This window comes from Apteryx mantelli, chromosome 1 (assembly GCF_036417845.1).
Source record: "Apteryx mantelli isolate bAptMan1 chromosome 1, bAptMan1.hap1, whole genome shotgun sequence".
NCBI lineage: Eukaryota > Metazoa > Chordata > Aves > Apterygiformes > Apterygidae > Apteryx > Apteryx mantelli.
In genome coordinates this window covers 104,102,322-104,345,586 of record NC_089978.1, presented here as the reverse complement: position 1 = coordinate 104,345,586, position 243,265 = coordinate 104,102,322, and the positions used below count along the sequence as shown (strand labels likewise).

Genomic DNA, 243,265 nt, shown 5'->3' with positions numbered 1-243,265 from the left:
GTGGAATCCTCCTACAAATCGTTAAGTATTGAATAGGAGCATATTTCAGCCTGTATTATACTGAACTTCCTTCTTTAGGAAACCAAAGAGTCCTGGGCAACATTTAGTCAAATTTAGCGTTACAATGCTGCAACAGTGCTGTTAATGAAGCCAGATTTCATCCCTATTTTTGCTCTGTTTCCCAAGAGTTGCAAAGTGAAAAATCCACTGTTCTTTGAAATTGAGCTTATGAACAATAGGTTGAATAAATATTGTTCACATATTTTGGCAAACATTTGACTCTCTCTAAATGGGAAGTCACATGAATAAAGTAAGTAGCACTGATGATTGCAGCAGAATTGCTATTAGAAAAGTCACGTAATACTATGTTTTCACATTGAACACTAAATATATCATAAACAATCACCCTGGTCTTGACAAAATCTTTTATTTAAGTCCATTCATCTGAAAACTATGTAACACCTAACTGTATACAGTTCTTTAACTAGAGGCTTATTTACAGCAAAATGAGAGATCTGAAAGGAGAGCTAGAATTGTCAGTTATATTCCTATGGAGCTGTGGATCCTTATTTTTTTGGATAGTGACTTTTGTGGTTACTACTGTGGCTGTGTTCATTTTCAGGGAGCCAGTGTGAAATATGCAGTGTGCACTAAAAGCATTCCCTGGCTATTTTGTACCTTTCTTCATGATTTTTGTGTATAGGTTTAGGCCCATACTGATTGGGTTATCAGTGTACTTAAGCTACTTTGAATGAATTAACTTCAGTTGAAAAGGGTCCCTTTCTGAGAGCAGGTCTACGCTGTGGATTTCTGTTGGCCCGCATCAGAGGTGTGATCCCTGTGTAGTGCAGCTTTTTGGTCAGAAGCCCCTAATACAGACTAAGTTATGCCAGTCAAACCTGCTGTTCTGTGAGCACAGCTGGTTTTGCTTGGAATGGGGAAGTTACGATTATACTGTGCTGAAAGCCTTTGCAGCTTTGTTGTTATGGCAATATCCATACTAGCAACATTTTGCCTGTGTATCAGTACTTGTACATGGGTAAAAGAATGCCTGGTCTAGACAAGACCATCTACATGAGGGGAATCTAAATACCTCTGAAATTGTTTAAGTGAAATATTTTCACTCCGTATCTCACTGAATACCAGAAATTAGATGCAGTATTCTATTAGTAACATCTAAAATATATGAATATTGGCATGGCATGATTTGCAAAAGTGCCTATTAAAAATATAGCTACTGTCTATTATAATAAATTGACTGGGACATAAAAATAAGCAAATGGATCCAAATATCAAACCCATTATTTTTCCAAATTTAGTGTTAAGGCAGACCATCTCCCAGCAATGCACAATAAAGAACAGTACTGCTGTTAAAGGGTTTTGCAAATGAGTATTAAAACCACATTGAATTTGAGCTTGACATTGCAACTAAAGGCCTCAGCAACGATTGAATTGTTATATCTAGGTTTTGAGGTATTTTAAATGTTTTTCAGGTGAGCTTACCTCTGAGGTTATCACTTTATAGCACCAGAATAAAGTGTATATGGGGGGAAAATGCTTAGAGTCCTCCAGCCATAGGATTACTCAATTTTACAAGACTGAGGGTGGTAAAAACAGGTTTGGATGCGTACATAGTTGGGAATTGCTTTGAGAGCAGCACGAAGAGGACCCCAGGGTGGCTGGCGTCCGGACAAGCCGATCTTAGCGCAGCCCCCCCCGAAACACCTCCGACACGACATGGCTTTGCCAGGCGGGCCAGGGCCGGCTTTGAGACACTGGGGCGCTTATTTCATCCCCGGCGGCGGCGGCGTTTTGCTCCTGCTCCTTTCGTGGCTCCATGTGTGACTTCCCCCCTGGCGGCGCGGCCGGCCGTGCCGCCGGGCCCGGCGGACAGCCCCCGGAGCACACGTGCGTGTCACCGCCCGGCTGCCTGCTCCGCCGGCGGAGGGGGAGGGCGCCTCTCGCATGGAGCCGCTCGCTGATTGAGGGCAGCGCAGCGCAGCGCCGGGCCCTGTGATGCAGCAGCGGCGTGCGGGCAGGCCCCCCTGCTAGGCGCTGCCTGCGCTGCACACACGGCGCGGCGGAGGCGCGGGGCTTGGCCCCGCTCCATGGAGACCAATGGCATCGCTCCCACCCACCCCCACGGGCCCCGAGCCCGCCGGCACGCACGGTCGCACGCTTCAGCCCACCATGGCCCCGTCGCCGCCGCTCCGGCCCTCGGCGAGGTGAGTGCCGGCCGCCGCGCTGCTCCGCGCAGGCCGGGCCTGCTCCGGGCCTCCGCGGCCGTCCGAGGCGGCCGCGATCGCGACGGCGGGAGCGGGGGGTGGGGTGTGTGTGTGTGTGGTGGGCGGACGGGGCCGAAGGGAGCGGCGGCCGCTGGCTACCGCGGTGCCCTCCATCAGCTCCCCCCTTTCCCTCCCCTCCCCCCTTTCCCCGGTCTCTCCGGGGCTGCGGCGCAGCTTTTCGGTTTACGGGGGGCCGGGAAAGGAGGGGTGCGTCCGTGTCGGGGGCAGAGCGGCAGTTACGGTTTCATCCGTTATGGCGGTTGGGGGGGGGCGAGAGGGCAGCCCGGCGGGGCTTTGCCTGCCGGTGGGGGGGGGGGGGCGCGCGGCCGCCTGCTCGCGCGCGTGCGCGCGGCCGGTAGGGGGGGACGGGGGGGAAGGCGGCGGTAAGTGCAACAACATGGCGGCGCGGCGCGCTCCTGCCCGCGGAGGGTGGGGGAGGGGAGCCGCGAACTTCTGCGAGACACGAGTCGTTTCCCCCCCCCGCCGGAAACTAGACCGGGGGGGGGGGGAAAACTGGCGCTCTATGGTTCTTGCTCAGCGCTAGAGCGGTCGTGCGGAGGCCCATCCTGCCCCTCCCCCGGGCCTTGACGTCATTCTGTTAGCGGGCAGCCAATGGGGAGAGGGCATAAAGGGAGCACGTCAGCAAGGCCTTGCGGCCTCTAGTTGCGGCGGTGCTTTGTGGGACATCGGAGGCCTCGCGTCTCGGCAGGAAGGAAAGCGGAGTGGGGGGGCCCGGTGCGGTAGGGCTGTCATGGCGACTAATATCGAGCAGATCTTTCGGTCCTTTGTGGTTAGCAAATTCCGGGAGATCCAGGAAGAACAGGAGCAGCAGCAACAGCACGGCGGGTAACGAGCCTGCCCGGGCTGGCGGGGAGCGCTCGGGCGGCGGGGGAGGAGACGCAGCCGCGTCCGGGCCCGGGCCTGGGCCTAGCGCGACGGGAGAGGAGGGGTGTGCCCGGGGGAGGGGGGTAGGGCGCGGGCCCCGCGGTGGGGCGGAGGGGGACGGGCCGGGGCCTGGGGCTCTTGCGGATCATTTCAGCGTAAACATGGCGGGGCCCGGGGGCTCGCGCCCTTGCGAGCGCCTTGAGCGAAAACACGGCGGGGGGGGGGGGAGGGGACGGACGGACGGGCGGACGCACGCGTTGTCTCCTGGCGAACGCGCTCCCGTTTTCACTCACAGGTTTTCAGTTTTTCTCTCTGTTTAGGGGCGAGAGGGGGAAGGGCGAGCGTTTGTTTGCTCCGTTGTTTTATTGTTACTATTATATCTAAGCTCGCCCAGTTTTTCGCAGCCTGGTCTCGCAAAACGAGCAAAATCTTCCGAAGAGGATTGTGTGATAGGTGTTTATTTTGCGAAGAGAATTGAGAAGTCTCTACGCATTTTTACATAAAGCACGGGGACTTGCTCATTCGCGAACATGTTTGCTTCCCTTCTGCCCAATTTTTAGTCGTCCCTAACTCTGTTGTGAATAAGTGAAAGTGAATCAGAAGGCAGATGTTTGACCAAAACCATGGCTTCTTCAGGAGGCTAAAAAGTTCTTTGAAGAGTTAACTATAGTAAATGTTTATGAATTTAAAAATAAGGGTAAGAAAAGCTCAAAATTGCCTGTATTATGTTGATATTTTTCTTGGTTAGTGGAAAGGTAGAAGGCCAGCCCAATGGTGACACAATCCCAGCTGAGCAAGCCAATCCTTCAGATGACACTGGTGCTGGGAGTCGTCAGAATGATCAGATAGTGCAGAAAATAGAGGAAGTGCTCTCTGGAGCCCTTGATACAGAGCTGCAGTGCAAATCAGGTAAATGAAAACACATTTGGCGAATATGTTCTTATTTAAGAAGATTGTCATAGTTCTTAACACCTAATCATTTTTACAGAGATGAAAAAGTACTTTTCAGTACTGCCTCTCTCACTGAGCTTCATCTGAAAAGCTGTATATTTATTGTAATGTTCGTTAAGTATTTTTCTGTTTACTATGATTTACAGCTGTAGATTGACGAGGAAATGAGTAATCTAAAAATTGAAACTGGTTGATATACAAAAGTGTTACTTAGTGTGCAAAAAAGCTACTTTTCTTTTTATCTCTCTCAGTTACAATAATGCTAACATCTATACACAGTACTTGTAAATATAGAAGAAGTTATTCGTAGGTACATCTAAAGACTGTTTTATGCTTCATTTTGTATATACCTGCTTCATGGCTTCAGTATGGAATTTTCAATTACAAAGCTGATACTGATACAAGTAGAAGCTTTATTTTTAGCAAGGTTTTTTAGATTGGTTTGTAAGATTATTTTTAAAAATCATCTATTAGAATTCAGAGTTGTATGATTAACTGTTTTGGCAAAGTAAGTTTTTTTTTTTTTAATAATGAATAATGCCCATGCTTTTAAAATGTAGGTATTCAGATTGAAGTCTTTCAAAGGTCGTGAAAGATTTGTGTAATATTCTCATAACATCAATAAATTACCCAATTTATCTTGCCGAAAATTTGCATATGAATATCCTTTCTTATGGGACTAGTCTTTTCTGTAAAATTCCTAAATCATTAGAGTCAGCAAAATGAAGGCTCTAATGATTGCATTTTTAATTTTTTGAAGTTCAGAATTAGGTGGCTGCTATGTGCTTGGTAAGTATAGTTCTGAAGTGATTTGTAAAAGGCATCATAGAAAATTGTGACAGGAATTGTTTAGTTCAAGGACTATTTATGCAAGTTTTGGGGATTGCTTCTCCTTTCTTTTATGCACAGTGGCTTGTTTACCCTGAGCATTTTCAACACTCTTCTTTCAGATATGTTATATAATCAGCACTTTAGGCTGGTCCCTAATTTTTTTTTTTGTGTTCTTCTGTCTTAGAAGAATGAGACAAGAAATATGATAGTAAGTAAGTGAAACATATTAGTGTGGTAGTAAATAAACTTAGCCTATGATATATGTCGCCACTGTTCATATCTAGAAAGGAGTTATGTTGTTGTTAGACAAAGTTAGGGATTATCTGAAAATGTGTGTAGAAAAGGTCATTTGACTCATTGTTCCTTTTTATAGCATTCAAGGGAATGTTGATGGAAACACTTTTTTTTTTTGTTAGGTTCATTATGTAAAGATGTGCATATGTTTAAAACTTCCTGAGATACACAAGTGTTTATGAGATCTTGGTCATGTTCATTTAATAGTATTGCAGTTACCAACGTTTTTTGAAAAAAAAAAATTTTTTTTTGGTAGTGTTTATTCAAACATTATACTTTCTAATCACAGCCAGATTATAATTGGAGAATCCACATGGCTCCGCTGGCCAGTATAAACGATTATGGTGAGAATAGCATGCAGGCAGACTTGAACATATAGTTCATATTTAGTCAAGATTTTAATGTTATTATAATGGGAATGCCTTTTCCATGAAAACATGGTACTAGATCCAAAGAAGGAGAAGAACTTAACACAGATTCAGATTAGGGGGAATGGAGGTACAGAATTAAAAACAAACAAACAAACAAAAAAAAACCCTAATCCAAACCTCAGTCTTCCTCTTCCCGCTCAGCAGTTGCCTATCCCTGCAGTCACCTGAAGTCATTGGGTACTTTCCTGTTTGATGCAAAAGCTCTTTAGGTGCTTATAGTTTTGCAGTTGTTCATGAAAAACACAGTCTGAGCAGCTGGTTGCTTGCCACCCCTTAAAGCCTGCTTGGGTTCAAGGAAATAGATGCTGTTTCCTCAAAGACGTTTGAAGAGCTTCATCAGTAAGTGAGGAACTTGATAAGTTTAGATCATTCCTAACACATCAGCCAGATTTGGCTAACTGACAAGATGTGGTGATAAGACGTTTTAAAGCATAGTAGGAGGTCATGGTACTGCTGGCCACATTTTATACAGTAGGCAGTTAAGACGATTTTCCTGAAGGATGGGAGGTCTTATTTCAGTTACATCTGCAGCTGCTATAGTTTAAAACCACATCTTCAGCCTTCCAGGAGAATGTACTACCCAATTGAATGTAGATGAAAATATATCCAAGTACTTCTTGAAAGGGATTGTGTTCCCACTGAAACTGTGTCACTGACCAAGAAGACTTGATTAACTTCTTGAAAGTAGAATTACTTTTTTTTTTTTGAAGTGATTACTGGGAGGAAGGATAAGAAAGAGGGCAAAATAGGGAGTGTGTGCCAGTTGTGATAGTTTGATAAACAAGATGTGGGTTTCAAATTACAATTTTTTGTACCTCTGTCCATGTACTTGTTTACTAGTTTAAAACTACTTTTTAAAGGCTCTTTTAATAACATTTACAAGGGAAATTTCATTTTCTTCTAGATGTAGACAAAGATACTGTGAAAAATAGTTCGAAGTCTACAAAAAGGAGTCCTACTGATGAAGTTGAAGATGAAATTCCTAGAAAAAAATCAAAGAAGAACAAGAAACACAAAAGCAAGAAGAAGAAGAAAAAGAAGAAGAAAAGGAAGAAAGAGAAAAAGCATAAAAAGCAGCCAAAAGAGTCAAAACTGAGTGCACGTCATGGAGAACATGCAGACTTACAGCCTGCATCTCGCTTGATGCCAGAGAATTCAAGCTCCAAACTGAGTATACAGCATGGAGGATCTGGAGATTCAAATCTGGCTGTTCACATGCAGCCAGAAGAACTGTGCTTAAAAGTAAGTGAGGAGCTTGATAGACAAGCTTTAGGACTTGGTTCTCATTTGAGAGCTGATTCTCAGCCACCTAAGGAAGATCTTGCAAGTGAGAAGGGGAATTTGTGTGCAGCAGATCCTCAATTTAATTTAGAAAGCAGCAAATCTGATATCCAAGAACATACTAGGATAACTCAAACTAAAATTTGCACTAGAGAAGAACAAATTAAAGAGTCTCATGAAAATATTTATCCTGTAGCTATTAATATCAGTGGAAAGGGTGAACTTCATGTTGATACTGGAAATGATACGTTGTCTAGCATCCCATCTGGAGCTGACAATAAATCTGAACTTCAGAAAGATCCAGAAGTAACTTCAGAGGTAGTAGAAGCACTAAGAGATTCAGAAGATATTCTGAAGTCTAAAGGCACTGGGGAAGCTTTCGATACAACTCTTGAATGTGAGACCATGGAAGTGCTGAAGTACTCAGAAGCATCTCTAAGATCTGTGGCACAGATGGGAACAAAAGAATTAGAAATAAACTCAGAATCTGTGTCTTTGGCAAGTGATTTGACAACAATTCCTAAATCTGCAAGTCAGGCAGATTTGAAAACTGTGAAGTTAGCTCACATGTCTGTGGCCATGGAAGAAGTGAAAATTCCAGAAACAGCTGAAGAATCTCTGCATATGGGAAACGTGAAAAGTGTAGAAAGATCTTTGGAACTAGGGGATGTGACTGGAACTTTGGAGCCAGCCGTAAAGCCCCTAACTGTAGCTGATGGTTTGGGAATGGCACAGTGCAGCCCCATGGAGAGTGTGAATGTCTTCCAAACAGCCTTGGAACCTGTAGCTATGATGGGAGACGTGGGAGATAAAGAAACAGACCCAGATGTGGCTTTGCAACATGCTTTTAAAATACCTGTAGCAACAGCTTTAACCCAGGTGGAAATGAAAAGTGCCAAAATACCCCTAGGACCAGGGGCTGGAACAAAGGTTAAAGATGTTGAACCAACCAGAGGCTCTGTGCAGACAGAAAATGTGAAAGCTTTGGAAGAAGCTCTGGAACCAGTTGCTGTGGTAAAGACAAAAGCTTTGGAAACAATTGTGGAACCTGTGGGTGTGATAGCAAAAGATGTCAAAGCAACTCGAGAACATCTGGAAGTTGAAGTTATCAAAGGTTTGGAAGGAACCATTGATTCTGCAACAGTTTTAAATGCTTCAGAAGTGGTCTTAGAGCCTAAAGTGACAGAAACAAGAGCTTTGGATAGAACCCAGGTATTTGCAATTCCAGTAGAAGTAAAGAATGTGAATGTGGCTCAAGAATCTCTACAAATGGGAGGTGTGAAAAAAATCCCAGAGGCTAATGATTTGGAAACAGCTTTTCAAGCTGTAGCTGCGACAGAGTTAAAAGCAACAGTGAGCCAAGAGCCTCAGCAAACTAAAGATTCAGGAGCAGCCCTAAAATATGTGGCCACAGAGACGAAAGGCTTAAAAGCAACTTTAGAACCTGTAGCAGTTGTGGAGGCATTTGTCCCCAAAACAGTTCCAGAAATCCAGATGGCAGAGGGTTGTAAAGGTCCACAAGCAACTGTGGAAGTTGTGGCGATAGCAGGAATAAAAGGTACAGAAACAAATCAAGCTGCTCTGCAATTGGAAAATAATGCTTCAAAAATTCCAGAAGCAACTCTAAACCCTGTAGCCATAACAGAGGCAAAAGATTCAGAGGGAACTTCGTTATTGAGACGAGTAGAGGAGCTGAGAGAATCAAGATCTGAGAGTGAGTCAAATGTGAAAGGTTTGGAAGCAGCTCCCCTGTCTTTGCAGAAGGAAGATGTGAAAGGTCCAGGAGGAATCATAAGACCAATGGCTATGCTAGAAGAAAAAACTTTGGAATCAACTTCACTGTATTTGCAAACAGAAGATACAAAAGCTTCGGAAGGAGCCCTCAAACACGGGGCTGTAGCCAGAGGTTTAGCAGCAGCACTAGGTTCAGCAGTGGAGTCAAAAGGTTCAGAAATAAATCTGGATCGTATGGCAGGAGTAGAAGCAGCCTCAGATGCTGCTTTCCCAGCTATGAAAATCGGAGATGAAAAACGTTTGGAAAGAAGCATAACTTCTGTGAGAACAGTGGAAAGTCTGGAAACAACCTTAGTATCTGTCTTGGAAACAGAAGGGAAAGATTCAGAAGCAGTGCTTGACAGAGCCAGGAGAGAGGTGAAAACATCTTCATCACATCTGCAGATGGAAGATGTGAAAGATTTCGAAGGAGATCCTGAGTCTTTGTATATGGCAAAGATGAAAGCTTTGAAAGCAGTCTTTCAGCCTGTGCCCATTGTAGGGGCAAAGGGTGTAGGAGAAAATGTGTGTTCTGAAGCCAAAATTGGCACCCAAGTTCTGGAAGCAAGTCCAGGACTTGTGGCCTTGGAAAGTTCAGAAAGAACTCCTGAATCTGTGTTTACATGTGTAAGCATGGAGCCAGTTACAGAATCTGAGGCACTGGCAGAAGTGACACATTTGAAAACCGCAGCAGAGAGAGAACCAAAACACGTGGAAACAATTGTAGAACCTCTTGTTACAAGCAAAACAAAGAGTTTGATCGTTTCACAGTCTGACATCATGACAGATAGAGAGTTGGAGATAACGTCACAAACTGAGGTAACAAGGGAGATGAAGGATTCTGAAATAGCTACTGGATCTACATTTGTAAAAGTGAGAAATTTAGACAACTTACCAGAAGTTGAGACAGTTTTAGAGGTAAAAGATGTGGAAGCAAGTTCAAAAACCTTGTACTTAACAGAAGTGAAAAATTTGGAAATGGTTGTGGGATCTAAAACAAGGTCACTAATGCAAGACTTGGGAACGACCTTAGAATGTGAGGTGACTGGAGAAGTAAAACATTCTGAAGTTGCTCCAGAAGATCTGAACAAAGCAAAGGTGAAGAACAGAGAAGCAGTACTGGAACCTGCGCAAACAGTGATGGTGAAAACTTTGGAAAAAAATTCAAAATCTCTGCACATGGAAGAGTTGGAAACAACTGTAGAATATGAGATTGTAAGTAAGCCAGAAAAAATCGAAACAGTAATAGAATCCCAAACTGTCAAAACAGTAGAATATTCCAAAACAACTCCAGAATCTCTGCGGACAGCAATGATGGGCGATTCAGAAGCAGTATCTTTGCCCAGAGTGGAAGAAAAAATTGTGACATCAGAAGTAGTGACAGAAGTAAGAAACTTGAAAGGAACTTCGGAATCTAAGATTTCAACAGATGTAAGAAATCAGGGACCTACTGTAGAGTATATAATTGCAACAAGGAGGACAGGTACAAAAAAAGTTGAGTCTTCACATATGATCAGTTTAAAAGATTTGGAAGAAGCTTCAGGAACCGAGAAAGGAATGAAAGTAAAATATTTGGAGGCAGCATCAGAAGCTAGAGAAATAAGTTTTTTGGAAAGTAGGAAAGAACCTGCAATAGTAGAAAGGAAAGATTCTGAAAGAGTCATGGAGCCTGAGGTATGCATGCATACCCAAGATTTGGAAACTTTTCAAAAATCTGAAGAAGTAGGGGTGATGAATGTTTTACAAGATGCTTCAGAAACATTCACCATAGCAAAACAACATTCAGAAGCTGTTTCAAAGTCTTTGCACACTGAAAAGCCAGAACATCTGCAAGTAGTTCCAGATGCCAGACCTGCTGCAGAATGGAAAAGTGCAGAAGAGGCTCCAGAAATCTTGAGTGCTGCTGAAATGAAATCTTCTGAAGCAGTTCAGAAAACAGGGGATGTGAAAGATCTGGAAACAATGCTGGAACGTGAAGTAGCAACAGAAGTACAGTATCCAAAAGTGGTGCAGTATCAGCAAATGGAGGATGTGAGAGTTCCAGAACAAACTCAGGAATGTGAGATACAGGTTGAGAAGAAAGATACAGAACAAACTCTACCATCTGAGCCTTTAATAGAAGTAAATGGTAGGCAGACTACTCCAGCAACTGTGGCAGGTCCAGAAACAGCTTTTAGTTCTTTACATGCATCAGATGAAAAAGACTCAGCAGCAACTCCTGAATCTGAAATGACTGGAAACCTAAAACACTTGGAAGCCGGTCCAGCTGATGTGGCAGAGACAAAAGATTTGGAAGCAGCTCCAATACGTGATGCTGTTGTAGAGCTGAAAGATTCAGAAGCAGCTGCAGGGACAGAGGCAGAGGCAAAAGATTTGGAAGCAGCTCTGAGACCTGAGACTGTTACGGAAGAAGTTCCAGTACTGGTGGTGGAGGCAGGAGAGTCAGAAGAAATTCCACAGGCTGAAGCTGTGAAAGAAGCAGGACAGGCGGAAGAAGCCAGAGATTCAGAAACATCTGATGTGCAGCCTGATGTGGCAGCACGAATGAGAGAGACTCTAATGAGACTTGAGAAAGTTTTTGAAAAAAGCCATAGAAGTGATAAAAAACACGATGCAAAGAAACAAAAAAGGAGTCGCTCTAAGTCTCATTCCAGGTCTAAGAAGAGGAAAAAAAAATCAAGGTCAAGTTCTACTTCCAGGCGTTTAACCTCTAAAAGAGCACGTTCTAGGAGCAGAAACTATTCGGATTCGAGAAAAAAGCATTCCAAATCTAGATCCCGGTCTGTGGAGAAAAGAGAGAGGAGAGTGTCTTCCCGGCGGTCCAGGCGCAGACGTTCCAGGTCCTCAGACCGCTACAGGTCTAAATCCAGATCAGCAGAAAAGAGAGGAAGCAGATTGTCCTCCGGGAGGTCCAGGCGTAGACGTTCCAGGTCTTCTGACCGCTATAGGTCTAAATCCAGATCAGTGGAAAAGAGCAGACTGTCCTCTAGAAGGTCCAGGCGCAGGCGTTCCAGGTCTTCGGACCGTTACAGGTCTAAATCCAGATCAGTGGAAAAAACACTGTCCTCCGGGAGGTCCAGGCGTAGACGTTCCAGGTCCTCTGACCGCTACAGGTCTAAATCCAGATCAGTGGAAAAGAGCAGACTGTCCTCTAGAAGGTCCAGGCGCAGGCATTCGAGGTCTTCGGACCGCTACAGGTCTAAATCCAGGTCAGCAGAAAAAAGACTGTCCTCCCGAAGGTCTGGGCGCAGACGTTCCAGGTCTTCTGACCGCTACAGGTCTAAATCCAGATCAGTGGAAAAACGATTGTCCTCCCGAAGGTCTGGCCGCAGGCGTTCAAGGTCTTCTGACCGTTACAGGTCTAAATCCAGGTCAGCAGAAAAGAGACTATCGTCTTGGAGGTCCCGACGCAGACGTTCCAGGTCCTCTGACCGTTCTAAATCTAGATCGAGGTCTTCAGAAAAGAGAGGGGGCAAAGAATATTCCTGGAGGTTCAGACACAGAGGGTCTGTTTCCTCTGATCGTTCAAAATCTAGGTCTAGATCTGTTGAGAAGAGGAGTCGGAAGGCATCTCTGCGGAGGTCTAAACGTCAGCGCTCAAAGTCCTCTGACCGTTACAAGTCTAGATCTAGATCAGTAGAAAAAAGAGATCGGAAGCAATCATCGCGGAAGTCTAAACGTCAGCGCTCAAAGTCCTCTGACCGCTACAAGTCTAGATCTAAATCGGTGGAAAAAAAGAAGGAGTCTTCACGAAAATCTAAGCGTCGTCGCTCAAAGTCTTCTGAACGTTTTAAGTCTAGGTCTAGGTCTGTTGAAAAAAAGCGCAAGGAATCTTCAAAGAAATCCAAACGGAAACGCTCTAAGTCCTCTGACAGTGTTAAGTCAAGATCCAAATCTGTGGAAAAAAGAGAGAGCAAGTTACCTTCAGTAAAGTGCAGCAGTAAGCATGTTGAGTCTTCTGAACATCAAGAGACAAGAACCGAATCTCCTGAAAAAATAGATGGTCCTGAACATTCTTTGACATCTGAAGGCAGCTCCTCCAAATCCTCTGATGGTCCTGTGTCAATAACTTTGTCTGCTGAAAAGGTAAATGGTCCAGAGTTGCCATTGACATCTGAAAGCGGATTTTCCAAAACTTTAGATAGCCTTGAGACAAGATCCTCATCTGTTGAAAAAACAGAGGATCTGCAGCCTTCTGTGATGTCTGAACTTGAAAGCTCCAAGGCCCCAGATGACCAGGAATTGCGATCCATGCCTGTGGAAAAAACACAGGTTTCCGAGCTTTGTCTGACAACTGAAAATGGGTGTTCTACCACCCTGTATGACTATGACTCTGAATCCACACCAGCTGAAAAAACACTGGCTCTGGAATCTTCACCACTACCTGAACTTCCATGTTCCACATCCAAATCAAGATCCTCATCTGTTGAAAAAAGAGGGGATACAAAACCTTCTCTGGTATCAGATTTTCAGCTCTCCACATCCCCTGAAAATGAGTTGAGGTCTACATCTCTCAAAAAAATACAGGGTCCAGAGCCTCTTCTGGCATTTAAAAGTGGATGCTCTGTATCTTCTGATGATTGCAACTCAATCTCCTTGTCCTTGGAAAAAACAGAGGTTCAGGGGTGTTCTCTGGTGTCTGAAAGTGTGGTCTCTGACTTTACTGATCATCATGAATTGAGACCTGCCCCTGTTGAAAAAATAGAGCTTCAGAAGTTTTTGCAGATGCCTGAAAGTGGATCTTCTATATTGGCTGACAGCCCTGAGTCAAGGTCACTCTCTTTTGAAACAGCAGTGGTTCAGGACACCAAAAATACATGCTCCAAATTCCCTGATGTCCATGAATCAGCCTCCCTGTCTATTGAAAAAGGCAGGATGCAGGAGCCTTCTCTAGCTTCTGACAGTGGATGCTCCAAGTCTCCTGAAAGACATGAATCAGGATCCAGCTTTGCTGCAAAAGCAGAGGTGGTTTCATTGATGTTGGAAGATGGGTCCTTCAAGTCACCTGATGGAAATGAATTAGGATCCTTATCTACTGAAAAAGTAAATGCTCCAGATGCTTCTCTGTCATGTGAACGTGCTCCTACTGAGGTCTCAGATGACCTCATGTCTGCTTCATCTTTTGAAAAAGTGGAGGAAGTTGTTACCGCAGCTGTAGGGGAAAGCTACAAGTGTTCTGAAGTTCATGAGTCCAGATCATCTGTTGACAAAGATCTAGGCAGTTTGGAATCTTCACAGGTACTTGAAATTGGCTGCTCTGAATCTTCTGAAATCTGTGGATCCCTGCCAGCTGAAAAAATAGAGAGTATAGAATCTTTTTCAACGTCTAAAAGTGGATTTCCCATGTGCCATGATGGCCGTGAGTCAAAATACAATTTTTCTGAGAAACTGGAAGGTGCAGAACTGTCAGTAGCATCTGAACTTAGGTATTCTGTATTTCCGGAAGGCCATGAATTGAGATCCACTGCAGTTGAAAAGTTAGATATACAAAAGCCTCCTCTTCCACTGGTAAGGGGATCCTCTGAATCCACTGATGTTTGTGAATCAGTAAGCTCTCTTAATGAAAAATCAGAGTCCCAGATGCCTTCTCTGACATCTGAAGGTGGACTGTTCCTCTTGCCTGATAGTCATGAGTTGAGACCTATCCCTGCTGAAAAAGAAGTGGAGGTGCAGAAGTCATATTTGGCCTCTGAACTTGGATGCACTGTATCTCCTGATGGCTACAAGTTGAGATCTGCCTCTGAAGAAATACAGGTGCAGGAGCCATCTCTGATGCTGGAAAATAGATGTTCCATTTCCTCTGATGGTCATGAGTTGACATCCACCCCTGCAGAGAGAGTTGAGGTGGAGGAGTCTTCTCAAATGTCTGAAAATGAATACGCAATGTCCCTTGATGGCCAGGAGTTGAGATCAACCCCTGTTGAAAAAACAGAGGTACGGGAACTTTACCTGACACCTGAAGGAAGGTGTTCAGTCTCCCCGCCGATCCAGGAGTTGCTGTCATCCCCTGTTGAAAAGGTAGAGGTGCAAGAGTCTTTAACACCTGAAAATGAATATGCTGTATCCTGGGAGGGCCAGGAGCTGAGATCTAGCTCTCTTGAAAAAGTAAAGATGCAGGAGCCGTGTGTAATACCTGACAATGAATATACTGTATCCCCTGAAGTTCAGGAATTGCCATCTTCCCTTGCTGAAAAAACAGAGGTACAGGAGTGTTCTTTGCTGTCTGAAAATGAATATGCTATATCCCCTGACGGCCAGGAGTTGAGAGCCAGCTCTGCTGAAAAAGTAGAGGTGCAGGAACCTTCTCTGACGTCTGGCAATGAATACTGCATGTTCCCTGAAGGCCAGGAATTACAGTCTACCCTTGTGGAAAGAACACTGGTGCAGGAGCCTTCTCTAATATCTGAGAGTGAATGTGCTGCATTCCCTGAAGGTCAGGAGTTGCTGTCTACCCTTGATGAAAAAACAGAGGTACAGGATTGTTCTCTGCTGTCTGAAAATGAATATGTTTTATCCCCTGAAGGCCGTGATTTGACATCCAGCCCTGTCGAAAAAGAAGAATCAGAGGAACCTTCTGAAACATCTGAAAGTGAAAGTTCAGTGTCCACTGATAGCCAGGAGTTGCAGTCTACTCTTGTTGAAAAAACAGAGGTGCAGGAGCTGTCTCTGATGTCTGAAGGTGAATGTGCAATGTCCCCTGAAGGTCAGGAGTTGCAGTCTAGCCCTGCTGAAAAAGCAGAGGCTAAGGAACCTTCTCTGACATTTGAAAATGAACATGCTCTGTCCCCTGAAGGCTATGAATCAAGACTGACCCATGATGAGAAAGTAGAGGATATGGATTCTTTGGCATCTGAAAATGATCATTTGTCTTTTGAGGGTCAGGAGTTAAGATTCATCCCTATTCGGAAAGCAGACGTGCAGGAGCGTTCTCTGACACCTGAAAGTGAACGTTCAGCATCCCCTGATGGCCAGGAGTTGAGATCTCCCCTTGTTGAAAAAGTAGGTGGTCTGGAACCTTCTTTGGCATTAAATGATAGATCCTCCATGTCTCCTGATGGCAGTGACTTGAAATCCATCCCTGTTGAAAAAATGGAGGATGGGATGTCGTCTTTAATGCCTGAAAGTGGATGCTTCATGTCCCCTGATGGCTACAGTGTGAAATCTGCCCCTGGGGAAGAAATAGGGGATGTAGAGCCCTCTTTGATATCTGGACATAGACATTCCCCATCCCCTGATCACGATGGCCATGAGCTGAAATCTCCCATGGAAGAAGAGGGTCTAGAATCCTCTTTGACTTCTGAACATAGAAGATCCATGTCCCCTGATGGTCATGACCTGAAATCTACAATGGGTGAAGACATAGAAGATATGGAGCCCTGTTTGACATCTGAACATAGACATTCCACATCCCCTGATGAGCATGAGTCAAGATCTACCATTGGTGAAGAAGCAGAGTACCCGGAGCCACCTTTGACAGTTGAACGTAGACGCTCCATGTCTTCTGATGGCCATGAATCGAGGTCTACCACTGGTGAAGAAATAGAGGATGTGGAGCCCTCCTTGACAGCTGAACGTAGACATTCCACATCCTCTGATGAGCGTGAATCGAGGTCTACCACTGGTGAGGAGGTAGAGTATGTGGAGCCCTCTTTGACAACAGAACGCAGACACTCCACGTCCTCTGATGAGCATGAGTCAAGGTCTACCACTGGTGAAGATGTGGAGGATGTGGAGCCCTCTTTGACAGCTGAACGTGGACACTCTGTGTCTCCTGATGGGCGTGAATCGAGGTCTACCACTGGTGAAGAAGTAGAGGATGTGGAGCCCTCTTTGACAGCTGAACGTAGACACTCCACGTCCTCTGATGAGCATGAGTCGAGGTCTACCACTGGTGAAGAAGTGGAAGATGTAGAGCCCTCCTTGACAGCTGAACGTAGACACTCCATATCCTCCGATGAGCATGAGTCGAGGTCTACCACTGGTGAAGAAGTAGAGGATATGGAGCCATGTTTGACAGCTGAACATGGACGCTCCACATCCCCTGATGGACGTGAATCGAGGTCTACCACTGGTGAAGAAGTAGAGGACATGGAGCCCTCCTTGACGGCTGAACGTAGACATTCCATGTCCTCTGATGAACATGAGTCGAGGTCTACCACTGGTGAGGAGGTAGAGGATGTGGAGCCCTCTTTGACAGCCGAACATGAACACCAGGAGTCACTTTCCATGCCTCTTGAAAAGCTGGAGGAACAGGATTCTTCCTTTATGCCTGAAAGTAGGCGTTCTGAGTCTTCTGAACACGAGAGATCTAGATCCAAATCTGTTGAAAAAGCATCTGACAAAGAGTCTTCACGAAGATCTAGAAGCAGATGCTCAAAATCTCTTACTCGCCAAAAGAGTCGATCGACATCTGTTGAAAAAACAGCAGACAAAGAGTCTTCACGAAGATCTAGACGTAGACGCTCCAGGTCCACTGCTCGCCAAAAGAGTAAATCCACATCTGTTGAAAAAACAGCTGACAAAGAATCTTCACGAAGATCTAGACGTAGACGTTCCAGGTCCACAGCTCGCCAAAGGAGTCGATCGACATCTGTTGAAAAAACAGCTGACAAAGAATCTTCACGGAGATCTAGACGTAGACGCTCCAGGTCCACTGCTCGCCAAAGGAGTCGGTCAAAGTCCGTTGAAAAAACAGCTGAAAAAGAGTCTTCACGGAGGTCTAGAAGCAGACGCTCCAGGTCTTCTCAACGCAGATCCCAGAGGTATGATACAGAATCTCGCTCTAGACGGAATCGCTCCAGATCAGTAACACGCAGAAGAGCGTCAAGATCAAAATCTAATCGTCGCTCTCGATCTAGCTCGCTGTCTCGTTCAAGGCACAGAAGGAGAAGTAGGTCAAGATCAGCATCAAGAAGAAGGCGTTCTTTATCAAGAGATAGACGTAAAAGATCTCAGAGAAATAGATCAAGATCTACTGATAGAAGAAGGAGAAGATCAGATTCAAGAGATCGTAGAATATCACTCAGGTTACGTAGCAGGAGTCGAACACCTATTCGTCAAAGACGATCAAGGTCAAGAGGAAGAAGACGGAGCTCTAGTAGGTCACCAATTCGACTGCGGCGATCAAGATCTTCAGGGAGAAGAAGATGTTACAGCAGATCACCTGATCGTCGAAGGTCCAGGTCATCTGAACGGTTTTCAAGCAGATCACCTAAACGTCTTACAGACTTGGGTAAGTAATAATTTTATCTTCATTAATTCCATGGTCAGGTAGTACTGATTGGTTTAAATGCAGCCTGGTTTTAACACATCTCTGTAGCATTCATAAGGAATTTCTTGAATTGCTTTTAGGCAGTGACTTTTAATAAGACAACTTTTATGTTGAAACTGAATCTATGCATACTATTTGGATGAAAATTGCATTTAAAGCAGAAATATAACTTGCTTTTAAAGCTTTTATACAAAGGTAGTCTGCTGTAGTCTTGAGGAACACTGTTCATTGTAACACTTAAAAAAGACCCAAGTACTCTCTGTAAGAGTTATGAATCACTAGTTTGTTTTTACTGAGATCAAACTGGACATGAAAGAACAAGCCAAAGTAAATGCCAGTAGGGAGATTTCTTAGTTCTGTTGTCAGCTGTAATGCTTGTTTATCTGTTTCCCTTACTGTCTTGCCTCTTTTCCACTGTTATTTTTGCTACTCAAAGCTTTGCTATATGAAGAGGGGCATTGTTGAACTATTAAACATGTGATACAGAGGATTTATGGGCTATGCTCCACATTTTTGTGGGCTTGAAAAAGGTCTGCTTTTTCCTCCATTGTACCCTTGAATCTTGAGGTGAGCTTCCCTGTACTGTGATCCTTTCTACTCAAGTTACGTTTTCAGAAACTCCCAGCCAATACTGAATTTTACTCTTAACTCCACAGTGTAGATAAGTTAGCATACTTTTTATTCTTAACCAGAGTCAATTAATAACATGGATGTAGCTAGCTGGTTTCTAGCTTGGTTTAATACAGGTTCACTGTGTCAGTAACAACTGTCCTGTGAGGATTTCTAGGTTGAGGTTTATTTGCAGGCAAGGCTTCAGGCTGCTGACATATACCAAATGCTGGAGAGCTTATGGTATGGAAATGAATTTTAGATCAAGACTTTTCAGCACTCATTCTTGTGCTACATGGGAATGTGGAACATTCAAACTCTGCTGAAGATATGACCATAAACTGTCAACAGGGACAGTGTTCTTCAGATATCTGGTTTGTGACTGGGGAAACTCAGGGAAAAAGAGGAAAGTAGCTAGATAATGGAAGTTAGGAACAGCATTGCATTTTATTTAGTTGGATCTGTGATATCTTTCGTAAAACCACAAAGCTTTAGTTTCACTGATTCCTTTCTGAAGGATAGGAAACAATTTTGAGTATTGAAAAAGTTGATATTCTTCAATTTCTTTTACTTTTGGATAATTAAGTAAATTTGGTCAAAAGCTGTGAGAAACTAATATATGTCCAACATACAGTAAATGAACTCCAGTTTTTCTGTGTCCTCTGCCCAGTCTGGAATACCTTTGTCTTGGTTTCTGATTTTATGTGCTTCATTTTCTACTTGGCTTTAGACTTTGCTCTTTGCTGTGGTCATGGGCATGTCAGTTATGCCTGCTGATATTAACGTAGATTTATGCTAAGAACTTAGGGGCAGGGATGCTTGTTTCTGAAAAAATTTCCAAACCCAGCTGATTCAGAAATGAAAGTGAAAATCCTAATGAACTGCATCTATCTACTGTGACTGGAGGAAGAGGGGCCTTGTGGTTTTCTTAGTATCTAAGTTTCATAAGGAGAAATGAGGTTCCTGTTCTGAGAGTTAAGCCCTCATGTATAGTGTGGGAATGGGCTTCCTCTTGTGGAGCTTAGGTTCTTTCAGTTTTCTGTCATAAAGTTACCATGGAAGCCCCTCTACCAGAAGTATTTTTGTGCAGAACATGAGAATTAATGGGCAGCTTTGAATCTGCCTTTGATTACTCCGCAAATTATAGCTATATACCTTTATTTAGGATTTTTGTAAAGCTGTGTGCTTGCAGAGATGGTGGTAACTCATTTGCAAACTGTGAGATCACACAGGAACATATAAAACATGCTTTCTTTCCATTCCCTATTTTTGTGCTATGGTCACATGTGCTTTTTTCCTTGATAAAGCGAAATACTCTTTTATTAACATTTTTGTGTGTAATTGTATTTTATACAAGTCTCAATGCTTATGTTTTCTGTTGATTGGTCATAAGTAGATTTCAGGCTGGGGACTTCCTCAGGGCCTTTGAATGCTCTTCAGAGATAGCTAAGAAAGGGACTTCGGAATTTAAGCTGTGTGACTATAACCCATTATTTCTAAAATTAGAATGAGTCAACAAAGTAAAATAGGCATCAAGAGTAACAAATGGAACTTTTGAGATTTGGGAGATTTTAAGTTCTGAAATTTGGACTTCTGTGCTTTGTTTTAAATATGCAGTTTCACTTGTTTGTTGGATAGACCTGAAATTTAAAAAAAAAAAAAAAAATGGTCTGGGGGAAAACTAAAATTTTAGGAGTTTTCACAGATTGTAAAAATCCACAACGTGGGTAAAATCTTGTGGTTTTACTTTTGTTTAGTTTAATAGAAGTGCTAATTTAATATTAAACCAGAATCTGTAGAAAATCATGATCTTTCTTAAAATTTTTTAGACAAGGCCCAGCTACTTGAAATAGCCAAAGCTAATGCAGCTGCCATGTGTGCTAAGTCTGGTGTTCCCTTACCACCAAGCCTGATGCCTATGTTAGCTCAAAAGAAAGATGACAAAGCCAATAAGTCGTCGAGAGATACTCTAAAGGAGCTCACTGAGGTAAGTGAGAACAACAGTATCAAATTAAATCTGAAAATAAGCAAGCTATTTTTTGAAGCTCCTAGTCTAACTGTAATTCTTTGTGCTTAATCTGTGTGAAAGCTGGCTTGTGGTTTGAACCCTTATTCTGTATACAATTTTTTTGTCATGAAAACAGGCTTTTTAATTTCATGGAAATATGTGAAGTCCAATTCTTGTGCTTTTTTGTTTTAATTCTGTTCTAATTTTGTTAGAATTGGTAGTTGTCCTTGCAGTCCTGTTAATAAAAACCAAAGCTTTCAGTTCTAGTTCTTGTCTTAATATTTTTAGCTATTTTTTTTTTAAATGAGTTCAGGCTGCTAAATTTTATCTCTGGGTTAAAATGCAGGGTCTGCTTCACATATTTCTATGCTTTTATGACTTCTATGATATTTTTAAAGAGAGCGTTTTTGTTGCAATTCTATCTCATTGCAATTTTAATATACAAATAGAATGGTTTTGATCTGATCATGGGGAAGAATGGCTTCTTGTTCTCTTATTGTAAAAATGTAACATTTTTCAATTTGATGATTTCCTATAAGATTTTTCCCAGAAATCAGAAAATTTGAACTGAAAAAATATATATTTTTTTGTATCAGCAAAGTGACAGTCCTCAGATAGAAGTTTATTTATGGAAATAAATAAAAAAAAATCATTGAATTAAGCAATATCAAATTGCTGAAGAAGAGTTTCTCATCTGTGTGTGGGATAGTGGAAGCAGAAGCACTTTCCACTAATAAGTTGAGATAGTGCAGATAGACTGTGCAGATGTGTTGGGTGGTTCTACATGTTCCTGACCAGGATCTAAGGTAGCTAATGCTAACCTAGAGCCAAAAAATCTGCCCCTTCTTTGCTATTTCCAACTATGGTAATCTGTTTGATGATGTTGCTGTTCCATGCTCTGTTGAATCAAAGCTTGCTGTAGAAGCAGTCCTGGGCATCATCTTGTGGTACTTTGTCCAAGTGAAGAACCCTTCCAGAGCATAGTCAGCTTCTCGTAAAGGAAGCTTCAGTGTCTTTTCTCTCTGCGATGTAATCTGCAAAATGGACAAACTGCTTTCAGTTAAGTGGGAGCTGACTTTAACTAGAGACAGTACGTTTTGTTGATTACCTTTGTGAATAATGGAGGCTTTTTTCCTGTTGCCTAAAGAATGTGCTTCAGTCATTGTTTGGAGGAGGCTTGACACAGGAGAGCGCAGGATTTTTTTTATAGTGATTGACAAGAATGGTGCTGTCAAAGTATTATTTTTAGTGACAGAGCTGCGTCTTTGCTCCTTATATGCCACCGATGGGTCATTAAACCATACCATTCGTTTGTCATTTCACAAGCATCAGTTCATGTCCCCTAAGATAGCACAAGTACACATATCATTAGTGGGAACATAATAAAAGCATGATTCTAGACTGTAGTGTTTTTAAACTCATTTCAGGCTGATTCAGTTACTGTTGCTACTGGTAAACAAACATCACTGGTAAGTATAACCAGTAAAGTGTTTTTCATCATAAAAGTCCAGCCTGACCAGAACTTTTTTTCTGGGAGTTCTCTGGATGCTGTATCCCCATAGCAGCTGTATGTTTTTAGGTCAAACCTCTGTTGCGTATAAAATGGCGATGTCTTGTTTACTTGGCTAGCCTCATGAAATATTTCAAAGGAGATCTGAAGTCTTTTAGAGCCATTGCTTCTGACTGAATACTTGAACTACCAGTGGAAGTTAGAAACTATTTATAATTCTTAGGTTTTCATATGTAGTTGTATGAAAATCTTCTAGAAGATTTTCTTGGATTATACTTTCTGGAAGGCTTTAATTAAAAAAAAAATTGTTGTAAAAATGTTTTTTGTCCTTTTCTGTTGAAAGCTTGAGGGTTTATTCAGAGCTGTGTCCTCTCCCCCCCCCTTTTTTTTTAATTCCAGAAATGCAAGAAGATTGCTCAAAGTACAGACGATGTGATAGTGAACAAACCTCATGTTTCTGATGAAGAGGAGGAAGAACGTCCTTTCTATAATCACCCCTTTAAGCTCAATGAACCAAAACCCATTTTCTTCAATTTAAGTGTGAGTACTCCTATAATTTACAATATTTTACATTTTGGTTATTTTTAAATTCTGAGAAAACTTTGCAAGTAGTTTTACAGAAATTAAACAGTGAGCTGTCATCTTGATGAAATTACAGTACAATGTTGTTAAAAGTTTGGTAGTTTTTGAAATACTCTTGCCACAATAGGAAACTTAATCTGCAGCCCATGAAATTATGGTCAAGTTTCCATAGTTGGATTGAAACTGCTTTTAATTATGTCTTTTTGCACATGTTCAGCTTAATAACAAAAAGAGGATCAGTTTTGCTTCACATTCTCATTGCAAAAATATTAGTATGAATTTGCAGGCAGCAATGGAAAGTGCTTTTGGAAATGCACTGAATTTTTAGAAAAGTACCACATCAAAAGCATTATGAAGTGTTCTAAATAAAGTGATGTCATCTGGTTTGCACAGACTCCAAATCTTGTATGTCTACTTCTGCAATAGATCTGGAATGTGAATTAAAGGAGAAAAAATGTCTAGTAGTTTCAAAACTAGCCAATAAAGAAATTAGTGCTGTGTTAAGAATGAGGATCATTAATGTTGCCTGTTACTAAAAGGGTCTAATATTTCCCATTAAATCCCCTCTCCCATTTTTAGGGGCTGCTTTTAGCTTTGTCAGATTGTGTTGATGTTTTCTGGGTTGTGAGAAGCATGTTGAAAAGAATAAAGCTAGGGAGCTTTTCTTCAAATACATCTGATATTTGCATGCTTTGACACATAGATTAGAATTTGTCTAGATGATTTTTTTTTTTTTTTTTTTTGTCAGTTGTATGCAGGGGTTTTTTGTGCCTATGAAAGTCTGTCTGGATTTTGCAGGGTATAAAGTTGTATAAAAGTATTACTTTATACTAAGTGAAAATAAATGGCATTTATATACATATACATACATGTATGTATGTAAAAATATGTATTGCTTGTGGCATATACAAAATAAGCACTAATAAGGTATAAGGTAAAAACAGGTTTATACTTTGTATTGTACCATTGGAAATTGGTACAATGAAACTCAAGAAAACAGGTTCTGAAGAGGGATGTTCTTTAGTGGGTATGGGCCGCTCTGCCTGTTCTCTACAGATGTGACCCTTCCGCATCATCCTTTCCATTCTTTCTGGATTCTAGTCTTGTTCGCATTCCCATTTCTGTTCCTTTGATAGAGGTTTCCCCAATACCTTGAGTTGTCTTGGCTCTGTTTGCTTCATGGCAGAAGAGCTTGTCAGAGATTTCTGTGTATTCTTTTAAGATACTGGCAAAAATTTCTAAGGAAGGCAGTCTCATGAACTTGATTTAAGTTGAGATTCATGCTGCTATCAAAAAATATTTGAAACTAGAAACTGAGAATTTTGAAAATTGCTTTCCATATCTTTAATAGTGTGAGACTTTCACCACATATGGATATCATAGCCAACATTTTTTACTGCCTGGAATTTTTGTTTCGGGGTTTTGTGTTACAAAATGCACCTGTGGCAGATAAAATCTTTCTCCTTCCCATGATGGGATGGAAAGAGAGAGGGAGGTTACTTGTAAGGGTGAGGTTTTGCTTATTTTTGTCTGCCAAATCTGATTTAAGAGATTTTGACATCTGGCTGTTCTTCTCTTACACTGCAGTTCATTGCTCTTACATGTTTTCAGGGCTATGCTACAACTAAACAACTAAAATAATTTGTTTTGAAGGCTTTGATTGATACTAGTTAGGGAGGATGACTGTTTTGTGAAAAATTTATACCACATATATTCAATCGGTTGCTTCTCAAAAACATGTTAATGAGTATTGTGCAGTTTCAAGTCTTAATTTTTTTCTAATTTTTTTTTTCTTTTAAGACTCCAAGTATAAAACCAGCACCACCACCACAACCAAAAAATCAAGTCAGCCTGTCAAAGGAATTTCCTGTCTCATCTGGGTCGCAGCATAGGAAAAAAGAAGCAGATAGTGTCTATGGAGAATGGGTACCAGTCGAAAAAGGCAAAGAAGACGGCAAGGATGATGTTTTCCCCAAACCAGCCATTGAGGTAAGGAAGGGAAGGAGAGCATATACCATAAGAAAAAAAAAAGTGTTACCTGTTCAATCTGGTCCCAAGTTGCAGCCTGTGAAAAAAAAAAATCGCTTATGTAGGTAGTATTTGACATTTTAATAAGCTACTTATTTGAACTGCTGCGATCTTCAAATTTGCTCACAATGTTCGTGTGAGCAATGATAAAAGCAACCTGTACCCATAGCGTGTGCTTTTGTCAACTAGTAATTTCTTTGTGTCAATAGAATTTAAGCTTTTGCTTGAAGATAAAAAAAAAAAAAACAAACTTCTTGTTGTGTTTTTTGCCAAGATTAATACCCCAAGACTTTCATAATAATTGAAATAGTAATTAAAATTGTCCTACCAATGTTAGAGCAATAATATTGAATTGAAATGTAATCCATTTAAAAATAGATTTGAAAGTATTTTTTAAAACTGCCATTTCATCTGGATGTATCTACTCATTTTTTGGTCTTACAATCACATTTTCTTATACCGTTGTCTTCCATAAAGCCTTCTAAAAGAAAGTCTAATGTATGCAAAATAAACTGGAGGAAAAAAAAGGAAATGTTTTTCCCCTTGAGATGTCTTCAAAATATTTTGTGGGTTTTCTATAATTAAATTAAATATTTAAGATGGAGATGTTACTTTTTTTTTCAAGATGATGTCACCTCATTCCATCTAAAGAATTGTTCTCATATCTTTCAAAACAATAAAAAAAGCGCCTTGGCTTCAATTTCTGATGAAATCATTTTTCAAACTTGGTGCATTTTGTCTTTCAGTAATATTCTAAAACTGTATGCTTTACTCCCTGAAGCACAGATGATATTTCCTCTGTGGCTTTTATAGCACCAAAGGCACAGTGGCTGGAATATAACTCATTTAACAGATGTGTTTTTATGGTATACCTCAAAGGCAGAGTTTGAGGGTCAGGCATTGAGCTCACTGCAGTCTCAGTGCAGATGGGAACTGTTGTCTGGCTGGTCTTTATCAAGAGCCAGTAATGAAGCCAAACGTTCTTAAATGTTGGTGCAGACCGTAATTCCTATTTACGAGTGTGTGTATATATACAAAGTCCTGAATATAGAAACTTTTTATACTAACATTTGGCCATGTTCTTACCAGGTGGTAAAAAGTCTTTTGTCCTTCGAATGGTTAATGATTTGCTCATAGTGCAGGCAAGCTCTGTAGATGTCTGCATCCAGGTTGCCAGAGACACTAGGCCTGGTTCTTTGACAAACAGGTTAGGTAAGCACTGATAGCTTGTGTATTGGGTATATAGAAGAGGCCTTAAAAATTTGACGTTGGAATAAATATATTCGACATAGCTTTCTTTTCTTTCTGTCACTTGTATCTTTATAAATGATTGTAAACATGTTGTCTGTTTTTACGTTTTGTAAATAAATATTTTTATTTGCATTTACCTTAACTTGGTTTGTGTTAAGGGTGATTTCAAGGGTCGTTAGCTGACAGCAGAGCATACTATTCCTCTGGGTGTGGCAATCCTTAATCTTGAAATACAGGAATATTCTTGTAGTGACAGAATCCCTGTATGCTTCTCCAGGGAGTCTGAAAGGTAACAGGGTGTTTCTCTGCTTAATTTTATAACTAATTTTAAAATTGGTTATGAGGACCTTTGGGGAAGAAATGGCTTCTTTTGAGCAACGTAAGCCAGGTAAGCTCCCTTGCAGCTGTAGTAGGGTAGTGGGGGAGAGTGTTGGATCCTCAGAAAGTTTGACATATTTTACCTCCATTCATTTTATTTGATTGCGAACTTTGAAATCTAGTTGTGATAATTCAGATGCAAGTCTGCATTGACATTAAAAAGTCATACATAATTTGTTTGGTGGTGTTTTGTTTTTATTCAGGTCACAGAATTGGAGAATAAGCGGTCTGAAGTGGCCCTTTTAATTTATTACTGATTGTTTTATTAAAACATTATGCTGTTAACAGAGTCACTTGTGATAGTAGGAGAGGGAGGAAAAAATCATGCTTTTTAGTAATCTGAAGTACCAGCATATCTCTAGAAGCCAGGGAAGCCTATGAGAAAGAGGCTATATTTGAAAGTCTGAAAGTATTGAATTAAAATGTATTTAAGTTTGAAATATATAGCAGTGACTATTTTATATAGAGAAGCCTTCTTGATCTAAAAATGCAGTAAATGCATTTAATGCATCAGCGGACCTACAAAGTATGCCAAAAACTGCCTACTTCCTATTGTCAGCCTGGTCCTTTTTGCTTCCATATTTGTGCTTTGTTTCTGTGGGGAAAATGTTATTAAAACTCAAGACTGGAAAGGCAGAACTCTTGCAGGGAATAGCATGCTGAACTTGAACTGTTTTACTTGATTAAATAATAACAACTTTTCATACTTCAAGCAGAGATTTTTTTTTTTCAAGATCCAAAGCTGCCATCGAGTGTCTTGACATAATACAAAGCCATGATGGTCTCCAAAATGGTGACTGACCATGTGTGGGGAAAGTGTGTGGGAAATCTAACTAACCAGGGTACCTACTAATAGGCCCCAGTCCGGTAAAGCACTTAAGTACACATGTATGTTTAAGTATGTGAGTGGTCCCAATGTGATTTCAGTGGACTACTTGCATGCCTATGTGTATTGCTGGATTGAAGCTTTTGGTGAGTAGAATAACTTTTATTTATCTCCTGAACCAGTTTCACAAACAAGACATTTAAAAAATAATATAAATTATTCTAACTGTGTAAAGGGAACTTGTTAACACGAGAAAGTGTATATTGTAAACAGACATTCTTTTATATATGTTACTGTCATGTCAGGCGATTATTAAAATTTTAAAAGATCTTTTAATTGTTCTTGTGCCTTGTTTATAATCTGCATTTTCGTCAGCTGGGACAATAAATTAACATTGAAGTCAGTTTTCATATAAATGTAGGACTTCTGTGATTGAGTCTGTTTTGGCCAATGCAAGATGCTTCAGCAACCTGGTATGGAATAATCTTCCTGGAGGAAATACCTTTTTGTCCTAAGCAGTTAAAAAAAAAAAAAAAAAAAAGTTTTATTCTTTCCCATTCTTAAATGCTAAGATTTAATAGCCAGAGTTTAAAAAATAATTACTTTGTTTTATGCAATTGTAGACATTCTTGTCTGTCTTTTACCATCTTTCAATATTTACTAAATTCCTGAGCTATTTTCTGTGACAGGGAATTTGTGGATTAACTGTATTTTTGTGTTTAGGAAAGTTAAATCTAAATTAGTTTCAGTTTCTTCTACTGGCCCTTTATTCTAGTGTAATGTGAGAGGCTAAGGTTATGAGATGGTCACTAACCAAAGATACAAGTCTTTCATAATACAAAGTAAAAAGAATTCTTGTAAATTTTAAGAAATGTAATTTAGAACATTTAAGAAATGTAATGTTACACAGTAATACTCAACTTATATCTATATGCCTCTTGCTTTTTTGATTTTCTTCTGTGTGTTGGACAGTCCCAGCCCTTTCAGTCTCCTTCTCATGCTCATCTCCAAATAATTTTGACTTGTCTCTGAACAGTATTCTTTTTCTACTTTAAAAATAGGATGATCCATAAAATGCACATTATTTGAAGAATGAGGCACAAGTAGTTTTATATGAGCTTTATACTAGCCATAATTTGTTGTATCTTTATACATTCAGATGTTTTTTTTCTCTTGATGGCTTTTGCACACAAAGCAGAAGTTTGCATTGAGCTTCTTCTGTTGCTCCATACTTTTACTGAAATGGTTCTGATTAGTTTAGAATCAATTTGAATATGGGAGATGATTTCCAGTTTTTTTTCTTTAAATTTAATTCTAGTTCAGCAGCACAGATCTAAAATCCTTTCCAAAACAGTTAATTTTGTGAGTTAACAGTCTGGTTCTACTTTTTTGTAAGTCTGTTTTAGTCTGAAGTTTTTTAAGATTTTAAGTACCAGTTTATGGAATGCATGTGATTCTTAATGTAATTTTTTTTTAATACACATTACTTGAAGTTCTAGTTTGAATTAACAGTAGAACACTCATGTGAACAGCTCTTTGTGAAGGTCTTTTGCTTAAATTTCTTATCTAAGTTGCATTTAATTCTGTTGGTTAATTACATTCCATTGAACTATGACATGCTCCTCTATTTAAGTATTACAAAGCAGAACTTTTTGTGACCAAAACATTAGTTCTTTGAAAATAAATCTTCTGATATTTTATCTGTACATTTGATACTAAATTACCAGAGTGCTATACTTCAAGTTTTCTGTTTGTTTGGGAAAGCCCAGATTGTATATATTTGGTATGTAGTCTAAGGAATTGTTTTTCACTTTACCTATTTATATTTCCAACTAACAATTCAATGTGTAAAACAACTTAGTATTTGTAGCGTTTATTCTACAACAGCTTTTTCCACATTAAATGGATATTATTGTAGTGTGATATATTTTTAAAAATAATCTTTTTCTTCCTAGGCTGTGGACATATCTACAGCTATGAATGATCGAGCAGTGGCTCAGAAAAGGCTTAATGAGAATACATTTGATTTAGAGGCCATGTGCATGTTAAATCGTGCACAGGAACAGGTATGTTGTGCTTTTTTTTAATCAGCATTTTGATGAAGTTAAGAGTAAAATTCTTTCCCTCAAAACCAGCTGATTTTCTTAAAATTTTGTAGGTTTTTGGAAGCTCAGTCTATGGGCACTCATTTAAAAATTCTGCCTTTAATTTACACTTCATAATACTAATTTTGGGGGACCAAGAACTACAAACTTAGGGTTAACGTGCTTTGCTTTTCTGAGCATCTGTTTACAAATGAGTGTTAATGGACATAGCAGTAAATATAGGTGAAAGATCAAATGGGTGTTACTCATAAACAACAGAGTTTTGAGAGGAAGAATATGCAAATTTTTATTTTGGTCTTGCAATGATTTTTGTTTTGTAGATTGATGCCTGGGCTCAGTCAAACTCCATACCTGGTCAGTTCACAGGAAGTACTGGAGCACAGATATTGTCCTCAGATGAATTGACCAACAGTGGTCCCCAAGCATGGATTAGAAAGGTAGAAGTTACGCAGACATATTTGTCTAAATATCTTATATTAAATACCAGTGAAAATATCGGAAAATACAGAAAATGTGCCTGAAACATTAATAACCTATGGCAACGATGTGTCAAATACAACAGGTTCAGTTTAAATCAATGTCTTTGTTCAATATAGATATTTGCTGCTGCTGTGTTCATTTTGTTGTGTGTTAAGGTGTTGATCATGACATTTCAAATCTAATATCTAGAGTACTGAAATAAGATGTGCGTCTGGTATTTGAGTAAGATTGGTTCATACACAGTGTTATCTTACACTGAAATGACATTCACGATATTGGTATGGTTGCAGTGGTAGGTCCATCACTACTTTTACGGGATCAGGACAGATCAGGCAAGGTTTGATCCTGATGTCGTTGAAATCGATCTTTTGGCATTAACTTCAATGAACCAAGTCCCAAACTGCCATTCTGTTTGACTTGGTTCTATCCAATTACTACTTTGCCTCTATTTGCATCACCAGTGTTTTCTGGGAGCCAAATATTTCAAGTATTAAAACAGGAGTTGCAGTTGGGTCAATAAGTTTAATGTCATTGTGCACTGAAATAGTTACCTCTTACTGAAGAGTAATACTGGCTTTTTATCGGGGCGTGATGCGTCATACATACATGCGTTTTTTATAAGTTTAATAATTCATGCTTCATCTTTGAAAATGAATGCTGAACTGGTTCTCTTTCAAGAAGTAGAACTGAGGAATTCAAGCAATAGCTATCTTTTAGGAAAAAGAATAATGAGTTACAGTGATCGTTCTCGCAAATAATGTAGTTGAGTATAGGCTGTGCTTGCTTTTGCTTCCAGAATCCAGTGTTAAGAGAGCCCTCAGAACGAACAGGTTAGATTTGAGGCTTAGGTAGAATTTTCCGCAAAATCTGATGGAAACTGAACAAAGAAGTCTGGAATTATGACATCCTAAAACCAGAAATATGTGCCAAGATTGACTAACTTATTTTTCCACTTTATAGCCAAGATCCAAGTTACTTGCTAGATGGAAACCTTTTGAGCTTTTTCAGTATTAATACTGAACATAGAACATAGTTTTATTATAAAGTCTTATTTTAACATTTACCAACTTTTGAGTTTGCAACAAAATGTTGGCTCCAGTGGTTACAATAATTGTCTTGGCAGAGGAACTTAGAAATGTAAAGCACTCAGCAGGGAGATGTATTGGTGAGAAAAGGAGAACTTTTCTACCAAGAGGCTTGTGAAAGAGATCAGCAAACCCTACTGCAGGGTCTGTTTGGGGGTTCCCCCTTTCTGCATACCTCCGATGGTTCCAAAGATGAAGGAAAGGGGGAATGTCCCCATGATCATCTCTTTTCCAAGCCCCCTCTTCTCATCCAGTTTTCCTTCCTTGAGGTTCTCTGATGGTCTTCTGTGCCTTGCAGTAGCAGGACTGTCTGCTAACAAAATACACTGAGTGGAGAAGGCAAGTGTGTTTTCCCTCAGTCTTTCAACTTCACCCTTTCTTGTGATCTGCTCCCCTAAAATGCTTTATAGGGAAAAAAATGAGAGAAGAGTCTGTTGTCTGGCTTGTGGACATGACTGTTGTGAGGAGCGGAAGTGTGTTTGAACATCTTGATGAACCTAGAAATGAGAGTGAGCCAGTGGAAGCACTTCCATCCTTCCCATAGCTGTAAATATGTAGTGGTTTGCAGTAGTAGATGTCCTCCCTAGCAAGTATCATGTGGTTTTTCAGAGAGGAGGCTGCTACTGTAAACAACAGAAGAGTTGTTGGGTGAAGAAGACGGGGACACAGTCCTCTTTCCTGCTCTGGCATTCCTCAGCTTGACTTCTTTTGCTCTTTCCAGGTTCCATATTCGCACGCACATTGTCATCAAACTCATGGGATAACAAGTAGTTACAGTCACGCACCCTCTACAAAATGCGTTAGGGAGTAAGCAAGACTACCTCTGTGTAGGAATGGTGGGGCCTGTGAAAGCCTTTGCAAAACTTAGGGTTGATGAACTTAATGCGGAATCACATCCTGTGGTTAGAGGATGATTTCACAGAAAAAAGTGCAGTAGGGATAATGGGTTATGAATGCATGTTATCTTTCTCAGTGACATGAATACACACCAACCATGAAATGCAAAGTACGGCTTATATTTCTCAGGCACTTGAAGTAATTCAACTTTGGTCCAGTCAATTATGCGACATACAGCACTGAGAAATCAAACTTGTGCTCCCTTTTTCATCCTAAGAAAAGAATTTATGTTGCTCTTATAAAAAAAAATATTTTTAATTTTCATCTTCTAGTAGGGCTGTGGGGTTTTGGGGGGTATGTAGTATGTGTAAATTAACGCACACTTCTGACTAAAAATGTAGTTTACTGGAGGTGTTTTGCTTAGGATATTGCCATAAGCTCTACAGAGGACTTTTGGACGTGCACTCTTTAGCAGAAACAGACTAAATGTGGACTAGGTATTTGAATATCAGTAAACATAGAATTAGAACATCTATGTATACAGACCTTGGGCTTGACAGAGATACCGAAGTAACAAAATTTAAGAGCAGTGGCAAGAAGGGAAAACAATTAAAGTACTTACGGAGCTTGTTTGATGAGTGCAGTCTTCGCTTTGCATTTCCTGGATTTCGGTATTTTTTTTTTTTTTTTTTAAACTTTTAAGAAGTTTTCTGGAGAGGTAATATGTACTCAAACCAAAACGCCTGCAGTTTCAACTTCATCTCAATAAAGTTTTGAGGAATTCAGTTATGGATTAATGTGACAGATTTGAATAATTGATATACCATTTAGAAGTATGGTTTGTTTGTTTTTTAAAGTTAATGTGCTAATTTATGATGTTTATGCATAGGGTTATGAGCAGTATTCTTAAAAAAAATAATATGTTGTTAGGTTTCCATTAAAACAGATTTATGACCAGTATTATCTTTTTCTTCTGAAAAGTGGTTTCTGTTTCAGTTTATCATCATTGGTGTAATCAGTTCACAAATACGATTTATTTGTTCTGGAGGCTGTTTTTTTTTTTCTTTCTTTCTTTGTTACAAATATACTATGCTGCTGTAAATAAACGAGGAAGTGGTCAGGTTTTTTTTCCAAGCAAATTCTGTTGAGGTCTACTTACGCAGGCTTTTCCAGAGTCCCCACTTTTTTCCAAATTGATCAGCTTAAGTACTATAGCCCAAGCTTACTTTCTAAAACAACATTTTTACAATATTTTAGATGCACAGGATAATATTTGGGATTTCTTTGCTTCATCTAGTTGCGCTAAAGCACAGCATATAGTTTTACAGTGGCCTTTACAATATTGTGTTTTGCGTGGCGAATTCTGAAAAGGTAAATCTTTCATTCTTCCTCTGTCTAGCCACAGCAGATGAGTAAAACTCTCACCAGCAGTGGAGGCAAGGAGAAGTCTTATGACAGTCACTTCCACAAGGACTGGCATGTGTCTTGCCAAGCTGATCTTCTGACAAGGCAGCCTGTCAAATTACTCATATGCTTATTGCCTTACATGATATAGTGAGCTGTATTTGGGAAAGAAGGCCAGGTGGCAAGGCAAATCAACCATACATTGGTTGTATTAGACTGGCTCCCTGTTTGGCCCTCGCAAGGGACTATATATACTTCGGCTATTCTTCAGCTTGCTTTCCACTTACTTTCCACTGATCCAATGCAAAAACTGTGAACAAAAATCCTGAAGCTGTTAGCGAACATAAGGCATTTGATGGGTTTCTTCAGAAAGTTATTCTCCCCCTTGTGTGAGGGAACGTATGTGGCTGCTGCTAAAAGTGCCACAGTTCAATGCAAAACTCAACTGCTTTGCTAAAAGTTTCACCAAAGATGCATGTTCCTGTTTCTCGAATCAGAGCTTTGGAGTCAGTCTCGAAGTAATCTTTAAGACAGCCCGTTGAACTACAACTGAGACTGTTCACCTGGCAGCCTTGAAGGCTTTGTTGTCTTTTGCTAAATGAAATATGGCTGAAAAGAAAGAAACCTGCTCTCTGTCAAAATTTAAGTTTTTAATGCCATGTCAGCCTTGTGAGAAAAATTTGATATTTTCAAAGGGCAATGATTGATTATGTATTTAAGAATCTTTCAAATAATTATGGCTTTAATATTTTTCACATTGCAGGTGCTTTTTTAATAGATAGCTCTACTCAATACTGTATGTTATTTTTACTGCAGAGATAGCTGTTGCAATTAAATAACAGTGATGGTCTCACTTGTGTTGTTTTTCAGCAGAAAGCTGTAAAATCATCTTTAAAGTGATTTTTTTGTTGTTTAAGCCCTTAAATGCTCATTCAGGCATTGTAGATTTGTTTTGATATTGATGCTGACTTTTTTTTTTCCAAATTTGTTTCACTGCTTAAAGAGGAATAGTTTTGCTTAATAATACTGAAAACCTTAAGTGGTTTTACTATATGTAGCCTTCTTTTTAAAGAGAAGCTGTTGACCTGAGAATGTGGCTTGTTGTCTCTACCTGCTGGCAGAGTGAAAGTGTGCTTTATTTGGCTTACTTTTCATAGAATTTAGAGATCCGAAGATGAGAAAAATGACCTTAAATTTTCATGCTGACTTACTCAAATTTGGATTAAAGAATGAAAGATAACAGTTACTTTCTCAGTAGTTAATTCACTCTGATAACAGTAACCAGAAACCTGGGTTTTACTGTGTTAAATACAAGTCAGTCTGTTATCTTCCTTATGGGCCAGATCTGCAAGGGTACTTACGCTGTTAAATACCTTTGTGGGACTCAGCCTTTTATGATTTCTAAAAACTGAAAAGAAATTTATATCTTGTTTCTCTTCTTGTTAGTATTTCTAATATTTTTATATTTTGAAATTTCATTATAAACATGAGACTGATTTTTACCCGTACCCCATTAGGTCATGGGTAAGTAAATTTTACTGTCATTCAAATGAGGGGAAAAAAAAAAGGCAAGGGGAATATAATTGTACTGGTGGCATTAGAGATTCCTATTTGTCTTATTCTCAGTAACAAGTCAAAAAAGCCTTTTTTTTTTGCTTTATTAGTAACCTGAATCAAAATAGACTTCTCTAGGCTCCTTTCATACCGGTACCATAATTACTTTGTCTGATCTTTAGTGTGATGCACAAGTACAGCTGATAGTTCTGTGATGAAACAAAAATAATTCCATTCTAATTCTTTCTTGTCTCGGTTCTGTTGTGCATGTCTGAGAGTCAGCGTAGTCTGGAAAAAAAATATATCCTACTAAAGTTATCAGATAGGATTTTGAGTTCACACATGAAACAGTGATTTCTATTTTTTTAATAAATGCACTTCAGAATTTAGAACTTTTTATTTCCTGTATTTGGAATTTGTTCAGACTCTAATTCCTTTATAGGAACTCAGTGCTTCAGTTTTAAACTACGGATAGCAGAATTTTGATTCTATTCTCCTTCCTCATTCTATACCACCTCTGACCACCAAAGTTAGTATATTTGCAGGTGTAATGAGAAAGCCGTGTAATACTAAAGTGACCTCATCATGAAATTGCGCTGTATTTGATTTGTGAACTGAATGCACATTGGTGATAATGAAACAGATGTTGATATTGAAAATTCTATCATTGCAAAGCAGGTACAAAAGAGGAATCGGAACCCAGGGTGACATTGACTGGGGTTTGTATCATTCTCGGCATGGTTGCCCTATTCTTATGAGAGGTTCCTGGAAAAGAGAGGGGAGGATGAAAATGGAAGTAAGTAAAAGCCATTCTAGGTGTATAGATTGAGGCAGTTCGTATCAAAGAAACTGATTGTCTCTGATTGTCACACAAACTGCATGGTCTGCACCAGTCAAAAAAAAAGTTGAACTGGAGAGGTGGGCTTAGCCTCTCTACTCTTCCATCAGAGCACCTTGTTGTTAAATGCAGCATCCAGTTGCATGATTGATAGGTACTTTATTGTTTAATAGGTAAATATTTGGAGAAGTCTTACCACAATCTTTAGGATTTTTTTTTTTTTCATTTAACGCTGTGAATACTGGGGATTACACACACACACCATTAGTGTGTATCAGCTACTGATGCTGAAAAGTTAATCCCCTTAAAAATTCGTTATCCGCAGTTTCTGCAAAAGTAAGACTTCTGGTTTTGTTTACGTATGAATCGAAACCAAGGAACTATCAGTCTTTTTCCAAATTTTGGAAATGCTTACTTTTGCAAGCAGAACTCAAAATAAAATAAAGGAAAAATGTTCTGTTAATTTGTTTTGGTAGTAAGTAAAATTTCTACAAAATATTAGGCATTGTATCATCTGATCTACTGTGCAAAATAACTGACGGACTTACCAGTGCCAGTGTGTAAACTTGTATATTTTAAGACGAGCAATTTTTTGCTGTGATGGAAATGATTGACTTACTTACTTGGGTCAGTGGGTGGGGCAGAAGAGAGATGATAGTTCACAGAATAACCTGTGAACTTTCACCCCTCTATATGGAAACTTGTTTCAGGGTCAAATCCTTGTAGCTGCCTTCTTGCCACGGTCAATGCCAGCCCTACTATTCACAACACTGCGGCCATCGAGGCCTAGGTACGTAAACATTTAAGGAGTTTTTAAAGTTCTTTACATCAAAACAGATTTTTAAAATTTCTGTTTATAAGCTTTCAGCATTTAACAACTATTATGTTAATGATGATTTGAAACAATGTGACAACTACTGCTGCTAAACTGTGTGGCTAAGCGCCTTTTTTCCTTAAAAAAGAAAAGAAAAACCTGTATCTGTTTCATGTGGAATTTCAGAGTAAAACTTGAATGTGCAACTGCTGTATAATAAAATGGGAAACTTTTTTTTTATATTTAAAATACGCCTAAACACTATTTGAATGTCATTACTAAATGTGCTTGTATTTTGTTCAATAACTAGGTACACTTGGCACAAATGTTGCCAGTTAAACAGTTAACACTGCCTCCTTTCACAAGATGAGAAGAGAGACATTGGAACCAAAGTAGTGTGTTTAAAAATAAACGGTTATCATTTTATTAAATACGTACGTCTGAAATGGGTCACTTGCCACTTTTGAATTAAAGGATTGCATTAAAATTTTAAGTTGTTCTTTTTTGAGACTATTGATTTGTGTCTTGTGTGTCTGCGTGAATTCTGGTTTATACAAGAGGTTAATGTATATAAAGCTAAGGTGTATTCATTTGAATTGAATCTGTGAAACATTGTTAGAAACATTTTTGGAAGCTCCGACTTATTTTTTTAAATCCCAGTGCTAACTTTAGGACTTGTTTTACTTTTCTTTTTCTGGATAGGATCAGTTCTTAAGAGCAGCCCCTGTAACTGGAGGAATGGGAGCTCAACTGATGAGAAAAATGGGCTGGAGAGAAGGAGAAGGGCTGGGAAAAAACAAAGAAGGCAGCGTTGAGCCTATTATGGTTGATTTTAAGACTGATCGAAAAGGTAAGCTCTTTTGTAAATGTTTTATGGCTGTATAAACACACCTGTGTCTTTTTTTGAAGATAGAAAAAGCTTACTACTTGAAAGTTATTTTGCTTAGGTATAGTTTCACCATAAAAATAAACAGAATGACATAAATGGTTTTGATACTGTTTTTTCAAGACCTGGATGATTTATACATGGGCTTCTCCTTATGCCTGCAGACTCTTCCAGAAGTTCTTAAACTTCTCCTAGCCTTCCCCTTCCACCTTAAAAAGTGCTTCTCAGTGGTTCTTACGTGAGGGATACACTTCAGTTGGCTGTGTGGAGAAAGCAAGCACAGGGAAATTAATGGTGGAACTGTCCGTTCTGGTTGGTCTTAGGGAAGGCGTCTGAAGCAGGAATGAGGCAGGATAGAAGATGGAGCATTTAATCAGCTTTAAGTGGGGAGAAGGACAGAAATAAGAGCTGGGAGCTACAGAGCTGAGTTACTACTACCTTTCAGCTGAAGTCTTGACATGAATAGACTGTTACACAGATTTTTAGGTCTTCCAAATGGATTCTGTTTGCTTTTTTTAATCTATCTGTTCTCACCACTATTCCATCTCCTAATTTGATCCTCAGGTACCTCTGTTCAACTATAGTGACATTTCCCTGCTTGCTTCTAGCAGCTCCTTTGGCAATTTTTCTTCCCCTTCCTTACATAAATCATGGCGCCAGGTGGAGAACTGTTGCACTTACCTCATTTGATTCAAGAGATTTAGCTTTTTACTTAAAGGGCAGCATGCTTTATATGATTGGCCTTCTTCCCAGCACGTTCAGCAAGAGTTCTGTTTTCAGAGTTCATGTTAATGAAAAATTTCCATCTGAAATACATACACAAATTCTAAATGTTTTAAATACAAGCTGCAACATTTCAGCAGTCATGATTTTTCCCTTAATTGTTCTATTATGTTTGTTATCAAAACAAACACTTTAACATTGGCTGCAGGAAAACAAATAGTTACTGGTGGTGTCCCAAATATTAAAAACACTGGGAACCTTTAGTATACTAAACAGATCACATTAAAGCATGAAATGCTTTGAGTTATGAGGTTTTATTAACTTCTGTCAATGCTCATAGCTGAATTCAGGAAAAAAAAACAAACTATATAAATACAAATGTGTGAAGTTTATTTGCAGAGATGCAGTCGGAGTCAGAGAAATCTTTGGGGGGCCAAATTTACTAGTTCTCATTAGAGAGAGAACTCAGTATTGTTCTGCTGACTGCTCTATAGCAGTGAAAATATTAATTTAAACAGAATTTGAATATTAAATTCAAAGAGGTAGAAAATGAAAACTCTTACCTAAGTTATTAAAAAAAACCCCAAAAACCCAGTGCTTTCTAAATTTTAAAGAGCTCCTGGTAGCCTTGTTTTATAAACAGAGAAGTGCAGCAGTCTCCAAGGGCATAGTACAGGCACTTTGATTTTACACAGTGACCAAAATTGCTTTTCAGCTGTTCATTTCTCCAGTGCAGCCTTTCCATTTAAAGAAAAATAATTGACATAACCTGGTGACAGAGTGACTGGCAAGAAGGCTTTCTTTGGAAAGTGTTTTCATTGTTACTTAGTTACTGTGATCTTTCTAGGGCTGTCTTGTAAAGCTCTTGCTGCTGGTAAGAGTTCCTTCAGTATAGCTTGATTAGTATCAGAGGAAAGAAGCTGATAACAGTCAATTTGAGTATTATTTTCTCAAGCAGCCTGCATAACATAGTGGTGGGTTTTTATGGTAAGAGGAGGGAGAATTAGCTCTGTTTACTATGTTGCTTGGTCCTTCTGGTATAATAGGGAAGAGGTAGCATTGCTGCATAACCCATGGACATTCTGAACATTTATGAACATTTTGGTGATACACAGCTGTGTCATAGTTCAAGTTTCTGGTAGTAAAAGTGTGTTCCAGGATCTTTATGTGGTTTCTGGTACAAATTTCCTTAATGTCTGCAGAACTTGCTATTTAAGTTCCAAGGATCAAGCCCTAAGGTCTGAGCTAGGATCAGGACCTCTTTGTGCTGGGCATTCTGTGACAGATAGTTGGCTCTCTCTCTGCTTCAGAAAGAGTGGTCTTCCATAAGATGGTAGAGAAATTAAATGAAATTAAAGGGCAGCTATTCCTGGCATATGATGAATTCATCTGTAAGTACTGATAACCTCAGAGATGTCCTGGTTTTGCTTTGATCTCATCCTTTTTTTTTTCTTTTTCCAAATTTGATTCTCCTCATACAGAGAATCTGTCTGATCGTTTCCGCAAAATATCTAAAAATATTTTGTACTGATAAAGAATATTTAATTTTGAGTCAACCAAGCATATGTTATAAGGAGACAATCTCCATTATGAAGAACCAACATGCTTTTTGAAGAAGCAACTGAACAATGATTATACATTTATGATGAGTAGCTGAAAAGCTTCTTGATATGACAGTATTCTTAAACCCTATGTATAAACAATCAAATTTTATAAAGTTCTGTGTAGAGGATTAAAGACCCTTGATTGAAATGAAGGGATGGGAAATAACTACTATCAATATGTGTGTGCCAATGAAAATTAGGCTGAAATTTTATCTATTTATCTATTTTATTTATCTATTATCTATTAAAATTTATTATTATCTATTAAAATTTATCTATTAAAAAAAGAAAAGAAAAACAGACCAATTACTGTTTTCTTAAACGTATTTTAGAACTTGTTCCCAAAATAAAAAAAATAGATAAGGGAATGAGAAGTTTGCTAAAGAGTTATTCAGTAGGCTGTACCAAGACATGAACCACAAGGTTGTCAACCTTTGCTATGGCTTTCCATCAGACCCTGCTTTTTCTGGATACTGGGTCAGATCTGTGGTCCTCTTACAGCCAAAGCATTTTGGCATTGAAACTAAACTCTTCTTGAGCTTTGCTGTGAGCCAGTAAGTTGCTGGTTGTCTCTGCTCAAAGAAGCTCAGTCAGTCAGCTCTCCTGTGAAAAGTAGAGCTTATCATAGTCTGTTGCAGCTTTTTTTGAGAGTGCCTCATGAGCTGCCTGGAACCAGATATGGAGCATAGGTGTCAGTGAGTGTGGCACTGTTGTATGAGTGAGGGAGATGCAGTATTAATGCAGATGAATGCTTTCAGAGTCCTTTCTTCAGAGGAAGTCTGCTTATTTTGGATATAAGTACTTGCAGTAAGAAAAAAGAAGAAACAAACTTTGTTTTGATTGGTATCTTTGGAGGTTTAATGCTACTTGGAAAGTCCCTGCTTAAGAGGTGTATGAATCTTAGGATGAAAGTGTGGTGAGTAGGGAAAGGTTTTCTTTTAAAGCAAAACCAAAAAAAGCCAACAACAAAAAAGCTGAAGGAACAGGAAGAAACTGGAAACAAATGCCTATCTTCCTCTATTAATTCACCAAAGCCAGGAACAGAAACAAATTGAGGTAAGAAACAAAGAAAATAACATATAAGGATTGAAGTCAGAGAAATTCTGAACAGTGGGCCGGATATTTTGTTTACGTGTTTAAGGTAAGGGCAAAAAGTGAATTGGAAGAAACTTGAGTCACTTTATAAACATTGCATTGCTATTGGCAATTGGTACATTTTACCCTTTACTCCTGTAAGATTTAAAAAAGAAAAAGTCTAGTTTGTAGTATGTTTCACAGTGACTTTTACTAGAGCTTGTGTTCATTATATTACTTTGGGGCCCGACTGCATGTTTTAGAGTTACTTTATATTCAGATGTGATTGAAATCACTGTAATTAGGCTGTGAACTTGGATGTAAAGAAAAAATGTTATAAGAAAACCACCATGGTTAATATTTCCTATGATAAAAGGTTGTACTAGTTGCACTTCTTACTATTTAAGGAAAATACTTCAAACTGTCAGTATGTTAGAAGCAAACTGTTAGATAGTGGATGGCTTTTGAGTTGCACAGCACAGGTAAATACTGGATGAGTGGTGTTTTTTTTTTTTTTTTTTTTTTTTTTTTTTTTTTTAAAGTTTCTCTTCCATGTTTCCTCAAAGCGGGCATGGAAAACCAGGTGATTACTGGCTTGCATAAAACTACGCTAGCTAGCTAGTTAAGCGTCTTAATGGAGCAGTTGAGAAGAAGGTCATGCATGGCATGGAGGGGGGGAAAAAAAGTGCTGAAAGAAAGGGAGGTTTGAAAGACTTTTGAAAAGATGGTTGTCTTTCTACTTGTTAATGCTTCACTGATGAGAATACAGAAATCAGGTGAGAATCCTAAATATGAACTTGATTCATGTTTTGTTTAGGGCTTGTTGCGGTGGGAGAGAAGGCACAAAAGAGATCTGGACATTATAGTGTGATGAAGGATCTTTCAGGTGAGATTTCTGCATGTTTAAAAAAAAAACACCACCACCTCATTTAAAATGATTGCTCTGATAGAAGCACTGAAATTTCACAAACACTTAATCCTTAAGGTAAACATCCAGTTTCTGCATTGATGGAGATCTGTAACAAAAGAAGATGGTCACCACCTGAGTTTGTGTTGGTGGATGACAGTGGGCCTGATCATCGCAAACATTTTATTTTTAAGGTGAGTTTGAACTTCCTTGTTTGCTGTTGGTTTCTCTATTAAAACACAATATTAAATTCATCTTTATGTATTTCAGTGGTAGCTGGGGTGTGCTGAGCAATGTCTCAGTGCTAAAATTTCAGAGTCCTGTTTCTGGAGAGTTACAGGCCAAATCAGATCCCTCAAGCATGTAATCTGTAAAGAAACTGTGATGCTATTTCATGTCTTATTTCAATTATTAACCTATGTTGAATCATACTCTTGCTTCTTACTTGCGGGTATAGTGTTGGGTTTTACTGTTGTAAAGATGGTAGCAAGATTTAGCTGTTTTTGTCCTTTAGTTACCTTAGAATGCAGGCTTTCTTTTCTCATGTAATATCTTGCATTAACAGTTATCATTTGGAAATGGTTATCTGTACTTACAGACCAGAAGTGGGTTTTCTCTATGCCAAGAAGAATTATATGCAGAATGTGCTAAAAAGAGCTATATGTAGTGCTGCCCCTGAAATAGAAATAAAGAGAACTAACATGTTTTTCCCCTCTCCTAAACAGGTGAGAGTCAATGGAAATGAATATAGGCCTACTTTTGCCAGCCTTAATAAGAAGCATGCTAAAGCCACAGCAGCAACTGCAGCTCTCCAAGCGATGGGACTTGTACCAAAGGAAAGCATGGCTACTACCACCATGTTTAGGAGTGCCTCACACCGCTAGATATTGTTTTTTATATTGACATTATTTCAGATAATTTTACTCTGCACAAAAACGGTATTTGCCCTTTCATGTTGTAAATACATTGGCAATTCCCACATTGTAAAAACTGTACAGACACCTTCAGGTTTTTCTTTTGTACCATCAAAATGTATTTAAATCATACTTAGTTTTTGGTATGTTTATATTGTTTACATTAGTGATGTAATTATTTCTTAAATGACTAAAATCAGACAACAGACTCTGGAGGCATCAGTAATCTAAACCCTTGTTTTAAAACTCATGCAATTTCTCTTCGATATGGAATGTTAACACTTTCATACTGTTTTGTACTATGCTGCAGTTTTCCCTGGTCTTGGTAAAGCTACTCTTGCACTTTTGCCTACAGCTGGTAAAAGGCCACTCAGCTTACCTTAGTCTAGTCGGGGCTGGCGTGTACTGCTGGACAGATACTGGGCCAGTACTGTTACCCCTCTGAGAAAGCAAGCAGCAGCAGCCCTGTTGTACAGTGTTACCACTGCGGCTTCTCTTTGACTTTTGTTTGGGGTTTAACTCAGTGGTGCACCGCAACTGGCCGTACAGCCCGTATTCTAGGATATACGTGATTAGGCAAAAGACTCGCTTTAAAGGGGAGGACAGATGGTCCAGCGATGGAACTGATGAGACTTGCAATGTAAAAGCGTCTCTCCCTGCATGTTCTAAGAAGGGAGAAAATGGAGTTGTCTATTCCAAACAAATTAACACACTGCCTGATGTTGATTGTATGAATTTGTGGTTAATGTGAATTTTAAACTCTAACGAATCTACAACTGGATTTGCGGGGGGGGAGGGGGGGATAGAATGATGCTTCAATTGTTGTACCCAACTTGGACAATAAAGCAGCACAAGTTCATAATCTTAATCACTGGTCAGTAAACAGTAATTAAAAAACTATGCCAAAGCAAGTTTTTGAAAATATGCGCAGTATAAAAGTATGTATTGTGAAGAACAGCAACAGCTGTTAAGGGCTGCAGAATCCATTCTAGTTGTTTGCAGTTGTGTTAGAATATTACCAAATTAACTCCTTGGGCTTTAATTTTCTGTAATGGTACTTTGCCTTCAAGGAGACAGCCTGATCCAGAGTTTTGGCTGTTTGATAGTGGAGAGGATGCAAAAAGACTTTCTTTAAAAATATATATATATAAAAGTACTTTAGCTATGTGCACTTTGAATTTGAAAGGAAAGTTTTGGCTGCAAAGGGCATTGTACATCTCTTGCCAGATTTGTCTGTGTTAGGAGCAGATTGCCAGGATTTATGGCCTGTCATAGTCCAGATGCTTATTTCTGAAAAGTCTTTTGAGGTTGTTTCTTATTACATCTACTCACCAGAGCTTCATCTGGGGAAGGAACAAAATATAGTTTGTACACAGTATGCAGTGCTCTGGCCTACAGTGAATGACCCTTGCAGCAGCAGTAGGAACTTGGAGATGAGGAATTACTAGTACCTCTTCTTCCATGAAGGAAAGTTATTTGTGTGTTCTCTCAACTGTTACTGAACAAAGCCTCTTTCTCTGCCCTAAAGGGACAAGTAGCAGTGTCTCATTTTGCACATGGCATAATGGAGGGACAGAGAAATGTCCTGAATTCTCTACCACACTTTTCCAAGAAATAAGGCCCCTTAGTAATCTATCGAAGCACTCTAGAAATGCCTGAATTAATCATAAGCTTTGTGGACGTAGCTGTCTTTAATTAAACTTCTTTTCCATTTGGCTTCTTGCCTTCAGTCTCTGAGTAAAATTGTTCTTAGGTCTCCTTCCTTGCTGAACTAGTTGGAAGGTGTGTATAAACGTGAATAGGATGGTAAGCAATGGAAGGGCTTACTCTGGGAGAAATGGATGTTACACCTGTCTTAGCTGAAGTCTGCCTCAGTGTAATGTACAGCTCAGTGTAAGTAGCTCAGGACGTGGGAAGGAGCTGTTAATCAGGCTTTTGTTACTGTCTGGTTTTGATACACCTAAAATGTTATCAGAGATGTTGATCATTGTTTAGTCTATGCTGTCCATGTAAGCTCTGGCTGCACAATATCAAATCTGGGAACATACAGTCTTCTCTTGTACTTGTTAATTCTGGTCTTCTTTTTGTCCATATTCCCCATGTATAATGTAAAGATATATATGTTATCTCACAGAAGCAAGAAGCAGATGAATTCAATCTGACAGAAGACTCCATTTAAAAAAAAAACAAAAACAAAAGGCAAGTTCTGGATCTCATGCCTTAAAGACATGGTACTGTATGTAGATTTAATCCCTGGTCTTAAGGAAGACATACAAAAAAAATAGAATTGAGATCTGTAATACCTTAATTATGACACTTAATTTTGAGGTTTCTGTTTTAGCTTCATTCCCATTGTTTAGAATGTTACATGAATTTAAAGGTAGTGCAGAGATGTGCTTCTGTTAAGTCTGTAAATTTGAATTGGTTTGAATATCCTTTGCATGCAGGAATAGACAACTAGTCATATATTAAAAAGAACAACTAGGAAACACTCTCTTGGAACCTGGTTATTTATGCAGCATTTAAGCTGTCTTAAAGGGAAATAGTTGGGAGTCCTAGCGGAAGCTGTGATCTGTTTAGCTGTTGGATATGCTTTTTGCTACAGAATTATTTTAGATTTTTTTCTAGATTTTTTTTAGAATTATTCTAGAAGTAATCTTTCACTGAAAGTGTTTCCAACTTGTTTGTGGTGAAGATGACTGTTTTGAAACAGGTGCCCCCAAACTTGTAGCCAGCTTGTACCAAAACACTTTCTTGGCAGCCTTCTAATTTGTACTTTTTAAATAGATAGGACTGGATGGGTAGGAAAGCAAAGTTCCTGTGCCTCCAAAGACTTGAAATTGCCTCTTCAAGTACAAAAGCTACATAATGTTTTAACCAACTGCTAAAGTCTCTAGTTCTCCCAACCAAATCATAATTGAGTTGAAAATTCACCTGTTTGGGTAGGTTAGATAAATCTTACTGCTCTAAGAGTGACTGGAATAACGGTAATATTTATTGAAAATAAACTTCAATATTTGGAAGAGCAGCAGACTGGCTAGTGTTACAGTGTAGTACAGAAGAGTCCAAGTACTCTTCAGGGACAGCACTTAACCCCAGAGTTGTAAACAACTGGAACATGCTTCTCAAATTAGAGGCAAAGCTGTGACTTAAAACCAACATATACCTTATAGTATGAGGAGGAGCCATACTTTCAGCTAGTGGTGCAAAGTATATGATGAAGAATTCAGTGGTAAATGTTGAAAATTACACAGCTCTAGACTACAAGACTGTAATTTCAGTTTAATGATACTCATTCTAGTAGAAATTATAATTTTTATAGTTTAATGCCTGCAAGCCATTATTTTGCATTAGTTTCTCTCTGTAAGTCTGACAAGTTAGATGTGAAAATACAAACTGAAACTGACCTTAATGCTGATTACTGTATTTCCTAGAAGATCATCTCAAATCCGCATCTCAAAATGGTTATCAGGTTGATAAAAGTTAAATTGTTTTCCCATACTGGCAGCTACAGAGTACTCATTTGTATGACTTTCAATACCTTGTTTTACATGGCAGTATGAGTAGGCCTGTTGCTCAGGTGCATGCTCCGAAGCTGCTGCTGCCTGTTCCAGGATTGCAGATGTGGATTCTGAGGTAGCAAGCAGCACTTAGCAGGGCTGGTGTGCAACAGCAGAGGAAGCTGAACTCTTCAAGAGTGCCAGAATCTGGCAGCTACAAGAACTGCTGTTAATAAGCTACAGCAGTGGACTAAAGCGTGTTTACAGCAGACTGCAAAGCCCTATATTGCTGATGGAAGCAGATAAGCCAAGATTAAAAAGGTACTGGAGTAACAAGTGTACTTCCTTAAATACATTTCCTTTTCTAGTCACTTTTTAACCAAGATAATAGCATCTTTAGCAACCCAGTCTTCCATGTATCCTGTGCAAGACCAAATTAACACTGGATTTTCACCTTTGGTGTCTGATGTTAATCAAAGGGAAAAGTTCAATACTTCATTTCCAAATTAGGGAGAAGTAATGTAAAGATTAATCAGATTGTACTACACAAACCCCACTAGAAATGGAATATTTGACATCAAAGTATTAAATAACTAGGGTGTTTTTTTCCATTGTAAGATAGGTAGTCTCCATTTTATTTTCCTGATGTCTCTTTTTCCTGAGAACATGATGATAGGCTACTGTAAAGTAACAGTATAAATATGAACTATTCCAATGTAATTATACGTGTTCTTTTCTTGGGGTAGGTGTACATGTAAAGTAACTTAGATGCACAGCAAGCCTTCAACATACTCAGTCTGCAGTAACTTATTTACATGCCTGCATGCTTGCACCTGTGGGTTGTGTCCTCAAATGAAAATGATTCTTACTGTAGTCTAATGGTGGTGTTTCAGAATCGTGGACAGATTCTGAGATGGTGAATAGAACAACAGAGTAGTAAAGACCAGAGCAGCTGATCATGTGGCATGCCATGTGCATGCCATTAGTTTCTGTGCAAAACATTAGTTGAATCAAATGAGAAATCTTGCTTAGGTGCATAAGCATGGCAACAAAATATTCTACATATTGTTCTTCTGAGCAGTATTCTCTGCTGCATGAGTCAGATCACCTGATAGCTGTGTAATAAATGGTATTATACAGTTCTCCAAGTAACTGTCTTGATTATCTGTGTACCTGAAGGTATAACAGACTGCATTAAACTGAGCAGTCTACTAGTGCTATGAATGTATATTTGCATCCCCATGGTGCCTCTCATTCTCTCTCCTTTAATCAGATGACATAACCATATTTTGTTGCTGTAACTTGTTCTGACTTGGGATATATTTATACAAATTACCCTTTAAAACTCTAGCTAGTTTTAATGCAATCAATATGGGAATGTTATAGTTACACCAGCAGTTCTAAGGAATCTTAACCTTTTACTCTGATACAGCTGCAGCCAGAACCTCATGTTTGTGTCCATCTGACTTTTGTCTATCCTGCTGGAGTTCAGAGTTTATTCGGAACCAAAAAGCACAACCTACTTAGATATCAAGCTTCAGACAAGGTGCTGTAAGCACTCTCAAAGGGAAGGTGTTATGCCTAAAATTCCACCCATAAGAACTGGAATTTTAGCTCAGTGTAACAAGTTCTGTAAGAGCAAGGATAGTTGCACAGAGCAGTAGGCAGAGATGCTGTCCTATTTCCGAAGAGAAGTTGCATGGGCATGAAGAATACAGGCCTTCCAGACTGAATTCAGACCAAAACAATAGATGATCATATTTTATAAAATTTTATTTAAAAAACACTTTCTAAAATACAGATGTCCAAGGCCTTTTCCTTATTTTTCTTTGAGAGTCCTTTGAAGTATTTCATGGTGGGTGATGTGCAATAGTTCTTATCACTGATGTTCAATTAGATCATATCCCTCCTGGTACTGTATAGGTGCTGTGTAGGCCATCTATGTAAATACAGCAACTGCATACTAGCAAGTATTCTGTTCCATTAAATTGAAACAGCATATCTAGGACTTCCAGGTATAAGCATAATCCTTCATTTCTAGGAATCTGATAGAAGATTTTCCCAGAGTTGAAAATTGACTCAGTTGCTCCAAAGTTTTAGGATGCAGTCCACACTTAGAAAGATCTTTGCATACAGCTTCCTGAGGAAGTTCAGATTAAGAGACATGTAATACACACTTCTGTTTGAAACAACTGTAGCTTTTAAGTGTTTGTTTATGTACATCTGAGAAACTCCTGAAATGTTTTCTGATGCTTCCATTTCTGATGGAATGCCAAGCCACAGGGACTGCTAAGTGGTGATCAAAGTAACTGGGTGTCAACCCATGTATAAAGGAATAAACAGTTTTGTTGCACTCAGTGCCGTATGGTTTCTAATCAAGACATAAACCTATCAGAAAAGATCGCCTCTGCTAGTTTACTTACCTTATTTAAGGCAGTGCTTGCATCAAGACCGATGTTGAACACAGCTGTTGGCTCATGTGTATATAATATTGCAGAGAAAGCTCCTCTCTGTGCAGATTTAAGCAGCATTGTCAACGAATGCAGAGAATGAGGCATGACAGGGCCTACGATCTCCAAACTGAATATATCTTCGTATGACAAGTAAGCCCTTGCTTTTGCATTTATACTTCGAGCCTGAAGATGAGACCATGTATGAATAGTTCTTGACATGCTAATTAAAGTTCCAATTTAGTTTAAAACTATAGTACTATAATCCTATTGAAAGTTTTCAAAATACTTTTAGCTATTGTCAACTTACTAGTCAATATATCTGAGTATTATGATGGTTTTATTGTCTTTGTAACAACTCCTAGAATGTATGAACTATAATATGCAGGACTGCTATACAGTATTAGGAAAGTAACTGAAGAACTTTGATGCACATAATATGAACTATCTCTGATGGAACAGAACTGCAATACCCCAGTTCACATACTCTTTAGGATCTGCCACCTCCTTCTATTAACAGATGGTGAGATGTGGTTCAGAGGCTTCCTCATGTAAGCAGCCATAATAGTTTGAGACCTTGTAAGATCTCAGTACAGTGCTACTATTCAAAGTGGACTCAATTAAGAACCATTTTAGTAGCTGGGAAGTCTACTTAACCTTTTATATATCAGGATGTGGAGGATGGAAATACTGGGATTTCAGTATAGTGGCACAGATCTACCTGGATAAAGATGATTTAGGACATAGGTCATATTGCAGTCAAAATGCTAGTCAAGCTATGGCAACAAAAATCACTCTGCTATATCTGAAGGAAATATGGTGACTATACAAAGACAGTGTCTAATCTACTGCTGAGCAAAGAAACAGCGTTCTGTTCTTTATTGGAAAAATAGAAACTGTTCTGTTACTTACTTTGAGCGTCTGCATTGTTGCACCTCGAAAAGCAATGGGGGACAACAAAGTTGGTGGAAGTCCTGCTTGTGGACCTGCAGCAGCCACTAAACTCTTACAGTTTATCAAGAAGTTCAGCAATGTGAAGGTGTTTGTTCCCTTCACTAGGGCAACAGATTCGGGCTTGTGATCCATTTGCACTTCATTTTTCTCTTTGCGGCTATATTGATTGGAGTCAAAGGGAAAACATGGAAAGCTGAAAAACTTTAATACAGCAAAGCAAGAATCACAGCAGTGCAACACTAGGAGACACCCCTCCTGCCCAAACAAGTTATAAAAAACAAAACAACAACAACAACAAAAACACAAAACAAACCAACCACACCCACACTCCTAAACTGATTTGAGTTTGTTCTTCACATGTTAAGCAACAACTTAAACCTGAATTCTGACTTCATTAAAGTTATGAGGTTAAAAAAAATTCCAGATCTGGAAAGTCATAACTGGCAAGCTCATTTTCCTTAAATACCTATGCAGTTAACAACTCCTACATTTATTAAATTAACTCTGTCAAAGCAGACATTAAAACATGAGCACTTTAGTTCAGATGGGAAGTCTGCTTTCAAAGTGAATCCCCTGATTGTCCCCACTGACAGTGCACTGATGCGGGGCAGTCTCAGATTCTTGGATGAAAGTAACAGGAAGTTGCACTCAGGAGTGCACTTTAGGTGCTCCAGCTGCAGAGGGGACCAGACTAGGATGAAGATAAGCCCTCCTCTGAAACACATTCTCAGCACCTGCTGTTTTGGTCTACAGAGCTGTCCCTATTGTGCCACACTACCTGCAAATGTAGACCTAGCTTACGTGACCAGACATCCTTTATCTAATGAAGCCTTTCCAGTGAAAAAGTCTTTCCATGTGAGGTAACACATTCAAATAGTTTGTGACCTTTTGGCTGGATCTTATGTCTGCATTAACCATTCATTGTGGCTTTTCCTTTAAGAATAGAAATTCTTTCTTGTCATAGAAGAAACTTGTCATTAACTGAAAAAGACAGGCAAAGTTCTCCATTAATAATGTGGTAACTTGTGGATTAATATTTGGAAATATTTCCTCAAAAGCTTTTATAAAACTTAAAACTATACCACAAAGATAAACTCTGCAAGGTTTTTTGCTCTAATAGATCTTGACATGCAAATAAAGGATACAGTTTAATAGAAATAGCATCTGGCTTTTTAACCTTGTCTTGGACTCCCATCTCCTCAAGCCAAGAGAAACTTTCTTCATCATCATCACTTGCAGCAGGTTCCCTAGGAACACAGAATCAGGTGTTAGAAAGGCAATACCTCCTGTTAATGTTTTCTAAATTAAGTATGCAGGAGGCTGTAGATGCCTTTGAATTCTAGACATTTTTCAAGACTTATTACATACTCTCCATCTTCAGTGCTTTTGCCCACTTCAGGGCTGTGAACAACTTCTGTTTCCAAATTCATTTCAGAGTTTTTCTGTTTTCTGATTCTACTTTCTTCTACCAAAGGTAAAGAAAACTCTATGCCTTGAACAGAAGAGAAAAGAAAGCAATGAATGTTTTATTTTTAAACACCCAGCTAATACACTTTATTAGTTATTTATATCTTAGTTGCACTGGTTTCGTCTTACCTTCATTTCTCATGGCTTCCCTTAAACCTCTAGTTGTGGGAGAAATGACAGCTGTAATAACATCGCTTCCTGCAAGACCAGCTGCACGAAACAGGACAGTAAACTGGTAGGTACATACATAGAAGTAGGGACATAGTTTGGCTTTGAGCAGATTGTACAGAGAAGTAAAGCTGACAGACCTGCAAATTAGAATAAAACAGTTCTGTTATTGAAGTAAATTGTTTGCTATTGACACAACGTAAAACTGGATTTTGATTATTTATTTGCTGGGTTTTATCAATGTCTATTTTGAACAGTTTTGAGAGTACACTGAAAGATGAGAATCCTATTTTCAAATGCGTTCAGCAACTAGCAAGCTGCACTCTTCTGAAATGCAGCCTGTTTGTGAGTACTATGCTTCCCAGTAACTTTGCTTTCAAGCATGTGGTTCTACATGAAGTATCAAAGACAATTTGGTAACAGGATTTTCAGAAGTCTCTCCTAATCATCAACTAGGATTGGAGAAAGACATTTAACAAAAGAAGGTGACTTCAGACTTACTGGTCCTCTAAACAGCAAATATTCTTGCTGAAAAATCAAACACCTTCTCACAGAAATGGAAAGAACTTGTGCATAAATTAAAATTCCAATCTTAATCTTGCTAAATACAAAAGTTCCTTGGTTCCACTTACCATTCACTCATTAGTACCTGCTGCAAGGCTTCATCCTGTGACCAAGGACTAGCCTTTCCCACTATTTTTCTATCTGCTCCAATGCGAGGAAACAGCTGCAGCCATGGCAGTGAAGGGTGAAGCCAGTATATGAGACTTTGCTGAAAGGCACAGCGGAGTTCTGTGGACATTTTTGGTTCCTAGATTTCAAACAATATTGTATGAGGGTAATACTACTTAAATCTTTACTTAAGAGAAGGTAGCATTGCAACAGATGGATTAACAAAAAAACAAAAACAAAGACACACACAAAAAAACCACCCCACACTTCACCAGACACTAAAAAAAAAAATTCCTAGGCTTGTGAATAAGCCAGATATTAAAGAAATGACAGGCAGCAACTGGAACCCGCACCACAGTTGAAGTTAAAACACCACTCACTTATTGCTGTTTGCCATTGGTTGTATTTTGGGGTACAAACAATGGATGGAGTTAGATTAGTAGTCTAAAATGAGCCTTGTCCTTAATGTAAATGAGACCTAACACAGTAAGACCTTTGCTGCCAACCCTGCAAGCACACTTAAGGAAAGGTGCAAAGTTACATTTTCCTATCTAAAGCTAGATTTTTCAAGCTTCCCCTCAAGTATTACCTGTACACACTGCGGCAAGTTTGTTTCTGTGGCTCTGCAGTGTTGGGCAAATCCCTGAGCTTCTTCTTGCGCTTTTAAATGTTCTGCCCAGGTAAAAGGTTGGGACGACATACACAGAAGTCGTGTTTTAATACTCCAGTCTGCAGGAAATTCATTTCTTGGTGAGGAGGGAATATCAGGTACGAGAACAGGTAAATGAAGGTCCTTACAAAAAAGAAATAACACCAGTTAACCTAAGGGCAACATTAAAAAAATCTACATACCTTCCTATTTATATCTTAGCATGGTTAGGTTTGCTCTGACGTTGAGCGTATACACCTGTACTGGCAGGCAGTCCAGATGTTGGACTAGATAGGACTATGGTTATTACATGCAGCTTCTGAACTCCAGTTTGGTACTTGTCCATAAAAAGACAAGTTAAATCTGTGCTTTCCTGAATGCTCCTGTCCAGTGCAGTTTAACAGCAAAAGTGCCTGGCTCATATTTATCCTAGGGGAGCACTCGCATTAAGTTAGGACACAAACCTTACATAAAGGTGCTCCAGACCAACACCCCATATTCCAAATAATGCCGAGTTTGACAGTTCGCAGGCTGGCCCATCACTGGTTATACTCAGCACGTGACTTTAGCCAACAACAAATTTCTAACGAAAATAGTGCATTATAGGGGTTACGAAAAGCAGAAGGTTTTAGTTCATATGAATCTTTCCAAATATCCTAAACTGGGAGGAGATTAAAGGAGGATTAATAATGGTGGATTAAAAAAAAAAAAAAAAAAGGTGACCGTGATGCCAGATGCTTCCTAGACAATGCAAAGGTCCCGGGGGGGGGGGGGGGGTCCTGGGATAACTCGTCCTCTTTACGGGCTCATTCCTCTATCCCGCTAAGTTAGCTTTGACCGAAGGTTTTGAATCTATAGCAGTGCAATACAACACCAGCTTGAAACTCTGTTTCAAAGGCTGGTTTGGGGGAACCATCCCTTTCCCGTCCGCCCGCTGAAGCGACGCGCCCCTCTTCTCCCGCGCTGAACGGAAGGCGGCAGGGGCCCCCGCCGAGGCGCGCCCTTATCGCGACAGGCGGCGACGCCAAGGCGCGGGAAAGCTGCTGCAGGCCCGCGGGGAGCACAGGGGAGGGGGCAGCAGCCCCCGCAGCGCCGCCGCCGCCGCCTTCAGCACTCACCGGCACCGCAGCGGCCGCCTCAGCGCGCCCCGCCGGCCCCCCGCCGGCAGCAGAGGCTGAAACCTGCGCGGGAAAAGAGAGAAAAAAGGTAAAATGCAGCACGAAGCCAGAGCCCAGGCCGGTGATTTAAGAAATGACCCTCGCCCCGGCCCGGCCTGTCTGTACCTGCCAGAGGGGCGCTGCCGGGGGGCTGCCCGCCGCCCGCGGCTCCCGGCGGCCCCGCTCGCGCGGCTCGGCCGCCCGCGGCGCGTTGTCCAGGCAGGAGAAGGGGTTGCGGCGGGCGGGCGGCGGCCGCGGGGCCGCGCCGCAGGGCGGGGCGGCGGCGGCGGCGGCGGCGGCGGGGGGCTCGCTCCGCCGCTGCCGCTTCCGCTTCAGCCGCAGCATCGCCGGCGGCTTCTTGAAGCCGGGCGAGTAGCCGGGCACGGCGGCGGCGGCGGCCATGGCGGAGCGCAGCGGAGGGAGCCGCCGGGCGGGAACCACTGTCGCAGCGTGGCGCCAAAAGCGGCGAGCTCCGCCCCGCCGGGGCGGGGCCGCGCCCCGCGGAGGCGGTGGCCGCCGCCATTTTCCGCGGCCTCCGGAGGCGACACCGCGGCGCGGCGCGGCGGGGAGGTCCCCCCGGGCCCGCCCGCGGGGCACCGCCGCAGCTGCCCTCCCCCTCGGCTACTGAAGGCGCTTGAAGACAAGCGCGGCCCCCCGCAGTCCCGGGCGGAGGGGCCGGCGCTCGGCGAAGCGAAGCGTCTCCGAACGCCGGGGGAGCAGAGCCCGCCCCGCCCGGAGCGCAGCTGCGCGCGGCCCGGCAGTAGCCTGACGCAGCTGCACTGCCGCTGCTGTGACAGGAGCTCGCAAGCTGCCTTGCCCGTGCCGTCCCCAGCCACCCCGGGGGAACAAACGTGACTCTCGTCAGAGCCGCGAAGGGGCGCGAGCACTTGCCCCTCTCTTCCCCGAGCCCTGGGGAGCCCTGCTGCCGCACTCAAACCACCAGCTGCTTTCTTCCACAGGGGGCGTGAGAAATAGGAAAGACTTGTATATAAAGATATAAGTCTAGTTAGGAGCAATGTGCCTACTGACAAGAAGAAGGGTTAACTATTACAAAAATACTTCTTCTCTACTGTTGTGTCTCTAATTTTTTTTCCTGTTGTTTTAAACCCTATTTCTTTACCCTTACATTGTTTCCTCTGATCTACTTTCTTTTGCAAACATTTAAGCTAAAATGAACATCAGGAAAAAAAATAAGCAGGCTTCAGAACATACTTCAAACTAACAGGATTCATGTGTTTTTTATATATATATATAAAAAAATAAAATAAAAAGCACTACTTATTCTCAAAGTACATTATATCACCTTAATAGTAAAATATGATTGCTTCTGATTGTTATAAGCCTTATATCATGGGAAGAAAATATGTATGGTGCTTCTAGATATTCCACTTCAGCTCAAATGTATGTATTTGCTTCTAACCTGTTACACTGGTTCAGAGTGAGAGTCACTGAGCGATAATAATGAAGACCACAGGTCAAAAAAAAGTTTTTGCTCTCATATAAAAATGAGGAAGGCACATGTTAAAAAAACAGCATTTTCTTTCCTAGTACTGATTTTCAGATGGTACATGGTAAGAGCAGGGTGCTGGATAAACAGATTTGAGCTACGCTAGGTACAGGAGGACAGGTTAAAAGAGGGGAGGTGAAAGCGTGCAGAATACAAAGGTCTCACTGGAAAGATACCAAAGATGACTTCACAGTAACAAGTTACATAAAGTGCATCAAACATTAGAATAAAATAAGATCACATTCAGGATTTATTCATATCTGTCCTAACTGAAGATATATTAAAGAGGCATGATTGTGTCAACTTATGAACTACAGATACTAAGTCAAGTTTACCACATCTCTGCTTGCTGAAAGGAAGACAAATCAGTGGTGGAGGGGGAAACCCTTAGTGTCAGTGCCATATCCTTCCCCTCCAGCATCCTTGCTGTTTATGATGGCTTTGCCACCCCACTTCTCAATTAAATAACAAAAACAATTTTAAAATGCAGATTAAAGACTTAGTATACTACAGAGTGCTTGGCCTCAAACAGTGAATATAGAGGTGACTACCTGTGGGGGGATGGAGAAGGAAGAACTACTATGCAACACCAAAATATTTTTCCTTTAATTTCTTTTGGTGGAAGTACAACAACAATTGAGGTTGCCTGAAGATGTTACTGGTATTTGTCACGGAGCCAGGGACAGATGAGATTTTTGTGTCAAGACTGTCTGCTTAGGAGTTGCTGATGGAAACACTGTTCAGCTGGATCCAAAAAACCCTGAAGTCTCAGAAGCTTCACAGACTATTTGTGCAGATGTACAAAAGATTAAGTTTGGTTACAGAATTATTTGAAAGGGTACACTAATTTACTTCTCAAACACATTGTGTTTCTTCATCTTCCACAGGCTTAGAAATCAGGAAATTGTGTGTCAGAATTGAATGACTTGTCTTTTTCTTGCTTGATTCTTCTGAACTATTTCCATAGAAACTTTGGCTTCATACAATGGGATTGGTTCATCCAGCTGAGGCCTAAAACAGAACAATGCATCAGAAATGTCTTGTGGGCATGCTCAGATCAATAAAAAACATTCCAGAACTACTGCTATTGACTTTACTTCCACTATGTAAACTTTACTCCTTAAACAAAGTGAAAGTTTTATAGCTTTGCTTGGATCCACAGAAGAAAGGAAGAGCCATAAAGCAAACAGGAAACAGAAGTTTAATTAAAGATATCCTTCTTAGGGGGGAAAAAAAAGGAGGGAAGGCTTTTGCTCAGCAGGAAAATTGTTATTGTGCATGGAGAATAAGGATCTTCCACTTCCCCTGCATCGTGGCAGTCTTCATATCTAGTGAAGTGGCCACTCTTTCTACAAAGGAATATTAGACTGCCCTATCTTTCTGTACAGCCAACACCATTTCCCAGACACAGCTGAGCAGCTAAATATATGCTCTCCCCCCGATCAAGTAAAGAATGTGCTGCCTGTTAAATGCTGATTTAGTATATAGCCACAGAGAAAACAGGAGTTTTACTGAAATCAGGAGTTTTAACGAAATTTCTTTGTGCTTAGCCTGCTGTACTACCAACAAAAATAGACCATAAACCATTTCATATAAACAAGACATTTTTTCCTCAGCATCCCAATATCAGTTTGCAGTGCAGTGCTAGCAAGAGCTCTTTGCTGCTAATGCTGAATAATAATAATAAAAAAAGAAAGTCTCACCTGAAAATGTTACTTGATAATTTTTCCATTATATCTTCTAAGATGCGTATCTAAGAGGACTGTCAAGGTAACAATGTACATACAGACTACTGATCTTTCTACAATCAGGTCTTTGGGCAAGAGCCCTGTACTGATACAAAACCAGCAGGGTTAAGGTTAACTTTCATTTTCGCCCTAATTCCAATCTTTATATCATCAGATTTACACACTTGTTTATAGATCAGAAATACCCCTTCCTGGAATAATATGCAAAAAAGAAAAACAGAACATTTAAAAAATATATAAGGCAGACAAAGGATTAAGATTGACAAATGCAACCTGTAATAAGTACAACTAACTAATCAGAAGGGTAATTACATTTTTCCTGGAGAATGAAGATGACAGATTTTGGTATAAGTTAACTATCCCCATCATCCATGCAGACATCTGAGGTAAAAATCAAAATGAGGTTGGGAAAAGAGCAGAGTTCATAAATTCTTGGAGCCATGATATACACCTTTTTAAATAAATCTGAGTTGATTTGCTCATTTCATGTAACATTCATGTCAAGGCATTATACAAGGCTTTACTTAGTCTCTATATGAAACTCTGAAAAATAACATACCTCCGTTCATTGTATGAGCAATTTGGTTAACATTTGAAATCCAAGCCATTCTAAGTGATCACCTTGTGATTTTTTTCAGATGTTAATGCCATCAGCTCAAGAATTTCACAGAAGACAGATCAAAAAGCAGATTTTCCTTTCAACTTTTATACTCTCCTATGATAAAATATGTCGTTGCTGTGATTATAAAGATATCATAAGAAGCAACAGAAGGAATCTGTTTAGTCAGTTTACTTTGTATGCTGATAACTGCTAAGTGTTCAACAAAAATACCAAAATATAAAAATATGTGTGATAACTTGTATCCCATGGTTACCTCCTTAGTATACCTGGCCTTACTTAATCTACTTTACAATTTAGTGGAGGAAGGGAGGACTTCCCTGCAGTGTAGTTAGGCTTTTTGTGAATATAATGACTTAATTCTCACCTGCCTGTGTTGTTCTGCCAAACTGCAAAAGTGATTCAGCAGATCATGATCTGCAGTGCAGTACAGAACAGGGAGCATCCTTAAAGCCATAAATATAGACAATCCTTCCATTACCTGAAGTGATCCACTGAAAATTGTCATGCTAGTAAAAAGCTCAGAGTCCAGCTGTTTAAGACCAAATGTAGATAATGCATGAGTCATTCCTCTTCCCACACATGTATCATCTTTGCTCAATAAATTTTATGTGAATACTGCAAATAAGGAAAAACTTACAAAACCAAATATTTTAATGCAATCTGTTTAACTGTAGAAGATTTATAGATGATGTATCTACTGCTCTAAAGAATAAAGAAAAAAATAATTCTGAAGTGTTATATGCACAATATAAAAACTTGTAGGACTAAATCTTCAGTTGATCAGTTCAATGTTGAACCGAAATACTGTATTTCTCCAGAATGTTTTATTTTTCACCATTACTTTCAATGAGGCATTTTATGAACATACATAGAAGGAATACAGAGACTAGTTTAAAACAAGAACCTATGTTATAGTATGGTTGCACTGTATTCCTACATTGGTTTGTTATATTTCCACCCACTCTGATTACTCATTAGTAAACAAAATGACCATCAAAAGGATATAAAGATACTTCCCTTGCTGTATATTTGACAAGTTCCATACCTCATCATTCAGAAAAGACACTGAGGCTCCTTTAAGAAACAGGGAATGGCTATCTGGAGGATCCAGCTTAAACAAAATAAAAAATATTATTATTATTAACAAAATTTAAAGCTAGATGGTTATTTTATATTTACTGATTAAAAAAGTTAAAAACACACCCCTTGCTCATTCTCAAAAGTTAGCAAGCTTGTAATATTTAAAATTTTAAATGGTATTTTTATGTCTAGCCAAATAGTTTAATATTCTGAGACAAAGATCCTTTAGAATTTGTCGGTATAACCAAGCTATTAAAATAGCTTTCTATCCAACTGCTTCCTGTACAAGACAACCCCAAGACTGTAGCAAAGGAAAATAAAACCATTTATTAACACTGTCATGGGATGAATGCTTCCCATGTTCTGGATGTGAAGGTTTTAAGTGAAAACTCATGTTATTTAACAGTGGAGACCATTCAGCTGTGAGAGAGTCCCACAGACACTTACTTCCATGTACACACTGTGGTACAAACTAACCTGCTGACGCATTATCTTTACCTGAAGATTTTTTTCTGTAGTTATCCAGTGTCCCCCAACACCCAGAAGTGTAATGATATCATGCTTATGAGGCAGTAACTGTGGTTTTAATGTTGATTCATCTTCATTACTATATAGTCTCGCTGAAGAAAAGAACAAATTCATTTGAGCTCAGAAGAAAATAAAATTACTGTCCAGAATGAAATGTCTATCTTTTCCTGTATTGAAAACTACAAATCTTGGGATTCTCTACAGTCCTGTTTTAGATACAAATGAGTTGCAAAATATGCATTTGAATAAAAATAAAGATGGCTCTCTAGAGCAGCACTGTAATTAAATTATGCTGCAAGTCTCATGAAAATATCTGAGAAAGCAGAACATTTAGGAGATTTCATATATTTTTCTTTTAACACACATTTTCAGTGGAACTAAGAAGTTCTCTAATTATTCAGCTAAAACCAGTAACTTTAGACTTGTCAACTATTACAAGTTATTTAGAATACAGGTTCTACACTGACAGTACTGGCAACCTGTGCTCTAAATTTTTGTATTAAGTAAGGTAGCATAAACAATGATGTTGCAGAACTACTCTTTAAATGACTTTTTTCCAGTTTTAAATAGAGGAAAATTTCACAGAAATTTGGAAGATGATTAACAGTAGTAGATGCTTCCACTAGAGGGTGATATGATCAGAAACGCTTAAGATCTGTTGAGCAAAGGTACATACATAAGATTACATGAGAACAAGCAATCTACATGTAATCTTTTGAGGTGGTGCAGCTGTCACTTACAATACTTGAAAGTTAAAACCAAACCAAAAAACAATTACTTAATGCTACTCAGAAAATCAAGTTTTCAGCAGTTACATACCTCCAGCATCTAGAACAATATCAACCCCTAGGCCACCTGTTTCTTCCAAGCAGCTTTCTGCCACATCTATCTTTCCATTTGACACATCAATCACTCGAGCTAGGCAGAGCAGTAGGTTTGGTAAGGTACAATAAAAATGTAGAGTTTAGATTCAGAGCAGAAGAGTTTCTTATTCTTGAAAGCATCATGAGCAAATTTGCAGCTAAGCTAAAGAACTAGCCAGTATTTTTAATTTTCCAATACAATGCAAGATCAACACCAAAAATATGTATTGCCTAATCCAGAAGTAAAACTCACAATATTGTTGTGACAAAAAGGATAAAGTATTCTATTATAAGAAGCAGAAATCCTCTCGTAAGTTCATTCTCCATCTTTCTTTTCCCCCCCGAAAGCCTCTCCAAAATCATAAGGTCTGGAGTGACTTAGCCATGTTACTGAAAGAATATAGACTGGCCAAAAGGTAAGGAAGTACCTTATTTTCATGTCTAAAGCTTCCCAATTATCTGTCAGAAGAATAACCATGGCAGTAATGCTTTGGGGAAGCTTTCCAAGCGCAGCTTTCTTCCCTTACTCTTCATGAAAACCACCACCACTTCCTGCCAATCCCTTGCAGAGCCCTTCTCTTGCTTCCATGTCACAGGAGGAAACAAAAACCTGTTTCTCCCTTCACATGGAGCCTTGACTCTGAGTACGAGTCAGCTAAGAACACTTAAGAGGTTATTTTATAGTTGTGCAAGTTACAGTTAAGCATGTTAAAAAAAATTAAAATAAATTTCAGTCTCTAATGAGCCACTGCTTGACTCTTCTAATTCCAGCAAGTTTTTTCATCTCGCAATACTCATCTTCTCTTTAAAATAATTTTTAGTAACTGTTTCTTATCTCACAGCATAGATTACTATATAATTTCTGCACAATGTTTTTAACCTCTAAATGGCTCTCAGTGGTATTAAGTAAATATTTAGATGGAAATTTTTACACCTTTAAAAATTTTTCTGAACCAAAAGTCAGTAATATATTTTCTTCTCATGCATCTGCGATACCATTTTTATAGATGACTACAAAGCTAAACCAAAGCATCAGGAGTAACTAAGGCAGAGAAGTAGCAGCTAAGGGTTTCAGTTTGGTTTTTAAATTATGAGGCAGAACAAACATTGAGAAACTAATCAGCCAAAAGACTTCTCACTTCAAAATGATAATTGAAATAATGGCAAATAATTTTGGAGGCATGTTTCCAAAATGTAATGGATTGAGCTTAAATTCACAAAGTATACTTACCTACTAAAGGCTGCCGCATATCTTCAATTTAGGCACAGTAAGGTGGAAAGGGAAGGGAGAGAACAGAAAATAACAAGAGACTAGTCATTGAAAGAATAAGAATGCTCAGAAAAACTCAAAAGTTATTCCCCCCCCCCCATATCAAATCACAGAATAGTTGAGGTTGAAAGGGACCTTTGGAGATCTTCTAGTCCAACCATCCCTGCTCAAAGCAGGGTCAGCTACAGTAGGCTACTCAGGGACATGTCCAGTTGGGTTTTGAATATCTCCAAGAATGAAGACTCTGAGCAACCTGCTCCAGTGCTTGACCACCCTCACTGAATCATAATATGCATTCAAATTCTTAAATCAACCATTTAATATTTTTCACTGAAGTCAAATTATCTGGGCAAAGAGAATGTATGTGCTCATAATTTAATAATGATAGTCACATGAATGCATGTGACTGTATGCAAATAAGAAATCATGACTTCCTTTTCCTACCAGTTTCTTCAGTTCAGAAGTTAAAAGTATTTTTTCAGCAAGGCAATTTGACATGGTATAAACGTAATTTCTTCAAATATGCTTTCCCTTCTTGAGGATAATTTTGACTTAATAGCCTCAAAAAGTGACTATTCAAATGAAAGTCAATAGTTTAATCAGTTTGACCAGTTCCTTATATCTGTTTAGTCAAAACTTACAATTTTGTTATTCAAGTCAATCCAATATTTCAAACAGTACTCATCAAAATTCTGTTCAAATTCCTTCCCAGCAAAATGCTGTAACAATTTCTCTCCACTGTGGAAAAGGCTGAGAAACAAATTAATATCATCCATTTTTTTTTGTAACTTATGTAAAATTTCTCACGAAACACTTGTAATTTAGTTCAGTTCCTCCTTCTGAGACTTGCACAGCTTCTAGGCTAACATTATTCTGACAGGCAGAAAGTAGGCTTCAGTTCCTCTCTTCTTTTACTGTGGGTGAGTAGTAGAAGTATCAGTATTTCTACAGCTTGCTACATCACTTTACCTTTACTCAGCAACTTTTATTACAAAGTTTGAAAAATGCCACCCAGAAGATCTGCTACTTAGTTTACGGAACAGGCTCAAGAGAGACCCATAAACCACAAATGAGTTCTTACCAGGAATGTATCCATTGAAAGCTTAATATTGGATTAGTTTAAAAACAAATAAAACAAAGCATAATCTACATGGCTATTTTATCTCTCTGTTCTTTAATAGGAATTCATCACATTTATATTTATTTCATAATCTGCCTCTAGTCTGAAATATGATCATTAGTATTTCTAAATTGATTATAATCCCCTCCTCCATATTGCTATTATATTTACTCCAGAGATTACTGAAGGCATTTGTGAAGACCCCTACTGTTAGTCTAAATATGAATCCTTAAACATTAACAGAAATTTGTACTTTAGCCATTGGATTCATATTGTTATTAAAAAAACAAACAGGATTTCTTTTGCTCCCACACAAACTCTTTTTCTCTTTTGAATGCTATACTCAGGTTACATCTTTATTTGAAGTAAAGTTGGAATTAAGTTTTTTTCCCTAATGTTTATGTTCCACAAATATTTAAGACTACTAAACCCCTATTGATGCAAAACAAACACTTATATGAGCAATATATACAATGGCCTTTTTACTGCAGAGATAGTTATTTCAACCATTTTGAGGCAGTTATGCTATATACTCTTAACACAAGCTACTGCTCAATGACAACTGACAGACTTGTACTTAAAAACAATGCAAAAAGCCCCCTAAACAAGCCTCCAACTGAAAAAATCTCCACCCACAGATGTTAAAAGCAAGCCAATTTAGATATATCTAGCAATGCTTGTTTTGCTTAGAGCACTTATTTTATATTAACATTCATAAAAGCTAAAAACGTCAGTACAAAATTAAATATACCAAGCAATCGAAAGTCATTCATATGTGCTGACAGGACTAGGATAATAAAGTAAGTTACCTTTACATATGAATTACAAAGTCCTTTCTTAACTAAAGTTATCATATCATTAGCAAAATATACCTATAAAATATTACACAGCTGAATTTTAGAATGTCTTTTCTATTTACTTTTTATCCTGTAACAGTTGGCATCACAAACCTCTAAGCATCAACAGCATTCACAAAAATGCTTTATATTGTGATACCTGTACTATATATTATTACAGCAAAAACAAAACAAAATACCCAAAGCCCCCCAAAACAGACCTCTGAAGAAAGAAAATAAGAATAGGAAAAAAATTTAGCCCTTTTTGGCAAGTTGCGAAAAAGGGGCAATATAAAAATCTAGGCATAAGTCTGTGGGGTCTTGGAAGAAATGATTATATTCCCAACACAAAACTTTGCAATTCCCTGCTCAAGATCATTAAGGTCAGAAAGCAAAAATGTCTCTCTCCCTCCTATTGTGTAATAAGCTCTGCAAAGCACTCTGCTTCCTGCTGCATTCTCAGCCCTCCAGAATGACTAGTGGAAGAGCTAAAGGCTCACTTGGTAGGCTGGAAGTGAATCACTCCCTGGCGCTGCAGATGTGTGTGAACGTGCAGCCCCAGAATGCACATGCACACTATGTTGTCTCTGTGCTTCCACTGCCAGTTCTGTCCTCGGGAGCCAGAAAGGAATTAAAATTGACAAGAACCCCGTTCTCTCAGTGTCTAAAGAGCAGCTCGCTGGCTTATTTCATCCCTCTGCTAGTTTACTATTCTTGAGCCAGCAGGGAGAACACAAGGACAATACTATGTGCACCTGCATATCAGCAACACTTGTTGTTAGTAAGTCACCCAGACTAAGAGACAAGATTTAAAAACTGCTGTAATTCTCCATTTGGAAAGTCAAGATTGAAAAATACCACTATGCAAAACAACAAAGGAGAAAGGAGACAGTCAGGGACAGTTAACCTTGACATTATCTTTTTAATCAGATTATATCTTAACTCATACATATTTCAACTGATGCAATTGTAACAGATGCAGACAGGATAACTGTGACTACACAACACTTCTCTCCTCAAAGGCATTCTTGCAACAGCCACAGTTACTGTTACATATACTTCTTTGAATGACAACAAGAATCACACTAAGAATAATACTTCAACTAGGTGACTATACTTTCTGTAGCAGACCTTGCAATTTGAGGAGGAAGAACATCAGACACTGGTACAGCGAAGATCAGAGACTGCAATGACTCTGGACTTTGCAATAGCCTCCTTCATTTAAGGACAATCTCTTTATAAAAGAAATATTCTACTTCCCTCCACTCTACAGCATCAAAGCTAGAAAAAGAAGTTTGATAGGAAAAGATGGTAAAAAGCTTTTACAGAGTCTTTTCCCACATTCCAAACAATACTGTTAATTTTGAGGGGAAAAAAAGAAAAACCAACTTACAAATATCATGAAGTTGAAGCTAAAGTTATAGATGAATGCACATAAGGTGTCTAATGCAAAACTCATTCAGAACATAGGAAAATCCAACAAAGCCATTGAGAATCTAGCTACAATAAAACAAGCATTGTTTTACAGTTATGACAGTGCCTGAAACTGAGCTGCCACACAGCTTGATAAAATACTATTAGAAATAATTTAAGTCTGGTGAATACTGTATCTCAAGTATATGATTACATCTGAAATGCTGGCTCAGGTATGTAGATTACATGCTGTGATACTGGTAATTTAGTAATGCTTTCTTGCTCACAAGCAACATTTTATTTGAAAGTGAAAAGACTGCTCCAATAGTTAGGCCAAGAGCCAGCATTAAAGCACTATTCTGCTAGATGAGAAGTGCTATGAGACAGCCATCACAATTTAAATGAAGAATAAAATGACATTAAACACACCTAAAATATAACTTAAATATCTAATGAATGGAGTACAGAATAAACATTTACACTACTTAGACTATTTGTAAGTCTGTATTTCAGACTTCAGCACCTGAGGTAAGACTCTAGACTGGAGGAAAAAAAACAACAAAAGACAACCCCCCAAAACAAAATTCTCCTTTGGCACAAACTTTCACACTTAAGAATAAAACTCACCCACAGGAGGTCTAAGCCTCTCCAGGTACTGCTTATCTTCAAGACTGTGTGCAGTAGAGATTACTTTAGCTCCTCTATGCTGTGCTAACTGAATAGCTATTGTACCGAATGGCTGCAGGAGAAAAAAATAAATAAAAAAAGAACAGTTCATCTACAGCAGCAATTTGATACAGTTAAAGATGATTATATTGCAAAGGGAGGTCAGGAGAAGTCAGGGGAGTATCCAGAAATAAACTTAGTCCTTTCATAAAATACATCTGAACCAAGAATTTGAATATTCAGGGATCTGCTTCTGTTCCAACTGAAGCCAAAGAAAGTCTTTTCATTGACTGGGAAGTTCTGATCTAACTTTTAGGAGATTAACTAGTTCTTTTATTCAACAATATAGCTTGGCTTCTACTCCAAGTAATGCAAGTACCATAACTGCAGCTGTAATTTCTAGCTCTGGGCCTGCTTGATTGTTGAAGATGAATTGCTACCAAGAAAAAGAGCTCCAGCCACATTTACATTAATGAATCTTTACTGCCACAAATTTAACATCTTCATTAGCAATAAAGATTTCAGTAATGCAAATGAAATTATTTATATCTGAGAGAAGTTAAAAAGCAGTGGTGGGAAAGGGAAGAAAAAATTAAGGTACTCTTCTCCAGTTGTACCCGAGGGCTTAGTATAAAACAGCAAGAAGAACTGCCTCTTTACTACCCACACAACATGTAAAGGATTGTATTCTTGGCTGAATATCTTACGTGGAAGGGCCCTTCCTACCAATTCAGTAAGGGCAATACCAGGAACAGAATGCCAGGCCTGATAAGCTCAGTATGTCATAACAAATCCAATATTTCTGGTGATAAGACTGTTGTTTATGTAATCTGTTCCAAAATAGTTTTATTATTGCACAGTTGTTACCTACACTTGCTCCATCCATTACAAGTACAGTTTTTCCGGGAGAGACTTGGGAAAGGTAGTGTAAGGCTGTATATGCTCGGACACCATCACGAACAGTCCCTGCTGCTTCAACCCAACAAACTTTTTCTGGTTTACGAACTATTTCAGGGGAAAAAAAACAAACAGGTGGGGGGGGGGGAAAAGAAGAGTGAGTCCCTGACATTTCACTGAGAATAGTCTTTAGATTTTAATCAATGTCTAAAATATGAAAGAAAATTCTAAGAGTCAAATCAACTACAAGTGTCATTATGATCCACTTCACAAAGGCAGTATTCCAATGTGTGGCTCAGCAATGATAAATTATTATAAAGTTATATGTCTGTGTATACATAAAGAATATATAAAATAGATATAAAATTATAAAACATAGCAGCTGGACCAGGTCAAAGAGGAGAAAGGCACTTGCTATTCTGAGAAAACTAAGGTTGCTTCTGCAGCACTCCTGTGAGCTAATTCAAATACAAACATAACATTTAAGGGGGGGGGGGGGGAACAACTCCATTTCTACCATAACCTGACAGAAGAGATCTAAGGAGGTCACCTCTCCTCTTCATAATGAGGATTCTGACACAGACACTAGACAACGCAAGATCCAACCCATGATTTCATAATTCTGTCTACAGGTCAGAAACATTGCCCTTCACTCACTTCATAATCCATGGGTACAAATAGCTTCTGGGGGTTTTCAGAGAGAAAAGTCAATACAGCATTACTTGTCATCTGTTTTCTGCTGTCTCTACCTACAAGACTGCTAAGAGTTTTCCCATTCTATCCACATGCTTAAAAGCCTGGGGAGATAACATTACTGAAGTACTTCGTAAACTAGGAATCTCAAATCCAAACATTTTCAATGCGGACAATTTACGTGACTTAAGAGGAGAGCTTGATACCGAGCTAGAAAACCATCACAGCCCAGCTGAAAGTCTGGCATAAAACTAAACGAGCAAGCACCATCCTCCTGAGGCACTAGAAAGGAAAGACAGCAAAAGTTTGGTCTGCCTCTTTAAACATAAGGATTGACAATCTGGATTGAATCAACAGAGCTATACAACAACATAAGTGATCACTTGGGTTCATTTATGTGTGCTGGAAAAGAATTCTATGATCATCATCACTTTGTGTGCCAGTACATACTACTTTGTGCTAAGTAAGCTATTCAAGGGGAGGGGGGGGGGTAAAAACTATTTTCTGCCTCTGTGTATAATTAGAAGGCAGCACAGTCTTCTAGCTTTTGTTTCCCTGGTCATTGTTCCCTGAAAATTGCTTTCTCCAGCTTCTAGTCTGCTGGTTTTATTCCAACTGTTAGTCTGGCCAGAAATGATGATGGTTCTGAATTGGGTCAAAGGGAGGAGGAACTCCCCCCCCCCCCCCAACTATCTTCACAAACATTTAATTCTGTAACATATGAGGTGATTCAGTAGAAAGAGAAAATGAAGCAACAAAAAGGGAAGTTAGAAGGAAATAAAAAAGATGAGTCAGCTTGTGTGTTTAGGGAAAACATTAACCCATTAAGTGATAACACCAAAGAAAAAGCTTTTGAGAGTATACAGTATTGAAAGCTTCTGTGAATAGGTGGGGTACACAGGATGTCTGAATGCTGCTACAGAACACAAGTTTGTTTGAAAGTCCTAGTTACTTGTTGCCTATTAGAAAAACCAAATTGAACTATAAAGATGCAGTATATGTAAATATTACAAAAACAGATGGACTACATACCCAAGTAATGCTCATGAACTAGAATAACTTCACAAAGACCAGACTCTTCAGAATCCAGGGGCAAAATTCCTGAAGGGGGAAAAAAAAAATTGAACTTAAGTCTTTAATTCCAAACAAGCATATATTATAACCAAGACAGGTGCTCCTAATTAAACTGTTAGTCCCACTTTGTCTGTGGTTCAGTTGCTCTTGTCAGGTTTATGACAGGTTAACTCTTCAGGGTAAGAGCCTGTAATCCCTGTGCCTGCAGTGCATGAGATGGTGTCACAGGTGATCCAAACAGCATTTTGGAGGTAGGGAGGTTAAGAAGGGGGACAATACTGACTGCTTTTCTGCTAGTGGCACCCTTAACCTTTGTCAGACCATGTTTGAACTCATTTCACACTGTTCTTTCTCTGATGAGTGCTCCTCTTCCTACTCTGGGCCAAGGCTAGCAAGGAAGAAAATTGAGCTCTCGTATTGCAGGTGGGCACAGACCAAGCCAACAGTGCTGATACGGGACACCAGGATGGAAGACAAGAGGTAAGCGTGTTGTTAAAGAGCAACAGAAAAGGGGCAGAAAGAAGGAAAGGAAGAACAAGCAAGAATAAGTGAGTGTAGGTTTATAAAAAACTGGAACAGAGAAGAGAGAAACTGAAGAAAAAACATGGAAGACAAAAAGCAAACACAGAATAGACAGGAGAAAAAAAAATCCACCCTGATCATAACAGTGCTTTTTTTCCTTCACTGATGAAAGAATGAGATTCATGAACAGTAGGTTCTGGCCTCAGATCAGGCTTTGAATATACTTAAGAGCAAGCAGAAACAAATAAAAAAACCCCAGAAAGGTGGAAAAAGTGAACAGGTGTTTTAAAGGCAGGTGGAGAGGGGGGAGAGAAAAGGTCCAAGGAGTACACTTTCCTGGATAAAACCTGTAATATTTGTTTCCTTCGCCCACCCAAATTTTACACTCCATTAGGCAAAAGCAGGGGCTTTGGCTTAACATCCTCAACATATTTGGCTACCATTTCTGCCAGTCTTTCACAACTCCCATTCAATGGTTTTCCTACAGGGCTCATATGTATCTGCAGCTTACTCAAGGGTTTATTTACATAATAAAAGTAGTCAAGAATAGCTAGCTACAGTAGCTATTGTGCAACTGGGAAATAACACGAGGAAGAGAATCTCAGAACAGAACACTTTCTTACAACTTTATCTCTTCTATCTTACTTTCATAATTAAGTCATCCTCTATTTCTTAAATTTAATATACAAATACAAACATATGAAAGAAGAAATTTCACTTACAAATATAAATCTTCTATTCTAAAGCATTATTCAGATTTTGATGATTAATACAATATCATATTTCAAATATGAAGACCGACTCAAATATCCTTACAGTAAACTAAAATAGCCTTGGCATCTAAAAGTTTACATTTTAACATCTTACTATAGAAAAAGCAAAACAATGAATAATACAAGACAACATTTCCTTTTCTTGACAAAGAGATGCAAAAATTCAGGTACAAGTCATACTGTCTTCTAACACTAAAGACTTTAGTATGTTATGGCCTCCCAGGAGCCATTATACATTGCTGTCAACTCGTATTGATTTCAGAATCTCTGAAACCATTCAGAAAAATATGATCCCTGTATATACGAGGGAAGGAACTAAAGATATACAGCCTCTTAAAGAATGGTGCCCCTAAGTCAGTATATCTCATAACTTCACCAGAAGCTCCCACATTATTAAGCGTAGAGCTTTATTTATCTTATACATATCATGCATTTGATGAAAGTACAAAAGATTCTTCACCTTATTTGTCAAAAACACTCCACATAGCATAAGGCTTTCCTTCACTGATTTATTTGTTCAGTAACAGGGCACGTGGAAGAACCAACACCCAAGCTGGGTGATAAAACCTAAATAAAACCTAAGCAGGTAAATTTTATATTTAGGTTCATGTCTCCAAGTATTTGTGGCAGATTTAGCTCTGAGTATTATTCCCTGCCTTTATTTCAGTGAGGAACACAGCATAATTGATTGCTAAGAGATTTGGAGAGCAATAAATAAAACTGACTGTAGCTTTGAAAGAAAATCAAGAATGTATCTCTAAGAGATTTTTGGCTAGTCTGGCATTTTAAAACTATACTTTTCTTAGCTAAAGAAAAGAATTAGGCATAGAGAATACATTTTACAGACAAAGAAAAAGCAGCCGCCTTCTGTAAGATTAAAGAAGGATCATAAAAACGTTGAAAGTGAAAAAAAACAATTCTTCATATAACTTTAGGTGCAGATTAGATATTTAACACTAGGTAGTTCCAGTAAATGCAGTATTATTTTTAACATGAATAAGAGTAGATTTATAAATAATGAGCTTATTTCCACATTATTACTGTTCAGCTCAGTAAGGGGTATATACCAGGACTATACTCTTTGACAGAAGGCTAAGCTTTTTTGTGCAATTCAAGTGGAGGTATTTTTCTGACAAGTATATATTGTGGGACAGTTTAATGTTATTAAGCACATGAACAACCAAGCCTTTTGGCAATAGCTATTTTATTTTAGATCTGCCATTCGTTAACTAAGTATGAACACACAGCAATAGCAACTGGGAAGTGTATTTGTTAGGAAATGTTTACTACAGAGAAAAATATTATACAGAGAAAATATTTCACTCTTGTCTTTCATCTTTAGAGTATCAATATTGGATGTGTAAGGATGAACAGTTGTTTTGAAAGGGAATGCTAAGAGGTTTCAGAATTTAAAAAGGAGAATTGGAGTTTTCTTTCTTTTAGAGCTAAAAATATTTAATGTCTTTTTCTTTGTCTTCCTCCCACCCAGCTTTCCATAAGTGTAATTCTGATTCTTCTGCACTTGCATTTGCAAACATTCAGTATAGAAGAATAAAAAACCCCATACAACAGAAGTTTCAAAGACAAAAGGAATCTGCTTCTTTCATGATCCAGATCCCAACTCCATGACTGATTCCACTCCTTTAATTTCAGATGTAGACTGAAGTAGCTCAGTTGATTCAGCCTGATTTATTCTATATTGAATCAACAATAATGGAATCAAGCCCTAACGCGCCCCCCCCTCCCCCCCCCCAAATCCCAACCCTCCAACAGTCACTTAGAATGTCATTTAGCTTTCTCAGGTCTATCAGCAGATTTTCAGAGAATTTTTTTTCCTTAACTACTTACTGAAGCTGTATTCCTTAAGCTATAACAGAAGGCGATTGACACACAAATGCTATTTAAAAATATTCAACAGATGCAGCATATATCAGTGAGATATTTAAACGAATGAGCAAAAGCATTCACAATAATGATACTATTCATACTTTGAAGGTATTCATGTGCTTATTTGCAAGTCCTAAGAACTCCTGAACATAACTGTTCTACTTTATTAGACAAAGTAAAGTGATTTTTACACTCTGTAAAATGGAATATTAATTCCAAACTATAAGGATTACACTTTCTACAGTGAATCAATAATAATAATGATCACACATCCTATTCCATTAAATAGGAAGCTAATAATATGAAAAAGCTACCAAGATCTTCCAGAAACAGAAAAACCCAGAACACTTTGCACATGATTTCGACCTGGAAATCTGTTTTGAACAATAAAAAAAAGTAGGACAAAAACAAAACAAGCAAAAAACAAAACCCAAACCAGTGATTACTACTTGCCCTTCTGATGGGCTTCTCTGATGATAGTCTCAGAGCAGGATCACAAATCCTGAAGAAGGGCTCCCTATGGTTAGGATTGGGGGGTGGGAAAGAAGGCCCACTTTCATAAGTGGGTTAAAAAAAAATCTATATGTAATAAATGTTTCATTCTAAAGTGCAATGAAAATGAAGATTCTAGTTAAAGAGCAACTTCAATCTATGTTTCTTTTTAAATGTGTCCTTGTATTTAGGAAAATGCTCGAGTATGTGACTTGCTTTCAGCAACTCAAAATCCACTGAAAGTGGTGAACCTGCTCGCATGTTTAAGTTACTACCATTTCTTCGCTCAGTTAGAAATTGAAATGCCTTAGAATAAAGTGAACAGTCTTCTCTATATTTGAAAATATTCATCTCTAGAAGCTAACTGTATATTTTTTATATCACTCTCAAGAAGACAGTAAATAATAAACCTAAACTTTGTTCATCCACAGAAAACAAAAATCTGTATTAATTACATTACAGTGGTGCTACAGATAGAAGTTATTGGGTATTTATTCAAAGGTTGTGTTTAAAACACTCACTTTGCCCAGCTAATTGTACCCTGGTGTCTATTCTTAAATACTCAGTGAATGCAATAGGACTGTGACAGATTACAATAGCCAGGGACCTGAACTTCTCTCTTATATTCAAAAAAATTCCTTAAGAGAATATTTTAAAAATAGAATTCTCATTTACAGGAGTTTATTCATGTGACACTATCTCGAACTTAGAAAAATAAGTGTCTAATTGTAGCTTTAGTAATGATTATAACCTGAGCCATTCATTATAAAAAGATTACTATGTTAGTTGATAAGGTAAACAAGCAGTAACTTACCCACTACTTCATCATCTGGCTGAAAAAAGGACACCTTCCTTCCAACTTACGAAGAATGTATGAATGTAAGGAAAGAAGGCATGAACATAAATATTTAGAGGTGATAGTGAACAAACATTTGAGAGCGCTCTGTATCATTAGCTTACAAAACTAAACACGCCTTACTAGTGAGAAATGTATTTTTTTCCATTAAATGATGTTTACATGCTGAAAACCAATCTTTTACTTAACATCTACAAACAGTATATGCTAGTACACATAGGTATATGTGTTTGAAAGATCTAAGGTTTAAACAACGTATCAAAGGCTGACATGCAAGTGAAGGCTTCCTAAATTCCTGAATGTTATTTTGTCCTCACTATTCCAAGAAATACTTTATACAAATAAATTAAAGGTTGTTAAAACAGATAAGATCTTAGTATATTTTATTTAGCTGCTGTGCATGGCCTTTTTACCCTGAGCAAATATGCAGGCATTACAGTTTAGTCCCTTTTCTACTTTTAACTTGAATATCATTGCTGATGTAGGAAAAGCTTCATCAGGAAAGCAAATACTAGCTCCTACTATTAAAGTTATACCATACAAAGACAACTTATATGTCCTAGATTAGCAGACTTTAATTCTTGCTCTTAACCCTCACAAGACAATTTTACTGACTTACCTTCCAGCACAACTCCAGAAATTTCTCGACCAACAGGTAAGAGTTCCTTCTCCAATTTAATTTCTGACAAAAGCTAAATGAAAATAATGGTTATAACTTTCTTACCAAGGCTCAAGTTTTGCATATTTATTATCATCTTATAGCATTTGACATATGCAAACAATTGGGCCATTACCAAAATGTTATCTGGAAAAAAAAAATAATACACACATTCCTCATTTAATGTTAAAACCTTTGAAATGGTTTTCTGTATTTAAATTTAGAAGCATACAAAAGAAAAAATAAGAACAGAGAGAGTCATTAACTGCCAAACCAAACTGGGACTTAAAGTCAGTATGCAGAGGATGATAAAAGGGTTTTTACTGTAAGAGAACTCAAAATGACAACTAATCTTTCTCCATAAATTAAGAACCAAATTACAGGTGCTGCTTATTTAAAGAGATATGCAGGAATACCACATCAATCTTGTGCCCTCTTTCTCAGCAGTAAGGCCATATCCTCATATGGCATAAATGGAATTGTGCCAGTTACCAGCTAAGGCCCTGGCTTAGAACCTTCAACAGAAAATGTAAACACCTCTAGCTTTAATAAAAATTAAGCACATACCTTTGTATCTATCCAGCTCAGGGCACAGGCTCTAACTTGTATTTTCACATCATTGTCTCTTGTAGGAGGAAGGTTTTCCTAGGAAGACAAGTTTACAGGCATTACATTATACAACACAACATGAATGTGCTAGTAGAATCCTCTCCGGATCTCAAAAGTCCATTTCCAGAGAGTCTTTATTTTAGATTTTCTTGATTATAGTACTCTGACTACAAACCATTTCTTCAATGAAAGTGAAACTGATATCACAATGGATTTACAACATACATTTTAAGTATATGCATATTACTGTTACAAACTGAGCACTAGACCTTTCTAAATCTTAAAAGATACTAGAAAGTTATTATTCTGTTTTTCTTCTTCCAAGTTAAATTTCACACCCGTATCTGAAGCAAGTTTAGACAGATGCTAAGGGTTAATTATGTACTAACAAATGGAATGAGACGGGTTTATAATACAATAGGGGTGATGGAGAATTTTAAGAGAATTTTAAGTACGAACTCAGACAATCACATCAAAAAATCAAGTGAATATTCAAGTAGTCCAGATAATGCAGAAGAAATTGCACTGACAAGGATTGGTGTTGAGTCCCATAAATGACGGGCACCTTATATACAATAAAGCTCTATTACTAAAAGTCTCCCCTTACTATTCTGACTTTGCTTTTCAGCATCAATATCTGAACTGATTTTAAGTAATTGAGTACTGCTACTTGAAAGTATTTAATTAGCCAAGCTGAGTTTTGGGCTGCTCTCTCCACACAGTTCAGGTACTAGTGGCAAAATCATGTATTTCCATGTTACACTGTAGTCTGCATTTTTTTGTTGTTGTTGTTTCCAATTGAAAGTGAAACACTTACCACAACATCAGAAACCTTTGTTTCTCCTTCTGAAGTTATGATATCCTGCTAAGTGTTTAAGCTTTTCTTTATTTTTTTTTAAACTCTTCCCAACAAACAGCTGTTGCTTTTCTCCTGGGCTTAGCAACATGAACACTAACTTCTGTCTGAGAGATACTAAGCTGAACTTTTTCTCACCCCAGGTGAGTTAAATGCACGCTGCTCCTTTAAAACTGCAAGGCTTTTTGCCAGTCAGACTGACCTCCTGCTCCTCCAACAAACCAAAGTAGGTTCTCACTCTTTGTTCCACAAAACACTGTCAAGCCATTAGACTATTGTAACTAGATGAATATTGTATCTCTGTTTTTAAAAAAAATAAAGTTATAATCTAAGAGATTTATGTAAGAAACAACAACTTCTATTTAAAAGTATGTTATATTTTGGAACTGTCCTTTAGGTATGCATAGTTCAATGAACCAATGCAAATAGTAAAACCGTTTTTATAAAGATCTAGAATGCATGTCTTAAAAAGAGTAAGAAACTATCAAACGTTTATGCTGTTAACTGGTTCCTGCCTTCATTATTTAAATACATCAGTATTATTAATTGACCATGTAATCCTATAAAGCAGATCTGCGATGGAAATTCTTCATCTAAGCTACTGACTTATCCACCCTCAAATCTATTAAGATCTCCTCAGACAACAGGCTTTCCTTTTCTTCATTTTTTTCAATATTTATTTTTTGTTAAGATTAGGATTCCATAGTGCTGGTCATTATACAAACACCTGCAGAATTAGTTCCATGTCTGAAGAGCTCAAAATAGGCCATTAGGGAGACAAAGAATATACATAGGCATGCAATTTCAAGATCTGGGCAAGCTTATCTAAGACAATACCAAGCTGTCTTGCTCACCTGTTGCCAGTAGCTACTTATTGCTATCCTCTCCTTTGGGTTGAGGCTAGCAATCATGGAGCCATTAGGCAGATGTAAACTAATTTGTAAAAGAATTAGTAGTTTTCACCTGGATAAATATGCTGTTTTATTTCACCTTATAGCTGCACAACTGCTAAAACTATTACATGGAAGAGGACAAAAACGTGCAGCTGAGACAGGAACAAACATTTTCAGCAGAAGCACAGTTTCACAATCAATTTAAGTTGACCTAAGATCGCACCCTGAATATGCATCTTGGCTATATCACAATAAACCTTCTTACTGTACCCTTCTTTTCAGGTAATTCATCCAGTGTGTTTCACTACTGCAGCTTTACAGCTGTTGCCTGAAGATCGTTATCAATATTATATTGTTTCATTTTGATGCATGGCTCATTGGGATATATTACCTATATTAATATATTTCATATAGGTAACAGGTTCATTTAAAAAAAACAGGTTTGCATCCATGAAACCATTCAGGCGTTTTTCTTCTGTTCAGACACTCATACTGCATTGATGTGCACTTTTCCACATCCTTTAGCCTTATGCCTCAGATACATGTGTGTGCACTTGTCCAATTAGTGTTCACCTCAAACTGAGGAAGACTTTTTAGCACAATAGTTTTAACCAAATTTTACAGAACAGTAGTGGTCTTCCAGACATTGCTGTTCCTGTAAGTTTCAGAAAGATAGGTAGTTAAACAGAGGAGACTATCAATGCCTTTGAGGAAAAGGCTGCTCTGAGAGTTCAATTCTATAAAACAAAGACCTCAAAAGAGGAGAGAAAATAACATTAGGAACACTGCAAATATGGTAAAATTCAGGCAACATTTACTTTTTGAGTGTCCAGAAAAATCCAACCATAAGATGCCAATCTGTATAAAACCAGGGTTCATTGGTTTTGTGAGCATAACTACTTTTTAAAATATGGACACCAAAATGACACACAAATCTAGTATTGGCCTTGCCAAGTGCTGCATAATGATGGGAAAATATTCCTACCCTACCTTCATTTACTTGCCTGTATGTTCAAGGGTTATACAAGTTTTTTTTTTTTTTTTTTTTTTTTTTTTTTTTTTTTTTTAAGTCTTCAGAATAGTTAGGTGTTTCAATACCCTTGTGGCATTCAGCCACACTTCCTTCTTCCACTGAATGATTAATAGCTCTATTATGATTGGAACTCACTCTTTCCTGGAAGACAAATGTCATTTCCTCTCCAGGTGAATTCTGCTGACAATACAGGGCTTTCATAGTGATCTGAAAAAAGACACAGCAAGCAAACTGTAGTATATGCAGCATCTGTAAAGCAAACAAGTAACTAAAGCTTTAAGGTACTTTTTAAGCTGAGTAGCAATTGTTTGCAAGCCACAGGGTGGCAACACAGGGCCTAGGAAATCTCCCAACACATAAGTTTTAAAGCAGATCAACAGGGAGAGCAAGATATGATGCTACCTGCAACAGGTTACTCCATCAATATTGTTGACTGTAAGACAGCAAATACTGGAAACTGCTGAAGTACAGCAAAAGCCAATGATACACACAATTTACCAATTAGTGATCCAGTGCAGTAGACTAGGAATTTGCCACCCAGTCTGAAAAGCACACAGTCTGATTAGCTCAGACAAAGGTAGCGCAAAGGACAATAAAACCAGTGCAGGAACACAAGAAACCTTACACAGGACTGAACTAAAAATCACAGCTTAAGTTTTCTGGTCTCCCACTGCACTTGTCTGGCATATATTGCCCTGAGCGAAAGAGAGAAAAATCTGACTTTTTTAAGCAAGAGCCATTTCTTCAAGTTACAAGAATAAGGAAAGCACAGAGCGGACTGGTGGAGACAAAGCTGACATTAATAGCGCTTCTGGCATGCTCTAATCACAGCCCGGGGTCCCTGGAGCCTGAAGGAGCCGCTCTGAAGCCCCTCTCTTTGCGGCAATGCCCAGCAGCGCTGCAGCAGGGCCCGGGCCCAGCCCCCGCCAGGCGGCGGGCACGAAGGGGGCCCGGAGGCGCCCGGGCAGCACGCCCGGCCCCTGGCGCGCTGCGGCAAGTTTCCCGAGGGGCTGCTCGAGGGCAGCTGTCGAGCTGCGCCCGTTTGACGGGGCCTGCTGCTCTGGAGCCACCGGGCACGCCGCTGTCATCGTTTCGGTGCTTTAGCACCCGCAAGAGACAGGCCCGGTGGGGGAGAAGACCGACCAGCCCTCGCCAGCGCGGCCTCCCCCTCCCCACCGCGAGGCCCCCGCCCGCGCCGCGGCGCCCGCCGAGGAAACTCGCGCAGAGACAACTCGAGGGGCTCAAAACCCGCCCGAGGCGAAGGGAAATACAACAGCAACCGCCCCCGACCTCCGCGGCGCCGGGCGGGAAGAGTCCCCAGGCGCCGAGACGACGTAACGGCAGCCCCAGGGAAACGGCGCCAACGGCCGGCGCGGTTGCCATGACAAACCGTTACATCCGCTGCGCTCCCACCTCGGCGCCCCCCGGCGAGCGCGGACACGCCCCCCGAGCCCCACTCCCCCCCGCCCCGACCGCCGGAGAGGCCGGGCGCCAGCTCACAATTGGCTAAGGCGGCTGTCGCTCGGGGCAAGAGCGGAGGCCGGGTTGGATGAGGCGGCTGTCGCTCGCTCCAAGAAGGGAGGTGGGATGAGGCGCCCCTCGGAGCGCGGCGAGCATCGAGCCCAGGCCGTGCAAAGGACTACGGGGCCCAGCAGGCTTTGCGGCGCGGACCGGACTACACCGCCCGGGGTGCAGCGCTCCGCGGCTGGCTTACGTGACCGTCCGAGAGCAGAGCCGGCAGCTGGGGCATCACCCTGAATGGGGGGCGGAAGGAGCGAGGTTAAATTACCTTTATGCAAATTAGCTGCGGCCCCGCCCCTCCCCGCGCTAGAGCGGGCCGGGCTGATTCGCTTCTCTCTTCACGTCCTTGCCCCGCCCCCGCAGGCGCCTTCGGCCCCTCCACGTCCCGCTGGCGATGAGGAGGGGACCAGACGCCCCCGCCACTCTCCCTGCCCCTTGATCCCTTTGGCGCGAAAGTGGGCGTGGCGGAGCCCTGATTGGCAGGAGGAGGCCGGGTCCCCGCGGCACTCCCGGGCTCTGATTGGCGGCGCGCGCCTGCCCGTCGCGAGGGGGGGGGCGGGAGGCAGGCAAGCCGCCTCGCGTCAGTACGGCGGCTGTAAGGGCGAGCGCGAGCCAGGGCTCCTCCCCCTCCCCCCGCCCCCCCTTCGCCCGCCCGCCAGACGGTGGCTGAGGAGGCAGCGGGAGGGGATGGTGCGTCTGGCGGAGGCGGTGGCGGACGCCGCTCCGGCTCCTCCATCCCCCCCGCCATCGCCATGGGTGTGAGCAGGGCCCCCCGGCCCGCGCAGATATGAGGTACGGCTCGGCGGCGGGAGCGGACGAGGAGGGGGTGGGGGCAGGCACCCCCCTGGGAGGGGCGACCGTTCACCACGGGCCAACGGCTGCCGGCGCGCGCCCGGCCCCGCGGCGCCTCTGCCCCCCCCCCCCCCCCGCCCGGTACCGGCGGGCGCGCGGCGGGCGTGTGCCGGGGCCCGGCCCCGGTGACAGGCGCTGGCTGCCCGGCACGGAGCGAGGCGCCCCGCGTCTCTTGCTGCCCTTCTCCCCTGCGGCCGCGGCCGCCGCCGGTGTGGGCGGCCGAGGGGCGCGGGGCCGTGAGGCGGGCGCTCGCGGGGTGCGCCCCCCGTGCGGGTCCGGCCCTGGCCCCGGCGGGCGGTGTGCGCGCCCCGGCTGCCGCGCGCCGGCGCGGGCACTGCTGCTTGCCTTGCTCGGACTCGCCTTTTTTAGTTGTTATTATTACTGTTTTTTATTTATGCCTCGCCGGGCGGGTTTCGTGGGTGCCGTTCTGGCAGCTGCGGTTTTGTGGGTAGAGAAAAGCGGGGCAATGCGGCAGGGGGAGCGCCCCGGCTCGTGTGCACTGGCCCGGTGATAGCACGGCCCTCGCCGTCACAAGGCAGCCATCCCTCCCGGAGGGAGCTGTGCCCCGGCCGCCTGTGTCCTCCGGGGGACCTCGGCCGTGGGCTGGAAGGGATGGCTTGTGCGGCTGCGGTAGCGGGTTTCCCTTTACCTCGTTAAATAACGATTATTCCTGCTGCCTCCGTCCTCTTTGCTCCCTGCTCCCTCGACACATACAGTCCGCCCTGGTGCGAAGGGAAGGAGGAATGCCATCCCTTATGGCTTGAAAAGGACACACCACCAATTGAACAAGGGAATGTTGTTAAGGCTTCAGGAAAAGGAAACCGGTACATGGTCGTTTTCTTGTCCCTTCATTTCTGTTTGCCTTGGATTAGCAGACAACTTTATAGATAATATTTCCTAGAGGCATCTTTTGTTCTGATTCAGCTGCTCCTCTATACTGAAAGAAATGCTGTTTCTGCTTTTAGGAAACATTATTTCCTGTGAACTCTGCCTTTCAGTGGGGTGTGGATATCGTGATAGGGAAAACGCTTCCATAGATTGTTAGAGAGTATTGTTTAGTAAATACATCTTGGTAGCAAAATAACTAGCATTCCAGATGTGATAGTGTGGTACTCATTAAAGCAAGAATCAGTCTGTTTTCTGGTGCCACTTTCCCTCCTCCTCCGCTATTTGTAAAGTATACTTTTTGTTTAGAACTTGTACTGCAACATATATTTAAGGTAGTGGCTGCATATTTTAACAGAATATTTGAAGTAAACATATGAGTGCATGCATTCTTTACCCAAATCAAAAAGCTAAGCTGTGTATTTAGGTACTGATGACTCTGGAAAGTGTTAGATTTTGCAATGTTATTCCACACTCAGTCTTAAACAACCTTTCTTTATTTTGCCTTTTTTTTTTTCCTTCCTCATTACCAATAACTTCCTTTGAATATGTCCTGGTGAAGTTTTTACACAGTATAGTTTTTAACATACCAATGAATTGAGTAATCAATTCTTCTTTCCATTTTAAAATCCTCACACTGCATCTTCAAAGTCCTGGTAAGGGACTGAGGTATGGAAGGAGGAGTCTTATATGTCAGCTGTATTCAGAATTGCAAGTACAGAAGTGAAGGCTGTATTTGCTTGTGGATGATGATGAGGTGTACTGATTGCATATAGAAATACAGGTAAAACAGTTGCATTACTTTTGTTAACTTATATTTTAAGATGTGCTGTCATGTAGGTTTAGGCATGCATGTAAGTCAAAGCAGCTCTGGCCCTTTTAGCTTGTGTGTTTAGTACTTGTATGCTGTCACTGATTTTGGCAGCTTTACAGGGGTCATGTTTCGTACAGATGAACTGTTTCTGAACAGTTTCTCCAGTGTGTTAGGCTCGAACTCCATTTAAGCTGGGCAGGCCATGCTTTCCACTTGCTGCTTCAGAAACCGCATTTAATTCTTTCAGTTCTAATGTTCCGTCTATAATATCCCACTGTTTTTAATTCCAGATAAGATCCTTTTCAGAGTAGCTGTATTTCTTGAGAGTTCTCCTTTATGACCTGGTTCAGTGGAATAACTACTAAGATGTAGTAGAGTAAGAACTGGTATCTCAAAATAAACCGATGACCTGCTCTGCCTGTTCTGTCACTGCTGTTAGCTGTTTGGTGGAAAGTCTGCATACCCTTTCCTTAATATTTCTAATCAAGCAATTAGGTTATATTTGGATTCAAGAAAGATGTATCTAGCGGTTAAATCATTCTAAATGATGATGTTGAATAGCTTTTTCTGGTCTATCTTTATACTTTAATCACAAATTGTGATTTTAGTTTTCAGTAGGATAACGCTAGGGGAAATAGGAATACTAGAGTTCTGTTTGTAGAATAAAGAGAAAAATGAAAAAGTTGAGCAAAATGTCAGTAACAGCCTGAAGAAATCTGAGGAGATCATCATGGACAATTGTCAACTGTGAACATTGTTTATGCTGTCTTTAGTAATAGACAGAGTAGAATAAATCATAAGCACAAAGATTTGTTTGTTGTATGTGTTTCAGTTGGGGGTGTCTCACTGGTTGACCTAGTTGGAACTAAAGAGATGAGAAAATTTTTACCATAAAACATAGTTGCTTTTGACACTGTTGTCTGCTAAAAACTTTGAATGCTTATTGCATTTGATAACTTGAAAAGGTCCCTACACAGTAAGCTGTTTTTCTTTTTCCTTGCACAGTGTGACATTGGGTGGTATGGTAGACAATTAGAAGTCTGGGCTAATGCGAGTGATATATTACTTGTATACTTAAAACTTGGGTATGAAGTGCCAAAACTTCTGTATGATATGTGCCAAAAGTAGTTACCTTCCCTTTAAAAGTACACTTTCTAAAATAAAAAAGGAATACAAGATTCCACTGATTTTTGGGTGACACTTATTACTCTAGCTATGTCAAAATGCTTGATATTTTAATTATAGATTGCATATTCATAATTGAATTTGCCACTCAAAATCCTTCATACAACAAAACAAGAAACTACATAGTTTTGGAGTGTGCATGTAGATGGCTAGTTAATCAGCTCTCTAGATAGCTATGTGTGTGGAAGGGGTAGAGGTGGTCAGGTTTTTAATAAAAGTATGCACTGTATATATAGGAGAGATTAGTTATGCGTGATTGTTAATCACTGATCTTAAAGACTCTTCAATTCAAATGGGAATTTGCCTACCTAGCTCAGTGTGTCAGAGGAATAACTTCTTGGCCGGAACAGAAAATGACTGGACATGAAATAATTTTCTGTGGGAAGAGTGAAGAGGGTTATCCTATGTCTTTCTCTAAAATAAAGGTTTATTTTTCTGTTACTTCTGATATGTTTTTATGCTTTCTAGCTGCCTCACTGTGGGAAAAATTCTGCTCTTGAATCTCTGCAGCAGTTTTCTTAACTTGGGTAGTTTTTGTCTTTACTACCTGCCTTGAACATGATAGGTAACCTGCTCTGTAGATCTGAGAGCTCGCATATATGAAGGGGAAAAATCTCCACTCTGAAAACCTATTTAGAAGCCATTGTGAACCCCCTTTCAAGGGGAACTCTTCACTGAAGAGCAGCATCTCCTTGTGGGATGTTTAATGTGGGATTTGAAAATTTTGAGAGATCCTTGTAACTGTTCTAAGCAGTCTGTCTTGTATTTTTTTTATTATTATTAGGGGTTGCTTAATAATGTTAGCAGAGTAATAATAATGATTGTCTTCCTGGTATAAAAAAGCACAAGAATGAGAAGAGTTTTTTAATTAAAGATCTGCCATGAGCTCCCTGTGTGACCTTGGCAGCGTCACTCAATTTTACTGAATGACTCTAAAAAGGGCATGATTCTTCTCAGTCTCCAGAGGTCTCTTCCAACCTCAACCATTCTGTGATTCTGTGATTCTGTGATTCTTGGATGTTGTGTGCAGTTTAGAGTGTCCTAACAACATTATGACTAGATGATAAAACAAAAATAAGTGAGTAATTTTTGCATTTTTATGACATTCTCTTCATTGTGATCAATAAAAATGCAGAAAAACTAAATGAAATGGTGCATATTCAGTTTGGTTTTCTCTTCTGAAATTTATTAAGCATGCTTATATTTAATATTTTTCTTTTTCATGTATTGTTTCTAAAATAATTGAATTAATTAGTATTAGTGTCATTTTAGTGGTTGTCTTCCCTTTTCTCTGTAAAGTCAACTTGTTATCAGACAAGTGCGCATTAAATGCATGTTTAGAATTTTGAAATGAACATGTTACTAATGGCCTAAAACTTAAATCCCTGATATATATTTCTCTTTTGCAATAGTTCCCAATCCCACCCCACTTCCCTTTGTGGTTGTGTGTGTCCACAGGAAATTCATGTTTACCACAGTTTTGACAGTTGAAGTCAAAATACTATTGAGTTACATGAGTAGGGTTCTGTGTGATGGCTATACTTGAAAATCATGGATTTGAAAGTATGTTACCTCATGGTTCTCAGTACTAATATTTTATGTCAAGCAAGCTCTGATAATACTATTAAAATAACTTTATCAAAGACCTACTGAGTCAGAAGTCAAGGTTTCCATTTGTATTTTGATGTCTAGCTGCTTCTAATTTTCATGGGGATTCATTACCTAAACATCTTTTTTATTCCCAAAGATCACTAGTTTACTGTAAACGGCTGGACAGTAGTTAATCTTTGCATCATCTCAAGGTACAGTTTTATGGGCTCCATATCAATGTACAATTTGAAGGTAATAGTTATTAATATTTCTTAAAAATACACAGAACACCTGAGTTTAAATCTGGGGCTCCTCAAAGAATATTTATGGAGAGCCACCTAAAATGGTAAGGTCTTCACCGGAGTGAACTCCTTTGTAGCACAGTGTCTTCTATGCTTTCATACATAACTGTAAGTAATATTGCAACAATTAATTGTACCTGTAAAATCATTCATGAGTTACACCCACATTTCTTAAAGAGAGAAGCAGGCAATTTCTGCATCAGTGTTTTGGTTGGTGTTATATTTTGTATATGTTTTTACTGAGCAGTATGCTAGGGATAACTAAATCACCTTCATTTTATTAACCACCCACAGATATCTTGAATTTTTAAGACTTTCAGGACTAAAATAATCTGCTTTAAATTTAAAGCTGTATATTAGAAGGCTTACTGAAGGTACTGAGTGACAACTAATGCAGAGCACAGATTTCTCTTTTTTCAAATCTGGCAGCAGGAATTTCTGTACTGATAACTTTATTAGGGTTTGAAGACCACCACTGTATTAGCTTCCCAGCAGGCAGCTGTCATCTACTTTGCCCTTGCTCTGTGATCAGTGATCTGTAGAACTACATTAAGATTTTGAGTTAAAGACTGTATGCTAACTTTTGAATAAGATAGTAATTGTTTTAAGCAATCAGTTACAGTTTTGCAACATTTTAAAAAGTAATTAGTTTGTCAATAAATGTAACAGATGTGCAAATCAAATTGTTGCATTTTTTTCTGTAATTCTGCAGGCCAGCTAAGAACCGATCATATCTATGTTGGAGTTGCATTGGATAAGTAAGAACTCATACTCATTTTTGATAGGATTTTAAGTCTCTCAGTGTGAGTATCCAAAAACAGTATATAAGAAAACTATTAAAATGATGTCTAGCTGTGTGCTTAAGAAAGCAACCACACATCTCAAAACAAAAAAAATGTTTCTATTGTCAGTACATCATAGTTCTTTAATGTGCATTTTGCCAAATATACATCTACCTTTTTGTTAGGTGCCCTACCAGTTGAACTGTAAAGGAGAAATCAAATACTGAATACTGGGAAGCTAATCCTGTGTGTCTGTTCAGAATAGAACAGTCTTGGGTGCTCATTTAGCTGGAGAAGCTGTGCAAAGTCAGCTGCATATATAACTTTCAAAGGTCAAAGCCAGTTTATGCAGGGACACTCACAGACACTTATCAATGATGCCTATTTTCATATTATATTAAAACTGAATCCCTATAGCTATGTTTTGGAAACTTAGTGCTTTTATATTAAGTGTTCATATAACTGATCTGAAGACTCTGAAGATACAATCAAGTTAAGTTTGTATTTTGGGGGGTTACCATTTCTATATTAAAAAGAAGCCTTTTATTGTAAGTAACTGTAAAAATAAATTTTTCATGTACTCCGTTGTGGCTATATATTATGATTTGAGGTTCACAAGCACAACAATATGGACTGTCCAGTAACCTGATTGTAAGGTACCATTTTAATATATTTAAAAATATATTTTTTAACAGGTCATGGCAGGACCAGTGAAAATTTACATTTTTTTTCTTTTTGGCCAATCCTGCAGTGAAAGAAGATAAAGACTGAGAAGATCTGTTCAGCTGCCCAGTTCTAGTTATGTTACACTATGTTTAGACATTAGCTTCACATTGTTAATCCCTGATCCTGCAAGCTGTTCTGTATGAACGTGTGCTTGCAGCCATACAAAGCTGACCATTGATGAGGATCTGTCACAGTACATAGATGCACATGTGAAGAGTTCCTTGCAGGCAAGGCCTTCAGCCCTCTACAGGTTCTGTACAATTTTCTGTGTTTATGGTGAGGAGGTTTAGACAGAAATTCAGTTGCCTGCTTTTGTTTTGAGGAAGGAACTTCAGTAGGATCCACTGGAGAAATTTGCCCCCCTCTCCATTTCATGTTTCTAACACTGCTACTCTCTGCAGGAAAGAGGCTCTTAAAATTGCTCATACTGCATGCCTGAATTTTTTCTAGTCTTAGTTTTTTCTTTTAATTTTTTCACACGTTGGCAGATTTCTAGGTCTGACGAACTTTCAGGTGTATTCTTGCACCTGTAAGTTAAATGGGGATTTATAAGGTACTGTAATTTTGGATGAAGAGTTGCAAAGAGTAAATTCTGAAAAATGGTATTTTTCAGCTAAACTATAGTTCTCTATAATAAAAGTACATGTTTTATTTTCACAGAGCAGTTCATATACATATAGGAGGTGACTGTATATTGTAGGATTGTAGCAAGTTTTTTGTGGACTAAAGAAGAGCAACAGTATGATTTAAGTAGAAAAGAGGTAAGCTGACATCCAGTTTGGTTTTCACTGTGGAGGTTCGATTAACTTCAATAAGTCCTCAGAGTATTTTGAGGAAGTAAGATTCTTTCTTCCTTACAGAGAACGATCATGAACTAAAACTGCCAGCTTCAGAGTTGTATTTTGTAATAAAATGCCAGTAATCTAATCTTGTATCAAAACCAAAGGGGATGGTGCAATAGTTTTATTTCTGGGAATAGAAATAATGGCTTTTTTTGAATCACATGTGAATCCCAGTTGGACGAACTTCATTCTCTGTTTTTTTCTGAGGTGGACAGATAGACTTCTGTGGTACTTGGGTGTGTGTTTTTTGTTTTTTGTTTTTTCTTATTATTTGTATGGGCATCCAGCATAATTGGCTTTTTAAATAGCAGTTCTCTAACCTGGTCCTTTAGTGCATCTACTGCCAATGCTACTGCAATGATTGCTTTTCTAACTTAGTGCTTTCACCAGTCAACATTGTTTTTTACCTGTTCTTTTTTCTTTTTCATCTGTATTTCTTTACTTTTATTGTCCCATGTATCTTGGTATTATCTGAAGGCTGACAGGTGTCCTTTCCCATCTAAGCTTTGTACTTTTTGAAGCATTTTTATATGCTTTCCCTCACACTTGGCAGCAGTTTCCTCCTGTGGAGATCCTCCTTCAGTGCCTAATATATGTTATGTACTTTTCTGGCACCAGTATGCCTTCTTGTTTTGCCCCTCAGGATTCTGTCCATGCATTGCTTCTTAGCTTAGATCTGTTTCTTTATTTTTGTGTAGAAGAAGAAGAAGGTCCCATATAATGACTGACTTTCTTAGATACTACTTAAAATGCAAAGATCTTACCTTGTTAGGTACTTTTAACGTATTCAGGAAAGAAAAGGCTGCAGTTCTTTAATTTCTCTTTTGAAACCTTATAGGGCAACTGGTTGATCTTTTAAATGTACTTTTTGATGAAATTAAAGAAAATTAAATAGCATACTCTGAAATTTCTCCCAGATCTTCTGTTGATGTCCATAAGAGCCAATCTGAACGAGGAAAGATTGTGTGAAGTAAACTACTGGAAATAGATTGTAGAGCTATCTGAAATACTTTTAAAATATTCTCATGGAGAAGCATTCCACTTTAATACCTCTGTTCTTCAACGTGTGTGTTTGAATTGCAAAACAGGTAGCATAATTAAAAACAAAGAGAAGAAGGAAGGGTTTTTTTGTTGTCATGAAGTAGTGTGGAAATAAGTTGTGCAGGTATTCAAGCAAATACTACATTTAGAAAAAAGACATGTAACAAGCCCCCCCCACACACACACTTCTTTTCCAATTGTTCTGTATAGTTGTTTCTTCTTTTTCCATTTCTAGTTTGTAAAACTTAGATTCAGAAAACAGTCCAAAACATAACAGTGTTAAGATATATTTTCACATGGCAAGGCTGTCTAAAAAATTGATGGCCAGAGATCATGGATTTTGGAGATGTTTAATGACAGTTTGAAAGCATCCATTATCCTACTTAGATACTTCTGCATGTTCTGTTTGTCCTTACTTACTGTACTTAAAACCAAAGTGAGTATAGTATTATGCTTATAAAAGAACAAACAGCAACCTAGTATGACACATAATACACTGATTTTGAGAAATATGTTAGAAGCAAAGTGTGCCTGATAGTGTTTTGCTGGCGAATGGTATAGCTTCAAGAAGGTGTTGGCAACCTGAAGGATAACATGGGCAAGGGAAGAAGACAAATGCAATTTCATTTTTTTTATGTGGTGCAGTACTTAGCTAGATGTAATGTTGGAATTATTGGTAAGCTTTGACTATGAGGTCAAGCCTCCTCATGATGAGGAGTCAGTGGCTTAGTTTGCGTTTGTGTCTTAGTGTTGAAAACCCCTATTTGCTAAGATCCCTTCATATGCCACTAGTGGTACTAAGTGAGTGATCTAGGAATTCCACAGGAGACGTCTTCAGTTGACACAGAACTCAAATAGTTGGTTCAAAGTGGTACTACCTTCTGTTCTTTCCACTGTAATTGGTTAGTTTGTAAGCTAGTAATTGAGAAATAAAAATTTCAGCCTCTTTATAAAACACTGGTACACCTTATCAATGCCTGATGGCTAGGCATTTGAGATGAGGGAGTGTTAGGGAGCGACTCTTCCATCTACGCTCTTTGGACTCTTCTCAATAATCTGTCTCCAGCCTCCCTTGTGTGTTCTATTTTCCAAAAATAATAGTTTTTTTAAAATATTTTTTCCTGTCCTTTTTATCTGAATATTCTTCATGATGAAAGCATCAGAATCTTTTATTTTTTGCAATTGCTTCACATTTGTGCACTTCGGATATGCTGTCTGGGAGTCTTCAGCAATCCAGTTGTTCTTCCTGGCTGGCTAATGCTGTTGCTTGCTGAGATCTTGTGCTGACTCCTTCCTAGCCACTCTGATTCATGTCTGTAAAGAATGCTTAGAGTCCAGCATAAAATAAATGTCAGTATTTACATCTAGCTGAGTTGAAGTTCGTGCTTTTATCATCTCTGAAACAGGCCTGCTGATATGAATTGGCCAGGGATGTTATCCATGCTCAGACCTGACTTACAACCACAGTTCTTATCAGAATAATCTGAATGGAGTTGAGGCTTGTGTAGCAGTTTCACTTTAGCAGTGTTATGCTTTTTTGATTAGTCAGTCATCCTTTTTGCACAATCAGAAACTAGGGATGAACCTTAAATCATCTGGCTCTGCAAAATAATTGGAATCCACTCTTCTGAAACAGAAATATGAAATACTCTAGGCTCAGTGCTGACTTTAGCACGTCAAATACAGCAAAGAATTGATTCCTTAAATGTGTCCCAAAGGTACATTTGGTGCTACTATTTAAACTTGACATTTAAATCTGACAGGATTGCTTAGAAGTTATGCTGTCCATAGATGAGGCAAGCAAAATAAGGCTTTTTTGTAGGGAGGGGAAAAAAAAGGGTCTTTCTGAGTAAAGTGCTCTTACATGACTCCAGACTGCTGACAAACACTATTATATGACTTTTTTAAAAATAGATCAATTATTTGTATTAAATAGTTTGGTGAGTATAACCCAATGAGTTTAAACTGCTTTTATTTCAAAGCAAATTACAAATGAAAACATGAGTACTTATGTAACAACCCCAAAGTATCCCTAAGTAAAGCTGTCTTCTAAATAAATAAAATATGCCTGCATGAACTTATTTGACGTGTTCTACAAACTTACATAACAGCTTGATACTTTGGTGCCCCTACCTATTCTTGCTTTCCCTGCCTTGCTTTCCCTGCCTAAGTTTTATTTTATTCTCTTTGTAATACCTAAGACTTTTTGAGGGATATTAATGGGGAAGATCCTGGTGAAGACTGTGGACTCATTAGTGGTATCATTTGTATGGGCAGTTAAATGGGATTTAATAGCTAATTCTTCATTAGAAACTTGTAGTCCAGAACAAAGTCATAGTCTTTCACATACTGTATGAATAGGAAAGAAATAAAGAAATTTTAGGTTAATAAAAGCCTGTGTCTGTGTGTGTACAGGATATCTGACTAACATTCTTAGTATCAGATAGTCTTCGTGTCCTCAGATGGACCCCAGATAAGAACTGCTAGTGTTGTGGGAGAACAATAGAAAAGCTGGAACATGTCTGATGAAACCTTTCTTTAAAAAAAAAAAAAAAAAAAAGGCAGATGAAGACAAGCCTTTTCCACATGAACATCATCTGATGCTAGTGTCTAACACTTCATTTAAAGACAGTCTTTATACAGCAGTAACCAAATTTAATGTGGTGTGGTATATTTGAGTCTTTATGCATCACCGTTTGTTTCTGCTGTTGCTTGTTTCTTTGTCACACTGCAGCAGAAATACTTAGGTTGCAGCATTAGAATTCAGAATTTCATGGCCAGGTAAGAAACTGGGAAGATCTGGGCTGGTTTTACTCTGCTGCTTGTGTCATGATGCAGGCTTTGGATTTCTTATTGAGGAAGGAGGAGAAGTGTAGGACTAAAAAGAGTAGAAATACGTAGAATTGTGTTTTTTCTTAGCCTTACCATGTACTGGGAGGTTAGGATAAGAGAAATGGAGCTTTGACCCTTCAGTGGTCTATACTAGTGCCTCTTACTAGTTGTTGGTTTGAGGAATTGAACGTGATCCAGAGATGACATTAGCTGAAATCTCAGCAGCTGTGACTGTAGTTTTTTCAGCTGGTAGTTGTTTCTGCATAGTTGGTAGGCCCCTTTGATAGTTGAATAATAAATCTTCTGCCTATTTTTTTTATTTTGCTTTTTGTTTTGTTTTTCTTTTTTCCATGGGATTTTCAGGACTTTGTATAAGTAAGAGGGAGGGTTCTTCCCCCTCCCTAACTGGAGGTAGTTTTGGTAGGTGATAAGATTTCTGTGACCAGAAATCACATGAAGTTGGAGAAATCATTTTGCCTTTTTCTGCTATGCATGCTTCAAACAGGAAAACCATAGCTCCAAGGAAAATGGGATTCCCTGCCAAAGTTGCTTAATTCCTAGAGTTTCTGGAATTTAATTGTTATGGCAGTGCCAAGTTCCTGGATTTCCTGGATTACCTTTATCTGATCCTGAATTCAACCACTTGGGGTTTGTTAGGAAAAGTAACCTACAGGCTAGTTGGGGCAGGGAAACAATTGCATTAAAATAGCTTTCCTGAGTGTACCTAGGGTTGCTGACTTAGTAATCTTTGAAACTAAAATAGGGCATTCTGATTAGGAAGTGCAAAACAGTGCACAGAACTTAGGACTAGTCCTTAGTCCTCTTACTGAAAACAAACAAAAAACCCTACAAGCATTATGAATCCAGAATGCTGACATAGCTAAACTTTTTGTGTTGAAATGAAACCTAGGAAGCCTGCATATTGAAATTCTTGTGAAACTTGACTTCCTTCTCTGTGGAGGTTTACTGTGCTTTATTATCCTTTCCCAGGTTCAGAAAACATATATATTTAATTGAATCCTCCAGAGAGAACAATGCATGTGATTACTCTCCACTCGTGGTACTTTATAGCTAGAGTGATTTTAAAAAAGATGGAAAATATAAGAAAGCAGGTGGCAGAAGGCTACAAATAATGGAGATAGACCAGTCTGCAGGTTTCCAAACTTAGTTTGCTTTGATTATCATTTTTAAAGGTGGCAGCAGCAGTCATTTCTAGGTCTGTACCAGGCCATCCACAAGGGGAAGCTCTTGGCTTTTCTGGCAACCCTCAGGTATCATTCTGAAGTAGCTTAGATGTTTATGACAAGCCATGCTTTATAGTTGGAGAAAAGAGGTGGAGAAACACTAGGCTAAAGTAACTACACTGGAGGAAAAATGGGAGCCTGTCTTAACTAAGATATTTTAAATGTTTACCTGTTGAGTTCAGTTGTTATCCCTGTACTATATTATGAAACAAGATTAAAATAGTCCACCAATATCTCCATCTTGTATTAGGTTGGCTTCGTCTCTCATTAAAGGTTAAAGACTTTATTCTGTGAAGACTGAAATAGAAGCAAAACTTCATTGCAATAAATGGAAAAGAGAGAGAGATTACCTAGTTAGTTGGCTTCCACCTTTCTTTTGATTTGTAGACTGCTAAAAGTCTTCTATGGGGGTTGCATACTTGGGACAACATGTATAAACCTAATACTAGGCTTGATTTTTCTTAATTATTTTTGCAAGGTACCTAAAGTTTCCTTTGTCTTTTATACAAGCTAAGGGAACGCATTCTGCATTATTCTGATGGTCTCTGATTCTAAATGTGCTGAGAAAATTGCTATAGCTGATGTGCTTGTAGGCAAAAAGTAGAGTGGTTGCACCTTATTACAGATATGTACCTCAGAAGGCATATAGCGGGAACAGTTACATCTTAACACAGATGATCAAATTACTGCCTTATTCTGAGAGCTTAAAAAATAAATTACATCCATGGGCAGCTACCATTGTGGAGTTGACATGTGTTTACGTGAAAGTGCCTATTTCTAGATCTCCAGAAGACTCCTTCATAGACTCTATAAGTGACATGGAAGTATTAGTAAAATGGATCTGTTGGTGAGGTGGTGTTAGAGTAACCAGTGTGAAAGAAGTCTCACAGAAGTACTATTCCAGAGGAGGGGCTTCTTGAGTGATATATCTGTCCTTGCTAAGTAATAGAAGCTTGCATTCCTAGGATCTGTGTTTTTGTATGTTCACCTATTCCTTAGTATCTGACTTATTTTAAATTGCCTTAGTTTTGTAATGACCTCAGAATTGCACTGTATCTTGAATTGCAGAGGCTAACATACTTTTCTCTTCCCACTAGGAACAGGCTAAATGTGTTGGGAAAGTACTTGGCAGTTGTATTCAGTTCATTCTGTTTGAAAAATATCTCAGCAGCTGGTTGCTATAGAATCGTTATATCTCTTCCAGATTTTAATGTTTAGTGGGTTGGATACAGTGGGGAGGTTATTGGCAAGGTAATTGAAAAATGTGTTAGGTTCTTTCTCTCTTGGGGTGGTGCTGGCTTACTGCCTCTTTGTAGGACTTCTTTATTACTGTTTTTCAATGGCTTGCATGCGCAGTGCTGTTGATGGATGCTGTGACCTTTGGCATTGTGTTTCGGGTTACTCATATTTTTGGCCAGGCTGTAGCATTTTAATGTTATGGCTCATCTTGTCTTACATCTTTGTATATCAGTTCAACTGGTATGCCAGTCTAGAGATACGCGTTTCAAAAATAAGGTTGAACTGAGTTTCCGTTATAAGTCTGCAACACTTAACTTTGTACTAAAACCAGTAACAAAATAATATCTGTTTTGTAAATGTTAGATATCACTTGGAACAACTATGGTTCTCCCCAAGTTGATTTTTTTGCGTAGTGCTCAGTTCACAAATGATTCAGGCATATTGATGGGGCTTGATAATCTGGAAAGGTTGTCTTCCAAGGCAGACCAAATCTTCTGTCACGGAGAGAATATTTTCCCAGGTCCAATTAAATTGCCAATACATAGTCATCTAGAGGATCAAATCTTAAGGATTTGTATATGTAATCAAAGCTATTTTTATTTTTCAGAAATAAATCAGCCTGAAGCATAGGTTATTGGCAGGATAGTCCATGCACTTTGTCTTTATCCCTTCAGTATTTCTTGAGAATGGCCTTCTCTCTAGGCTTGAGAAGTCTCTCAGAAGCAGCTTTCACGTGTACTGGTCTAATGTCTGTGTATTGCTTGCATGTTCAGGCAGGTATATGTTTAGTTCTTTGTCTTGACATCCTACATGTTTTAGTTTAGAAACAGTCCAAGAGGTTTCCTGACTGTCAGTAATAAAATGAAATACCCAGAAAGAGCTGTGGAGGACTACCCAAACTTCAAAGTAGGTTGATATAAGGGAACAGTTGAGTACAACAGGAAACCTGCTTATTTCTCTGTTTGCATAGCCTGATGTTGGATACAGCTGTCATTTCTAGCTTTAGCTCTTGACACACCAATCGGAGTTTCAGGCAAGTTTGTCTCTCTCTTCCACTGCTGTTGCTACACAGTAGGCTTCTTCTTAGTATTTCCCAACAAGTAAATAATACACATTGTCCTGAGGTATTACATTTTCTTCTTAGTCTAATATGTTGCATTGTTACCCAGATCCTTTGCCTCCATTTCAACTTGATTCTCCACTTGGTACCTTCAGGTCTCTGAGGATTTTAACACTCTGTGCTTTGACAGTGTACTGGCTGCTGGCAATCAGATTTCTTGAGGCCTTTGTTAGGATTTCATTTCTGGGCTGTTAAACCAACAGGAACTTTTCAGAAGGCTAAAGTAAAGATCGCAGAGTTGGAAGCTGCTGATTTTTCTACAGGGCCTAATTCAAAATTCTGTTTCTCTTTTGTTCATATCTTGAATGAACTAGAGGCACCTTTTTTTGTCTCCAAGTATTCCAAATCTCAGCTGTACAGGCAAAGATTAAATGAACCACAGAGAAATGTATATCTGGGATACTTGTAGTATTCTCTCAGTTGCCATCATGTGTTTAGAATTTAAGAACATGTAGTCAAAATACTTAGTGAGATTTTTCAGCAGCTCTTAAAGTAAGAACATAACTGCTGCCATATAGTAGAACTCCTGAAGCTCAATACAGTTGTCACTGACATCGTTCATTGGAGAATTTAAAAAAAAAAAAAGTGCACGTAAATGGCCTATTCAGTCTGGGATGTCAGTGACACATCTCTTGGCAATGCTTGCTGACAGGCTTTATTGGGGATTACTTGCTGCTTTTCTCTTTTTTTTTAAGCACATACACTGTTTTTTATTCCTGCATAATTTGGATTTTCCTGCGTAAGAGTTGCGCTAGAACAGCTGTACTTTTAAAGGGTACTTTAGTACTTAGTATTCTGAAACTGTTAACAGCTGTATTTAAGCAGATGAGAACTGAAACATGTTCATGTAATTTTTTTTTTCTCTGTAGGTACTTTCTTGCTCCTTTATGTGAGAAAGTAAATTTGATTTGACTTACATATGTGATTTATGCAAGTGCTACTTTGGAAACCTGTGTGTCTTGATGTGCTAAAAGTGATAGAAAATAGTACTGTAGCTTTAGGAAAATTACTTATTGTCACTAGTATTTTTTGTCCCACATCTATTATAATTTACTGCTTCATGGGACCTGTTACGACTGTTCACAGCTTTGAAATTGAACATATCTAATAGAAAATACCATATGTCATACTTGGCATATTTCATGCCTCCACTGGTTAAATACCACTCAGATTCTTGATTAGGCATGTGTGCATTGTTCTGATGTCAAATGGTTGTTAAGTATTATTACCTTTCTTCCCAAAGGGGACAAGTTAATTTTGAGGCAAAAGTTCATGTTCTGCCCTCTGCAAGCAGTCAGCTCTTCTTTCCAGTAAGTTCATTTTTGCCTTTTGCTTTTCAGTAAATGCCATGTGTGTGTTTCAGGAGAGTTAAAAACTAAATTGTTGAGTTTTTGAGATCCAAGGCTCTTTCATGTGAGGGAGGTGGGTTTTTTTTGTTGTTGTTGTTTTTTTTTAAGTGCTTAAGTATATGCAGTTTTTGAATAACTGAAATATTGACAACTATCTTAAGCCAATTCTCCTACGGACAAGTGACTACAAGAAAATATTGCTTGCCATTTTAGGAGGTAACTGTAGCTCAAATGATTGGAGAAGGAGAAGAAGCTTCAAAATTCTCTCAGATTTCATTTTCAGGTCTTAACTCAGAAGGTAAATAATCAGAAATATATTTTTAGACTCCAATGTGTATTTTTAAAATCTTGTCAGTTGGCAGCACTTACAGTATGCTGGCTCTACTGAAGCCAGCCAGTGTGAGTTGAGAAATTACTTTGTGTAACTGCTGAATGCACTGCCAGTTATGCTAGTCTCTGCTCTTTGGAGCTTCCTTCACAGCTGTCCTCAAGCCTCTTTTGATGATGTCCCTGCTACAGAGCATGGCCTTCAAACTATCTTCTGTTTGAGTCACATGAGGCTCAATTTCCGAGGTAAATTTGCCCCTATTTTTAACATGCTGGGTTGAGTAATAAAGTAGTTCCGTTCCTGATTCGTGAGTGAAAGCGCCTTAAAAGTTGCACTGGCAACTGGAGGAATAGGTTGAATGAATGAAGACAGTAATCATTTTAGCTGTCAGGTTTTAAATTCATTACTGCAAGTGTGAACTATAAATTGTGCAAACTTGTATTCTTCCTCCTGTACTATAAATTGTAAAAAGTTTTCATATCTATTGTTCCCACATGAAGACATGTTATAATACTTGTCTGTAGCAGTAAATAAATATAGTCTGTGGTCTTAAACCATGGTTCCCTGCTATGTATTCCCCCAAGTATAAATATGTATACATAAACTTGATTTATGAGCTGCAAATGTGATCCCATTGACCAAGTGAAGTAGGTTCCTATTCTTCCAACAAAGAGGTTCCCCCTTTTCCAAGCAGTTTTTGATCTCTATGAATGTTATTTTATTGCTCTGTTAACATGAAGTGCCTGCTTAAATGACCAAAATGTGGAGAATCTTGAAAAACTGATGTTGCTTTCTTCGTATCTTTTAGAATAAATCCTATTCACAGGATTAGGATACTGCTTTCAATTTGTGAGAAGTGATAACTGAGTCAAGTATAACGTATGTCTGCCACAGATACTGTGCTCTCTGGGCTGGAAACTGAATGACCTATGAGAACTACTTAGTCAGATTAGTAGATTACAGTCACCTAAACAGCTAGAAAAAATGAGAATCCTGTATGTAAAGTTCATTTTAGGACCAGCTCAAAAGTGGTCAACAAGAGTGCAACAAACTACCTTTAAAAAAAAAGCAGAATTTCTTAAATTCACTTTCTTATATTTGAGAAATATTAAAACTTAAGCAAAATGGAAAATGTTCTTTGCAACAGGGGAATTATATTTAGTAAAATATCTCCATTATGGTAGTGTACAGGTAGCATCCCTTCCATTACATGTAGTCAAATGTTCTTCCAATCTTAAAATATATTGTACACATATGTAGTATATGAGCTGTTTATTTTAAATCTTTGAGCTTTGGGTGCATACTTTATCTTAAACTTGAAAACAGGATAGAAAGGAAGAACTGTCTTGAGGTTCAGCGTAAGAACTAAACATACTTTTCTGGTTTAGGGAGGCACATCAGTATATTGGCCAGTATCAGTGTATGTCTTTCGTCTTACCCAACTTGAAACCTTAAAAGAAAGTAGTATGCTGAAGATGCACAAGTTTAACCAGCTTTTCAGGAAGCTGAGTTAGAACTGTTACCAAAGCACTGAAAATAAAAATCTGTAATTTCTTACTTTATTAGTGGTGGCAAGATTAAAAATGGAGAGAAGTTAGGTTGCTTCATAGTCTTTGTAATGATATAACCTAAACACTACAAATTCCTTGTTTAGTGTGATTATTTCTTCTTTTCTGTGTCTATAAATACAAATTTGTGCAGTCTCATGTTAGTGAAGATGTTCTATATTTCTTGATTTGAGCCCATGATTTCACTTGGTAACTGGTTAAATTGATACTAGAGGTGGCTTCTGTGTTTCATTCCTTGCAAATCTTGGCTTCATCCTACAGACGCTAACTTTCCTGACAGACACTAACTTTCAGTGAACCAAAGCAGTATCATGGCAGAAAACAGAAAACTACTTGGTGAGATGTAGTGCTGATGACTTCTGTAGAAACTTGTTTAAGGTTTGTGTGCCTTACAAGAGATTTGGAGTTAAAGTAGAAGCAGGAAACTAGAAGTTGTCCTTCACTTCTTCCATGTCTGTGTCCTGCAAGAACTTTGTTCAGGGCTTCTGTTGTGAGGCAAGGTGAAAAAGAAAGGTCTTCATATCCAGATGACTCCTTTAAAACAAAAGCAAAAACAAAAAAACCCCTACTTAATCTCTAGGCAAGCCAGATCGTAGAACATAGTTCTATCTCCAGATCATTATATTGGGTCATCAGTGGATGATAGATGTGACATCATCTTCTGAATGTATTTGAGTGATCTCTTCACAAAAGTGTGAAACTTGGAGAGGCTAATCTTTGTAAGCTTTTATGCCAGTGTGCTGTAAGAGCTATGAGAATTTGTTGGAAGAATGGGATGAGCTGTATTTCAACTATGAGTTGGATGAACTTTAGGTCTGCAGTAGAATCATGCCCTTCCTGCGCTTCTATCACACTTGTCTTGCTTCGTTCTTTATTGGCACTCCTCTCTGTGCCCTTTTTTTACTACTCTCCTTACAAATCTCTTCATCTCTTCACTATTCATCTCTTCACTACTTTTTTTTTTTTTTTTTTTTTTTTCCTCCCCTGCCCTACCTTTCTTGAGAAAATGAGGACACAGAGTTCAGGGTTTCTCTTCATAGTAGTCAACCTGCTGCCACCTCACAATTTTATTGAGTAAGGATTGTACTGTTACATGCCAGCAGAATTGTACTTGCATGTATAGCTGGGCACTGATTAATAGACAGCATGTTTAAAAACTTGCAAATGAGAGGGTTTCTAAGGAGTCCAGTAGGCTTGTTTTCATAGCTATCTTCATTTTCTGTTTGAGACAAACTCGAAAATCCTTTTTTTTGTAGATCTATTATGTTGTGAAATGAGTGTTTTACAACAACTTTTCAATTTGATTTCTTCCTAGCTGAAGACAGCCCCACAACCTTAATGCGACTTGCAAGGCATTTTACTAAGTACTGAAAAACAGATGACTTCTGAAATATCCAAATGGGAGAAATTTGTAATCTACAGTGAATAAACCTAACCATACTGCATATTTGTAACCTGCAGTAAATAAAGCATTAGCACTAACAATAATGTTAATGTTCTTAGCCTCTTTAATGAAAGGAATTTTTATCCTGGAAAGAGGTATTAAAACATTTCAATCCAGCGAAATCACTCTTTTCAGTATTAACTGTACAGACTTTGTCATGTACAAAATAACCATAACAAAGTAGCCTGCTTTCCAGATCAAGAATGAAAAATGCCAGTTAGTGCATATACTGCCCTCTCCCTTTAACATCTCCATTCTTAGGAGAAGACATGTTGTCAGCTAAAGAATGTTTATGTACTAACAGTGAGTACGTCTTCTCTAACTGCTTGATATATGTATCCTTTTTTTTAAGTGTCTTGTCTTAGGTATCTACTGATTTTTAAGTTTTGTGTGTGCGTGTCCTGGTTCTCTCATGCATAGGCTTGAAATAATTCCCCGCCCTTGGCAGAAATGCAGACGGTTTGTAGCCTGGAACTTTGTGGCACTATGTTTGAATGATCCCATTGCTCCCTAACTGCTCAGAGGATAGAAAGTGCTACTGTGGGATAGTGTCTCCAACATCCAGCTTGTTTTGACAAAAACTGAAATCTGTCTGTTCTTCCAATAAATACTTGCTTCCACCTCTGAGACTTCTTTTTGTAGTGAGGAAAACCTTAAGTAACTTCGTTCAATGCGTGTTTTGAGGGAGTCTGAGTTGCATAGATACTTGTACCTCTGCTCTAGTGAAAAATATGGAAAGCTTTAACTTTTTATGTCATGTAATAATTTTCTTTGCCTTTAAACTTTTGACTACCCCTGTTAATATATTCAGTAAGATGATATCTGTGCTTGTATCTTAACATTTGAATAATCTTTGACCCCTACCAAGGATTGAAACTTTTGGCTTTTTTTTTTGTAGGCTTTTTTTTGGGGGGGGTGGGGGAGATGCAGGAGACTGATTTATGTGGAACTGATGGAATGCTTACTTGTGATCTTCTCAAAGGGAAACCTTTACTATTTCATCTTGCAAAACATTTTTTCTTGCCCTTACCCTATTGCATGTAACAATTGCCTAGCCTTATGGATACATTTGAAATGGTTTTGCTCTTTTATGAAGAGCTTCTGTGCACCTTGAAGGGGAATAGGTATCCTTGCTCAACCAAGCAAATAGGAAAAAGAAGTTTATTTTGAGTTAATACCCTGCCTTATGCAGTTGGGCCCTTTTTCTTTCAGTTCATTAGCGAGTTCTTAAACATATTTTAAATAGGAGACATTACCACTAGCAATACAGTTCTTAACACATTTGATTTCTTGTTTAAGCTTTATGCAGCTTATGTGTACCTGGCAATGTAGGAGAAGCCTTTTTCTTCCAATATGTAATGTTGTCTGATAAGCAACCTTTCCAGTATAAGGTCATACCTTAATTTTACAAATGCCCAAGGGTCTGTGCTGCTTTGAGAATCTGTTTAACACTATGCGAAAAACAGCACAGGAAGTTTTTGTATCTGTTCATCCAACACTTGCATTTTTTTCTTAATAAAGCTGCTATTTAAAGTGCTGTTTTGTCTTTTCATTGTCTGCTAGGTCTTTGGAAGCATTTTTATGTTAAATGGTATATTACTATCCTTAGGTAGCATCAGATTGGAAGAACACCTCCCCCCCCCCAGAAGTGTCCTGCTTATGTATCCAAGAGCATACCATGCTTTAGTTGAGCTGGTTTTAAAAGAAAGTATTTCACTTTTTGTAAAGCTGAGAACCATTGATCCTACTCATAGCAAGGAAGGAGTTCCAGATCTTAGAACAAAGAGGAAAATATTCTGTTCTAAATAAATTAAATGGTCTGCTGCTTAAAAGAAATGAAGCTTCAGTAACTCATTCCTTGGATAGGTTGATAGCTTCAGACTCCAGTATATTCTCTGTATTCACTTGGGAAATATTATTTGTATTGTTTTATAGCTGAAGTTCTCTAAATATTCTGCTAGAGGTGCCTGTCTCCAGGTGCTCCTCAGTCTGAGAGAGACTAAAGAGAATTATTGAATCCTGTGTAACATGTGCTGCTTATTGTGTAGGCGTCATACTTGAAGTAGAAAAGAGGCACTATCCTCTTCTTTAGTGTTTTTTAAACCCCGTTTGTCAGTTTCCTTGACTAAAACGTAGCCTTGGTAATTTATTCACTCTGTTACCTTTTCAGAGTACTTTGGCTGAACCCTTCTAAAGCCTATTGTGTGCCAGATGAGTAGAAGCCAAAATTTGGTAATCTTTGTGAGAGGCAGTTGACAAATACTTTTATTCAACAATTGCAATTAATTTTATAATTCAGAACAGTTTTTGCTGTTCATGCTTGTTATAATTCTGTGTCATCTCATATATAGCCTTTTATATAGGCTTTTAATATTTCCTAAAGGGTCGGGATTATCTACAGACAAAATACTGGTTTCTTTATAGTTAGTGTTCAGCAGTGTAACTGTTTACACTGATCCTTGTAAAAAGGATTTAACCTTATTGTTTTATGGTAAGTGATTGTGCACTCTGTTGTAGATATATAGCAATATATACACATGTATAGAATTATATATAGTTTGTGCTATATATAAAATAAAAAGCTATAAAATAATATATATAAATATTGCTTTTCATGAAGTCAAAATGGTCAGATAACTGTGGTGAATGCTGTTCTTACAGCTTTGGAGACAGGACTGTATGTGTATGTTGGTTGCATAAGGCTGAAGATTTGCTGATCTGTTCTGCATCCGTAGTTTTATAGGACAATAAAACCTTTTAGCTCGGTATGATATTTCTTTTTACCAGCTCTTGAGAACTTTAAGTGCTTGCTTAGTCCCTACAACCCTACAACAGCAGTTATAACTTTTTACAACATATTTCTGTGCCCCCTTTCTCTGGGAAGCTCTCTTATGGAAGAAGAAGATCACTGGAAATAGTTAGGAAAGCATACTACCCTCTCTAGGGTTTGGTTTGCTGCCTGCTTTATTCTTGCCCCAGAGAACAAGCTTTTCTCAGAACATTCTGCTCAGTACTGTTGGGCAATTCACTGATAACTGATTTCCCTTTTTGCTTTTCGAAAACAAAAAAAGAAGAGCAAGTCTTTGCTATTCACCTTCATTGGTTTTGGGGTCTCTTCTGTCTGTTAACCTGCTAATTTGTCTATTTTATTTCATTAATGCTACTTTGAATTACTGGGAGGGATGATGTTGGCAGTTAGCAAATGAAAAGAGGGAAGAGAGGTTTGGAGTAACCTGGGAACTGTCTTTAATGTATGGCCCTATCAGAATTTTAAAATTAAACAAAGGGAAAAGAGTAGAATACATTCTTGTATTTTAGGGTGGTGTTCTACTCTAAGGTTGCAAGTTTAGTGTTTTGTGTAAGTACTGTAAAATCCACATGTTCTTTTAAGACTTGCTGTGTTTGAAATAAAAATCAGACTTCAGATGCAGCTAAGAACAAACATAAAAGCTTGACAGGTTTCAAAACATCCTGATTCTCCATGATCTTTATATGCACTTATGGCCCTGATGCTTTTAACTGATCTTTTCTGTCTGGTACTAGACTTTAAGCAGGGTACTTCCAGTTCCACTGGGGAGACAGGCTTTCGGCAAGGTGCAGAAAGGTTACTTAAGAGCTCAGTGGATGCTTCTGACCTGCTTTGCTCAGATGTTCAGGGCAGGTTCAAGGAATGCTTATGTGTTTTTGCAAGGTCTCTTTCTGAGAATTTTGCCCTGGGATTGATGTTCTTAAATTGACATTACCAAGGAAATCAATATGATTAATTAGAAGAAAAAAATGAAGGACTACGCCATTGAGAATGACTGCCGTCCACCTCTGTCTGAACAACAGAATCAAGTGTGACCAGAAGAAAGGCAAAAACCAGCAATATTTGCCTCCAGGACATAATACATGTTTGCTCCTCATCTGAAAGTGCTCCTAATGTCTTCCAAAAGAGTTAGGGAGGTAGAGATATGAAGAGATTCAGAGCAGAAGGCACATGGGTGTGGGATGTTGGCTACTTCAGCCAATAGCTATGTGGGTTGACCCAACTAGTGAGATGCAGATATGCTCTGGTAGACACTGAATAACTCTCACTAATACAGCACTGTTTTGAAAACCTTTTGTTGTGCCTTCTCTCATATCACCAACTCTAGCCCATCTCTGATCTAGTAGGTCTTTTTATCTTATGGTTTGGCACGGGGTGGGGGAATGGGAATGGACACATAGATCCTGAACTTTCTCAGCCTACATTTATGCTGACTCCAGGAACTGAGAAGGAACAGCAGGCTTTTCCTTCCTGCTTACTGTTCCCCCAGTATAACTGTCGCTTTGAGGCAGAGATGGAGAAAGTCAGTGTGAATGGAGAACGTCAGCCTATTCTTAGAATGATACTCTAACACACAAATAACATAAAAGCTAGCACCTAGATGTTACAGAGCACCCAGACTTTGCCGGACTACCTGTGCTTTCCTTTGGCTAAGGCTGGACTCCAGACTTTGGCTACTTTACCTTTTCTTCTGAGTATAACTTCTAAGACAGGGCCATTGCTTAATGATCACTGACCCATGGAGACTGCCAGATATATATGTCACCATAGTTACAGTATACATAGTAGGGAGATACCTATGTACTACTGTTAAAACAACAGTTCTGAAATAAAGCAGAACTCTCTCATTTTATGTTATGTAAATAGCAGAACCAATCTGCTTTAGCTGATTCTGTTACCATTCAGTATAACTGTAAACCAGTACTGGCAGTTGAGGTAACTGCTAAAGTTCATGTTTGTGAAACAAAATAGATGTGGAAGGTCTAAGAAAACACAATGGCTTCATATGCAGCAGTTATGTCATGCATTTCCTTGTCCTCCTTACTGAATTTTCTTGAAGTTAATGCCAGGCTAGTATTAAGACTATCTTGTAGGTGTGGCATGTATTCCTAACTTAATTCTTATCTTTTAGGTTTTTTTCAGTACAGCAGGCATGTTTTGAAAGGGGAGAAGTCAGAACTTGATGACTGTAATTCTGTTAATGAAACTTTTTAACATAAAAAAATAAAAAGAAAGCAACTTATTACACCTCCGTAAAGACTACCAAAAAGAAAAATATAAAGTTGTGAATGCTAAGAAACTACAAAAAGCTCATTTTAAAAAGAAAAAAGTAAACCAGAATTCTTATCCTACAAGATCTGGTGGTTCAGAATGAAGTCAGCAAATGTTAAAGTGAAAATAAAACAAGATTTTTATTTTGCTTCTTAATAAGGATTTTAGAACCAATTGAGTGATGCAGTGGATTTTCCATCACTTCAAATCTTTTTAAATTAAAGTCAGTCATCTCTTTAAAAAGATACTGTAATTCAGTTGCAATTCATTCAATACTAGAATTATTGGATGAAATGCTGCCCCGATTAAAAACAGCCCGTATATGTACAAGAGTAGAAAGCCATTCAATTTATGCTAGCTAGACTGCACGAATGATCTTATCATTGTGGCCTTTGCTCGCCTTCCTTCTGATACTAATTCCATTTGATTAAACTGGGAACACCTTAAGATAAAGACTTTTGGTTGGATACATATCCCTTACTATCCTGAAGTATTTTAACTGCAGTGCTTGGGAGCTATTTGAATACTGCTGGTAATATGTAGTAATCAACTTTTCTTATGTGGGTACAGAAGCAGGAAGTAGTCATATTAGAAGATACCTGGTTCTTTAACATATCGTTTCCAACTTTATCATTTGGCTTCTGTGCTACTTGTAGTATCTATGTGCAAAATACATTCTGGTCATTGGCGATCAGACTGAATTAGGTTTCTGTTCCAAGTTACACTGTTAACTTTTACCTTGAAAAGGATGCTTTTCTCCCATAACTTCCTCAGCTTTAAAATGGGGATTATTGTTCCCATTCGCTTTGGAAGGATGGTATTAATGCTAATAAACAGTAGATAAAACAGTTTAAAACAGTAATAAACAGTTATATATTGACTCTAATGTATTTTTTTTTTATTTAAAGGACTAAATAATTTCTGGAGATTAAATCTCTGAAGAAATAGTCTTGTATGTTTGTTAAAGAGAAATTCTGAGTCCCTTGCTTACTGGTTAAATTAACAGTTATTATTATGAATGTGTACAGATCAGTTCCGGAAATGAGAAATACCTTCACCCAGTAGTGTGTGGGTTAATATAGCCTGGAAAACGGAGTAATGTTTCAATGAAAGACAAATTCTGGAAAAAAGCAAGCCAGCCATTATTCTTGATGGGAAAAAAAAAAAAAGTCTAGTATCTGTGTTTTAAGAAAACTTGTCCGGGAATCTTGAAGAGCATAGGTCTAATTTGACCAAGAGTGTTCTTCATAACCTTTCTCTTGAAGTTTGACCCTGGGGTTCTGAAGTAAAAAAAAAAAGTGTTTTGGACAATGTTCCTTACACAGTATTTCAGCAAAAGGAGACAAAAATCTGATAGTTCCTGGAAGTAGTTGTGGAGGACCTCCCTACAAAAAAATTTAAAGGATCACTAAGTAAGATAAAGTGATAGTGCTATGGCAAGAGAATAAGCGGTGTTCTTAACTGCTTGCAAGTTTGTACATGCAAATATCATTCTTGTCCTTAGTTTGTGGCTTTCACCACAATTGTCAACATCAGGTTGATAAATGTCTCCATTTCTCATGTTCTTAGTAAGAAAGAAGTTTTTTTTAATGTTTGTCCCTTGAGCTGTCCTGAATACCGGAAAGGGAAGAATGCTTTGCTACTACACCTGTTGCTTGCTTGCTGGGTTTTTTAGTCTTTTTTTTTTTTTCCTTTGTGGTCAGCTTATCCTTTCTGCTTTCCATAGCAGAAGATAGATACTGTGAGTACAAAAGTGACCCTCTCAGCAGTTTGAACACTGCCACAGGAATCTGAAAAGCATTTGCAATGGTGACCAGCCTTGTTAAGTTCCTTCTGGTCCTTGGCAAAAAGTAAAAGAAACACTAGAAATTCTTACCATTTGTGAGGGTGTTTACAGTTAAAAAATATTCCTTGTAACTGTAAAGAGCTGAAACCCTGAAAAGTTTGGCTACAAATGGTAACTATATTAGTGATCTGATCTCCAAAGAGCAAGAATCAGACTCCCTGTGAGTATCTTAGATTATTTTTGGTTTTGGATCTCTATCTAAAATAACCAGGCTTTGCTGAAACTATTGGAGTCCTTTTATTAGTAGAAATTCAAAGACGTTCCCAGGTAACATGGGGAAAACAACAAAATCTGCTGTTAATCTGTAATACCATCACATGACATCCTGCCTGGGGTATTCTGTCATAATTTGGCCTTCTTGAGAAGGATGTAATTTTTTTTTTCTTTAATCTGCTTTTTTTCCTGTAGGAGGAGGAACGTGACTGATAAGTTGCCTCAAGGATTACTTTTTGGACTGTATGCCCAAGCTATCTTGTGGATGATTCTTTAGGAATAGAAATGTTGTGCTGCATTTTAAACAAAATAAAAATAGCTTTTTTTTTTCCCCCCCCATAAAATGTGTCCATATAAAGACACACAGCACAGAAATAGCTAAATCGCTCTTAATTTATACCTCCTATGGCTTTACTGCAGTTTTCTATGTAACATGTCCCTAGAAGAGCACAGGTAATTTTAAAAAGAAACCAGAAAAAAGGTTTGAGTCACATTGTTAAAGTCCATATATAATTAGCACTGGAAGGAATTTTCATATATGTCTGACTTTTATGTGTGAGTGTTCATGGTGTAGTTATTTTCAATCTGACTGCTTTCCAAGGGAAAAACATAGATAAGGCATATATCAGTACTTAAATTTGGATATGATTTGGGCTTATCTACATACGGAATTAGTCTCTATGTAAGTTTAAATTTTACCTTTATATGAATAACTTTTAGTTAGGAAAGCACTTCTTTTAAGTTTAAGACTTTTAAAATAGCATGGAGGAGCAGAATGTTACAAGAGTACTTTTTGTATATGGAAAAGAGGGTTGGTTTATGAGAAAAGAGTAAATGATTTGGAGTGAGGGAAGGCAAATAAAAAGTATTGCTGGGCTCATCTAGAATGGTGTAAGTTGAAAACAATTGAGGAGAGAGCATTAACATCTGAGATGGTTGGGCATTTCCTTGCATCTCCCTCCCTCAACCCTGGGTGCAAGCCAATTTTTCTTGAAAATTAACCTATGCATTTCACATGTCTATTTTAACGCTCTATGTGTACGTACAAATAATTGTATAGAACACAAAAGTTCGATCATTCTTTCTTTTCATCCTGCTGGATGCCTTTGTCCTGATATTTGTTCTACTTCACATCCATATGCCAGTATGACATTTCATCAGCCCCCACACTCATCCGTGGGAAAAGCCTCCTTGTGCTCTACTCTAGGTCCATGAGAAATCGTGGGTGGAAGGATTTTATTTATTCTAGTAGGACTGTCCCAAAAGAAGACCGTTACCTACTTGTAACAACCTAGTATGATAACCGTGAGTGGAAAAGAAGTCAAATCTTTGGGCACCCTAACTTCTAACAGACTCCTCATCGATTACATGGAGCAGAAGTAAATAACAGGTCTGCACTTGCAGACTGTTGATCTACTGAGATGTTACGTGTTTGTGATGCAGCTTTCACGGGCCTGAGAACGCCCGCGCGTTCTGGTGGTGTGCAGACCTTTGCGGGGAGAGGGCACATGCTACGCTTAATGGGGGCGCCACGCTGTGAACTCGAAAGCTGATGTGTGTACCTTTGCCAGAGCATTGTGAAGTACGGAATTTGTGAATGATCTTAACGTCTAGTGGTTTATATTGTGTGCAGTTTAGATGTATATCCTTCTGTTGTTTATAGACTGTGACATACGTTGGAAGGAAGTATTTAACTGAGGAATCTCTTTCTTTGTCAAGTGTCAGTGCAGTGATAGCTTAAGCTTTTTATGGGCAAGTGAAGGTGAGTGGCCCGATGTTCTTTATTGCTCTTTTTGAAAGCCATACAAATAGCTGATGCATCTTTTGATTCTTGAGCAAAATAGATTATTTGGTATGTTATTTAAGAATTCATTACTAGCATAATTGTGCTTATGGCAAGAGTTTTAGCCTGGTTTTCTAAGGAAACAATGCTTACAACTGACTGACGATGCAGTTGTGGTTCCCCATCTTGTCTCTCCTTCTTCCCCCTTCTCTTGAATAACTTCTGAACTTGTTGGGCAATTCCAATTGAATTTATTAGAGAGTTAAACACTGCCAAGATAACTAAGTTCCTGCAAATATCATGAAAATCGGCAGTTGGATAGAGAGAAATTATTACTCTCCTGAAGGGAAAGGCACAGAATTTAGTTTATCTGGTCTGTTTTTCTGTCAGCTTGCTGGTCAACTGGTTCCTGCATAACTTTTGTTTTGTCACACTATATGTTCATTCTTGTTGGGGAGGTGTCAGAAAGGACAAAGAAGGTGGAGGAGTTAAGGCTATTGTGGCACCGCTCGAGATTAGTATACAAAGGATGCAGATCTAGAGGCAACTGGATTCACTTAATTCTACTATTCATGGAACAAGTTATTACTCTTTTAAAGTAATGTTGCAAACTGAAATGTCAGTGCTTGCTTGTCCATTACAAACAATTACATATTTATAATAAATGTATAACATAATGACTATGCTAGATGGTTTTCAGGTAAATAATACCCTGTCTCTATCCCAAAGAGCTTCAATCCAAAGAACACGTAAACAAAAAACTACCAAGTCGCTCAACATTACAATGCTGTGAAATTCCTGATCTCTTTTAAATTTCTTAAAAACATTTTCATACGGAATGAACCCTGAGCTGTTGGAATTAACTGTCCACAGTAGCAAAATTTTTAATTCCTGCAAAACTAGGGCCCTCGGCATCACCTCAGGTATATAAAATCAAACCTCTGGTTATGAAGGATAGGTTTTACACTGGCAATAAGCAGCAAATTTAAATTACTCTGTTTTACTGGAGTATGTTGATCTATCCCTCTGTTTGCTTCCTGTTGTATGTCTGTCTGCAGTCTTGTTTATTTTGTTTTTCCAGTCTCTCAAGTTTAAGCAAAGCTTTCTGCTCTTTTTCTCTGTTTATACCACCACTATTTAATTTGCTTTCGGCCAACTCCTCTTTCTTTCGGAAATCTTTCTACTCTTCAGAGCAGTTTTATGCTTTCTTTAACATCCAGCACAGGGTTAGTCTCAGGATTTCTTTCCCCGTCCCCCCTCCCTGTCTTCTCCCCTGCTTCTGATGTGTTCAAGGTAGGGGAGGAATAAGCTACCAATTCCTTTGGAGTACTAGTAAATTATGTAAGAGTGTTTTCCCTTAAGTGGCTGAACTGCTTCGATCCTTTTCTTATACTTTTCTGTCCTGATATTTACAGTATCTAAGTTTTCTTAGCTTGCAAATTGAGTAAGTGAATCCCTCCCCCCCCCCCCCCCCAGCAAGCCTCAAGAGCCTCTAGTTCTCTTCATTTTCAAGCGAGTTTTCCATCTTTTTGTCTTTCTGCTTCTGCCCTTCCCTGGCTGCCCCAGTGCTTTTCCTGTCCTGCACACTGTGGGAAATTGAAATAGGAAGAGAAATACTGGTCTCTCTCCTGTTACCTTTTTAATGCTCTAAATGGGCTGTCTGTGCCATAAGATTCAATAGTATATCTGTGGAGCTGGAAGTTTTGAGAACTCTTCTTTTTTTTGGATTTGATCACAGTTTTAAAAATTAGAAGCAAAATGATAGAGGTATTGACTACAGCAGAGTACAGTAAGAAAACATAAGCAAAGGTTAAAGTGCATATTAGTTTAAGTTGGGAATGCTTTTGAAAGAATCATGCTACTAAGCTATTTATTTAAAATCTATTCTGATAATTTTGTGTCAGTATGTATGTGACTTTGAGCTTTTGAGATAAAGCTTTCTTTGCATGAAATTACTATCAGCTGTTTTACCTGGTATTTGGAAGAAGGTTTCTGAGTCATGTACCACGCTTGATTGCTCTGCCAAATTATGAGTAAAATTTCAGTTTTTTTTCCCTAGTTTTCTAAATTACAACTGATGGGGAGACTGATTTATAAAAGAGATGTGGTTTTTTACAGTGACATCTGTCGAGTGTATATATATAGTAGGTTCCCAAGTTGGAAGCCAGGAGAGTATGTGGGAAGTGTGGAAGGGGGATGGGAGCAAACAAGAAATTCGGACAAAAGGAAATTGTTGATGCAAGTTAATGCCTTTTCTTAGCGATATTGATAAATTTCTGCTGCCGTTCAAGCAGTCTAAATTATTCTCCTTCTGATTCTGTTTTCTTTTGCTTTTCTCCTGTTGCCTGGAAAACATGAGTGGAATCTAGTAGGACAAGAGGCTGTTCTTTCATTGTTTTGTGGCTCCGTTGCTAGCTATTGTCCTCTTGGCTCAGGCAGTTCATGTCACTCTTTATGTGAAGTAAGAAAAATGTTTTCCCCTTTTTTCTTTTAGAATTAAATTTCTAGACTCTGGAGTTTGCTTTTATTTGCAAAGTAAGCAGTGTTAAATTAGGAGTATCTACCACCAACTAATATATTTCTGCTTGTGATGTCACCTTTAACACTCTTAATTTGGATGGGCTTGTTAAGTTTGCTGGCTAATGACTGGGGTAAAGCGGTCTTGCAATCTAGTTTCATTTTTTTAATGTACTTCTGTTTAACATGAAAGGTGACTAAGCAAGACAGTGCATTTCATGAACTTTTTTTGTCAGAAGTTAAAAATGAATCACTGACAATGTATGTTTTCAGCATCTGGAAATAGGGTCAATTTTGCCCTTAAATAGGAGTAGAGTTGTTACACCCAGTAAAGTAATGCAGCTTTGAGCAACACTTGCTTTGCTGTCACTGAGATATTGTCTGTTGTGGCTGACTTAACTCCGTTCTTTACTATATTACTGATTATTTTTAAATCAGGATAGCTTTTGAGGATATTCTTGAAACAAAATTGAAAGGTAGCTGTTTGCTAGTATGGAAACACACCCATGGATGTATGGAATACTGCAAAAATGAGCTGTTTAGTTCTCCTGTAAGTAACAGTTTTTGTAGCTAATATTTATATGAGACTGCTTCTTCATTGCCCTTATTTTTCCCATACTAATCAATTATACAGTGGTAAAGAAAATATCTTGAAAATGGAAGATACTGTAACTGTGAATATTTGCTTTGCCTTTTCTTTTTTAGGCACCTATTAAGAAGCTAAAAGTGACTGAACCATGGCTCAGTTTCCAACACCTTTTGGGGGTAAGTTGTTGATAGCTTATTCTGAACTATTCCTATATGCAAAAATTTTGCATAAATGCACTGCTTTCCCAGTATGTTTGGTATGGAAATATTTATGGATGCGTATCTTTCTGAGGTGATATTTTATCTGACTTGTGATGTTTCTGCAGACCCAGTAGAGAACATGCATGAAATCTTGCAGAGACATCTCAGAAGAGTTGAGCGGAATCCCTTTTTGCGCATTGATCCATTATAGTCCAACAGTTTGTTGGTAACTGTAGGACAGATCCAGGCCACTCAGTCACTGGCAATAGTGCATAGCCTCATTCTGCAGGTATCCAGTTTTATCTGCCTGTCTTAAGCTTCGCAGATCAATCCTGCTTCCTTTTTCCATTTTTTTTCCCCAGAGAAAATTCTAAAATGCAATTTAAATATAAATTCTTGCTTCATGAGCATTAGTTGTGGCAGAGAAGTGGATGCACTTTTTCTTTTGGGGCTCCTGGACGTTTTCATTGTTACAAAGGACAGTGGATATCTTTGGATGCTGTCACTTCACCTTTTCTTCATATCATCCCACAGCCTGTGTCTAGATTCTGCAGAAATACTGGGATTTTTTACCTTTCATTTATAACAGTGGAAGGTAGAGCATCTTGAACTTCACTCTTTTCAAAAGACACAGAAAGCGCTCTGTTAGTGCAATGGAGACATATGTCTTGCTATCCATGTGAGATAATTTTTTTGAGCAACCTGTGCGCCCATTTTTGGAGCCAGTCTGAAGAAAGATTACAAAGATATTAATGCTGAAAATAAGTAACCAACTACCACAATGTGTAGCTTGTTCAGGTTTGTAGGAATCAGCAGCAAGTAAGGACTTGCGTTTCCCCCTATCTTGGCCTTTTATTGACCCAGAGGGTTCCTCAATGTACAGTGGTAAAATTTCAATCTCTTTTTGCTACCAAAGAGAAACAATAGTCATGGATTCAGTAGTTTACGCAGGGGTAGGATAACTAAGGGTTGTTGAAAGGAGACTTTTTATAGGCATCATTTTTCAATAGATAAAACCCAGACTGGCAGCATTTTAGTTCATTTGGGCACAGAGCCTTCAGATAATATCAGGTCAGCAAGAACAAACAGATATTTGAGTTTTTGGGACAGACAGCGCTTAATGAGTGGATATCATTGCAAGTTTGGTTCCACTTAGACTGAGTGTTGCATATGTTAAAGGCTTTTCTATGGATATTCAGATGTGATTCTGGTTGTGTATATATATGTGTGGGTATATATACACCATATATATGAAATTCTAGTTTTGAGGATCTGAGATAGCTAGGAATTAAACTTGTATTTAGTGTTTCAGTGGGAGACTCTAAGAAAAAGTCATGTAATTCAGAGATTGTTAGAGACACCCAGTTCTTGTTAAACACGATTGATTGGATGGAGCCTTCGCCAGCATGAAAAAGTCTGTGAAGCACAACAGAAGAAACGTCTCTTCACAAGTGGTAGTGAGAAGTGTGTAACTGGAAGCTACCATTCTTTGTCTCAGTTATCTTTAAGTCTGCCCCCTTGGAACTGTATCGTCTGGTGCCAGACTTGCTCAGTTTGGGAGCAAAATTGGCCTTGATCAAATAAAATCACTGAACAGTGTCGCATAGGATACCCCTCTAGGTGGTATAAAAAGTTGTGAATAGCTTTGTTTCACCCCAATTTTCACAACCTAAGAGAAATCATGATGTGAAGGAAATCTGCTGGTTCAGACTGGAACATTTTGCTGTGTTTAGAATTAGGGCTGTGCTTTGCATGTACCCATATTTAGACATGTATACGTACACTCTTAATGAAAATTTTGTCTTCAAAGCGTTCTCCTCTGCTATCTTCAGAGAGTTCTTATTGCATTACAGATGGATAGCAGCTTTCATTTTTCAGCTTTATATAATTACCATTTGATCTTGCATATGTTGTCCAGGATCCTGCTAACTGTAATACATGGGTTTAGGAAGGAAGAAATTCACTGTTTCTTCTCACACAACTTTTCTGATCTGGGCACAGAGAGGAAGTTGAAATAAGCACATGGCTAACGTAGTTTCTGGAATATCTCTGATTTGAAACATGGTGTCAGGCAAATCTTTTAGAATATTCATCCTTGAACCAAGTCTACCCAGCGCTGTCATACCTCCTCTTAGAATGATGATAGTAAAAGTCTAAGATTGTCATAAAAGGAAACAAATGGTGTTGTAAAGACAATTCCAATCCTTATGGGGAAGCTTGGTCTTTCTTTCAAGAATGCAACATTGCTTTGTTCTCTGTGGCCACTGAACAAGATGCAGAAGTGATGATTTATGCAGTCTCCATCTTGGGAGAGCCCTTGCTCCAAATGTGTATTTTCTACGCATCCTTTTTTATTCCTCTGCTTCTAAATACAAAGAATTATGTTTCTTTTTTCTTTTTAAAGAATCTTCCAAAGTCAGCTTGGGATATGGGTACCAAGAAGAGCACACCACCCACCATGTAAATTGGGTGACTCACTGATGTTCCATAACACTGCTCATTTTAAGGATTAAAATGAATATGCGTGAAAGGATTTGTATCATTGTTAAGAAGAGTGTGGTCTGCTCGACCTTTTGTTCTATTTGTCCGGGAGAAGACATTGTCCAATTCAAATATGAGAGTGCACTATCTCACTGTCCTAGATGAGATGATTGTCAAACTTTGTATGAGAAAAGATGGTTATAGGGCTTGCTGCTGTATTCAAGAATAGTTTTCTTATGAGTCAGTTTTGTGGTTTAGTGACTGACTGCTTTGCGTTCAAATATATTGAAATGCCCCACAGCCTCTGAGTTGGGATCCAGGATCTGAAGTCATGAATGATGTCTCAGTGCTGAGTAAGATCCTGCTTCATGCCCTCCCAGAGGTCTCATTGTTCCCTAAATAATAAAAGATGGAAATGAGGCAATGCTGGAAATGTTATTCATGCTTTTTCTGACCGATGAGGCTGAAAACCCAATGGCTTGCTTGGGTTAACATTGGCTCTTTTGATACTCATATCCCACAAAGGCAACCTACTGTTTCAATACAACCAAATTTCTGTTTGGAAAAGTAAATACTGATGATCACTTGTTCCGGTTTCAGGGACTCCAGAAAAGAAACAGGTTTCATTTTAAAATGGTTAATAGAATACATTTTTAGTTGTCTCATGCCATGACGGTTTTTATTTTGGGTTTTACTCCCTTCTTTCAGAGAGGATGGGAAGAACTGGGAGTTTTTTGTGGTAAGGGAGTCACATATAACTCAAATTGAGAGAGCAAGTCAGAGAGACATTACAAATGCCATGATTTTTTTTTTTCTTCCCCACATTATATTCAAGAAGTATTCCTTCTATATGTAAGCTTCCACATCCAGCCTTAGCATCTTAGGGCAGAGTAGTCATGTTTCCAACACAAGGAGATTTTCATCTGCTGTTAATTGGCCTATTTCTGATTATTGGTCATAAAGTCTTAATCAACACCATTTCTTTTCTCCTGTCAAGAGTTCATGAGAAGATGGAGGAGATAATTACTTATGTCAACTATAGCATTTTGGGATGTTCATATTCCAAAGAGAGTCGTCTTTCATCCCCATGGAGAGCACAGCTATGAAACCTCTTTAACGTGCCTCTGTGAGCTTATTCACTAAAATCCTGTTTCTTTGGACTTATCTAAAAATGTCCTTTCTTTGATGAATGAGGTATTATGAATCTACCTTTCCCTAGAAATACACAGATTATCTGAAACAGAGAGGATAACTTTTTTTTTTTTTTTTAACCAAGAATATGGCTTTTCTTTCATTAGGTGGAACTTACCATTTAGAGAGATGCTCTCTTCTCCTTCTCTAATCCCTTTTCTCTCCATACAAAGTATACTTTGCCTTATAAAAGTGGATGTTAACTAGAAGAAATTTAGGAGGCAGGAAATTCTCATGTTCTCCATAACTGCTGAGTCTGATTTTTGTCTCGGACTGCAAGTAGTTTGAATACTTGCTATGAATATTTGTGGGCCTTATTACCTGAAATTTAATCTCTGAGAATTTAGTGGTGAATGCTAGAACTCCTCTTTATTTTTCTCCTGGTCCACATTTTATCTTCTAATATTTGTTCAACAGAATGGTGATTCCATTAACATAGATGCCTTCAGATCATTATGTGCCTATACAGTAGGAGTTAACAGAAGTTACAGCAGCATTGTGTACTTCTACAGATGTTGAAATCATGATGTTATATTACAGGTCTAAAATTTATTGAGACTAGCCTGAAAAACAGTGTTAGACAATTCATTGGAGGGTCTCAAACAGAAGATGAAATGTTACGTTTTCTCTGAGTACAAATAATCTGAAGGATGAAAGTGAAATGTTTGGAGGAGGAGAGAAAGAACTGCTGGGAAAATGAAGGTAGAACTGGAGAAAGAACTGTGGAAGCATGGCACTGTAGAAGGGTAGTAAGTCTCACCATGAACTAAATATTGACTTCCAATTTCTGAGTATGGTATGAAGAATCTCGTCTGTGTAACATACTCTGACTCAGATTTGTCATTCTCAGAATAATAACGAGCATGCTTTCCTGAACTGGGCTATCGTTGCCCATGAAAAACATTTACTATCTGTTTGCGTGTTCATGCTTTTTCTAGACAAATAAGTAGATCTTTACTTATGATAGTGTAAAAGCTATATAGTACACAACTGATGAGTTGAGGTATCTTTTCAGTTAAAGGAGCTTGACTGCATTTTGACTGTATGTGCTGTGGGAGGCAGTTGACCCCCTTAAATATCTAATGCAATAAAGTTTCTGCATTTTGTCCTCTGTTATGTGGCCATTGTCTTTTAATAGCCCTTTTGTAAGTTTGATTGCACTTTGAGTAGTTTAGCTGTAACATAAGATTCTGAGGAGCCAGATAGGTGAATAAGTGCTCAGCAGTCATCTTAGTTTGGTGATACCTAGGTCTAGTATGATCATAACTATTAACTGACTTTTTAAGGATTCGTGGAGTTTTCAGCTATAGACTTTGAATTAACGGCTTCTGTGTGTATTTAGTATATTGTTTTTATAGTCCTGTACGATATGACATATCATACTCAAATAAAAATAGTGGAGTATTTATATAACATTTCTTAATTTTATTTCTCCATTTTTTTTGAACTAGGCAACCTGGATATCTGGGCTATTACTGTGGAGGAGAGAGCTAAACATGATCAACAGTTCCATAGTCTGAAACCAACATCTGGATTTATCACTGGTAATTAAATAGTTTACATTTCCAATTTCATTTAAATAAATTAATTGTACAAATGTACAAAATCGAATGTACAGAATGGCCTGCTAGAAATTTGAGTGTAAGAATTTGAAAAAATCTATTTCATTTTATATCTCATCTTTCATATACCTTGCCACGTCAAACCCATCTTTTCTGATATCTTACTGTAAGGTATATCCCTGGTTTATGTCACTTGATTTTACTCTAAGTAGGATTAAAGTTGTATATGATTGTGGCTCTATAAAGCAGTTCTATTGTGTAGAGCTAGTTGATACTTATAAACTGCAGAATTAGAAGTCAGGACACAGAATCACCCTCATATCTGGTAGTGTTGTAGTGCTTTAATGTCCTCAGTGAAGTATGTTGCACTCTATTAGATTAGTCTGACAAAGAAGTCTGTTTAAATACAGATTTAACTGAAATCTGTTTCAGAAACTGTTTGTTTGTTGACTTCTTTAAAAAATCTAAATGGGAAAAATTGATTTAAGTTGTGGAAAGCAAGGCAGCAAGTAGGGGAATTGTACTGTTTCCACTGAATTTTCATTAAACACCACTAATTTGCTTTGAATTTAAAGGCAGTATGAGGTCTACTTTTGGGGGGCGACGGGAGGGGTGCATTTAATTCTCTTTAATGCTATCTAAACTCGATCCTTTCCCTACTCAATTGAAATGAAAGGTGTAGAAGTGTTTTACCTTCCTTGCTGTCTTCCCCATCAAGAGGATTTCCAGAGTGTGGAATCAGAACCAGATTCTTAACAGGCTCTTCACAGCCATACATGCCTTTAGGTGCACAATTAGATTGTTTCTGCTCCTGTTACATGATGGACGTGATACAAAATCTGCTGTAGCTCTCTGTGTAAGCTAGTATTGTTTTTATTGACCTTCTTTAATATTTAACGCTATTTCTAGTCTGCTTACAACTTTCCTTTAAGGGCCACAAGAATTCCAAGTGCCTAATCCTTTAGTAACTGCTTGGCTAGGCTTAGTCTGAATTCACAGTTGGAAAACAACTTTGAAATTTATTGTTGCTTTCTTTAATGGTGACTTGTTAGGTTCACATCAGGTTCACACAAAGATCACTTTATTTAATTTGTTCCAGTTAATTGGCATTGTACCTGCAAAAAAGCTAGGACGGAGTTTATATTGACGCATACTTTCTCTGGAAAAAAAAAAACTTGTTCTCACAAGGCATGTGATTCCTGCAAAGGGAGCCATTGATAAAGGTTAGGGAGTAGGAACCATGAGTTTCCCATTGTCCAAAGTGTTCGTGTTCAGTTGGCTTCATTGGAGATTTAAACAGTATGTGCATGTTGGAAGTATATTGTAGATTCTCAGGTGGCAAAATGAGTTTAAACCTTATACTCCGTTACATATGCTTAGCGTTAAGTATTTAAGCTTTTACTGTTGCTTCTGTTTTAGACATCTTGACTCATGATTTCCTCTTTCTTCTTACTGATATTTTTAGCTTTTTTTGAAATGATGTCCTGTTTATTTTATAGGTGATCAAGCTAGAAACTTTTTTTTTCAATCTGGGTTACCTCAGCCGGTGTTAGCACAGATATGGTGAGTATATGGAAGGGGGAAAAATTGCAGTTGTGTGAGCATGGAATTTACTGGAATAGACTTGTATACTAATTATATTTCACAATCTGGGGCTTAAAATCTTCATTTTATTCACATGCTTTCCAAAAGTCTACAAGGCAAATATGCTTTATGGCATGATATAGCTGAACTTTTAAGTTATTAGTTCAGTTATTGGACATAGCCATCCTTCCACAAAGCGGTGTTTTAAAGTTGGTGATTTGTATCGCTTGTTTCAGACTACCAGAATGCTTTCAACTTTGTTAAAAACAGCACTCATACAATCATTAGGCACAGTAATTAGTATTAAAAATCTTTCTACTGGGACAGCCTGCGTAAGACTTGCAAAATTTGTTATGAAAATATAAGACTAGTGTAGAATATTTACATTGTAGTTAGTGATACAGCTTGAAAGGGGATCAATTTTTACTATTTGTTGGTGAGCTTAGACAAACAAAAATCTGCATCATTGTATCTTACATATCACAAACATTTCTGGAATCTGCCAGTTTCTTCATGCAGGTCTGCAATTGTTTCTGTTCCAAATTATATGACACTTCAGGATTCAGAAGTGCTAACTTGCATAGATTGTTCAGAATATGCATTAACTGCATAACTACTAAAACTTTTTTTGGTGCTAGACAGAGTGAAATAGATTTATTATTTTTCTTTCTAGATTGGAAAAAGCAGCAGAGAGTGTATGTGGATGACTTTTGAGATATCTGTTAACTTTTCCTCTAATGTTAATTGTTAGAGAGAAAGAATAGTTTTTTGCAGGCATGACAACTTTGTGTTTTAGTAAGGGCTTCTAAAGGCAGAATCTTTCTCTGGCTGGAGCAAGAAGAGAGTTAATTTGCTGCTAGAAAACAATTGCTTTGGAAATACACATGCCTTAAAGAAGGGCTGGATTACATGGCTTTTGTTGAAATAGTTTATTTACTTTCAATTCTTTCTTTCTGGCTTACAAATATCAAATCTGGTCTGGTTATCTTATTTGCTGGAAGACTCATTGAAAGTTCAAATGTCCCTTTGGAACTTCTCTTGCCTCTTAATTAAAGAGCGAAAGAAGTTTTGTCTTAAACAAGACATCCTTTCTCTACGAATGTTCCCTAGGCATTAGTTTTAAATAGGTGTTAACAAAATTGAACAGTTGTAAATAGTCTGACTAAAAATCTCTTCCTCTCTGAATTATTCAGTTTTTCAGTCTCTTGAGAGGGAGAGAATCATTCCACTAGTTCTGTAGTTGTCATAGAGACAAGACCTGAACTTGCACATTTTTTTAAATAAAGCTGAACTAAAACTTATTCATGCTGCCTTTATAAATCATAAAAAAGCATGTAGACATCCCTCTCACTCTCACTGTCTGTCTCTCTTCCTTTTTGGATCACCTCTGAATTAAGAGAAGTAAATTAGATCAGCTTGTATATTTTCCCTGTTGGAATTAGAATAACCAAGTAAGAAAATAATCACATAGTGGTAGGAATAAGAGACCACTAAAACAAAACAAAATAACCCCCCAAACCCCTTTTCCCACAGCTCAAATGATTTAACTCTTGATGAATCAGTGAATGTTTGTATGCAACATACCACACATTACTGATGTCCCACAGAAACAATAAAAGTTAGACTGTTTAGTGGCAAGAAGTGCTTTGCAGCCTCCAAAGGTCATCACAATATGTTCCAGACTGCATTGAAAAATGTGAATCATTGTTTGCCCTAGTTTCCAGGGGTAGGATCTCTCAGTGGCACCCTTGCTTTGTGGATTTAATGGTTAATAGCCATATTCTAAACATCATCTGACTGTCTAAATCTTTAGTAACGTTGATATGGATCCATGAGTACTTTAACACACAGGGGAGTTCTGGAGTAGTAAGCCTAGAGTTTTTGTGGGAGAAAAGAGCTACATAAAGCTTGTTTCCTCTACTTTATTTCCTGAATAGATGGAAGTTTTTGATTATAGTGGAAGAGAAGGGGAGATGTAGCAGTCTTTAAGGAAGCAAAGTTATTTTCAGTTAGAGCATCTTAGGGAAGTCTTCAGGTTAAGTTTCTGATTCTGGAAATGCGGAAGTGTGCACGTGTGTGTTGGAATTGTTTTCCCATTCTTAATGAGTCTACTAATTTGAATACAGTTGCTTATATGAATCCATTTGCAAGACAGGAGCCTAATGTTTGTTCCAGGAAGGATAACCTATAGTATGTAGACAAGGCTATCCTAATACAAAGTTTCATCTGTTTTGTTGGCTGTGAAATTTCTTGTCTAGAAAAACACAACTGGGAAATGAATTGCAGGAAGATTGGGCAAATGAGTGGTTGGCCATACTGCTTTCAGAGTTCCCTGCGGAAAGAGCAAACCCTCTTTGAATTTCCAAATGTACTGTTCCATTAGTGAGAGAATTTGATATAGATAATTGAGCAGTTCATACTGTGTATAAGTATTATAGCTATCTTCTGTTTTATTTTTTAAGTAAAATTGAATCACTGTTTTTGCATCACAGAAAGAAGTTTTCACTAAAACGTGAAATGTTGGCTAGCTGAAATATCAGTAAAACATCTTCTGCCTAAGAGCTGCTTTGAAAATATTCTGCAGTTGATGTAACTTTTTTCTAAGGTCATATTCCAAAGAGAGTATTTTATTTTAATTTCTGCTATTAACCAAAGCTTACTTAGCATTTATGTTTCCTAAAAAACAGTTGCTCCATGTTTTTTTTATCATTCAGATTTCCTGTGTCCCTTCTACTCAGCATTCATTTAAGGAAAAAAAGGGGTTTTGGGACCTCAGTAGAGCAAATAGGTGGAATTATTATGGTCTAGCATGACAACTTACTGTTCTACCCTTTACAAGCTTTGTAGTCTGCCAAGCTGGTAATCTATTAAGAAGCCTCTAAATAGGCTTTGAATTGAGACTGCAATGGCTCAGAAGATAACCGTTTTTAAGTAGGCAATAATCTGGCTTTCTTCTAAAGCCCTCAAGAATGGTGGCCTCAAAAAGCATCTTCCATCTAGGCCCTGTCTGTCTGGGTTCAAATGGGAACTAAAATCAATGCCAGCTGTTTTCTGCATTTGAAGTTGCTTGTTTCTTCAGTAAAAATTAAAACTATTAATTGATTTACCCTTTTCTCACACATGCTTCCCTCACAACTTTCTTAAATTTGTGTAAAGTGTGGGAGGGAAAGGGTGGCAATGCTGTGAGTTTTAACTCTTTTACTATACATGAATTGATTAAGTGACTGACACTAAAGATCTGATTTTTCCTATTGTATCTGACTTTTATAATGCAATTTGGGACTGTATAATCTAATATGGGGATGTAAAGCTAAATAATTCCAGACTTTTGAACTGCAGTGTGGTGTCTGTGTTTTAACAACTCTGTTATTTTCAAGAGATGTTTTGAAGCCTAATAATAAGCTTATTTGAAGGGAAAAAAAAACACCTTGTATGCTCAATTTCTGCCTTTTACAGATGAAGTAATTACCAAGTTGTCTTTGTTCTCTGCAGAAGAGAGGAGAGAAGGAAGAGGGAAAAGATATCTGGGGGGAGAATTTTGTCAGAACTTGACATCTAGCATTACGATGCAGCCCCCTGCAATTATTCTCATTAGGAAACCCCTGTTACAAACACAGGCATGTTCTATGAAATATAATCAATGTTTAATCAATGTTTAATCCATTTACTGCTCTGCACTGGCTTCCGGCCAGGCCTTAACTGAAATAAATTAAAGGACATTACATTCTTTCAAATTTCATTAGAAACAGAACAGTGAAATTAGGTATTGTTTACTGTTGGCCACTTGCCACATTTAAGGTGATGTTTATTCAGAAGTAGTACTGTAATCTAATAGTGTGAGATGAGGTTCTTTAAAAATAATTAGAAATAGAAGTTTTCTTATTTATGCACTAAAGATTTTGACAGACAAAAGCTGATTTTTGTTAGCTTACTGTAAAAACATGTATAAATTCTGCAATGTATACATAATTTTTCTCGCTGAAATTTGTGCTGTCAATTTAAATAACAAAACTATTAATGTAGAGTAAATGAGTTGAACAGAAGGTCAGACATTAAATTAAAAGCTACTGGTGATTAAGTGGATAGGAGTTCAATGAAAGCAATGAGACTGGTGCACATCAAAGTTTCTTATTACTGGGCAATTATTATTTTCTTGTGTAGAATTCAAACACTTGCTGTGTTCTAGCAGTACACTCTCTTTAAGTAGTGTCTGGAGAACCAAGGTCACCTACAGTGTGATATTTACTCTTACTGCATTTTCATGGGCAAGCATTTAACAGTTTGAGGGATTCTGCCTCTGCTTTAGCGATAGGAAGCATTCAGTTTTAGAAATCAAAGTAGTTGCAGGTGTAGAAGCCACTTGAGTTGAACAAACAACACTATTATAAATGCATCTTGCCTAATTACTTTGCTTAAATGCAGAAATGCAAGGAACATAGCAACTATTTATTTGTTTGAGTTGACAGTGCCAGTTGGCCACGGTGGAGCTGACTGACTTCTCCGTATGGTGAGGAAGGAGTCTTTTCTTTGGGAAGACCACTGACTGTTTGGAAAGCAGTCAAAAATCTGCTGCAATATGTTTCTCCAGATCACATTCTCTGACTTTGTATGTACATCCTCAGGTGGCCAGCTATATAGGCCTGGCTTTTACTCTCCATTTCCACTGGGGATCTGAGAAAAGAATGGCTAAGCAAGCATTGGACTAAACCTTCATAAAAGCATCACATTTTCCCTGTTGGATATTTTTGATTTTTCTTCAGTTGCCTTTAAAAAGTGTGATATCTGTTTGTAAGTATCAAATAAATGAAGCTAACTATCTGCTCCCTGTTTCCATTGTTCTTAATACTCCATAATTTTTCTAATGAGGCTATCTTACCTCAGTATTTGTTTACTGTAGGTTGGTTTTCTTTCTAGTGCAAAACCCACGTAAGGGAGTACTTCAGAAAGGACAATTAGCCATTAAGTTTCTGAAATTCTAACACTTCAGGTGCCTTTTGCCTCATCGTATCTATGAATGTTTCAGACTTGTAAGACATGCAGCATAAATTTATTCTAAGTAAGACCATTAGAAATCTAACATGACTGTTTATAGATTGTGAATAATTACATTATTTGAAATACTTCTGTTTTAAAAAATAAAAAGTGTGAGGAACAAAATTAAAATTTACTGAGTAATACTGTTCTGTAAGCCTGAGTGATCATTTGGGACAGCAAAAATTATTCAGCGTGCTGTGGGAGCATTTCTATGCTACTGTTGTAAGAAGTATCTGCTCTGACTTTTTTTTTCTTGTCATAGTTAAACCATGAATTTCTTCAAAACAAATTTGGGCTTCTTACAGAAATTTTAAGCTGATATAAACATTTCTGATGTAGAAATATGTTAGAGATATGCAAACATGTATTTTTGAGGTTTATATCCATTTCATTGCATAGGAGGAAAAGATACACTCTGTATGGAGGCTTGTACCTAGTGTCTTGTTACATATATACCCCCCTGGACTGAAAGATTTGCTGGAATTTAGTAAACTTTCAGTATTTTTATGTCCAGAGAAAGCCGTGGCATGTCAGAATTAACAGAGCATGGATAATCTCAGTAACAAAATGTGAGAAGCCTAGATTGCCTTTAAAAACAAACAAACAAACAAAAAAAAAACCCAAAACCCAAACCCCTATTTTCCAGAAGTAACTATACCTCTCACTTCAAAAGATCCATTTTTATTAATAATTATTGAAATTTATCCTTGCTGTTGCTTGACACTCATAGGGGAGAGGCTCTTCTGCCTTCATTAGAGTTCTGTCATCTGTGCAAGTTGCTTCAGAGCATCTTGCATGTTAATTTAGCATGCCTATGCATCAGGAGGTACCAGCGTTATGCCTCCTCTCCATGGAGCAGTGGTCAGAAGCTGAGACTTGACATTTGGGGCATTCTGCCAGGGAGGGGAGGTACCTTTTGCAAAGGTATACTTCCCTTGGTCCAGGTTGGCCATGCTGATCTTCCCTCTTCCGTCTGCTTGTTGGACTACCAGGTAGGCAGTCTGACCGCTACAGTGGGATCTTTTTAACTGTCTGTTTGTCAAATGAACCACATCCTACTTGATCACGACTGAAACTTGAATCTAAATCACATTATACTGCCTGGTTTGACTACAAATTTCGGCCTCCAAAGACTGGACGGTAGTGGGATTAGAACAAAGTTTGAAGTTATTGAAGACTAGACAGTTTTCATCTGTAAATTAAACTGTTCTGTGATATGAAGCTTCGGAAAAAAACTACAAGTTCTCACAGCCAAAATCTGCTCTCCAAATGCATGTATGTAGCAATCCAATACCTTTCAGGGAGTGACATGATGCATGCTTTTTTTTCCTAACTGTAAGCCTTAGAGTATACAATCTTCTGACCAGGCTTTCTACTTCTCTAAATACTGCTGCCAGATTCACAGTAGTGTTACTTATCCTTGTGACATGGGAATTGGTAGAGTAAGACAGCTACGCTGCTGAAAATGTGATTTTAAGAATATTAGGAAGGGTTGAAGTGTCTCCATTTTGGGGAAATGCTGCTGGTAATCTAAACCAGGGGAAACTCTTAAGATGTATGGTTGACCTATGGCAGCCCCTGTTGAGATCTATCTCTTTGTTGATTTTCTTCAGGTTTTTCTGGCTGAGGCGGGAGGGTTGTCATCTTTTGAATGCTTTGCCACTGTATTTGCCTGACTGTATACTTGTTTAAAGTATCCATTCTAAATAACTGTCAATTGATTGCAGTACTCTTTGACAGCTTCTAACGTTTTTGCATGGAAGCTTTTCTTGGCAGGGACTTAGTCAGAAATAAACTTCTAGTTTAACTAGGCTGCCTGGCTCCTTTGTGTTGTCATGTCTGTGACATGTAAATGTATACATGAACTTAATGTATATTATTAAAATAGTACTGGAACGTGCATTTAATTCTTCAAGCGCATGCAAAGAAATAGGTATAATGCAAAAAAAAAAAAAAAAAAGCAGCTTACAACTGGTTACATTATTAATATGCATTTATTCTATTTTTTGGTTCCCAATTGCAGGAACATTCTTCCTGCTCCTCCTCCCCCACCAATACCATTCCCTGCTGAGCATGGTTTTCTTAAACAGTCTTCTTTTTGTTTCTTCATTTGATGTACTGTTAAGTCAGACTACTCTACATGAAAACCTATTCAAAATCTAGCCTCAATGTTTTATCCTTGAGTACTATTGTCTAACCGAAAACATATTTGTACACTTGCAGATATAATGGTATTTAGTACAGCGCACAAATTTAAAGAGCATTTTATTATAAGAGTAGCTAAAGTACAGATTTGCGGACTAACTCATTTGAATCCCTGTGGTGCTGTTTGTAATACCATGTAGTTTTATCTGTGTGATTTTTGCAAAGTTTTTGCACTACATTAATCCTTTCTTTGAGGTTGCTGTACTGTAATGCCTCTAAGAGGTGAAAAGTGACTTTAAAAAATATTAGTTAATCATCCCAGGAAAGAAATAAAGAAATTCTCAGGTTAAACAGTGTCTTGTTTGATGACCATTTTTAGCTTGGCATAATTGTTTTGAGTGGAAATTAATTAGTCTTGAATATACATGCCTGTGTATGTACAATTCTAGGTCAGTTCCTAAAGTTCTTAGTTAAGAATATAACTGTGAAAATGGCTTATTTGCTTATTTTGTAGGGCTCTAGCCGACATGAACAATGATGGGAAGATGGATCAGCTGGAGTTTTCAATAGCTATGAAACTTATCAAACTAAAACTACAAGGTTATCAGCTCCCATCTGCACTGCCTCCTGTCATGAAGCAACCGCCTATTGCTCTGCCTAGTACACCAGGGTTTGGTAAGCTCTTTGTTTTCCTCCTTGTTAGCTTGTATTGTAGCAACCTAAGTTTAATTTGATTTTCATTTGCAGTTTCTAGAAGAATTTGTCAAAAACAAATGCATCCACATAAATGCACATGCTCCAAAAGAAAATTCTCAATAAACTTTGCTTTTAGCGTCCAACCGTAGTGAATGACTTCAGCTTAAGTCCTGTTTGGCTCAGATCTTATACTGTTTCCCATATGTTCCAACCTACAAAGTGTCTGTGGGGAAAAAAGATGGTCCAGGCAGAAGGGCTGGTGCATTCCAAAGTGATGAAGCTTTATTTAAACTATCCTGTTGCTGTTCATCTCTACTTTGTACTAAGGGATCTCCAGTTTTGACAATAGTAACTATGGTTTTTCTGACTTTTTTACAAAGTAAGATAGTAATGCACCCCTCCACTTTTATTTTATGAGCAGAATTATGCTATTATTAGCTAGAACAAATACCACTTCAGTTATCATAGCTGACCTACTGCAAAGATCACCATATTTTCAAGAAAAGGAGTAGGTAAAATTGGATAGTAAGAGGATGCTGAAAATAACTAAATGAAGCCTTATATTTGGCATCTTGATGTTCCGTCGCACTCTATAGCAAGAGGTTCTTTACCTTTCTGTTTTAGTAGTTGCAGTGACTGAAGTTGATTAGTGCCTGAGAATCACCACTGTTGTTAAGAAAAGGGAATAGTACATTTGATAAACTGCATGCAATGCTATTGTTTGATCAGTTGTCTCTTTTTCAAGTTTTACAAACAGAGGTTTTATTTCTGACTGTAAGAAATCAGTGAAATTGAACAGAACAAATACTGGATTTAAGTGAGAAGTCATAATAAAGTCAGTTCCCCCTTACCCCCAACAAATTCAGCAAAATTCAGGATTTTCTTTTTTATCATTCACTGTAAACTTGATCTCGGCTGCTTGCACAGAGCCTCATTCTTCCCATTGGCATGACTAGACCTCCTTAACTTCCTGTTATCCATGCAACTGTGCTTACACCTAAAATACTTCATTACTGTGCTTTACCCTATTAGCTTTGCACTGTTTCATCCTGACAATAGGCTGCAAGCAGTTTTCCTGAAGCTTGTTCTTTTCAGCTGTGGCTAAATGTGGACTTTGGGCTCATTACTCACTGGAAGTTGACAGTGCTGCTCTTCATTCAGTTCAAGGCAAACAATTCTTTTCTTCAGCAAATGCTAATGGATTTTTTTTTGGTCAGTGTTACGTCCAGTGTGATCTTATATACATACGTTATAAAATGGTATGTTGTTCCCTCTACATTGTTTTGTCTTCCCCTGCCATGCTAATGGTGCAGCAGACTGTAAGACTTCATTAAAGGGATGTGTGGAAGTTTCCATTTCAGTTTGCTGTTTAATTCCATGTTTACTGATGGATTCCAGGCTGCAGTTAAACAAACCGTGCTATCCTACTAGGAGTCTCTCAGGTAGAAAAAATGTCTCCTTTTCTTGCTCATAGGTATTGGGGGCATTGCCAGCATGCCATCTCTTTCAGCTGTTGCCCCAGTACCCATGGCATCCATTCCAGTAGTAGGAATGTCTCCACCATTAGTATCTTCTGTTCCTGCGGCAGCAGTGCCCCCCTTGGCTAACGGAGCTCCTGCTGTTATACAACCTCTGCCTGCTTTCGCTCATCCTGGTAGGCTACCTACTGAGACTGTTTACTCTCTTGCTATTAACAAATTGTTTTGCCATTTTCTTTGGATCCAGAGAACAGTAGACATGGAATTAGCCATTTTAACTTACTCTAGAGAATGGCTTTGTGTAAGGACTGTATTTTGGATTAGCCCGATGTAATTTATTAGCAAACTTGTATAAAAGTTAAAAGAAACATGGACATATCACACTGTAACTGTCAGTCATCTTGAGCAAAATATTAGCCCTGTTGTAACAGAGTAATAAATCTTGCTTGCCCATAAACTGAAGCCTAGAAATTGATCCTCTCCCACCTATTTGTAAATATTGAAGTACTGCTATTTGTTGGGATAACTTTAAAATATTAGAATGCATATGAGTTTTAACATTAATCACAATACAATTTGACATCAACAATATTTACATAAAACTGCAAATGTAGAAAGGTATGAGAGAGATGCCCGTATGTTTTGACCTATTTTGTTAGACACTGTTATTTTATCTTAAGATTTTTAAAAGGGAAGCTATCGGAAGAACCATAATGCTTGTTTGTGATGTTGGGAACTAACTGAATGTTATTGAAAGTTTACAGTTTAAAATGCTAATACTGAAAAAATGTATATTGCCTTATTTACAGCCACATTGCCAAAGAGCTCTTCCTTTAGTAGATCTGGTCCAGGATCACAGTTAAACACAAAACTGCAAAAGGCACAATCATTTGATGTGGCTAGGTAAGTTGGTATGGAATGAACATATGTGTGCATCTAATTTCCCAGAGTTAACGAAACTGCCTTTCTTTAATAAAGTTGTTCTTTGAAATGTTATTTACTTGCAGAAATCAATTCCTGCTGAGATACTACTTCAAGATTTCATAGGATGTTCTGGTTTAACATGGAATGCTTCATGAGTAATGAATCGTTGAAATATAGTAATTAACTATTGCAGTGTGTGTTGACACTATTTGCAAACTCTCTAAAACTCAATTTTTAGAAAAGCATGTGCTTCTGTAAACATAATCTGGTTTATTTTATATTGTATGGGCACTCCTTCTGGCAGTGTGGAGATAAAAGGTAGTATTCTTAAAAATTAGCAACTCCAGGCTTATTTTTGAAAGTAATATATTTAATAATTCTCATATTTCAAATGCAGTCCACATAACTGTTTCTTTTATGTTCCTGAAGTTCTGCATTAAAAATTACCTAAAAGGCTTTTAGATTTACAAGGCCTAGGAAAATGTACAGTCAGATAAAATGTATTTTACTATGCTCTGAAGAAATTTATCTAAGAAAATAAAACTTTCTGTAGGAAGTAGGGTAGTAATTTTTCCAAAGCGTTCATTAATGAAAACTTTCTTACAGGTCTATGCTAAGGATTTTTTTACCAAGAAAGAAAAGGGTTGAGAAGTTATTCAGTCACCTATTCTAATTTATATTCTGCAGATTTTTCTTGTTCCTCTGTATTAGATAGTGGCACTGCTGATTAGTGGCAATGAGGATTTAAAAATCTTTCAAAACAAACAGTTTTGCTTCTGTTTGAAACCTAGTACTGTTAGGAACATAGCAGTGATGCTCTGATGTAATTCCCACAGGTAGAAATTATCCAGTCTGTCCGCAGTAACACTCAGTATCTATAATGAGTGATGTTCAAGAAGCGTCAGCCGAAACAGCTTCCAGATATTCCATAAGAGGGCTGTCATGGTTTTGGGGTTAACTATATCTCAGTCTTGCTGGTCACTTTTATTGCCCACAGTGGCCTGAACCCCACATGAGATGACTTCTTTTCTGAGGTGAAATTGCATGGTTCTCTGACTATGTTTGGGCCTGGGTTGGAGTTTCCTTAGCTCAACTATAATTTCTTCAGTAACTCCAAATTGTCTACCAGCACTGAAGGAGGTATTCCTTGATAGAGTGCTGATAATGCAATGATCTGGCATGCATCTTCAAGTAGTATTTTGGAGAAAACAGATAGCAAGGCAATTGATTTGCAGAGTTTATGGAACAGGAGGAAGAAGAGCTAAGTCTATTATACTTGAATTAGAACAAAGCTGAAGTCATGCTTTTTTCCAAGCTCAGATATTCTTTGAATTTGAAAAAGGATGAACTTCAAAATTCCAGCTGTGGTGCTTTTATCACTCTGTCTCACGAGTCATCAGTAACAAACTCTTGGTATACATGGTGTTTGGCAGACATGAGTCAACTATGTTGTCTTCCAGCATTTTTTCCTCCACAGCTACCAGTCAGGTATCCATGAAGAAGAGTTTCATTACTTACATACAATAAGTTTGTCTCACAGGTCAAGGCACATATATACATAACATAAAAAGTTGTGTGTGTGAAAATTCTGCATCTAGCAAAACTGGTGAGAAAGGAATTCATATAGCTAAAATTTGAATAAAAGTTTCTCATTTTCATTGTTCAAGATGAATATTTTTACTTTGTTCTCGTGAAAAAAAATCTTAAAACACAATACTTTGAAAGGAGTGGAAATAGAAGTATTAGCTGTTTTAGCTGTTGTAATGTGAAAACGGGATATAAGGTAAATTAGGTTATTCATGTAATCCTTTCAGCTCAACACTGAAAGGTCATACCATGCTATCTGCTTAGTGAACCAAGGAAAGGGGATTTGGTTGTGTTGGTCCAGTTCTTACTGTAATTTGGCACCCTATCACAAATGCCTATATAGTCTGTCTGTTTTTTGTGTTACACCTTCACAAAGAAGGACAAAGTTTGAATGTGCTTAAAGATGGTAAACCTTACTCACTGGTTTTCAGTATGAAGACTTGTCAGCCTTCAAGCATGGGAAAGCGTATCTACAAATAGCAGCACTCAACCTATTATGTGGATGAATTAGAACTGGTAATATTATATTTGTCAGTCGAGTGCCCTTCAGAGAAACTTTGATTGCTTTTAAGTGTTGTATTTTTTTGCACACATTTTCAGCATGCTTTACATTTTTGTTTTTCTTAATCAGCTTATGAATGGTTTGGCTAAGACAACCAGTTAAAGATAGGGTAAGATGAAATATTACTTCTGCTGACTACAGTGAGGCATTTCCTACTATATGTTTAGATAAAAGCTTTTAGTTCCTCTAACCTATTTGGGTTATTTAATTCTCTGCTAGTAAAGAAAAAAGCAAAACTCTTAGGCCTGTCATTCATCTTTACTGAGAGCCATCTTTCAAGACACTGAACCATGATAAATGTTTTCAAACAAGAAGTGTAAGGTGCTATGGTTTCAGGAAAAGAAGGGAATGACTGTTTAAAAAAAAAAAAGGGGGGGGGACAATTTCAGACATAAAATTCTGTGCAGCACTTCATCATGTTGTACCCATAGCTTCATGTGATAAAATGTAAAATTAGATATTTTCTCTCCTCCCTACCCCTTTTCTAATTCTAGTGTCTCCCCTGTGGCAGAATGGGCTGTACCTCAGTCATCAAGACTGAAATACAGACAGCTGTTCAATAGCCATGATAAAACAATGAGCGGACACTTAACAGGTATTGAAATTTTTTTTTTGTCCTTTTTAACTGTAAAAGGCTGATTAAAACAGCATTTAGAAAATAACTTGCTTTCGTAAGAGACTCTCACCTCCCTCTTTTTTGTTAGTCCATTTTTGTGTTAAAATTTTCCAACTGCTTCATGATCTTGTTTAGGAGCAAACAAATAGTCATTTATGAATGGCTGCCAATTTTTTTAAATAGGAAAGGATTGGGAGAGGGACCCTGCAGCCATCTAAAGGCTGTAGGGCTGGATTACCAAACACAATAGATATCTGAAATTTCTTGTAACTTGTTATGTTTTCATTCCTCCCTCACTCGTTCAGTTTTATTTTTTACCTTATTCACACAATTATTTTCGTTGACCTTTATTAACAAACAACAAAACTGAAAGCTTTCACAAAGTAGACTACAGGACAGATCTTTCTTTATAAAGAGAATGAGAGTGTTAACATAGTGAAATCTTTCAATTTTGTTTCCAGTTTTGCAGTTCTATGATTGAATACTGTTGGTACTAAAAATTAGTTGTAGGCAAGAGTCTACATATTCAAGAGGCACCGTCAACCAAATATGTAAAGAATAGGAACAACCCATGAGTAAAAACACACTGACACTTGATTCTACATAATTTCTTCTTCTCTCTCTCTCCACACCCCTCCCATCATTACATTATACGTTTGTGTTTCTCTCTCTACTGGAACTGTAAAATGGGTAGGCTATTGGATCCTGGGCTTCTGATCATAGACAGCGTCTGCTTTAAGGGGCTGGATTGTTTCTTTTTTTTATTTCTCATAAGACAAGGGCCTGACATATCTTTCACCCTGCTTTTATGGCCACACAGATTTCTCGAACATAGGAAAAAATTCTATGGGAAAATTTTCTTCCTCTCTTAATTGACAGCCTGCTATCCATATGATGGAATGCTCTGGGGTGAAAATGCTTCACTACCGGAAAATATGACTGTTCCAATAGCCAGGCCATCAGTGGGTTTTCCTTTTGGAAGGCTTATGACCTGTAGGTCTCCTTTTTGCTAGTGAGAACATATTTGCCTTGGGGTGGAACACTCATCGTAGTCGGGATCCTTTCCTCACCTTCTTTCCTTTATTTTTTTGGCCAAGTAAGTTGGCTGTGGGAAACGGATTCCTGGAAAGGATATACTGGGTTGTGTGAAATCTGCAGCCATTTACAATATTCAGCTCACCCACTGATAACAGTGCCTGCCTAGTTTGAAAAAGAAAATAGAATGGTATAGTGGCTTTGTTTTACTAGTTCTGGGATCATCTCTTTGCATTAGATAGTTTTGTTTTGTTTTGTTTTTTTCCTTTGAGTGAATGTTGTGGAGGAGGGAAGGATTACTTAATTTCTTTTAGTATGTTCCTCTTGGGTGGGCTTAGGGATAGCAGTATGTATAGTCTGCTCATGCAGAAAACTCATCGCTTCAGTATTACATATTTAAAACTAAACTCCGCTTGTGGAATAACTATTTGGTAAAGCATGAGAAGAAAGAAATTTCTTGTGTTTGTTAACCCTTGTTCTAATTTGCTAGGTCCACAAGCAAGAACTATCCTTATGCAATCAAGTTTACCCCAGGCTCAGTTGGCTACAATATGGTAAAAATAAATCTATTGATTTCTACCAAACTACAAGCTGTACTTACACCTCTATACTGCATACTGTGTTTTTTCTTTCTTTTCCCTCTCCCTCCACTGATAAATCATTATGCTTTGCTGTTTTTAATGCATAGCTTTATAAAACAAAACCTGCAGTCTTGTCCATATATTGATATTACTCTAGTCCACAAAAAAGAGTATCTTTTGTTATGCACATAGATGGTTTTTATGTTGGATTTTAATTATAGGTTTTTTAGACAGACCGAATATTCAGCCTTCTCCCTCTTCTGCCTCCCCTGGCATACGTGCTACAGCAGTAGTACAAGTTATGTGTGTGCACAGGTAGTACAAAAAGGAAACAATGCAGAACCACACTTTCTTTGGGGCTTGTCTGCCTCCTGTACTGATTATATGTGAATTTCTAAGGGCTTATTTCCAAGGGGCTGGAGTTATGTCCTTTAAATCATCGATTTTAAAAGGCAGATTTGTCTTGGCTTCTCATTTCCTTTCCAAGTTCTTGTTTGCCGAAGTTTGTTGTGTTCTTTTATCATGATGTGGATTGGCCTCTCTCCTTCGTACTTTGGAAGCTTATACCTTCTCTGTACTGTGTAGTGTTTCTACTTTATTATTGTGGTAGTATTTAGTTACTGTTGGTTTATGGTTACCTTTGATGGCTTCTCAAATGGCCTTCATACCACTTTTGTATATTTTTAATTTCCAGGTTCCCCATGCAAATTATTTCTAATTAACTTCTCTACTTCATAAGTATTTACTTGAAAACCATTGGCAGCTCACTAACCCATCTGACTTTTGTTGTGTGAGGCTGTCAGTTGTGTTGTAGCTCTAATCTAGTGGTTCAATTGCACTTGTTTTCTTTGCTAAACAGTAATGTTTTTCTTAGCTCTTCAAAAGCACTGTCTCCTTCTCTGTTTCCTAGCAAAGCTACTATAAGGAAAAAATAGCAACCCAATCATCCAGCAGATGATCAGCCAAAAAATACTGTGCTTGCTCCCAGTGCTTCAACTAGGTTGTGTGGGCAGGGGAATGACGTTAGCATACTCCAGTTCTAAACATAACTGTTTTGATTTTTGACACTCAAAACTGCCAACTCTACTGTAATAAGGAATGGATTTTACAGCTTCTGTTGGCCTGAATATTGGTCCTTTTCTTGATTCTTAATCATGGCAGTGGGACCACTGTACCTGTTCTCTGGGGCAAGACTTGGTCTGTATTGGGGGCAGACTCACTGACTCACTAATAGGCACATAAGGTAAAGCATAGATGTACAGCATGTCAGCTAATCTGTAGCAGCTGTTTCAGTATTTCCCTGATAAAGATGTTGTACTCGAACAGTTAGGGTAGCTGATCAACTCTATGCTTGCATTCTGGCTTTTTGTTCTGGTAGCTTGTTCCTGTTCTCCAACCCGCAGAGCAGTATCACAAGCATGGATCAAATGGGGCTATAACAGTCTTCCAAGTTTAAAGGTACAGAGTCCTGGACCTTTGAGACATCAAAAGAATATCTCAGTTGTTCACAGTAGATTTCCACAGTATTGTGGAAGGTTTTCCTGTATTACTGGAGTCAGCAGCATCTTAGGGAACAAAGCTGATGCTTACACTGTTAAATTTTGTGTAGTACCACCTTAATATGAATAAAAGCATTTCATGCCTCTGTCAGGTTTAGGCCATCTGGAGACCTTACTGCATCATTTTTATATGTGTGTAATGCTAAATTGTTTTTGTGCCTTGTCAGGACTAGAACATTAGTGGCTTTGATTTTAATGCAAATGTGTATTCTGCAATGTGAGATAGGAGCCTCCAGGGAAGCAGGAGGCCAAATCAAAAATTTCTACAGAACATTTGAGCTGATCCTTTTTTTGAATGATACTGCGTAGCAGATGTTCGTGAGATGTGCAAGAAAATTCCACTGGTTAACTTTACTTACACAGCTTATGATACAGGCAGTACACAAAGAACAAGCAAAGTAGAAGCCATGACTGAAATGATATTGTCAAGGATGTATGCTATAGCAGATGCACACGCAGGAATGTGGGAAATGGAATGATGCATTTTGTTACTGCGTCCTAAATTTATTTTAAAGAAACAAAGTAGTATAAGAAAATCAGTGAAAACAATGAATTAATTTGGAACTGAATATGTCAAAACTGTGCTTTCTAACAGTGATTTTTAATCTTTACTTACTTTGCATCTTTCCTTTAAAAAGGAATCTTTCAGATATTGATCAAGATGGAAAACTTACAGCAGAAGAGTTTATTCTGGCTATGCACTTAATTGATGTAGCTATGTCTGGTCAGCCATTGCCACCTGTGCTGCCTCCAGAGTATATTCCACCTTCATTTAGGTAAATGGTTATGATTCTGTAATCTCATTCCTAATTCTTTGTTTCATTTGGGAAACCTCTGACCTGTCCTGTGAATGTAAAGAACAAAAGGTTGAAAAATACCTCTCCTTATCTTTGTATTGCATAGGTGTCACAGAATGCTTCTAGTTGGGAAGATGCTTGTTTAGCTTTTGGTTTTCTTAAAAATACTGGATACTGGAAATAGCTCTGTCACAAGAAGTCCTTGTAAGAATACAGTTCTTGTCAATGTTTTATGCTACCACACCTTCTGAAAACTTTGTCTGGCAATGAGAATTTAAAGGGTTTTAATTCAGACTTATCCTTCTGTACAGCAAATGAGTTGTATTAGAATTCAAAATACCCTGAATTTGCACTGTAGGAAATTCTGATTTTTTTTTTTATATACAATTGTATCTGTGAATCATAGTACTGAGTCATTACTTCTGTTTCTCCATTTCACTTTTTTGTGGAGGAACGGGTGGGAAGACAGGAACAGCAATGGAGACAAACCTTTGCATACAATCATAGCTTCATGTTCTTTGAATATACTCCTGAAGATGACAATTTTTTGTTTATTCCATGTGGTGTCTTGTTTTTAGCTTAACTAGTGAACTCTTTCTCTCCCTTTGCAACTTTTGCTGTTGTCTAAGTCACCATTTTCCAAACTCCAGGCTGGCCATAAATTAAAGGTCTTGGAGACAGAGTGAACACATCAGTCAGCTGCATGGTGCTATGAACTTTGAACTGGGTTGCTGAGGACATGAGAGTGTGCTCTCTGGAGTGGACTGTTATCTTAGTTGAAATGGCAGAGTGAAGTGCTAAGGGGAACACTGAGGGAAATGATTAAACATTACATCATTGTATTTAATTTATGATTTCATCACTAAATCATAAGTAAATCTGGCAAGCATAGGTGCTTTTAAGCAGCTTGGAATTATCCTTCTATTGACAGAAGAGTACGCTCTGGTAGTGGCATATCAGCTGTAAGTTCAGTATCTGTAGACCAAAGGTTACCAGAAGAACCAGCTTTAGAAGAAGAACAGCAGCAACTGGAAAAGAAATTGCCAGGTGAGCAAGCAGAAATGGGGATGTATTGTGTGCTGTTATCAGAGAGGCATTATCATCAGGTTATATGCTGTGCAGGAATGATGTTGTATTAAGGAATGTTTTCTTTTCAGATCACTGTGACATGTCAGAGTCATAACCAAGACACTGCTTGGTCCAGCTAATTCTTGACTGTTGACATGATGCTTTTGGCTAATGACAGTCGAGATATGAACGGCTTTCAGGCTACTTTTCTTATGTACTCTTAACTAAAACAGTCCTATTATAAGACTACAACAAAAACTTTTTACCACCCCCCATCTCCTAACTTAGGTGGAGTATAGTTTGGCTTACATACAAGATCACAGCATGCATACAAAGGCCTGTATTATTGCAGTCTGTGTACCAGTATGCTCTTTTTATACAAGCTATGTCAGCTCTGCTTTAAAAAAAAAAAAAAAGTGTAAGGCCTCCTAGATGCTAAATGGCAACCTAGCGAAAAATTTATCATCAATGACTCCATCCTCAGCTGTCACAATAGGAAAGAATAATAAGACCTAGCAGCAATCTGAGACAAACCTTTGGTTCTTAGAGCGTGTTTCTAGTTCTATTAGAGAAACAAACCAGGTTTTATTCTGTCTCAGGACACTGAAACTGCCACTCATTGCTCATCTGCCCAGAAATTTTACTGGTGGTGTTTCTCTCTCTTTGGCACCGGACAGATGGGGGCAGGAATAGCAGGCCTGTGCACTATGCTCACCTGAATATATTTCATTTGCAGTATGTAAAGGCATTGCTAACGTTGGAGTTGAAAAAGTTCTGTAATTCTCAAAGTCCGAACTACTTGTGACCAGAACAAAATTGAGCATGTGGGTTATAGCCAGACCCTACTATATCTTGCCAGAATTGCAACAAAATGTTGAGATCATGGAGTACATTTGAAGTGGTATTAAATTGCTCTTAAAGTGTTCTAGCGTGTGTCAAAGTTAATGCATTAATGCTTAACTCTATCAAACTTTTGTTTATTAAAGATTCAATGTTTTAAATAGAATATTTTATTTATATAAATAAATATAAGATATTTAATATTAAATATCTTAAGCACTGCTGTAGTGGATCAAACCAAAGTTCATTTTGCTTTGCATGTGGTTTTCAATAATGGCTGGTAGCAGATGTTTTCTTCATCCTTTGAACTTCTATTAATCTGCAAGACAGACACCTCCAAGCCAGAGGCTCTATCCACACTGAAATTTGGGTTTAATTACTAGTGGACCAACCTCCATGAATTTTTCGAGTTGTTTAGAACCTATTTGACCCTGTGCCTGTCCATTTCAAATGGAAAGTATTTCTGTTTGTTTTTAAAACTACTGTAAGGTAACACTTAGGTTGTACCTTAAAGTCATATTAAGAGGAAAGATAATTAATCATTCCCATTTTACCTTTTGAGCACTACTAGTGATTTTAGAAAGCTAAGTGATACTTCTCCTAATTCATATTCTATTCTGTTTTTTTTTCTCAAGTGGAATAGGGCTATTTAGAAGCTTGAGTTGTAGAGGGTTTGTTTTATTTGTTTTGTTCTGAGTCTGTATTTCCTCCCCCCCACCCCCCCCAATCTTTCCTGTTAGGAAATTTCCTTACATTTCTGATCATCCACTGTTCTCTGTATGGTGTTCAGTTTTGCTCTATTTTATTATGAAATAAGGTGACCAGAATCTTGCACAGTGGAAGATGTGGCAACGTGATGGATTTATACAATAGCATAATAATGCTTTTATTCTAAAATCCTACCATTGCTTTGCCCCTTTGATCACAGCTTAGATTTGAGCTGATGTTTCAGTAGACTATCTACAGTAATGCCAACATCCTTCCACAATAATAACCATTTTAAAACTCATGACTCTGTGTATAGTTAGGATTACTATTTATTCCCTGTATGCACTACTTTGTAATCATTAATATTTGAATTTCCTCTGCTGCTTCATTGCCAGATCACTTAGTTTTGAGATTCTTATAAAGGTCTTCCCAGTCAGCTTTTTGTTTTAAAACCTTGGCTATCTGGTATCATCTCCAGACATTACTTTCCACCCTATTCCAGACCATTGTTGAGTATGTTGAACAGCATAATTGCTGTAGAGATCTTTGATGGAAGTTACTGAGAATCTTTCTAGCATTGTGAAAATTGGTAATTTATTTCACCCCTTAATTCCAATTTTTTAACAGTTTATTAATTCCCCAAGGACCTCTGTCTCTCCCTGTATCAGTTTATTCAGGGGGCTCTTGAATCTGTGTGTGAGCAATTCAGATATGACTCTTGCCTTTGGTTTATATTTTATCACTAACTTCTGCTGGCAGTCTGCTGGGTAATTCCTGGCTGCAGGAGGGAGTGAGATTGCAGCGGCTGCTAAAGTGGACCTTGCTAAGGGGCATCTGCATGTTCTGCCCAGTCTTGTCTGGCAATGAAATGTTTGGTCACAGGTGAGATATCACACTCCTGTGTAAGCTGTTTGAGGCACCATGTCTTGTGTTTCTGGAATTTGAGGATTTTGGTATGCAATTTGTAGTGTCAGGAAGGCTCACCACTGCCTTGGCTTAGTTTCTTTAACAGACTTTGAAAACACCCGAGTATTGTTCTGTTGACCCGATCTTTATCAACCTGCTTATTGATAGAAAAGGCGTAGGAGGAGAGCCCAGCTCTGTTTTAGGCTTGAGAGGCAGCTCTTTTATCTATGGGTTTTTCCACATTGTATCGTATTTAGTCATGTATACTTATTGGCAAGAATTCTCTGCTGCTTTCCCCAGTAGGGGAGTAGACTAACTGGTCTGTAGCTTCCAGGATCATTGTTCTGTCTTTTCTTAAAGACTGGTGTTGCATTTGTCATTTTCTAGTCTTACAACACTGATTAAAGGATGAATTGCATTGCACAGCTAGTAGTTCATGAATTTTGTATTTGAGCTATGGATTAGCATTGTCTGGATTTGACAACTTGTTACTCTTCAGTTTATTGGTTTTGATTATGCTTTTGTTCTAAAGCCATTTCTGTTCCCAGTTTGAGAAGAACTAGAATGTATAAACCTTTCACTATATCTAATGTATAGATTTTCCACTATAAAGATCTCTCATAGAGTGAATGAATGAATCCTTCTTCATTGGTTCTACTAAATCTAGCTGGATTTTTTTTTTGAGGCATCTGAAAGTTTTTATTGTTGGCTTTTATGAGTTTTTAGCAGCTTTCCCTTAGATAAATCAACACAGGCCAGTAATTATGTATTTCATTTAATTTGGTAGAATTTGTTCTCTTCAATTTTTGTACTTTGGATACACTTTGTTTTCTTACCTCTAATAGCTATCTTGATTTTGCTGAGTAACCACCCTCGCTTGTTGGGCAGTCCTCTTAGAGCTTGGTGCTGCTTCTTGGTGATACGTGTTTTATCTGAGCCTTCAATAAGATATCTTAAGCAATGTCAATGCTGCTTGTCAGCATTTTGCCCTTCTGAGTATTCCTTTTAACTGACTTGCTTTATTTACACACATTTTTCTTTTTCTTTATTTTATTTTTTCTCTTTTACCCACTTTCTTAGATCAATAGATATTATAATCATATTCTCTATCAGAATATTCTTTGAACCCAGTGCCTAATTTGAGTGAAACCCGACAGAGTCAAAGACCTCAAAGAGATTAAATTTCTTCAAGTTTCATGAAATTTGGTGGTTGGATATAGGGAAGAAGCCCAAATTTAGGAAAAGATGAGGAGAATTCAGCTGGTTCAGCAGATGTCAGGTCAACGTGTCAAACAACTGGTGCATACACCCTTCAAAGTAAACATGTGCTATCTCTTTGATAGTTAGTACATCTCTTTGAGATAGCATATCTCTTTGATCTGCATGCCAAAACTAAAAATGTTGGACATGAGAGGAGAGAAATATAGAATATGGGTGGTGGAAATGGGACATAGAGGATATAAAAAGAAAAAGAAGGTGATGCGGAGGGAATGATTTTGGGGAACTGGAGGAACTGTAAGGGAGGGGCCTGGGAACATGGATCAAGGGAAGGACAATCTGTGACATTGCAGAGGGATGTCAGGGACCCAGTGCTGGGGGAAGAGCTGACAGAAGGTGCGAACCTGCGGGAATCCAGTGTTCAGGAGTTCTGCTGCACCAGAACTTAAGTTAGCCATTCCTTTTCTTGGCAGTAGTGAGTAATCTTATGAAAATATAAAGTTTAAATACATTCTGGTCACGTGCGTTTGCTTTCTGATAATATCTTCAGCCGAATTCTGTGCATTACTTGTGGCATCTAAAATCGAGATGTTGGTTCTTATACTCTTGTTATCACCAAATGTATGGTGGAACTCCACACCCTTTGTCCACATGCAGGATTTGATTGTCTGAATTATACCCACCTTGCTGGGCTTTGTGGAGGAACTTAGGAGCCTGAGGAACTGGACCTGAAATTCCTGCCTTAGTTTCCTAAGGATATGGGTTTAAAGGGAGCTACAGTATAAGTGCTAATGACAAAAACCTGGAACTACCCATAGAGCTACATTATTAGTAGTTGAGAACAGCTTGTAATACTGTTGGAAGATTGTTTCACTTTGCAGACAATTTTGATTTAGTGTTCATGGATCTTTAAGTCAGTAGCAAAGTTTAATTCTCCTTTGCCATGTGTTTCCATGCATTAAAGTCACATTTGAAGATAAAAAACGTGAGAACTTTGAACGTGGCAATCTAGAACTTGAAAAACGGAGGCAGGCTCTCCTGGAACAGCAACGCAAAGAACAAGAGCGCCTAGCACAGCTGGAACGGGCAGAGCAGGAAAGGAAAGAACGTGAGCGACAGGAGCAGGAACGTAAAAGACAACTGGAACTAGAGAAACAATTGGAAAAACAACGGGAATTGGAACGGCAGAGAGAAGAGGAAAGGAGGAAAGAAATAGAAAGACGAGAGGTAACCATATGTAAGGAAGGTGGTTGTGTATGGAAAGCAGATATATTTGATTAGAACAAAATAGAAAGTATACATGAAATATTTTGCCATCTTTATTTTTAGTAAGCAAGCATTTAAAGAATGAACTTAAATTTCTGGTATTTTGAAGGTAAGGAAATAATTGGCCATCTCTTCCTGCACTTCTCATGCAAAATGAATGAATCAGGCATTTAGATCCAGGAAAAGTGCTCCTAACCTCCAGCTTTTTTAAAATGAATTAATAATTCTTTTTTTTTTTCCAATGTAAAGAGATGCTTGAATGAATGATGAAAAACTTCTGGGCGTTGGTGACATTCATGCTTTTCCTGTGATCAGTTAATTCCTTAAAGAAAACAGATATTGGTTAATTTAACAAAAGCTATTACGTTCTCACATTGCCAATTAATGATGCATTCAGTGCAGTAGCATTTGACTGTTCTTTGCAAAGCTGCAGAATGCCTGATGTTGGAGGAAGATTTGATGCTGTCCTGGAGAGTCCTTGAAGTCTTAATATGAAATTTTTTTAAATAAGAAAATTGAATCTTGGGAAACTTGTTAAAATGGAAGAATATTATGGTTGATCACATATCAGCTAGAGAGTGAAGCCCCATTTCACCAGTGCTTTCAAATAAGGATTTGAGCAATTCGATAATTCCTCTGCTTATGTGTAGGTACATACTTAGACCACAGTTTAGCAGTGTATGTATAATGTTTTAACTGCACATTGGAATATTAGTGATTAGAATAGTTTCTCAAAATGGATCTTGCATATATTTTTTCTTTCTTTCTTTCTTTTGGTTAAATGCTAAAGGCTGCAAAAAGGGAACTTGAAAGGCAAAGACAACTTGAGTGGGAACGTAATCGTCGGCAAGAATTACTAAATCAAAGAAACAAAGAGCAAGAGGACATAGTTGTTCTGAAGGCAAAGAAGAAGACCTTAGAATTTGAGCTGGAGGCTCTAGTAAGTGATTGCATTGCAGATGAAACACATGAGCACGGTAATGAGTGTGATATAATCATGTATGCTTTCTAAAATTTTATAAGTATAGAATAAAAGTACTTTTTAGTTTTCAAAAATACACAAGATCCTGACTTGCATGGCAAATCATTTTGATAAAACAGAGATTTTTTTTTTTCCCCCCTGAAGAATGATAAAAAAAATCAGTTGGAAGGAAAGCTTCAAGATATCAGGTGTCGGCTGTCTACCCAAAGACAAGAAATTGAGAGTACAAACAAATCTAGAGAACTGAGAATTGCAGAAATTACCCATTTGCAACAGCAGCTACAGGTGAGAAAATCTTTCCTCTAATTTTGGTTTTAGGCTTACGTTTTGTCCTCCTCACCTGCATCAATATCCTAAGCAAACTTGATAACAAATGTGATGTGGTGTTTCTTTTTCATGAGCAATTGCTGTAGTTAATAGTTGTTTTTGTTTTTTTTTAAGTTTCTTTACTGGTTCTTCACACGCATATAGGAGTGCTTCCTTCACTTGAAGGTATAGCTGCAATTATCACTTCATACTCGTAGAATCTTTTTGTGGGGAGTGGTGAATAAATTATTTAGCTGAAGAAGTTAGAGGATTTTTTTGTGATGAAGAGAACAAAACTTTGGTGTATATTTTTATTGCAGCGATTGCTGTTTGTGTGTTTAAAGAAAAAAATGACTTCAGTAAGGTGACTTGCTGCTGTATTTTTTTTTTTAATTAGAAAATAATGGACTTTCAAAATTGAAACTAGTTAAACCATGCAGTAGTTTCTGATCTAATCCTGGCAGTCGTCTTTCCTTCTATTTATCTAAAGTTCTCTGCCAAATTGAAGATAAATAGGACTGGTTTGATGTCTGCTTTGAATCAAAGAGCATTCTTTACACTTGGTAAAGGTTTCTAGTTAAGTTAAAAGATTTGATTTAGAGATGTTATTTTTATTACATATTTTATATCTCCTGAAATAAATTTCTGGTCAGTAATGGAGGCACTCTCAGTGTGTCTTTACTATTTCAAAGAGGATCTGACATTTCTGTTATGAGGGCTTAAGAAAAAACCTGTCTTAAAACCTAAACCTACTATTCCATTTGAAATCTCTAAGCCTAATTAATACAGTACATTCATTTGAACAAAACCAGCACTTGAAAGTTCAGATTTTTTTATTTTATGCATGAGAATTTTTTGGACTGTTTTCTGGTTTCCTTGTTTCTTAAAACACTTTACACTTCTACTGAAGTTTTGTGTGTACCATTGCACCTTTCACAAGAAGGTATGTGCTATTCTAACCCTTGCATTTTTCAACAAATTGAATCAAATTCACTTTTTATTTTTGTATGTCGTTTCTGTTAACTGCCAGCAATTTTTTTTTAATTGGCAACTACAGTGAGGAAAGAAAGGTAAAGTAACTCTTTTGCTTTTGTCATAATATAACAAATTAAGAGGAAATAATGATACGTCATGGCAAAAAGCGTTAGGTCATTTATATAATAGTAAAGGCCAATATGCTGCAGTTGGGATTGGTTCCTATTATAACAGTCATCGTACTAATCCGTAAGAAAATACAGCTGTTGTTATAAAGAATTTTGAATGAGATTTCATAGCTGTAATAAATAGAAGCTATAATAAATAGAAGCTATAATAAATAGAAGGTGCAGGGGAGGAAAAAAATGTGAAACTAACACTTGGGAAACACGTAATGAGAGGGATAATCCATCTACAAGTAGATGTGTTTAAGTAGCTTATTTAAAAGTACTAGATAAACAAATGGCAGTGTCAGTGTTCTCTGCAGACTCTCGCTTTAGCATTTTCTAGTTTCTTTAATCATCTGCTTGGCTGACTGTAGATGTGCTTTCTTTACCTAATTCTTTTATGTATTGGTTTTAACTGTATCAGCATGAAAGGAAAAAGTGAAGGAGGGTAGAAGGATTTTTCAGCGCTCTAAATTTTTGTTTATGCTACTCATTGCCAAATCACAATGGTAGAAAAACAGGTTGCTTTTTTGTTTGTTTGTTTTTTGTTCAGCATTTCAATGTACAATTGCTTTTTGTCTATGAAGAAGACTAATTAGTTTACTGCACTGAAACTTTACTGAAATGTCCAGGTCAAGTAGAGTGAATTTTGCACAGTTGTCTAAATTTTACACTTGTTTTGGAATCATTATTGTATTTGTAGTGATTTTTAACCATCTCTAGTCATTTTAAGTGGTACTAGACAGTATGTATCCAGCAGCCTAATTAATACGCTTTTGACTGTTTGCTTTCTAAATTGCTTTATTGAGAATGACTGCTCCCCAGTAATGAAAACCGCACTTGGCTTTCTTGGTGGTTGGTTTGCTGGATTTTTGGTTGGAGGTGGGGGAGGAGCTTTTTTCATATTGAAAGTAGTAGCTGTGGCTTTGTGGTATTGTCTTCTCTCAGGTGATCATTGATCTCCACCAGTAATGTTTCAGTTCGTGTTGCTTGAGGGATTTGTCACATTTGGCATCATGAGCACGAAATGTCACTAATCAGTAGAAAAGGCCAAATTTTATACAGGGAAAACCTAAAAGAGTGGATTGAGAAATTATGATGACGTTGAATGTATCCTTTTCCCCCCAAATGGTCAGTTTTTCAAATATGCTGTAAATTTTACTATTTAATTTGTAGAGGAAAAAATAAAGGAGTATATAACTGTTTTAAAAGGAGATTTTTCATGTTCTAAACTCTCCATTTGGTTTAAAAAAAACAAAACAATATTGACAATTCTTTGTAGGGTATTATCTCTTTACCTGGAAATACTTTAGTTTGATACACCTGACACTTGTTATGGAAAGATGAGTTAATTAAAGCAAGTAATTATTCTTCAACCTAGTAATTAGTTTCAAGATGGATTTTGATTAAAATTGTGGAAGAAATTGTATAACAGGAGAATCCTGGGTGATGAAAATTTGTGCTAGTTATAGGAGTCAGTGGTATCTGGTAGAGTGACATTGCCAGCGGTGGTTGGAAGGACACAAACTTCCTGTTCCTTAAGTGTATATGTTTGAGCCATGTTTATACTGTATTGAGGGCTTCTGCTGGTTATCTGCAAGGATTATTTGCCTCCCTCGATACACAGTTTGGCTCCCAAGTAGTTTGGCTTTCCTCTGAAGCACTGGAGATGGGATATGTGGCAGAGAGTCCTGGTGTATCTAGTGGTATCTCAGTTCTGAGATGCCTCTTGCTCAGGGTTTAAGGTCAGAGCAGAGTTTTCCCCCATTAGGTTGAAAAAAACTGGGTTTTAATTGCTGTGTTTGCTTTCTGCTCTTATATGGGACATCATTCAATTCTTGTTGTTGCATGAAAATACAGTGTTAGTGATGCTATTAGTTTCTTCTGTTCCAGTGTCTGGTAGTTCTGTATGTCTGTGTTTTCAGTCGAATTAAAGGGTGTGGAAAGCAGAACTAGTGTGTTGCTGACCATTTTGGACTAGGTATCTATTGTATGGTTGTCTGTGATTAAAGGGAACAGAACTTCACCCTCCTGGTCCCTTGGCATCTTCTGTTCTTAAATGCTCTCCAAAATATTCTGTGTATTAAAATTCAATAGTCTGGAGCTTAGAAGTATTCTGCCTTTTAAAAATAAACAGTCTAGGATTACACTCCACCCTGAAATATTGCCTTCTATTAGTTTTTGTGCTTCAAGAATGGTAATTTTTGTGTAAATCCTATCTCAGTTAAGAGATTCATTCTGCTATTTGTCTTTGTCTTATCTAAGGGCTTCTCAAAATGGAATGATAGGATTATGATACCCTGTGTTTTGAAAGCTGTTTTTTTTTTTCTCTCTCTTGCAGTTTATCTATCAATATATTTAGTCAACTAGGTGCTGCATTTCTTGGGTCATACTACTTGAAAACTTCATTTCCATGATGCCTATGTGCTATACTAATTTAATAATACTATTTAAAATCTTCATCCCAAACTTTGACGTAGGACATGCAGGTATTTGGGCCAGGGAGGTGGTAGAAGGGGCAAGTGCTGAACACAAGGGACAGTGTTTTGTGTGTATTTTAACAGCACGCTAACTGTGGTGGTTGGGAAGGAGGCAGGCCCCTTGGCAAATAGTTTGGAAAATGCTACCTTATATATTGCTGTTTCTCATTTGGTTCTAGGTAGGGACTGATAGTCCCATGATAGGAATATGTGGCCTTTGTGATATCCTTGAAGGGCTGAAAAAGATCTTGTGTTATAGGCAATGCAGCTCAACAATGAACTTCATGTGTAACTCCTGGTAGTCAAATGCATAGTTTATCTTAATTTTGATACTTTGTGAATTCAAAGTCCTTGATTCTGCTGTGTGACCAAAGTATACTGGCTGGAATGAAAGAGATTACAGTAGTCTGTGCTTGTTATGTAATCTTCAAATCTGAGGCCTGCGCTGTTGTGGCCCAATCAAAACCAGCCAGGAGTGAAGCGAGGCAACCATGAAGTCATTTCAGCGCAGTCAGCTTTGTGTTCTTGCAACAAGAATTAAAAACCTTTCATGGGACTCACTCTGGGATTAAGCAATTAGATGACAATTATTCTTAGAGTTGTATTATGTCTTTCCCAACCCTTCGTGACAAATTGAATTTGCCAGATTGTCGGTTCCTCAAAAGACTTCAAGTCAAGACAGCTGCTGAAATAAATTACTTAGCTTGTCTGAAAAGATGAGATGTTGACACTCCGACAGCTTTTATAAATTAAGCTGTTTCATATCAGGCTTCTATAATTTGTTCTGACAACCTGAAGTTGGAGGTCAAGGCTTTTGTGAAAGGTGTATGAAGTAGAACTTCATTTTCCAGAAAGAGCAAGGGTTATATGTGATCCACCAAAGGAGGACTTCTTCATCTGCAAGATCTCCTGTAATTTGTTGGTGCGCAGTCTTATGAATGCATGTTAAAACTGAGAGAGACCCTGATTTCTTTCAAGAGTAGTAAACAGAGATCTGGAACTCAAGTATTTTCATCTAGTAGGGTTTGTGTTGCATAGCTTTTGATCCTAAGGTATTTCTTTAAAACGGGAGCCTTTATTTTCTTCATCTTTTTTTAAAATAAACTGAAAATATTTGTCATTCTATTCCTGATCAAAGTTAGTATTTACTTATTAAAATGAGAAGTAAACTGTTAGCAAGCGCTTGCTTTAACATTTCCTGAAATCTGTCCTTCTCTTTTCTTGCTCTAAATTTCAACTAGTTCTAAAGCGATGTGCATATTCAGTGGGAATTAATTCTAAAGTAATATGCGTGAATTTGGTATGCTCACTTTTTTGTTTTTTTTTGTTTAAAAAAAAAAAAGGCAGAAGCTAGGACAAACTGGCAGACAACTATTTCTGAGTGGTGGTACCACACAGATAGTGCTTAGATAATAAAGCATGATTTAGTGGGGAAAAAAAGTCATTTCCAAAAAAAAAAAAAAAAAAAACCAAAAAAACAAAAAACCACAAAACAAGAAGTCATACAGCTAAGGTCAGTCATACAGCTAAGGTCATCAGTCACCTTTTTGCTTGTTTCTCATTTTCTCCTCCCTTGTTATTTTCTGTTCAGGAATCTCAGCAGATGCTTGGAAGGTTGATTCCAGAAAAGCAATTACTCAATGACCAACTAAAGCAAGTTCAACAGAACAGTTTGCATAGTAAGTATATTTTTATATGTGTCCAAGTCAGTTTGTGTAGCATATGATCTTACATTGCACAACATACTGTGCAATATATTTTTTATCTTGGAAGATGCATGTTGAAAAATGGTGCTTTCTATGACCTGAAATTCTCCATGTAAGAAAATATTTATTTGACAATATGTTTAAAAACAGGAGATTCTATTCTTACTATCAAACGAGCCTTAGAAGCCAAGGAACTAGCCCGTCAACAGCTACGAGACCAGCTAGATGAAGTAGAAAAAGAAACCAGATCTAAACTTCAAGAAATTGATATTTTCAATAATCAACTGAAGGTAATTGTAGACTTTTTAACCCTCTCTTCTAAGTGTTCAATTAATCACTTTCTACCTTGATCATGGGAAAATACATTGAACTAAAATGATTGATTCAGAATATTAGTGTTGGACACATTCTGAAATCTATCATTTCTTTGTTTAAAGAAAGTGCTACTGAGCATCTAAACTCAGAGTTTGAATCAACTTAATCCAGAGAATCTGTTTAAAAATAAATTTGAGCTCTGATTCTAGATCTGAGATGCTCTGTAAAATTGCCAGTTTCTGCCCTTTTGCATCAAAGGAGGGCAAGACTATAGTAGATCAGGGAATATGCTGGAATCAGTGCTTCAAATTCAAATAGTTGTGACTTGATTTTCTGCTTATATGCAGAGTTTTTATCTGGTCTTTATAAACTCATACTTGTTCCTAAATGTAGTTGTGTCTTGTTTGTGGTTTCATGCTTTATTGATCAGTCTGCTGTTGAAACTGTGTGATTTGTTTATTTTTTGCATAATAAAACTGCAGAAATTGAAAAAGTCAGTAGAGGAAAAATATTCTTCAGAGAGAAGTTACAAACCAGTCTTCAGTTCCAAATTTTTAATAGCAGTCATATTTTCTTTTTTTCTTAATGAAAGTAATATTTTAATGTTGAAGTATTCTGTCTGCAAAGTTAACCAATGGTTTCTCCTGAAAGCTGGCTAGAAAAATATTCAGTTTCCTGCAAGATGTAATAATTTGTGCTACAAGTATTTAGAAGGAAAAGAACAATAATCAATACATTAATGTCTCTGTTTCAAAATCACATCAACTATGGTTACATTATATGCTATAGGGTGAAAGGCGTGTTTCAAGTTAAGCAATAATTAATATTAAAATTACTAATAAATATAGGAAAAATAAAAAGCTGTAGGCCATACCACTAGCAGTCTCCATGCCAATTTAGAGAGATTCTCGTGTGATCTTAGGCAGGGAGGTGGAAAGGGGAGAATCATAAGAGACACAAAACCGAGCAAAATATTCACAGGATTTTTTTTTTTGTCTTTTTTTAAAGAAAATGGAATGACTTACCTCAGTTACATCTTAAAATGTTGTGCTTTTGGGGTGACATTTTTAAAATGAATCCTTTTGCAGTGCTTTGCAGATAAATATGACCAAAACACATTCATTCTAAAATTAGTGTCAGCACTCGATTTGATCATGAGTGACCCAAACAGTTTATAAATGGGTAGGGGGTGAATAATCTTAGTCCTGTGACACTAAGGAAAATAATTTAAATTCAGTTATTTAGATATTGAACAGCTCAACTTAACAAATAACAGGCTAGTGATGATTAAAAATTGAAAATTCAGATTAAGCAAAGACATTGATTTATCAAAGTGTCTGTTATCCATCCAAGAATAAATTGTCTAGCTGTAAACTGTTTTTCAGTTGAATAGGAAAATTGATTTCTGTGTTCAAATTTTAGTATTTAGAATTATCACTTAAAATGATAAAAGTTAGCTCTGTGGACTTTTTTTAAGGAAAGCTTCAGCAAACTTCCTCAGACCCAAGATACTGAGTTCTTGATTTCATAATGTGTAGTAGAAGCAGTGCTTAATAGGAAGATCACTTTGTGATGCTGTATGTTAGTATTTTTGCCTTGCTGCAGCTCTCTTGCTTGCTGGAAGAGATGAGTTTTAGAGGAGGAAAGACAAGTTAGTGGGACAGTTGTGCTACTGAAACTGAGATGGGAGCTTAATTCAGAGAGAGTTGTAACTTCTTTTTATAACTTCACTAGGCTTGCAAGATATATTTGGTGGGGGGCCTGGATTTTTTTATTATTAGACTTAAATGTCAACTTACTTCCCTTTCCTGGGCTCCGCATAATAATGGGATTGTTCTAGTACTCTCACTAGCAGAGAGACCACCTAGATGTTGTGTACGCAACAGTGATTTAATGGCCTTCGTTCTTGCGGAGGGAGCTCTCAGAACACCTTGAATGTGAGACCTTATGCACAAAACAAGTGAAAGTTTTCTGGAGACTCTCTTAGTCTTAGCGTTTTGTGTGAAGTGGAAGCCAAGTTCTCATACCAAGTCAGAACGCTCCTGTTCCTTATGGAGTAACATTGCTCAAATCAAAGTAGTCTGAATTTGAATAATTCTCAGAATCTTTTAATCTAAACAGGCAAAAGTCTGTGACTACTTTTTGGTAACTGTCAGTGGAAAGATGGCTCCAATATTTGAATTTGATAGACAATTGCTTATATATAATTGCCAAATAAATAATTTCCCTAGTTAAGAGAGGAATTTTTTGTTTGTTTATTAGTAACTGGGTGCATAAATACAGTGGTTTCTTTTTATGCTACAATACCTTCCAATTTATATAATTATCAGTCAACTGCATAATGCTCACATTTAAATAGAAAACTTTTTCAAGTAAATGTATCAAAACTACTACCATGTCTGACTTCTAAATATAATAAAGGCTTGTTATTTTGTAAACTAAGGGAAAATATGTAAAGGTGGGCAATATCTGTAGGCTTGAATATTTATTTTTTAAAAAATAAGTTTAAAACTCCATTTTTAATCAAAGCACTTCCTAAATTGTCTTGTGGGTTTAAAACTGATTGGCTTTTTCTATGATGATCTGCTCTTCCTTTGTGCTCCAGTACACTAACAGAGGTGCCTCTTTGGTGAGGTAGCTCTTAGGACAGCAGCACCCTAGTTAGCACTGCCTCGTGCAGCTTTTGTATACTGTCAAATGGAGGAGCACTGGTGCTTGCCTCATTTTTTTTAAAATGTAACATCTGAACTAGAAGCAGAATGATGTGGCACAGCTACTGTTTGAGAATTACCAGAAAAAGAAGCGTATCTAAATACCGTTTTATGTATATATCATCTTGTAGCATTTTGCAAATGTTTCCTACTGGGAGAGAGAGTAATATGTCTTTAATTAGCTAAAATGCTTAATTTAATAGAAAATAGAACTAAAACTGCAAATACATAGGCCACTGCTCTCTGACTACAAGGTATATGCCAAAGTATTTTATTAGCTTTCATGAAATTCTTAAAACACAGCCAAGTTCATGGCAATATTAAATTATAGCATTTTATCATCAATATTGAAGTTTATCCCTTATCCTTTTGACTATGAACATCTATTGCCTTTAATTCTGCAAAACTAGATTTTTAATTTATTCTCTTGAAACAGGCTACACTTGATCTACTGATAGCAGATACCAAACTACGCTGAGATAATGCTCAGTACAAGATAAAATGAACAATTTCACTAATATCTAGTGTTCCTTTTCATTAATGAGACCATATATCAAGGTTTACTTGAGGTACTAATGTATTTTAGCTTACAGGTCAGCTTTTTAACACTATCGTGTACAGTGGATTGCACTGCATTTGCCTACGTATTATGTAGTATTTTATGCTGTGCAGTAAGTGAACACTCACAGTTGATGTTAAATTAGCTCATCTTTGCTTTTTGTCTTAGTAGCATGTACGAGTGACCAGAGAGAGAAATGATTTTTCACTGTGTTTTTTTTTTTTTTATCCCTAAAAAATAATGGATTTAAGTTCTTCTGATTGTTCCTTTGGAGCTTGAGCACTCCAGTTACTTATTTTTTTTCCAGTCAATATCTCAAGAGTTTAAAATATTTAAAGAATTGTTTTCTTTTCAAAAACTCTGGAGTATAAAATATTATCAGTGTTTCAGAGCACATAGATGCAGATATCTTTTATTGAATGTCTATAGAGTTACAACCACATGGTTTGAGGAAGAAACTGGTAGGACTTAGAAGTCAAACGCCACTATGGTTTTAGCTTAAAGCTAAAGTGCTTTTTTGGAAAAGAGTACTTTTTGGCAAAGAAATAGGTACTCTAGCTAGCTTCCAAGTGGACAGATATCCTTTTAAATCAGATTGAGGCATTTTATCAGAGAAAGTAGTAGTCTTGTGGACTATGCTGTGTTTGGCTACAGAATAAGTGACCCAGTCTTTAACAAGGTTGAAAATCAGCCACTTATTTTTATGCTTAAATATGGTTCAACGAGTCTAGATTTAGGTACTCTTTAAAAATCTTAACCTAGAAATCTAACAATTAATATTGATACAGATATTAGTAAAATGTAACTGATGCTTGTTTATTTCTTCTACTTTATAAAATAGTTCTTTGCAATAGAAATTTTTGTATTAGATTTTCTGTTCGTATAAGTATGGTTCTACTATAATTTAGCTTTATAAATTCTTTCTAAATTCAGTTTAAATTTACATTTAAATTTTACAAAGATCAGCCATTACGCTCTGTCAGATAAAGCAATTAAAATAATTCTTAATACAGTTCTTGTCCCCAAAGACCAAATAACCACTTAATATAACTCAGAAGAATCACGTATTTAGGGCTTATTGGTGTTAATGCACGGGAGAAAACCACTGAACTAGTGTTTCAGAAATATGTTAATGTGGCTGAGAAGCTCTTCTCAGTGCCTGGAAGAGGTGGTGAACATCCAGAATCAAGTTCTTGAAAGTGTTTTACATTTTGTGTCATGTTGCAGTTGTTGTCAGTCCCTGTCTGGTCAGTGTGCACGGGACAAGTCTTGCCTATGAATGCCTGTTTACATTTGAGCATTTCTTTCTTCCAGTCAGTGGCAATGGAAGATGCAATGCTGCAGTGCCTGGCAGTTCTCCTGGGCTGCGTCAACTACTTAGACTCCTTTCTAAAGGTCTCCATGCCCTACTCAGGCAGTACACAACTATCTCAATCTGAGTGATGAACCTCCTCCAGTTATGTGCTTCACTTTACCATAAACAGATGAGTGTGCAGTGTTTAACTAAGTTAGTATTTAGTAAGAGGTGCTAGCACTAAAACGTACGCAAAGATAAGAGTTTGTAATTTGATTCTTTATCTAATCCTTAATGCCTAGATGAGGAGCATGGCTTGAATTACAACCTGGGCAAGGTAGTAGTTAGTTATTTCTTTTGCATATCTGACATGTCAAGGTTTTAAGTTAATTGCCTATTTTTGGTCATGATGTTCAGAATTTTTAAACAGAAATCACTTTTATATTAAGTATTCCTACAGAGCAGTGCAAATTTGTGATTCTGGGTATGAGAGAGATGGCAATACATTCCCCTTGTCAAATCCCAAACCAGATCAATCAGCTGTAATACGGGGTGAGAGGAGGAACTGACTCTGTCGAGGACCAACCAGGCATTTTGCGAGCTGAGGAATGGGGTAGCAGAGCATTGCTGCAGGAGAGCCTCAGTGAGCACAGAACTGTAGGGTTCTTTTCTCTGGGATCAGATGCTCTGGCTTGCCTCAAGGGGAGATCTGGTGATGGAAACCCTGGGATGTGATCCTTGAAGAGTGTCCTAAACTCTCTCGTCTTTTGGTCAAAAGGCAAAATCTGGGCTTAAACCATTACAGTACAACAAGTTCAGGTTTTCATAGCAATATGACTTGTCTGTATGCAGTGAATATTACTCTGCTGAAATTCATATTTTAATTCATATTCAATATTATGTGGGTGCCTAAATGTGGCTATTGCAACACCTAAAAATTACTTCTGTACTTGTTGGTCTGTTTGTGAATTAAGTAGAAAGGTAACAGTTTTTTCTGCTTTTGGGTTAAGATATGCCTTGTCCTGCACACTGCAAATTAACAAAGCGTTGTTATGTCTTCAGAGTTACAGTATACAATTTGCAAATGTACAACTTTAAGTTGCTTGTCTTTGTAAAAGGTGAGCGTAGGACTGTGCTGAATTTCATTCTGTTGACTGTTGAAGTGTTACTATAATTTCGTTCAGTTGGTGTCCTATAGCACTGTGGGAGATCCTTTGCTCTCCCCCATCCTCCCACTGGTAGCTGGCAAAGCATCAGGGATCTGTTGCATAAGATACTGATCAAATCTTTATTTCCTCATAACTGATGCAAAGAAGGCTGTTTATCCCGTTTTTACCTCCAAAACTATTCCATCCAATGCTAGCTGTTTAAACTAGTGTGGATTTTCTGAACTCTTTTAGGTAGGTCACTCTGCAAAATCTCCTCACAAAATACTGAAGTAGCCCATTGGCTTAGTGGGGAGGGAGTAATGTGCTAAAATGTCTGTGGAAAACTTTATTAGTTATAAAAACTGTCCCCTTTATATCCTAAACTTAACGTATGGATAAAGGAGCAAAATAAGCAAGCAAAATTGTTTAGCTATTTGGACCTGAATTCAAATGTTGGAGGCTGTGATGCAGCAGTTAATGAACTGGCTGCATGTTGTCAGTATGGGAAACTACTTTCTTCAGACAGGCATGAAAACATTGCTCATAGCTAGAACACCCCCAGTTTTGTGCTTAGGCTTAACATAAGATGTCTAAGCTATAATTAAAATATAAAGTCAGGACTAGCCTTGTAGTTGGACTTTGAGTGGAAGTAAATAATATCTGGTGCACAGATGTCTTGCAAGTTTTGGCTTGCTTTTATGGATTTGAGAATTAGGGATGGTTTTCTGAAGGAGGGAAAAAAAGGCATATTTGGAGTTAGAGTCCTCCTGAGTCTGTGAGTATAGAAGAACTGAATCATTCTTTCTAGTTTACCCTTTAGTAAGAAATTTGTAAACTAAGCTCAGATACTTTCATTTGGGTTGTCATATTTAAAGCTTTGGGGGTTTTGCCATATTTTGGGGTTTTGCTTGTTTTAATTCTGATGGCCTTAATACTCCTAAGGATTTTAGTTCCACTTTCTTTGCCTAGAGATTATTCCTATTTAACTGCTCAAATGCTGGAATGAATGGGATAAAAATGCAAAGGGGAAGAAAAAGCACACCTGGAAAGCACTGTTACCTAAATAGCTTAAAATTTTGCAAGTAGCAAAAGGTTATCTTCAATGTTGCCTTAATAGAAATACCTGACTATCTCAGTTCTGTCTGTTCAATAGCAACTGCAGTTTGCTTTTGTCTTATGAGGCTAGGACTTAAGATATTGCTTGGAAACTTAGGCCTCATGGCATACAAAGTTAAATGATAGAAGAGGGAATGAATATGAGGGAAAGGTAGAGAAAGTAGAGCAACAAAGGATTTCTAAGCTGAAGCCAGCACTAAAGCTTAACTGAACTTAGGAGTCAAAAATTCACCAGTGCTTTGAATGGCAGTCTCTTTACTTAGGAAAGAGAAACAGCTTGTTAAAATGGTTAATACTACTCAAGATATTTGGTGTTTCACAACAACAGTATTTTGAGCTTCAGGAGCTTTGCACATGCTTAGTTTTGTGCATTTGTAGATTTTTGTAAGCTACAGAAATTCATAACGCTGTTGGCTAGGTGGGAATCTACTTTCATCTGTGCCATTTTCTAATCTCTGTCCTTTTAGACGAATGCTTGTAAATCACTGTATTGCTAATGTTTTTATGGTTGTATAGATATATTTCTCTTTTGCACCTGCATGCATTTTTTGATACAAATAAGAGTTTGGGTGATCATGTAGAGAAGGTGATGTTTGTGGTTCCCATAGAAAAGTTAATTTGAAACAAGGGTCATCTCAATACTTTACAAGTGTGACAACATTAAAGAAACTGAATTAATAATGTAGAGCTATTGAAAATGACCACTTCAGTTAGGGCTGCAGAAATGCAGAATTTAGTCATAGGCGGCCTGTAGCTCTAGGTGCAGTTGATCAGTTGTGTTCACTGCAGTCTCCTGAACCCTTGTGCTCATTGTTCTTTATGGGCCAACTGCTAAGAACCCATGATACTGAATATTACTAATGCTTTTTTTTTTTTTTTTTTTTAAGTAATCCTTTTCCCTAGTCCAAAATCAGGTTATGCATGAATGTTTATAACCATGTGCATTCAGGGTTTGAAAATTTTCCCAAAGGCACTATCCTGCCTGAATAATTATGGAGGTTTTGCAAAAATGGTTTATATTACATTCTGTAATATCTATTCTAAATTCTAAGAATCTGCTAAGCTTTAATGTGACTCTGGAAAATTACTGTGGTCATAAAATATGGTATTGCCCAAATTATCTCCATATTTCAATGAGCTTTGTGTAGTAGTAAAAACTTGTATAGAAACTGATTATCTCTGTAGCAATGTTGAATTCAGTTTTCATTGAAGATAAAATCGAGGATCATTAATAAAATGAGACTGAGAGCTAGGACACTAGGTTCAATTCAGCTTTTTCTAAACTTTCATCCATTTATCAGAAGTGTTTTTAATACCTTGCTAAGGTCATGTGCTACTCCTCTTCATTATGTAGCTATTTTGACATTATCTTAAACTCTGGTGTTGCCTGGTGTGCAATTTGAAGCACTAATGCATGCATGCATTTCACTAACAAAAAATTTTAGATGCAGGCAAGTACAATCTGTAAATAAACAAATTTTAAAGTTTAACTCTTATGAAACTATAGCTAAGAAGTTACTAATAATGTTGTCAAATTAGTTTATTAAAGCTTTTCTCATTTTGCCCTTTGAATCACTTTTGCTATTTAGTTCTCCCCTTTGTTGCTGTTATGCAGTTTTCTTTATTTCAGTCGATGCACAGGAATGGTTATATGAAAATTTTATTTGGCAAATTTGCCAGACAGTGAGTTTCTGAAAAATTATTCCAATGTATGAATAATACTTAAACGATTAACTGTTTTAATCCCTGAGCAAATTAAGATAAACTTTTTAAGATTTATCTAAACATAACTGTCTGGTATAAGTCTTATAATATATTTCAATAAAATTAGACGTTACTAAGATACCAAGCTTCCTGCTACAGACTTTTACTGGATATTATTGTGTGTACAATATTTTCATCAAACCTTTTTTTGTTTGTTTTTTTTTTAGTGTGGCCTCTTTTCAATGAAAATTTTCATTTTTAAGTAAAGTATCCTTTTTTCCTTATAACAGTGAGGAGTTTAGACTCAAAATTCTAGGTTATAGAAAAAGATTCAGGATAAAGTTTATATTTGTGTTAATATTTGGTGTTCATACTGAAAAGAAATCATGAGAAAAGATGACATTTTTATTATATTTTTATATTCTAAATATTTCAAGCTAGTTAGAGCAAAACCAATACTTGTATATGGATGAATACTCTCTTTGCCACAATTTCATCCCAAAGGCATTGCTTAAAGAATTCAATCTTCTGACTATAAAACAATCCTGAAGATTCTTTAGCAGTTTACTTGGCAGGAAAATTGCCATTAACTTCAGAATAAAACCGATAAACTGAAACGATTGCTAGTATGAGCAGCTCAGAGGCCAGATTTATTTATTTATTTTTTTTACAAAATATAATAAGTTTTATTTTGTTTCCTGCTTTGTTGAATTCATTTAAGTGACTTTTCAGATGACATTTTATCAAACTTTTTTTTAAGTCGTATTTAAATAAAGTCTCGCTTGTTTTTTAATTCATTAACATCTCAGGTAATATGAGTAAAAATAGGTAAACAGTAAGTGATTTAGAGAGCTTTGAAATCTACCTTAAATATCTGCCATAGCATTTTGTAATACTGAAAGTTTGAACAGAGATTTCCAAGCATTTACAAATTTTATTATTTCACAATGAAATATAGGGGGCCATTTGTTATGATTCAGGTGGTATATGGTTACACATATTTTACTTTTTTCTCTAGGAGCTGAGAGAAATACATAACAAACAGCAACTACAGAAACAAAAAAACTTGGAAGCTGAGAGACTGAAGCAGAAGGAACAAGAAAGGAAGACAGTAGAACTGGAAAAGCAAAAAGAAGCTCAAAGGTAACAAACTGCTCTAGTTTAAGCTGCCTCTTTGGAGGTATTGGAGTGAAAAGTGTTTTGCAAACAAGTATAATAAACTCTGCATTCCCAGAAGCATAATCTGATCTCAAATAATATGTCACTAAATGGGAAGAATATCTAAGACCTACACCAGGTTCCGTTCAGTGCAGATGACCCCTTTTGAAATTGGGGGAATCTCTTGATTTATCTTTGAGTGAAAAGTGTGTTGTGGAGATGAGCTTTTACATCTTTCTGCGACTCTCCACCATCAATGATATATACAGATATTTACAAATTTCAGCAGAGTTACTTAAATGCTTAGTGTGCTCTAAACCTAGAGATGTTCTTGAACAGAGTAACATGTTCTGTCTTTTATACTAAAACAAAATACAGAGCTAATATTTTTTTTACTACGCATTGGGGAATTTGTTTTTCAGGTGTATCTTTATTGTAAGAAATTTTGTTATAAGAAGTGAATGGCATGTAGGTTAGCAACTAGTTCTCTTCTGACATCATTTAGCTGTAGCTTTTTGTTTTAATTTTTAGAAGTTGTGGTGTTTTTTATACTCTTGATACAGACAGACGTTTGGTCACAGAATCACAGAGTGGTTGAGGTTGGAAGAGACCTCTGGAGATCATCTAGTCCAACCCCCCTGTGCAAGCAGGGTCGCCTAGAGCACTTTGCCCAGGACCATGTCCAGACAGTTTTTGAATATCTCCAAGGATGGAGATTCCACAACCTCTCTGGGCAACCTGCTCCAGTGCTCAGTCACCTTCACAGTAAAGAAGTTTTCCCTCGTGTTCAGACGGAACTTCCTGTGTTTCAGTTTGTGCCCGTTGCCTCTCGTCCTGTCACTGGGCACAACTGGAAAGAATCTGTCCTCATTCTCTTTACACCCTCCCTTCAGGTATTTAAACCTATTGATCAGATTCCCCCCTAAGTCTTCTCTTCTCTAGGATGAACAGGCCCACCTCTCTCAGCCTTTCCTTATACAAGAGATCCTCCAGTCCCTTCATCACCTTAGCAGCCCTTCACTGGACTTGCTCCAGTATGTCCATGTCTCTCTTGTACTGGGGAGCCCAGAACTGGACACAGCACTCCAGGCATGGCCTCACCAGGGCTGAGTAGAGGGGGAGGATCACCTCCCTCGACCTGCTGGCAAAGCTCTTTCTAATGCAACCAACCCAGGATATCATTGGCCTTCTTGGCCATGAGAGCACATTGCTGGTTCCTAGTCAACTTGTTGTCCATCAGGACTCCCAGGTCCTTCTCCGCAGAGGTGCTTTCCAGCAGGTCAGCCCCCAGCCTGTGCTGGTGCATGGGGTTATTCCTCCCCAGGTGCAGGACCCTGCACTTGCCTTTGTTGAACTTCATGAGGTTCCTCTCCGCCCACCTCTCCAGCCTGTCCAGGTCTCTCTGAATGGCAGCACAGCCCTCTGGTGTATCGGCCACTCCTCCCAGTTTTGTATCGTCAGCAAACTTGCTGAGGGCGCACTCTATCGCTTCATCCAGGTCATTGATGAAGAAGTTGAACAAGACTGGACCCAGCACTGACCCCTGGGGGACACCTCTAGCTAGCTACAGGCCTCCAACTAGACTTCGTGCCGCTGATCACAACCCTCTGAGCTCTGCCATTCAGCCAGTTCTCAATCCACCTCACTGTCCACTCATCTAGCCTGTAGATGAAAACAAAGGCCTTTGAACCAGGGGTCTTAAATTACTGGTTACAACATTACAGAGACTGTGATCTCAAGCAAATTGATAGTCTGTGTAATTACTTTCTGAGTCAAATTTTTACATTTCAAGCAAAAGCAAAACAAGGATCTCAATGAAAACCTTATCTTCAAACAGAAATCTTATGCCTAGAAAGTAGGTAAGTTTAGATAAATTATTTGCATAAAGTCTGTGCCTTTTAAAAATCTTAAACATCAGCTTCAGAAAAGTTCCTAACAACAAAAACATCTTTCTGTGATGAAGGAATGACTACATTGAATATGATAATTATGTTGGAACTTTCCACGAAACTGAGAAGTCTGCTGAGGTGCTGGGAATAGGAACGTTAAAATACTCCATGTCAGAATATTTTAAAGTACTCTATTTTCTTCCAAAAAGGATTAAAAGAACACATTTCTGCCATGGAAAAATTAATGTCTGACTTTTCATGCCAGATGAGCATTCAGACATTATTGGTAATGCAAAACTTCATGCAACCCAAATGTTCAAGCTTCTAGGTAATTGTAATTGCCGTACCTGATAATGAGCAGTCTACCAATCTTACTGATGTCTAACAGCCACCTAAATGAACCAGGTAAATAATGAATACATCATAACCTGGGTATTTCCCCATAATGCTTACAGAAATATACTGCATTTTAATATCTCTGGTGACAGGAAAGAAAGAAAGAAAGAATAGTCTAAAATCATAAATATGTGCACTTTAACCTTTGGTTTAATGAATAGCCACATTCAGTTTGTACTGAGAACAATATAAACAATATTTTATTGGTAATTATGCATTGAGTTGTGCATGTAACTTATTTAATTGAGTAAACAAATAAACATATTTACATATTTGAGAACCGTAGAGGTCTTTCTGAATGTCTTAAGTCTAATTCCATGCAGAGTTGCATGGTTGGGGGAGTAATATACAATTCATAGGAAAAAGAAAAACGTTTGAGTAAAATGAGCTTCCTCTTGGTCTTTGAGATAAGAACTGCCTGAGTGGTATGATGTGGTTGCTGAAAGAAAAAAGGAAATTTAAAAAATGGAAACAAATATAGGTAAATCCCAGATTAGAGGTCAGATTCCACAATAATTATCACATCAGAAGTGTTAAAGTAATGAAAGGACTCTCAAGTCTCCTGTTCCTACCCCCAAGCTGCAGAGCTCACATCTAGGCTTGTGTTTTTTCAGCTTCTGTCTCTTCTTATTCCCTTCCTCATCTTCAACTTCAGCTGTATGTAATATTAGCTTCCGTAACAATCAAAGAAGAAAATTTTGCAGCTTCTATGGAAGAATGCCTTCCTCCCCTGTCCAATAAAACCTAATACATTTCATTTACTCTTCTTGCTCCAGCAGTTAGAACTAACTTGGCTTATGAATGTGGGAAGACGTACTCACTCTCCTAGAAACATAATTAAAAACTCAACATCCCCTCTAAAGCCCATCTGACCAAACTCAGCATGTAGGACACTGCTAAAGTCAAAAGAGAATTTGAGCTGTGTATGTGCATATGGTGCAGCCTCAATGTTACAACAAAACTGCTGAATAATTGGCTCTGAATATTTTGTGAGTGAACACATGAAGGACAAATGCAGTGTTTGAAAGAAGAGGCTGACAGAGCAGAGAATTTATTAAATGAATTTAGATGACTTTACACTGAAGGCCGAAAAGTCTAGCAGTAATTCATAGGGGAGGAAGTGATATCCTTCACGCTCATTAGTGTCTTCACCTGTACTCATGGTGTACTGATGCAGAGTATTTAAATGGTATCAGTGATTTCATTTAGGACCAAAGATTTTTTGAGTTTATAAGTAGCTGCCATCTTACACAAGCCATTGCTACTGGGTACCTTCAGCTCTCCCAGGAAATATTCCTGTGACCTGAAAACTTACATCGACAGAAGACGAGACTTTGCTGTCTGATGCCAACCCAGTGTTTGGAAAGTGTGTTTTTCCCCTTAGGGAATTTAGGGTTTTCTTCACACCATTTTTTGGCTAGGAATCTGTATTGTCCTTGGAGAAAATATGTGCTTTTCAGTAGGCCAAGTCTGTACTGACTGGCTTGTCATGTGTTTTTTGCTAATTTTAAAAGTATAAAAAGAGTATGGAAGTGGAATAGGTCATGGAACAAAATGGTAGACATGTACTCTACATCTGTTACAGCCTTGTAGAGTTGTCTTTATTAGTACAAAATGTTTCTTGCAGAGTATCCCTGTTCTTTTTTTCTTTCTTCTTGTCCTATATGGGGAGAAGGGACTTGTTAAATTTTACAGTTGGGAATGTGAAATTATTTGAATAGTTCTGCGAGGGTGCTGATAAATATGTTTACTCCTTGTCCCACAAGAGGATTGACGTTCTCTTCTGATTACTGCTCTCTTGCTGATCTGGCTGTTATGAGGCTTACCTAAGGATGTTTGCTGCTTTGAGAAAACAAGCAGAACTGATTTGGCTGATTGAATGCTTCCTGCATTTTAAAGCTAAAGTCAGTGATGAGTAGATAAGTATTAAAGGGTGCAATTTGCTGCTGCTTGTGTTTCAGGGAGAACTTTATGGTATGAATTCAATATCGAAAATGTCTGGTGGTAGCTATGGCTGATATCTACAAGCTTAGATTAAATAAAAGCAATTGTGGGGCAAGTGAAAATGAAATTGGTATCCTACAATGCTGATATAATGGGATACTCAGATTGCTTGAACTAGGCTGCTTGGGAAGAGATTTTGAAAAGCAGTCTTTGCAGTTCCAGGGTCCTGAATTACCTATCTTGGTTCTTGTGTGCTAAAGGAGTTTTGTATCTTCAGCCAAGGGAAATTTTTTTCCCTCCTTCCTTCTTTCTCCATATAGTTCATCACTTAAATAACTGCATGGGATTTATGAATCCTGTGAAAAACTATGAAAAAAGAATACACAAATATTGTTGAACCCCAAGTTGAGTTTTAAATACTGTTAAATTGCAGAGCTGGGATTGAAAGTATAAAATACTGGATTTTATCACGTTTATCATTCTCAGAGCATTATGAGCTCAACAGATACTGCTTTAAGATACCTGTGCAAGATTTCATGTAATAATTAAAAAAAAAAACAGGTAAATAGGTTTGTTTTCATGCCATTGTAGAGGAGGAGAAGAGATCGCAGCTTCAGTAAAGAAGGTAAAGTTCAGCGTTACAAATCTCTAAAGAACTCTGACAAGAAAAAAAAGTGTTAGATGTTTTTTCCTTCTTATAGTCACCTCCAAAACATAACTAGTGTATCATTCCTTTCTCTGTGCTATGTAGCTCTTTTAGAGTTCTGTGGAATCTTATTGTAAAGGCACAGACTTCCTATGTCAGTTTAGTATGATATTAAAGATAGTATTTAAATGTGCAGATAAAGCAACTGAAGGTAAGAGTCCTGCACCTAGTAGCAGATTACACAGTAGTAACATTCTCTCACTTGTCTGAGAATCACAGCTCTTTATGAATACATATGCAATTGTAGCAGATCTTTCAGAATGTTTCTGCTTGTTCTATAAAAAGAACAAAGATCACTTACAGATTTCTGAAGACTCCTGTAAGAATCTGTATTTCTTACAGGTTTCTTAAGAAATCTTAAGAAAATGCTGTAGGGTGGTTGATAACTCACTATATGACAAAAGTCTTAGAGGGGATAGTTCATACTATGGATCATACACAAGGGCAGCTAACTTTTATGGTCTTTTGTTTGACCGGCTTTAAAAAAGAAATTAATTGTTCAACAGGCGAATCCAGGAGAGGGACAAACAGCGGCTTGATAGAGTGCAACAAGAAGAAGAGCTTCAGCGACAAAAAAAAAGTCAGGAGGACGAAAAGCAAAAAAGGGAAGAAATAACCAAGAAGAAGGAAAGTGAGGATAAGGGGAAACAGGAAATGCAAGAAAAACTGAGTAAGCTTTTCCAACCACATCAAGAGCCGGTCAAGCCAGCTGTCCAGGCTCCTTGGTCAAATGCAGGTAGAGGAAAAAGTCAGGAAATGCTGTTGCATGTACCTCTTGAACAAATCTTTCCCCTGCTTTGCCTTCTTATTTAATACAAAAGAGTATTATGTTTCAAGAGTAGAGTGCTAGTTTTACTGAAGTAAATCAAATGTTTAATATTTTAAGTTCTAGACTCCAAACAGCTGATCTCTTTTAGGCTTCATTATTCCTCCTGAAAATATAGTGTCTAGCAGAGGGAGTAAAGCATAGTTGATGAGAATCACAGTGCAGACTGAAGAGAAAATACTAGCTGTAAGATGGTGTAAGATCTTGATGTAAGATGTCAAAAATTACTTACATGCTTCTAATTACAACTCTTATGTTGGTTTGCAATACATGCTTTGGGTTTCTTTAGAGTAGTAGCAGTATGTCATTTAGTTACCTTTTTCCTCTCTCCCTTCACCATGCATGTTGTTTACTGAACACATGACATGAAGTCTATGATTTAATCTCCTTTCTTCTGCTGTGCACATGATCACTTTCAGCTGAGAGCTTCTCCCCTGCATTATAACCTGATTTTTGTCTTTATTGGAAGTAATGAGTCATGGTTCCTTCTTAAGTGCCTTAAATACATACATAAGAGATAACTGACTGGGAATGTAATATTTGCTTACATAGTTAGTCAAAGGATGACATAAAGGAGAAATTATCTTTTATCTTTTAGCACCAATCTAGAGGTGACTTAGTCTATTATATCCCCTTGCTATGTTTTACTTGTGCAGAGTGGCAGAGGGCACTTTTATGACAGAATAGGCAAAATAGCAAGTGCATTATACAGGTGCTATTTAGCTTATATCTTTTTTTATTCTTTCTGTTTTTTTTCCTGTATTCTTTTCACTAGTAATGTGTCTTTAACCCAAGCATGTGATTTTTAAAACACCACCTGTAAGTGACCTCTTTTCAGCTAATCTGTATGTATTAGGACATATTGAAGCCTCTGTTTCAGAAGTATAGTCAGGCTGCAAATGAAGCTGCTACATAAGCAGCCTGTAAAAGTTTTGGGGATACCTTTGAAATATGCAAGAACGTCACTGTTTGAATTTAACCTGTGGCTTACTGATCAGACTTAACCTACAAAATGAGTGAAACATTTGAAAAACTATATATGCTGCATCATAAGTACAGGAATATTTCTATTAAAATAGTTGTATATATCATAAAAGTTAAAATATAGTAGTATTTTATATAGGTGATGTTTAGAAGAGAAAATAATAAGAAAATTCTATTTTAAATCATTCATTTGCATATTTCACCTTGTGTGATGGGGGATAATGTACTTCCTATGGGCAATGTAAGGGTTTGTTATTTTTTTGATTCTGTTTTTCACATAATTTTTCCAGCATTTATAAATAATATGTTTTGATATATATATTTTTTGTATATGTGTTTTTTTTTCCTTTGCTCAGAAAAAGCTCCTTTAAGCATTTCTGCTCAGGAGGATGTAAAAATAGTGTATTATAGAGCATTGTATCCTTTTGAATCAAGAAGCCATGATGAAATCACTATTCAGCCTGGCGACATAGTCATGGTAAGAAGGGATTGTGATATTACTTGAAAAAAATTACTTAGGCTTTTACACTTGTGCAATTGAAATTATATATGGCAAGTTTTTTTACAAACTTGTGAAAAATATTTCAATACACACTGAAACATGCAGGATGTGATATTACATATTAACCTTATTATAATAATGGATAGCTTCTTAGTGTTCATTGTAATGTAAATAAAGTTTAAACATCATCTATGAGCAGGTAGCATCAGTTTTAGTATGCTGAGTTGTGTGCCTCTCTGAGGTGTAAAGTGTTTGAAAAGGTTCCTAAACAAAAATTATCTCACTGAGAGATTTCTTGTCCTTCAAAGTAGCTAGGGGATATTGTTACTGTTATTTTCTATTAAGATAGTGGCTGCTATGTGTTAAATTAAAAGCTGGCTTTGATAAATGAAATATGTTTTTATAAGAAATTTACCTTTTTATAACAGTAATATTGGAGCAGTGTTTCAATTTTTAATTTTGAAAACATTTAATTTTGAAAATTGCCTTTATTAAGAGAATGTGATGTCTAGTGTAATACCGCATGAAATAATTATGCTAAACTAGGAGATGGCTACACTTTTATCATGCTCACATAAGCATTAGCATAGTCTTTGTATTGTGGTGATACTTCTCCATTAGTACTAGAATTTTTTACAACTTTTTTTGTGACAATTTTTGACATAATGATCTAGTATAATTGTAGCTTTGAATTGTTTGCATGATAATTTGTTCTGTTCTTGTTATTTTCCTTTTTTAACTACTTAAAAACAGCTAACTCTTTTGTGAGATAGTTTTCCATTGATTTTAAAAGAGGAGATAAAGTAGAGAAAATGTTGTCATTTCCTAAAAATGGAAACTTCAGAACCTAAAAATTTGATTGTAGGTGTGCTACTAGGGATGCATTTCTCTTCTTTTTTAATAGATGATGTTACTGGGATATGTCTGCCTAAAACTGTCATGTTAATCTTCAGATTCTCTAAAGCTATATTTTTCTTTTGTGCCTAATCATATCTAAAATTATAGCTTCTGATGTTAATGACTGCTGTTATTAAATGTATTTTTAATATTAATAAATTGCTAGTATGATCTTAACATGCATATGTCTATTCATAATAAAAATTCCTAGTGTAAATATTAAATTTATGCTCTGTTCTCTTGTGGAAAAGTCTATTCATTGTAGTGTTCTACTCAACAGAATATATTTTAAGAGCTTTTGCATTTTGATAAAGTTTAGTGAGGATGGATTTTGGAAAAAATACACTTTGTAGACTGTCATAATTTATAATGGAATCTATTCCCCCAAAAAACAAAAAACATGTATTCTGGTGGAAGTGAGCTTTCATCTCTCAGCCTTTTTTCTTTTTTTTTTTATTAAATCAGTTGTGTCACAACAAGGTGTTTGTGGCATTAGAATCTGCTTGTGAAAATAATAAAGTGAATTCTGGATTAGTAGCGCTACTGAATGACTCAGGAAGAGGCCGAATCCCATTCTGAATAATAAAATGTGTTGTTATTCTTCATCAGGAAATAGTATTGATCAGTCGCCTGTTAAATTAGAGAGGATAAAGGCACATGGGTCTCCTTAGGCTATTGAAAGTTCGGTATCTTACTTTCTTAGGGAATAGATTGTAGGCTAGATATATAAGTAAACATCCGGTTTTTTTGTTTGTTTGTTTTTGAGGAAGAGTGATCACCATTAGGTATACTCGCAAGGAAATAACATTTTGACAAAAATATATGATTTTAAGGAGCACTTAATGAATTTTAAATAAAGACTTCGGGATAATACAAGTCTTTCTGTATGTTACTTTGGACTTCAGTTTAGCTTTACACTACAAAAAATATTCCCTGGCTCTCAGTTATTTTTTTTTAATTTAACTTACTTTTGACAATAATTAAACCTGATGACTGATTTTTGTGGGATTTATCTCCTGGTCTGTAGTAATCACTTAAATGGGCTACTCTTAGAAAAGCTAATGTAAGAAAGACACTTTGTGAAATGTGTTATAATTCTGCCTTGCTTTAAATCATTGCTTTCCTGATGGAGGTTAAAAGGGAATGGGTAAGTGTGCTATATGACTGTTAGGAAGTCTATGCAATCTGTTCATTTTTATAAATACAGATTTTGTTACCATGTAGTTTGTTTTTGAATTTATCTAGCGTAAAATTAACAAACTAACATTGTCAAAAGTAATTTAAGTGCAACAGACCAGAACTTACTTTTGATAATGGGCATTTGGGCTCCTAAACTCTTATCTGTCCTTAAATGTTTGTCTTGTCATGTGCTTCTAAAAGGTGCAAGTCGGTTATGTTTTTTGGAAAATAATAATTTACAACCTTACATGTTAAAGTATATCTAATTTCTCATTTATGACATAAATGCAACTCTAGTTAAGCTGCTCTGTACAGTTAGGAGTTTACAGTGTGCAGCAAAATAAATATTTTTTAGAATAACTATGTTCCAACATAGATAAATTTAGTGCTTATCCATTTTAACGCTGTTACATGGCTTTGTCCATACAGGCTTGTGAAATCCTATTTTGTAATCATAGAGCTATATAGGAGATGCTACCCAAACTGTAACTGCTATAAGTAGAGAATCCAGTTGAAACGCAAATCCATTGAGTATGTGGAAACCAGGCCTAAATCTTGGATTTAAATAGGATTGCAAAATTCATGATGTTAGAATGACTTGTGGCTTTAATAGCTGTATAGCTTGTAAATAGTTTTTGTCCACTGTGTGATACAATTTTACACTGTGCATTAATCTTGAGGCCCATTTTGATGGAGACAAGGGAGAAAGATGAGGGTTTATTTAGGAAGGAAAAGTATTTGTAAAAGTATACATGAGGATGGCTTTCTTCTGCTTTACATTCAGATATATGTGTTTTGTTACCTATAGTGCTGAAGTATTCTGTATAATGTAAGTTAGAGAGTGTGTGGCATGGGCTGCATTTTTTTTAGTTCCTCTGCTTTTTTTAATTAAAGGATTTTTTTATATTTTATCTTAACTTGGATTTCTGCTTTCTGTGTTTCTTACCTTTCCATGTACTTTAAAGTTCTTTCCCTATAAGCTGGATTGATATATAACCCCAACGATAGTTTAACCAAGCTTTTGTTTGCAAACAAAAATATTCTGAGCCAAGAAAGCCATGCCTGGTCCAGGGCTCTGTCTATTCAAGAACTTAAGTTTCTATTATGTCTATGAATATATGTGTACAATGTATGGGATTCTTTTCCTTTGGATAGTCCTCTTACAAAACGAGTCCTGCTGGCATTTGCTGTTGTTAAGCTCCATCTTGAAGTAAATGAATGGATTCTATTGTTACTACACAGCTTTTTATATAATTCAGTTTATTTAAATAAACTTTGAGTAACTCAGTGAAATACAGTTGAATTATTGAGATAGCGAACTGTACTGACTCCAATAGCAGAACATAACTTAAATGGGAAGTTCATAAAAGAAGCTTAAATGGGATGTCTAAAACAATTCCATAAGGACAGTTTGTTGGCAGTTTTGTTAGTTGTTGGTTGTGCAAGTTAGAATTGCCGTTCTTTGTGTTAGGCCCATAGAAAGCCTGGTTGTGCTGGATTCTGCAGAGGCGTAACCAGCATATGGCCTCTGGCTCGCCGCGCTTACATTCAGCATTATCACAGGAATTCCAGTAGTCTCAAAACATCTACATCAAAGGCCTGCAAGTAAAATAGAGTTAAAATAATGATTTAATGGAATGATCGTTGAACAAAAAGGAACTATGGTACTCTGTTAAGCCTTGATTAAATACTTCTCTGAGAGTATTAGTGTTTGTCTTCGTAAGTAGAATGAATTTTTACTGTAAAACAGAGCTGCTCTTTCTATGTACACGCACTACTAGCAACACCCAAGCCAGGTCAAAGTGGAATAGGCCACTGCAAAGCCAGCGTCTCTGGTGCTAGACGTTAGCAGTAGCAGCCATAGGTAGAGTTAAGAGCTGTATTGATGTTACTTCTTGTGTCACTTGCTGTGTCCCACTGCTAGAAGTAAGAATTTGTAAGCAGCGGCTCTCAAGTGAGGTTGAATAAACAAAAAGAAGCACACAGCTGCAATTTGGGTTTTAGACATTTTGATGTCTAGTTGTAGTTTGGAAAAAATAATTTGGGAAAATGTTTCTCATAGGGACATTGGAAGAAGCTTTTTTTTTTCTTATTTTTTACATATATCTAAGAAATAAGAAAATTAGACATATGTAAAAAAATAAGAAAATTAGAACAAATCAATTTTACAAGGTTCAAAGGAACTTATTTACAGTTCTGGTACTCTCCTACAGAAACATATAAATCATATTTTGTATGAATAACTGAGAAAACAAAAAATTTCATTAACTATAAAATTAATATCCTAAAAATGTCTTTTCATGATTTTAGGGTGTTTCTAGAAAAATGAATTTGATTGAAGAAGCATAAATTTCACCAGACTAATAGGCCATTTTAGGAAAAATTTAAATTTAAAAATGTCTTCTAAGGAGACATTAAATCGTTATTTTAAAAATCTCTTTGGTAGTTTTTTTATCTGTTTGTACAAAAACTTTCTTCTGAAAAATCAGTCGTTTCTGTATTACTGTGATTCATTTCAAAGAGGTCCTTTTCAGAACATCACAGTAACAAATTTTTGACCTTTCAATGCTGCTGTTTTGTTTGTTAGTGATTCTAGTTACTACCCGAGCAATTCAATGAGAGTAAAAAAACCACGTGAATATTATTAGTGTTTCGATTATTCAGTTTGGAGTGAGGTGCTGATACCCCATGTTTCCTCCTCTCCCCCAAAAGTCACCCTCTGCTGTGACCTTCCATCGCTCATACTGCTGCCTGAACAATCCCATTCAGCGCTGCAGTGGAAATTTTGCTCTGCACTGCAGTAAAACCACATTGAACCGGTCAAGCATGTAGTCCATTTATTTCTGTTTTGCTTGGAGTTAATAGGGACTGAGACATAAGACAGCCCTAACAAAAAGCAGAAATAATGGATTGTTTTGCACCCAAAGAAGAGTGTGGGATACAAATTACAATAGTGGGCAGTCAGAGGGCCGCATGGCTGAAGGCAGCAGAGCAATCTATCAGCAGTTCGGATGAGTAACCCAGGGACAATCAGAGGCAGAAGCTTTACTGCTTCAGTTTGAGGCGCTTCTATGCAAAAGACTGTTCCCACCCTTACTCCAGAGCAAGTAGGTTGCAGCACTGTCACAGATGATTTTTTACCACAATTTTTTCCTCTGAACAAGCAGGTGATCAGGTTATATTTTGTGAAAATTGATAGAATGAGTTCATAGGTGTTTCAAACCGTAGAAGCAGCAGTTTCAAGACATTACTATGTGCTATTGCTGTATAATGTTATCATATACTGAAACCTCCCTCAACTGAAAAAGATACTATTTCCAGTTCCTTAGCTCATTAAGCACACAGTTACCAACAAGTCCCTCGTGTTGATAACTGATTTTTATGAAATAATGTCAGGCAATTAAAATTTTTAAAATTAAGCATCTCTCACTGACTGCCTGTACTGTTATCTGCAGCAGTCAACTCTTGAGTTATGCTGTCATTTGAAACTCTTATGTATTTTAAAATGCCAATTGCTACTGGCCTAAATGAATGAGAGAGATTTTTGCCAAAGACCAGCCACTGTGTAGGGTAAGCCATCTAGCTGGCTTATCATTGCCGGCCTGGTTTGGCTGCTGTCTTGACCAGTGCTGGGGAAGCTACAGCCATGCACAGCGGACTGTTGTACAGAGTAGGTGTTATTCATATGTCAAAGGTGCAGACCCTATCAATATGTAAAGGGTTTGCTTGAAAACTCGGTTTCTTTTGGAGTATCAAAGAGATTGGATAGAGTGGGATAAGTAGCTAAAGCTTAGCTTACCACAGAACCTACCATAATTATTATGTAAAACAATTATTGCCTTTTTTCTTTTCAAAAATTTTTGCAACTTCCCGACATTGCCTTTTCAGTATTTAGCCACCATATTGATTCACAAGTCACGAGGGATAGCAATAGTGAATTATTTTCTTTTGCAATTCCTGCTGGATGCAGGAATGTTCCTGTGTCACTTTTGTGACATAGCAGGCTCAGGCTGTAGACTGTCAGTAGAGCTGGGAGAACAAATGGGTGAAATGTTTAAGAAGCAAATGGGAAAATAAGAAATTTGCAAAATCATAGTTTATCGAGCTCATATTAATCAACACATAGGAATTAAAATACAACAGCAAAAATAACTCACCTTGTCCTTTATGGCTTGTCAAAGGTATTAGAGTGAGGGTAAGAGGTAAAAGAACACAGAGGTCTGCAAACTTGCATACGAAAACTTACCATGGAGTTGTTTTGTATAAGTATGTTAGCATATATGTGAATTTTGTTTTGATTTGTTCTGGGTGTTGATCTTAGTATACTGTGCTTTTTGTTCTATTTTTCTGCAAAAGGAAGTCTAGGAAAACTCATTTAAAAACTGTACCTTGCATTAAACTAGAAATATCAATATTTAGTGGATTTCTTGAGAACTAATATCTCCAAGTCTGCTGCACTATGACAGCAACTGTTTAAAAACCCATGCTTGGCTTATGCATTAAGGCTTAAATAAAACTTTTTCTTCCCTACCAACAAAATCTTTGTTTCAAAAAAAATGAATTGAAAAAGCAGCATTGTGCTGCAAAATTTTCTCTCAGCTTTTAATATGCTATAGAAGGAATTGCTGACAGCATAATCTTCCAAAGGTAAATTTAATAATAATAACAAAATTCTACTCAAGTGGATTTTCTGTTTATAAAAATGGTGCAATTTCTCTGTAACTAGACCAAGTTAATTACTGTGAGTGAGATGGGTTTTTTAAGTAAAAATTCCACTTGTATGTTATGTTTTTTAACCTTGTAACTTACTGCATCTACAGGTGGATGAAAGCCAGACTGGAGAACCAGGGTGGCTTGGTGGAGAATTGAAGGGAAAAACTGGATGGTTCCCTGCAAACTATGCAGAGAAAATACCTGAAAATGAAGTTCCAGCTTCTGTAAAACCAGCAGTTGAGGCTGCTGCTGCACCTAAAGTTTCTGTGCATGAAACCCCTACATCACAAGCAACTCCTGCTTCTACAGATTGTACTACAACTGCCAATAACTGGGCAGACTTCAGTTCAACGTATGTTTGGGTGGTGATTATCACCTTAAATGTGGTGAAGTCTTTTATAATCAATTTGTCTGCGATTAAGGTTTATTCTATGTAATTCTCTTTTGAGATAAAAAGTTGGCAATTACCACAATGTATGAAGATTGCAAAATAAAAATACCTTGTTTGAAGTAAAATATTTTTTGTAGTAAATAGTTAAAATTGCAGCTTTGTGGATTTTGAACCATGCTTCCATTATATCCTCCTTAGCAATGCAGAGGGAAACATCACAAATGGCAGACATCCCTAACTGAAAATAGTGACCTTATGGTGGAAATCCCAAGATGTTCACCTTCCTTCTCTTAGATTAGTTGATACCAACTCTTACTGAGGATTTCCAACTTGGTTTATGCAAATGATGGTGACAGAGTTAAAAATGCTTTATTAATAATTTCTTATCACAACATTAATATGAGTGATGCAAGTAGAACATGTTTCACTTCCCAGATATCCTTTTAACTCAAGTTAATGCTTTATACAGTATTGATCAACCCTAAGTAAATGGGGTTGGGTAAGTAATTGCCTTTTTGGTCATGTAATATGTGTTTAGAAATTAAAACCTAAAGATCTTATTGCAATATTACAGTACATATGTACAGTACCTATAATATGTTCCATTTTAAAGTTTTCATCCAATATGTTGCAGTAGCTCTACCAGTCATTTAAACTCATTCTGTTCTACTACAAACAGTAATTTTTCTTGGGCTATGGGGATGGGGGAATAAAACTAAATCTTGAGCTACCTGGAGAGCTCTGGTACATACTGGGTTTTATTGCTTTGAATAATCAGACTTCTGACACAGCTGTTTTTGCCCAATGTACGTAATACAAGCTTTCATGCTTTTGATAAAAATTAATATTCAGTTTCAATACAAAGTGAGGCCCAGAGCATTTATATTAATTACACTGTCTTGGCATGACAGGGCTTAGGGCTGGTTATGGCCTTTGGGCACTCTTGCGTTCCAAATGGGTGACTATTGATTATTACAATTGATGGGACATCAAACAGGCAGAGGAAACGGAGATTTAAGATGAGTGCTTTGTTTACACTCCTAGAGTCTGGGGGATTTTTAAAAATTTAAAGGAGTATTTTGAGGCAAAGATGAGGATTGTGAGATTTAGAAGGCATTTTAAAGGACAAGAAATAACATACAAAGAATAAGAGGTAGCGTGAATCTCAAAAGGTTGAAAGAAGCCAGGAGGAAATAATTTTAAGCAAAAGAGAAAATGTAAAGATTTGAATAGTGAAAATGAGAAGTAGGAATATGATGTATAAGGGAAAGGGAAGTGAGAAGTCAGTGACACATGCAGGTGTGAAGATTTCAAAACAGTTTTGAACATAATGATGGTGTGGTTTTTTTTTAGTTACCTGTTTTCACTGTGCATAGTATAGACTGCACTAGTTATAGTTTTATTGAATTGGGGCACAATTAAAGGATGAAACTAAATTACAGGAACAGATGGCCTTAATGAGCAAGGACTAGCAACTGTATTTAGAGTATCTGTATTCAATTAGGGGAAATTAGCTTAGAATGTAGAGTTTCCTTCTGCACAGTCTTTCCACACAAGCATTTTTATTCAGTTGAAGACAGTAAGAATAATTGTCGTTCTGTTATTTTCAGGTGGCCAACAAACACTAGTGAGAAACCAGAGACTGATAACTGGGATGCCTGGGCAGCCCAGCCATCTTTGACTGTCCCCAGTGCAGGGCAGCTACGGCAGAGATCAGCGTTTACTCCTGCCACCGTTACAGGATCATCTCCCTCTCCTGTCTTGGGTCAGGTGAGCAGCTATGTTTATTAAGCTGTTCCAGCCCAGCATTAACTTCTGCAAAATGAAATATGAACATTGACCATTAACAAAGCCCCCTAGGAAAGGTAAATTATTTCCCTTTGGAGTGATGAAGAGGTGGTGTTACGACCATGTGGAAAATCAGTGACAGATATTAACATGAAGAGTTTTCTGTTCTGCTATTCTGTGCTGGCTTGTTTAGGCTCGGGTGGTGTAGTCTTCTCAGTGTTTCGGCAAGATACCGCTTTTGGGTCACTTCCTTGGGGCTTCCTGAATCATGTGACAACAACCTGTACTCCAAAGTGAATTGAGCAGTGGTGCTTATGGGATTAAGTGACATAGCACTGGCAAAGCTTCAGGTCAGATGGATTCAGCCCATCTGTTAAGGCATTGTCTTTTCCTCAGCTGAACAACATATAGTTCTTGTAAGTTAATGTGTTGTTTTGAAAAGTGCTAAATACCTTAGTGTTTTCAAACAAAACAAAAAAATTGGAATGTACAATGAATAACTTGCAGTAAAGTGTCATTTTCCATAAAGTTTCCTTGAAAGCTTGCCAAAATGTCTTCATCAAGGTTGGTTACATATATATGTTAAACTAATTGTAAAACTATATTTAACTTGTTAAAAAAAAAAAAAACTGATAATCTGGCATTGCATTACTTACTCGTTAATGAATAAAAATTCATTAGAAAGTCTGTGAACACTACTTGTTTAACTTTTTAATTGATGTATTTGGCTTTATATGTTGGAGAGGGGATTCTGTGTATTTTGTTTCTGCATTAATAGTGTAAGAATAAAATTCCTTAAGCAGCTTTCTTTACGAAAGATGGTGCATGACTGACTTCTCTCTCTCTTTTTAAAATTGCTTTAGGGTGAGAAAGTGGAAGGGCTTCAAGCACAGGCTTTGTATCCTTGGAGAGCAAAGAAAGACAACCACCTTAATTTCAACAAAAATGATATCATCACAGTTTTGGAGCAGCAAGATATGTGGTGGTTTGGAGAGGTTCAAGGACAAAAGGGATGGTTTCCTAAATCATATGTGAAGCTTATTTCAGGCCCCATTAGGAAGTCAACGAGGTATTTTATTGGCTTTTACTTCACTTCTATACTGTAATACTTAAATAAATAAGAAGAATTGCACACTTGAATTTTAAAGTTTAAAATTTAGTCTGTAAAATGATTTTGTTTATTTTGTTTTGTGGTTTATTTTGTTTTGGGTTTGACTTCCAACCCTAAAAATTCAGGCTGGGAATATGAAAGCTGATCTGAGTTCTCCCTGGGCCATGCATCCCTGACAAAAGATTTCAAGCTCAATAAAAAATTCTACTGATGAATAAATGGCAATAAAGTCCATATGCATTTTTTGTTTTAAAATATAATATGCATTTTCTGAAGACATAATTTCTTAAATAACTTTTATTCTCTTCTAAAGCATGGATTCTGGTTCTTCAGATAGTCCGGCTAGTCTGAAAAGGGTAGCATCACCGGCAACAAAACAAGCTATGTCAGGTGAAGGTAAGCATTCAAGCTGAGTGGCATTAATAGTATTTTACTGTTTAATTAAATGAAATAGATTTGTTTAATACTAGAAACAAGCCTGGAATCAGATCCTAGTATTTTAAGATCAGGCCTGTTGAAATTTGAAGCACAAATCTAATTTGCCTGTAGAATGATCTAAAATGATTATAATAATAATTTGAATATGTTTGGTATATAGAACAAATAATTTACCCATGCCATTAAAATATCTCTTGTAGTTTATATTGTTCCATGTATAAATATTTTTAGTAAAATACCTGGTCTAAAATGGTTTTTGCATAGGGTCGAATACGCACAAGTGTATGTGCACTTCATGATGGCAAGAATTTTTAACTGTCTAAATTCCCCGAAAACTCATTTGCAGTTTTCATTAAAGCTCTCTATAACTGATAGCAATTTTCTTAATTGAATATTATAACCCCTCATTTTTAAAGATGGAGCTTGGGGCACAGACAGATATTTATCAGGCTTCTGAAGGGTTTTTAAAAACTTGCATTGCTGGTTGCTACTGCCCTTCAGCTGGAGGTTAATACCCCCGCACGAGCTATGTTAACAGACTGTCTGGGCACTTTTAATCCATTTCAGTGCGGTGTCAGCTAGGTTAATTTAAATCACAGTCAGAGTAAATCAGTGAATCTAAATATAGTTTACAAATGAATTTTTTCATATAATCTCTATGGAACACTTTTTTTTCTTTTTCTTTTTTTAAACACAATTCTAAATCTGATTTTAAGTGGAAGAGTCACTTTGGTTACTGATGTATTTAATTTGCAACTGGCATGGGTACTTCAGAAATTAAAAGAAGTGTTAAAGATCCATTCACCATGGAAAATGAGATAATTATTCCAAAATACAGCTAGTTTTGCTAACTATATATTTGAGAAAAAGCAAATGAAGAAATGCTAAGTCTTTTTTTTGTGAAGTATGGGATATCTCAGATTATATGTTTGTATTAAAAAAGGAACATGACTTTTATAGAACAGTTCAAAGAAACTATATCTTTAAGAAATAATAAAATATAGATTTTGCATTTTCTATTACAGTTAAAGAATTTAAGAAAAATTATGTGTGTATAGTATACATTATGATATTTTGTGTGTGTGTGTGCGTGCAAACATATGTTTGTATTCTTCAACTGCAGTTGTTAGACAAACCATGTCTTAACTTTCATTAAGGATAATAATTGTGGTTTGGATTCTTGCTGAACTTTAGCAACTGAGCTAAGCTTTTTGGGTCAGATTTAGTGTTCAAGCAAATATAACAGTTGCCAGCTGCAGTGGAATACTTGAATGCTTTTGTTACATATGCATGAAAGTCTGGCTGAAACCTTGTGAACCACTGCTGTGTCCAGAGCTAATACCAGAAGCAGAGGATATAATCTTCAGAAATCTATTTTATGCCCATATAAAGTATGATAATGCTCAGTTAAATAGGAACGTATCAAACCATATAGAAAATGTTACAAAATTGTCTGAAATTCTTATTTCTAATCCTTGAAGTAAAAATTTTTCATGTAGTTCTATAATTAAATTAGGCATTGTATTTCTCAACATCAGTCTACTTTAGTGCTTTTTGCACTTGAATACTAAGTAGTTGACCATGTTTTAACAGAACAGAACACATTCTGGCTTTGTCTTAACATTTCCCAGCCATCTGTTGTATAAGATACAATGAGATGTGCACCCTTTGTGCAAAGATTCAAGTAATGAAAGAATTCATTGTACATGAGAGGCAAACAGCGTATGTAAGACGAAGACTGTATCTACAGTTGTTCGGATACTGAGATTTTCTGTCCCCAAGACTGAAAATGCTAGTGATCAGCACAGAACAGAAGCCATTGGGAAATATGTTCTTCAAGTACTATAAGTGGTACAAGTGCTATGAAGTGGTATAAATTTATGTACATTTTAATCATACTAGCAAATTATTGCACCAAAAAAGATTCCCTCAGAAGCAGCCTTTTAATAGATTGCGTTTAGTCCTGAAGAAGCTATATTTCATTTTGTGCATTAAATATTGAGCTTTCTATTAATAGAAAATAATTAATAAATTTGTCTTCTATCTAGCCTGTGGATATACTACATTGTATTAGATAGGTTTTGCAAATGGTAACTGAGCAGTTTATCAAGTGTTTTCCTACGTTCTGTATTTATTTTCCGCCTCCAGAGTATGTTGCTATGTACACTTACGAGAGCTCTGAACAAGGAGACCTGACCTTTCAGCAAGGTGATATGATTCTTGTGACAAAGAAAGACGGCGACTGGTGGACAGGAATACTGGGTGATAAATCAGGAGTTTTCCCATCTAATTATGTGAGACTTAAAGATTCTGAGGTAGAGACATTGAAACATTGTAAAATCGATCTGGGGGAGATGTATTTTATGTGGTGTCAGAGTGATAGTTGCAAGTCATTGAATCATAAGGGGAGAAAAACATATTTTACAATTTTACTGAATGTGAGGTTGAGGAAAATGATAATGGTTGCACTTTATAAAATAAATTCTTAAATAGCTTTGTGGAGCATGCATTAAAATGACTCTTGAATATCTTAATAATTGACAGTTTTGTAGAGATATATCAGAATAGCTATAGCTACTTTGTTTTCTTCGTAAGTTTTTAATGATTGAGTCGTCCCTTACTGCCCTTCTCTTTAGAAAAAATATAAGGAAAGTATTTAAGTCTAATATCAACTTTTTTCTATTGCAGTTTTCTTGCAATCCAGGGGAACAAATTTGGCAAAAAAATCTTAACTAGTTACTATATTTGGTTACAGAATTGATTAAATTATAGAAGTTCTCTCATTTGCCCTACAAATGTTATCCTGGAATTATCTGATAGAACATCTCCATATTAAACATTTTTTCTCTCTTTTTAGGTATTCTTAGGAAATATTTTTTTCTCACTTATATACCACATCTATTTGAGAGGATAATTCTCACCTCCCAGTAGGAATTAGCTTAGAGTCATAACTGAATACATTACTAATCTCTTGGTGAGAAAGAATTCTTGTTTGTGTCGGTAAGAATAGTATGTTTAAAAGAATACATTTAGGCTCCTAAATTCTCCATTGGATTTTTAGAAATCTAGAGGGGTAAGGCTTTTTTCATAAGTCTTGACTTCTGTTTATGGGGCACAATGTTATGAAAGAGTACATCTGCAATATAGGGCTCGAGAGAAGTCACTCCTTGTTTCTAATATTTTCTTATTTCACACTTATTTCTATTGGTAAAAAAACCTGAAGAACGAAACCATCAGTGAAATGTGTAGCTGTAGAAAGGCTTTATATAACAAATTTCTAGATAAAAGAGAAAATTCAGTAACAGCCTCTGAGATAAGATTCAAAAAAACTTTGTAGTTAATGGTATTTAATATTGAAGTTCTTTGGGAAAATCATACTGTGATACTGTTTTCAGCAACACTTTAGAAAACTTTCTCATCTATATTTTGCATCATGTAACTATTTTCTTACACCCCTAGCACTGCTAGTTTGAAAACTGATTAGCTTCATAAGGGATAAGTTCAGTCCCAGATTTTGGTTGGTTATTCGTGTATGTTATGTGGTAGACTTCTCTGTGCACAATTAAGACCGCAATTTCTTGATCGTACCAACCATTCTAAGCTAGCACAGATACAGTCCCATCTGCCACCCTCCCATTTGCCACCACCGTCTTTCATTTGACCCATTAATAAGCCAGTTCAGGACACTAAGCAGGGCAGAAAGCTAATCTAGCAAAAAATATATATACTTCTAAGGTAGTACCTTGAATCAGCTCACCAAGGGTTAGCAAAATGTCAGTGCCAGTATCAGTGAGGGAGGAGGACAGAGAAGAAGAGGAGGCAAGATTGCCACAGCATCGGCTTAGATTAGCTCGAGCTGTTTTTGTACTGCACTCCTGGCTGGCATTGTATGAAGTAGTTCACTTTGTTTTAGAAGTGAAACGTCAGGCCTCCTGTTTAGTATGCAGTTTTGGATAGGCCTGTGCTCATTCCTACCCCTTCAGTTGCATCAAATCTGGTGACTGGAGCTGCAGATGAAGCTGGATCAGGCCCCAGATTAGACCAGGAGTACCTCACTAATGCGCTTAGTGGAAGCATCCTAGTTGTAGCACTGCAGAACCCATCACTGCAGGCTAGCATATCCTTTTGGCAAGCAGAGTAAGTTAGCCTATGTTCAAATTCCTCCATACTAGCAAGTTGTGGTGTCCCTTCATTATGCGGGGTGTGGGTTGACCCTGAAGACAGTGCTCAGTGAGAGGCCAGACGTGCCTTCAAACAAGAAACTGTGAACTGGCTGCCCCCAAGGCTAGCAGCTTCATTCCACTCTGAGCGGTGCAGTGGCCCTTCAGCTGTGGCAGCACAGCTTTTTGGGGTCTGTGGAATGGGCTATATTAGGGAATTCACCTGGTTTAAAAAAAGAACTCCTTTTTGCAGTTCAGGGTCTGGATTATAGTAGAGCCCTGCTAGTAATTCCTGCTGTACATCAAAAAAAAGGTGGCTTGGAGGAGTAGATATAAGTGTACAGAAAATTCCCTAACCTATGGAAGATAGAGTTGTCATGAAATTGCCCTAAGTTTCTTTGTATTGCTTGTAAATTCATAGTATAGTTGGCAAGTGAGAAGTTGCACTGTCAGCCTCCAAAAGTACTATGAGACCTCTATTTCATATATAAATAGTAATAGCTTCTAATTATTTACTTAACGCTAACTAACAAAAATATAGCTGCAATTAAGTTGTCTTTGAACTTGTGTGAAGGAACTGTTTTTATTTTACCATGAGATATTCTAAATAGAGTTTAGTCTCAAAACCCAGGGAATTTTTTCAGGTGTGGAGAGTTGTCTTTTGTGTGTCTTTAATGATTGGGCATAACAGATGCTTGTTCTGTCTGGTGAGGGAAAGGGCACACGTTGGCAAAGCTTCTCTGTAAAGTACTCAGAAGTAGACATTTTATACAGAAAACTGTTTTTATTGGAGAGGTCAGTTTGATGTTTCTCTGATCCCAACTCCGACTACCCTTTTTGCTGGTAAAATCATATCTTCAGATAAAATTTCGGTGAGAATGGAAGGAAAGAACACAGAGCTCATGGAGATCTTGATATCCAGGATGCTTATTTTCATAGAATGATTCATATGCCCCACAGGAGATATTTCTAATTCCGAGTGGATAATTGCCATTACGCGTACAGAGTTTTGCTATTCAGCTTGTTCCCAGAGCCAGTTTTTGCAGAGAATTTCACAATAGTGGCTGTCTGTCAACTTTCTAATGTGCTGCCGTGCTCGGACAGCTGGCTGATCATGGAAAATCTTACTAAAAAAGTAAATCAATTTGATGTGTTCTGCACTGTTGACTTGACCAGGCCTAAAGATAGAGTATGGTGATACTGATCTTTAAACAGCAAAGGCAGAACTTGTAGGAATGGGTTTAAGCCTCAAAATATGAATGGTTTATACACTAGAAGAAAAATTTTTGAATCTGCTCCTCTCTGTTTAGTCCCAATCTATCCATTTGCCTTGAGCTGCTAAATTGCACAATATTCTGTCCCTTAAAGTTTTAACAACAAAAGTGAAGTCCTTATGTTCTTCAAGTAAGCAATGATACTGGTTCATGTTCTATCCTCAGTATTTTCATTAAGTTGAGATAGATGGATACAGATCTGTAATGGGCTTTTATTCTCTCTTGCCTTTCTCTGAGACTGGTGATAATTGCCTTTGCGTTAGGGTGTGGAGCTCATATAGAGGACTTAGAAATAGAAAAAATTAGATACCTCAAGTTAGGAGACTTTGCATAAATATTCTGAAAATAATGACAGTCAGAGTATTTAATCTCTTGGGTTCTATGAACCTTACTATACAACACAACTGGCAGTTCTACAGTTATGTCTTATTAAATTAGGCGAGCAAGTTCTACTCTACTGTTTCAAAAGACTTTATCATTTGTTGCAAAATATCCCTGAACAGAGTTAGTGTCTCACGTGTACAAAGGGAAACCAGAATGTGCTATGTCCTCTCCACTGTGTTTCTGTCAACAAAAAGAATATGAAATATTCTTCCTTCTACTGAGTGAGTCAGAAGTTTGGGTCCTTTTTAAGTGCATTATTTTTTAACTTAGTTATTTATAGAAGTACTTCAGGACTTTTCTATATATTTCTTCTGCTTTTATTTTTACCAAGGATTCAGAGAATCCTCAAGCAGAATTAAGACTCAGCCTGGTCAAGGTGATTTTGAAACCTCTCTTAAAATAGTCTCTATATGTTTACCAGTAAACTGTAAGATACAACATCACAGCTAAGACCTGCTTTCTCTGTCCAGATACCCCTAATCCAGTAACATGGATATTAGCTAAGTGAGGTTTTGAAAGAATGTGTTCTTTGGAGGCTCCTTTATGTGGGGAGAAGTCTCTACCAGAAACATTTTGCAGAACAGAATAAGTTAATGATATTGGCATAACAGTTCCAGTTGTCACCTTTGGTTCCAGACCTTTTAGTCTCTCTACGTGGAACTGTTGAGGGACTCCCAGTCACTTTGTCTGGACCATCTCCTCCTCCCCAGACCTAACCTTAGTCTTTTTATCTGATCTCTGCCTGATGCTTTTCTGTTTCACTATTTTATTATTATAGGTTACAGTGATTGTAGAAAAAGGTGGAGGGAGAAGAGAAAGAAGGGAATCTGGGGAAGAAAGGAAGATTTGCTTGCCTTGTAGAAAGTAACTATAATCAGTCTTTTACAGTGACAAGAGAAGCATTAAGACTGTGGTATCGAAGTGCCATTTAGATTAAAATTAAAGCTTAATTAAATTAAACTTTCCACAATCCTTCGCAAAACTTAATTTGCAAAAAATCAAGGAGAAACAGTGTATAATAGATGCACATAAGGTGCTTTTTGTGCCAAATGTGCCCTGTGTGCTCAGTGGGGCACAAAAATGCTGGTAGGACTTTTGGTCCTAGTGACAGGTACCACCTACAAAGTTCAGATAACTCATCTTAAAGATGTAAAGAAGGATTTCCACACAGACTGTGCTAATTTGCCATATAAGAAATTTTAGAACCATAATAAGGACAATATTGAAATAATTATCTCTAGTTAATTTTTTGGACATACTTGCAGTCCAACTATTTGTAGAATTGAAAACTGATACTGTTGTTTTGACTCAACTTGGAATGCATATTCTGATAGATATGCAGACTTACAAATCAAATGCTATGTAATTTGGAGTTATATTGGTATTTGCATCTATGAAAGGCAGGAGGAGAGATCAAGAAAGACGTCTGCACCTTTATATAGGTCATCCACTTCCATACATGACTTGTTACTTATTCCTATATATTAATTGCCATCTCAAAAATTAGAATTTCTCCAAGGATAGCGTCTTCCTGAGAGAGTTGTTTACTCAGATCCTTGTTTAGTGTATTTAGGTGAAACATAGCAAAATTGTTTTCATATACCGGAGAAATAAATGTATGAGTGCTAAATTTATATCTTACTTTCTATTTCAAGGCTCCTGGAGCAGCTGGAAAAACGGGAAGCTTAGGGAAGAAACCTGGTAAGTCATACATTGTGGCAGCACCTTATATCTGTTCTTAAGTACTATTTATAGTGAGAACTTTCAATGGGAATAAAGTCTTTTCCATTAACATATATTATGTTTACTCTTAGTCTTTTTTGTAGGTATTATCAAATATGTTGTTGTCCTCTAATAATTTGCCCTAATGAAACTTGTTGTCTATATTAAAATAATGTGCAATCTGTGAGTCACTATAATATCTAAGTGGCAGGTAGCTAAAGAATAAAAATCTGCTTACTCAAAAATGGGGGGTGCTGGCAAAAGCTGTACTCAGACTCTTCTGGAGTTTGAGAACAGTTGAGATCAGTCCTGCAGGCTTTTCAGCAAGGAGATTCATGGGTGTCTTCGCAATAAAAAAAAGCTGCAAATACTCAGCCAATAGAAGTGAAATTCTAATAAAAATTCCAATAGAGGTGAAATTTTCCAGTTTGTTCCAGGAGCAGCAGGAAGAGTGGGTGTTCTTAACAGTGTGTGTTGAAGGGCAAGGGAAGAGAAACAGCTATCTTTTGAAATTTGAAAAGCAACATGAGGCCGCTTCTAGCTGTGAGAAGGCCTTATTTCTTCCTTCTAAATGTGACCTGTTTTGGTAGAGGCCACTTTCTTTTGTACTGGATTGTAAATGGATTGGATTTCTTCTCAATAACTCCATATCTAAATAAATCAAAATTTAAAAATCCTTACTGGAAGGAAAGCTATTTCAGTCTTTTTTAACTTTTTTGCTGAGAGTTTCTCTAACTTCCTGTTTCTCTGTGGCACACGAGAGCTCAGTGTTAAACTGGTAATTCATATTGTAATTTATTTAGCACATAGTCCCCAGTAGAAATTCTTCATGCTGGTTGGTGAAAGGGGCTATCTGGTATTCGGGACCTTGTAGAACACCATCTTATAGGGAAAAATGAGAAATTTCTTGTTCTGAGAGAGAGGAAAAGTATAAGATTTTTGGTCTCTCAAAAGAATTGCATAGTATAATATAATTAATATTATAATTATCATGACAGTGAGAGAGGTTTTGGCCTAATATAAAATTCATTTCAATAAAATGCCGCATCTAGTTTCTTTGCTTGCGTTCTTGCCTCCTGAATGACAAGGACGGAGGAAATACCTACAACTACAGGGAACTTGCAGACTTTCTAGAAATATGGCCATGTTTCTTGACAAATAGCTTGCTTTGCTTGCCATTATACAGGGCACACTGTGTTGTTGCTGCTGGCTTTTCTCTGTGTAAACCTTTCTGATCTGCTGTCATCACGTACTATATTTTACCAAGTTACAATTCTTTCTTCAGTCCTCTGCATTCACACTTTACATGAGCTATACAAGTCCCAGATCCCAGTTTAAAGCATCTTTCTAACTCTTAGCTGTTAGCCTTTCCATCGCTCATTTGATTCCCTCCTTTCTTGCCCCTTATGCCTATGGCTGGGTGCCTCCTTTCCCCCACTCACGAAAGAGATTACTCTGTAGTTAATTCTGCAAGTGTGATCATTTGTAGCAACCTCAGATTGCTCATCTGGCTCCCTCTTCACCCACCTTATGCTGTTCGTTTACATACTTCTCTGCTGACCACTTCTAATTTTCTGTAATCACCCTTTCCTTTTAAATTTTAAGTAAACCATCTGATCATTTTCCTCACTGTCTTCAACACATTTGGTTCTGTATTTCCTGGAAGAAAACCTCCCTCTGTTTCAAATGAGTTGCCTTTGTGGTTTCCTTTGCCTACAACTGCTTTTTCAATGATTACTCCCTTCTTATGCATTACCAGCAGACTGCCCCCACCTTTCCCAGCCTGTGGGTGATATGTTGTTAGCAAGTGCCTTTGCTGTTTCTCTTGGCCGCAGTTTGACGCTTGAGGCTGAAGTTTGATGCTTGTTGACGGAGAGGGATAAGTAGGATGGTGCCCAGCACTGTGTTACTTGTCTTAGTATATTTGCCTAGGAGAAAGCTGGAGACCACTTCTGTGCATTTGCTCTCTTCAGCTTCAGTCCCTTTTGCTGTCTCTGCAGTATTGCCTACTAGCCCACCTCATATTCATGGTTGCATTGCTTTCTGCTGCCTTATGAAGGAACAAACTGGCTGCAGGCGTGACCTTTTTCTGCTTTGTCTTCCAGTGCCAGTTTGGTGAAGAGTTGGTTAGGATAGCCAGGACTAAAATTACATGCAAACAATGATCATAAATGAAAATCATTGATACACAGATGTTTTTAATCAAAATTTTCAAATAAAAGGTAAAATCTCAGGCAGTGTATAGAGCTGTGATCAGACAATTACTGAGGTTTTAAATTAAGCTGGCTGACTTTGCACTGAAACAGTTGAGAAATGTTGCTGTGATCTGTAGTACTTGCTCTGCTATGGGTTTATTCTCGGATAATCTTAGACTGCAACCATAACCAGCCAGACTCAATGCCCACATCATCTGTTTTAAAGTTCCCAATTTTATTTGAGGCATGACCAAGTAAAAACCTCCTTTGTCTTAACCACAGGGCCAGAATTTACTATTCCAGGAAAAGTTTTTCTTAAAAACAAAAAAACACAAATTCCCATTCCTTCCCCCCAATCATTCTGTTAAGGAGAATACTTGAGTGATGAATGACTGTGTATTGTGATCCTAAAGTGATGCTTTCATCAGTCACAACACTTCTTTTGTGCTGCTTTGGACATCTGAGACACTTTATAACTCAATGAAGGCTAAAAAAAAATTCCCCATAGATTCCTCTTGACTCTTTTGACTAATAAGGGACTACTCAAATGTAGCATCCTACATTAAAATTCCAACTTATCAGAAACTACACGAGTTTCCAGATCTACCATCTTTTGTTCACCAGAGGTTCCCAATAATAGTAATATTAAACATATACTCCATCACTAAACATGGTTTGACACGCTAAACCTGGCTTAGAAGCTCTCAGTAGGACATCAAAAAAGCCTACCTCTGCTTATAAGCTTTTGTCAGTTCAAATTTGTTCAAAAATGGGTTAATCCTGCCAGGCTTTGTGGTGGTTATCATCTGTCTTTCCACAGCCACTGTAAAATGGTGTAAACTGCATTGTCTGCTTTGGCTAATTTGACAGACAGGTAATTGTGAGCCCACAGTCAGGGTCATATTCATGCTGGTAGGTGATCAAATAGGCAGCATTTTTTAATAAATGTTCATGGAATTAAGATTTTTAAATGAATCCTGCCTGTGGCATTTCTAAAACATTCATTTCTTGTCTAATCTGGTGAGAAATTTTCTGCATGCCTTCATTAGTTTGCACTTTTGTTACTGTAACTTCTCCATTATACTGTCATCAGTAGGTATCTCCTCTTTCTAATGAGCTTAGTCCAAACTGATGGTACAAAAAATATTTATTAGAAAACAGTATGATGATATTTTGTTTTAAGAGCCATATAGCTCTAATGATGGGCATTATTCTTCTGTATTTCAAATATTCACTTACATTTACCCATAGAGCTGCTGCACCCCGTGTTGTTTATTCATATATTGCTGTGAACTTTTTAAGGAGGGACTCCTGATTTGTTATATAGTTACCATTTGTTTTCATGAAACTACATAAATGCAAAACAATTTTGCGGAAAGAAATGCAAAATGGATTTACTGTGCAACTGATAATGGCAGAGTAAATGTACAGAAAGTGTTCAGTTTTTTCCAGGTTAACATTTGTTTTCTTTAACAGAAATTGCCCAAGTTATTGCCTCTTACACAGCAACGGGTCCAGAACAGCTTACCCTTGCTCCTGGTCAATTGATTCTTATCAGAAAGAAGAATCCAGGCGGCTGGTGGGAAGGAGAGCTCCAAGTTAGTTACTGTTTTTTTTTTAATGAAATTCTATGTAAAAAATCTTGTATTTTTTTTAACCGTTCAAAGTGATGAATCCATCAGTGCTAAATAATTCTGAAAAAAGTTATTCTGCAACTAAGCTATTATAAATAAAACTCCCTTACAAAAATCTACATACACTCTAATTCTTTGAATTTGAGATAACTTTAGAGGACAGCAAGAGCAAGCCATTTTGCTTCATTGTAAGTCAAGGATATTCACCTCACAAATCAGACCCAGCCTGCAATCCCACTCCCTTGTACATTTTTCTCCAGGCCCTTCAGATATAAGAAGGCAGTGAATTTTAGGCCTTACTGTTTGGGCTACTTATCCACCCTCCCAGTCTTGTGTCCAGAAGTGTTTGTCATGTGAACAAAAAAGCAGTCGTCATGTCAGGTGGTGAGGCAAAGGCTGCTATGCAACAGGAGCATGTAGGACCGCTGGGCTAAGTGACAGGACCTGCTTGTGATCATATGATGCATGTATGTCTGTGAAAGTGGGAGAGATACTGGAACACGTGATCCATGAAGACCTTCATAAGAAGCTTTCTGCATCGCTTCAACCAAAAGTTTGGCTGCCCCTTTTGCTGGAAAATTTAAAAGTACGCTCCACCACTGGTTTTTGAGATGACCACCACTTTTTCAAGTTGCATAATGAATGTGACAATATGGATTACTATTCTGATGGGCCTGTCTCAGCAAGGCTCGATTTAATGTAGCAAAGTAAAAAGAATGGTGTCTGTTGCCAGCAGATAGGTTGTATTAAAGTTGTAATAGAAGATAATAGTTCATAAAATATTTTAATCTTTTTTTTTTTAAGTGTAGAACTTGACAATTCTGAAACTTTCATTCTCAATGATTTTTAGTGGCAAAGCTGGGGGGGGGGTTCAGCCATGCCTTGTACCACAGAAATAAAGGTGTTTTTTTTTTTTTTTTTTTTTGATGGGGACACTATATGAAAGAGTTTAATCAATTTATTTTTGTAATGTGGATGTTTGAACTAATTCAAACTTAAATATTTTTTCAACATCAGTACCTGCTCCTTCTTCCTTCTTTGATGACATTTTTTCCATTTCTTCTGTGGAGGAACTATCTTCTAGGATTACTTTGGTCTTCAATCTCAGTAACCTCTATGTTGTTGTTGATTTGTAACCTGAAAGAGTCTCACATTAAAATTTATTTTAAAACATAAAATAAGCTTCACTGGGCAAGCGTTTTCAAAATTACCAGTTAGCTGCCAATGAGCAGAGTGAGTTTAAAAAAAAAAAAAAAAAAAGTGTACCTTTTTATTGTGTAAATATTCATCTGTAGCTTTGGATACCATACTATCTCAAGTGTAGTTTGACAAGTATTTTTTTCATTAACAGACCCCTTCCTATTCTCTTTACTCTCCTGTTGTACCAGTGTAATGCAAATTCCTGACTCCTTTGTTATGTGAGTACAAAGGTTTATGCAGAAATATGGTGAAATGGATAGAGGAATTGATTTAAAAAAAAAAAAGAAAAAAGGGAGAAAGAGCAGTTGTGAAATGACAACTGGATTTGGAGAAGGGTATTAATAATAACTTCTTTGCTTTATACATTTAATTTCAAAGTAGCAGATACTTTAAAAGTATCTGTACAGTTCAATTTTGACCTTAGGTAAGTTTTGTTCATACTTTTCTCAGGGGTCACAGTAAAGTTAATTAAAAATGAGGTGTTAGGTATTACATTGTTGGGTTTAGTGCAGTCTTCCAGAACATTTAAAAATGAATAATCTAGACACATTAGCTCAAAACAATTTTTTTTCAGTAAAGAAAAAAAGAGAGTAGGAAGTAGTTAAAGAATAGTACCTTTAGATGACTTCTTTCTCTAAAATTAACATCTCTTTTGTTTGTAAAGGCAAAATTCTACATGCTCAGAATTTTAACTGTATTCCAACTGCAAAAAAGAATAAACAGGTAAAATAAATCTTAGCGTAGATTTCACTGATACAGAAGCTGAGTTTTGCTTAAAAGTTTTAGAATAATCCTTCTTACATTCAGATTTTTTTCTTCTAATTTTATTTGGAATGAAAAACGTATTTGACAAAACCTCAGGATGCAGTTGCTGTGAAACTCCTGCCCCGCTTTGGTAGCGTGGGCCTTGTCACGCTGGATCGGGGCTGCAGGGTGGCTGCCCCGATACCCTGCTTCCAACAGCGACTGGTTGCTCCTGTGTTAGAAGCTTAGAGCCCTGCTGTAGGTCAGGTGTGTGATAAGCTGCTTCTCCCTTAGCAGGGGCACTTGGACCACACGCACACTTGTGTGTGTGCACCACATTCTCATATTGACAGTCTCTGATTAGACAGGTGTGAGAACACCTAGTATACCTTCTAAAATGCTAGTTTTTTTTAATTAGGATAATTTGCGTAGTCTCTCTCCCTATGTATTTATAGCTGCTGAAGCTTAATTTTTGTTTGGTTGGAATATGGCTTTAGGATTTCTAATTGGAATCCAAGCTTTACCTGTTTTTTCCTGCCATAATGTTTTGCTGGGTTTTGTTTGTTTGTTTGCTTTTTTAGCACTTAGTTAATGCAGCATATGTTTGTAATGTTATGTCTATTGTTTGGACAGGGGAGTCTAAAAGAGATGCTTATTACAAAGTTTAGGTACTGTTTCTTTAAGAAAAAAATTTATTGGGATTCTTAATCTTTCTTTACTTAAACTATCACAATTCAGGTATTGATTTAAATGCAATTCTTTGCATAATGAAATAGCATTTCAGTGCTACTACTCATTACCACAACAGGTAGCCTAATATTCTAGAATTGTGGTATAAACAAGATGAAATATGGCTAAATCTTTCAGAAGGAACAGGTTTGTAATATTAATTATAAAGAACACAACGTAGAAAAACTGTTAAGTGAAAAAACACTCAGATTAGTAGTAAAGAATGGTTTAGATTTCATACAAGCTTACTTCTGTAGTGGGAAGTATGATATTATTAAACTATCACCACAAAAATAGCTGATTGTTTCCTCATAAAATAACTTTTTTCATACTCTAAAGTAGCCAGTGTGACTGCAATAATTAAAATGTTGGCTGAATTGCCTTGCCTAAGGATCTATTGATGTGCTTAATCCTCTTAAAAGAACTGTTTTCTTACTAGGCGCGAGGGAAAAAACGGCAGATAGGATGGTTCCCTGCTAATTATGTAAAACTTCTGAGCCCTGGTACCAGTAAAACTACGCCAACCGAGCTATCTAAATCAACAGCATTACCTTCAGGTAAGCAATGCAGTAGCATTAACAAAATTGCTTTTTGTAATGTATGTCATTTACAATAGGACTTTTAAAAATAACTATGGATATTAGAGTATGTCACATTAGTCACTTTGGTAAAACTCTTCATTTAAAAAAAAATTCTTACAAGTAAGTATACAATTAATTTGTATATTTATTGTGGTGGTCCTTCAGGTGTGATCTCTTGTGATAAAAAAAGCTATGTGTGGCTTTACATCTCAAAGAGTAAAATTTATTAAAGTTATCAGTCCTATTTATTTGTACTATTTGTCCATGAGAGAATTTTTAAAGTTTCATAGTGATCCATGGCTTAGCAGTTGAAGCATTTCTCATTTGGAAGGTTTTGTTTTCCCAAACATTAAGTGTGAGAAAACCACTCAAATGACGATGTAGCTTTTTGTCCTACATAGTTGCTTATTTTAGGGTTTATGAGAGGATACAGGAGTGATAGAGCATTGTAATTTTTGAAAGTTATCTGCTACAGGCAATAGCAGGCAATTCCCCGCTAGGCAATATCCAACAGTCCTGCCAGTCTGCTGCAAGATGTAAAGCCAGGCTGAAGACTGAGGGGAAAAAAAAAATTCCTTCCTTGTGACTGCTTCAGTCTTTAATCTTTTGAGGCTTGTGAGTTGGTGTGGTACTAGGTAGAGGAATCTTGTCAATCGAAAATGTGTACAATACATGTATTCTCTTTCATAAGCCACCAAAAAGACTTGATGTGATTGTCTCCCTTTTTCATTCATTGAATTTGGATTTGGATTGGGGGGGGGAGGGGGGGCTGTTAAAAAGTTTATTGCTTTCCCAGGCCATTTTTTTCACTCTATCACAGACATTCATTCAATTTAATAAATAATGGTGTATGAAAAATGGTAGTGAACATAGTTTTCTCCTTTAAATATATATGAAAGATAGTCAGTTAACAGTTTATTTCATAAGTCATTGTTGTTGTTTTAAAAAAAAAAAAAAAAGAAGAAGAAGAAAGTACTGTATCAGAGAAGCCAAACATTACAAATGGTGCAAATTGGCTCCTTTAGGGATAGTCTTAAAGATGCAGAGAGTCAAGCTTCTATAAAGACTCATGAGTTTGGGTCCTGCAGATAAAATGATAGCTCAGCATTCAGACACATTTTTACAAGGCAGTGTGAAGAATTTTTTTTTTTTTTTAATTTCAGGTCTAACATTGTGGAACTTTTCACATATGCTAGTAAAATTTTTACAAAATAAACTTTCTAGCACTTTTTTCATTGTGAGCAGTTCATTGAAATCGTAATGCATTCATTCTTACCAAATTCAACTTTATGTGGTAGAACTTATGTTTTGGAGAGTGAAAAGAAGAAACAGGACCATCCTGTCTTTCTGTTATGATAGGTGGCCTCACTTGTTATGTGGTTAATGTAAGAGGTTGACTTTTGAGAGGCATCTTCATGGAGGAAGTATGTTAGCAAGGAGGCTTGCTATATGAAAAAAACATCCGCAAGGGTAGGACAGTGCCCATGGTAGTGTATTGCAAAGGATCAGAGTGGGCCCTCATATGCACTGTCTGGGTTTTGAAACTAGTATCATCAAAACTTCTGTTTCTTTTGTCATTTTGCTTGTTTTGATATATATGCTTTCTGTGTGTCATATTGTAATGCAGACTGCATGATTTAAACAACCTCTTTTTAAGTATGTTGCATGGATGCTTTGTTTTATTATACTTTGAGGTTTTCTTAATTTCCTACTGCTGTTCTTCTGTTAGCTGTTCCATTCTAAACCTGCAAAATGAACGTGTCCTTCCTGGTTTTGAGCAACCTCTCATTGCTGCTTGTAGAAAGCCAGATGTAAGGAAGTCATTATATACAAATACTGGGAAACATGTCTCCAACCATTCTGCTCATTTAAAGAATGAAGACGTTCATTCCTTACATTTTTGCTTGTACCTTTACTTGTACTTTACTTGTATATTCATTGCTTGTACTGATCATGAGTTTTGTGTGAGAACCTGGCTTCTCTCTGCCACTGCAGTCGGACTAGTATTAATCAATAGACAATCTTTCTAAAAAGGAAACTGCTAAAAAAAACACTGAAGCTCAGAGCAGATAGGCCATAGCCTGCTTCTGTAGTTAGCAGTGGCTTTGGGAGCTGGTACTGATAGGAGTTTAAAATGAGTGAAAAACTTTCTTGCTGGGGCTACTCTAATATCTTCCTGTATTGGACTAAGGTGTATTCTAAGCTTTGTGACCAAGCTTAAGTAAGATCAAGATGAGGTCCTTGCTTCAGACTCTATTGAGGAGGCCCCTCTCTACAAGAATTCTCTTAAATTACCTTCCCGGGTTTAAGGTGATTCTTGGAATCCCGTCAGACTGTTTAGGTATTCTGATAATACTACTGGACAACACCAAATTTCACAAAGTTTTTTGAAGTAGAGGAGAATGATGTAAATGAAAATTTTTTGAAAGAGATTACAAATCTTTTAATATACATACTATATTCAAGTATACTGTAGCTTTAACTTTTTACCGTTCTTTATATCAATAATATCCTGTAAACTTGTAACAAGAATGCTGTAAAACAGATTCACAGATCCTTTAAAGTGAAATATGAACATCAGTAGAGTACACATATTTTATCTTGGGTTAGCGCAAAATTACCTAAAACAGAGGTATACCATGATATACATTTCTTTAGAAATGCTGGTTTATCTTCAACGTGCCAAGCAAATGTACGCTTTGGCTAGTTGAAGTGTTAGGTGTTACAAGTGACAGTGAATGACAGTTGTGTTGGGTTTTTTTTCCTTTTACAAGAAACAACTAAATATTTGAGATATTTACAGAAGTCCTGTTAAATGCAAAGTTTAATTATGATGTCTGTGAACAAGGACAAAGTGTTAACTAAAAGGAGTTAAAACAAATAATCATTTCAAAAATATAAATTCCAAAAAGAGAGAGGAGCTATTTGACAACTTTAAATAATCTGCTGGCTGAGTACAAGAATGAAAATAAAAGAAAAATAGAGGCTGAATATAATAGAGAACCTGACAGCAGGGCTAATTAGATAGCAGCCTTGTGTCTGAAGGCAAAATACCAGAAACCCTGTTACTTGGCATACAGAACACATCAGAAAGACAGGGGAAACTATGTATTTAAACAAACAGTTCTGCTGCTTTCGAGAATTAAGGAGAGAAAACCGCTCTGTTATAACTGAACAGAGCCCACTGTATCCTGAGAACCACTTTCATGGTAAGAAAATAGCAAATATATTGTTGGAAGCAGTCCCATGGTGCCAAAAGAATAGCTTAAATGGCCTAGTATATTTTTTATTTTTCTCACCTTTCCAATGTTTTTGTGCTCCTGACATCTTGGTGGCAGTAACAAGGATATCACCATTGGCTTTCTTTTGAATTGTAGGGCCGTGTTGAGCCAGTCCTCTTCTAATTAGAAAAGAGTTCAGGTAATGGAACTTAAAATGTTTCCTAGATTTTACTGTCCATTGGCCAGGTCTATTGGAAAGGATAGATGACTTAGAATAGGTTGGAGAGGGTGGAAAATGCGATTTTTGTAAATATAAAACAAATTTGATGCTTTTATGGGCCAAAATTTACATAAAGCTGAAGAGATGTGGCAATAGAATGCTAACCTCTTGAAGTGTTTGGCTTTTTGATAAAATTTAAAACTTTCCTTTCTTCTCCTATTTCCTGACAAAAATATCTAGGGTACAGTTCCAGACAGGTTACGCTGTCCTCAGCTTGCACTGTTGTGCTCTGCCCTTCCTAGTATGAACCTGACCCCTCAAAAAGCCAACTGAGAGCGCAAAACTGCTAGAAAACTCCTTCCTTTTTTTAAATTGCCTTGAGCCAATTTGTTGAGGGCTCAGATGAGCACCAGTGCAGAGGGGCAGGACCACAGCAGTACGGGTTTGGACCAGCGTATATTGTCACAGAGCCATGCTTTGACAAAGCATCTACAGTGACTGGAGCTGGTAAAGGCATAGCTTACGTTGTGCTGAAATGTTACCACTGCTACAGACCTGTTCCTCTATCTTCCAGTGTGCCAAGTAATTGGCATGTACGACTACACCGCGCAGAATGACGATGAGCTGGCGTTCAATAAAGGCCAGATTATAAACGTCCTCAATAAGGAAGACCCAGACTGGTGGAAGGGGGAGGTGAATGGACAAGTGGGTCTCTTCCCATCCAACTATGTGAAGCTGACAACAGACATGGACCCAAGCCAGCAATGTAAGTGACCGTCTCTGCTGCCGTGCTCCGATTTTGGTATGCCGTACTTTAAGATGAAACATGCAGCATTGCTGTGATTCTGCTGTGGTTTGCAGAACTTGAAGCTTCACCCACTGCTGCGTTTGTCAAAGTCTCTTTGAAGACCTTCTATAATGCAAACCTTATTTTATGTTTGTTTTATTTTTAGTTCCCATCCCCTTTGTAGCATGTTACCCTTTACCATTTTTGCATCATGCTGTTTACATGCCTGACTCATTTTCCTAGCTTGAATTTGCTCATTGTTTTGTTTTGCTTATGTGTTGTTTTCCTCCTTTTTCTAGGAATCATATGTTGTCCATCCCCCACTCAGGCTTGAAAGTCCTCAAAGAGACCCACTATCCCATATCACTGCCCAGAGGGATGATGGGAGATGCAGCCTTGATCATGTGACTTCCAGCATGATCATCTACTGCCTTCTGAGTAGAAGAACACACTGCAGAGCAGTTTACCTCATTTTACATTAGTTGCATGTAATCGCAATGTTTGAGTTAATTACCTACAGATATAGACGCAAAATTAAAATGAAACAAAAAAAAAAACCAAAAAAAAAATCAGAGGATAGTGGGTCCTTTTGTGGCTTTCATAGTTATCAAACTAATTTTTCCACCTTTGCACAGGTGCTTGCAGTAGTCTTAAAATTATTTTTGAATATATATTTTAGCCTTTTAAAGGAAAAGTATAAATTAAGTTTCTTCATTTCAATTTTGTTTGTGCAAAAAGACCCACTATCAAGGAATGCTGCATGTGCTATTAAAATTGTTCCAAATGTCCATAAATTTGAGACTTTATGTATCTTTCTTTTTTATTGTCCACTTGTCCAGTGTTGTCAATATGTCTTCTTTTTTTTTTTTTAATTTTTATTGCAAAAGAACAGAAGGAATTAAATCAGTTTAAGGAACTTTATATGTGCCCAGTTACAGATAAGGTATTTTGTTATAGTTATTGTACTGTATGTACCAGGTGTTCCTTGTTGAGTGTGTAATATACAGTGGAGAGAAGAAATTAACTTCCTTCCAATGCAAGAGATGTTAACCTTGCATAATGTTGTTATCCCAGTTATGTTAATTTTATTTTGCACATTACTTGTAGCTGCATACAGTTAGAAAACATCCTGTTTTGTGTTTGTCTCAGATGTTTCATTTTTTGCATTTTTGTATCAGAAATCAATAGACTGCTACCTTCATGTGAGATTTGAGAATTAACTTTTTTTCATCTTGGCTACATGAAGCTTGATTTCTCATTTTTACTTTCTCATGACTTTGGAACAACATGTTTTGAACAAGTAATTATCTTGACAAGAAAGAATGTATAGAAATATCTCCCTGCAATTAATTTCCAATGTTTACATTTTTTAACTAGACTGTGGAATTTATACAAATTAATATTAAATGGAGCTTACAGTCGAGTTTATGTAGTAGCTGTGCTATAGCTAAGCCATGTTTGTCTTTCCAACGTTAGTTACAAGCTCTTGATGAAATGCCTGGTGCTGTCGGTGCAGAAACCTCTCTTCCCAATGCCTCAAGCACAATATAGTACTTCTACTAATTACTTCAGCATTTAGTTCTGTTCTGTTTTTTGTATTTCATTATTTCTAAATTTCATGCTGGCAGTGTTGTAGAGTTTCTAATCCTCCCTCATCTCCCTGCTTCCCACCTATCATCTGGTGCAAAGAACGAGTGAAGCTCCTTATTCAATTGCACTTCAGTATTTCATCGATATGAATGTAAAATATATAAATATATAAAAACCTGCAGCTTTAACAACTGTAATACAGCCTTTAAAATTAGTTACATGTATAGATAATTAAATTCTTCATATAAAACTAGACTAAAACGTGTTTGTTGTCTTGTTGCTGTGTACACACAGAATTCACCAAGTGGCATTAGTGCATGTAGTGAATTAGCCACCAGAATAGCCTGAAGCCCACCTGTTTAATTTCAGAATGACACTTGTATTGCTTCTTTGAATGTTATTTGAATATAATTGCTCCGATTGATCACGCTTAACTGCAAACTTTTGCACCTTTCTTTTTCTGTTCAATGCTTTCTACATGTTGCAAATCAGCTGATATTTTTTGGCACTATGCTGGTAGATAAATTAAGTATAGTTTGTTGCTTTACCAGGGATTTACACTGACTTAGGCTTTGTGTTTTATGCCAGAAGCTCTGGTCTTAAAACATGCACACTTGCACAGATTTTCTTTATTTTTAGGATAGTATTTAGCATGCACACATTTTTTTCTTTATCATTCTTCCATAAAAAAGTTTTCTTCTTCACCATAGCCACTTGCTGAAGAATATGCTGCCTAGAATCAGACAGAAATTGAACAGAACTTAGTAGTTGTAATTTTCAGTGCCTGTTGTTTTGTTTGCTGAGAACAATGTAGCCAGATTTTATTCCACTATTTCAATATTTTGTGCATTAAAATGTTATTTTAATGGAAGGATATCTCTCCTTTTCCTTAATGAACAGTTGTGTTGAAAGATTTATAACTTGACTAAAAGCATTTGTCCTAAGGGGTATTTTGGTTTTTTTATGACTTCAGGCCAGAAACACACTTTCTGTAAATACGGGCAATAACTTGGGTGTAGGGAATTCAGGTGCTGCTTTTTTTTTTTTTCCATTACTTTAAATGAGAAGAAAAATAAAGCTATTATAATATCTGCAGGCTACATGTTTTCTAACATGCTTCTTACAAATGTTGAGAGTGATGTCTCATAAAAGATTTTCTAAGTCACAGTGCCCTAAAAGTTCCTGGGGTCAGTTTACCATTGACCTGAAAAGACCAGTCTGAAGTTATTCTTCTGTAGACGCACACACTGGTGTATGCTCTGCCAAGAGTCCTCATACAGAACAGTACCATGCATTACTCAACACAGCAGCAGCTTTATAAATCAGTCTATTGTTAAGAATAGTTAACTCACAAAAACTGCAAAACACATTTAAAATGTCCTGGATAAAGATATTCAAACCTTTGCAGCTTATCTTGAAATACATTGTTGAAGTACCTATAATGCTCATTTACTTTAATATTAAAGTTCTGAAGTGTACTGCTACAGATCAGCATGGTAATGTTTAATCTGCCTCATAACAATTATTTCCCTGGAGTAGCATATAAGAACAAAATATTGCACATATTCATTGTTACCTGTGGGGATTTTTTTTTGTATATGAGAAAAGGAATATGAAAGCAATTCTTTAATAAAGAAAACAGATTATTTCCATCAAAAAGCATAGTTTGTCAGGGTTGTATCTCAATCCAGTTTTAACTTTCTCTCCTCCTTACTGGTTTATCTGAAAAATTTTTAACCTCTGAAGCCACACAATCCCCTCCCAAAGCCACACATCCTGACTGCAGCAAGCAAACCTATTAAAAAAAAAAAAACAAAAAAACAGCTTGCCTCCTGCAATGGAAATGCACCCACACTCTTGTTTCTTGAGTTCCTGGGTTTGTGGCTGCAAAGCCAACAGACACTAATCCCACTCAGGGCTGAAGCAAGTTTTACATAGACACAGATAAGAAACCATTCAGCTGATTTTTAATTTTATTTATATTTTAAGTCAACATTTAGAAAAGAGAGCAGTCTCATTGCTGCCTGATCAATTGAGTGCATTCTTTATATTAGTCCTCATTTGCTAAGTATCTTTTCCCTTGGGACCAGGAGGTCAAGAAAAGGAGCTGTAACTTGAGGGATACAGAGGAGACCAGATTCAGAGATCACTCTAAGTGGTGGTGGGTTTTTTTCTTCACAGTTTTTTCTATTCATCTTAAGAAGAATTTCCTCTGTATTCAGCTGCTGAGGAAGAATTTCCATCTGTGTTCTTTCAGGGGGTTTGTTAATATCAATACTTTAAATCTGTCAAAGACAACTCTGAATCTAAGATGCTGTCAAAAATTATCAAAAATGGTTTGCTTTATATTCTGGATCCATTTTACTTAATAGTCTCAATTCTTTGGAGTTTCAGTGGTATCTCCTTCATTCTCCCTGAGTGCACTGAGCTCATTTTAAAGCAGTCTCTTGCCATAACCCTCCTGTAAGGCAACAAAATAACTTCGTATTTTGGTTTTGTTTTGTTTTTTAAAGCAGTCTGTTTTAATTCACTAAGATTCTTATTTCTAGCTATTTAACTTCTTGATAAATAGCTCTGTATATGCACTTCTCCTACGATTATAATAAATGATTTATTTTAACTTTTTTAGACAACCTCAGTAAGTCGAGGGACAGCATATCTCAAATAGTATCTAATCAGTGTAAAGTAAGCTAAGTTGAATTACCCTAGTACAAGCTAAGTGTATGTGCACAGACAACTGGATAACAAGCTGCTACTCAGCTAAAAAGAGGAGCTAAGATGATCTTTGGATTCTAAAACCTAGAAGAATGGTTTTAGCAGGTTGTCTTGGATGCAGTTAGATAGGCAAATTATTGTCATGAAGACTTTATTCCCTGGATATAGATTTTAGGGGCTTTTGTATTTGTCCTTTCATAGCTTGCAAAAGGAAATATTTTACCCTGAATAAGGATTCATTTTGAGTTTTTGTCCACATGAGTAGAAATTGTGAGAGTTGCTTTAACTACCTGGCTTGACCCAGTTCTGTTAATAGTATGTGTAAGCATAATACTGACATAGGCAACAAATTTCTACAGTGAAAACAAGTTTCATCATAGCTGATTGTCCCCTCCCCTCATCTTAATTTGGAAACTTCTTAAAAAACAAACAAAACCCTGTAGTCCTGTACTGCTTCTCTTCAGCACAAAAATTCAGATTGTAAAGTCTTGTAGAGCCTGAAACTAATTCCAATCAAACCTGTAACTCTTCTTCTGTAACTTTTATTAACCCTATGGAGCAGCACAGAAGTAGAAGTCATATTTTAGAAAAAGTTTAATCCTGTGGTATTATTTAAATTAACTATTTCACGGAAAAGGTAGTTGTTAGGTTGTTGACATGTGAAAAAGTTTATATTGCGTAGCTGTTATACAGCAAGTGAATGTCGCTTTTAGAAGGCGTTGGATTCCCTTTAGCCTTATTGTGCTGCTTGATCACAGAGTTTGGCTCTGTTTTCTAGCCTAAAATTGTTTCTTCTCACCCTTCCTACTTTTTTGACTTCTGCCCCCTTGGCAGTAGCTGTACCTGGCAGCAAGAAGGAAGCTCTGTGCTTATATTTTATTCCCTCGCTGACTTCTGTGTTAGCCTGTCAAGGTACCGATTTGTACCCCCAGAGTACTGAGCTGATGCTGCCAACTCAGCTCATGCCCACCAGTATACAGCTGTGGCCTGGTGCCAGCACTGGTAACTGCTAGTCTGACCCCGACTCAAATCAGTGTCACTGATAAAGGTTGTCTGGCCCCTGGCCTGGTTGGCTGAAACCTAACTCGTGTTTTTTCTGCCACGCTCGTCTCTGCCACATGTAGTATTTTCTGTGCTGAATTTTTTTATATGCTGGAGAAATTTTGGATCCAGATGAGTGGTTTCAATCAATCTGGATTGATTCCTTCACCTTGAACCCTTTTTTGGGGGGGAAGACTTGAAGCCAGGAAAGACGATGGGTGGAGGTCTGGCTAAGAAAGTAAAAAATTAATAAAATGTTGCTTGTTAAATGTTTTGAACTTTTAGAATAATAGTTACCACATTTCTGACTCCATGGAAAGTACCTGTATAACATCTTTATTTTTTCTGAAAACAATGCAAAATTAGGTTGTGCAGTTCTTTCAGCTTGGATCTGTGACTGATGCTTTGACTGATTTGTTATTACTGTTCAGTGCTCAAAGGTTTAAGATAGGTCCTGGGCCATAACTCAGAGGTGAGATTTAAAGTTTCCTGATGTGGTATAAACCAATCCAGGAATCAGTTAACTCTGCCAATATACATTTTTAGATGCATCCCTGCCCTCACACGTATGATTTTATTCTTGTCCTAGTAGATTCTGAAAAGGGAGTGCTAGACGTGTTCTCTTTATTTCTAAAAGGGTTTAGTAGGTTTCCTTCTCTACCATCTCACCTCTTGTCTTCCCCTTCTTCACTTGTTATAATACTAAAATATATTGTTTCAGAGTAAGTAAGATATTTACCTAAAGCACTGCAGAAAGATTTTGCTGTTGCAAAATGAAGATGATGGTAATGTATCACAAGTGTATATTGCTAGCCTTGACACTCAGGTGTGTTCTAGGATAAAAAGAAAAAAAAAGGGGGGAAATCAAAACTGTTAAAAAAAGATCCTGGATGTGTTGTTTGGCCCATCTGGATTGGCAGTGGCCTGATAAGAGCTGACTGGTGTGACCAGGAGGAGACGTGTTGCAGGTGACTTTTGTGCAAAACAAAGTAATATGTAATATTTTGCAAGTGGGGCTTTCCAGACTTGTTCCTAGATCCTACTTTCCTCCTTTCCAGAACAAAAAATTATGAACAACTATAGAGGGAGTGCTGTGTCCTACTGATAAATGGGCATACTGGTCCAGTTAAGATATTCTAAACAGGCTGAAATTGTTGAAAATAGCTGTGAAATGGGATTTGGCATCACAGAAGCTAGAGATGGAAAGATCTGTTTGATCACCAGAGTATGAGCTGTCCTCAGCAAAGGCTTGAAATGGTCTTCCAGGAGCGGATGCATCCCACAAGATGTTTTCCAGAAATTGATAGTTGTGTCTGAAGTTAGCTGATAAGCCAAGAAAAAGGAACCTGGTGGGACGCTGTAATTATTCTGAGTGAAGGGATGCTGTTGTCATGCCAGGAGGGCTATTTTCCCTGCTTCATGTTTTGGGGGAAACCTATGAAATACTTTTGTACTGCTTCTGGGTCCCTGTAACAGAACTGTTTCCTGTCTGCTGTGACCTTGTCATTACAGCCTGGGCTAGTATGAAGCTTGCTGTGAAATTTGGCTGTTGCCGTGTTTAGGATGGAGCATTCTCAACACCCCAACAGCATTGTTCAGGAACAACCTCCCCAGATTAGAAGGCATTAAAAGTTGTGCCCGTGTACTGAATCACTGAGTCCCACAGCAGAACCCTCCTGCTGTTGAAGCAGAATCTCTTGTGTACTGCTTTCAAACTTACTGATTCATTTCTAAAGACCCGTATCTTCAGGGTCCTGAAGGAAAAGGAACAAGACATTAACTTTTTAGAATGAAATTTGAAATTCTTTTTTTACATTTCTTCAGTTCTATGCGTCCAAAAGCACAGATTTCTAGTTACAGCATTTGTATGATGGCTCTGTAAGTGCCGAGAGAATGAATACCCAGTCTGGTGAGTGTGTGTGAGCGCCTCTGCTTGGATTCATACGTGTTACCCAGTCAGAGGGCAGAAATTTGTATTTTCACCTCATTGTGAACATATTGAATTAGCTGTTGTAATTTCCCCATTCTATTCTGAATTTACTAGCTATTTTGTAGTTAGAAACTCAAATTCAGCTTCTCCAGCCTTTCATATGGAATCCAACACACTACTTTTCAGAGTAGAAGAGAAAATATAAAGGAGAGTGGAGCACTCTGTCAAATTAAAAGACAAAATCCAGTGCCTAATTTTACGTACGTGAATGCACAAGGGACTGTGTGCTTTAAATTAGGAACATTAACCAATTCTTCACTGAAGTGAGGTCCTCCTCTTTATCTGTAACAGAACTTTTCCATTTGTCAGTGGAAATGTCTGATATCAAGGGCATTTTATAATCCCTACCAGGAGTCTCTTTTAGTTGGTTGAATTCATCAATGATATTATTACAGCTGCAAGTGGAATTTAGACATTTATAAAAGTACTTTACACAGTACTTTGGCTTCTCTGAAAAAACAGTTAGAGCCCTTTGGCCTGACATTTCAACTTGAAAAGGAACGCAGGGTTTTTTTGTTTCTTATACAAAGAGGAGAAAATGCTTGCTACTTCTGCACCTAATGGAAAAAAATCCAGTATTAGAAAAGTCTCTCCTACATGTTCTGCTCTGATAAGTCATTTTCTCAAATATTTAGTGTGAAAAGACATCATTTATTGAAGTTCAGAGTAGCTCATTTAAATCCCATTGACTATCTGTCAAGGTAGCCAGTAAAATATTGTAATTGCAAACGTTAAATGCTTCCTCTAAAATGTCGGTGGTTGGAAGTAAGACTTCAAACCAAGATCATCAGCATCTTTGAAGAGTAAACTTCCCCAGCCTCTAGAGAAAAAGTAGTTAAGCACTTTGTTCATTTTTAATGAAGCTGACAGTGCACAGAGAGAACTAAATCTGTTTTAGACCTGATTTACTTTACATGATAACTAAGAAAATGCTTTGAAAGTGCTCATTTATTAAGCAGAATTGAAGCTTTTGGAAAGTGCCCAACGTTTTGATTATTTTGGCATTAAATCAGGGTCATTTTAGTTGATAATTCTCAGACTCTACCTTTTTATTTCAAAAAAAATGTAAAGTGCCTCTTTGAAAGTGCTGCAATATATAGTGCCTAAAAGGAGCATTTTCAGTGTGCTTAGGCTTCTGATCTGATTTGTTTTTGGCTTTTTAAGCACAGAGGAAGCTACCATGACTGTCTAGATCTCTCTCCTTTTTTTTTTTTTCCTTCCTTCCTTTCCCCCAAAGTTATTGTTACTTTTTCTGAAGCGCAAATTAGTTGAAGCAGGGCGTCCCAAAGCACATTCATGAACAACTCAGTGGCAATACATGCAGACCTTGCTAGTGGCACGGTGCAGAATTACCTCTTGAACTGCATTCAGGAAGCTAAAAAATAGAGGAAGTGTTATCGAACTATTGACTTCGTATGCAAAGAACTGCAAGAGCTGCTCCAGGGTGGTGTGTTTAGGAGTAGTAGTGGTTCACTTTATTAAAGCATTTGAAAGCATCTGATCTAAAATACCCCTGTCAGATCTCAGTATGTTGATGTCATTGTTGATGTCATTGAAAAAGAAGTAAAAAAGCATTGGCTGTTTTAAAACTCGTGAAGTGAAGGTCTGATTATTTTTGAGACCAAATGTTTTCCCCTTGGGAAACTCTGTTTCAAAGGTGAATATATTGAATTTGCCAATACTTCATTGAGGGGTGGGGGAAAGAATTAAACTAAAGAATTTTGATCATGTAAAAATTCTTTTAAATACAGCATTATTGAAACAAAATGTTTTAAACTAGCCTGAAAACAAATTTCCTTTTTGAAATACATTTTATTTTATGCAGAAAGGGAATGAAAATAATAAATGTCTAAAATGAAACTGGAAGAAGATATTCCAGTTGCCAGTTTCAGAAGATTTTCATTCATCCCAGTTGAAAATTCTGGCTTACAGAAAACTTTGTAATTACATATTCTATTCTAACTCAGAATAAAAAAATGTGAAATTCTAGACTTTGTTATAGCATAAAAATTCTAGAATCTACACATAGTAAATACAAGGGAGATGATATTTGCAAAAGCAAAAGAAAAAACTGATGGAAGATGAGCTCCTAGTTACAAGCTGTTAACATGTTTTTAAAGATGAAAGGGAACGATAATCAACCCTTTTGGTTTGGTCTGTAAACTGACCTCCACTGACCTTCATGTATTTTGTCTCAAATCCTTAAAGATTTTGAGGTAATTTTTAGATGGAGTGTGAAGGAATAAAAACAAACTCCACTGCACCTTCTTGGTGAGAATGGCTGCTTTGACAGGAAAGGCAAAGGCTGAGCTTGAGCTTTGAGCCTAAAGAAGCCGGGGCCTCAATTCCTCCTGTTCATAGCTCTCGCTGTTTTGCCATTATCTTCACAGGTCTCCTCAGGGCATTTACGATTACTATGGCAGTCTGTCTTCCCTCTGTTCCCTTTTAGGGCACATCTACCTTATCTGTGGCAGCAATTCCAGATGAAGTCTTTGTCCCCTTTTTTGTATTAACCGAGATCACTTTGGGGACTTGTTTTTCAGTGCAGTCCCAGTTGAATAACGCAGCTAAAGGGGACAGTGAACTTTGGAGTGAGGTTGGGAATGGGCAGCCAGGGGTAAAGGAGACTTTTAAGCTTTGCCACCAGAGAAAACACTTTTTTAGCAATCCTGCTAGTGTCACAGAGAAGTCTGATTTAGTTGTTTCCAGATCGCATGCTTTCATTTTAATGAGATCCTCATTCACTTGTTTTAATAACTAATCATCATTAAGAAAGGCCTTGATTTTTTTTTTAAGTGCCATGTGTTAAAGACAAACGGTTTTGAGTCACTAAAATGGAAAGTTGTTAGCTTTGTGCTGCTATTACATGTGAGTTATGAATTAAATGAAGAGGCAGTAGTTACTCTTCAGTAAACATTATTTGAACTATGGCAGGTCTGTATGAATTTGCAAATGGCCATAAGTAAAACCTACTATTTTTTTGTGTTTTCCAGGGTGTGCAGACTTGCATCTTCTGGATATGCTGACACCTACTGAAAGAAAAAGGCAGGGATACATCCATGAACTCATTGTCACCGAAGAGAACTATGTAAATGATCTGCAGTTGGTCACGGAGGTAAGCACGCAGAGCAGCTTTAGGATCAGGTTTTATTCACTTGTCTTTTTAAAGAAAATTAGAGCAATAATTGCACTATGCAAAGTAATTCGTTCTTTGATATCACTGCCATGTTTGACTTCCTAGGAATGATCTGTATTCAATCGTTATATATATATGTGTGTGTACAGGTGTGGGTGTAACTAATATTGACCCCTTGTGTTACTGTCACTGAAACACAAATTTTTAAATTATCATTCTAGTAAACTCTTTCCCCTCCTGAATTTGAATGTTTATTTCTCATGTGTAGAGCACATTTTGTGCCAGTTTCACAGTGACAATCAGTTATTCTTTTTTTTTTTTTTTAATGTTATAAAGTGCATCTCTGATGTGGGAAAAAAGGGAATTCAAACAGGCAACTCAAATGGACAATCCCTTTGACAGAGGCGAAAGTGTTTTGTTGGTTTTTTTTGGCAAAATGATCAAATGAGACACTATCAGATAAATTAGAACTACCATAAAGGAGTCCAAACTAAAATGTCCTTTCAGTTGTATTATCAAAGTAGACCTGAGATATTTTGCAGGAGACCTCTGACTAAAATACCCATGGTTAAAACAGATTGTCCACACCATAAGTAACACTAGCAACACAAGTTTAGATCATGCTCTTTTAAAGCAATATCTTATTCTCAAACATATTATCAGGAAATGCTATGGATCTCTAGGGCACAGGGCGTGTTTGAAGTCTGTTCCAGTGAGTATCAGGTGCTACTCTGTTGTAAAATTTTCACACCTCCAGGCTAAGAAAGTGAGCATCAATCTTAGTCACTTTGAATATACTTAACATATACTTTCTAAATTGCTTAATTTTCTGAATCTATAGATCTTCCAGAAACCACTAATGGAATCTGAGCTGCTAACAGAAAAAGAAGTTGCTATGATTTTTGTTAATTGGAAGGAGCTGATTATGTGCAATATTAAACTACTGAAGTAAGTTTTCCCCCCATACTTAGCAATAACAAAATCATGGGTCTCTCCCCCCACTTCTCCTTTTAGCTGCATGAAAATATTTGCCACCTATGAAAATAGTAGCCAAAAATGCCATGCGGTTTTCCTTTTTGGAAAAAGCAAAATATTAACAATGTTTCCTAGGAATTATTTGTTGTCGAGAAAAATCCAGTAGTTGTTTGTGAGTCAGTATTTGCACTTTCTTTGCTCTTGGTGTACATGTGCTCCTGAAAGCAAGATCAACCTCTCCTGAAGAGTAGTGCCCGTCAAGGCCAACCACAGTCTTTCATATTCTTTTACTTGCTCTGTCTCTGTCACAGCCCATAGCCATTCCACTTATCTGTGAAAGCAAAACAAAGCACAACAATCTCTGCCTCACTTGTTTTGAGTTAGCTGATGTATTCCTTTAGTTATTGTAGGCTTATCACATCTGAATGAGCTGTTTTGTGAGAAGCAGCACCAACAAAGCCTGGTTTCCTATGGATTTGTGTCCAGTGTACCCTGCACCCTTCCTTCTACAGTCTCCAACTACTGCAGCCCCAACTCTCTGCCATGAAACTCCACACAGTGCAAGTACCCTTATTTCTCCCTTCATCCTCTGTGGCCTCTGATGGATCCTTTCCTCCCACTTGCACCTTTCTCCTCCATCCCTACTGCTTCAGCAAGAGACAGTAAATGCTGTGACTGGTCTGGAGGTACACGCAAACAGATTGCTCATCTGGCCACTGCCAGACAAAATGAATAAGAGTTGAGTAAAACGTGCATCTTCATAAGCAAGAGGATTAATAAAGTTCCTATTTCCCCCCCCTCCTACTGAGCTGCTAATTTTCATTGAACTTTTAGGGATTTTTTTAACTTTGAGATATCTCTTCTTTTGTAAAATGTGCTTGAAAATGACCCACAAGTTCAGAAGTTATGACAGGGATAGGACAATCACAGGCAGCGCAATGACAATAAACCTCCTTTCCTTAGGAAACCAGGCTAAAAACTTAAAAGTAGCTTTGGGCATGAAGTAGTGGTAAGGTTTCCATCCCTGATTCTAGAGCGTATCTGTATTCTCTTTCTAAACTAATGAACAAGGAACTGACATTCTAATCTGGCTTTGCATCGACTTAATTTCAAATAATACTTTGACCACAAGAGGGAAAAATGATGTTGGCTGAGAGGGCAATCCTGATTATTGTATTCTTACACTATGGAATAAATCTTGTGGCTGATCTTCTATTATTCAGGGCTCTGTTTCAGTAATGAATAAGAACCAAATCGTTTATTTCATAAATCAGGAATCATTCATTAGTGGTCTAGTTACTCATAAAACACACATGACCTTTTCATGTTTAGGGCATTGCGTGTGCGTAAGAAGATGTCTGGAGAGAAGATGCCAGTGAAAATGATTGGTGACATCCTGACAGCTCAGCTGCCCCACATGCAGCCGTACATTCGATTCTGTAGCTGCCAGCTCAATGGGGCAGCCCTCATCCAGCAGAAAACAGATGAAGTCCCAGAGTTCAAGGAGTTTGTTAAAGTAAGAGAAGAAACAATCACCATGAATTTTATACACAGTACATTTAGATCATCATTTTGCTGATTTCTAAATCATGGTCTTAGAACAGTGCTGTATGTTGGGCTAGAATGAAGAACTTTTGAACTTCAGCATTCATTGAAGGAATACATTTTTTCAAAGAACAATAGTGCCATAAAATACTTCATTTTGGTTTAGTAATGTTTTTGCAGTTACATGCTGGTACCCCAACAAATAAATAGTAAGAAGAGGCCATTATCCTGTACTGGCAGGACAGGTGAAGAATATTTGTAAAAAATACAAGAAATTCTACTACTCTGACGTTGTTTGTGATCTAAGAACAGGTTAACTGAAGCATTTGTTGTCTTACCTTTTCCCTTCTTAGAGGAGCTTATTTTGCAGTGTTTTAAACAAACTGACTAACACCATTTTACCTCTCTAATGTTTCAGAGGTTAGCAATGGATCCTCGCTGTAAAGGAATGCCACTATCAAGTTTTCTACTAAAGCCTATGCAACGGGTAACAAGATACCCACTAATAATTAAAAATGTACGTTCTTTTGCAAAGATGCCAGTTTTGATGCTGCTTTGCTTATAGCTTAATTACAGAGTAGTTTCCTATCTGTGTCAAGCTTTGCCAGTGTCAGATTTCTGATGGGGGAATGGGGGCTATCCTTTTATCTCGATCACACTGGAGCAAATCAGCAGTAACTCATCAGGCTTCAACAAAATGACACCGGATTTCTGTTACAAACGGAAGTGAGACTTGCACAGAAAGAACCAGAAGGCAGTAAAAGCCGGATTAAAAGTTCAAAATTCAAAAAACAGGAGTAATGGGTTAATCTTGCACTCGTCTTAGCCTTTTTCCACAGTGCCGTTCCCTTCCTGTAGTCTTGTAAATGATGTTCAGTGTGCAACCCTGAATGCCGAGTTATTGCAAGTTATGTTACTGCGCAGCTTACATTACTGGATAACTTACAGCCCTTTTCTAACTTTCATTTGTTGCCTAACGCGTACTGAATAATATTAGTGAACTTGACCCAAGACTTTCATAGGAAAGAATCCAATTTTAAATTGGATGTTGGCATTTAGAGATTCCTTTATCAGTCCTGGATTTATTTCTGTATATGACCAGAATTTGCATATTTATGTCAGAAGTGTGAGCTCTGTACTGATGTAAGGGCTCTGCAGACAGGCATTCATTTCAGCTGTTCACAGCCAAACCCTGAGTTTGTCTCCTATTTTTCATGTATGTCAAGGGGGGGAAAAATTTGGAACGTATTGGCCATCTCTGATAAAAATAAAGAAGTAAAACAAAGTGCAGGGCTGAAAAGATGAATATGTTTTTAACTACAGATAACAGAAGAGGCCAATGTATTTTATTTACCTGCAGATAATAGAAAACACTCCTGAAAACCACCCTGACCACAGCCATTTGAAGCATGCTCTCGAGAAAGCAGAAGAATTATGTTCTCAAGTAAATGAAGGAGTGCGGGAAAAGGAAAATTCAGATAGGCTGGAGTGGATCCAGGCTCATGTTCAGTGTGAAGGCCTGTCTGAGGTAAACAGTGTACTGTCTAGAGAAATGCAAAATGTGGGTGTGCTTCTCTACCAGTCAGGAAGAAACCATGGCTCACATGCAGCACTGCATCAAGGGACAAACAGTGTAATCAAATAATGTAATCTTTAATCATTTGTTTTCATCCTTCTTTGGCTATCTTTCACTCATGCACGTTATCCTTTTTGCTGCTTGTGTTATTGCTTTCTATTTGATAAATACTGTTTTTGTTTCCTGTCTTTGGACAAATGCCAGATTAAATGCTGCAATTTTCAAATGCAACTTTCCAGTTTCATAGCTCCATACAATAAAGTGTTTGTTGTACTGCTGTTACCTCAACCTGAAGCTATACCTGACCATCCTGGAGTGCTTAAAACTCATCACAGAAAATATTCTTTGTTCTAAGACTTGGCATTGAAAACTCAAAAATACTGACCAAGTCTCTCTCTAGACTTTACTGTTAGACTTTAGAAGTCACTTTGCCTACCACTGTATATTATTTTATAAGGTACCATGGCAAACTTCTCTAGTGAGAATGCAATAAAAATATTGTGTTGGTTATGTCCTACAAGAGGATGGAGGACTTTTTGATGGCCTCCCTATTGCTGGTGAGGATAATAGAATCAGACAGAACATAACTTGATTTTAAATTGTTTTGGGTTCTAGAAGTTAAAAAATAATAATAAGCATTGGTTGGTTTATAAACTGGAAAAATATGCATTTCATCTTATGAAGTCTGTTTCAAGGGAAAAACACATATGACAATTTCAGAAGTGTGAAAGTCACTGTCAGCTATCTTTTAAGCATAACTACTGCCCAAAGTGAGAGGGGTTCAGGTTCATTTGTCTTCTGTACATGACGTCTGACTCTGGAACACCAAAAATATTGCTTGAAAGACCAACTGACTGCCTGTTTGCTGTCATGGTAATGCCAGTAACAGCCTTGCGTCTATGGCGTGGAGTGGTCAGGCCTTGCCGCAGTCTGCTGGTTTAGATGTTTCTAATCTATAAAAAGAACCACTCCAGATCTACCTGCTCAGCCAGCTAGGACGGCAAGAACCACGCAACCTGACCAGTGGAAATAAGCCTAAAAATTACACCTTACCAAAGGGTAAGCCTACTGCTGATCTGATAACAACCTCTACATGAATAATAAATTCTTCCCATCCCAGCCACTTATTGGCAGCTATCCTCTAATCCCAGGTACTGGGGTACACAAAGACAGGTTATCTGGGAGTCCTTTAGTATGCTTTAAAGAATGAAATTCAGATACTGGGAGCAAAAGCACTTGTTAATTCATGTAGTCCATGTTGAGAAAGCTTATCGTTTGGAGAAGACATTTGCATAACTACTGCTAATCTAGGACAAGTCATCATCAGCTCAGTCCCACTCAGGGAGATGCATGTTTGTGGCAGAGAAATTCAAAAGGAGGCACAGATGCTTTTGGCTTCTCTCTGATTGTCCAGGACTTGCCCCGTGCAACTGATGGGCTGCCCTACAGTTAATTTTGTATAGCTTTCCTGTGACTTGCACTGCTTATCATATGCAAGACAGAGACATTGCTCATCATCCCTGTGACACGAATTAAAACCAATGTTAGGACTCAAAACTATATTTGATCTCTTTCAGGGGAACCTCGATTGTTTTACTTTATACAGTGCGTTGTTGTTCTTCTCCTACTTTTCGCAGCAACTCGTATTTAATTCTGTTACAAACTGCTTGGGACCACGCAAGTTTCTGCACAGTGGGAAACTCTATAAAGCCAAGAGTAACAAGGAACTGTACGGCTTTCTGTTCAACGATTTCCTCCTCCTGACTCAGATCATAAAACCTCTTGGCTCTTCTGGCACAGACAAGGTCTTCAGCCCCAAGTCTAATCTTCAGTATAAAATGTACAAAACTGTAAGTACCACTCTTAAATGGTGACCAAGATCTTTATATTCTAACTGTGATATGGGAGACAGTAGCTCCCTTACTGGTGCTGTGGGCAATAGCCTTTGTATAAAAGAAGTAGGAAAGGTTTGGTATATGCTGGGGATTCCAGGGACTGGTGGTGAACAAACTGGTTGTTAGCTTTAGCTAGATAAGAAAAGGTGCTTTTGAAGCTCTCCCAAAACAACCTCTTCAACAAAGGTCATGGGTATCAGGGAGTGAGGCAGGGAGTAGTGTTAGCTGCTCCCCGTGGGAAAGGGCAGATTGCGATGCTCCGTAAGGCTGCCCTCTTACTTCAGAAGACATGTTCCCAGACTCTGGAGACACCTGTATCTTTGATAATAAACAAGTTCAAAAAAGGGCAGATCTGAAGAAAGATGGGAATTAGGAAGAAGGGGAAAAAGATATTGTAGGCACAAAGGAAATCTGTTGTAATTATTCTTGTTGAATGTATCTGTTCGGATATTGTGCTATAGAACTGTGGTTTTGCCTAATGTTTTACAGCCCATTTTTCTAAATGAGGTACTAGTAAAATTACCCACAGACCCCTCTGGAGATGAGCCCATCTTCCATATCTCCCACATTGATAGAGTCTATACACTTCGGGCTGAAAGCATTAATGAGAGGTAAGTACCTGTGCAGGCCATGTTAATACTGAATTTGAGAAGTCTGATGCAAATGTATGGGATATACAGATGCATAGTCATCTCCATGGAAACCTTTACAAAGCAGTTTGTCACAAGACTATCTGGAGAATTCCCTGTGCCTGAGAATATGGTGATATTTATTATATGAAAAGGAGGGAGAAATAATGATGTTTCCCAGATTCCAGTAAGACCAACAGTGAAATGGTTAAGAGGGCTGATATTTATGGAACATTTTATGCTAGCGTAAGGAAGCCAAAAGATGCAATCCTATCTTCCCCTGTTAACAGCCATCTGTTTTTGTGCCAGTGCAAGCATTTTTATGGCTATATGTTGAATGAGATTCAGGAACAGGTCAAAATTAAAACTTGAAGCAAAAACCTACCAAAGAAAACCTGGTTAGTTTTAACCTGGTTCAGTTTAGACTGGAACAGTCAAAAGAATGACAAGTCTGAAACTTCACGTTGTGATTTTTGTCTCTGGCAAGCTTAGGAAGACAGGATTACACTGACTTACTTATATTGAAAAGATTTTTCTGCACAAATATAAAGTCTTGAAAGGTAACTTTTGTTAAAAGATGAAAAGTCCAGCAAAAGCTAATTAAACCACTAGAGAAGTGCACATAAGATATATAACATAGTTTAGGCATAGTATTTTGCTGGCTTGCAAATGTGTTGCCCCTAACAATTCTAATGCATAAAAAGTATAAAACATTTTTGCTCCCTGCCTGCCTGGCAGAATGTGGAATTTTACTTCATTATTACTTATATGCATGTAATTTCTCTTGCAAAAGATCATACTTCTGTGGATACCACTTGTCCTTTGGGGTGTGCTTTCCACCTCTGTGCTACAGAATAGCATAGTGGTTAGACCCTTGGTGATGAACATCGACATAGCTCTATTGCCTTTTAAACTTAGGATCTGTTGCACAGATCATACAATTGCAATTATCAGCTGTTCCGTGTCAGGCCACCCACTGCAGTAATCAGAAACATCTGAACTTGGCACCACATTCATCCCACCTACCTTCAGGCTCTTCAGTGAGGTGCCTGTGATAGGAGCTTAGGCAGGCTACACTGTACCATCAATGGAAGAGACAGCCAGATCTTTACGTCCTGAACGCCCTCTGGAGGTGCCTGCCTCTCTCCATTCACCACAGAGAGGAGAGCCCAGGACCTGCTCTCCTAATTTAGGCACTTCAGTCAAATGCCTTTACAACTGTTGACTTTGATTTGTAGCAGAATTGCTTTTTAAATAAATGCAGAATTTCAGGTGAGAGAAACGGCTAGGTTTTTATCGTTTACTTGCTTTTAATTAATGACAACAGAAATAAAGTATTAGCATCAATGAATGATTAATTTGCCCATGATCACAGGCTAAATTTGGTCCTTGATACACTTCCAAAGCTGCCATTTACTTAACTTTAGGGCTGGCCTGGAAGACAGAATTGGCCCTAAGTGTTTTGTTTTTTCAAAAAGCTATCTGTGAGTGTTTAGACGCTGTGAGTGTTTAGACGCTGGTCCGGGCAAGTGTAAAGAGCTGCAGCTTACTGTGGAACAGCAGCTCTTCACATTGGGATCTGAAATGGATTCATGACTTCTAGATGCTTTTGTTCTACCTTGACCCATGTCTCAGGCTTCCTTGTGTGTCACAGCTGTTCTTCTAAACACTTGAGGCCCAGTAGGACCCAGCAGGCCAGCAGTGGCTGCTGAAGCCAGGATCTGGGTATGTGACAGTCTGGTCCCATACTGTAAGGGAGCTGAGGGACCCGTAGGGAAACCACTCATCACCTGTGAACTCCTCCCTGAATTACGCTTAATGTGTCTTGAGTCTCAGAAGGGTTTCGGTATGAAACCTCTAGGTTCAAGAAAACTGGCCACCTCTGCAGTGAAGCAGTCCTGACCTTTTTCTAATATCTACAAGAAATTAGCTTACTGTAATAAAGCAAAAGACTTGGTGAGAACAAGCCTGTTATCTCCTCCTTTTGATTTCTCACCAAGTCCTTACCTGTTTGTGGTTCTCTTGAGCTTTCTTTATGCGATGGGATCTGCTAGCTTGGGATGTTTAAACCTCTGCAGGTACCAAGAATTTCAGTAAGATCTCTTCTAAACAGGCAGCTTCAGCATAGCAGATCCTGGGATGGGATCAGAGCTTTAGGCTGCAAGTGTTTTGAATGAGGGCCAGCTTTATTTTTTCTGCTACGCTCTAATGAGGAAAAATGGGATCATAATGGATATGGTATTTTGCAACATTTTTTCTCTTCCTTCTGAAGGACTGCCTGGGTTCAGAAAATTAAAGCTGCTTCGGAACTTTACATAGAGACTGAAAAGAAGAAGAGGGAAAAGGCCTACTTAGGTACAGCATGGGATGCAGGGATTCTCCTCTTTTGTGGAAATGCCCATGGGCAGGAAAATATCATAATGACTTTTGTCTCTCCTCTTCTGTTTAACCGCAGTTCGCTCGCAAAGAGCAACAGGCATTGGGAGGTTGATGGTGAATATTGTTGAAGGCATTGAACTAAAACCTTGCAGATCCCATGGTAAGAGCCTTGGGTTTTTCATAATATATGCTCTATAAAAAAGACATTCACTTTTGTTAAACTAATTTTAAGGGAAGTTCTGTCCAAAACATGGGTTTTGTTTAATGAAGCGGTTTTAATGAACTTAAAATATACAGAGGTGATTTTGTGCAGTTCAGCATCAGTCATGCAGGTGTCCTGCACTTAAGCATTTGTTTCAAGCAAGCTTAGTTTCCACCGTAGAGACCATAAGCCACAAAGTCCTGAAATCATGGTAGTGGAAGGTGCTCTGCACCTTGCAGAATTGTGTCCCTGTTTATTAAAATGACAGTGAGGCCACAACCTTTCCCCTGTTAGCTGGCTATAGGAGCCAAGAGGATATTCACACACCTAAAAAAGTGATTACACTCTTCTATTTGCTTCCTTCTTCCCAGGAAAGAGTAACCCATACTGTGAGGTGACGATGGGCTCTCAGTGCCACATTACCAAGACAATACAGGACACCCTCAATCCGAAGTGGAACTCCAACTGCCAATTCTTTATCAAAGACCTCGAGCAGGACGTACTCTGCATTACAGTGTTCGAGAGGGACCAATTCTCCCCAGATGGTAAGCAGGAGGCTGCCACGCTTCCAAGACTGTTTTCAGATCTCCCATTTCTAAGATGTACATGCCTGCTGGGGTAAATAGTATACCCCTTTGCGTAGCCAGGGTCTGACTCACCCTTCCTCCCCAGCGGAGTCATGCCTGTATCAGGGTGAAGAGAATCAAGCTCTCTTTGGGTTTGGGTTTTTTTTTTTGTGTGCAACTTTATGATACCTGAAGTGTGTTTGCAGATCTGCTAAGTCTTTAGGTAGAACTCAGGATACTGTTTGCAAATGGATAAATTAATGCAGGAGGAGAAATGTCTTCAGGTCCCTGTAGCAGACAATGACAGTGGCAGGAATGAGCCCACAGTTTCTAACCCATTCTTATTTGATAACCTTGGAGAGACATACAGAGCACTGGAGAGTATATATTGGAGTCTCAGGAACTGTTTTCTAGGACTTTTATTCGTATGGCCAATGCCAGTTGTCCTATTGACATAGTCACTGGTGTAATACACTTGTTCGCTTTATCATCTCCAGAGGACTTCACACCATTTGAACTGTGGAGCAGCCTTTGGCCTTTTTTACAAGATATCACAAAATAAATATGCCACTCAAGCAAGGCAGCTGTGAAATATGTAGTGGATTATTCTGCTTATGGGGTCATTTATTTTTAATGCTGCTGCTGCCTAATATGGTCCAGATAAAATCCTCTTCTGTGCAGGCAGCCAGTGGCCTGCTTCAACTGTAAAAATGCTGTGGACTGAAGACTTGTTATCTCCTTTTATTGTGTGTAGATGGAAGCTTACTTCCTTCTGCAAATTAACATTTTATTGCAATATAAAACAGTTGTTTCATTTCTGAGCATGCTGTCTTTTTGCATTTCAGACTTTTTGGGCAGAACAGAGATCCGTGTGGCAGACATTAAGAAGGATCAGGGTTCAAAGGGACCAGTTACAAAGTGTCTCCTTCTGCATGAAGTCCCAACAGGAGAGATAGTCGTCCGTCTAGACCTGCAATTGTTTGATGAGCCTTAGAGGGAAAGGGACCAATGTTTTATTTCAGTCTGAGTTCACTGCAAAAGGTGTCTGTAGACGCTGTCGCGAAATCCTTATTTGTTTGGTATGAAACTACTGCTTGCCCTTCACACATAAGAGGGTTATCAAAGCAAACAGGAGCATCTTTGTGCCTTGATAATTCTCGCTGGAAAATGAATCCCAATTTTGTGAGGAAACCTCCCTCAATTTCTCTATGTGGAACTTGACATTAGTTTCCTGGGTTTGTGAAATAACCTAGTTGTTCGTTGTGCTCCAGTCTAAAAGGCTGAGAGACCACACAGGTTGCTGTGCTTGCTCCAGATACCCTACTCTTTAATTTACATGAAGAGGGCAATGTTGGTATGTTTGGATACTTTCTGCAGATTTTCCCCCTTCTTAGGAATTTTGTGCCTATTGCTCAGCAAAGTGGAGTGTAAATGTTATCTGAATTGAATGAGCAGTTATGCAGTAAGAAGATTTTTGATTGACCTGAAGACCTTTATGGTGGTACTGAAAAGACTTAGAAAATAAATAATCTATATCTATAAACAGAGAAGATTCTATTAGCATACCACTTCATGACTCACTTTGCCCCTGAAAATAAATTATGTACAGGCCTTCTGCACAGAGATGAATTGCACTCTAGAAGAGTTCCCCCACTCGGTACCTTTGGAAGTTGCTATTTTCTATAGGATTGTAAATCTTTGAACAGTAAGTGAAAGTGAATATAGAGCCCTGCTGAATGTTATGCTATACCACTTCAGTACTACTTTACTACTGCTGCTTAACTGTGTGAATGCAGATGAATAATCTGTCACCTGCAGTGGGGAAGAAAAAAATCATGGCTCTAGCTCAGGAAGCTAATTTCTACCCCATTGTATCTGGTTTGCAGAGCAATCAGTGGTGATCAGTTATTAAATTGTACCGTGCCTAAATGTATTTGACATCATGTTATTGATTTCAGGGCAGCGGCATACTGTAGCTCACAAAGGTGTTTGTCGCAGACCAGGTTGATCATAAGTTTGGTGGCCGTGGTATCAGATGTGACCAGAAAGAGAACTGTTGTGATTGTGCAGAGTGGGTAACCCCAAAGGAAAAGCCTTGTCATCTTGGGAAATGCTGGGGTTTATGTATGCATTTAACTCTAGGTGTGCGTATGCGTACACACACACACACACACACACACACACAAGCAAACACATATAGGCCCACATCCAGCAAACTTTCCCTGTTTGTCAAAGCACCCAGCTTTAAGTGTGCACTGAAGTCTTGGTTTCCCTTAAGCACGTGTGTAAGTAAGTAAGTGCTTTGCTGAGTCTGGACCTAAGAGAGAGTAGACCCCTAAGAGTAAAATTCATCTTTGTTCTGCTTGGATTCATTTTGCTCATTGCCTATCATCATACACTGGTATTTTTGTACTGACTTTCTTTCCGAATGGGAGGTATCAACTTGTTTCATTAGCATGTGAATGTTCTTGTGGAGCCTGTTGTTAGATTTTGATATTCCTTGCATGTCCTTTCAGTACCGGTTGCCACCTTTCCTGTATAGGCGGTGTTCTCTAACACTACAAGTCTTATTGATTTCCATTAGGAAATTAGGATATCTTCATAACAGATAGCTAGATACAGTATGGTGATAAGTGTAAACTGTGCTGGGAAGTGTCTGTATTATAATTTCCTACAAGACCACTATAATGTTTCAAGCAATTGGAAAAAATGTATGTTGGAGGGACAACAAAGTTTACATTTCATACTTTTCAGAATCGCTTTATTATTTATTTATTGAAGATGATAGTGTAGAATTTTGTATCAGAAATGACAGACATACTTACGTATTTTTTGAACAAAACAGAGATAGATACACACTTTAGTTAGAAACTTTCAACTGATGCGTTTTAGAGGGAGTTTAACTTCCAAGGCATGCATTTGTTTACCACTAACTGGCTGAAAACACAATTAAGAGAACTTTAAGTTTCTATTTTTCAATGTTGTTAAGAAAATTGTTTTGATTAAAATATGTAAATAGTACTAAACCCATGCTTTCCTAATTCCATAGCAATCCATTTTATTAAATATAATGTATATGAAAATACACATTGTTGTGGTAGGATAAAAAGTGATAAAAATCTATTAATGGAGTAACATTAAATGTCATTATCTAACCTTTTATTGCTGTCATAATTTTACTCAGTAGCTGTAAATATGGTGACCATTCATTTCAGTGCTTAGAAAGTAGCATCACTTTTGAGGTATCATTTCACCAGCATGTTTGTCCCTGTTCAGGAATCTTACAGTCTTGCACACTGTTTTGCATTGACTCAGTGGCTGCCCAGATGATGGTTGTCTGCTGTCCTGCCCACCAAAGCTGCATAGATCTCACAAGCATCTGGGACTTCATGCTCCAGAAGCCCTTTTCATGAGAGAGAGACTTGTTAGCTGCATTTGTACCAGCGCTTTCGTCCAGAAAACGGCATGCTCCCGTAGGCCTGTTTAAATATGACCTGTGTCCTGATGAGTTTGGGGAAGAGCGAGGCATTCAGCAGCAGGTGTGTTAGGAAGTTTGGTATCTTCTGGTGTGTTTACCAAGTCAGCCGGTGTTACCAGAGTGTGGGGAGGTTGAGCTGTGGTCTTTCGAGTGTCCTCTTCGGGCTGTCAGGCCAAACCCTGCTAGTCTGTGCTACTGCTGTCTTAATACCTGTATTTGTGTAGACCCTATAATTCAGACTCTTGGTTATGTATCTCTGAATATAGCAGTAAAATCACACACTTTAGAGCACAACCCCCTTTCCAGCCCCATCCAGATGTGTGTAAACTTTTCCCAGTGCTATACCAAACAACAACAACAAATCTCTAAGCCCAGGTAATACTTGATTATATTTTGGTTTGAAAGAGCCATTAGCAATCCACGTGGATGAGCATCCCCGTTAAAATTACAGAGGCTTGTAAATCTGTATGTTGCAGAGTTGCCGGACTGGCTGTCTTCATCTGCATTTATTCTCCTGTGGGTCAAATTCATCCTGGTACAGAGGGTGAGCACAAGGTCCATCCACTAAGAGTTCTCAAAATGAGGCACTGATGAGGCTGAAGTGGCACATGGGCCACTGGGACTGTCTCTCAGGATAGAGAGTTTCCCCCTTGTAGCAGGCTGTACTTTACTGGAGGAGAATGTTTGCTTAGAAGTAATTCTTCAGCATCAAACTCCTTGGCTGGCATTCAAGCCTTTCTAAAATATTTCTGTGACTTTTTAATGCATTCACTACTTTCATTGAAACAGTGATCTTGCTTTCGATAAATCAGGAGAAAAAAAGCCCAAGGAAAGAAATAGCAAAATCTGCGGCTGCGAGAAAAACTGCAATGGAAAAAAAAAAATGCCCTGGTAGCTTGGTTTCCAAGCTGTAGTTCTGGGAATTGCATTCTCCCACTATGTATATTAATTTTAACAAGGAGAATGGTATTTCTGTCTAGTGCTTCCTTAATTCTAAGTCTTGTAGCAGAACTGAGCTAATGGGCCAGAAACAACAAAATTTTTAGAAATGATTAAAATTACTGTTGGAAGATGGAGGTAGCTGGGGACAGGCAGAACATCAATGCTATTGTGGTTGCAGACAGGACAGGATATCTAAGAAAAAGGATTTTTTTTTTTTATTTTTTGGATTAGTTTAAAATCAGATCCACAGTATCACAGCAGAACTTTAATTATCCAGGATCATAAGAACCCATAATAATATTAACAACAATAACAGTGATTAATAATGAACCATGCATTTGTTCTCATCCAGGAAGGTATTACAGGTAAAGCCACATGGGATTTAATGCGGCTCTGTATTTATGCAGGAATTTGCATGCACTTCTTTATAGAAGTTGGGCTTTTGGGTGTTTTTAACAGCCTTCATACTCACCTTTCCAGGAATTCCCTTCTGAGATGTATCTCTGTGGTGCTTGGCACTGTGGTGTTGCAAGGCACTTTCACAAAGATTTCATGGACATGTAAACGTTGCTGTGAGGCTCTTTGCTTTCCTGGTGTGATCCAGACAGCTCTCATGAACACCCAGGAGATACACAGGTACATGCCCATTTTCCGAGCTGCAGTTCTGGGAATTGCATTCTTTCCTTTTGTATATTAATTTTAGCAAGGAGAATGGTATTTCTCCCTGGTGCATCAATGTGCCAGTTCCCTGTTTCTGAGAGGACTTGCATCCTCAAGGTGTAGCTGTACAAGCTATTTGCCAGCAATGTCGTTATACGTCAGCAGGGTGGCTGTCTGTCCCTTCACCTGTGTCCCTTCACCCATTTAGGATCTCTCCACCCCTGGAGACACTGGGAAGGCTCTTTTTGAATCCAGTAAGAATCCACTTGGTCTTGAGGATCTGCCTCAAGAGCAAGCAGTTTTCTCCCTGCAGACAGGAATTAACCCTTCAGAGATGCCAGTTAGGCTCCATTTCATCGCCGTTAGGGTTGCACTTCAAGTTGGAGACCACCCCAGTCTCCCCCACCCTCAGCCTCCAGCTGGTACCCAACCATCACGCCTCCCCTCACCCTACTGCTCTGCTTCTGTCCTGTTAGGTTTTTCTTCCTCCTGTGAGTAATCTAGTGCTCCTGCCCTGGGGTGAAGCACCGTGGAAAGCCTCAGGATTTCCTTCCCTTGAAACCCCACCAGAGCTCTGCTTTGTGCAGTGGGGCTGTTTTCGGGACTCCTTCCTAGGCTTCTCCCTCCCGGCTCACCTGGCAGCTCAGTCATGCGCTCTCACACCCTGGTCGCCCCTCATCTCAACAGAGCACTTCAGCGGGTGCCTAACTTGAATCTGCAGCCCTGTTCAGGCAGGTTTTAAGCTAGCTGTATGCCGACGTGCTTTGCTGGAGGTACGTGGCTGAATTTGAAAGCTGGGTGGCTTCGATAATTTAGAGCCTACATTATGATGTTGGTTTGAGCTTTTCAAGGATCGGAAGATTGAGCCAGATGATATAACCAGAGCATCAAACAAAAAATTAAAACTGAAGATAAAATACAATAGTTCATTTTCTTTGCAGTTGGATCTGTTTTCCTCCTTGCTTTCCCAAAAGTGAATGGTCTTTGGGTTAGAGCCACAGAACTCTCCAGAACTGTGCATACTGGGCAAATCATAATTCATATACTTGCAGATTGCAACACCTTAGGAAACACTATAAAATATAAAACAGTCTGTTGACCTTGGCCTCAGACATACCAAGTATCTTGCCAAGTTTAGTGCTGGTAGAAAGCCAGTGTGTGAAGCCCTGAGAGGTTGTGTGCAGTTGGTGATTTGACTTGGGCACCTTGAAAGACATAGCATGTCACTGAGCTGACACTAAGCCAAATGACTGATAAATTACAGAACGTTTTTTAGATGCACTTAATTATTGTATATTTTCTCAATATGAGTTTTTATGAGGGAACTTTTAAAATGTTCATTTTACAATTTTTTTACCCTTTAAAAAAAAATCACTTTTTGTTACATATGAGTAGGGTTGGGGGGGACATTGTGGATAATGAAGTTTTTGTAATATTATTAAGTAAGTACATTTTCAAAACTAAGCTGTCACAAGTCCAAGCTTTTACTGCAGCAGTGGCGTCTACTTTCATACTGCTCTATTTGCCACTGGGGATTTCAGTTAATTCAAATCCAGCAGTCAAAGCCCTTGAAACACAGAAAAGCTGGGAATCAGGCTAAAGCAACTTAGCTTTGAGGGGTTTGCTCTATATGTACATTCCACATATATCCTGGTGTTTGTTTTGCCCAAACACCCTATGATGTCCTACATGCATATCAATGTATCTATAGGTAAATACGAGCTTATATATATATAGATATATATATGATTATTTGTATATATGATATAAAAACACAGCTATGTTGTTGTTGTCAAATACTGAGTAAATCTAACAGAAAAAACATTTATAGGCCCACAATTTTGTTTATTCATTTAGATATTTTAAAATAGGGACCATCCTTGGGAAATTATTTTTCTGTACATATGAGGATATATTTAGGACCTAATTTAAATGAATTAAAAATTGCAGTAGGACGATGTTAAACTAGCCTAGTTGCTTGATGTAGTTGTCGGAGAAGGTTCTGCTGTGACTGCAGGTGAATTCCTTGTGCAGGAATGTAGCAAAATGTTGCTAACCCTGGATTTAGCATTTGATTCTGGGATCTTAAAATGTCATGGAAGTAAAGGAAATTGTTACTTTTTCTGTGACCTTATAGCAGACAGCAGCTGTTGAATGTTGCAGTGAGTGCAAATTAAAATGGAAGATCTGGGTACACGAGAGTAGGGGAAAAGGGGCAGAAATAAGAGCTTGGTGCCCTGCAGGTCAAGCTGCCCAAACCCGGCCGGTGCGGACAGGGCTTTCCCAGCAGCGTTGGTCGCTTGTTTTTGCATCTGTCCCCGTCATCCTTGTAAAAGACGCCTACAGGCCCACAGGGTGTGAAACCCGGATTTTCGAGGCGGGAGGGCGAAGGGACACCTGCGCTTTGGCCCATGAGAAACTGGTGAGAAAGGGCCCTGCTCTGGGAAACGCAAAGCGCGCCCATGTCGTGGTGGCATTCCTCCTACCTGGGCTGCAATTTGTAAAGGGGCGACGTGTTTTTAGCACGCTGATTCACTGCTAACAGCTTTTGCAGAATACCCTATTCCAGTTCTCAATTCACTGAAAAAGGAATTTAGATTCTAATAGCCTTTGCAGACTTTATAATGGGTACTTTTTACTTAGTGTTGGTAAATTGTTGAAAAAAAAAAGATAGCTGTAGTATTTTTTCAATGTTAATACTTAGAATTGGGGAATACCCCCCGATGGTGGTGTTGTTACTTTTTAGTGCACTTTTCGTTGCCAAACAAATGGTATCAACTAGTTTCCTTTTTCCTTAAGAAAGGAAGTATTGTACTGTATGTAGTATTCTTAAGATCCTAAAAATTACAGAAGCATTATAAAATAACTGTTATCTGTATTTGTCTTAAGAGCTGCCCAGACAGGAGAAAGAGTTAATTTTCTTTTTTTAGAGAATTTAAAATTTACTTGTAATTTAGATCATATCTAATTATCCTACAGTAATACACCTGTACTGTGAAGTTCTTTTTTTTTTTTTTTAAGCATTTGTAGTAGGTATTATGAAGAATTATGAATCAGACACCACTGTTTCTCTTAAGACAATTTCAGTTGTGCTTTGGTTGCTTTGAATGTGTTATTTCCTCTGCCACACTTAAGTAATTCTATTTACAGACAAATGTCAAATTGAATGAAAGTCCTTAAAATGTATTCGTCTGTTCAAGGAGTTATGCCCACTTCCCAGACTGCATTCACCAAGGTTGATACTGAAAATAAGATTTTATTCTGTGTAATGTTTGACACAGATGAGACTGTAGTTGTGCAAGTGAAATTATGCAAGAATAAATCCTGGTTTTTTTAAAGCTTAACTGTGTATTCTTGCATTCTTGAGAAGCATTGAGTAAGAGTGGTATTACGGTGTCAGAGACATATTGAATAAATCTTCAGATTAATATTTTTGACAAAAGGACTTACATAGTTATGACAGAAGCAAAGTGATAAACCCAGCAATAGGGAAATGAATTACTAGCATTTAATGCCTGACACATGCCACTTTTTATCTCTGTAATATATTGTTCGCATTTTTCAGATAGGAAAATTGAGAGAAGTTGCCATAATGAGGCAGCAAAAAAAAAGAAAGGAAAAAAAAAAGACATTGCTTAGTAGGACAGGTGTCATTACTATGCGTGTTTTACTAATTTACATGGGCCCTGATTTACAGACGGATACTCCCTGTGTAGTGTTGATTCAGCTTGTCAGAGGTTGCCTGGGGCTCTGCTGCTAGCTGCTTGAGGGCAGTCCCACTTCAGTCTCTCCCCCAGTTTTTGTTAATATTTAGTGAATTTGGCCAGTTCACCCCAGGCCGATATCCCTGGGCACACGAGAGCAACATTCAGCACTTTAAGCAGCAGGTCTATTTGTCTAGCCCCAAACCGACTAACTTCTGTACCCTGGGGATGCACTTTTTCTCAGCTGTTTCAGGCTGGGTTGACACGAGGGGACAACGCTGCAGCCTAAGATTTGTCCCACAGTAGCCTGTGAGTCTCAGATGACATAAGGTAGACACGATGGGATGTGTTGGGAAGGTCTGACCCGTTTAGAGCCGGTTTGTCCAGGCCTCGTTAATCCAGTTGAGCGCTGGCCGGCATTGGTTCTTGAAAGGACGTGCCTGCATCTCCTCCGCCTGATGCTGAGCTCGCGGAAGCCGTATCATCTCGTGCACTGCCACTATGGAGCAGCACGAGTGGAAAGCAGCTCGCACAAGACCCTTCGTGTCACCCCCTCAAGCACACTGACTCTGCCCCCTTCCCAGGGCTAATGGGCAGCTGTCAGCACAAGCTTGGTGCTCCTGTCCCCTGCCTGAACACAAACCCTCCAGCTGCAGGGGCCCCGCTGCTCCCCCACCTCAGGGAACACCACTTCATTTTGCCCCAGGGCTCTTGGGCCCTTCCCTGTCCCTCTTCCTCTGGAAAATTGGCTAAATGCTGAGCACAGACTTTATCCTACGTCTTTTCCATACAAGATGTATGGCCAAAAGGCATGGGATACCTGTGGTGGAAAAAGTAGTTCCAGCATAGAGAGAACTTCAGCAGCCACCCAGCACCCAGCAGCCACCCAGCAGGAGGGCTCACCAGTCTCTCCGATGCAGGGACTACTTATTAGAAAGGTAAAATACAGATGGTGGTCGGTTAAAAGGTTTCAACAATAACATGGCCGAAATAAATTCAAGCTAGCACTACCAGTTCAACATACGATTCTTGCTGAGGGAGGCGGGGGTATCTCATTGTCAGTGTTATTTCACCAAGAACCAACAGGAAAAAAAACAAACAAACAGGCTCTTTACAGTGCTTCTCAAACCTATTCAAGATTCTCTTAATGGAAAATAGAGGCACAGCACTTCAAGACAAAACTGAAAGACAACCATAAGTTGGCGTTTAAGTGAAAAACCCAAAAGCACACACAACCTGCCATTGCAACACTATGTTAATGCTAGCTAGTTGTAAACCAGTCTGAATCCAAACATTTTTGTAAGTAGTTTTAAGTTACAAACATCTTAACCTCTTACTAGTAAGCTTGTAAAGGGTAATTTTAGTTTAAGGTGTACACAAATCTTCATTATAACTAAACTATACAAACACAGAAGTGAATTTGGCTCTAAAACTTAAGCAAGTCTGATTTACTTTTGCATTTGAGAATGCACTGATGACAAGCCTATTTAATAGTCACTGCCACTGTGTAACAACTAGTCACAGTTTAAGTGCTAAGTCCTTCTATAGTTAGAAATAACATGTGCAACAACAGAACTATTGAACTGTTGTCCTGCCCCTACCCTATGTGAAAGTCTTCTCTTGAGACTGACAGGAACTCATTGGCAGGGTGACCACATTCATCAACTTTTAGAGAAATATTCTCCATCTCCTTCAGAGCAACATTCACCCGCATTCATGGCAAACTAGATTTTCAAGCTGTGTCACAAAACGATCAATGAGGACTAAGGGAAACTCACTACAGCTTCACAACCTTTCTTTCTCAGTATTATGTTTCTGAATCATCAAAATACTTAAAACAGTCTACTCAAGAAGTAGTAATTTTATTATATTCATCTGACAGGTTTCATTGTGATTGAATAGGACAGTTTGCTAGACAGTCTCTCTCATGATTTTGGTGAGTTTCTGGATCTTTGACTTTGTTGACATATCCACGTACTTCTCCCCAATATTGACAATCATTCCACCAAGGATTGACGGATCAGTCTAAGGAAAAAATATTGAACAGAAATTCTAAAAATCTAAAGCAAAGATTTGTTAGCCTAATATTCAATGTTTACACTAGCAAAGAAAAAGCTTTTAAAACACCCTTGTTTAATATAGTTTTGCAGTCACCATATTCCAAAGTTAAGATTTTAGTAATTGCAGCATCATCAAGTCTACAAGAATGCACAGAAATATATACAGTATTGCACATACTCCTTTTACTGAATCCAGCCACTAAAAAAAAAAGTTACACAACAAATTTAAAAAAAGAACAGAGAGACTAAAGCTCGCTTAACGTTAACTTGATGGAATCTATTTACAAGTCAAAAATCCATACCTTGGTCTCCAGCTTTAAGATCTCTCCTTTAACCAAGAATCCATTCAAAGCACTTTTTAGCTCAGTAAGGTTAGCATCATCCAAGGGCTGAAAAATTTGAACAAAATCCAGAGAAAATGAAGGACTTTCAAAAACAAACAAACAAAAAAAATCAAATGATAGAAAATACTGATTCTTGTTATCTTTAGATTAATCTTCAAAGAAAAAGCAACACTAAAGAAAGATGCTTCCAGGAAGGCAGAGTAAGCAGCCTACTCAGAGAGCAATAAAAAAGGGACACTACAGAAATAGCAGTCACTTTGTGCTGCTTAGTTTAATTTCATTAAACACTGTACCATTTTCTACACATATTCCCAGCAACAGTTTCATGTTAACATCCTAAGAAAGCATGTGGCGAGAATCCATACTTTTGCAAAGGCAAGCACTGGACACGGAACCTTGAGATCTTCTTCACAGCAGTGTTTAGGCTATATGGGGAAAGATCAATTTTGCTGCTCCTAACAATTCAGATTGTTAGCTTGGGTAGAAAAATGGTTTCACATGAAGTGCTGGACAGTGACTCAGGACACGGGCACACAGTTCCCAGTCCTGCTGCAGGTTTCCAGTATGCTATCAGGTAAGTAACTCTCTTGGGCATAGAGAATTCTATAGCCCTGTGAGAAGGGCACTGTGAATATGTCTTTGCCATCCCTATGAGTCACTCAGATATTACTGTGACCAGGAACCAGAAACAGAATTCACAGAACAGTAATGCTTTTGTTTTGCCATAATTTAAACCTATTTAGCTAGTTATATTTATTAAAGCTATTTAATAGCTAACAGTTTGAGAGCCAAAATAAAAGGTAGAGGGAAAGTACCTTTGCACACGAAATACTTGGGAAAACTTGTAAACTCATGAACCTATGAAAACCTTTCACATATTCCTGAAGGCCATCAACTAGACTATGCTTGTGGGCTACAGAGAGCCATGCAACTTGAAATGTATGAGACTTATTATTTGGTCCAGGTAGGCAGTTCACTATAGCCCTACCCAAAGGCTACATGGTTTCAGAGTTAGCCATATGTCCCGATTACCGCACTCAGCAAATTAGGTAGTTACTCTCCATGAAGTACAGTATCAGGCACCACAGGCATTCTTAGTTCAATTGGGTAACTGCCTTGCTCTAGCTGACAGCTGATCTGTTAACTCTGACCTGCTCAGTATGATCTTGATGACAGATCTGACCAATAACTGTTGGAAACCAAAAAGCCAGTTGCAGAGAGACTTTCATCTTGGTAGAGGTGAGATTTTTCCTCACTGTTCATATAACAAGCTACTTATGCCACAGAGAGCAAAATTAAATTAAAGAAGTTTGCCATTTATGCCATTACGCCTTTTAAGCTCGACCTAGATTATTCTAACTCACCTGGGCAGTGGTAACTGTGCACAGCACTTCTCCTCGGTATGCACTCATGATCTTCCCAAATGCAGAAACAATGTCTGGAGTGTAACGTAAGCGACCGTTTTCAGCAAGCAAGTCTGGAAAAGATAGATGTATTGAGAGGGTTTAAAGTGCCCCAAAGAAGCAGGTTTATTTAGCTACTGGTAATAACAATTAGCCTTAGATGTTTTTCAGCATTCAAATGCTTACTTACTCATCAGGTTGACAGTAATAGGGGACATCTTCTCTCTTGCTAAAACATCATTTACAGCTTTTTGTTTAACTGTGCTCTTGGTATGAGGGTTCATAACAACACTGGATAGTTTGGGATCCTTCATGAGAGTCTAAGAGGATACACAAACAACATGATGAAAGCCAGGAGTTTTCCAGGCATTACAAGGCCAATGTAGACTATTCAGGGTAGGCAACAAGATCACTAGTTGAGCAAGAATAAAGAGAGATCAGAAGTAAGGAGTCAGGAAATGAAATAACAACTTCACATGTTGCACATTTACAATATGTTCCTTTCACAGCTGATGCTGTATCACTACTAAACAGCTTAACAGGCTGAGGAGCAGCACTGGAGGCACAAAGGAGTGACACAAAAACAGACTGCAGGTACAGGCAGCAGACAAACCGTGTTGGTTAAAAGGGGGAGGCTCAGAGTATTTAAGAGCTGAATCCATCCCCCAATGAGAAGCCGCAGGTGAGCCCTGCTGACCCCCAAACCGCTGTGAGAACTCAGGCCTTACCCAGACTCGGCTCAGCTCCTTCTCTACCTGGTCCAGCTTCTTCTGCTTGGAGGCGGCAGAGTACAGCGCGGTGGCGTAGCGGCCCTCCAGCCCGTACACCTGGATGGGGGGCTGGGGCGAGAGAGCAGGCGGGTGCTGAGAGCCGCCAGGAGCCGGGGAGCCCGCGGCTCGCCGGTGACCCCCCTGCTCCTCCCCCCGCACCCCCTCACCTTGACCAGCTTGGAGACGGGCCTCGCCGCGGACGTGCTCAGGTGCCGCACCTGCGGGACGCATATAACGGCTGGCATCGCCGCGCAACCGCCACCTCGGGGCCGGGGGTGCGCGCAAGGGGTGGGAGAGGGGGGTGGGAAGGGGCTGGAGACCCCGCACTGACATGGGGGGGGGCGCACGCGCGACACGCGGCCCCTCTCCTCGCGCCCTTCCCCCCCCCCCCCGGGAGCGACCCGTGGCCCCTGCGCCCCCCTCTCCCCCCCCGCCCTTCACCTTCAGACAGAGCGCCGCAGCCGCCGCCATCTTCTCCGACAGCCGCTCTAGGTCACAGGGGAGCCCGGCCGCCGCTGACGCGACGCGACGCGCACGCGCGGCCGCCAACAGTCTTCCCGCCCCTCCGCCCTTCTTGCCGCGGGGCGCACTGGGGAGGGTAGTTCTGAAGGGCGGCCTGCCGGGCGCTGCCTGCTGGGAGGCGGGAGGCGGGAGGCGGAGCGGCAGCGCGCGCCCAACGGCCCGCCGCCCCCGGCTGCGCCGCTCCCCAAAGCCCCTCCGAGGCGCCTTGCCAGGCCCGGCTGGGAGTTAGAGGGGAAAAGCCATGAGTCAGGGCCCCGTGGCCGCCCAGCCAGTCCGAGGGGTGAGGCGAGGATGGCTGCTTGCAGGTGCGGGAGCGCAGCCGCGGCTCTCCTCCCGCGGGAGCCCGCTGGTTTTTTGTCGGCCGGGATGGTTTGTGCCTGGCCTGCAGATGAAGGAAAGGAAAGCGGAGGCGCCTCTGACATCCCTGGCCTCCAGGTGCTGGAGCTGTAACTGGAACACCACATGTGGTGAAGCTCAAGATGAAAAATCCCCGTCCTTGCCCCCCTTTCCACAGGTTGTCTTGTGTTGCTGAAAATTATTTTTCTCAGAAAGATTCATAGGAACGTGGCTCTGGAGACAATTACAGTAACCACAGCAATTGCTGTCCTTGCAGGCCCCAACCCAGTATGTGACTGTCTTGCATGAACAGCTGCAACATCTTCTCCAGTTGGGTCACTGCAGTGTCATTATTTGCGTCTTTGCAGGTCGAGGGGCTAAGGGAAGGGAAAAATCGTGTGCCACGGGGATCACTGGGGGGGCTTGCAATTATTATAACATGGTGCAGTGACATATCCACTGCCCTTTCCCATGTTCCTGTGATGTTCCTGTAATTCACACAAACATACTTCCCTCCATTCAGAGGCACCAAGAAAGAAATCTCCATGTAAAAGTTCTTCAAAAGAGAAAATGTCAGCTGTGCTTTCCTCGCAGACATCTCTGGTGTCCTCTAGCACAGTGGAACTATCTCTGAAATACAATGAGCTATTTCCTCCCCTTGGATAAGCTAGATCCAAACATCTCCTGGGGAAAGAGACAATCTTCCAGGTAAAGCACAGGACAGGCGATCTGAATTTTAGCTCTGACTTTGTCACGGTCTCCCTGTGTGACCTTGAACAGCTCACTCAGGTCCTGCATACCACTGGACTATCTTGAATGATTAAACTCTTTCTCTCCCTGATTCTTCCATCTTTTCTATGAGAAAAAGTAAAACGATTGACTGCTTCATAGAGCTGTTTGAGTAATTATTTCTGTGGTATGACTAGCTGAGACTGGAGGTGCTATTGAAATACAAAGCATTGCATTAATAACGAACATGCTACATCAGTATGCAGGGCAGACTTTAAACACTAGATGTTGCTGTTGCTACAAATTGAAAGACTAATGATCACTTTTGTGATCACTCTGGCTAAATCAAACCTAGAGAATTACAATCATGCTCTGCAGGAAACACAGCCTTAATAAAAAAGCTGTGCTACCATCCCACCTGAGATAAGATCACCAATATGCTTTATTCTAGATGTTGGAATTCAGTTCCTTCTTCTGTCTCTAGCTGTGCTTGCTGTGGTGACATTCAAAGATGTACAAGTATAGTCCGTGACAGATTTAAGCCTGACATAAAACCATTCTTCTCAATAATTTTAACATCTATGATACTAAGAAATGCATGAAATGTAGAAAAGTCTTTTTTTCTTGGAGAAAAAGCATATTTTGTCTAATTTTTGTGATAATGTGCATGCATGGAAGTTTTGAAATGATGCACATGGATTTGCACATGGATCCATGACACATGGATTTATTTGAACTAGGGCCATGTATCCAAAATTTTATTAGTGTCATTCTGAAACACTGTATGATCTGGTACCATTTTTATACATAAGAAAATCTGGCTTATTGAGGCCAGTCAAATAACTGAGAGCTGAAGATGCTTTAATGAACTTGAGGTTGGGTCAAATCCTGATAATGCTTTCCAGAATTAAAATCAGAGCACCTCCCTCAGGTTAATTTTAGACATGCAAAATCCCACTAGTGATAAGCAGTTTGTACCTTTAAACCTTATACTGGAAGGAAAATTTAAATCCTGATGAAGCTTATTCTTGTAGCTGGATACTTGTAATAATTCCTCCACCAATATAATTGCATGTGAGTTTTAATGTTTTTCTCTTTTTTTTTTTCTCCTAAAAATAAACTCTCCATACTGCAATCTCTCATCATTCGATATTTGACTGGGTCCCTTGTTTCAGTTTAATTGCTTAGGTCCATACCTGTAAGCATTCAAACACATATTCCATTTACAAGCTCTTGCATGAGAAACACCTGGATGAACATCCATTTTATGGGTCTGCCTCTTTATGTGGAGGTCAGTGCTTACAGGATTGTAAAAGTATTGAAAGTATTAATTCCTACTGAATATAGTGATATTATAACCATCATATTTTTCTACTGTAGAGACAGACTAGAACTGAAATCCTGCAAAATATATCCTCCCTTCTCTTTCTTGAGAAACCCTGAAAATAACTGGTCTGAGTTTAGATTCATTTAGACAGACCCTTGAGCTTATTGAAGACACGGACTTCACATAGGCATAAGAGCCACAGACTTCTCTGTAATCAACTCTTTTATGTCTCTAGAAAGGGTGTGATGATTCTACCATGGTAGTGTTAGGGATGTTTCAATCATGGCCCTGCTGTGTGAGATGTCATAAAACTCATAGCAAGAGCTAGGCCATTCCACTAAACTAAACAGCACATAGAGGTAAAATCAAATGAAGTTTGTCAACAACACATCTGGTGTCCTCACAACGATGAGTGCATAACAGGTCAGTTCCACAAAACAGGCCAAACTTTCCCTCCACCGAACTATGGCTAGTTCCTTAAAAAAACCAAACAAACTGTAATTATATCAGTGATTCAAAAATGTTAAGTAAGGTTAAAGACACTAAATTCTTTTCTCCCCCTCTTTGAAACTCACCTGAAGCATTGGCCCTCAGCCGGTTTTGAAGGCTCCTTTGCACCTGCTAGTCAGTAATTGCACCTGGCTGTTTCCCCTTGGCTGAGCCTGGAATTCTCAGCCTCAGCATGGGAGAGTTCCAGAGCAGTCAGGGTGTAGCTGCAAGCAAGTTCCTGACCTCTGTAAAAAGTTAATGATGTTTTTTACAAGAAGTGGAAGAGTCTTCTCTCATGGTGCTCAAGTCAGGTTCAGGTTATATGGCACAGAGAAGCTACAGCCTGTCTCTCTGCTCCCTGTCTCTGCTGTGTTTTTGTTCCTGCAGCTGCTGAAGGAAGTCTTGTTTTCTCCTAGGGGGCTGCCCTTTTCTTCCCCAGAGACAGTTGGGACTCTTCCTGAATCTAACTCTCCTGGTTGTTTTCCATACCTCTACTCCGTAAGCTGTTCTGTTTGGGCAGGTAAGTTCAAGTGCTCTGTCACACTGACTCCCCAGAGACTAAGCCTTCACAGGTATGGTGACCCACCAATTGCAATCTAGCTGCCCAAGGAAGACCTGACTCATTTTCCCGTTGACAAGGGGGTTTTTCGTTCAGTAACAGGGGATAGAAAACACTTTTTTTTTCCTTCCAAACCAGAAAGAATGATTGTAAAACCACAAAAATTGTTAGGGGAATTCAGAGAAGGAGCAGAAAACCTTCTAACTGAGTTAGGTGACTGAACTCACCGACCTTAGCATCAAACTAATGTACTGCAAGCTCTTCGTCAGGATGCTTGCAGAAAACAAACACCTATGCCTACATTTTCCTGCCCTCCAAGGGAGGTCTCAATCTAGTCTTGCATGGTACATAGTTACAATTTTATTGTACAAGTGATACTTCTGGGGTGCTCCTGCTGTTTTAGTTTATTTTCCATGCTATCACAGTAATCTGTTGTAAAAGGGTGGTGGTTGGGGGGGGGGAACACAGGTAGGTGCTTGTAGCTTCCTTGACAAAAGTAATGTGTCTCTTTTAAGCTAACCTAATAAAGCCTGCTAAATTAATGTAAGGGTGAATTGTGAAATGATCTTAATAGGTTGGTAAAATAAGTGTTTATCAGCAAGGTCTTATACTAGTAAAGGTGGTATGGGCTCACTTGGACATTTGACTGTTTTAAGGTTTTCTATGAAACACTCACCAGTAGTGAAAATATCTGGTTTTGAAAAGTGTGTGAATAATAAACATAGACATGCTTTGGGGTAGGTAGTACTAATAGCTGAGCTTTACCACTTTGCACAACGGCAGAGTGGCAGTTAGAGCACTGCACTGAGACACAGGAGATTTGGCATCTATTTTCAGCTCTGCTTTGGGCCTGCTGATTGGCTCCTAATTATTCTGTGCCTCAGTTCCCCCTTTTGAAAAAACAAGAATGAGACCAACATCCCTTATAAACAGCTTTAAGTTCTGTTGATAAAACACACTTTATTAATAGCAATGATACCTTCTCACATATGCTGCTGGGAAAAAAAAAGTAAGTTCACAAATATCAGTGAAATTATGATGGTGTACAAGTGGCTGTGGAGAAAATAAAGAGGAGGACTATCATGCCTGCTCCATCACTGCCAGGGAAAATGGATGTTAACCTAGTCCCACTTCTGGAGTCAGAATGGTATGCAGGGAACTGGAGGTGCCAGTCTATATGCTTGAGGTCTGTCACGGAAACACCCACTAAACTGGTAGACTCAGCAAAGATCATTGACTGAACAGGCCTGGAACATGAACCACCCTCTCAGTCAGAGGTAGCTAGTCTGTGTCCCAGATGAAGCACCCTGCCAGAGTAAATTGCACTGTTGTTGCTATGCTGCACCTGCTGGAAATCTAACCTTTTCCAGCACTGAAAGTGTGCCTTCAAGTGGAAAACCCCTCTTCCTTCAGTTTAAACTTGGGCCAGATCCTGGCCTGAGTTATAGCAGAGTAAATTTCTGAAATATCTATGTCAGTGGATATTTTGGCAGACTGAGACTCCAGCCTTTCAACCACTCACCATGTGTAGGTCTTCATATCTGCCTTGAACTGAAATTAACTGTCTTGTGCATGGATGGAAGGATCTTGCTGAATGAGCATATTGCAGCTTTTTATGTTAGACAGGTGACTTGGCAGGTTTTGGTTACATATCAAGACTACAGCTTGCTCATTACCACAAGAGGGAAGCCAGTACTAATAATATAATTTTGTTCGTATATTAACTAGGGTTAGTGTGGTGAGGTTTTTGTCCATTTCAAGTCTGTTGCATGTGTCTTTCTCTTTCCTTGTAGCACACTTGCATTCGATCATATGTCAGAAATTAAAGAACATTATTCCACATTCCATTTGCTCAATGTCCTGTGAAATGAATTTCATGGATTTGCCTGGTTCACTTGAATGGCATACATAAACCTGAAACAGAAAGTTGGGACAGAACTAAGTTGGTTGTTTTCATAGCAAATTTAAACAGCCTGCATGCAAACAAGAGGAAACTTGGTGGGCATGGCGCTTGGTAAAACAGTGTTTCCCCTCATTTGCCTGAGCATGAAAAATTAAAGAATATTCGAGGAGTCATGGACAAATGAATTCAGCAGTCCTTTGACTCTTGTTCTTCAGCCTGTTTTGCAATGTATGTGAACACCTTCATTATGGATTCATTTATTATGGCAATCCTGATCTCACTTACTCTGCTGTAAACCAGAGTAACTCCACTGATTTCAGGAACCTCACTGAGTCACTTATCTTGTGGTACGATATCTGTGAAAGTCACCCTCGTTCAGATCACATGCTGAAGGCTTAAATCTGATGGGTCAAGCTTTTTCATTACATTTCATTCTGCAGCCAGATATTATAACATGTGCATAGTCTTTTCAAAAAGGTTTACATAAAATGGTGAATGCTGTGCTTTTGCAAATGGAGATTTTGGCTGCAAGATATAAATATGAGATTCACTGTTCAGAAGACTTCTGTAGAACACTGCTGGCATGTGACACTGGTTGGACATCATCATCATTCTTGGTGTCTGTAAGTCATGACTTGGCTTGTGTACATATATATATATATATATATATTTTTTTTTTGAGGTACAGCAGAAATGTGAAGCCAGAAGCAATGCAGAAAAACATGTATGTTGAGGCTTCCTATGAAGACCCCTAGGATGTTCCCTGCAAGTGCAGGAGAGGGAATTGGGGCAAGGTTATGAAAGTCGCAGACATAAATTGCAGTCCCCAAAGGACCTTTGCATAACTAGCTTCTTTGTTAAAGTTTTTTAGAAATACTTTGGGAGCATTTAATAATTTTTTGGATGCTCTGCTTCCCCCCTGCAACTCCCTTAAAATGTTTTCCTAAAGAATTCCTAAAACCTAAAAGAAATTGTCAAGCTTAAAGGAAGAAACATGGCTGGTAATAATAATATCCCTCATGTGGGCAGGCACCTTTCACAGACCCTTACAGTACCTTGTTCTTCAGGTACTTCCGTACTGCCTTTGTTTCTCCTCTCCCTCCAGTACTGTTTTAGGTCCCAATCCTGCACATACATATGCATGTGTTTAAGTACATGAGCAGTCACATTACCTGCAGTGAGAATATTCACATGACTGAAAACATGCACTTGCATAGGGATTTCCTGAATCAGGGGCATAAAAGGAAATGGCCAGGTTAAAAATAATGGGTTGGTTTTATTCCTGATATAATGGCTTTGACACTAGTGGAATTATACAAGGCTGAAATAGATCCAGTACGTTCAAACAAAGAACTGTTTCCAGCTGCCTCACCTGCCAATTTCTGTATCTGTGTTTATGGCATAATTAAGGTCAATCCCTTTCCCATGTTTGGGCAGCTGAGGCTGGGGGAATTCACATCGCTTTGCACCAGCAGGAGCGGCTCTCCTTCAGGACAATTTTTCCTGAGGCATCTGGTGTGTTTCCACTGCAGAGCTATTAGAGATGTGCCCATGGAGCTTCATGGAGCCTATAACCTGTGTGTCCCCACTGCCCGGCCACTGCCTGCTGCTGTGTCCAGGGCGGATAATGGCAGCCTGTTGACAAAGCAGGTCTTGCCTCTCCTGCCATTTCCCTGCTCCTGTCTGATGCTGAGTAGTTCTGCAGCCTTGGCAGGAGCTGCTGCTCAGGCAAGAGGACCTTGTTTCTCTATTGCTGTCCAGGTTGTTTCACTTTCTGGTCTCCTGCAGCGGCGCCACTTTGTTCTGTGTGGGTCTTAAACACTCCAGATGAATGCACATGCTTGAAAACAGCTGGTATGTAAACATAAAAATAAAAGTTTGTTAGCTTAGAAGCAGCCCCTCTGTAGAAATATTTCTCCCTCCTGTCTCTGGCTGTCCTGCCCTGTGCCAACATGGTGTTTGGGAGTCCCTAGCCCTCGTCGCCCTGAAACTCTCCCTTGGTACCTGTTTGATGCTAAACTCGTGCCCTCAGCTAGGCTTCTGTGCAGCCCTGTATGGTTTTCTTCAGATCAACAAAAGCATGTATCATACCTGCCTGCTCACCCACTCAGTAACGCGGATAGACCTCCAAATGTCAAAAGTCACAGAGCCAGGGGAAAAAAACCACCACCACTGAAAAAACAACCTCCAGCATCCAGGGCTCATGACTGCTTTGACAAGATCTATCTTTAGTTGTAATAGTGAGTCACATCATTGTGATCTGACTTTACGGTTAGGCTGAGGTATGAGCCAGGCCATGGGATTGAGAGCGAGCGAGCGAGAGCATCATGGGATGTAGCTGTAAAATTCCACTACTCTCCACTCTCTAAATCAGGTTTGAAGAGAATTAAGAAACAGGAAGGGGGGGTGTATTTTTTCAGTGGAAAATTATTGCAGCGCACAGTGCATCATAATGTAGTTCATCAGTGCAGAAAGAATAATAAAGGAGATGTATTAGTAAACGGAGACTACTGTAATATTCTTGAGCAAAGTACACCTCTTTCTGCATAGCTCTGTGTGCAAAGTGTCACATCTAACCAACCCCACCAGCCACTACAAGCTAATGCAGGATTTTCTTGGATGGTGCTGTGTTGCCTAGCAACATTGCTAGGCAGCATGCTATACATCATGCACAGAGCTGGCTACTACGTTGTAGCAGGGCTGGTTCCAGGTTTTTTCTCCCTGCTATAAAATATTAATTTTCTGCTTGCAAGTAGACACAGCATCAGGAGGTTGAGGGACCTTCCCTCTCAGGTGGACACATGCAGCTCCTGTTGACTGTAATGGGAGTCACAAGCAGCCTCACACTGAGCTGACCTCTCGGTATGTAAAAAGTGGGTGTGATTCCTGAGATATAAACACTTTCTGTGCCTGAGATGGAATACAGGTTGGCTTTAATATAAATAAATAAAGAGGCAGTGAAGATTATGTGACAGGCATAAAAATACATGTAAAAAAGTCCTCTCCCACCACCCCCTTTTTTCTTTGACTCCTATAAACACATCCTGCTGTGATGAGCACATGTACATGTGCACAAAGATAGGGAAATTTACTCAGCATTTTGGGTATTTTTGAGGTTCCTCTATACCACGGCATTGTGAATGAGAGCTTGTATCACAAACACCATTGATGGTTTTTCATATGTATTCCTGATGAGTGTGATTTCAATGGAGACTGCTTGCTGAGCCCCTTCCCCGAAATGGTTGTGTAACCCAGCTGTTGCATACACAAAAGAGGAAAACCAATCCTATTCCACAAGAAGGTGAGGTGTTATTACAGAAGGTAAGCAACAGAGACCTTGATCCCCAGAACTACAGAGAAAATGGTATCTGCAGCTCATTTCAGGTGTGCAGACCCAGAACTAGGAGCTATCTTATCTGAGGGCAAAAGGGTCTTCTGCAAAGGTTTTATACAGGACAGGGTTTTGAATAGTTCTGAAACCTCTGGATCTAAAATGTTCATTTTTTTGGGACATATTGTTATTGATAATGCTACCAGGCGGCAAGAAGGGAGGGATGCTAAATAGCTGATAAAAGGCAGCAGATCATTTCTGGCATCTGAACACTGTGTTTTTTCTTTTGTACATCAGTGGATAGACTGATTGTTTAAGCCAAGCAAAGGGGGAAGCAAGAGGGGAAAACCACACTGTCAAAATGCACAACGGTTTGTGAGATGAACAGCTACATTACACTTCATCTACACTTATACATACGGCAGCACTGATGGAGTTAGCAAAACAGTATTTTGACCTACAACTATTTTTCAGGAGAGCCTAAATTCAGTTTTAGCTTAATCCATCCTATTATATGCCTAACTGGCTGCATTTCTGGGTATATGGTGGAACCAGACAAATCAGGCTTTTCTCAGATAGAGTGGTATGTCTTCTCACTACACACCCTGGAGGAGTACAGCAGTTTGATACAGAAAGTGTTCTCATGGCGTTCTGTGGCATTGGTCCAACAGCAGAACAAAGGCAGCAACAGAACTTCCATTTCGTGTTTTTCCCCAAATCACAGCAGACTGAAATGAATGCAGTGCCTAAGGCTCAGCTCCTCAATCTTTGTTTGCACATAAGGCGAATTTAATCCTTGGAGAAGATACTCAGAATTTGCACTGAGAGTAGAATTGAGACTTAACACGTTGGAGTGAAAAGCACTTTTACAGACAAATAAAATATCATCCTTCCCATACCTGTGCTTTAGGCACGAGTGTCATCTAGAAGCCTGTCCTGGTTTTGCAGTGTTTTTTGTTGGGTGAGATAAAAAAGAATTTTTAACATCTGCCTTTTTGTAGCTTGAAGGACTTTAATTGGAATGACTGTCCAGTTTTATTACTGATTTTTAGGAAGATATTTCTTCCATAATATGCTTCAACAAACATTGACAGCAATCACAGAAAAATTCAGTTGTATCAAAAATTTGCCAAATTTCATCATGCTTTTGCTACTCTTTCTGTCACTTCACAAATCTTCTCAGCTTGAGCACGTGACAAGGGACTGAGCTGTTTTACTTCTGGTGAATGAAGACCAAGTGGAAAAAATATAAGGCCTATAACTGTGCACATTCACTGACATCTCAAGGAAATGAATGTCCCAAGGCTTACAGAAGGAGACCAGTGACTGGTAGAGGAATGCTAGACTCAGCACACATCTAGGACAGCAAGCAGGCCATGGCTGGTTCCTGCCAACACTGGGACTTCAGCAATAGGAAGGTACTTTACAATGAGTATAAATGTCATTTACACCTGCTGCAAGACCTCTGCAAAGTCTTGGTATAAATGAGAATCTGGCTCAGTTCTTGTCCTACCTGAGGGCTGAGAGTTATCACAGCAAAAGTTAAAAGATAAACCACATCTTTACCACAAAATAGTGCCAAATATAACACATGCAAGTGTCTAAGCCTGAGAGGAAGCAGAAGAGTGTTCTGCTGGGCAAGGGTGAAAAAAGAAACAGGTTTATCTCTAATGAAATAGGAAAAGAAAATAGCTGAAGGACTTTTTCTTGCTCTGAGTTTCATGGTAAATACCCAGTTTTCAGTATCATTAATGTCTTATTATTATGACTACTATTAAGTGGTAGTCCAACCCACTTTCGTCTGTGTTTTCTGGGCGCGTCTCAGCATATTGCAAGTTACAGGTTGTGCTAACAGCTGGAAATATTGTATCACCATTTCATTACCACCTGGCTTGAAGAGAGGATCCAGTAATTGAGTTTTGTAGGCATCTGCTGAGATAAACTAAGGGAGGAGGCTGCTACAAGCTCTGCTATAGTTATTGTGAAACTACTTTTTTCTTTTTTCTTTTCTTTTAGGGAAAGACCCCTTTTCTACTCCCTTAAACTGATCATTGCAACTTCATTTTTTCCCTTTCTTCTATTGATTTGCAAGAAATAAAGTCTGTCTGTTTGCTTTATGCCACAAGAGATGTCACAGTCTTCTTTCTCTCCAAATGACTCAAGGTCAATGTAATCTGAAAAACAACTCTAACAAAACAAGTTTTTGCAGATAAACCCACAGGAACTAAATCCAGTTCAAGTCTGTTCCAAAAAATATGTGCATGTTTCCCTTTCCTTTATATCTGTCTTTAACTGTAGCACGTGTGTATAAGGGATGACATGCAGTTATGTTCAGAAGCAGAAGTGCTCTTAAAGAAAGATGTGGAGGAAACTGTGATATGTCAGAAAGGTTACATGTCAGCTACTTGTACCTGGAAGAGCTCTTGAAAAGGAGAACAAATATAATTGGAAAAAAAAAGAGTGAAAAACAGCACTTCTTTATTAAGTGCAGTCAGATAGAATGTGTATATGCTTGTGTGGCTGTTGGTCTCCCTGTTTACCTGTAATACTTTAAAAAACAGTATTAAAGTTACAAGCCAAACCCTAAGAGCTGAGAAATGACGGAAGGCGGCTAGCTTGTTCATTTGGACCCTCTGCATGTGTGTATTAGGACAAACTTTTAATTAAACAATCATCTGCTATTTTGTTCACAAAATACCCCCCTCAGCCAGGACCCAGAGTGGGTGGTGGCTATTGAATACTGTTTATGAGCCACCTGTCTGTTAGGGTGAATACATGGCAGAAATGCCTTCAGGAAACCTGGCGCTTTGGATTCAGCAAAGGATTGGGACTGTATATGCAGAATATAATGCAGAAGCCAGAAGCTAAGTATTGAAAATGAAAACGAAAAAGTCAACTTGTTCTTTAATTGAATGCTGTCGGTACTGAGCGCTGAATGGAGCAGATGTCCCCAAGATAAAAGAATATTTGATCTTTTACTAAAAGGATATAATAATATAAATGTGCTAAGTAGCTATTAAACCTATCTGGACTATCATGATCATTTCATCAGACTTCCTGCAAAATTCAGGCCATAGAACCCCCTAACTTCTGTTTGAGCTACAATATATGTGACTGTTGTGATCATATTCTTTTAATGCTGATTTTAAATGTATAACATATATTTTGCCTTGTGCTTTTGAAGTGATGTTGCTGGACAGTCAACGCTGGCTTACATACAAACATGTGCACATAGGCTTTGTGTGCAAAGTTATATTTTAAATATTGCTGGAAGTTGTCTCATATTTATGATGAAATTTCAAATTGTAGTGAATTGAAAAATGAGCAAAAAATTGTGCATATGTGTGTGTGTTTTCTTTTTTTTTTTTTGAAGAAATACCCTCTCTGAGCAAAGAAGAAAAAGAAACTCAAGATTTTTGTGGATGTAGGTATTTCAAGAAGTGTTTTTTTTTAATGAGAGGAAAATAAAAATAGTGCAACTCCTTCCTTTATTCAGTCATTTTTAATACCAAAGTCCTGAAAGCTGGTTTGGAAGGTGAACATGCATTACAGAAATATCTAAGCACGCATTTTTTTTCACTGATCCTGGATCAGTGACAGTAACACCCTCCTGTATATTTTTCTGATATATGGGAGGCTGCTGTTTGCTAGTTCATAGATGTTGGGGCCATTTTCTTTATTCCTTAAAATGGTGTTAATGTTGCTGCCACCTCACAGTATAAAACCATGCCATTGTTAATAACTACGAATTCACTGGAAATCTCAGTTTTTGGAAAAGTTTCAGAAATCTTTCTGATTAATGAATGTAGCTCTACTGATCAGGAATAATAGCAATACTACCACAGCCAGCTTACTCTCTTTCAGTAAATCTGTTGTTTCAATCTTGGTTAGTAATGTAATCTAGCTTTTCAATATTCTACTGTTCAGCATAGTAACATTTGTGCTGAGGTGTAATGTGAACCCACTGTTGATAGTGTGTCAATGAAAGCAGTGCCAGCCTATGTTTTAGTCAGCATGTCACTCTGCCCCTTATTCCAGCAAATTGTAATCCCTTGTAATATAAGTTATGTAGTCAATATTTTTTTGCTTTTTAATTTGGGAAAATAGAGAGCTTGATTCTGATTTCAACCCCATGAAAATCAGAGGTAATTTTGTCAGAACCATTGGAGTTGCATTGCTCTAAAGCAGATGAAAGGCTTGAAGGATTAACTTGTGGTTTAATTACATAGCAGTAACAACTCCACAACTCCATTCACCTTGGGCAGTGTTATTCCACCCTTACTCCCTTTAAACAGGGCAATAGGAGCTTCCAGGTCCTAGCCTAACTGCCTTGCTGTACAGAGAGCCCTGAGTTTGCAACTGTCTTTTGTCACGCTGACTTCCCCTCTCTCTAAATCTCTCCATCATGGCTTTTGCAGTCCTGTTTCCAGTCTTGACAATCCACTAAAACCAATGTTAAATTCTACATTCAGGTCTGAAGGACTGTTTTTCATCTTCAAGTTTCAAGAGATTCATTGCATGTGACCAGCACATAGCCATTCATTCCTTCTTCTCAGGTATTTTCATCTTCTCCCATAACTTCACTTTTTGTCTGATGAAAAATAACTTCTCCTTCAGAGGACTGTCATTTCACTTATCTTTAACGTGTCTTCCAAACCAATATGATGGCATAAATAATAAGTTAAAATAAACAGTTACAGGTTGTAGATTATAATTCACTAAATAGCTCTGAAGAGCAAATCACAGGAAACAGGGCTGGGAAAATCTATTTGCTCATCAGCCTCTGTCAGTGGTTAGATGCTTCTGTATAGGATATTGTCAAGTGATTTTTCCAGTCGATGTTTAACTGGCTTGTTCTGACTGGCCAAATTAAAAATTCCTGCGTGATTTCCTGCCAAGGGGTAGCTACTGCAATAAACGCTGTGAATACCCTTGAGCTCAGCTGGTGTTCTCTGAGCTTTGCTGCCCTGTTGAAAGATGCCACAAAAGGAAAATCGATACAAAAGATGTAAAATTGCTGGCCAAACTCTTAATGCAAAGAAGGAAGATAAAGACCCCATTTCTGTGAGCAATTTTTCCAGTATTTAAATTTAAATGGGGTCAATTTGGGAACAGAAAGCTCTAGAATGGCATATCTTTTTCCAGGAAAAAAAAGAAAAAAACGTATTTCTCAATCAGATAAAATGTTCCTGGCCATATGTATTGGCATTCTGACACCTCTCTCTACACAAAACTAACCCTGGATTTAAGAATGTAAGTAATTATTTGCTTAAAGTTAAGCCTATAAAATAAATCTTCTCAGGATCCAGATCTCATTAAATATTTTTATGGTGTTTAATGTTTGAAGGACTAGACAGAAGAAAGCTTCCAAATTTCATATTTGTAATTGTAATTAATTATTAGGAGGGAGAAAATATTCTGTGAGTTTCCTTCTCTCTTTTTTTCTTTTTTTCATCATTCAAAGACTTTGTATGGACAAATTCTACAGCTGCAGAACTGTAGAATATAGTGGGACAGTGATGGTGGCCAACAACTGTAACTGTTCAAGTGTTAATTAGATGTAAAGTGATACAGAGAAAAAGGACTAAATAACAGCTGCTAACATATGGGCAAAACAAGGAAATATAGGTTAAAGAGAACCTGTTTGTTGTCAGAGGAACATAAGTTAAAATCTGCCATTGTTCCTGCATATGGAACATCCCATCCAAAAGCAGGACATGTCCAGATACATCTTTTTTCTACACAGAAGTTTTGTGCTGGCAGAAAAAAAAGGAAAGTAAGCATCTGCCTTGGATTTCCAGCTGCCAGGCAGCCCGCTCACAGTTGCAGCTGTGACTTAGCTGCCTTTACATGTGCCATAGCCAGGATATCCCAAGTCCCATAGAAATGGCAACTGTGTAGAATAATAATTCTGTGTAGAATAATTGTGCAAAGGCTGTGCAATGAGTCCAGCATGTCTGGGATGATCTGAACCTCCTGCTCTTAGGCTGCAGGATTCATCTCCGTGTCTGCAGCACAATCCAGCACTGTAGGAGCTCATTGTGTTGAGATTTTCCGGATGGAAGAATGGGGGCCTGAGGTGGATGTGCAAGTAAAAAATAGTATATATGGGTCTTTTCATGAGCCTGAACAACGAACAGGTGGAAAAATCACCACTGAATACTTGCCTCCATATATGCAGCTATCTGCATATATGCAGATAGCAACTGCGGTTTGTGAGCTTCTTGTTGGTCTACAGCTGTTCCTGTGCACTCCTTGAAAGGTGTTAAAGGAAAGTGAGCCCACTGGCCCTGCACTCAAATCACTATAGAGGGGTTTGCAGCTCCACTGGAAAATTTCTAGAGGTGCAAACTGGAAAATCTTGAAAATATGGCCAAAGTAGAATTGGGTTAATGAGTAAAATGCTAGGGTGAACCAAGGTGGCAGACTTTGCTGTGCCTGTTCGCAGAATTCCTTTCTCAGTCCAGAATTAGGCACAATTTGATGTTGTTTGACTCAGTTCTCTCTTCTGTTTACTCAAAAGAGAGTCACATATGAGAGTTATACACGTATATATGCCTTTACATTTTATATACATATATATATATACAAATGTAAATACATATGTATATACCTCAAAGTGCACTTCTGTTACTTTCCTGCCCATATACTCATTGTATGAAACACAGAAGGAATAGTGCAAAATAGTTCAAGGGATTCAGGTGGCTGCAGGACACTGATTTTTGAGATATGGTTCAGTACACCCTGACTGAAGCCACATCACCTGTAAAAGAAAAGCACACATATCTCTTATTATGCTTTTTCCCCCTCACTTTCAGACTACAGTAGCAGCCTCTGTGCAAGGAATTCCTGGCAGTAATGACAGGCTAGGGTTAACGGGCTTCCACCACTTCTCAGTTCATCAGCTCCAGCTGGTCACTAATTCCAGCAAATGCCTTGCACCTCAGCTCTTCACTTGTTTCCTGGAAGAAGAGGAAACAACAGACTTTTGGAGTTTCAAAATGGGTAAGCCACTTTGAATCACGCTAAAATCATCTATCCAATTTTAGCCTGGCCAACCTTTAATCAAGATATGGGTGCTTCATTTTCTTTCATTCCCTCCCCTTCTTATATATGGTATCATGTCTTTCATAAATGCCAAGAGAAACAGGATAATCACTTTTTGTTCCTC

General features: G+C 38.3%; 5 protein-coding genes and 1 long non-coding RNA gene across 14 annotated transcripts; 3 read left to right on the top strand and 3 right to left on the bottom strand.

The window, feature by feature from the left end:
• The first annotated feature begins 1,804 nt into the window (after positions 1 to 1,804).
• Positions 1,805 to 42,623, top strand: SON (SON DNA and RNA binding protein). 5 transcript variants are annotated; one of them, XM_067299009.1, is made up of 12 exons: positions 1,809 to 2,225; positions 3,919 to 4,079; positions 6,582 to 17,963; positions 20,441 to 20,598; positions 22,529 to 22,669; positions 24,512 to 24,700; positions 29,150 to 29,260; positions 29,620 to 29,736; positions 37,014 to 37,161; positions 41,416 to 41,484; positions 41,584 to 41,699; positions 42,231 to 42,623. In XM_067299009.1, the coding sequence occupies exons 1-12, from the start codon at positions 2,119 to 2,121 to the stop codon at positions 42,387 to 42,389; spliced, it is 12,858 nt and encodes a 4,285-aa protein (XP_067155110.1). In that variant the 5' UTR covers positions 1,809 to 2,118; the 3' UTR covers positions 42,390 to 42,623. The 5 variants fall into 5 exon arrangements, 3 of the variants coding, with proteins under 3 accessions (XP_067155124.1, XP_067155110.1, XP_013810731.2); XM_013955277.2 differs by lacking the exon at positions 1,809 to 2,225 and adding an exon at positions 2,922 to 3,131; XR_010884565.1 differs by lacking the exons at positions 37,014 to 37,161; positions 41,416 to 41,484; positions 41,584 to 41,699; positions 42,231 to 42,623 and adding exons at positions 35,338 to 35,455; positions 36,208 to 36,291 and having other exon boundaries at positions 1,805 to 2,225.
• A 5,051-nt stretch (positions 42,624 to 47,674) lies between these two features.
• On the bottom strand, positions 47,675 to 53,838 carry DONSON (DNA replication fork stabilization factor DONSON). Its single transcript, XM_067290006.1, has 10 exons — positions 53,563 to 53,838; positions 53,398 to 53,460; positions 52,220 to 52,423; positions 51,591 to 51,769; positions 50,920 to 51,098; positions 50,692 to 50,815; positions 50,469 to 50,570; positions 49,282 to 49,480; positions 48,343 to 48,555; positions 47,675 to 48,059 (listed from the first exon to the last, which is right to left on the bottom strand). Exons 1-10 carry the CDS (start codon positions 53,836 to 53,838, stop codon positions 47,922 to 47,924), a joined length of 1,677 nt encoding a protein of 558 aa, XP_067146107.1. The 3' UTR covers positions 47,675 to 47,921.
• A 1,689-nt stretch (positions 53,839 to 55,527) lies between these two features.
• Positions 55,528 to 78,199, bottom strand: CRYZL1 (crystallin zeta like 1). 5 transcript variants are annotated; one of them, XM_067298971.1, is made up of 14 exons: positions 78,122 to 78,199; positions 76,468 to 76,539; positions 73,509 to 73,586; positions 72,903 to 72,975; positions 72,242 to 72,286; positions 67,712 to 67,780; positions 65,961 to 66,094; positions 65,051 to 65,162; positions 61,016 to 61,036; positions 59,741 to 59,839; positions 58,892 to 59,013; positions 58,319 to 58,424; positions 56,647 to 56,692; positions 55,528 to 55,954 (listed from the first exon to the last, which is right to left on the bottom strand). In XM_067298971.1, the coding sequence occupies exons 2-14, from the start codon at positions 76,531 to 76,533 to the stop codon at positions 55,855 to 55,857; spliced, it is 1,071 nt and encodes a 356-aa protein (XP_067155072.1). In that variant the 5' UTR covers positions 76,534 to 76,539; positions 78,122 to 78,199; the 3' UTR covers positions 55,528 to 55,854. The 5 variants fall into 5 exon arrangements, with proteins under 5 accessions (XP_067155072.1, XP_067155091.1, XP_067155082.1 ...); XM_067298990.1 differs by lacking the exon at positions 78,122 to 78,199 and adding an exon at positions 77,833 to 78,005; XM_067298981.1 differs by lacking the exon at positions 78,122 to 78,199 and adding an exon at positions 77,723 to 77,750.
• LOC106494977 (uncharacterized) lies at positions 74,573 to 75,568 on the top strand. Its single transcript, XR_001294380.1, has 2 exons — positions 74,573 to 74,632; positions 75,404 to 75,568. It is a non-coding gene; the product is annotated as an uncharacterized lncRNA (long non-coding RNA).
• A 305-nt stretch (positions 78,200 to 78,504) lies between the features above and the next one.
• On the top strand, positions 78,505 to 216,663 carry ITSN1 (intersectin 1). The gene is made up of 39 exons (XM_067298961.1): positions 78,505 to 78,645; positions 110,141 to 110,200; positions 115,348 to 115,440; positions 116,958 to 117,021; positions 124,736 to 124,896; positions 126,392 to 126,571; positions 127,205 to 127,298; positions 129,963 to 130,063; positions 131,610 to 131,673; positions 133,898 to 134,035; positions 134,988 to 135,103; positions 139,761 to 140,023; positions 140,853 to 141,002; positions 141,189 to 141,329; positions 146,564 to 146,651; positions 146,829 to 146,968; positions 156,544 to 156,668; positions 162,125 to 162,354; positions 163,785 to 163,906; positions 170,827 to 171,071; positions 172,721 to 172,880; positions 173,762 to 173,967; positions 174,323 to 174,405; positions 176,596 to 176,762; positions 181,921 to 181,966; positions 185,659 to 185,780; positions 188,929 to 189,046; positions 193,086 to 193,277; positions 203,628 to 203,749; positions 204,612 to 204,718; positions 206,078 to 206,261; positions 206,709 to 206,807; positions 207,651 to 207,818; positions 209,504 to 209,716; positions 210,251 to 210,372; positions 212,663 to 212,745; positions 212,846 to 212,929; positions 213,343 to 213,516; positions 214,383 to 216,663. Exons 2-39 carry the CDS (start codon positions 110,173 to 110,175, stop codon positions 214,529 to 214,531), a joined length of 5,142 nt encoding a protein of 1,713 aa, XP_067155062.1. The 5' UTR covers positions 78,505 to 78,645; positions 110,141 to 110,172; the 3' UTR covers positions 214,532 to 216,663.
• Positions 216,664 to 224,164: 7,501 nt separating this feature from the next.
• Positions 224,165 to 227,438, bottom strand: ATP5PO (ATP synthase peripheral stalk subunit OSCP). Its single transcript, XM_067298956.1, has 7 exons — positions 227,340 to 227,438; positions 227,066 to 227,116; positions 226,857 to 226,967; positions 226,319 to 226,448; positions 226,090 to 226,202; positions 224,684 to 224,770; positions 224,165 to 224,346 (listed from the first exon to the last, which is right to left on the bottom strand). The coding sequence occupies exons 1-7, from the start codon at positions 227,367 to 227,369 to the stop codon at positions 224,233 to 224,235; spliced, it is 636 nt and encodes a 211-aa protein (XP_067155057.1). The 5' UTR covers positions 227,370 to 227,438; the 3' UTR covers positions 224,165 to 224,232.
• Between the last annotated feature and the right edge of the window lie 15,827 nt (positions 227,439 to 243,265).

Excerpts from the sequence above, each read along its gene's own strand:
- DONSON (XM_067290006.1), bottom strand. The coding sequence starts at position 53,838 with ATGGCCGCCGCCGCCGCCGTGCCCGGCTACTCGCCCGGCTTCAAGAAG. Across the intron at positions 51,770-52,219 it reads ACTTGCCGCAGTGTGTACAG|GAACCAAAAATGTCCACAGA; the intron begins GTAATACTTGAG and ends TTTGAAATCTAG. Across the intron at positions 51,099-51,590 it reads CAGGTACTAATGAGTGAATG|GTCTGTCAGCTTTACTTCTC; the intron begins GTAAGTGGAACC and ends TCTAATTTGCAG.
- CRYZL1 (XM_067298971.1), bottom strand. The coding sequence starts at position 76,533 with ATGAAAGCCCTGTATTGTCAGCAGAATTCACCTGGAGAGGAAATGACA. Across the intron at positions 61,037-65,050 it reads GAGGCTTAGACCTCCTGTGG|ATATGCGGCAGCCTTTAGTA; the intron begins GTGAGTTTTATT and ends CCTAAATTGAAG. Across the intron at positions 58,425-58,891 it reads CTACAGAAAAAAATCTTCAG|CTGGATCCTCCAGATAGCCA; the intron begins GTAAAGATAATG and ends ATTTTGTTTAAG.
- ATP5PO (XM_067298956.1), bottom strand. The coding sequence starts at position 227,369 with ATGGCGGCGGCTGCGGCGCTCTGTCTGAAG. Across the intron at positions 226,449-226,856 it reads AGGAGCTGAGCCGAGTCTGG|ACTCTCATGAAGGATCCCAA; the intron begins GTAAGGCCTGAG and ends GTATCCTCTTAG. Across the intron at positions 224,347-224,683 it reads TCTTAAAGCTGGAGACCAAG|ACTGATCCGTCAATCCTTGG; the intron begins GTATGGATTTTT and ends TTTTTTCCTTAG.
- ITSN1 (XM_067298961.1), top strand. The coding sequence starts at position 110,173 with ATGGCTCAGTTTCCAACACCTTTTGGGG. Across the intron at positions 115,441-116,957 it reads AACATCTGGATTTATCACTG|GTGATCAAGCTAGAAACTTT; the intron begins GTAATTAAATAG and ends TTTATTTTATAG. Across the intron at positions 126,572-127,204 it reads GCCTGCTTTCGCTCATCCTG|CCACATTGCCAAAGAGCTCT; the intron begins GTAGGCTACCTA and ends CCTTATTTACAG.
- SON (XM_067299009.1), top strand. The coding sequence starts at position 2,119 with ATGGCATCGCTCCCACCCACCCCCACGGGCCCCGAGCCCGCCGGCACG. Across the intron at positions 22,670-24,511 it reads CCATTTTCTTCAATTTAAGT|ACTCCAAGTATAAAACCAGC; the intron begins GTGAGTACTCCT and ends TTTTCTTTTAAG. Across the intron at positions 37,162-41,415 it reads TTTTAAGACTGATCGAAAAG|GGCTTGTTGCGGTGGGAGAG; the intron begins GTAAGCTCTTTT and ends TGTTTTGTTTAG.